The 217,204-nt window shown below is 37.6% G+C and overlaps 33 protein-coding genes and 4 pseudogenes across 60 annotated transcripts; 24 read left to right on the forward strand and 13 right to left on the reverse strand.

Moving 5' to 3' along the window:
- Positions 1-3,614: 3,614 nt before the first annotated feature.
- Positions 3,615-5,355, forward strand: LOC120006943 (probable cinnamyl alcohol dehydrogenase 9). Its single transcript, XM_038857072.1, has 5 exons — positions 3,615-3,776; positions 3,872-3,985; positions 4,072-4,582; positions 4,670-4,823; positions 4,927-5,355. Exons 1-5 carry the CDS (start codon positions 3,679-3,681, stop codon positions 5,130-5,132), a joined length of 1,083 nt encoding a protein of 360 aa, XP_038713000.1. The 5' UTR covers positions 3,615-3,678; the 3' UTR covers positions 5,133-5,355.
- Positions 5,356-10,383: 5,028 nt separating this feature from the next.
- LOC120006964 (probable cinnamyl alcohol dehydrogenase 9) lies at positions 10,384-12,311 on the forward strand. Its single transcript, XM_038857092.1, has 5 exons — positions 10,384-10,542; positions 10,866-10,979; positions 11,066-11,576; positions 11,677-11,830; positions 11,949-12,311. The coding sequence occupies exons 1-5, from the start codon at positions 10,454-10,456 to the stop codon at positions 12,152-12,154; spliced, it is 1,074 nt and encodes a 357-aa protein (XP_038713020.1). The 5' UTR covers positions 10,384-10,453; the 3' UTR covers positions 12,155-12,311.
- A 1,258-nt stretch (positions 12,312-13,569) lies between these two features.
- LOC120004622 (protein TONSOKU) lies at positions 13,570-24,677 on the reverse strand. The gene is made up of 20 exons (XM_038854000.1): positions 24,326-24,677; positions 23,038-23,835; positions 21,934-22,110; positions 21,543-21,634; positions 20,733-20,831; positions 20,139-20,617; positions 20,007-20,050; positions 19,764-19,928; positions 19,099-19,231; positions 18,713-18,829; positions 17,505-17,605; positions 17,270-17,390; positions 16,544-16,653; positions 15,935-16,046; positions 15,565-15,669; positions 15,409-15,475; positions 15,175-15,295; positions 14,890-15,063; positions 14,556-14,673; positions 13,570-14,481 (listed from the first exon to the last, which is right to left on the reverse strand). The coding sequence occupies exons 1-20, from the start codon at positions 24,593-24,595 to the stop codon at positions 13,934-13,936; spliced, it is 3,951 nt and encodes a 1,316-aa protein (XP_038709928.1). The 5' UTR covers positions 24,596-24,677; the 3' UTR covers positions 13,570-13,933.
- Positions 24,678-24,980: 303 nt separating this feature from the next.
- Positions 24,981-27,440, forward strand: LOC120008698 (UPF0235 protein C15orf40 homolog). 3 transcript variants are annotated; one of them, XM_038859087.1, is made up of 4 exons: positions 24,981-25,242; positions 25,354-25,442; positions 26,424-26,599; positions 27,162-27,440. In XM_038859087.1, exons 1-3 carry the CDS (start codon positions 25,086-25,088, stop codon positions 26,553-26,555), a joined length of 378 nt encoding a protein of 125 aa, XP_038715015.1. In that variant the 5' UTR covers positions 24,981-25,085; the 3' UTR covers positions 26,556-26,599; positions 27,162-27,440. The 3 variants fall into 3 exon arrangements, with proteins under 3 accessions (XP_038715015.1, XP_038715017.1, XP_038715012.1); XM_038859089.1 differs by lacking the exon at positions 27,162-27,440 and adding an exon at positions 26,649-26,848; XM_038859084.1 differs by lacking the exon at positions 27,162-27,440 and having other exon boundaries at positions 24,982-25,242; positions 26,424-26,848.
- Positions 27,441-28,212: 772 nt separating this feature from the next.
- Positions 28,213-32,652, reverse strand: LOC119980413 (autophagy-related protein 13b-like). 3 transcript variants are annotated; one of them, XM_038823109.1, is made up of 5 exons: positions 32,477-32,652; positions 32,345-32,392; positions 30,633-32,081; positions 30,387-30,556; positions 28,213-28,990 (listed from the first exon to the last, which is right to left on the reverse strand). In XM_038823109.1, the coding sequence occupies exons 3-5, from the start codon at positions 31,986-31,988 to the stop codon at positions 28,591-28,593; spliced, it is 1,926 nt and encodes a 641-aa protein (XP_038679037.1). In that variant the 5' UTR covers positions 31,989-32,081; positions 32,345-32,392; positions 32,477-32,652; the 3' UTR covers positions 28,213-28,590. The 3 variants fall into 3 exon arrangements, with proteins under 3 accessions (XP_038679037.1, XP_038679044.1, XP_038679028.1); XM_038823116.1 differs by having other exon boundaries at positions 32,320-32,392; XM_038823100.1 differs by lacking the exon at positions 32,345-32,392.
- Positions 32,653-34,921: 2,269 nt separating this feature from the next.
- Positions 34,922-35,839, forward strand: LOC119982595 (RING-H2 finger protein ATL78-like). Its single transcript, XM_038826064.1, has one exon. The coding sequence runs from the start codon at positions 34,962-34,964 to the stop codon at positions 35,583-35,585; it is 624 nt and encodes a 207-aa protein (XP_038681992.1). The 5' UTR covers positions 34,922-34,961; the 3' UTR covers positions 35,586-35,839.
- A 2,980-nt stretch (positions 35,840-38,819) lies between these two features.
- On the forward strand, positions 38,820-39,956 carry LOC119981657 (RING-H2 finger protein ATL78-like). The gene has a single exon (XM_038824741.1). It carries the CDS (start codon positions 39,038-39,040, stop codon positions 39,728-39,730), a length of 693 nt encoding a protein of 230 aa, XP_038680669.1. The 5' UTR covers positions 38,820-39,037; the 3' UTR covers positions 39,731-39,956.
- Positions 39,957-42,419: 2,463 nt separating this feature from the next.
- Positions 42,420-43,757, forward strand: LOC119981665 (RING-H2 finger protein ATL78-like). Its single transcript, XM_038824752.1, has one exon. It carries the CDS (start codon positions 42,819-42,821, stop codon positions 43,500-43,502), a length of 684 nt encoding a protein of 227 aa, XP_038680680.1. The 5' UTR covers positions 42,420-42,818; the 3' UTR covers positions 43,503-43,757.
- A 4,889-nt stretch (positions 43,758-48,646) lies between these two features.
- On the forward strand, positions 48,647-51,449 carry LOC120013465 (actin-7). Of its 2 annotated transcripts, XM_038865290.1 has the most exons (6): positions 48,647-48,802; positions 49,535-49,604; positions 49,714-50,107; positions 50,200-50,813; positions 50,896-50,982; positions 51,053-51,449. In XM_038865290.1, the coding sequence occupies exons 2-5, from the start codon at positions 49,545-49,547 to the stop codon at positions 50,959-50,961; spliced, it is 1,134 nt and encodes a 377-aa protein (XP_038721218.1). In that variant the 5' UTR covers positions 48,647-48,802; positions 49,535-49,544; the 3' UTR covers positions 50,962-50,982; positions 51,053-51,449. The 2 variants fall into 2 exon arrangements, with proteins under 2 accessions (XP_038721218.1, XP_038721208.1); XM_038865280.1 differs by having other exon boundaries at positions 50,896-51,449.
- A 5,083-nt stretch (positions 51,450-56,532) lies between these two features.
- On the reverse strand, positions 56,533-59,585 carry LOC120011092 (annotated as a pseudogene).
- A 349-nt stretch (positions 59,586-59,934) lies between these two features.
- Positions 59,935-65,819, forward strand: LOC120005176. 2 transcript variants are annotated; one of them, XM_038854681.1, is made up of 4 exons: positions 59,935-60,473; positions 61,660-63,193; positions 64,012-64,190; positions 64,266-65,819. In XM_038854681.1, the coding sequence occupies exons 1-4, from the start codon at positions 60,098-60,100 to the stop codon at positions 65,198-65,200; spliced, it is 3,024 nt and encodes a 1,007-aa protein (XP_038710609.1). In that variant the 5' UTR covers positions 59,935-60,097; the 3' UTR covers positions 65,201-65,819. The 2 variants fall into 2 exon arrangements, with proteins under 2 accessions (XP_038710609.1, XP_038710600.1); XM_038854672.1 differs by having other exon boundaries at positions 64,012-65,819.
- A 961-nt stretch (positions 65,820-66,780) lies between these two features.
- Positions 66,781-69,740, forward strand: LOC119980640 (probable mediator of RNA polymerase II transcription subunit 26c). The gene is made up of 9 exons (XM_038823433.1): positions 66,781-67,785; positions 67,914-67,982; positions 68,071-68,153; positions 68,274-68,347; positions 68,460-68,509; positions 68,622-68,655; positions 68,772-68,905; positions 68,986-69,079; positions 69,181-69,740. Exons 1-9 carry the CDS (start codon positions 67,408-67,410, stop codon positions 69,288-69,290), a joined length of 1,026 nt encoding a protein of 341 aa, XP_038679361.1. The 5' UTR covers positions 66,781-67,407; the 3' UTR covers positions 69,291-69,740.
- A 1,877-nt stretch (positions 69,741-71,617) lies between these two features.
- LOC120006093 lies at positions 71,618-73,705 on the forward strand (annotated as a pseudogene).
- A 347-nt stretch (positions 73,706-74,052) lies between these two features.
- On the forward strand, positions 74,053-76,512 carry LOC120006077 (monooxygenase 2-like). 3 transcript variants are annotated; one of them, XM_038855958.1, is made up of 6 exons: positions 74,053-74,402; positions 74,494-74,773; positions 74,891-74,953; positions 75,099-75,276; positions 75,360-75,588; positions 75,823-76,512. In XM_038855958.1, the coding sequence occupies exons 2-6, from the start codon at positions 74,553-74,555 to the stop codon at positions 76,386-76,388; spliced, it is 1,257 nt and encodes a 418-aa protein (XP_038711886.1). In that variant the 5' UTR covers positions 74,053-74,402; positions 74,494-74,552; the 3' UTR covers positions 76,389-76,512. The 3 variants fall into 3 exon arrangements, with proteins under 3 accessions (XP_038711886.1, XP_038711877.1, XP_038711894.1); XM_038855949.1 differs by having other exon boundaries at positions 74,511-74,773; XM_038855966.1 differs by having other exon boundaries at positions 74,511-74,773; positions 75,826-76,512.
- Positions 76,513-76,891: 379 nt separating this feature from the next.
- LOC119982999 (fasciclin-like arabinogalactan protein 19) lies at positions 76,892-78,163 on the forward strand. Its single transcript, XM_038826639.1, has one exon. The coding sequence runs from the start codon at positions 77,027-77,029 to the stop codon at positions 77,816-77,818; it is 792 nt and encodes a 263-aa protein (XP_038682567.1). The 5' UTR covers positions 76,892-77,026; the 3' UTR covers positions 77,819-78,163.
- A 5,449-nt stretch (positions 78,164-83,612) lies between these two features.
- LOC120017280 (probable cinnamyl alcohol dehydrogenase 9) lies at positions 83,613-86,499 on the forward strand. The gene is made up of 5 exons (XM_038870458.1): positions 83,613-83,816; positions 84,165-84,278; positions 84,592-85,105; positions 85,389-85,542; positions 85,954-86,499. Exons 1-5 carry the CDS (start codon positions 83,719-83,721, stop codon positions 86,151-86,153), a joined length of 1,080 nt encoding a protein of 359 aa, XP_038726386.1. The 5' UTR covers positions 83,613-83,718; the 3' UTR covers positions 86,154-86,499.
- Positions 86,500-94,602: 8,103 nt separating this feature from the next.
- LOC120006161 (cellulose synthase A catalytic subunit 2 [UDP-forming]-like) lies at positions 94,603-101,626 on the forward strand. Its single transcript, XM_038856096.1, has 14 exons — positions 94,603-94,683; positions 95,364-95,559; positions 95,648-95,877; positions 96,010-96,112; positions 96,209-96,386; positions 96,851-97,117; positions 97,271-97,616; positions 97,798-97,935; positions 98,549-98,674; positions 98,788-99,000; positions 99,098-99,371; positions 99,486-99,682; positions 99,782-100,132; positions 100,614-101,626. Exons 1-14 carry the CDS (start codon positions 94,603-94,605, stop codon positions 101,193-101,195), a joined length of 3,282 nt encoding a protein of 1,093 aa, XP_038712024.1. The 3' UTR covers positions 101,196-101,626.
- A 443-nt stretch (positions 101,627-102,069) lies between these two features.
- LOC120008067 (protein LIKE COV 2-like) lies at positions 102,070-105,834 on the reverse strand. Its single transcript, XM_038858581.1, has 7 exons — positions 105,548-105,834; positions 104,654-104,706; positions 104,449-104,558; positions 104,097-104,264; positions 103,304-103,401; positions 102,533-102,659; positions 102,070-102,430 (listed from the first exon to the last, which is right to left on the reverse strand). The coding sequence occupies exons 1-7, from the start codon at positions 105,662-105,664 to the stop codon at positions 102,330-102,332; spliced, it is 774 nt and encodes a 257-aa protein (XP_038714509.1). The 5' UTR covers positions 105,665-105,834; the 3' UTR covers positions 102,070-102,329.
- Positions 105,835-107,910: 2,076 nt separating this feature from the next.
- On the forward strand, positions 107,911-114,277 carry LOC120008415 (ribonucleoside-diphosphate reductase large subunit-like). 4 transcript variants are annotated; one of them, XR_005470503.1, is made up of 18 exons: positions 107,911-108,354; positions 108,723-108,784; positions 108,883-108,970; positions 109,331-109,594; positions 109,700-109,940; positions 110,025-110,101; positions 110,306-110,476; positions 110,626-110,718; positions 110,812-110,961; positions 111,051-111,137; positions 111,241-111,405; positions 111,490-111,609; positions 112,026-112,228; positions 112,305-112,454; positions 112,536-112,683; positions 112,898-112,981; positions 113,079-113,282; positions 113,855-114,277. XR_005470503.1 is itself a non-coding variant. In XM_038858725.1 (17 exons), exons 1-17 carry the CDS (start codon positions 108,127-108,129, stop codon positions 113,178-113,180), a joined length of 2,433 nt encoding a protein of 810 aa, XP_038714653.1. In that variant the 5' UTR covers positions 107,911-108,126; the 3' UTR covers positions 113,181-113,437. The 4 variants fall into 4 exon arrangements, 2 of the variants coding, with proteins under 2 accessions (XP_038714653.1, XP_038714668.1); XR_005470506.1 differs by lacking the exon at positions 113,855-114,277 and adding an exon at positions 113,444-113,837; XM_038858725.1 differs by lacking the exon at positions 113,855-114,277 and having other exon boundaries at positions 113,079-113,437.
- Positions 114,278-116,191: 1,914 nt separating this feature from the next.
- On the forward strand, positions 116,192-118,299 carry LOC120013365 (ethylene-responsive transcription factor ABR1-like). Its single transcript, XM_038865153.1, has 3 exons — positions 116,192-116,339; positions 116,547-116,882; positions 117,418-118,299. Exons 2-3 carry the CDS (start codon positions 116,558-116,560, stop codon positions 118,170-118,172), a joined length of 1,080 nt encoding a protein of 359 aa, XP_038721081.1. The 5' UTR covers positions 116,192-116,339; positions 116,547-116,557; the 3' UTR covers positions 118,173-118,299.
- LOC120013349 (26S proteasome non-ATPase regulatory subunit 12 homolog A-like) lies at positions 118,252-123,700 on the reverse strand. 2 transcript variants are annotated; one of them, XM_038865140.1, is made up of 12 exons: positions 123,540-123,700; positions 123,252-123,446; positions 122,358-122,465; positions 122,164-122,268; positions 121,980-122,036; positions 121,692-121,888; positions 121,396-121,495; positions 121,202-121,314; positions 120,951-121,104; positions 120,779-120,856; positions 119,148-119,370; positions 118,252-118,690 (listed from the first exon to the last, which is right to left on the reverse strand). In XM_038865140.1, the coding sequence occupies exons 1-11, from the start codon at positions 123,540-123,542 to the stop codon at positions 119,152-119,154; spliced, it is 1,329 nt and encodes a 442-aa protein (XP_038721068.1). In that variant the 5' UTR covers positions 123,543-123,700; the 3' UTR covers positions 118,252-118,690; positions 119,148-119,151. The 2 variants fall into 2 exon arrangements, with proteins under 2 accessions (XP_038721068.1, XP_038721060.1); XM_038865132.1 differs by lacking the exon at positions 118,252-118,690 and adding an exon at positions 118,692-119,037.
- Positions 123,701-124,241: 541 nt separating this feature from the next.
- LOC120013372 (protein S-acyltransferase 8-like) lies at positions 124,242-127,510 on the reverse strand. The gene is made up of 5 exons (XM_038865165.1): positions 127,259-127,510; positions 126,293-126,478; positions 125,893-126,198; positions 124,895-125,125; positions 124,242-124,758 (listed from the first exon to the last, which is right to left on the reverse strand). The coding sequence occupies exons 1-5, from the start codon at positions 127,295-127,297 to the stop codon at positions 124,489-124,491; spliced, it is 1,032 nt and encodes a 343-aa protein (XP_038721093.1). The 5' UTR covers positions 127,298-127,510; the 3' UTR covers positions 124,242-124,488.
- Positions 127,511-128,461: 951 nt separating this feature from the next.
- Positions 128,462-135,608, reverse strand: LOC120008951 (probable serine/threonine-protein kinase At1g54610). 3 transcript variants are annotated; one of them, XM_038859370.1, is made up of 9 exons: positions 135,545-135,608; positions 134,065-134,250; positions 132,246-133,961; positions 131,727-132,011; positions 131,091-131,408; positions 130,653-130,874; positions 129,612-129,706; positions 129,136-129,244; positions 128,462-128,978 (listed from the first exon to the last, which is right to left on the reverse strand). In XM_038859370.1, exons 3-9 carry the CDS (start codon positions 132,615-132,617, stop codon positions 128,613-128,615), a joined length of 1,767 nt encoding a protein of 588 aa, XP_038715298.1. In that variant the 5' UTR covers positions 132,618-133,961; positions 134,065-134,250; positions 135,545-135,608; the 3' UTR covers positions 128,462-128,612. The 3 variants fall into 3 exon arrangements, with proteins under 3 accessions (XP_038715298.1, XP_038715281.1, XP_038715290.1); XM_038859353.1 differs by having other exon boundaries at positions 128,462-128,981; XM_038859362.1 differs by having other exon boundaries at positions 128,462-128,981; positions 134,061-134,250.
- Positions 135,609-135,900: 292 nt separating this feature from the next.
- LOC119982514 lies at positions 135,901-138,854 on the forward strand. Its single transcript, XM_038825949.1, has 3 exons — positions 135,901-136,222; positions 137,405-137,485; positions 138,198-138,854. The coding sequence occupies exons 1-3, from the start codon at positions 136,064-136,066 to the stop codon at positions 138,609-138,611; spliced, it is 654 nt and encodes a 217-aa protein (XP_038681877.1). The 5' UTR covers positions 135,901-136,063; the 3' UTR covers positions 138,612-138,854.
- A 2,758-nt stretch (positions 138,855-141,612) lies between these two features.
- LOC120017197 (UDP-rhamnose/UDP-galactose transporter 6-like) lies at positions 141,613-147,564 on the forward strand. 3 transcript variants are annotated; one of them, XM_038870338.1, is made up of 6 exons: positions 141,613-142,024; positions 143,508-143,735; positions 144,296-144,480; positions 144,572-144,772; positions 145,873-146,034; positions 146,976-147,564. In XM_038870338.1, exons 2-6 carry the CDS (start codon positions 143,606-143,608, stop codon positions 147,303-147,305), a joined length of 1,008 nt encoding a protein of 335 aa, XP_038726266.1. In that variant the 5' UTR covers positions 141,613-142,024; positions 143,508-143,605; the 3' UTR covers positions 147,306-147,564. The 3 variants fall into 3 exon arrangements, with proteins under 3 accessions (XP_038726266.1, XP_038726282.1, XP_038726275.1); XM_038870354.1 differs by having other exon boundaries at positions 141,613-141,847; XM_038870347.1 differs by having other exon boundaries at positions 141,613-141,813.
- A 1,424-nt stretch (positions 147,565-148,988) lies between these two features.
- LOC119981487 (probable WRKY transcription factor 13) lies at positions 148,989-151,755 on the reverse strand. The gene is made up of 3 exons (XM_038824631.1): positions 151,282-151,755; positions 150,740-151,006; positions 148,989-149,427 (listed from the first exon to the last, which is right to left on the reverse strand). Exons 1-3 carry the CDS (start codon positions 151,638-151,640, stop codon positions 149,253-149,255), a joined length of 801 nt encoding a protein of 266 aa, XP_038680559.1. The 5' UTR covers positions 151,641-151,755; the 3' UTR covers positions 148,989-149,252.
- A 6,272-nt stretch (positions 151,756-158,027) lies between these two features.
- On the forward strand, positions 158,028-159,200 carry LOC120005994 (zinc finger A20 and AN1 domain-containing stress-associated protein 6-like). Its single transcript, XM_038855874.1, has one exon. It carries the CDS (start codon positions 158,465-158,467, stop codon positions 158,981-158,983), a length of 519 nt encoding a protein of 172 aa, XP_038711802.1. The 5' UTR covers positions 158,028-158,464; the 3' UTR covers positions 158,984-159,200.
- Positions 159,201-162,016: 2,816 nt separating this feature from the next.
- LOC120007665 (transcription elongation factor 1 homolog) lies at positions 162,017-165,409 on the reverse strand. Its single transcript, XM_038858050.1, has 5 exons — positions 165,257-165,409; positions 164,691-164,817; positions 163,255-163,325; positions 162,500-162,521; positions 162,017-162,414 (listed from the first exon to the last, which is right to left on the reverse strand). The coding sequence occupies exons 2-5, from the start codon at positions 164,801-164,803 to the stop codon at positions 162,354-162,356; spliced, it is 267 nt and encodes an 88-aa protein (XP_038713978.1). The 5' UTR covers positions 164,804-164,817; positions 165,257-165,409; the 3' UTR covers positions 162,017-162,353.
- Positions 165,410-167,110: 1,701 nt separating this feature from the next.
- On the forward strand, positions 167,111-173,466 carry LOC120006685 (probable ATP synthase 24 kDa subunit, mitochondrial). Its single transcript, XM_038856819.1, has 7 exons — positions 167,111-167,271; positions 168,038-168,131; positions 168,539-168,683; positions 169,937-170,047; positions 171,659-171,805; positions 172,315-172,437; positions 173,074-173,466. Exons 1-7 carry the CDS (start codon positions 167,233-167,235, stop codon positions 173,135-173,137), a joined length of 723 nt encoding a protein of 240 aa, XP_038712747.1. The 5' UTR covers positions 167,111-167,232; the 3' UTR covers positions 173,138-173,466.
- A 549-nt stretch (positions 173,467-174,015) lies between these two features.
- On the forward strand, positions 174,016-177,411 carry LOC120011546. 5 transcript variants are annotated; one of them, XM_038862690.1, is made up of 7 exons: positions 174,016-174,417; positions 175,189-175,302; positions 175,676-175,774; positions 175,861-175,908; positions 176,015-176,125; positions 176,451-176,589; positions 177,055-177,411. In XM_038862690.1, exons 3-6 carry the CDS (start codon positions 175,697-175,699, stop codon positions 176,550-176,552), a joined length of 339 nt encoding a protein of 112 aa, XP_038718618.1. In that variant the 5' UTR covers positions 174,016-174,417; positions 175,189-175,302; positions 175,676-175,696; the 3' UTR covers positions 176,553-176,589; positions 177,055-177,411. The 5 variants fall into 5 exon arrangements, 1 of the variants encoding a protein (XP_038718618.1); XR_005471047.1 differs by having other exon boundaries at positions 174,017-174,417; positions 176,254-176,589; positions 177,055-177,406; XR_005471044.1 differs by having other exon boundaries at positions 174,018-174,417; positions 175,861-176,125; positions 176,254-176,589; positions 177,055-177,400.
- Positions 177,412-179,002: 1,591 nt separating this feature from the next.
- On the reverse strand, positions 179,003-183,536 carry LOC120008725 (mitochondrial intermediate peptidase, mitochondrial-like). Of its 2 annotated transcripts, none has more exons than XM_038859105.1 (6): positions 182,431-183,536; positions 181,668-181,955; positions 181,520-181,587; positions 181,010-181,124; positions 180,741-180,861; positions 179,003-179,317 (listed from the first exon to the last, which is right to left on the reverse strand). In XM_038859105.1, the coding sequence occupies exons 2-6, from the start codon at positions 181,794-181,796 to the stop codon at positions 179,232-179,234; spliced, it is 519 nt and encodes a 172-aa protein (XP_038715033.1). In that variant the 5' UTR covers positions 181,797-181,955; positions 182,431-183,536; the 3' UTR covers positions 179,003-179,231. The 2 variants fall into 2 exon arrangements, with proteins under 2 accessions (XP_038715033.1, XP_038715037.1); XM_038859109.1 differs by having other exon boundaries at positions 179,003-179,456.
- An 854-nt stretch (positions 183,537-184,390) lies between these two features.
- Positions 184,391-189,076, forward strand: LOC120006110 (annotated as a pseudogene).
- Positions 189,077-191,416: 2,340 nt separating this feature from the next.
- LOC120007194 lies at positions 191,417-193,022 on the forward strand (annotated as a pseudogene).
- A 445-nt stretch (positions 193,023-193,467) lies between these two features.
- On the forward strand, positions 193,468-196,241 carry LOC120009133 (RWD domain-containing protein 1-like). 5 transcript variants are annotated; one of them, XM_038859612.1, is made up of 3 exons: positions 193,468-193,660; positions 194,393-195,167; positions 195,919-196,241. In XM_038859612.1, the coding sequence occupies exon 2, from the start codon at positions 194,401-194,403 to the stop codon at positions 195,124-195,126; it is 726 nt and encodes a 241-aa protein (XP_038715540.1). In that variant the 5' UTR covers positions 193,468-193,660; positions 194,393-194,400; the 3' UTR covers positions 195,127-195,167; positions 195,919-196,241. The 5 variants fall into 5 exon arrangements, with proteins under 5 accessions (XP_038715540.1, XP_038715547.1, XP_038715554.1 ...); XM_038859619.1 differs by having other exon boundaries at positions 193,468-193,648; positions 194,379-195,167; XM_038859626.1 differs by having other exon boundaries at positions 193,468-193,648.
- On the reverse strand, positions 195,314-196,104 carry LOC120009166 (MLP-like protein 34). The gene is made up of 2 exons (XM_038859639.1): positions 195,861-196,104; positions 195,314-195,764 (listed from the first exon to the last, which is right to left on the reverse strand). The coding sequence occupies exons 1-2, from the start codon at positions 196,063-196,065 to the stop codon at positions 195,604-195,606; spliced, it is 366 nt and encodes a 121-aa protein (XP_038715567.1). The 5' UTR covers positions 196,066-196,104; the 3' UTR covers positions 195,314-195,603.
- Positions 196,242-204,978: 8,737 nt separating the features above from the next.
- LOC120007781 (phytanoyl-CoA dioxygenase) lies at positions 204,979-208,331 on the reverse strand. Of its 3 annotated transcripts, XM_038858233.1 has the most exons (10): positions 208,171-208,331; positions 207,935-208,056; positions 207,770-207,830; positions 207,199-207,267; positions 206,928-207,046; positions 206,224-206,371; positions 205,976-206,120; positions 205,766-205,852; positions 205,285-205,347; positions 205,020-205,167 (listed from the first exon to the last, which is right to left on the reverse strand). In XM_038858233.1, exons 1-9 carry the CDS (start codon positions 208,277-208,279, stop codon positions 205,305-205,307), a joined length of 903 nt encoding a protein of 300 aa, XP_038714161.1. In that variant the 5' UTR covers positions 208,280-208,331; the 3' UTR covers positions 205,020-205,167; positions 205,285-205,304. The 3 variants fall into 3 exon arrangements, with proteins under 3 accessions (XP_038714169.1, XP_038714161.1, XP_038714153.1); XM_038858241.1 differs by having other exon boundaries at positions 204,979-205,347; positions 207,770-207,827; XM_038858225.1 differs by having other exon boundaries at positions 205,033-205,347.
- A 1,406-nt stretch (positions 208,332-209,737) lies between these two features.
- Positions 209,738-216,502, reverse strand: LOC119980716 (protein ESMERALDA 1). Its single transcript, XM_038823512.1, has 10 exons — positions 215,933-216,502; positions 215,407-215,476; positions 214,276-214,343; positions 214,026-214,114; positions 213,299-213,496; positions 212,244-212,448; positions 211,956-212,123; positions 211,336-211,503; positions 211,070-211,260; positions 209,738-210,364 (listed from the first exon to the last, which is right to left on the reverse strand). Exons 1-10 carry the CDS (start codon positions 216,305-216,307, stop codon positions 210,202-210,204), a joined length of 1,695 nt encoding a protein of 564 aa, XP_038679440.1. The 5' UTR covers positions 216,308-216,502; the 3' UTR covers positions 209,738-210,201.
- Between the last annotated feature and the right edge of the window lie 702 nt (positions 216,503-217,204).

Here is a 217,204-nt window from a genome sequence, read left to right on the forward strand (position 1 = left end):
AAAGGTGACATGACTTTTCCTCCCATTAGCTTGAATTCTACTTTCTCCATCTTCCTTTTGTTATACTTTTCAATTGGGTTTGAAAAACAGAGCACAGGATAAACTAGAAGTTTGTGGTGATCCAATTTAATTTAATATAATTATATTTGGTTTTGACATTCCTCAAACTTAAAAATTCTCCCGTGTCTTATCCTCCTTTTCAGTATTTGATCCCAGTATCCCACTCGAGTGACTTCTCTCTCTTCATCATCCAAACAATACCCAGCTTTTGGGTCAATCATCTAAGGCACAAACCTCTGTTTTGCTTCCTCAATTCTATGCTCTCCACCCATGTATCCTTCTCTCAACTCATTCAATCCCTCAAAATCAATCCAACCCATTACCCCAAAAATCATTCTTTCTCCATCTCTAGTAATCCCTCTTGGCATTACATAATGGGTTTTTGTAGAACACCTCAAAGTTTGTTGCTTTGGGTCACTGCCATGGCTCACTGAGGCACCAATGTGTTCGACGTAAAGCCTAAGTCAGAGTAGATAGACTGGTTTCTTAATTTTGTTAAGAAAAATAACACAATGGATGAGAATAAGAAGCAACACCACAAACTTTTTAGCGTGGAAAACCCTCAAAGAGATAAAAATCATGGGACCGTAAACCACTTAAGACTTTCACTATATAAATGGGATTACAAATTTCACCCTTAAGTGGATCACTCACACAATACAATAATTGTATAACTTCAATTCATGGATATACCTCACAAATTGGTTCACTCTCTTTTTCCCTCAAAGACTGACTACTTTGAGGCTAGCTCTCGTTTTTCTCACACACTATTCCTATCTCTCACAGCTTCTTAAATACTCTGCTAACTCTTCTCAATTTACAGAGTTCTTGCCAATTGCTTGCATTGAATGAATGCATGCATATCCTTCGACCGTCCAATGTCCATGTCTTGGCTTTCTCAAACAAAGATTTCTACAAGCCTTATATCTGCATGAGACAAGACTTGCGCATGCCAACATTTAATAGCCATGCATGCTTACCATAAGACAATCTTATCTCTTTACCATTTGATTTCCAATTTCCTTACCACACGTCATTTCTTCTTCTCATTTAATGTAGCAAACCAAGTTTGATTGAGCTTGCCGACATACTATTTTGGCATCAATCCAAATTGGGAATTAATGTCAACAAATTTCACCTTGAAAATTATGCAGAGAGTAGTTGGTGGGTGCTGTACATTTGCTGGTAATGTTAATTTTTGGGAGATCTAAGATTGACAAGTCTTTTTGTCCAAGATGAGCCTAATGACACTGTCTGTCTATGTTCCTCCTCTATACTCAAGGAGAAAGAAAGACTGCCTTTTTTTTTTTTTATTCTTTTTATGGTGTGCAAGAAGACATCTTGTATTTGTAATGGAAAAAAGTTTATACTAATTGACATCAAGTTTAAGCGTAGAAAATCTTTCTTCATTTTTCTTTGCCACTATTAGTTCATTATTTTGAAGGTAAATTAAAGTATAAACTAAGCATGCAGTATATGTACATATTACATATACCTACCACACACTGCACTGCATGATTTTTAGTTTTTATGTATTTGTATTTTGTGTAATATTGATTTGATAGTCATGTAGGTAGGGATGACAAAAAAAAAACGGATTCCGAGTCGGATAACAAAATATTTACATATTCGGATCATGGATTTCAGACATATTTAAATAACCAAACAACTTTATGTGTTTAAATTCGGACCCGATTTTAAAATGGATAAAAATTTGGTGTTTAAAATAAGATTTTGAACACATAACTCATGTTCAAACTTGATTTAATCTGAATCCGACAAATTCGATCATCTGAACAAAAACAGAATTTTGTCACGCCTACATGTAATGGTGGACCAATCTTTCACATTAACAACTAGGTCCTCCCATTTTCTCCACTTGTTGATAAAAAACTAAAAAAAGTTCGCATAATTTGTTGGATTATGTTGGCATTTTCACCGAAAGCCAACAATAATAATCATGCTAATCATTAATCAAAACCTAAACCGTTCACTTATTTAGGATTTATTGATTTTAGGAATTAGGACATCACCAATAAAACAGAGAGAGGACACTTTCCAGTTTCCTCCAGCTGGACCGGACTCTGGAGACGTACATCACCTCATCTCTATTCACATTCGTGGAATAAAGAAGGGTACGGGAAAAGAGAGTTCCATTTCAAAGTCCTTTTTATGTCGACGATCGGTGTACTGTGTACAGGTGAGTGGTGATATATATATGGACGAAAAATCGTTGGCCCGAAATACTTGAGGATATATCGAAAGACCCAACAAAAGCCCCAGTTAGATTGTCCCAAATATCCTGCCAGAGATGTATCTGGCCCAAGTCCAAGCAAAGCTCAAAGCCCACTGTTGCAAGGAGCACAAGAATAGGCATCAGGGCCTGTGATGCCAAGTTTCTGATTGGGTCAGCCCAACGAAGAAGCCCGTCCGTACGGTCAATACGTGTTGACCATGTGATTTGGAACACTATAAATGGAGGAGGACCCCTCCTCATTTATTCTCTCACCTACCTGGTATATCTCTCTCCCTCTCTCTAAAGCCATTAACTTCTCTCACTTAAATATCTCCCACCATTGACTAGCTTGACCGTCGGACACCACATCGGTGTCCAAGTTTCACCGTCGACCCTACTTTTGATCGTGTAGGATTGTCATAGACATTATCTGATGATTATAAATTGATTGCAGATTTTAAAAAATCTGCAATATAAACCTGTGAAATGGCGTTGGAGAAGGGGAGAGTTATGTGTAAACGGGAGCTAGAGCTTTCCATGTATGCTACTTGATCTTTTTTTTTTTTTTTTGATCAAATTATGCTACTTGATCTTGATTCATTAATTTTCCTTTAACTGACTTGAATCAGATTTAGAAAGTTGGATTACGAGTTTGTGTACTGAATGTATAATTAGAAAGACAACGAATTAGGACAGTAATCGATCGATTTTTTGACATGAATTTCATCCAACTAATAGTCGGTTATTTTGACCATCGATTGATTAGAGCAATAATTTTTATTGAAAATAAAGATCAATCGGTTCGATTTTCAATCAGACCGGTTGTCGCGATTTTTTTGACAGTCTTACAAGGCATGCATAATGGTTAGAGGGGTATTTATATTTTAAATTTTTTTAATACAATAAAAAAAAAGACTTAAAAGGAATATAAAAGAAAACATTTAATGCCTGTTTGGTGTGATTATAAGTGTTAGGTTATTATAAGTCTAATCATTTGAATAAAGACGTAGAGTTAGAGAATTGCTTTTCTCCAAACTTAGACACTTGATTCATGGAAGGAAGGGGACAATCAACTTGACATAATTGTTTATAATTTTTAATCCACTTTACTGACTCAGAAATGATTCATGAAAGGGGACGATAATCTCGAGGAAATTTGTTTTTATCCAGTAGCTGACTCGTCCATGATTCATCCATGATTCATCAAAGTTGAAACTAACCCATCAAAACAGATAGAACCTGAAATTATAACAGAGAAACGTGACGGTGTCTGATTCAATTACAGCTGGATTTGTGTGTATATAAGGCAGGCACCCTCCCTTCCCTGAAACACACACAAACAGAGTGAGTGAGAGAAGAAAAAACACAAGAGAGAAACAACAATGGAGAAATCACCAGAAACAGAGCACCCACAAAAGGCTTTTGGGTATGCTGCCACAGATGGCTCTGGAATCCTCAAACCCTTCCATTTTTCTCGGAGGTTTGGTTTTCTATCTCGATCTCTCATGATGTTTGGGGAAAATCCTTTTCATTGTTAAAATTGTTGTTTAATTACTTGGATTATTATGGCTGCAGGGAAAATAGAGACGAGGATGTAACCATCAAAGTCCTTTTCTGTGGAATTTGTCACTCGGACTTGCATCATTCCAGGAATGAATGGGGTTTTGCCAATTATCCTATGGTTCCAGGGTGGGTATTATCGATTATGCTTTTCTCCATCTCAGTATTAATCTGCATTGGGATCTGATTAATCTAATGTTGGAATTCATTTGCAGGCATGAAATGGTTGGAGTTGTGGCCAGTATTGGAAAGGGTGTGAAGAAATTCAAGGTGGGGGAGAGGGTTGGGGTCGGAGTCATGGTGGGTTCATGCAAGTCTTGCAATCTCTGCAAGCAGAACTCGGACAACTACTGTCCTGATATAGTATTTACTTATAACTCTATCGACTTTGATGGGACTAAAACATACGGTGGCTATTCTGATATAATTGTCGTGGATGAAAACTTTGTGCTTCGCATCCCTGAGGGCTTGCCGTCTGATGCTGCCGCCCCGCTGCTATGCGCGGGGGCGGCAACATACAGCCCAATGAAATTTTATGGAATGAACGAGCCAGGAAAGCACTTGGGGGTTGCAGGACTCGGTGGACTTGGTCATGTTGCTGTGAGAATTGCCAAGGCATTTGGTTTGAAAGTCACTGTTATTAGCAACAACAAACTTCAGAAGAGTGAAGCATTTAGGCTTGGGGCTGATTCCTTCATTGATAACACTGACCAAGAACAGTTGAAGGTACACATACGATCGGTCAAATTCAATTCAATTATATATGTTAGAATTAAAATCTTATAATTTTGTGTTGGTATTTTTGATTTGCAGGAAGCCGTGGGTACGATGGATTACATCCTTTCGACAATTTCTGCAGTTTATTCCCTGACTCCACTCCTTGATATGCTGAAGGTGAATGGAAAGCTAGTAACTCTGGGGTTGCCTGTGAAGCCTCTACAACTGTCTATCTTCGACATAGTTTTGGGTAAGAAACATATATAAAATCTTCTTAAATCCCGTCCCCTGCATTTGTTTTTTTCTCTGTACAGCATGCATTACACTTACATAATAACAATGTCATGTAACAGGGAGAAAGTTTATCGGAGGAAGTAACATAGGAAGTACCGAGGACACCCAGGAGATGCTAAATTTTTGCGCAAAGCACAATATCACTGCAGATATTGAACTAGTCAAGATGCAAGACGTGAACAAAGCCATGGATAGGCTTGCCAGAGCTGATGTCAAGTACCGGTTTGTGATCGATGTGGCTAACTCTTTGTCACAGGAGATCTGATCTGCTTACAAGTCTAGCTTTGATGGGATTTGCTGCTGTCTTTTAGTTTAATTAGAGCAATTGCAATAGTAGTATTTTAAGGGGCGTATATGGTATTTGTTGTCCCAGTTAATGGGCAGGAAAAAAAAAGGGCTCCGATGATGTCTTATGTTGTATTTATTTGGCTTTATATGTATACAAGTGGGCTCCATTTTAATCACTATTTTGCAATTGATGCCAAAAATATGTTAAGCAATACAAACTTGTACATCATTGTACGACATGTCATTTTCCTTCCATCCCACCGAAACCAAAAAATATCTTCCAAGACAATTTGACGGCCTCAAGGCGCTTAATACCCTTGCACTATTATGATTGCTCTTTGAATCAAAACTCATTTAAAAATTAAAATAGATGTCCAATTGTTCAATCCATGTTTTAAACATAATTCACACCTAAATTAAATTAAGCCCGTCTTCATTTTGTCCTACTTTAATTAAAAATCAAGTAATTTTTGCACTTCAAATGGGCTGGCCCAATCAGATACACAGGCATGTACAAATAATAAACCCAATACGCCTTGCACACAAAAAAAGAGAAGAAAAAGAAAACCATCCTACTTGTTTGCACGATCTCTTGTCGCTATTCCTTGTACGCAAAACCCATCTCTCTGTCTATTATGTGATGAAAAAAAGGCAGAGCATCTGCAGCCTTCAAAAGGTTAGAGCAAAACAGAGACAGAGACTCAAACAACTAGTACATGTGATGTGGGGGGGGAGGGTCAGTACAGTTTGTAGATACACGAAGTCAATTCTGTTGTGTATATGGGTTGGAGGGGGTGGGAGGGGGGAGTAAAAGTGTAAAACAACAGTTGTAAATTCCCTCACATTGTGATTGTAATTATAGTACTCTGTCCTTAATTCACAAGTCGGTCACCTACCTGGCTACCCACAAAAAAAGCAAGATTTTCCCCCAAACCATCACCAAACAAAGATGACATGGCTTTTCCTACCTTTTGCTTTAATTCTAGTTTCTCCATCTTCCTTTTTTTTTCCCCTTTCTTTTTTGGGTTTGATTAATTCTTAATTCAGTTGTGTTATGAAAAACAGAGCACAGAATAAACTAAAAATATCAAGTGATTCAATTTTTAATTCAGTTTTTTTTTTCTCATACATTGCTAATAGAACCATCTGATTTCTCTTTGACAGTCATTCCTCTCTCTCTTTCTCTCATGCAAACACAATAAACCTCTGTTTTGCCTCCTTCATTCTCTGTTCTCCCATGTTTCCTTCTCTCAACTCATTCAATCCCTCAAAAGCAAACCAACCCATTACGCCCAAATTCATTATTTCTCCATCTCTAGTAGTCCCTCTTGGTATTGCATAATGGGTTTTTGTAGAACACCTCAAAGCTTGTTGCTTTGGGTGTTTTTATTTCTTATTTTCATTGCTGGTCACTGCCATGACTCAAGAGGCACCAAGGTGTTCGACGTAAAGCCTAAGTCAGAGTACAGAGGCCACTTCTTGGGGTTCTTGCCAAGCCATTTCCCAATACCAACCTCAGGTCCTTCAAGGAAACACAATCAGATTGGGTTACCAAGTTTGAGATTACCATAAAAACTTGTCCCACTAAAGTTGACACCTTTTTTTTTTTTTTTTTTTGTTTTATTGGTGTTGGTTTCTTAATTTCACCTTCGAAAATTATGCAGAGAATAGTTGGTGGGTGCTGTGCATTTTGGTGGTAATGCTAATTTTTGGGAGATCTAAGATTGACAAAAGTTTTTGTCCAGATGAGCCTGTAATGACACAATGTTTATGTCCCTCTTCAATAATCATGGATAAAGACTGGCTTTTTTTAAAAAAAAATATATATTTTTATGCTGTGCAAGAAGACATCATGTATTTGTATAGGAAAATATGGAAGCCCGGGACCTGCTGTAATTTTACAGCAGGTCCCACGGTAATACCTGTTTTTAACATTAAAAATTTTTATTTTTATTTTTAAAAATTATAAATATGTAGTGTTCATCGCAACGAATACAACGATATATTTTTTGTTAGAAACAAAAATCAAATTCAACATGAAAAAGACACGATAATTCTAGACCATCGGATATAAACTCAAAACATTTGATGTTTTTGATGACGATGCATTTGATTTTTGTTTTAAACAAAAAATATACCGTTGGATTCGTTATGAAAAATACTATATATTTATGATTTTTAAAAATAAAAATAAAATTTTTTACTACCCATAAATGGTATTACAGCGGGACTTGTTGTAATAAAATTACAGCAGGTCCCGAGCACCCGGAAAATATTAATGCTAATTGACATCAAATTTATGCGTATAAAAGCTTTCTCTCTGCTAGTTGCTACTATTAGTTTGTTCTTTCTTCTTTAGGTATACTTTATTAAGTAAGCCCTACATATGTGTTTTTAATCAATGATTATTTTTAGTGTCGCATATATTTGTGGTTCTTTTGAAAGTCATATTTTGGGTATGTAACATTCCCCTGAAGAAATATATAGAATGTTTTTGACAAACCGGCGAAGAGTGTGGTATAGTTGGGCATCAGTTATTTTAATCGGAATGGGAGGGGCTCCTATTCCAACTTTAATTATCTCTCAAAAATTATGTTAAATCATGATTTTTTTTGAAAATGACATATTAGAGTTTAGGAATTAGAAATTAGTATTTAATATTTAGAGTTTAAGATTTAGGATTTAGAGATTAATTTTTAGGGTTTAGAATTTTTATTTCCAAAAATCTACTACATCATAACATTATGAACAACAAAATACTTAATCATACATTTTAATTTATGATTTAACATAAATTTTGGGGGAGAATTGGAGCCTCCCAATCCCATTTTATATCAAACAAAACCTGATTACAATAAATATAAGGTTGATTTAATATGAAAAATGCTTAATCACTATTTGTTTGGCTTAGTTAAATATATTATTGATGGCTAAACCAACTTTTATACCCTTGAAGTTGCACGCGTTTCTCTTTTCTGTCCTTAAAGTTTAAGATTTGCCTCAAATGTTCTTGAAGTTTAAAAAAGCAAGTCATTTGTGTCTCGATTTTCCTATTCCGACGAGTGAGGGTCGGATTTTGCATATGTGACAACCGGAATGACAGGGTGGCATATCCACTTATAACTCATGATTTTAAAATAAATGCCACATAATTATTTAAACCCCAACTCATCAAATACCCAATTTGGTAAAATCAAGGAAAATCCCTTCTTCTTCTGCGATATGGTCTTCTAGTTCTTGGGCCACGGCTTCCACTCGACAAAAGTTGGTTTAGCTGGACTGAAATTGCTAATCTTAAAATTAATTGAAAGATATTGTGCCAGAAATGGATGAATCCTGGACTGCAAGATCAAGATCTGTTTACAAGGGTAGGGTTTGATTCATGTGGCTCTGGGTCGTGGTTCTTGAAAGTGGCGGTGGCCGTCATCATCGCTTGGCCCGTGAGAAAGTCGTCGTCGAGAACCAAATTTGTGAGGAAGAGAGAAGATGGAACCTAAAATGACTTAAACCAAGCTCTACGTTTCTTGTCCATGGCTGTTCTCAAATGGGTCTTCTCTAATTTTCTGATTATTGTTGTTCTGCAAATAAAATGGTCTCTTAAAGCATATAGATTAAATGAATTTACTGTGGTAATCATGAGAAAATAACGAAAATGGGTAGAAGTTCTTTACAAAAGTGGCACTCCGATGATGCTGCCGCCATCAACCATGTTAGCTGGTGGGTTGAAAGAAGAATAGGTCTGGTTTTATCAATTTAGGGTTTTTAGGCTAATTAGTGTATTTTTATTAGTAATAAAATGACTTGGAAATTCTTTTAATCAAAAAATCCACGTGGATAAGTCAGCTGACACTCCAATTGCCAAATAAGCAATTTCCGCCGCTCACTCGTCGGAACAAGAAAATCGAGACACACATGACTAGTTTTTTGAAATTTTAAAGATATTTGAGGTAAATTTTAAATTTTAAGGATATAAACGGAAAACGCATATAATTTTTAAGGATATAAAACTTGGTTTAGCCTTATTATTGATTGTAGATTGATGAAACATTTTGCCGTAAATGTACTTATACCGTACATAGAGGCATCAATAAGATGGAGACAATATTGAAAGTGATAAATCTCTCCTTTATTTATCTTAGAAGCTTTATTCTTCTCTCTTTTTCCTATTCATCCAAGGGAATACCACTGCAATGCGGCTAAAGTTAGAAAAGTCCAAAGATGTCTAGATGATAGAACAAAAAATTTAAAAAATATGTAATATTTTTAATAAGGAAATATGTAATTTTTTTTTTATTGAAAACAACTGATCAATCGATTCTCAGGGTTCTTTTTTGAACATCCTACATTGCATAATGGTTGGAAGAGTATTTAACGTTTTTTTTAAAATTTTTTTTTTGGGGGATTGAGCCCCTCATGATGGTAGATCCGTCAGTGGGTTTAATTATATATTAATGTGCATGTTTGGTGAAACGATATCTAAAACAATGTTGTTAGTGGTCTCACTTTGTGACACCTCTCCACCAAACACATGTATTAAGTTGATAGTAACGTCTTAATAATGCTGGCTAAGAGCTTCAAAAAATATAATCTCTCACTCAAAAATTATTTTGAAGCGATTTAACAATTTTGATCCCTTTGGGTTAATATCCCTTACATTCTTTTCCATTTCGCAATCGTTCCTCCGTTGTAAGTTTTAACATATCAACCGTGGATTTTCATATCATTAATAAAAAAATTCAAATCAAATGCCCCAATCAATAACGGAAATATTATAATATTATAAATGTCAAGGTTATTAAAAAGATTTCCATTCCATTTCAATTCAATTTTTTTTTTAAAATTTTGTGGAGATATTTTAGGAGGGAGAGAATTGTTTTTGTGGAGATATTTCAGGGGAAGAGAAATTGTTTTTATCCAAACCTACTACCCACCAACTTGATTCCTGAAAGGAAACGTACGATAATCACGAGGAGAGAGATTTGGTTTTATGAATTTATTTATTTTTAATCCGCTTTTCTGACTCAGGAATGATTCATGAACGGAGACCTATTATCTCTACGAGATTTGTTTTTATCCACTGGCTGACTGGTTGATGATTCATCATAAGCTTAGACTGACCAATCAAAACACAAATATTTGGGGAGAGAAACGTGATTGTGGGGTGTGATTCAATTACAGCTAGATTTTATTTATGTGTATATACCTATAATTGTAGCTATATATAGACCATCCTCCCTTCAGCAAACACACGAACCAAAACACACAAACACAGACAGAGAGAGAGAGAGAGAGATAGCAATGGTGAAATCATCAGAAACACAAAAGGCTTTTGGGTATGCTGCCACAGATGGCTCTGGAATCCTCAAACCCTTCCATTTTACCCGAAGGTTTTGATCTCTTTCTTCTTATCTGAACATGTTTTCTTCTTTATTTGTATGGTTTAATACTTTAATGTCTCTGTAATTCCGTACTATGTGTGGTATCTTTGGTTGGGCAAAGTAGAAGGTACATTGGAACAATTTTTTTATACGCATAAAAACGGTAGAGAGAAAAACAAGAAACACAGATCTGCTGCAAATCTCTTAAACAAAAGAAGAAACACAGATCTGCTTTGCCCTGCTGCAGAGCATCCATCGTTGAAACACATGACCTCAGTTCTGACTGTCCGAGGTTTATGCAAAATCTTACTTACTGGGATTATGGCATGCAGGGAAAATGGAGATGAGGATGTCACCATCAAAATCCTTTTCTGTGGAATTTGTCACTCGGACTTGCATCATTCCAGGAATGAATGGGGATTTGCCAATTATCCTATGGTTCCAGGGTGGGTATTATCAATCATGCTTTTCTCCATCTCAATATTAATCTGCATTGGGATCTAATTAATCTAATGTTGGAATTAATTTGCAGGCATGAGATGATTGGGGTTGTGGCGAGTGTTGGGAAAGATGTGAAGAAATTCAAGGCGGGGGAGAGGGTTGGAGTCGGAGTCATGGTGGGCTCATGCAAGACTTGCCATCTTTGCCAGCAGAACTCGGACAATTACTGTCCTGATATAGTATTTACTTATAACTCTATCGACTTCGATGGGACTAAAACATACGGTGGTTATTCTGATATAATCGTTGTCAATGAACACTTTGTGCTTCGCATCCCTGAGAACCTGCCGTCTGATGCTGCTGCCCCGCTGCTATGCGCGGGGGCGGCGACATACAGCCCGATGAAATTTTATGGAATGAACGAGCCAGGAAAGCACTTGGGGGTTGCAGGACTTGGCGGACTTGGTCATGTCGCTGTGAAAATTGCCAAGGCATTTGGGTTGAAAGTTACTGTTATTAGCAACAACAAAGATCAGAAGAGTGAAGCATTTAGGCTTGGGGCTGATTCCTTCATTGATAATACTGACCAAGACCAGTTGAAGGTATACATACATACCATAAATTCAATTCAATTCAATTATATATATATTTCCAGCAAAAATATATGTAAGAATTCAATTAAAATCTTATTTTGATTTGCAGGAAGCCGTGGGTACGATGGATTACATCCTTTCGACAATTTCTGCAGTTTATTCCCTGACTCCACTTCTTGATATGCTGAAGGTGAATGGAAAGCTGGTAACTCTGGGGTTGCCAGTAAAGCCTCTGCAACTGTCCATCTTCGACATAGTTTTGGGTAAGAAACATATATAAAACCTTCTTAAATCCCCTCCCCCTGCATTTGTTTGTTTCTTTGAAATTACTCTTACATTATATATAATCACAATGTAATGTAATGTAATGATTGTCTATAGGGAGAAAGTTTATCGGAGGAAGTAACATAGGAAGTACCGAGGATACCCAGGAGATGCTAGATTTTTGCGCAAAACACAATATCACTGCAGATATTGAACTAGTCAAGATGCAAGACGTGAACAAAGCCATGGATAGGCTTGCCAAAGCTGATGTCAAGTACCGGTTTGTGATCGATGTGGCTAACTCTTTGTCACAGGAGATCTGATCTGCTTATTACAAGTCTTTTCTTTGATGGGATTTGCGGCTTTCTTTCATTTCATCTATTATAGAGATAGGGAATAATAAAAGTTGTAGTATTTCAATTCAAGTCTTTGATGAAGAAGTTATTTCTGTTTGTTTAATTAATCTGAGACTGCTTTTTTTATAATTTTGTTTTGTTAAGCTTATTTTCATTGTCAACCAAAATAATAATATTGCTGAACCCCACAATAACCTCAATGATGTTAGTCCCAACCGAACCCTCAAAATGTAAGAAAGAAATTAAGCTCCACAGCAAGCTTGTCTATCTTGAAACTGGGAATTATTAGTCAAAAGTAGTTGATCCATTCACAATCATATGATTCATCAACGAACAAGTTGCGGAGACATGCAAGGATATGAAAGTAAAAACCAGTTGAAACAGATCAATTAAGCAAACAAAGGTCAATATATATAAGACATAAGTACTACGGATCCCAAATCCCAGCCAACAACTACGATTTCAATCATTGAGGTGTATGCATAGGTCTCAATTGCTGGGATGCATGTGATGGGCTCCATATGTCTTATGTATACACCTCAACAGCTGAGATAATTGGGATCCTAGTTGTTAGGATATATATATTAATTGATTGTATGTCTCTCTATATATGTTTTCATTGATCGCTGCTTTAAGGTTGTCTCTTGGCTTCACATACAGCTCCTTAATAAAATCAACATATGACTGTCAAGGATGAAGTCAATCCGACGTCATGTATGTTCCCAAGTTGGTGGAGAAAAGGCTTTTATTTATTTTATCTAGCTTTATTAGTGTGGGACAACTGATGGAGTAAGCCCTGTCGGTTTGTGTCTCAAAGAATGCTTATAATACCTTAATTAAAGGCCAAGTTAATTTTATGTCAAGTCTGTTTTTCTATCAACTTCAACTTGAAGGGATGACGGAATATAAAAATCTTTCGCTTTTCCGTACTCAAATATTGGTGTTTCGTACATATTATTTAACTTTAAAATTTTAGAAATCAACAAAAATGAATTTAGAAATTTGATTTTCTCAAATGTTTAATTAATAAATTTTCATAAGTATTAGTAACTATTACATTCAAATTATAAAATACATATCTAATGTGATTACTAATAAGAGTAATGCTACAAATCCTAAAAGATTATCTTTTATTATAACCCCAATTCAAAGGACACATGAGATACCTATTGATTATGAATATTTAAGATGTAGATTTTCCTAAACACCCAACTCTAGTCCATATGAACGAGGGCTAAAATGAAAGTAAGAAACTAGGAAACAAAACATGATGATGATGAATTAAAGATGATTGGTTTACAGCCAGGATTTCCAAATGCCGCTTTTCCTTTCGAAAATAATTGAAATTAAGGATTAAAATCAACATAATTTGATATCATAACTGGAACCTCAAAAGGGTCATTTGGTGGGATCTCATGATTCCACCACCTAAAACTGAAAAGTTTTCGTTTATCACATATTAAACTAGTGCTAGCTGTTAATTTTGATGTGAACTATGTGTTTTTAAACATATATTTAGTTTTACTTTAAAAGAATCAAAGAGGTGTAGCTCAATTGGTTGAGTCACAAGTTCTACTTCCACCGAGGTGCTCCTCCCTCAACAATATATTTTCATAGGGTTATCACGAAAACGGTGGATACACCACGTATTGACAATGGATGATCCTCGGGCCAAATGATTTATCCAAAGCCCATGCTATGCTTGGCCAGGCCCACTAAGCTGTCGAAGACTGTTTAGGCAGCAAGTCAATCCTTTCTGCAGCAGGGTTTTACCAGGCAGCACTTATTCGCCTCGGTTGATAAATGGAATATTTCATCTTTGATATGCCTCCAAGCAAAACCAGCTCTCAGCCTTGATGACCATGCATTATATATTGCATCGGCAAATTGTTCTGAGAACCCATTGTTGCTCATATCCAAGAACTGCAACTTCTTTGACATGCCAATGGCAGTTGCAAGTCGTTGCATGAATTTACACTCTGGAGATGAATTCCTTTGGCAAGAGCTGGTGCAGCTGTCTTCATATCCGGATGCAGCGGCTTCTTCCCTGATATGATCATCTTCACTATCAGCAACCTCAAGCATATTGCAGTCACTGTTTAAGACGCATGGACCTGGCACATCAGATTGAACTTCCTTAGGTGCGCTCAACTTTTGAGACTCGGATACATTTAAGTTAGGCTGTAGGAAATCTAAGCTTTCTTTTGTTGACGGGTCATTCTGCACATGCACAGGATGATGCTTGCCCAAGTTGGTGTTATCAGCAAGATTCAGCTCCTCTAGAGAATCATTCTCTGCATGAAACGATTAAGTTCAAAAAAAAGGAAGTGGAGGGGGATTATGGAACCATATTGGGTTTGCTTTGAACCTGCTAGTGCCTGAAGTATTTGAAAAACCCCGGTAAGCCCCAGCTGACAATTGTTTACGACCAAAACTCTTAGACAACATTTTGGGTTCATAAGCAGAGACACGAGTGCATTTGTACCCTGTGCCAACAGCTTTTGTCAGATTCCTTGAAAATCAAATAGTGCAAAGAACGGCAAGAGGGAAACAAAGTACACTTAAGGGGACCGAGCTAACAGTTGTATTTATTATGATATTCAGTAACACAAATAATTGATCAGAAAATGAACAAAGAATAGCAAAATTTTTGACAAGGTCGGTCTGAGCAACTCAAATTGACCAAGACTGAGAGAACAAACCTCTTCCATGCCTGTATTTCCTCCAAGGTTCAGCTCAAGGATGCCAGAAATCAAATTAACATTGGCAGTAAGTTTATGAAAGTAAGTGGAAGTCAATCCACAAAAAGAAAGGTCGAGCTTAACAGAATCTTGAGTCCCACTGAACAATGATTCAGTTAATTGTAATGCACCATCCTACATGATATCATATTATCCACTCATAAGTGATAGATAGAACAACAACTACAAGTGAAATTGATTTTCAGTAAATCTTAGAAACCACAGAAAGTCATATAGTTTACTCACAGTTCCTATACCAGAGCAGGCCAGCCTTAATTGTGACAAACATGATGTTCTAGCAAGCAGGCAAAGGCTATCAACAACAGCCGCACCTAGCTTTAGACCGTTCAGATTCAGTTCTGCAAAACTACAAAAGAAAATTTTCAAAAGCATAAATTAGAGAGATGCATCTCATATTTAACCAACTTAAAATGTCAAAAACTTTAGATAAAAAGAACAGTATTTATTATTAAAGCAAACCTTTTTAAAGTAGCCAATTTAGCTAATAGATTAATAATAGCATTTCCAGATATAGGATTGTTATATCCTGTCAAAGTGAGTGAAACTGTTAAGCAACTAACAATAATACATTGAAAATTGTTAGTTCTAGACTAGACTTTTAGTCATCATGCTTACCTATACAAAGCTGTGCCAATTCGGATCCAGAATCCAGTGAACCAGCAATCTTTTGAATTGTTCGAGAAGTGATGAAACAGTGTTCTATATTCAAGCTATAAAGGGCTACAAAAGAAAGAGCATTTACTTAGACAAGAATCCATGGGCAAGAGCATTCAACAGAGATGCTGACTCGATATTTATTAACTCCTAAAAAACCACATCCAATAGCTAAGCGTATACACGATCAATCCAAACCAGAGAATATGATAAACAATCAAATACTTTTTTTAATATAAGCAACAATCAGATACTTAAGGCCAAAAAGTTCAAGACCATGATCTAAAAGGAGAATTAGAACCAACATTAACTAGCAGTCAATGCACTTCACCTTTGCAATTTTCCAAAATTGCTGCTAGATACGATCCACATCCATCAGTGAGACGATTCCCAGAGATGTTGAGCACTACCAGTCGAGTGAAGAGTGCAGGGCATTCACAAATCTGAAGATAGAAAGAGAGCTTATTAAAAAGCCAAATTAAAGGCCTCGACTTCATCATTGTGATCCTAGTGAATTAAAAACAAATCAGAGGATGTAATCTTAAAAACACTACTTCCTTAAGTATTGGAAGAAACTCACTCCTTACTTAAGTATTGCAAGCCACGAGTAATCACTTTGTTTTAGTCCATTCATATGTAAGTTCGTACTTCAACAGTTGGCTTGTAGAAGGTAGTCATTTGAGCACCATAAAGGCACTGTAGGAGGTTGTTTAAACTCCTAAACCTCAAGCGAGTAATAATTTCCACAAGCAGCGAATTGAGAGGAAGAAGGGAAGTGGGAATGGTTATCAAGATTCCATACTATACACGAGATAGATCTTTACATGGACAAAAGAAGAATGTGGAGGAAAAAGAGTGAGAAGAACAGAACATAAAGGGTAAACCAATATGAGGCACTTTACATGCAGAATTGAAGAAGGTTCCAAAATCATTTACGAACCTGAAACAAAGCAGTTGGGCCAAATCGATTGCAATGCAAATCCAAAGTTAAGTCGCCGTACTTTTGTCCTGACTTGAACAATTGTTGAAGTTTCTCCATTGTTCCATTTCCTAAGAGATAAAAGAGGTATTATTAGCCCAAGAAAAAAAGAAGCATATCCAGATATTTCAAACATATGTACGTTGTATGTTTTGTGTTTCATATTGGCTCAAACTCCTAATTGCTTTGTCAAGGACAAATAATCCACATCTAGAAAAATGCCTGGTTCTATTGCATCAGGAATTAGGACACTACTACAATTTCAGGTTCCTTGTACGATTTAACATGAGAGAAAAAAAGGAGAAAATGAGGAAGAGTAAAGATTAAAATTGCCAATTGCACTGACATTCTAGGATTTGAGTTCAGACGAGTTTTGTATCTAATGAAACATGGGGTGGAATTCATCTACTTCCCAATATGGATTCAGGTAAGGTTGCCAAATATCTAGTCCTCCATGTGATTTCTCACCATGGGATTGGGCTCTTCCTCTGTGGGTGTGATCATTCTTAAAGAAAGCACATGAGTCATGGCTGTATGAAAACAAGTGCGTGAATCATGGAGAGAATATAACAGAACTATACCATACCTTGACATTGTAATGGTCAACATGCGTTTTTCAAGTCCATAAACAAGTTAAGATATTAAAGTATGAAACTTATGGACAATAGTAGACCTGAATATGGTTACCTAACAAATTGTGAGAAACGTCTAGCATGGCAACCGTCTTGTGTGCATGCAAGGCCTTCAGTAGTGGAGCTATAGATATATCTTGCAATTCACATTCAGAAGCAACAACTTCATCCTCAACCTGGAAAATACAATGTAGAAAGAATGGTCTATAGCACAACTTGATTCCAAGAACAACATATGTAATAAAAAAAGAGTGACCCACTCAATCATGCAACACATCTACATTTCTGACCTCCGAGATGTATAATTTCTTAAGCAACTTAAGGTTAGGTGACTCAGATAACTCTTCACAGCAGTCAATATAAAGCTTCATTAACCTTTTTTGGACCCATCCTGTAAAGATACCAAACCAAGGTGCAATCATTACAATCACTAGCAAAAATGTATAATAAGAATACGTTGAAACTTAACTAATCAAAAAAGTAAAAATACATAAAATAAGCAAGTCAGAGCCAACTTCGGAGACTCGCTTGAAATGATTATACTTTCTTTGTTGTCGTATTCATGCTCAATAAGTTAGCAGAAAAAATCCAATGTTCTGGTCAGTTTCATGGACTCCTGAAGTTGGTTTCCTTTCAAATGGTGATTATCTATAAAAAAACAAGGGGAAAGATCATGAGGATATGATTTATTCCAATAAATTTAATTCGGCACCTACATGGAATTATCGACTGGGAAGAGTTTATATTGTTCAGAAACTTGTCTTATAGAATTCAACTACATATACGCTAACCATCTCCAGCAACTATGGATAGTGGATTGGAACGACCATTGCCTCCCAAATTGTAACACGAAATTGCTTCTCAAGATTTTACAAGCTAATATCCATTAATTGTCTTCAATTCAGTTAAATAAGGAGTTGCGAAAATATCTTTACTTAAAAAGATATTTTCCATTATCCTGGAAAATTGGACTATTTTTATCACTTACTAAAAGTCCAGTTGAAAAACATCTTTTTAAGAAAATCAAACTCTGCTGTGTCCCTCAGCTGCCCCACCCTTTTTTTAATCAATGATGCTACCATCAGTTTTCCAATATCAAATTGGTTAGCATAGTGAATATGCAGCAAGTACTCAGTAGCCAGTGCCTAGGATAGTGGTGTAACAAGGTATGCTAGACACAGCTCATACTTGATTGTTTTGTCAACTGTTGATGCAATGCCACAATTTAAGTAAATGTCGTGTGCTATTAAAGCAAAATCATTTCAATCTTCATTTCTAATGATTCATGTCTAATACCAGATCAATAATACTCGATATTTCAGATGTTGATGAATCAGACAGATGGAGGAGAAGTATGAAACTCTCAATGCTCTCTGTGAGAAACAGATGATAAAAACCCATATTTTGAAACCTAATCAAATCTGATAAAACATCAAGAAAAAAAAATTGGGGGCAAATGTAATAAGTTCATGCGATGAGAAACAATCGTCAAGCATACCATCAACAAAAACTTGGACCAACATATTCCCCAAATGGTCCTTTAGCATTTCAAACGCTTCTGGGGATTCTATAGCTATTCCGCCATATTCCATATGATGAATGATAGGCAAGAGACCTAACAAAAGATATGTCATATGTTAGTGAGACCTTAGATGGTCTGATGCGTGTGTATGTGCGTGAGAGAGAGAGAGAGAGAACATCAAAGGTTGTGTGTGCGGCATGCACGTGTGAAAACACAAAGAATTCTCACTGTCTCACAGTAATCATTCACAAAAGCCCATTTCCACGCAAACAGTTGCATTGTAAAAATTACACTGGAATCTTTAGAGTTAGGTAACAGTCTAAATTTCCTGCAGTAGAAAGCTTGTAAGCTAAACTCTTTACCCTTTGATCTCTTTTGGGCAGGAAGTTGTAAGTAATATAAGCAAGCCAGCTCAATCTTCATAGACCCAATGCTTAGCTTGTCACCCATTTGTACATTTATGAGCTCATTGTCAATATTGAACGTTATAAATATCTGCATTAGTCCAAAGATCACATGTCAGCATAAAAAATGATGAGCACAGCAAAACGTGGTCATCAACATCATGACATCAGTAGTAGGAAGGGTGAGATGATGAATAAGCATAAGTGCCAAAGCACGTGCCAGAACATATAATGACTAAAGGGCCAGCCCGCTCACACACGTATTGAATCCATCCTTTCACAGACAATATCTAGATCAAGCCTAAAAAGTCATCAGAGCCATTTATCTGCAATATTTCAACAAACGTAATGGAAGCAAATGATTCGTACATATTGAATTTTCAGGATAGAGACAAATCAAGGAATCTACAGCAGGGGAAATGACGGGATTAAAAATTTTATGTATATAATCAAGGGATCTACAGCAGGGGAAGTGACATGATTAAAATTGTTATGTATATCATGTTAATGAGTAAAACCCAGTCATCACATACACAAACTAATCCATAACTAAAGTTCTTGAGCTACACTAACTAATCCATAACTAAAGTTCTATTAACCTCAATAGTACAAAGTGCACTCACATCATTAGAATTATCCGCATTTTGCAACTCAAGATGGACGGCAAGACGTTTGTCACTTGGGGTGGCTACTTTAGGGCTCCTAGATTTGTACGAGAAAGCACTTTCTTCAATATTATTGAGATTGCTCGAACTAGTAGTGTGTTTAGATTCAACTGCTGAGATGCCCTGCAAAACCAAAACAATTAAGCACTTGACCAACAACATCAGAATATACTTCAAAAGCTAAATCAGGTGCTTGCTAACCAGAAATCTATATGTGGCACTCGCTGGATTGTTTAGAGACTTAACTGCAGCAAGGTAAGAAATATATTTCAGAGCTTCAAATTAAGTAGGCATAAAATCTGAAATCTATTAAGTAAAATAGTAAAATCTCACATTCATCAGAAGTAGCATCCTGTGTTGCCATTCGGCAAGATCTTCCACTCAAACACATCCCTTCATCATGCATTTCACTCTCATCATCGGAAAGGACAATACGAACACGTTTACGGCCAACAGCCGTCTGCTGATTATGAAGTTCTTTAGGCAAATTTTGCAGTGAAGTTGCACTCGACTTGGTAGAAGCATTCGCCTTTTCTGAATGAATAGCTTTCATTTTGGATGAATGTTTATTGGATCGAACCAGTGAAATCAATGGTACATCATCTTTAACCTCGTCTACACTGCATAAAGATTTTGATCTACTTGAACTGGATTTGCTAGAATCCGGTGAGCAGGCTGCACTGGACTCATTATCAGACAAACGATCATCACCTTCTGTCTCAGTCTCGGAACAGAAGTCCTTTGCCACATTTTTTGATTTGATTTTCCGATGTTCTAACTGCTTCAGATTGTCAATCTCAAGACGCAGCCTCCTACATGGAAATGAGTTATAGCAACTACCTATACAAAGCAATAAAAAACTAGAATTGAACCTTCAACTTCGGATCTTGCTAAGTCAACTCCAAAATTTAAATGGTACCACATTACCTGGCCTCTTCATTGTTGTCAAATCTTATCATGTGGCTATAGTGCATATTCTCCAGTGCAGAAAGTTGAACAGAAGGAAGATCAGCTTTGACGGCAATACTGCACCCATGATAATAGGATGAAAGCAAATATTATAATTGCACAAGAAAGAGATGCTCAAAACCCACACAAAGATAACGTCCCTTGGCTCCAAAGAAAAGCCTAAACCAAAAGCAGCATCTCCTAATTTCTTAAAAAAAAGGTATAAAAAAAATCCCACAGGGTATTCATCCAAGAGTCCTAGTAAACAGTGATGAAATTACACATTGAACTCTCCAATCCTGAGAAGTAAAATGTGAGAAACTTAAGTTATACATTCAATCTTCATACTTCAAACGTAAAACTATTCCTCTTGCACCAAAAGATGTCAACATTCCAACAGCTCGAAAGCCAAAATCATTAACTGACAAACCAATTCTAGTGCTTCTGAGAACTCCCACCAACTTGCTAGCAATGAAAGCAAGATTATAGCATCGTCTAACTAATTTCAAACAACAGGAAGGATGAAGACCATAGAGTTCCAAGCGATTATACATGAAACTAAGAGACAAACTTTGTGACCAATATGCATAACACAGACAATGCTAATGAAAGTGATGCCTAATGATGTCTAAATGATTATAATCAGCCACGCTGCACATGAGGAGCACCATTTTCAAACATTGGTGGCAAGTGCCCAATGCATACAATGTTAAAAGAAAATGTTTATGATTGCAGATATGGCTTAGGAATCTAGAGGAACAGTTGCACCTGACATAATATAAGAATTACCTGTAGCCTTCTTCAAAGGCATGTAAAGCTCCATCCCAATCACCATCATAGTCCAAAACATCACCAATATTAATTTTAGCTAATGCTTGACCCTGAAATTGATAGAAGAGATTATAAGATCTATTACCTGCAAAATGTACATGTATTCAACATCATAGCAACCCATACATTAACACTAAAGCATGAGCTTTATAAAAGGTGTAATACCATATTAGAACTCATGTAGCTCAAATTTACTCCCATTCTTTGCTATCAAGGTTCTCAATGAATAAAGAATAGAAGTACATCCCAATTTAGAGTTCTTGCTACTTTTCAATCTTTTCCAACTACTTTGAGAAAATTAATGTACAAATTTAATACAATCAGGCTAAAAAAATAATATCTAACATACCTCTAAGTTCCCAATTAACATGTATTTTTCCCAACTCTTCATGAACCATTTAAAGGCTTTCTTGAAATTTCTGAGTTTCTGATATGATTCCCCAACTATCAAAAACGAATCACCCAGTATTTCCTGGTCACATAGTTTGGTTGCTATCTTCTTCTTCGCCTTCGCAAATTCACAATGCTGAACAAAAATTTTCACAACATAAATTACACGTTTCTAAATTTCATAAGAGAAAAAATAAACCAGATGAGCTATATTTCCAAATTCCAAGGCATCTTGACAGTGTTAAAATTGATCTACTCGTGTCAATATTGGTGACAAGAGCCACATGCCATGGAAGGCCAATTTAGTTACAAATTAGTAACCTCGCTTGAAAACATAACCAATTTCTAGTCATCTATATCTCATAACACACCATGACTCATTAAAGCACTCTTGATGGCTTATTTTTTCGACTACAGACATTTGCAATTACCTGGAACTTTGAAGAGAATTAGAACTAACTACAATTAAAAGTTACCAGCAGATCAATTACTAACAATGTACTGTACATAATATACAAAGACAGAAATAGTCGCAATCCACTACCATAGCCTTCATAATTCAGCATTAAATTCCCCACCTAGCCTCACAAACAAAAGAGGATGCCACCTACAAATATTTGATGATCGTTTAATGGCACCAGTTTTCGCTTTCTGACGGTCTTATTACTCAGTAAAATGGTTTCAACATTCCTTGCATGAGAAAACAAAACTAACAAATAGACAATGCTTCTCAAATGGTGAGGCATGAGTTCATGCTGTTCAAACAGGCAACTTATAAATGGTGAACTGAAAAATGGTAAATCAAAATACATGACTTTAAAGACTAAAAGGAGCCGGAGTGTAGATTTAAAGGGAAAAAAAAAGCATGAGTGAAGGAGCATATCTGGCTGAGCATGTAGTTGTAGAATATAGTAACATGACTTAGATGATAAATCAGATGTGAATGCAGCCAACATTGACATATGAAATATTTTTGTCGACTTAACACTCGCAAAACCTCTTTCCATGCTAAAGACTAACAAAATGATTGAGCTGAGCAAAGAGATGGAGAAATGCATGGTACCTTAGACCATGCAAGGATTATACTTGATTTCTCAATGAGACGATCAAGAGACGCATATTGCTGCAGCAGACATTTCCTTTCATGTGGCGTGCCTCTTGCATTAGCCACATTTCTTGTCAGCTTTTTAAGTTTCTGCTCTTCTTTTTTCAATTCATCCATTACTTTAGTGGCTTCTTCTACAATTTCAATGTTTTTATTGATTTGTTCAACTAAGGCATCTTCATCTTCCATAGATTTCGCCAGATCAAGTGCCTTCTGGTAACAAAGATTGGCCTCCTCATATTTTTGAACTCTGTAATGCAATTCTCCAAGATTAATATACCCCTTTGCCTCACCTTGGCAATGCCCAATTCGTTTACATATTATGATGTCCTTCTCGATGTGCATCCGAGCTTCATCCCACATCCTCAGCTCCATGAAAACGCTTCCAAGATTGTGATGAAGCCTACTACGCCCAGCATCATCTTCACCCACCTCTTCTTCATCGCAGATTTCCAATCCTTTAGTGAGAACTTTCTTTGCCTCTTCCAAGTTATCGAGATCCATTTCAAGCATTCCAACATTATTATGCGCATCAATGTACTCTTTGATGAAAGAAGATTTACTTGTAGGAGGGCTCTCCTTCAGAATCTGAGCTAGCTTCATGGCAGACTTGAAATAATTTTTGGCACTGTGAACTGCATTGTGGTCATCCTCGCATTTTAGAAACTTTTCATGGTAGGTACGACCGAGTTGGGTGCTGGCCCTTTGCTGCTCAACGAGGTCGCTGGAATCCTTGGCAAGCTCTAGATGCTTCTTCTGCAATGAAAATTATTTCTTAGAAGTTCGAAACCAAAACAATATAATCATTCCTGAGGACGACGTGTTTTATTTGAAAAACTCCCTTTTCAAAAGAACTTATCTAGGCAGCAGGGAAGACATGTACAATGGAAATTGCCTCGCTTCTTTTTTTTTTCAATAGGGAAAGGGGAAAAAAATCATACTGTTTTTCGTATTTTATCATCGTTGACCCCCCTTAACTTCTCAAATAAAATTAGTTTCTGTATCTCTCGACATTATTAATTGTTTCACTGTGAAGCCTGGTAAAGCAAGAGCACTGACTCAGATGATGGATATTTCTCAATTTCCTGGCAAGCTGGCTCCAAAACCACATCTAACTCAGTCTATCACCCCCTATTCTTTCAGCAAAATCAAAATCTCAAAGTTTCCCTGGACTTTCCATTCACTGAAGACCCACAGAGAAAACAAAATTCCAACAAATGGTAAAAGGTAGTCGAAACATTCTTACCTGATAAATCAAGGCATCCTTGAAGGATCCAAGGCGGAGATATACCTCTCCAAGGGACTGGCAGGTGGCTAACAACTGCTTCTCGTGTAAGCACCTGGTTGAGACATCGTAATCGATCCTCAGCCACTTGAGTGCCTTCACGTATTCTCCTCTGTTCTTGAAGATGTTGCCGATAAAATTCGCCCACCTCGCCTCCTCCTGCCGGTTCCCCTCCGCCTTCGCGTTTTGGTACGCACGCGTTGCCTCCTTCACCTGCGCATCACTACTCATTTTGCCCCGCACTGCGCGATTGGATCGGATTGGACTATCTAGGGCTTTGAAAGGAAATCGTAAAGGGTAGGATGGGGTCTGTTTTGTGGTGTTTGGGAAAATGTTTGGTGCCAAGATGAACTGCTTTCCCGCCGAAAGCTTATTCAGGCCGGGCTTTAGGCCCAATAAAAATTCGAACGACACGTGAGTTTGCGAATGTTTTGCTGGCTTATCTTGGGCTTGAGGCCTGCTTTGCGATGTTCCTAATTTCTTGTTCGCAGAATTGGGCTGAACAGCCTGAATTTTATGAAGGCCTGGAAATGATGGGCTCGATCTCGGCCCAATACAAAGCCTTTAATTCTGTGACACGTGAACAAGCTCATACGGTTTGCTGACGTGGACTCTGATGATTGGGGGGTGTTGGATCGTCGATCGCGGACCTGTTTAGATTCACCGGACAAATTGGGGGGTTCATTGTACGACTGCATCGCCATAAATTCTGAAAAAAAAAATGGCTCCGGCGAAGAAGGGAAAAGCGAAGACCAACTCGGGCGAGTCAATTCAGATCACTTCGAAAACTTTCCCTTCCTGTATTCGCTTCATAGCTCCGTCATCCGTCGCCGTCACCATCCACGCCAAGCCCGGAGCCAGGTTATCTTCAATTACGGGTACATAAACATCTCTACACATATGAACACACGCATATACATGAATTTATGTACGACTGTTTCGATTCTTTGGAGGATTAAAGTTTTTTATGGTTTGATTTGTGATTGTAGATTTCAGTGACGAGGCTGTTGGGGTACAGATCGACGCTCCTCCCAAGGATGGGGAGGCTAATGCAGCACTGATTGAATACGTTAGCTCGGTGGGTTTCTTTTCTATTTACTAAATCTGTGGCCTTGGAGAACTTGGACTGGAAAATTTGGTTCCATGGAAAAAAAAAATTCTCTTAAAGAGGAGTATCTCTCTTCCACCAAAATAATTTGTTTTGATTTGTAGGAATTTGGATGCTTACAGTTACAGAGAACTGATAAGTTTGACGAGCATTCATTTGAATGTACAGAGCTTTACTGTAAAAAAATGAGTTTGCAATGAGCTTTTGCCTCCTTTATGTAGATCTTTTGATGTTGGTGAACCTACATTAGGGAGTTCATATCTTAGACTTATGATTCATAGTTCAACCAAGTCCTGTTCCACTCGTGTTGTGCGATAGATAGTTGATTTGTTGGGGGATGGAATGCTTTGAAGGTGAATAGCTTTTGATGGGCTCGTGGCATAGTGTGATAAAACTTGTCTCAGTGAATCTGAAACCTAGAGGTCACAGATTGCGTAAATCTTGCTCTTCTTACACGCAGCCTCCGATATGTGAGCCTTGTGCACAGCGTTGTTTACCTTTTTATTCAACCCATTAATGATACTATCTTGTGTATTGGGAAGCAGATGGCGGCCTAGCGAAAATCTTAGACAGTTTAAGGTCTAAGATTTATTATATGGAGAGCAAATTGTGACCTGTGGGGTGTGGGAATGGAGGGTTTACATTTTTTTTTTCCTTCTTTAAGGCAGTACTCAAAATTTCATTCCTGTTTTGAATTGAAGTATGCAGGAAGATGATGTACTTTATTATGCTTTGAGCAATGGTGTGGTCTAGTTTTGCTCAATGGTTCAGTATAAGAATGATTCAAAAAGTGCATAGTTTATTACTTGGGAAGTATTTTTTTTTTTTTTTTTGGCTAAGCAGCTAAAACTATAGTTTGTTTGGGTTTTATTTCGTCAACAGATTTTTTTTTTTTTTAACTATTGTGTCATCAATGTGGATACCCTTATGACTCCATATTCTGAAAGACAGGTTTTAGGGGTGAAGAGAAAGCAGTTATCTATACGTTCTGGTTCTAAATCAAGAGACAAAGTCATAATCGTGGAGGAGGTGACTATAGAGTCAGTTTTTGAAGCCCTGGATAAAGCATGCAAGTGCAACTGAAGAAGAAGAAATGAGAGAATCAGTTTCTGTATACGTTGATCAAGGTTCAGTGTTCCTCACCTGATTTAACTTGTTTAGGATGTTTTGTTTGTTGTTCTTGAAGTGTTTGATTATTGCACTGTAGATAACCAGTATAATTTGGCATATTGAACCCACCCATAGGTTATTACATTTTCTGTTTAAAGTTGTAACTAGACAGCTATATATAGGTTAATAGGATTTATTTTATTTTTTTTGTTCTCTTCTTCTCTTGTAGTGCTTTTACATTTTTAATGGCATTCCTATCCATGATCTTTCTTTTTTTTCTTTTTTCTTTTTTTGTTGACCGTTGACGAGAGATCCACTGAAAGCACAACCCACTAGACTCCACCCAATACCCCAATAGTAAACTCACGGGCCACATGTCCGTAAACTACATGGGTCGATTAAGTCTTGGATTGAAACCCAATGTAAAAATTGAAACCCAATGTAAAAATAACGTCAAATGGTGTCGGAGAATGGATTGTGACTTGTGAGTCCTGTTCCAGTTATGATTGTTGCTGATCCATCAGATATCCTTGTTTATTCATCTATATCTAAACTTGGTTTCTTCTAATCATGGGTTAGATTGCCGTTGGAGATGGTTGGAACCGTGAGGTAAGACTCTTGAATTAGGTTAGATTCGGATCTCAATTACTTCGCCGGAGATGGTTATATATGGAAGATTGACATGTTTGGCCGGTTGGGACCTGAGATGTTCATTTTACTTCATTTGGCCGCCATAGACTGAGTGAGATTCAGGAGACACCGAGAGATACAAGATTCAAGAGAACGGATTTTGTGTTCACAACCAAGCTTGTTGCTGACATGTCATATTGTTGGTTGGTCGTTCGATTAAATGAATGGCCAAGATGATAGCAATTTCTATAATTTCACCAGCTGTCAATTGCAGCATATAGCAATTTTCTCACCCAAAAGCAACAATTGTCAAGTGAGCGTGAGTGCAAGCAAGACCCAACAAAAAAAATAAGAAACCAGCCATTGGGCCTCAGAAAAATACAAGCCCATTGGTACCCAAAAGGATGCCGTTGTTAAAAAGGCCTAGATTTCCATTCTGCGCCAAATATACTTAAGGACAATGCTAGAGACCCCTAAAATTTGACCCCCAAAAGTCCTCCAAATCTATGTGGCATTAAAATAGTCATTGATTAAAAACACACATATAGGGTTCACTTCACATCCAACACTCCACATTAAATGGGGGTCTTTTGGGGGTCACTTTTTGGGGGTCTCAAGCATTATTCTATACGGAATACTGAATAGGTAGGTACCACTAAGAACTTGGCTTGTGAAATATTGCAACTCAAAGGGAACTTCCTCACACTATCCAAAATCCTTGTCCCCAAAAACTCATTTTCTATCAATCTTAACCCCCACCCCCCATTTTTATGAACAAAATGTGTATTGTGATAGTAGAATACTTTGCTGGTTTATGTATGTACCGTGAACAAAATGTGTTATGGGAGTGCTCTAATAAAGATAAGCATTTCAGTTAGAACATTTAATGTTCAAATCTTCTCAGTCCTGCTTAAATTCAAACACTAACAACCAAACTATACCAAAAAAAACCAGGTCGTCAGAAGATTATAAAAAAAAAGAAGCCAGATAATAGGAAATATACGATAAAGAACAGAGCATTAGTATATCACAGGGATGACCCAGCAGCCAAACAAGGGTACTACAAAATATAAATCAGTTATAAGCAATCTGATATGGTGTATTCTCTTTACATTTATTTATGTCCGAGCGAAAGTAAAACCTTTCGCATACTGCATAAAACCATATGGAAAAACTTCATCTTTTTTGCACATTTATGTATGGTCCATATAGGCATATATATATATATACACACATTGGAACAGAAAAGGTGAGGGAACTAAAGATGATAGAAAATGCTTCAGCTGTCTACTGTCTAGCATGAAGCAGTCTTTCAAAAGGATAATGCTGTATAGATATAGTGATATATCAAAGGTTAAGTATTAGCAGGAGTTCAAAATTAAGTTGTACCTCTGCTTGAAGGTTCTGATGTAGAAGAAGAGCCAGCAGAAGTGAGAGACCTACCACCTTGACTAAGCAATGAGTTTTTTATCTTTCCATAAGTCCGGAGTTCTTGTAATGCATCAGCTGTTGTCTTTGATGCGACAGGCCTAGAATATGTAACACTTGAAGAAGCAGTATGGTTACATGGATGTGTGTCAGAGATTTGATTAGCTTCTTGAAAGTTGTTAATCCAAGTTTCAGGCTCAGAGACTTGTGAGAAGTCTTGACGGAGAGGAGGTGCTTTCTTCAACATATGGACAAGCTCACCAACTGCAGCACCTTGGGATTTTATCGGAAACAATCCCCCAGGATCAACTGGATCATAGAGCTGACATTTTTTATCAAAAGATTCTGGTCTGCAAGATTTGTAGAACAGATGAGAAATTTTCTCGCCCTCAATTTTTCTAAATAAACGAAGATGATATAGGAAGCAGAGAAACATCAAAGGTACGATAACACAATTCAACCAAGGATCATCTGGATTCACACATAACCTTGACATTAATGGCCTGGTTAGCAGCACAGAAATATGCAACCACTTCATTCCAAGGACAAGAATAATACATGCACAAGGGTTAGGAGCATTTTTTCACCATGCACCATGACAATGTTTCACAATACATGTTGCTCGTTGCACTACAATTATTAACTTGTTATTGAACCTTTTGTAGAGTTCTTGGAGATTACACCAGAAAGCTTCTGATTTATGCTATAAGTTATCTTCAAAAACTCCTACAAGTGCTTGAAGGAATATTCGATAAAATCTTTCCAACGTATTTTCCCTCGCCCCTCCAAAATAGAATAGGCATCTCCAATAGTATGGCATATAACTCATAAAATCTTTCCGTAAACCTCATTATCATTACCTGTCAACATCCAAGTTCCATACAATCAACAGGCCAACTTTCATCAGCATCAACCTTTCCGTGATTATTGTCCTTACTGGCACCTTCGCATTTTAATTGTACTTCATAAATATTTAAGCTACTAAATGCTATCCTCTGTCTAGATACTAAGGGGGCAGCATCCTTGTTAAAAATTTTCCTCCAAACTTTTTAACTCCTACAATGAGGAAAAAGGGTGCAAAGTTAATTCTATTGTTATTAGAAAATTATTATCAACAACTTATTAGACAACATATTACTTAATCGATTAAATAAACTGAAGTTCATAAGCAGTAGGTTATGGATTTCAAGGACGATAGTGAGTGGCAATTTGGCAATAATTAAAACAAGTTAACCACCTGATAAATCCAATAACATCAGCACCCTAGCATATAACTGTAACCACTCATATTAAAAGAAAACTGTAACTAAGAAATTAATATGCGAAGAAACCATGTCATACACAGTTATCAAAACCACTTGATGAAAAAAATTAAGATAACAGCCCCATACTAAAATATCACTGAAATTGTTTCCATGGCCTACATGATCTAGATGCTATTGCACCTAGTAAGCATTGTAGAACACATTGCCACACTCTGCCTGAACCATGCTTTGCTATTTTCTAATTTTACATTTTTCATTCTGATTTCTAAACTTGAGAACAAGCAAAAAAGAGCACAATTTCTGAGTAAAAGATATTGAATCTATAATTTCAATTTTCATATCATATCGGCTTGCAATGCACAGGGCACATACTAAGCATAAAGCAACACAACTAAGTTAATATATCTACATCATTAGATAACTAATGGATAGATAACTGATACATCAACAACAAATGCAAGTAACAACATTTGCAAATCACCTGCTTACTGGATCTGTCATATCATCATCCTCCACATCAAATCGGCAACGAAACTCAGGATCATCAAAATCCTCCTGGAAATACCTACTGGGACTTTTGGAAAATGAAATCTGTGACGATATTTTAACGCTGGAGTACTTTATAGCTTCATCTTTTGCATGATGGGACAACTACAGCAGAGGGGGAAATACTGAAAAACAGATACATTTTAAATGGAAACCTACTAGTAATGGGCATGTCAAATACCTTTTCTACAGCACCATGAGTCTCAGCTGTACCAGCACTTTTTTCAGCCTCAGCAATGCCAGATCTCGTACCTTCAAAGGGAGAACTTGTGAAAATATTTGGCTTCTGGGACAATGCAGAAATATTGGAAAGCTTAGTTGCAGGTATACCGACAGGAGCACTCCCAGATTGTAGAAGAGCCTTTGAAATATATCTTCCAGGAATATAGATTGGCGGTGATGGGGACGGAGAGGGTGTAAAGATAGGGGATGGACTATAGTCATCATAACTAGTGCTCTTCTTATGAGCCAGAGATGTCTCAGGGGGATGAGGAGGCAAGCTCATAGTAGGAGGACGATGGGAAAAAGTGTTTGAATGTGAACCTCGTGGTTCTGAATATGTAGGTGATGGTGAAAAAGAAATTGATGGCGACAAGGCTTTGTCAATGTCATAACTCCAGCTATGCCGTCTTGAGAATGGTAGAGACGATGGATACACAGGTAGTGAGGAGAATATCTTCAGTCGGTCAGCCAACGGGCTCCCAACATAATCGGGTATAAATTGGGAAGACATAGGCGTTGATGGTTCAGAGCTTACGTCTGAGAGTGAGGATCGGTACAACACCGAAAGACAAAGCCTACCACAAGGAGTATCCACAGGGGTAAACGCAAATCGCTGCATTTCTGCCTCTTCTTTTCGAGCAAAAGGCTCGAGAAAAGAAGAGACTTTATGAGCTAGAGAAAACGAGCAAATATGACTAGATGAATTGAGGTCACGAAAAATCTTATAAGCAGGCAAAAGCCTGACAGTGACATACAATGACCTTAAGAGTAGTATCGATTTCTTATACAAGGTATGCAAAGTGTTACTTGATCTTCTACTCCCTGAACCACAGTCCCTAGGTTTTCGACTCTCATACTGCACAATCCATCTCTCTATGACCTTCTCACTCTTCGCTTCGCACCCAAAGTCTTCCTGATCAGAATTCCAACAAAATGGACTTCGCTCTTTCGTGAACAAATTCGTAACAAGATCCCTTTTTGGGGAAACTGACTCCCATTGAAGTTGCCTCTGCACTAAAATTACATCAACCACCATGGGCTCAAGATTGCTCTGGTGCCAGAGATCAAGATTTTCTAAGACATCTAGACGTTCCCTAAGTGCTAAATTGAACCATTTATCTCTTGGTCTAACACTTGACGAGGAGGAGGAGGATGAAGATGGAGAAGACATGACTTGCTCACCGCTAAAATTGCGCGAGGACATATAAGGAGACCTCGATTCAAGTATAATGTGGAGACTTTTAGTATAGAACTCAGTGATTATTTGTTCCAATCTCGCAGCTTCAGAGTGCGTAGTATTATGGGGTGATGCCATATTTTCAAAACTAACTATTAATGGAACAAGTCCTTCGCTGGAAAGATGAAATTAGTACGGTATAAGTATAACCCTGGCTTCAAAGTATTTTCACTGCAAGCAAATACGAGATGACATATTCAAAACTCATCCAGAAAACACAAACCCAGAAATTAAAATGCAAAAACAATTCAAATCCAGAAATTAAGAAACAAAATAAGTCGAATCATGCACTAATACTGATCATAACAATCAGAAGAGAAAAATCATCCGAAATTCAAAGCTAGGAGCCGCGCTCATGAACACGGATAAAATAATAATAATAATAATGGCAAACTATACGCAAACGTACAAAGGAAGACCAGACATAGACTAACCCGCCCACTCGCTCTCCTTCAACAATTCTCTTTGATTCTCAACACGTTCTGCAAGGATTGAAGAACCCTAAACCCAAGCTGACACACAAATACACGTCTAACAGATTACGGAGACAAGTTAGCTGGACTTACCATATACGACGCGAGAGAGATAGAGAGAGACGATTCCATGCGCGATGGAGCGTGTTCGTTTGAATAAGCTTCGTTTGGTTTACCGAGTAGTGATGTGTATGGAAGAAGATTAATCTTAAGCCTCGTGATTGGCTTATCCTAGTCTGCCTCAACAACTGATAAGAAAAAGAAAAGGGAGAGGGTTCTTCCTCGTCAAGAAACATAGGACCCTCTGAGCCTTTGAGGAGGCATGTGGGGTCCATGTTTCCCATCCTGATCTTGCCACGTTAGCACTTGGTCCCATTGTCATGGCTTTCCCCACCACACGATGTAGTGACTATTCAGGATGTGGTGATGTGGTTAGTTGGGCATGATGACCCAATATCAATGGATTGGCCCAGTTGGTTTTGTATACATTGGGCCCGTTTAGACATTCTACAAGACCGTTGTAATTTAGGCCCATTTTTTTTGGACCGCAAAATTCAAGGTCCACATGAGTTGGAATGTCTGAGCCCACGTTTAAATAGGCTTTCCTTAGGCCCAAAGCTAAAAGTATATAAGAATTCAACAAAAAATAATATGCTACAAAGTTTTCCATTTCTTATAGCTTTCCTACTTTTTGAGCCATTGATTTGAGAAATTTTGTTCATACTTCCTTCTAAATTCGGTTTAGTGATTCCACCTCCAATTATAATCATTTCAATAACTAATTAACTATCGAGGAGTAATTGAGTAGTTGGCTGAGAATGAATACTTTTAATTGAAAGACCCAAGTTTAATTAATTTTGCACATTCACAATTTTTTCCCCGTAAGTAAGCAGGTGGGAAATTTGAATTTGGGTACTACTACCAAGCTGAGTATACGTCTTAACAATCTCGATTATTGAGGGGATTATTGACTTTGCACATTAACACCTTGTAAGTTGTAGATACCTCCCTATTTTTCCCCTTGAATATTGCAAGATATAAATATAACTTGTCAAGTTTAGCCTTGCTAACTAAACTCTTTCAAGCTTGGATGGGAGAATATTTCATGAAGAATTGAAGTACCTTTTGAGACCCAAAAGATCCAATTCTAATCAAGAATATTTTTTTTTCTTTCTATCTAAACAAGTTGTTGCATATATATATATATATATATCACCATTAACATATATCTATATTACCCTCTCAAGATTTGGGATCAATGGATCATGTTGGTGCAAATAAAACAAGATATAGTATCTTAAATATGAGCATGCATTATCCATAAACAAAACATAATTGAAAAGGGGGGAATCAATAAGAACACCTACTTGTTTCATAGTACAACTTTATATACATATATCAACATCAATCAATCATCCTATAAATTAAACAAAAGTGCTTTGAAGCAATGAATTAATCAATCCTTTTTTAACATTACTACCTCCTTAATGTATAAAAAGCCATCAACTTGACCATCTTTTATATAAGATCTCTCTACATATCTACTAGTGCATGTGTTTGCTTTAATTTGGAGCCACAAAATGAAGCAAATTTATTAAACTTCACTAGCTAGCTAGCTAGATTGCAATCAAATTAACTACTCCCATGCATGGAAAGTTCATTGCAGCATGAACAAATAAAATAAGATATATATATTAAGGATGTTGGCTTCCAGATGTTGTCCCATTTTGAAGGAATTTGTTTATTTGCATACTTATCTGCTCATATACTAATTAATCTGATGTCTAAATTCAATATTTGGTCTATGTAAATGCCAGGAAAGTGCATGCCAACCTTGGCACAAGCCGCCGCAAAACTATTGTTGGTTGAAAGCGTCCATTTGGTTTGTTTTTTGTTTCATGTGTTTTCGCTCTTTGTTTCTGTTTCTTATTTTCGGAAAGAAAAAAAAAAGTTGTTCGTCTTTTTTTCAAAATGACAATCAAACGTGTTATATGGAATGAATGTTTTCTATTTTTCGAAAAATGAAAACAGAAAACGCATGAAAACAAACATACCAAACAGATTTATGCTGTTGAACACCATTATCATTATTGTATTGAATGGGTTAACAATTGGGTCTATATGTTAAATCAAGCATAGAAATGCTGATGGACCCTAGCCATAAGGCATTCATTCCAATATCTATATCATATATAGTTTGAATCTATCTGTTGAACATATATATGTTCCATGTCACTAAAGATAGGGAAGGTTCATGTACTCATCAAGATTTGGAGACATTGATCAAGCAACCACCACTCCTATCTTTAGTGCAACATGGGCTGGGCCCCTTTTTGATTGAAATCAAATCCCATTAATAATTTAACATAATAAAGGCATAGTGGAGAATCCATATATATTAGAAATTCAAAGATAAAATCCCTTAAAATATTTCATAGGTTAAAATCTAAGAATATTCTAATTCTTATTAGACTTTACATGTGTGTGTGTATATATATATGTATGTATGTATTTATGCAACCACCTCAGAAGAAGTACCACCACCATTTGGAGTCTCAAAACTTAAAACACACAAAATATGTCAAGAAAATTGCTACTTCACATCCCTATACCTTCCCAACCACCGTCTCTTCCACCCTCAGCGGCCGCCGCGGCCACTGGAAGTAGCTTCGACGCCAATGCCCTAGTGGTCCTATCGGTCCTCGTATGTGCCCTAATTTGCTCTCTAGCCTTAAACTACATCATAAGATTTATGCTAGGATCTTGTACATATTTCTTAAGAGGCAACTCCTCAGCTAAGCTACCCAGCATAGGCATCAATCCAAAGGCATTGAAAACATTTCCAATAGTGAAATACAATGCAGAACAACCTGCAGGGTTGGACAGTGAGTGTGTGATATGCTTGTCGGAGTTCGGATCGGGTGAGCGGGTTCGGATCTTGCCCAAATGCAACCATGGGTTTCATGTCATATGTATTGATAGGTGGCTTAAGTCCCATTCTTCATGCCCTACTTGTAGGCAGTGTCTCATCAAGACATGCCAAAAGATTGTTGATTGTAGCCAAACTACTCGCTCCTCAGATCAATTGCAACAGAGTATTGTGAACATTATGCCGCTTGAACCTGAAGGTATAATTACCAATCGGCGTGAAGTCACTGTCGCGATTCAATTCATGGAAACTGTCTCTCCAACGATATCATGACCTTTCTTATCGGTATTTGAATAGTTTGGCATATTTTTTATATCTTGTAATTAAGTGGTTTAGTGTTGGGTTTTGTTTTCATTTTTGCTATGTAATTTTCCCTTCTTTGGTCTTGTATCAAGGCAAGAAACTCTCCAAGAGAGCTTGATCACTAATGTTATGGGAGAATTTTTTTTAAAAAAAAAAAACCAACAATTTTTGCTTCCTCTATGAAAATGTCATGAATTTATATATGTACCAAGAAATCAGAAGCACTTCATTGAGGGTTATGTAAATTATGTTACAATTAAAAAGCTAACAGCATATATGATAATTAAAAACTTATCCTTATTCATTAATTATGGATTCTCGAGACGATAGGAGCCGTGGTGACCCCTTGGACCGCCCATATCCCTCGAGTGAATAAAAAGTTGGATCTATATTGAATCGCACCTGAATTGCCCCATTTATTCTCTTGAAGAGTAGTTTTGTTTCAAGCCCCACTGCTCAAGTTTAATTCAAACAAAAAAAATTAATTATTATTGTTTTAGTACTATAATTAAGTTATCAAAAAACGTACCAACAAGAGTTGGTTTGGTTAACAATAGATTGAGTTAGGCATATGTGTATTCAAAATTCGATTCTAATAGCAAAAGCTTAATTCTCTATGATATTTCGAAAAAAAGATAAAAAAATGTACTATAATTAGTATATAATACCATCCACGTGCATGGACTGCGCGTCTACTAATTCAAAATGAAAATATTTGTTTTGATAAATATTATACACACAACATGTATATAGACAATTAATTAATGAACCCTCCACTCTTAAGAAAAATAATTAATTAAGATAAGAGCATGTAGCCGTCATTCGGAGTAATTAGTGTGTGTGTGTGTGTGTATAATGGTGGTAGTGCGAAGTTATAATGGAAAGAAGCCATGTTCATCACTTTGGAAGCTCCACTTTTATTCTTTAGAGCACTTTGTGGTACGTTGTTGGTGTGAAGGGACACATTCACGAAAAGGACCAGAAGAGTCCATATATATATATATATGTATATATATATATATGCTTTCACGTCAATCAAGATACATTATATAATATCTCGTTATTGGTTGCTATAGTGAACATTCCTGGCAGGCATGCCGATTGGAGATATGTATTACGTTGTGAGTAGTAAGTACCTTAACTCTATTTAACTCCAGGGGAGTTTAACTCTTGCTAAATATAAGAAGTCTTGGATTCGACTCTCATGTCCAACAAAGTTTTTTTGGAACCACCCTCATTATCATAGGCTGAAAAACTCTGTAATTATCTGGTGCATATGGGATGTACAGACTCATGTTCCTCAGATTTATAATATAGAGAAATGTCGAATATAGTCATGTCTTGAATGAGTTAAAAAAATACCTTATATAACTCTATGTTAAGTGGATATTACCGAGCCGAATCCCACATCGCTAAGTGATAAGTATCAAGTATGGTTTATATGGGACTTACCGACTTAGCCAGACTAATAATTAAGCCCAACATATGTAAACTTTATATTATCCGATAACAATTTTAAGAAATTTCTTGTCTTAATGATGATTGTCATGATCGAGATTTTTATCCCAAACATAATTGATTAGGAGTTGGGTGTATTAATCATAATGAAGTTTGCTCTTGGCATGACGAAATCCAACTCACAACAAGATTGATATCCATTTTAGTGGCTTTTGCATGCTTAGACAAAAGCAAAAGCAATACTTCTACTAGATAAGGCCTGTCGATCTGTGCATGTCTCTGTCTCTCCTTGCCACATTTCCACACACACACACATATATATATATATATATGACAACACTATTTTATATATGTAAAGAAGAAAGTTAAACCAAATTGCTAATTGTATTACAAGATGGATTGATATGATCAAACCCAATTGATCTCTTTAAAAAAAAAAGTGATTAATCAATCACCCATTTGGTACTTTGTATTGGCAGATATGATCCCAAAGATCTAATTTATAACTCAAAATAATTGGTTACCTTTCCACTGTAATTGGACTACAAAGATACTTGATAGGGAGAAAGATGATGGCTAGCTTGGCTTTGTAGGTAAAAAGGATCTGCAAGATACTCTCATTGCAACCATATATATACTCTCTTTTTTTATGGGTATTCATTAGATGCGGATTACAAGTGGAAAGTAATGTGATTTTACCAATCTTCTCATAGTACTAAGTGCTAACAGCTTGCCATTAGAATATGTTGGAAGGTAAAGGTATAGCAAGGGATGACAACATTTCCCACTCCAACTGGGTCTTTGAAATTAACTCCTATTCTGCCTTATTAGTAGATTTAAGCAGATATTTTGGTCTGCGGATTGGTAACAGGATTGAATATCATCTTTCTGACTAAGTTTTTGAGTTCAAAACATGGATTGCATATTCCTCTCTTGAATCAATCTCTAACTCCTAAATAAGATCACAAAATTCACTTTGTGCCAAACCGTATGGACTCTGGAAATCCGGAATTCAATTCTCATTCTGTGAGCAATATCATTATAGCCACGCGCTGAGTTTTGACCCAACTTGTATGATATCGTTCTCAGTTACCAAAAAAAATCACATCACATAGAAACTATTAGCAACACTTCAACAAAGAATCCAAGAGGATACTATTATTCACACTTTTTTCAGCAAGTCAAGTGGTTATATTACAAATTTAATCTAATACGCACTTGCAATGTAGATTCAAAGTCTCTACATGGGAAGGTTCATTGACCATATTCTAGGAAATGTTTCAAGGACATTGTTCAAAGTGGGCGGCCACCATATGGCATTAAGAGTGTGTTTGGATTGAGGGATTTGGAGGGAAGGGAAAGGAAGGGAAATAGAGTTTCCTTCCAATTCCCTTGTTTGGATAGTTTATTAAAAATTAAGGGGAGGGATTTGAGGGGATTTGGAAGGAAGATTTCATTAAATTTTTGTTAAAATTCTTTCTCTCCAAAATGGAGTCATTTGGAGGGAAGGGATTACTAATTAAGTAATTTGTAAGTTAAATATCTATTTTACCCTTGTACATAATATTTTAACATAAAAATAAGGATAAATTAGTAAATTAAACAAATTTTCCTTTCTTCCTTTTTTTATCTATCCAAACATGGGAGAGGGAAAAATAATCCCCCTTCCCCTCCCTTCCCTTCTCTCCCCCTCCCCTCCCTTCTCTTCCCTTCCCCCCAAATCCCTCAATCCAAACACACTCTAAGTGTTACTGCCCACATAGTGCGATGGCTCCTAAAAGGCTCGGTGGAAAACTCATGTAGTTCACAAAAAGTTGAACCCTAAAAACTATCTGAAAATCTTGGTCATTATGTAAAAAAGAAGTAAAATCTGAAAAGTTCTCTTTGAGTCATTGACTCTCCCTATAAATAACCACACAGCTCAAAAGTAGGTACCTCCATCAAGTTCTTTCTAAACCTCCAACATGTCTTCTTCACTGGTTACTTCCACTTCCACTCTACTCTTCCAAGATTTTCTGGGAGACTTCTACTCAAGAAAATTGCTTCAACATGATTCCATCCCCCAACCTACACCCACAACATCACTTCCACGCTCGCCCGGCCCTGTGCCATCTGAAGTCTCCATGGGTGAGAACAGCTTCAGTGATAACTTCATCCTGGTCCTATCAGTCCTAGTATGTGGAGTAATTTGCTCACTTGGACTCAATTTCATCATAATGTGCGCTGTTAGGTGCTCTAGACGGGTTGAAGGTAATCCCTCAACCCAGTCAGCTAACAAAGGACTCAAGCAGAAAGCTCTCCAGACATTCCCTATCGTGAACTACTCAGTAGAGATGAAATTGCCAGGGTCAGACACAGAGTGTGTTATATGCCTGTCTGAGTTTGCAGCCGGTGAACCTGTTCGCCTCTTGCCACAGTGCAACCACAAATTCCATGTGCAGTGCATCGATAAATGGCTTAGTTCACATTCTTCATGTCCAATGTGCAGGCAAAACCTAGACAGAACATCCCAAAAGATTGACGGATGCAGCCAAGCTAGCTCATCAGAACCACTTCCGCCACTGCAACACGTTGTGCATATTGTGACACAATTGGAAGAACCAGAAGGATCAGTGGCTGGGGCGAGAGAGAAATCTGCACAGGAGAGCTCCACATGAATAACAAGAACACACAAACCATTTGAGCTGAGTTTGACCAGCTTCATTTTTTTTTAAAAATTTTTATCGTTTTAATAGAAGCAGGTCTAAGTAATGTCTGAAATCAACATATAGACAAAGCTGTAAATCACGCATTTTAGGAATACTAGGAAATTAAGAAATGATATTTTGTCCAAGTAACTCAGCTACAATGACAATGAAGTTACAGAATCCTGCTTTTGCCTTCTCTCTTAACACAGCTATTAGTACAAAAATATATATATACATATATAGACACGTAAAAACTATCTAGTGCTTCTGCAAGTCATTTTCAACACGTAGAAAGGACAAGGAAAATGTAGTACTTTCACAGACTTGCTACCCTAGTTATCTTAAATTCTTCCCTTCGAGTAAGTACACCACTTTCCCTTAATTAACTTAATTGATTGGAGAGACTTTATATACAGACTATGCAGTAAAGGGACATTGTGATAACAGAGAGAAGTTGGCGCATAACAATGTTTATCTTCAATCTTCCGCAATAAAGTGATGATTGAGAAAACTAGATTTCATTACAAGGTTGGGTAAGCCTCAACTCCACCCTTTGCCATGTGACCCTGTCCTTGTTTCAACTTGCACTCATCAAGAAATTTGTATAACTGATAGAAACAGTTCACAGATGGACAAATTCGGCTAGAAAAATACCCCAACCTCATCTCAGTAAGAATACAGATAAGTTATCAAAACTGCATATGCAGGCTAACTGAAAATGAGATTTCTTGAATAACATCATTGACTAATCAAACCATGCACAAGAGCAATTTAAATCTTTCACAAGAAAGATGAGCTGAATTATAAAGGCAATAACTTCGATCCCAATCTTCTTTCCACTTTTTCTTGATCTTTTTGCTTAATGCAAGGTGTCTTTAGTCCCACAAGGTGGGTAGCTTGAACTTGTGAGTGTATATACCAGATAATGGAAGGACTTTTCCTCCTCTAAATTTCCATACGCTACTTTTACTTTAGTGCTTCTTAAGGAGGAGCAATATCTTCCCCTTTGAAACTCGACTTTATCCAAAACCCCATTTTCTCTGCAGGAAATTATCACTAATTTTAGGCTCTTCTTAGGATTATAGCTTAGATAATGTTGGAAAGTACTTTCACAGCCCTATCTTGAAACTAAGGTGGACCGAGATGTCATTGATACATCCTAAATGAAATGAAGATAAAGTTATTTTTTTTATAACCAAGAATGCAATCTTTATTATATTGCATCTTCACTGCTTTAGGCTTTTAGCAACACTATATACTAATAGTGCAGTCCACTTGAGACGGTATCACTTCCTACTCATCACAGGGGCAGTAACAAAAATGCTATATGCACCATGCATCACATTTGTTTGATAATCTCCAAACAAGAAAAAAAAATGTCAATGTCGATCCACAAATTGACAATAGACTATATAAAAACATATTCCATCAAGATATGGATCCGAGTAGTGGTACTTCTAGTACAACGTACAAACAAAAACAAAAGCAACTCTCTCTAAGCTTAGCCAAGCTCTTGAAAGAAAGAAAAAGGTAGCAACATATTGCAACATGTGAGCCAACTTTTTGAACATTCAACCAATGAAGTCTACCCCATAATTATTTTTTTATGCAACACAGATGGCTTTGCAGCCATAACACAAGATACTCAAATCAACCTTGTTAGTTTTTCAACACACCCATCAACTACCAATTTGATCTTTTATATTAGCTGCAGGGATTCATCAAATATCTTAAAGAGAGTGTTACTATAATTAAGAGCCAAAAGTAGAAGGTAACATATACGACTTCATACACCAAAATCAGACTACTCGTAGAGTAAAAAGATCATGCTTCGCAAACAAACAAAGGATCTAAAGGTAACTAATTTAATCAGATTGATTGACAAGTTATTAAAAAATTCCAACATGAAATCCCTTCTAATACAGATAAGAAATCGAGCTTTGATTACACAGCAAAAAGAATTACATCTCGGTGAAAGGAAAAGGGGTATTATAGAACAAAAGTGGCTAACAGAAAGAAAAAAAAGTTTGCGAATCTTCTCAATTAGTAGTTATTTACTTATATTATTAATTCTCCTATGATTATCACTCAGAAAGGAACATTTATGCAATTAAATGCATAAGCATGTATGTATATATGCATGCGTATGTGAGTGTATCATTGCCAAAATGCAAAGACTTCTCCCTCAATGTGAAATTTCCATCAAACCTTGGCCTAAAAAGGACTGTGAAATGTGAATTAGCTCGGAATCCAACCAAACGTGAATTATCAACTACTAACCAGGTCCACAGCTAAAGGGAGAAATTAGACATAGTAAAAAGTACTACAGCTATACGTTAATGCAGTACTGTTCACTTATGGTATGGGTATATTATTCTAAATATGTATTATCTTCAAAAAGATGGAGGAACCACACACCCCAGAAAGATGATTCCTCTAGAAATTTGAATACTGTGTTTCATAAATAACCCATCTACTTTGAGCTTAGTAGATCATAGGCAGAATTTTTCAAGTTGAGTCTGACTCAAAAAATTTTGGCATGTATATCACTTTAGAGCATCAAAACAAAAAACAGTTAAAAGATTAAAACCCTTATCATCAAAATAAATGCATAAAAGCCCACTTGAAATGATATGACAAACATAATTTCCACATCACCTTTGATTGGGAAGGTTCATGACTCCTTCCTGAGTAACTGGGTCCCTGAGAGCATTTGGAGAGATGATTCATGAATTGGTAACTCCATGTGGCACTGGCACCTTTGGATCAGCAGAAAGTGGGATGGCCCCGCTCTGATTGGAAAGCCCATTAAACTACAAAAGGCTCAGTGGAATATCCAGAGGGCAAGAACTCAGAAACCAACATGAAATAGATGATTAACCACTAATGTACTGAAATCTCAGAATATTCTCAAATATAATTTATAAATTCATTATGATAATTTAAATTAAATATTAAACCCAAGCTACAAAATCAACACCTTACCTTTCCCCTATATATAATCCCCATTTGCAGCCAACTCCAAGAACTTCTATCTAAACTCACCAACTCTTCAGACATGTACAGTTCAACTTCCACATCCACTCAAATATTCCAAGGATTTCTAGGGGAATTTTACTCTAGAAGATTGCTATTACAGTCCCCTATTTACCAATCACCAATCGCAGCAGCTCCCCCATCCCCTGGAAACAACCATGATCCATCAGAAGAACCTTACACAAGTGGTAACACTTTCGATGCCAATGTTGTTATGGTCCTGTCAGTCCTTTTGTGTGCTCTAATTTGCTCTCTGGGAATAAATTCTATCATTAGGTGTGCACTAAGATGCTCGAATCTAGTATCCTCTGAACCTGGGATCATTCCTTCAGCTCGGTTGGCAAACACAGGAGTCAAGCGAAAAGCCTTGAAGACATTTCCCACAGTAATCTACTCAACTGAACTGAAGCTGCCTGGCTTGGACAGTGAGTGTGTCATATGTCTCTCAGAGTTCACTCCAGGTGATCGAGTGAGGCTTTTGCCCAAGTGCAACCATGGGTTTCATGTCTGCTGCATTGACAAATGGCTTAGCTCCCACTCATCCTGTCCCACATGCAGACATTGTTTGATCGAGACATGTCAAAAGATTGTCAGTTGTAGCCAGGCCAGCTCATCAGAACCTCCGTCACTAGTCCAAGAAAGCATCATCACCATAGCACCACTAGAACCTGAAGGTTTGATGCATAATTATAGGGTAATTAGCTAAATACATGTATTTTGTGTAAATAGCATAACATATTAGCTTGATCCTGATGGCTATTCCTTCAAGGTTAGCACTAGAAGGCATTAATCAGTTCATGCTACTGATCAAATGCCAGTATGCATTTCCTAGTGTTAGTTGTAAATTTCTTGACAATGCATAACAGTAACTTGTTTCATTCTTTTACCACCAATGTGTAAAACAAAATTGTAACAGTGTGAAACTTTTAATGTTTACTTAGCCGAATGACGCAAAAAGTAAGTGGGTTTCCTCAAAAACCTAGCAGAAGCAAGTCAAAGTTCAGGATGGCTGAGTAATAGAATACGAACAGAATCAAAGTATAAACCATCCATTTGTTGAAGTGGCGGGCCAATCACAATAGTCAACTAACAAAGCTTTTATAGTTTATTTGTAAAGAAATCACCAACTTTTAATAATAGTGCTTTCTGCACCAACTACATCACCAATAAAAGTGAAATCAGCATTTCAGAAATACAATGATAGAATTCTGCATAAAAAAAAAAAAAACTAGCCATGTATAAATATTATAGCAAACAAGACCATCACTCCATCAGCACCAAAACTATTAATTAATTTCACTTCAGCAGTCCAAAAAATTTATCCCGCACATTTAGTAGGGAAAATTTCATCATTTCTGATGTTAACAAACAATGATCATATTATTGTGAGACAAAGAAAAGTGCCCAAAACCACAAATCTTAAATCATATATGTACAAAAATTTGTGTCCGATCAATATTAATAAACGTTAAGGCTAATGGAAGCTGAAAGTGAACCCACTACATAATTTCACATCCAATGAAGTTGACTATGTGGGGCTTTAGTTTCATAGTACTGACACTGAGAATCTCATAGCGAGCACTGACTAATCACACCAAACCGGCAGTGAAATTTCATTCACTAAACCTCCGTGTTTGCTTGTCATAGTTGCAGGATGTAGGCCACTTGATGGGAAGGCAGAGTATTAGCTCTGAAGTGTGTTTTGCTAGTAATGCCGTGATGACTGAGTCTGAGAGCGGCATAATAGCGATATTCCCATAAACTTAAGATTCTTTTTGATAAATTTAAACTTAAGACTTGAATTGCAATACATAGTCAATAGAAAATCCCTACCAAGGGAAAAGGTACACAAAATTTAGCCACATAGACTCATAGGAAGGGAAGTATTCAGAAGCCTCACCGCCATCATATACAGATAAATGCATCAATATCAAATACTGGAAAATGTCTAATAAAGTCGGGTTATATAAATCACAAATCAGATATTACATTTTCTAGTTTCTTTTTCCTAATTATATCATCAGTGCTTCCATGTTTGGTATGCCAAACAAATTTTCTTGGAAGAAAAGGGCAGTTGAAAATACGGCAACTAAAAATCATTTAATCACTCGACAATCTACTGAGTCCCCAGGTTCATACATGGGCTATGCAAATAATTGGCAGGTTTCAGATGATCTCTTAAACTTGCAACGCTTTAATTTTCTAAAACTATCTCAAAGAGAAAGCAAAAACAGCTTAGAAGTTACTAAAACTACTTCATGAAAAATAAAATGAAAATTTCAGCGTAGCACACCTTATCCATTCTAGCTGCTCATCCATTTAAGGTTCATAAGAACCATATTCTTACTCTTAGCAGCAAATATTCAACAATATACTCCACTGAACGCAATATTTTTGTACTATTTCATTAAAGCAAATGAAGGATTCATACCGATTAAGTCCATCGGTTTCTAAATAGTATATACATATTTTATGGTCCACAGATACCACTTACATCCGATACTGCAGTTATGTCAAAAAAATGACTATGCGCATGAATCAGGTCCAATTTCTAATGTTATCACGACATTCAACATGTAAGGTGGGCTTAAGGCAATACAATACTATGCCCTGGACTTCAACAGAGCATGGCGGCGCCATTTTCATACAGTTATCATCGAATTGAAGATCAAATGACAAAACAGCAACATTACCAGTTTCTGGAGAAGAAACGCAGCAGAAACACTTCTCATCTGCTACATCCTCATCTTCTCTGATCATCTACGAACACGACCAGAGGAAAGACTTTGCCTACTCCTGTGACAGCACGATGTGAGAATATCCAGCTCAACTTTTTGTTCAGAACTATAATTACTGCTCTCAGCAAACGAAGAGTTCTGTCATTTCCAACCTCAATCCCCATTTATGACGTAACGGAGGTGTGCGTGGGCCTTGATGGGCTGGGGCATGACCTTTATTCAATGGGCCGAGAAGGTCCACTGGACTGCCCAATTTCTCTCTTAAAATGAAAGGTGTTTGGGCTTATGTGGGCTGTGACTCCTCTGTGTGGGCTGTGACCCCTTTTTCCTTTTTATTACATGATATTAGTCTATTAGCTGCTCCAAAGGGACCCATGATGTTGATGATCAAATTCTGGCTTGATTTGTGTTTACTGTTACATTGTTGATTTGGTATTTTTGTGGTTTGTGGTTATGACTAACAGAAGCATCCAAAGCCTCAACATCAAAAAAACAGAGTTTTATTTGTTGGGGCGGAATGTGGGTGATGATGATCGACGTATATGCCCAACGTAAGGTATTGTGTATTTACGAAATAATTCCGCAACATTATGCATCTCTAATCATTCAATGACAACAAAAACTCATAGCATGAAAATTTGAACCACAAAATAATTATCATTGTCTTGAAAATTCATGTCAATATATGTATGATTATGAAATATTTGGAAGTATTGAGACCCAGTGGTCCCTTTACATTTTAGAAGCAACAAGTAATACCAAAATCCTACTCAGTTCTCTTTTCTTTTTTTTTTCCTTCTTGTTTTGGGTTTATTTTGGTTGGATGCTATTGTCTGCAAGTCTTCCACCTCTAATGTTTGGATTTTTCGAGTCTTTAATCTCCTTTTCAAATTCATCCGCGTGTTTATTGCCTTCACATTTTTGTTTTTGAACAAATTAGATATAATCCATGTTATATTTATCACCAAAATCATATAAATTGTAATATACATTATCAAAATAAAATTATGCTTAATAAAATCATTAGGGTCTATTTGGTTTTTTCTTTTCAATATTTTCAAAAAACCTATTTTTTTCTTTTTTTTTCGAGATGTTTTCACTTTTCAAGTGAATTTATGTTTTCTGTATTTTTTTGAATGGGTTACCAAACGTGCTTGTATTCACAAGGGACGTGTGTATATACATATTATAGTAATCAAAGTATCAAATATTACCACAAAACAAGGGACATTATAGTCTTTTTCCAATTCATGAATACAATCTTCCTATCACAATTTATTCACCAACCAAACATCGGAATCGTTGGAATTCTCATTCCTGTTCTCGTTCCCGTTCCCATGACTAACCAAACATATTATGAGTGTTATTTTTAACTCAAGTGATTACTTATGAGACTTACATTCTATTAGTGATCATTATTGAATCTTCGCTTAGAATACACTTTTTATTTTTCTTCTTGAATGGCTTAGAATACACTTTCCTTTGCTGTTATTCTCTGCCAAACATTCTAAAATTCGTCAGCCATTATTAGTAGATGAGGTTGATTTCAGTTTGTTGATACGCATGAGGAGAATAAAGTAAATATGCTAAGAATCAATCCCACATCGGTTGGAAGACCCAATCATGTGTGATTTATAAATTCAAGTCCACCTCTTAACAAATTATTAGGCCTTATGAGTTAGACTTAGCCCACTTGTTGGACTTTAGAGAAACAAAGTCGTGTGGGTTCGATGTATCAAAGAGAACTAGTAAATTCAAAACAGATAATATAATTGGAACTGATAAACCCAAGTAGATAATATAATTGGTTTTATGAGAATGTGGAAAAATGGTTGCATGTGTAAGCATATGCAATGTTAGATGCTAGAGAATATAATATAATTAATCACCATTTGATTAGTTATTGTTATATATATATATACAGAAATTATCCTATGTGGACCAAAAGTGTGGACCAAGTTTGTGGACTTGTTTTTCAACCATAGATGTGGTGGGTCCCATAATAAATGTGTGGCCCCCACTTATGTTGTGGTTTATTACAACCATTGGATTTTGGTCCACAAACTTGGTCTACACTTTTTGGTCCACATAGGAGAATTCCTGTATATATATATATATTATATTATGTTTTAGCGCATACTAGTGTAATATATAAGTGTGACTGACTTTTTCAAAACATTAAATTTAAATTCATACTCCAAGGTTTTTATAGTGCCATCTTGATTTCTGCCTAATTATTTTATTTTTTGTTGCTGGATTTTTTGGTCAATAATTTGAACTAAGACCAATAACTACTCGAAAATGAGAAGAAAAAAAAGCAAACAATTGAAGTTGCACCTGAAAAAATGGTTTACTACGGTCAATTTTTCATTTTGGCAACCTGCCTTTAAAATAATAAAATGGTAAATTTTGGATTGTCAAAGACTTATATATAGAAAAACATAAGGTTTAATATAAGAAAATCAACCCAAAAAGTATTGTTTGTTTTGCACCTCAAGATCCATACAATTTTTTATTTAAAAGGATGTTAAACAATTGAAAGGTGTTGGATTTTAACTTATCAAATCACTTTAATTTTCTTCATTTATCTACTTTGAGACGCAAGACTCGCACAATTTTGTTCTTAAAATGACCCTCTACAATTGAGAGGTGTTTGATCTTGACTTATAAAACACTTTACGGATGTTAAAATGACCCTCAATAATTCGGATATTAATTTAATCGAAAATGGATTTTTTATGCGTTTAGCTCATATACAAAATATAAATTAGTTATTTGTGAGCTATTGCAAGAATATAAAATTTTATCAAGTGTAAATCGAAAAGGATTTTTAAATAAAAAAAAAAACCTTCAAGCTTGTCCGAACTCCAAAAGCCAAAACGGAGTCGCATAAGGCACAGAGGCCAACAGTGACGATCGAACGGTCAAGATTGAATCGCAAAATTTCTGAAAGAGGGAGGACTGAGGACAGGACAGGACATGGAATTTAGGGGAAAGGCTGTCATCCAGGTCACCCTATCTTTTCTCGTGGTGGAAATGATTCCTCCACACCAATTCTTAATTTGATTTCAATTTCATTTGCATTTCAAATCCCGTTATATATAACCTCCTCTCTCTTTCTTTTCTCACTCTCTTATATACCCTGCCTTATTGTTCCTGCGTGCACGCATAGAGAGGAACAACAGCCAGGCCGTCCTCGCAGATTGGCTTGGATCGCTTAACATCTCCCAATCTCTCAATCTCCCCGACTTTCGTCACTCTCTTCAAGGTATGTTTCTACTCTTCGATCTCTGATTTAGTTTGGATCGTGTTTGGTAATTTGATGTATCGATTTGTGGCTCTGGATCTGGTTTTATGTCAACGATTTGAATGATTAGATCATTCAATGGGTGGCTTTTCTCTCTGTAATTTCTGCATGACTCACTTGAGTTTGTACTGCTAGAGCTGAGATCTAGTGATCTAGATACGTTTGAAGCATGTCGTTTATTGCGTCTGTGTTGGCGATCGATGTAGCTGATGACAATTTGTAATGGAGAGTTTGTGTTATTTGGTTTGTCAATGACTAGAAATATAAATTCGGCAGTTTCTCGTATTTTGATCTTCGATCCGGCTATCAAGTTCCTGGATCTGTAGTTTTTAGTCCCCTGATGCTCTCATTAGTTATGTTCTTAGTAGATCTGTGGATATGTTGTCGTCTAAGGCTAGATTCATTCCCTTCAATTTGAAAAGGAAAGTCGGAACATATTCTTTTGAATTTTGGTTTCAATTCGCATTAGATATGATATTGTTTGACAACAAATGGTTGTCTTGTTGAAGAGTTTATCTAGTCTTGTTGGATATTTTGCTTTACTGATTTCATAGTCTGTGATATTCTGAATTGTGCTCAATGTTAAGTGTTCAATTAATGACAGTCATCACACATTAGTATCAGGCTGACCAGGGATCTTTGGTTCATCTGCTATATTTTAATCATGACTTACTTTTCTTATTTGGATTGCAGTTTATAAAAGATGGCCGATGCTGAAGATATTCAACCCCTTGTCTGTGACAATGGAACTGGAATGGTGAAGGTTAGTAAGAGCTTTTTTTTTCTCTATTCCTCTGTAGTCACATTTACATTTGCTGGAATTATTTATTTTAAATTTAGTTTAATGAATCTAATCTTATGGTTAAATGCAGGCTGGCTTTGCTGGTGATGATGCTCCAAGGGCGGTATTCCCTAGTATTGTGGGTCGACCAAGACACACTGGTGTTATGGTTGGGATGGGTCAAAAGGATGCGTATGTAGGTGATGAAGCCCAATCAAAAAGAGGTATTCTTACCTTGAAGTATCCCATCGAACACGGTATAGTCAGCAACTGGGATGACATGGAAAAGATCTGGCATCATACATTTTACAATGAACTTCGTGTTGCTCCTGAAGAGCACCCTGTGCTCCTCACTGAGGCACCTCTCAACCCCAAGGCCAATAGAGAGAAGATGACCCAAATCATGTTCGAGACCTTTAATGTGCCTGCCATGTATGTGGCCATCCAGGCTGTTCTCTCGCTCTATGCCAGTGGTCGTACAACAGGTTCGTATCAATTGCTCTCTGTATATAATTCCTTGTGCTAATGCGATATCAATTTATCATTGTGGCTGTTAACTATCTTTTCCTTTGAACAGGTATTGTGCTGGATTCTGGTGATGGTGTGAGTCACACCGTGCCAATCTATGAAGGATATGCCCTCCCACATGCAATCCTTCGTTTGGACCTTGCTGGTCGTGATCTCACAGATTCTTTGATGAAGATTCTCACTGAGAGAGGGTATATGTTCACCACCACAGCTGAGCGGGAAATTGTCCGTGACATGAAGGAGAAGCTTGCATATGTTGCCCTCGACTATGAGCAGGAGCTTGAAACTGCTAAGAGTAGCTCCTCAGTTGAAAAGAACTACGAGTTGCCTGATGGACAGGTTATCACCATTGGAGCTGAGAGATTCCGTTGCCCTGAGGTCCTCTTCCAGCCATCGCTCATTGGAATGGAAGCCGCTGGAATCCACGAAACTACCTACAACTCTATCATGAAGTGTGATGTGGATATCAGGAAGGATCTTTATGGTAACATCGTTCTCAGTGGTGGTTCCACTATGTTCCCTGGTATTGCAGACCGTATGAGCAAGGAGATCACTGCTCTTGCTCCAAGCAGCATGAAGATTAAGGTTGTGGCACCACCAGAGAGAAAATACAGTGTCTGGATTGGAGGGTCAATTCTTGCATCACTCAGTACCTTCCAGCAGGTAAAATATTTTATTTGATGTTACTTCTGTTTACCTCACTGTCATGTTGTTTCACTGACAATGTGTGCTTCGTGTCTATCAGATGTGGATTTCCAAGGGAGAGTATGACGAGTCTGGTCCATCCATTGTTCACAGGAAGTGCTTCTAAGTTGTTACAAGTGCTTTGATGGTGAGTTATTTTACTTAAATTGGCTTTTTGTGTCGTGTCTTTTGAACTCAAATTCTGGTTGATGCGGAAGGTGCTGAGGCAGGGTTCATTGAAGGAGGGTTTACCCAGATTTCGATGTATCATAAAGCTTCTCGTTCCGTTATGATTCTGCATTTATTCTTGCGGTGCCTTTCAGGCTTATCTGTAATGGCCCTCTGGAAGTGGTGGGCAGACCTTTATTAGTCAAGTCCTGGCTTGCCTCACTTTGTCTGTGGATCACAAGTCTGTCTTAGGAAAAAGCTTGTAGCTGGAGAGTGATTGTGATGCTTTTTTTTTTCTTCCTCTTTTCACTTTCAGATTGAAGGACTTTTTATGCTATGAGAAATTTAATGTTAATAGATATTGTATGAGAATTTATATTAGTGTCAGTTTGTGGTCATAAACTTGCCATGGAAATTATATTTATTACGTTGTTTGAAACTTCTTCGCAACTGGACTTATTTCAGATTATTGCTGGAAGTTGTTTTTTTTTAGTCCAGATATTTTTTGATCTTTTTGATGCATGTGCCGGAAGATGCCATCGGGTTATATTACTGTTATTACAATACTCATTAGTGAGTTTTGTGTAACGGTACTTGTGAATGTGGCTGAAGGTCGAAACATGGTATTTGCGTGGGTGGCTTTTTACTAGTGAATTCCATTTTGGCGCTTGAATCCTCCAACCCATGAGTAGGCGGTGGCAAATGGTATTATTAAACCAAGCAGCTATATGAGAATATGATGCTGTTGACACTTTCAGCAACTCTTCCTAAACCAGGCGACTTGCAGTGTGCAGTAAATTGTCCTTCATCCAATTATTTTAATCTCACTTTTGGATGAACGTGGGATTTCAATGTTGTAGAGTGGGGGAGTGTAATCCAGTTTGAGTTGTTACTGGGTCTCCAAACCTTAATGAAATGTTTCTGATACTTGTATGTGAAGTTTAACTTGAACAGCGGGGTAGGTATACTCATGATATCCTGATCACGGCCAGGGAGGGAGGGTTGCTATATTTATACTGGTCGCCTCTGTCCACTTTTCTAAATAGAAAATACAAACTTGAACGGCACATGAAGTCATATTAATGTGAAGGTCAAATTGGTCTGTTCCGAGTATTGAAACGGTCTTCAAGCTTCGATCCAAAGAGATCCGTCCATTCGCGAAGAAAGCCGGCTGGTCGGCACAGACCCTTGACAATATTAGGCTGCTTTGTTTAAGTTTGGTCACAATTCCCATCACCATCACTATCAAGTTCCATTGTGGGCGGCTTAGAGGTAGAAAATTAGATTGCCTTCATGTATAATAAAGGAATTTAAAAAACACAGAAAAAAGAAAGAGAGGCTACTGGATCTGGATGTTGAATTATTTGTGTAAACCAGCCGCCAGTTGAAACTTGAAAGTCGGAAAGTGCACGTCTGCAGGACTTGGGGGTGGTGATGGTGGCTTGAAGCATGAATAAGCTAAATATTGATAAGATCATATACTGTAGCAGTGTCAACTTTATGATTGCCATCATATGTTATGGGAAAAAAGCTAGCCTCGTAGTTTCTTAACACTAAAGCAGAAAAAGAAGATTGTTTCTATATTCAAATTGCCCTAGGGTTGTACCAAACAACTACCATGGATTTACTTCAGAATCTTCATATTCAATTATTCATGGTCACGTAAGCAACCTATTATATTAATCCCTATATCGTTCACACTCAGTTCTTTGTGAGAGGGTTCTTGTCAATATCAGGCAGTGGTGTAATTTACGCAAATTGAAAATCTTACTGTCTTGTTTTTTCTTTACTTGAACAGGTTAACTTTGGAGTAGCAGCTACTTCACTCCAACTTGTTACCGACCTCTAGTTGAATTGCTTGACTTCACATCACAGGAACCCACAAGCAGACACATGGAGGTAGTTTTTTTACGAAGAAAGAGACGTGGGGTGGGGAGGAATGTTGCCGGAATCTGATGAATACCTACCACACGGGATGGGGGCCCAAGTCTAGCATCACAAGTTTGGGCCTAACTCTCTATTGAAAACCCAGGTTGACAATAAGAGGTTTGTCCTCCCTTATAAGCTAGACTCTAAACCCACCATCTTCCGATGTGGGATTCTCATCAATCCTCCCCCCTTGGGAGCATGCACGTCCTCGTGCATGGCCTTGACTGTACCATTTCGGCATACGGCCCACTTACCCCCCCAAGCCTTGCGAGCCAGGGTCACATAGCCTTGCCAGGTCCAGTGGATCTAGGGTTTTCCCAGTTACTTTTAACGGCTTTTTTCTCTTCTCTTTTTTTTAACGACCTTTTTCTCTTTTCCAACCCGCCCACAGCCGTGGACGTCGACTGTCCAAGGGGGGTGGTATGATGAGTACCCGCCACACGGGATGGAGGCCCAAGTCTAGCATCACAAGTTTGGGCCTAACTCTCTATTGAAAACCCAGGTTGACAATAGGAGGTTTGTCCTCCCTTATAAGCTAGACTCCAAACCCACCATCTTCCGATGTGAGATTCTCATCAATCCTCCCCCCTTGGGAGCATGCACGTCCTCGTGCATGGCCTTGTACCATTTCGGCATACGGCCCACTTACCGCCCCAAGCCTTGCGAGCCAGGGTCACATAGCCTTGCGAGCCAGGGTCACATAGCCTTGCCAGGTCCAGTGGATCTAGGGTTTTCCCAGTTACTTTTAACGGCTTTTTTCTCTTCTCTTTTTTTTAACGACCTTTTTCTCTTTTCCAACCCGCCCACAATGGGACACGGCCCACTGTCTGCTAACCCAACTCCACAAAGGAATGGGCTCTGTGATAGGCCTGCCTATGGTAGTGCTAGCCCACGAGCCTGCACGCAGGTGCGTGCGCTCTCAATGAAAGCACCAATGATGAATACCCGCCACACGGGATGGAGGCCCAAGTCTAGCATCACAAGTTTGGGCCTAACTCTCTATTGAAAACCCAGGTTGACAGTAAGAGGTTTGTCCTCCCTTATAAGCTAGACTCCAAACCCATCATCTTCCGATGTGGGATTCTCATCAATAATGATGAATACCCGCCACACGGGATGGGGGTCCAAGTCTAGCATCACAAGTTTGGGCCTAACTCTCTATTGAAAACCCAGGTTGACAATAGGAGGTTTGTCATCCCTTATAAGCTAGACTCCAAACCCACCATCTTCCGATGTGGGATTCTCATCAAACCACCCCCCTTGGACAGTAGACGTCTACGGCGGCTACACTCGCTTGGCGACTCCGCTCGCCCTTCAGACGGCAGCCCTTTCCCGGACGGCAGCCATCTCCGCAAACGTGACTCTCTCAATGAAAGCATCAAATGTGATGACCCACTAACAACCAAGGCCCAACCGATACCCATCTAAAGCAAGGGGTCCTCTCCTACCCACGCATGGGCTGCCCACCTGCTCATGGGCCGGTTGTAACCAAGGTCCAGTGGACTCTGTCCTTCTGAAAACCTTGGCTACTAGTGAGGGAGGGTCATCCCACCTAAATACTACATTGGCAAGCCCACATCTTCCGATGTGGGACATGAAGATACCCTCCCCTTCAAGACCCCAACGTCCACGTTGGTTAGGCACCTTGGCCGGCCCCTCCGGCAGTCCACCCCCGTGGGTCGAGCACCATGGTTGGCCACTCCGCAGACGCGGCCCCAAGTTGAGGGCATTGGACTCTCAATGAAAGCACCAAAGATGAATACCCGCCACACGGGATGGGGGCCCAAGTCTAGCATCACAAGTTTGGGCCTAACTCTCTATTGAAAACCCAGGTTGACAATAGGAGGTTTGTCATTCCTTATAAGCTAGACTCCAAACCCACCATCTTCCGATGTGGGATTCTCATCAAACCACCCCCCTTGGACAGTAGACGTCTACGGCGGCTACACTCGCCTGGCGACTCCGCTCGCCCTTCAGACGGCAGCCCTCTCCGCAAACGTGACTCTCTCAATGAAAGCATCAAATGTGATGACCCACTAACAACCAAGGCCCAACCGATACCCATCTAAAGCAAGGGGCCCTCTCCTACCCACGCATGGGCTGCCCACCTGCTCATGGGCCGGTTGTAACCAAGGTCCAGTGGACTCTGTCCTTCTGAAAACCTTGGCTACTAGTGAGGGAGGGTCATCCCACCTAAATACTACATTGGCAAGCCCACATCTTCCGATGTGGGACATGAAGATACCCTCCCCTTCAAGACCCCAACGTCCACGTTGGTCAGGCACCTTGGCCGGCCCCTCCGGCAGTCCACCCCCGTGGGTCGAGCACCATGGCTGGCCACTCCGCAGACGCGGCCCCAAGTTGAGGGCATTGGACTCTCAATGAAAGCACCAAAGATGAATACCCGCCACACGGGATGGGGGCCCAAGTCTAGCATCACAAGTTTGGGCCTAACTCTCTATTGAAAACACAGGTTGACAATAAGAGGTTTGTCCTCCCTTATAAGCTAGACTCCAAACCCACCATCTTTCGATGTGGGATTCTCATCAGAATCACAAGACAATTTTACCGTTGGAGCGTGTTAATGGGTCCGTTTGATAGAACGGTTGGATTGATTTTCAATGTTAGCGGAAAAGTTGTGGGAAAAAGTTGAGTTTAAAGCCGTGAAATATGCTGTGAGGTGTTTGGTGAACTAAAAATTGACGCTAGCGAAAAAACTGTAGACTAAAAGTATTATCTTGAATTTAATGATAAATGTTCATAAATTTTTAATCATTTCGTTATTAAATTTAATTTAATGAATATAATTTATTATTAAAATTAAATAATTAAGTATATTATAAAAAAAATTATATGAAATCTGAAAATTATATTAAAATTTTATCATTACATTTTATTTTATATGAGCTTTTATTATATTTAATGGTATTTTATAATATTAATTAGAAAAATAAAATATAAGTTAAACTAATAGTATCTTATTATCGTAAAAAATACTCTTTATTATAAAATTGTTTTATAAACTAATTACGTTATTGTAACAATGGGACCCACATTAGTCCTCGTCAAAAAGTAAAAGATTAATGATTCCGTAAGCCTCACAATACAAAAATAAATAAATAAAAAATGTGGAACGTTTCCACCTTAAGAAGCTCCTACACGGAGCTTCTGAAATTGCAGTGGAACCGTTGTCATATAGACAACGATTCCGCTACAACCGCTGTGCCGTTTGACAAGGCGGTCAACGCCAACAATCCACTTAGCAGAGACGCCGTCTTGCCAAACAAGCAGAATGTAATGCACGTTCGACTTGCCAAACAAGCGGAATGTAATGCACGTTCGACGTAACATGACCCATTAGAGCCATCCCACATGAGCCGAAAATCCTGAAATTGCATTGTAGGTGGAATAGAATAACTTAGTTGAAGTGTGGCGATCATACGGAGGGGAGAGGTACTCCAATTAGATCAGTGATTGATTTCTAGGTTTTATTGCTCGCCGTTGGTACGAGGATTGCTTTTGCTTTCTTTTCCTCTTAGGCTGATTCCATGTCAAGTTGAGGTATTGGTATCGATTCCAGAGTTACAGGATACAATCATATGATAAACTTGGTCTATCCAAGTACAATACTTGAGTAGAACTACATTGGATATGTAATATTCACCCTTTTGCAGAAGCAGCAAACTTAATAACACTAAACTATTTCACCAAGGAAAAAGAACAAAAAACATCAGCCCATGAGACGGAGTGCATGTGTGCATATATCCATTTCAAGCACCAGCAGACAAATTCCATTTTTCATACGGGTTGGTGCAGATTCTGCTCAAGCATTTTGTTTGGCTTGCTGCATTAACTCTATGAAATCGCTAAAAGCTGCATAACCCAAAAAAAAAAAAGACAAAACGGAGTCAATGTTGTAAGTGGAGGACATCACCGCAGAAAGAGATGCAGTGCATGCATGCAACAGAGACAGAAAAGCAGCCACCATATGCAAATGCACACACATACTTGAAAATCTTACATAAAGGGATAGAATTCTATGCAAGCAAATTTCAGCATTTCCACAATTATCACAGAAATAGAATTTCTCATTACCGCAATCTGAATCATGAGGTCCAGGGGATGCTTCAGGATGGTACTGCAGTGACATGACGTTTAAGCGAGCATACTCAAGACCGGCACAACTTCCATCGTTAAGATTGACATGAGTAACTTCTACACCCTTAGGAAGTGATGCAGGGTCAACTGCATAGTTGTGATTCTGCCACAAAGTGAAGATCAAGGTGAAAACAAGATCTGGATAAAAGAATGTAGATATCCTATTGCAACAGGCGCGCTGTTAACATTTACATAGAGGTTCATCAAGGAACAAACCTGGGCACTAATCTCAACACGATTTTTTCTAAGGTTACGAACTGGATGATTTCCTCCGTGGTGACCAAACTTCATCTTAAAGGTTCTACCGCCTAATGCCTGACCAAGCAACCGATGGCCCATACAAATTCCAAAAACAGGAACCTTTCCCAATAATTCTTTGACTGTTTCAACTGCATAAGGAACTGCCAATGGGTCTCCAGGGCCGTTACTGAAAAGAACTCCATCTGGTTTCATTTTAAGAGTTTCTGATGCCTGCCATTTTGAAGGCACCACCTTGCTTTTACGCCCATAGGCTGTCAAGCGCCTCAGGATATTATGCTTGATCCCAAAATCATAAGCAACGACCTTCAATTAAACAGAAATGCAAAAGCATAAGGGTGGAGTTTTAGCAGAGATGATGGAGTTTTGAAACAAAACTATGTTATCATACTAACATGGTCAGTCTTTCCATTTCTCCCATCTGAGTTGAAATCCCAATCTGACTTTGTTTATCTACCCATTCATAAGGGGCATTGCATGAAACATTGCTTATTAAATCAACACCTGCAGAATTGGAAACAAATAAAGTTGCAGCAACGCACACTAAGAAAACATAAACCCTTAGTTAATCAATTTCTTTTTACCTACAATGTCCCATGAACATGACATCTCCAAAAGTTCCTTATCCGTTTTTGATTTTTCTGTGCTCAAAACACCAATGAGGCTTCCATCTTGCCTTAATCTGCGGGTAATTGCATGTGTATCAACATCATCTATTGCATGAATCAAAAACAACGATAGGTCGGTCAGTATGCTCAAAGTTCAAGAATCTGCATACAAAAAATACATGGAGATTTACTTACATATTCCCATAATATTTCTCTCTGCTAAATATTCACATAGTGTTTTGGTGCATCTCCAATTGGAAGTACTGAAAGCAGCTTTTAGAAAACTAACACAACTGAAAAGCAAGGATAACTCACATTTTCAAAAGAAAACATAAAAAATAAGCATAGTATACCTGATACTCAAACTTCTAATCACCAGACCCGCAAGGAAACACTGTCTCGATTCTTCATCATCTAGCAAGAAACACAACAAGAACTGGATCGAATTTTTCCTAAAAAAGCAGACTATGTAAAGAATTGAAACATATATGCCTACCAAAATTTACACCAGTGTTGCCAATATGTGGATTTGTCATCAGGACAAACTGGCCAGCATAACTATGGTCCGTTAGAATTTCTTGATACCTGAAGAAGTAATCAGATTCCACCAATAAACTATCTACAAATTAACAGGACAAGATAGCAGAAACTTTCAAGGTTCCATCCCCTCCCCAAAAGTAACAAATTTTAAAAATTAATTTTAGCTTATCTACCAACCACATAGAACTTAAGAGACATACCTATAATTGAGGGAAGACAATTCTAGAGCAAGAGTTTATGATTATTTCCTACCGGTTAGACTGGACCGCACGACAAGAACTAGTCCAGATATATGAAATACAAATGGAAGTAAGCATACAACATGTAGTCACCAGCAATGTAGATAAAAACTAACAAGCAAAAACTAATAATAATAACAAATCCCATAATATCCTCTTCTAATAATGGACAGAACTTGTCTATTAGAAACATTAACTTTTCTCACCCCGTTAGAGATGTGTTGAATACCACTTCACCAACTTGGGTTCCTGTTGCACTGGAGGACTTGGCCCTCCAGATTGAACCATCTTCAAGCACAAGTTAGCATCAGAAGTTTTCCGGGGATGTCAGCCAGACCTGAGACACAAGGCATAAAATTTCATCAGCTTAAAACTTCAAAGACAGTATTCTGAACACTTAAATGCAGCCAAATTCTATATTGTAAAATCATACAGCGTCACTCGAATTATAGCCCACTAAGTCAGTAAGTTCCTATTAAGGTAAGCATTATTAAGCAATCCACAAGCTCTTCTAGTCAATTTTCAAGGTTTTCGAACCAGGTTATAGATTTGTAATTCATACAATCACAGACTATATGATCAATCTTCCTTGATACGGGAACGAATCACGCAACCATCGACATCTTTCTTCATTTACATGTCCTTTAAAACCCAATTCAACTCAAAATGAATACATACAAATCGAAACAGCTCAGACCAAGAAGAGGTGCATACTAAATACCAATCGCGGCAACCTGGGAGGGAACAGAGGAGTAGCATCTCGCCGTAAAAACCCTAAATTTTGGTCGTTTTGCACTAACTAGACAAGCTGGTTGATTTGGCAATGCAATGTCCATACTCGTCACTGCCATCTGAAAATCTCTCTCGCACTCTGTTCGGTGTCTGCCGTCTCTGTTTCTTTCTCAGCTCGACATTTCGTTTTGAGCGCCAGTGGCTAGGTTTTATCGCTTTATTTATTTAGGCCGATATAATATCGGCCCACAAATTATCCCGAATGGGCCCATAATCTAAACCCAGATAAACTTCACGTTTTACAGATGGGCCTTACGTTTTACTGATGGGCCTAAGGCCCACGTACTGTGGGGTGGCTTTTTGAGGCCCGATATTGAGGACGAGTATTTGATTCTCCGAAGTCCAGTCCACCAACGTGAGCCACTCACGCGTACGGCACGTGCGCAAGGGCTTTAGCCAGGGTTTTACATTTGTTCTTCTTTCCTCTCACTTCCTCTCCTACACCGCCCTGCAAATTTTCATAAATCTCCGGAGACCAATTGAGAATCCATGGCTGAGCGCATGAACTGAACGAACAACCCCTCCTTCGTTATCTCTCAAAATTCCTCTAACTCTAACCCTAATCGTAGAAATGAGACCCTTCTCTCCAAAATCCCTCCTTTCTCTCTCCTCTTCTACTCCATTACAATCCCCTCGTCCCTATGCAATCCTGATCTCTCACTTCTCTACATCTTCGACTCATCATCACTCCCTCTCTTACCCCTCGCGCCGCCACGAGGAGGAGTCTCGGAACGTTAGGGTTTCCGTGTGGTGGGACTTCGAGAACTGCCATTTGCCTGTTGGTGCGAACGTGTTCAAAGTTGCGCAGGCAATCACTGCGGCGGTTAGAGGCAATGGTATCATGGGTCCTATCCATATCACTGCTTTCGGGGATACGTTGCAGCTCTCCAGAGCTAACCAGGAGGCGCTTTCTTCTACTGGGATTAATTTGACTCACATTCCTAATGGTTTGTTGCTGTTCTTTTTTCTTGTATCGATTTAAATGAATTCTTGACGTTTGCATTATTGAAGTGGAAAAGGAAGAAGCTTTAATTTTTACACTCAACACAAGTAGTGTTGTGGTGGTGCTTTGGATTGCTATTTAGATATAGGTGGAGCTGAGTTGTGAAAATGTTGAAATTGGGTAGCTCAACCTTGTTTTTTGTTTGTTGGGGAAATGGCGTGCCTCAATTTTGAGATTTGTTTTAACTTTGAACGTTGGGCTATTACAAAAGCTGAAAATAAAGAGGAAATTTTATTGGTTCCATGTACGTGTGCAATGATGTAGAATGTAGGGCTATCATGAGACATTTGCAGCTAATGAATGTTGCATAAATGAGAATATTTGCTTTGGGTGTGTGGCAACACAAATAATGGTAGGATAAGAAATGGGATTATTAGGTTTGTGGTAGGAGTATCACTAATGGATGATTAGATACGAGAAAATTGTCTAAGATGGTTTGTATCTGCAACGTAAAAATGTTGATGCATCTTTACATACCTTGGAGAAAAATCATAGAGAAGAAGCGAGAAAAGAGAGGAAGGCAACCAAAAATAGAAAATTTTTTTGGATGAATGATGGAAGTAATAGGAATGACATCAAATCTATAGGCTAGGTCAAGAGAGTTAAATCTTGGCACTATGGTAGTGCTCTTTACTTAATTATCCATTTGCGATCAGGAAAAAAGAATGATTACTTCTAATTGCATGAATAGGCTGGTATTGGATGTCCAAGTAGCCTAATTTTTGGTCTGTATATTAACATCGAAAAGTACTGAAGCTTCCGGAGGATCTCCTGAAAGTTTGTATTTTTTTTTTTTCGATTATTGAGTTAGTATAAAAGTTGTTTCTGTATTTGTTTTTGATTATTGAGTTGGTATAAAAGCTGTTCCTTTAACACTTGGTGAAAGGTCATCCAAATAGAATGACCGCAATTTCAAAAGAAGTTAATTTTCGAATAATTTATCTCTCTTTATCACCTTTTCCACGTCGTATTTTATTGTAACATTACGTGGCAAGAGATAACTATCTGTTTTGAGACTGTGCAAGACTTTTAGTCTGATAAGATTCAAAAGATTTTCCTGGCAATATGTTTGTGAGCTTTGGTGCAGAGGTCTTGGTATCTCATTTTTCTAAATTTTCCTGCCAGGACAGGTGGAAAGAACAGTGCTGATAGGTCTCTTCTTGTAGATCTCATGTATTGGGTTTCTAAAAATCCTCCGCCAGCACATCTTTTTCTAATTTCTGGTGATAGGGACTTCGCCAGCATTTTACACCGATTAAGAATGAACAATTACAATATATTGCTTGCAAGTACAGATGCAGTTCCTGGTGTTCTCTGCAGTGCTGCAAGTATCATGTGGAACTGGAATTCTTTGGTTAGAGGGGAAAATGTCACTGGAAAACATTTTAACCAACCCCCTGATGGTCCTTATGGTTCTTGGTATGGCCAATATCAGGTTCCTCTAGAAGACCCTTTCTCAATTGTTACACAACCAGCATGTTCACAGACTGATGATCTTTCCGAGCCTAGTTCAGATCCTAAACTTCGTCCAATACCAAAGACTGTCATAAAGCAGATACGTCATTTATTGAGCTTGTACCCTAAAGGAATCTCCATAACTGAACTCCGTGCGGAGTTGGGGAAAACTAACTTGAGTCTAGATAAAGACTTGTACGGATATAAAAGGTTCTCTCGTTTTCTTCAGTCAATGACAGACATTTTAAGACTTCAGTATGAACGTGATGGTCAGTTTCTTGTGCGCGCCGTCCCCTCAAGAGCTCCTGAACCATTTAACAATGTAGACCAGGGTCCTAAAACATCTTTAAAGTACAATGCTGAGGGAATATCTACTGGATCCATGAACGAAAAGTCATCAGTGCCTCCAGCCACTTTACCCGATGTGAAAATACCTTCAGGAAAAGTGCCACAGCCCCCTCCTACTGCTGAGAATACTGTTGAAGTGTTAGCAAAGCAGACTGCAAAAACAGTGTCAGAGCCCCCTCCACCTGCTGAGAATACTATCAAAGAAGCTGTGAAGCAGACTACGAAAGAAGTGCAAAAACCCTTACCTGTTGATATGAAGGTTCTGGAAGTGATTAATACACAGGAAACCAAGGGTAATTCTTCTCCTAAGGTGGAACAGAATTCTGCCTCTGAAGTTGGTTTGTTAAAAAGAATCTGGAAAAGATGGTTTGGCAGCAATGCTGGTGGTTCTGGGATGAAGAGTGGCAACATTCCGGACAAAATTAACATTTCTGAAGGTAGCTCTGAGAATATACACAAAACTGCGAGAAATTGTTGTACTAATGTCGACACTTCTGAGAAGATAGAAAATGGTGAAAGATGTGCAGAATTACAAAGACAAAAAGTTGCTGTTAGCCCAGCAATGCATTCTTTGTCGGCTATTGAATCCACGCTGGACAACAAGACTACTAAAAGTTCTGAAATACATGGTGAAAAGTCTAGCACAAGTTCAGGTTTCTTTAGCCGGATTGTCAATTGGTGCAAATTTAGGAGTGGCTCAGACCCTAATACCTCAAGTGATCAACACAGTGCAGCGCTGAATCAATCAAACAGTTCTGCTGGAAAGCATGAAATTTTTGCTCTGAATTCTTTTTGGGTTGACATGGAGTCTTTTATTGGCACAACGAGAGGTTCACTGCTCATCTTTGGATCGAGGAGCAGGTTCGTGCATTAGTTGCTTTAATTGGTGGTGTTCTTTCTTGGCATTTGGTGGTGTATATGCTCTCTCTCATGCGCTTAAACATGTACACCCAGTCACCCACACACAAACAGCAGGTTCATGTATCTAGTTTCTTCAGTTTTGTTCACTATTGGCATGTATTTCTATTCTCTCTCTACCTCTCTCTCTATGAAGCAACTGTGGAAGTGAGGGGAAAATGATCATGCATGATGCACCTATCTTGAGTATTTTTTTTGTTAGTTTCTAAAATAATGAGTCATAGTTTCTTCATATATAGTAGTTTGTAATTTGTCTTTTGAATTTTTTTTCCTGATCACATCCAAAGTTAAGGGTCAGAATGACTTGGAGGATATTTCTTGTGAACCTCCTCTTTATAGTTTTTCCTGATCTGATTGGAGTACATTTTGTTTAAACATGATAGATATTAATGTGAAAAGAAATTTTCTCGGCTCATCATACTGCAACAAACTTTTTGCTACATATATTTATCTTCGTATGAACTTTCTGTGATGTGTAAAGAAATCTTACTGAGTATTTTCTTGTTATGCTGATGATAAGTTCTTACGAATAAGGAAAGAGGATTTAATAAACTGACACATTCTTGAGTGCTGCTTGGCTTTAATTTTAAGTTGACTTCTGCTGATTTATAAATTATTGATTTATTTCTATCAACTTTCATAAAAATATATAAATTATCTTCATTCGTGATAAAGTGAAATTTTATTGTTATTATATTTGGAATTTGAGAATTTCTTTATCATTTCTTGCAAAGTAATCTGCTACTTCTGATTTGTGCCAGGGAACAGATGGCACAAAATTTTCAAAAGAAAGGACCGTCGGTTCTCAAAGCTCTCAGCAAAAGTGATCTCCTTCAGTTGGTGGATATGTTAATATCTGAGAGGAAATGGGTGGAAGAATGTACCTCTCAGGAATTTCCATTCATGCTCGCACAATGTTTTCAAAAGAATTATTCTTCAGGTGATTCTCATGCTTCAAATGAGTATTCGTCAGGTGATTCTCATGCTTCGAATGAATTGAGTTCTATTTTTCTAGGAACTTCGTCACAGCCTGTCCGGAAAAAAATACCCGTGGAAGACCAAGAGAAAACAGTTCATAATATACTTCATGTTGAAGCTGCTTCTCTGACTGGTAAAAAATCTTCAGACAGGTCTAGGAGTGAGATTAAAGCTGACTGTCAGAATCTTCTTAATGAGGTATTGAAGAATCACCCAGAAGGATATAATATTGGTTCCTTTAGAAAGCTGTTCCGTGACAGGTATGGTTATTATCTTGACCTTCAAAGGCTTGGTTACAAAAAATTGGTAGACCTGTTGCTGACAATGCCTGGTGTGAGAATAGAATCCACTTATATCATTCCCTCCGGTAAGACCTGGAAATCTTCCAGGTTAGATGCTGGTCTTCCAACTGTTCAAGAAAATAATGCCCGTGTTGGATCAGCATATTCTAGCAGTGAACTATCTGATTCACACTCTCCTTGGGATGAACTAGGTCCTGTTGATGACATGAACTCTGGCAGGAAGAGACCGCAAGGTGTGTCCATGAAAAATGTGAAAGAAAGGTATGCTGATTATGGATCTACCTCCTCTGATGATGTTTTCTCAGATTCAGATGAAGAGACTTCGGCCGTGATGCCAAAAGCTCAAGGGAAGCCTACAACAAATGAGGAAGATAGCCCGCTATTGCAAGTCCTGGGTTCATGGTACAGCAGTAAGGAAGGTGAAAAAGGAGAAGACAACTTTGGAAATGTTGATGGCATGGTTGATGGTTCTAAAAATGGTTTGAAGTTGTTTGGTTCATCTGGAACGAACACCAAGAGTGAAACTTCTTCGGTAGACCACGGAAAAAGCCCTAAACCTCAAAGAACGTATTCTTTTGTTCAGGATTCAGTTGAGAATGAAAAGGACAAGTTGATCGACAACATACTAGGTAGTTTGAAGAAATCTGGCGATTCAGGGATGCAAAACTGAAAGATTGCAAGGCTTGAAACTATGAAAGCACCAACATTGTGCTTCCTGGGTCTTTGACTAGAGGCTCGGACAAGTTGACGCATCTGTTAATAAATATTGGAGAACTTTCAGCTTATGATTTAGTAGTTTGAATAATGTTACATGTATCCAGATTGCAGTCGCTGAGATGCTATGCGACAAGGAGTGGCTCAAAATTGTTGGGTCATCAGTTCAATCAAAGGGACATTTTCATTTATCCAGGTTGGGAGCAGAGTTGGTTGACAAATGCATAGCAGGTGCATCAATTCAATCAAAGAAAATGCTTATATAATCTGGCCACTGACACAGGGATGATTGGCACCATGGAGTAAACTGATCTATATCTGGCATAAATTCTGTACAAGTTTGCCACTGATAGTTCCAGAACTTGCTGTTTCTTCTGCTTGTCTGGCCCGTAAAATTTATTTCCTAATCTCCTTTCTTCTTCTAGTTGTCATTCCAACCCATGCAAGCTGGATACACCACAGGATGATTATGATGGCATTTCTTCCCCCTATCCCCATGGATTTTTTGTTTTTTCATTTGTAGTTGATGGAGAGAGTTCAATGAGTACCATTCAATTTTAGACTGAAGTTTTACATGGATTGATTAGTTTTCTTTAGCATGAATGACAACCCACCTCTGCATAAATATCTTTTCTTTTGTCACTTGGAACATTTGAGATGAAGCAAATTGTTTTCTGAAGTTTAGTTTTCTATTCTTGTGATGAAGATACAAAAAAGAGGAGATGGTGTCCATCTGCAACTATAGAATCTCAATACCAAATGCCAAGAATTAGACTCATGCAAAAGCTTAGAATCAAAATTAAGCTGCTTTTAGTACTTGTTAATCAAGTTTTTTGACAGTAGGAGTATATCCTACCATTGTGAGATAAAGGGTCCATAAATAACTGAAATTCTCAAAACCATACTTCCAAACATAAATCAGTTTGAAATTTGAAGACCTTAATTTAAAACATTTTATTCGATCACTAATCATCCTTAATATGTGGTCCTAATAAAAAGTTTTTGAAAGGAGATTAAAGAGTCACAAATAATCACTTTGGTGATAGGTTAATTGGTGAATATCCCAAAGGCGAAACTATATGAACTCGAGAGGTCTTGAGCAATACCCTTGTAATCAAAAGATATGGTGTTGTTCAATTTAATATCGAATATCGAAAGGGATTAATGTCGTTCTCGATTTAAAAAAATAAAATTAAAGACTCACAAATGGAAGAATTCTATCAGAAGATGTGATAGAAATTTATCAGTTTTGGCATTTATGAATATCTTATCTGATCAGTGCATCTTTCTGTATTTGTGGGTCCTTAATGAAATCATTAATTTGGATGGGTCTCTAATTAGATAAAAACACAAAATTTCACTATTTATCAATTTTCTCCTTTCACCTACTCACCTTTCCTCTCCTTTTTCATGCAGATAATTACCAAAGCCAATTTTGGAATTCACAGTGGAAGAATGAGAATCATCGTTGGGTTTGCATTGGACAACGCAAAGTCATAGCTGTATGTATAGGAAGGAATACAAAAAGGTTTATATCAGAACGCGCACAAATATTCCACCAACTGTGCTGATGGCTGATGCGAGGAAGCTTTATGTTAAAAAGTGACAGAAACCACCACTATTGAGTATTTGACCATAACAATATTCACAGCATCTGCTCCCATACCTCTCTTTACACGTCCATCTCCCCCCAGCCACAATCAACAAACAGACAAACCAAAAGAGCCCATCAAAGCAGCAATGGCTGCTCCATAGGTCAGCATTACCAAAACCCAGAAAGAACGAGCGTAATTTGTCTGTAATTCTCAATACCCATTTGTCCCAAACCAAATAAAGTTGAAAAAAAGGAAACTTTCCTTATTTACCTTGGTTTTTTTTTCCCAGCTTTATTGATATCTAGAGCGTGATTGCAGATCTATTATTGATTGTATTTTGGAGTTTTAGGGGTGTTGTTGGTGCAGGGTAGTGATTAGTTTATTGATATTGTATCTGGTTTCATTAGATTCGATTAATTGGGATCCTTGTACGGGGGTTGGGGAGTCATGACGCCAGATCTGGTGATGTAATTGCAAGAATCAGAAGTTTTTCTTTCTCGGTAAACAACACGCGCCGTCGAGAAAACAAAGCGCAGGTGTTGTTGTTTGGGTATTGGGAATTTTGAAGATGGACTTGGATGATTTTCGATTGGTGTTGGAGAGGTCAGGCGTGGATGTTTGGACTTTCATCGATACCGCGATTTTGGTTGCTTCGTTGGATAACGAGGCCGAGTTGAAGCAGAGGAGGGATAAGATTGTGGAGAGACTGTACGCGGCGAGTCTGGTGAGTCGGTGTACAAATTGTGATCTCAGTGGTGGTTTGAGGGCTGCAATCAAGACCGCCACCGTCGAGAAAGAAAGCAGCCCGGAAGTCAAACCCCAAGGCTCGCCTTCTACGCCACATTCCATCAATGGAGATGATGATTTGGATCCATATGGAATGTTGTTTGAAGATGAACAGAATAGGATTCTTAAAATCAAGGAGCATCTTGAAGATCCTGACCAGGTTTTGGATTCAATTGTTTTGAGGATGATAGTTTTCTCTGCAACTAATTGATTTGTTAATCTTTTGGTTCATGTTTTTTCTGGGTTTGATTTGCAGTTTCAATTTTTATTTTGGTGGTTTGTTTTCAGTCTGAAGATTCTTTGGTCGATCTGCTTCAAAGTTTAGCAGACATGGATATAACATTCAAAGCTCTCAAGGTAATTATGCAACAATCATTGTATTCTTTTTACATAATATCTTTCTTTTTTTCTTGCTAATTGTTTCTGGATTAAATTCCTGTTTCAGGAGACTGACATTGGAAGGCATGTGAATCGCTTGCGAAAGCATTCATCCAATGATGTTAAGAGACTAGTGAAGCATCTTGTCAGGTTTTGAAGATTCAAAATAATGGAAAATACGTATTAAGTCCTACTTTATTTGTTCCTGACCGAGTATATTGCAGGATTTGTTATGGTTCTTATTTTCTCGTCTGTTTGTTTGTTTCCCAGGAAATGGAAGGATATTGTAGATGAGTGGGTGAAGTTGAATCAGCCCGGAGAAAATGCATCCTCTGCACTTATGGGTAACGTTATCCTCGTAAAATCATATTCAGTTTGCATTCTGGGAAACTTTTTAGAAAGTGATTAGTGTATGGAGAATAAGCTGAAAATGGCAATTAACAATAATGTTTGCAGCTTATGGAGATTCACCGCAGGAGAAAATCAGCCAAAATGGTCATCATCAGGTGAAAGAAAACTTTTCTTCCTGGATACTATGATTGGAAAAGTTTAGGGATTACAATTGTGCCTCAAGATTATTTTCTTAGTCCTTTCTAAGATTCTATGCATTTGCTGCAGGTTCCTGATTTTGCATACTCTCCAAATCCCCACAGTAAGTACAGAATCAGATTCAAAGTTGGATTTCAATCCTCGGTTCATCCTTTGATGTATTTTGATCAACCTGTTTATTCTTTCCTACTTTAAAGTTGATTGATTATTTGATTGTAGATGGGAGTTCTGGGTCTGACAAGAACATTTCTGAACCGGAACCGAAGCAGCCGAAAGTGATCCCCAGAAGGGAAACTCCAACTATACCCAACCGGTCTCCATTAGCATCTGGTTCTGCTCCTCAAATTGTCCAGGTTGGTAGCTTTGCGACTAAATTGAAGCCTTGTTTTCTTGTTACTTGCCATGCCTATTCACTCATAATCACAAGTTGCAGAGACAAAGAGAACAAAAAGAGAGCACATTTGATTCAGACAAGCTGGCCTCGGCAAGCAAACGGCTTCAGGCAAACTACAAGGAAGCAGAAAATGGTTTGATTTCAATCTGTCAACCATTTCCCTGTTTGTTTTTATTGCTCCCCCCCCCCCCCCTTCCTAACACTGATTGTTTGTGAATTGTGGTGTTTGTGAAGCCAAAAGGCAAAGAACGATCCGAGTGATGGACATTCACGAGATACCAAAACCCAAGAATGCCTTCTTTGGAAAGAACAGAGGTGGTGGTTCTCATGGGAGGCACTGGTGATTTTGGCAAAAAAAGCCAGAGATTTACTACATTTTAATACGAGGGATTTTGGAAAACAGTGGAAAATCCCTGAATTGGGTTTTCTTTTTTATCCTTTTCTTCGTTTTGCTTAAATTGCTTTTGACTGTTGGGAAAGAAAAAACATTTTCTCTGATTTTCTTTCTTTAATAACATAGAAATTGAAGAGGACTGGAAAAAAAGTCCCATTTGGGTTGGGAACCTGGATTGAATGCTTAGGCTTTATATGAGGGGTTGTGTTGTCAGTAGTTGGGCCTTTTGTGCATATTTTGTAGGGGTTGTGACTGGTTTATCTAAGGTGGTTCAATTATGGTCCTGTCCAAGATTTATACGGTTTGTAAGGATTCATTGACTGATTAACATCATTAGTAATGTAGGTCTCTAGCAGCTGATTAGTGGTTGTACCCATTAAAAGAGGCAATTTTGGGAGTTGGGTATGGTTTGGTTGACTTATTGGACTCTTTTTTTTTTCCCCTTATTTTTTCAATGTGAAAATTTTCTATTACAGAAAGCGCGGAAGGGTGACAATCAATTAGAAGCAATTTTAATTAAAAAAAAAGTTTTATTAGTGAACATTGCAATCAGTAATATTATGATTGACAGAGACCAAGCTGTAATTCCCGACTAGTAGATAAAGAGTTCCCACAATCACATAGTATGACCGGTCTTTTGGGCTTAAGCGAGGATGTTGGGTCTGAAGGAGCAAACTCGTGAGGGCTTATCCAAAGTGGATGATATCATATTGTTGTTGGGGTACTCTGGAGTCTATCCAGAGTCAGCTTGTGGGTTATCCAGAGTTCAACTTGTCAAAAGGTATAATGTTCTTCATATGCGAAAGATTATCTAATGATCTTGAGATGATTAACGAAAGCTAATTCTGTAAAATCTACAAAAACATGTATTGGTTCCGAACCCGTTGGCTAATGAAGTGGCTAAGTGGGCTGGATTGGTCCAATAGATTTGTGCGAGATGTAAAATATTGTAAATGAGTACATGAACCTTGAACGGTTGAACCACCTTGATGTCCTTTTCTTTCTTGTTGGGTTTTGTATGTCCCTGAACAACTGAACATATCAGATACTGGGCCTTGGCCCAACTCGTTGGCCCTTAACTTTAGAAAAATTTTAGTCACACCCTAAACTTCATTAACAATGTCCCGATTTACATTGACCTTGTATTTTTTAAATTTGAGATCTTCGCACCCCATCCTCTTCAACATCTCTCAAGTTCGCTGGAACTCAAACCTAACTCATTCCTAGATCTCACTTGCCTGGTTCATCTCTGCACAGGAAACTAGTTTTGTAAGGCTTGGGCAACGTGTTTTGGCTAACCCTTGAAGGTGCGAATGCACTATGGTCAACCGGATGTGCTTGATAGATTCTGGTTCTTACCTCGTGGTGAAATGAGCAAGGCTTCTCGAGTGATAAATATTAGCGAGGATATATTTGCAGGTTTTAATTGCACTCTGCGAGGTGGCAATGTAACACGCCATGAGTATATTCAGGTGGGTAAGGGAAGAGATGTTGGGTTGAATCAAGTCTCCGTACTTATTTTCTTCTTTTCTTGGTCAAATTTGGGGCTTTTTTTTTATCTGAGTATGTCAGTATGTGACAAATGGATCGAGAGAGGGATGGGTTCTAGATGGGATTGAAGACTCCTCACGCAATCTTCTCCTCATCAAGTTGTGCCGCACGTCAATGTCTTCTCGAACTTGGGGTATATTTCAAAATTCTTTCAGATTTTGAGCTTTTGGTTACTTTATGTGTGATTAAAAATATCTTAAATATTTTGGGGATCCGATTAACAAGGGTATCCTTATAAAAAAAAAATGAAATGTAACCAAAGCTCTCCTTAACTTTATTCTGAGTCTTGGGTCTATTGAAAACTGGGTCTTGGCCCAGCCTGTTGGCCCTTAACTTTATTTTGATTTTTGAGCCTTGGAAATTTTCTTTTCTTTTCTTTTCTTTTTTAAAAATATCTAAGACTTAAGCTCTGTTTGAAATGGAGGATAAGACTCGTATAATATAAAATTATTTTTTAATAAAATTATCGAATGGTTGGATTTTTTTTTAGTACAAATATAAATACAATATACGATACATCATCACATCAGATCAAGCCTATGAAAATATATGTGTCAACATACCCCATATAGAAACCATAAATCAAACCCACACAAGGATAGCAGGATTAGTCATAATAAAATTATCGGATGTTTGGGTGATTTTTAAAATAGTCATAATAATATAATATAATTTTATACAAAAGTTTAGGCTGCTTTTTGAAAGTCTCTTGAGGCTGCATTGGTGTTGGTGTTCGTGAAGAGCAAGAAAGATAGGCCAACTATGGACCCATTTTCTGGTCATAGTCAATCTTGATGTCCTTTCCTTCCAAGCCTAAATTGAGATGAACAGATAACAAATGTGTATATATATATATACATATATGCACATAGCGAGAGAGAGAGTAGCACCACTACAGAGCCATACTTGATAAACACAAACAAGCTAGAGTTAAAGATTACAAGCAGGAAATTGAAATGGCAGGTGTTGAGAATGTGGATGTGGTGATAGTAGGAGCAGGGATAGCAGGATTAGCCACAGCGGTGGCACTCAAAAGAGTCGGTGTTCGAAGTTTGGTGCTTGAGAGAGCCAAAGAGCTACGAACCACCGGTGCAGCCTTAACACTCTTTCCAAATGCTTGGGTTGCACTCGATGCCTTGGGGGTCTCGCACAAGCTCACTTCCATTTACAAGCCTAACCAGAAGTAAATTCTCTCGTTTTCTATAACAAATGTTTTCGCGATTTTGTACCCGTTTTCGTCAAAGACTTATCAATCTACTGCAATTCAGGGTATTCGCGACCGATATTCGAACTGGAGCTGTACAGGAAGTTGCACTTTCTGTAAAACCCAAGTGAGTTCTTCTGGTCTGGGACCTAATTATGGGTTTATTCGAGATAGATATGGTGGTTGTATTCAGTAATGGGTTTGATTTCTTTTGTTTTGATTTGAAGCAGAAATGATTTGGGGGCTCGAACGGTGCATCGTAGTGCCGTATTAGAGGCGTTAGCAGAGGAATTGCCGGTTGACGCAATCCGTTTCTCTTGCAAGATCACTGGGATTGAGACTCAATCAACACAAAACTCTTCAGTTTCTTCGATTCACATGGAAGATGGAACTACTATCAAAACTAAGGTAAACCCATGTTTTGGTTTCTGGAAAAAATTCAGTTTTCATGGACCAATTAGACACAATGTTGATGAAATTCTAGGGCATTGCAGATTTTGATGGGATGTGATGGAGTACATTCAATGGTGTCTCATTGGTTGGGGCTTGGAGAGATTGCCTATTCAGGCAGATCAGCTGTTCGTGGAATAGCTGTGTATCCTGAAGGGCATGATCTGAAGCAAGAAATCCATCAATTTCTAGATGAGGGAAAGAGAGTTGGATTTGTTCCTCTCAATGAGAAAGAGCTTTATTGGTTTGTCACTTTTCGAATCTCCGCATAATGGTTAGTACACATAGTTTTTCACTTGTGAACGGAGAGATTTCAGTTGATTTGAATTTGGAATTCATGATGCAAAATCAGTTCAAATTTTCAGGGATAATTGACGATGTTGATTTTGGTTTCAGGACAAAAACTGGCAGGAAAGCCAGAACTGATACAAGGTGAAGTGCTTGAGAACTATGCCAAGAACTTCCCTCCAATGTTCATCGACATAGTGCAGCACTCAGATCTTTCAAGATTATCGATAGCTCCACTCATGTTCAGGTATCCTTGGGACATTGTATTTGGCAATCTAAGCAAGGGAAATGTCACTGTAGCTGGTGACGCGATGCACCCAATGACACCTGATTTAGGACAAGGAGGGTGTGCAGCCCTTGAAGATGCAGTGTTGTTCGGTCGCTACATTGGCGAATCGTTTATCAAAAACCAGAAACTTGATTCCAAGGACATCACTCAAGCCATACAAGGCTATGTTAATGAAAGGAGGTGGCGTGTTTCGGCTTTGGTGGTAGGGTCATATGTATCTGGTTGGGCACAACAAGGAGGGGCTGGTTGGTTGAAGAAATTTATCAGGGATTCAGTTTTCTACAAGTTTCTTCTTTCCGGGATTGTGAAGCTTCAACACTATGATTGTGGGAGACTACCAACTGTTTCATCTGATACTGATGCAGTGGAGCACAATTCAAGTAAGATGGAATATAATGTATTCTGCATGTCATATGAGATTTTGGTTTTTTAAGGTTGTGTGGTAAAAGCTATTACATTGATTGTTTGTCTGTGATATTCAACGAAAACTGTAACATTACAAGAAAATAAATGTACCATTTTGTACACAATGTGTGTTTGTATACTGTAATATAATTGCTCCACTAAGCAACGATTTCTCAAATCGTTCTTCCCACATACAGCCTTTGAAATGATTGGCAGCCTCTTAGAAGATCTACTTGTATTCTTACTACACTGCCGTACCTCACTAGATACTATGGGAAACTGCCGATTAGATCCCATTGGGTTAACTTATTACTTATTAGGTTATTTGGAATTTATTATTTAAGCCCTCTAATTTAGCAGTTTACAAGTACACTATAGACAAACATACAAAGACAAAACTTATATGTTCTTGCACAATACAACGAAATGACAGAGTAGCTGCTATACATTGGTGTCCTTGCACAATGCAACAAAATGACAGAGTAGCTTCTATACATTGGTTTTACAGGAAGCCTCCCTTGCACCTGAAGATTTATGTATCGCCAAAGAGACATGGTTACTCCTTTCAAGAAATAGACTTTGCAGTATTTCTTTCATTCCCCATATTCGGTCCAAGAATCTGCAGCGTATGAAACATCTATATATACGTGGACAAAAGCATGAGACAAACTTCAGCCTTTTTAGGACTTATAAATGAAAGCCTGACTTGCAACAAAAAAATTACCAAACGTTAAGAGAGTCGGGGACCTCATAGTTGCAGGAATTGCAGGCCAGGTTGCCTTCAACTGTTGCCTTGAAGAGAGTAGGGATTCAAGCTTTGCTGTTCGTGAGATTGGCAAGACTTTCCAAGAACACTTGGATTGCCCTAACAAAGGGTAATCTTCTAATTCTTGGTATCTATTTTTGGTCTTTTATCAACTCATCTGTTGTTTAACGTTGAATTTTAATCCTGGCATCCTCATTTAGGCTTTTATATCTTACAGGATTAGTAGACTATTAGTCTTACAAGCTGAAATTAAGCTGAAATGGAAGCCGTCGAGGATGTGGTGATAGTAGGAGCAGGGATATCAGGGTTAGCCACGGCCGTGGCGCTGAAGAGAGTCGGGATCCGAGCATTGGTGCTTGAGAGATTCAAAGAGCTTCGCGTTACTGGCGCAGCCCTAACACTCTTCCCAAATGCTTTGCTTGCACTTGATGCCTTGGGTGTTTCACAGAAGCTCACTTCCCTTTATGAGCCTTGCCTAAAGTAATTCTCTTTATTTAATAATGAATCTTATTCTCAGATTCAAATTTATTCTAGTGTTTGATTTTGTTTGCTTGACTGTCACTATATTTATGGTTATACCATTGAAATTTCAACCAGTGGATCCATGACTAATGTGGTTACCGGAGATGTACAGGACATTACCTTCAGAAGAACAAACAGGTGAGTTCTTCTAGTTCTAGTCCTGGACCGGAGGAGTCAAGTTTTTTGAGTTCTGGAATCAACGATTCAACATTAACAAAGTTTTGGTAGTTTAACTATTTCATACTGATACTGCATAATGGTTTCTTTATTTCTTATGAGCCAGAAACTTAACTGAACCCCGAGCAGTCCATCGTAGAGCCTTATTAGAGGCTCTAGCAGAGGAATTGCCAGTTGACACAACCCGTTTCTCATGCAAGCTCACAGCCATCGAGACACAATCTAATCCAAACTCTCCCATTACTACAATACACATGGAAGATGGAACTACTATCAAAACCAAAGTAACCCATCTTTTGTTTTCAGGGGATTTAAAGTTTACTTGTTCCAAATAGGCATATTGTTCATGATTATCTTGGAATTTCAGATTTTGATAGGATGTGATGGTGTGAACTCAGTGGTGGCCAATTGGTTGGGACTTGCCAAAACAGCCAATTCAGGCCGATCATCTGTGCGTGGACTAGCATTGTACCCTCAAGGGCATGGTCTGAAACATGAAATGCACCAATTTCTAGATGAGGGAAAGAGAGGTGGATTTATCCCCCTTAATGACAAAGAGCTTTATTGGTTCCTGGTTTTCCAATCTCCTCCAAATGGTTAGTACACTCAGTTTTTTTCTCAAGATTAGTCATAGAGGTGACAATCATATCTAGCATACAAGACTCTCTCAATCACTATAGGCACAGGGACGACGGGCAGATGCATGCAGCCTTGCCCCTTATTGTGGACAGACTGATTATTCATGGTTTGACTTAGGATTCCTATTGCAAAATTAGTAAAAAAATTGGTAAGATTATTACGATTATTGACACTGATGATTTTGGTTTCAGAAGAAAACGTGGTAGGAAAACCAGAACTGATACAAAGCGAAGTGACTGAGAACTACGCGAAGAACTTCCCTCCAACATTCCTCGACATAGTCAAGCACTCAGATCTTTCTAACCTTACGATGACTCCATTGGGTTTCAGGTATCCTTGGGACATAGTATTTGGTATTCTAAGCAATGGAAATGTAACTGTAGCCGGTGATGCGATGCACCCAATGACACCTGATTTAGGACAAGGTGGGTGTTCAGCCCTTGAAGATGCAGTGTTGCTGGGTCGCTACATTGGTGAATCATTTATCAAAAACCAGACACTTGTTTCCAAGGACATCGCTCAAGCAATACAGGGCTATGTCGACGAAAGGAGGTGGCGGGTTGCATGCTTGGTTGGAGGGTCATATATATCTGGTTGGTCGCAACAAGGCGGGTCTGGTTGGTTAAAGAAACTCATCAGGGATTTTGCCTACAAATTCCTTCTTATCAGGATTGTGAAACTTGCATACTATGATTGTGGGAGACTACCTAGTGTTTCTTCTAATGGTGAATTGGAAAACACAAGCAAGATGGACTAGAGAGCTTTGTTCTGCTCATTATATGAGACATCAGGAAAAAGCTCGTCTGTGAGTGTTTCTTACATGACTTTTGTTGGATGCAATGAATATATTGTAATAAAAGGAGTAAATAAGTTCTCCCTAATGATCCTGGCAGGAAATATCCAATTATCTCAGATACTGAGTTATGTGCATAAGATTTTATGTGCATCATGTGAGACATGTAGAACTCACGAATTCACTTGAATCTTATACATCTAACTCAGCACAGTTATGATAATTGGGATATCAACCGTTGGGATTTTTATCATTTTCAATAAGCATTATCTTTTGTGCACGGTTGGTTTGTAATCAAAACTGTATATTCTACAATATTTTATGGACTAGCGATGCATAGCCCATAATAATGTTGGTCCAGAATAATGATGCTTCTCATTAGGCCCAACCCGAGAATTAAACTGAACCCAAGCATCTCGAGGCCCATATGACAATGGGGCCCAGCTCAAACTCCGTCTTACGATCGTAGCCGCACATCACGAATTTTGTCGTCACTGGATTCGACTTTCAAGAACAATAAACCCCGCCAAACCCAACAGAAGTAGAAAAATCCCCTTTCAGCTTCTTCTCTCATTTCAAGATCTTTCTCTTGCTCTGCAACAATGGCCGATCTTTCCAAGAAAATACCTTACCTGAATTTCCGCCTGATCACTCTCTTGATTCTTCTATCGATATCCTCTGCCGATCTTTTTGATCAAGAGCTGGACGTGGCCATCTCGGCCCTCCGTTCCCACGGCTACACACTCTTCCCCAATGCCATCGTCACATCTGATCTCCGCCCCCGCCTTCTCTCCACCGAGAACGCCTCCTTCACCCTGTTCTCTCCCCCGGACTACCTCCTCTTCCCGCTCGACCTATACTCCACTGCCCCTCACTACATTATCTCCCTCGCCCGCCACGTGTCCCCCATTCGCCTCTCCGCCTCAGACCTTCGCCGACTTCCTCTGTCGCGCCTCCCGACTCTGCTACCCCACCGATATCTCTCAATCGAGAGGAATTCTACTCTTTCAGATGGCGCAGTCTTGGACTCGATCACTCTGGATGGAGTTCGGATCTCGCGTCCGGATCTTTTTCTAGGGTCAAGAATTGCGGTGCATGGGCTGGATGGGATTCTTGATTCTTCCGCAGGGTTGGATGCGGAGGACTACGATTATTGGGGCGCTTTGTGGTTTTCGGCACCACCGACTTCATATGACTCTCTTTCTCCGGCGCGTTTGCCCCCGGAAGAAAGTCTATCGCCGGACATGGTGGACACTGATCCGAGAGTCAAAGAGGATGGAAATCACTTTCCATTTCACCGCAATCAGGGAGGAAATGCGAATGGTCCTGCTGGTGGTCCTGTGGGTGCTGCAAATGGTAGATTCTGGAACTACAATCTTGACGATGCTTTTTAAGATTTACTATTGAAAGATTTGTTCTACATACAGCCTAGATTTTCTTAGTTAATGACTCTTTAACAGATAGGGAATTGTGTGAAAATTGTTGTAGACTGCAATAGGAGGTTGTTTGGATCCAGAGAAAGCTTGTAGAGAAATATAGGAATAATCTCCACTTTCTCAGCAACCAAACAGCACGTCTGTCCTGTCCAGAATTTCTTTTTCTTTGGGATTATTAGGCGATTTTACTGTGAAACTTCTTCAATTGTGATGAATTCTATTACATGATGTGAATTTCAATTACAATCTTTAATTCCATATTTCGTGATTCATTGCGTCCTTAAAACATGATTTTATTTGGCGAAAGAGTGATTCAAATAAGTACTCAAAGAAAAGAGTGATTCAAATAACAAGCATTAAAGCAGTGGAAACTAGTTTATTTGGATTTTGGGTCACAGGCATTGGACTAAGGAGTTGAGTTCTGTCAAATGAGTTTATTCTGGACATGGTGGAGCAGAATGGTTAGGGTCATGATCACTTGCATCGCAGTAGCCAAGGAGTATATTCCCCTCTTGCGGGGTGAAGCCAAGGGAAGTGAGCATGGAAGGCCAGCACTGATGTTCAATGATGTGGATGGCTTGGCAGCAGCTTTTGCCCAAATGGGTCGTCTCTCGGTTGAGGAAGAACATAATCACCTCCCCGGTGCAGGATTGGAGCTCGAACAACGCATCCCAGCAGCTGAACTCACTGTCTAGTTGTAGCCTTGCCCTGAGAGTTGGACCGGAGTCCAACGGACGTGCCATGAGCTCGGAGGCCATGGAATAGGCCAGAAAAATGGTGAGTAGAAACTTGAGAGAGTAAGCCATGACAGAGAGATCCAACAGGGAATTGTTTTACCAGATGAGAGGTTGATAGATTATATATATAATGATTTCATTGGGGAGGTCAAGAGTTCTTGAACAGGGAGGAAATGGGAGATTAAATTGAGGAGATGAAGAGGGTCTTAACTGTTATATAATTGAGTATATGAAATTTAACGGTTTCCCAGTCTGACTGTCTGTGTATGTAACAATAATATACAGGTCTTGGCTCTTGTTGAACAGCAAGACTTGTGATAAAATTAAGAGACTTCAAAAGCTTAAATGGCACTCTCTTTGAGAGTGAGAGAGGATATTTGGGCCAGCAATGTTTAAATTTGGGCCGGCAGCTTATTTAGTAAAGTATACTGCCACTGGGTCTTCAAGCCCAATAGTGTTTCCATGTGGGTCAGTCTCAGTTTGTTCAGAAATTGGGCCGAGATTCAGCTTCCACTCACCAAAAGTGAAGTGATTTGGGTTTAAATGACCCATGATTGCTTAATGCTTATCTCATCATTTAGATTAGGAAAAAAAAAATGAAGAATGAGCTGGGTTTAATTTAGAGTTGGGCCTGATTTTAGATTCACAAGCTCGTCTAAGATTCCCCAAACGTACTGCATTAGCATATTATTCTCTCTTATCTTCTTTTCTTTTATAATGTGGAATCCCTATCCATTAGACAATTGACTGTAAACTTATAATCGCATGGAATATCAGGCAACTGATGAAACAGTTTGTCAGAAATATCATCCCACTCACATACATGATATTGTCAGATTCAGGTTTATCGTTCCTGAGAATACATTAGGCTCGTACGACTTTGTTTCTCTTTAGGTCGTCTCACTTAATGATATTTGGACCAAAGAGAAAATACTTTGTTCATGTGAGAGGAGAGATCACTTTTATAAACTCACATCTCTTGGCTTAGCGTAGCAACGTGGACATATATAATTCGTAACACAGTTGAAGGACCAACTTGTCTCATTATTGTGCAAATTGCATAAAGGTTAGAGAGATATGATTAGCATTTTTTTTAGAACAATGAAGAACTGGATTTTTATTCGAGGAAGTGAGGAACTGATTCAATTCAAGTCTCAAGATACGGCCACCTAGCCCGCTTACTAGAGTATTCCACTATGAAAAAAATATATATCCCTATTAATAATTGTTTGGTAAACCTGTCGCAATCTGATGTTTATGCAGTTTCACTAAAAATACGGCACCGTTTTACATCTGACCAAAATCTCGACCCATAAAAAATAATAATAATAACCATGGTTTGGTAAACAAAAATACTGCACCGTTTTACGTATTCTGACCAAAATCTTGACCCATAATAATAATAATAATGATGATGATGATGATGGTTTGGGAAACAAAAATACGGCACCGTTTTACGTATTCTGACCAAAATCTTGACCCATAATAATAATAATAATGGTCTGGTAAACCTGTCGCAATCTGATGCTCATGCAGTTCACTAAAAATACAGCACTGTTTTTACGTATTCTGATCAAAAAAAATCTCTATTATTATTATATGAATCGGTACTTGGCCACGTGCTGGCTACTGAGACACCAATTGGAATCGGACGGTATAGAATTGGGCGACGGTGGTGTAAATCAAATGAGTAGCGGACATGTGATTGGTCTGGATCATGTCGACCTTTTCTGTTTGTTCTGTAGATACGGCAATGCAACATGGGTGTCCATTATTGGAGAGTTAAGGTTTAAGAACCAATAAAGGGGATCATTTTTTTTAAAAAAAAAAAAAACAATGAGGGAGACAGGTGTCCATTATTATACACGACAATTTGGATTATGTGGTTCTTACCCAACTTACCACAAGAAATCGCCACCTGTGGATGTGGATCTTTAATTCGGCTTCGTGGACACGCTTTGGGATTGATGGAGAATGAATAAACTTATTAATATCATCGTTGTTTTCTACTTTTTCTTTTTGGACGGAATAAATTCAACAAAAAAAGATTAAAAAAATAAAGAGCATTTATTTATTTTTATGTTATTATTATGTATTAGGTAAACTGTGCTGAAATGGACTGTTGTTTCAGGTCCACTTAAACTTGTACCGTTCATGTGGAATCAATGAAAACCATATCTTATTACTATTTATATATTTTTTTAAAAAAAACGTTAAAGAGAAAAACATGATGTGACATGACCAGGTCACTTTTTTTTTAATCGAGCACAAATCAACTATTTAAAAATACGATGTGGGTTTAAACTATGATGATTAGGTTTAGATACATAGAAATTTATTACTTGAAGATAATGTAAGCTTGACCAAAGTTAGTGTAGGTCCATATCGTATGAATCGAATTCAAGATTTCTCGAGTTCATGTCATATGAGTTATGACCCCAAATAAATTCAATTAGGTTATCACCCTTGACATGACGTACTCACCAAAATGCTTGCATGTGAGTGTTTATGAATTGAGGGTTTGTTGGGGGGCAATTAATATTTGATTTTGTCCTTATAATAAAAAATATATATAATACTTGACTTCATCATCTCTTACACTCTATTATAATAATTATAAAAAAATTAAATAACATTTAGGTAACTTGATGTAAATGTATTTTTTTTACTATTTCTACATATTTATTTTTCAAAATAGAGAAAAAAAATATTTAAATAATCTGATATGGATGCTCTTATTTTTTTAGTTTTAGATAGAATGTGTTAATATTAGAATTTTGTAGTCAATAAAATCAAAATGGTGGGTTGTTAATTGTGACCATGTGCGGTGCATTTAATATTCTTTAATACTTATATCATTAATTCAGAGTCTCACCACCATCTGTCCTTCCTGTGGTGCATAATTTATTGATCAATTAAATTGTTGTTGAGGATCACAACTGTAATTGTGAAAATCACATGCACTGTGTTTCCTAATCAGAGAATAATTTTCACCAATTTTTTTTTTATTTGGGTGAGAAATCTAGGAAGTAGGCTGATTCTGATGAAATTGGGGTAGCCATGGGTGATCTTCTCGAACCAAATTCTGATTGGTATCACCGAGAAGAAGTTGCCGAGAGACGAAAAACCAATGAATGAGACGCCATCTGATTGACTACAATATGTGTTCGATCTTGAGAGAGAGACTCTAAAACGTTTTGTTCAGTTACAAAGAGCCGATTTTTTCTTCTTTTGGTTTTGGTGGAAATTGTTTTGATTTTCATTTATGTTTGCTGGGCATGTCATTTAATAAATCATTATTTAATGTCTTAAAAAAAATTATGTATGGAAATTTTTTTGCCACATCAAATTAATTTAAGTCTGAATGCTTAGAGGGCTAACCAAACCCATTTTCCAAACGGACAATTGTCACTAAGAGTACTTTGGACAACTTAATTATAAAAAAGTCATGAGCTTTTTTAAAGTTATAAAAAAATGTAATTTAAGGGTAATTTTGTCATCTCGCTTAAGACATTTTTTTATTTATACCTGCAATACCCTTCTTCGTCTCTCCTCTCTTCTTCTCCTCCTCCTCCTCTTCTCTCCTCTCGTCTTCTTCTTCTTCTTCTCTCCTCTCTTCTTCTTCTCTCCTCTCAAATTCCATTTGGCTTTTTATGAATCTTTGTCATTGATATTGTCATAGGAACTATCTTATCCATCATAGTTCCTGCTTTATACAGCAAGTATGAGGAGCATGTCAATAAATATTATGATATGATTCATAGGAAATTTTCCCAGCACTATAAAATACAGAGAGTGAGAACTGATGAGATGATCCTCATCAAATTGATCGGAATGACTCTTGTTTGGTCTTGTTTTATATTTTTTGTCTTTTATTCTTCTCGTATAATAAGCAGAAGAAAATTTAGGGAAATTGATACTATACAGTTACAAAGATGTATCACTATAGTATCACCAACATCAAAATCTACTAAAAAGATACAATTGAACTAGTATGCATACTTCCTCTTCCTAATTATTTTTCCTTTCTTGATTTTCTTTTATTGGTTTGTACCTCTCTTGCTTGTTCTGAAAAAACATTTACATCTGTAGAGATGTATCACTATAGTATCACTAACACCAAAAATCTACTAAAATGATACAATTGAATCAGAAAGACATGGAATGCAATCAAATTTACATTCCAACATTTGTATCATCATTTTATGAGGAAAAGATATAAATTGAATACTAAATTGAACCTTCTGATTAAAAGTATCACTATTGTATCGCAATTCGTGGAGAGAGAAAATCAAATTTGAGGTTATTAAAAATCTACTAAAATGATACAATTGATCCAGAAATACATGTAATGCAATCAAATTTACATTCCAATATTTCTATCATCATTTTATGAGGAAAAAATATAAATTGAACACTAAATTGACCTTTTGATTAAAAGTATCACTATTGTATCGCAGTTCGTGGAAAGAGAAAATCAAATTTGAGGTTATTAAAAATTCACTAAAATGATACAATTGAACCAGAAAAACATGTAATGCAATCAAATTTACATTCCAACATTTGTATCATCGTTTTATGAGGAAAAGATATAAACTAAACACTATATTGAACTTTTTGTTTAAAAGTATCACTATTGTATTCGTGAAAGTAGAAAATCAAATTTGAGGTTATTTTGATAAAAACTGATCCCAATATATTTTTTTAAAAATATATTTTAGTGGTTATATCTTTTTATAATTAATTACAATTTAATGTACCGATTTACAAAAATCTCTTTTCCAAAATACAAGAGGAACTTTAATGACCCGAAAAAATAAGAGGGCTCGATCACCGTTTTGCAAAGTATCAGAGCTTATCTGCTACTTTCCCTTGTTTTTACCAACCAACATAACTGATTATTTATTGAAAAGTACATTAAAAAGATTGAAAAAAAAAAAAAAAAAAAAGATACCCAGAAACAATCAATGTACTTTTTCAGAAATAGAGAGACGTGAGAGTGTGTGATTCATCGATAGATGATAGATGTTTGTGTCTATATAACCACACGCTTATCGCCCTCTCAGTCACTCACACACACTCACTCACACAGAGAGGAGAAGAAACACAAGAGAGAGAGGAATGGCGAAATCACCAGAAGTAGAGCACCCACAAAAGGCTTTTGGCTATGCTGCCAGAGATGGCTCTGGATTCCTCACACCTTTCCATTTCTCTCGAAGGTCCTCTCTCTTCTTATTTAAACTTATTGGGTTTTGTCTTTCTCCTTCATTACCATGTTTTTTTCTCCCAAACAAGAGAAAGAAACAAAACAAAAACACAGATCTGCTTCATGTTGAACCATTGACTACACTTTTTGGTACTGAAATCTTTTTATTTTCATGGCGATACAAAGCAGATGATTGGTTATGAACAGGGGGGTCAAAACCCTTTGTAATGGATGACACTTTTTCAATTTGGTTAATGGGTTTGTGGTCTAGTGGTCGATTTTTCAATCCATACAAGAGAATAAGTGGATTCATTTGCAATAGCTCTTATTGTTAAATTGTTCTTTACTTGGATTATGGCAGGGAAAATCGTGATGAGGATGTTACTGTCAAAATCCTCTACTGTGGAATTTGTCACTCGGACTTGCATTCTGCGAGGAATGAATGGGGTTCTGCCACTTATCCTATGGTTCCAGGGTATTATATCTCTCTCTCAATATTCTGCTTGTGTATGTTTAGCCGTTAACAATGAATGAGTTGTTGGCTGAGATTCTGAACTTGAACGCTAACTCTTAGCGCAAGCAAAAGATCGTAAGTTCAAGTTTCATGGGTGTTTCTATTATCGCAATTGCGAGATGGACCCTTACTCAGTATAACGTGTGCGAATATCACTTTGCGTTATCTTCCATGTAGTTCAGTATTTCTTCAAAATCTGTAATGGAGTTCCTTTGCATGGTGTTTGCTGCTCAGAGGAAGTCTCTATATGATACATACTGTCGTCTATCTGCAGGCATGAAATTATAGGAGTTGTGACCAGAATTGGGAAAGGTGTGAAGAAATTCAAAGTGGGGCAAAGGGTTGGGGTCGGAGTCATGGTGGGTGCATGCAAGTCTTGCGAGACCTGCCACCAGAACTCAGAGAATTACTGTCCTGAGATAGTATTTACCTATAACTCTATCAACTTTGATGGGACAAAAACTTATGGTGGTTATTCTGATATGATTGTTGTGGATGAACACTTTGTGCTAAGCATCCCTGAGAGCCTGCCGTCTGATGCTGCTGCACCGCTGCTATGCGCGGGGGTCACAATATACAGCCCGATGAAATATTATGGAATGACTGAGCCTGGGAAGCACTTGGGGATTGCAGGACTTGGTGGACTTGGTCATGTTGCTGTGAAACTTGGTAAGGCCTTTGGGTTGAAAGTCACTGTTATTAGCTCATCCCCAGATAAGAGGAGTGAAGCAATTGATAGGCTTGGGGCTGATGGCTTCATTGTTACCAAAGACCCTGCACAAGTGAAGGTAAACTATAAATTCAATTTTTTCTTTACACTGACGACAGTTAAGACCATGCCGAAGCCGAAACTACTGGGCGTGAGAGTCGAACTTGCGACCTCCCGCATTTTCAAAGAGTTACCATACTCAACTTTACCATCCCAACCAAGCTTCTTTGTTTTAATTTTATTTCTCCCCTGCTGAAGAGTTGTATTATTGTTGAACTGTGTAAATTGAGCTGCTCTTATAATTTTTGTTATCTAGTGCTGCTGCCTTAAGATCCTGTTATTTTGTGCTGCTATTTTTGCAGGAAGCCGTGGGTACGATGGATTACATCTTTGACACAATTTCTGCAGTTCATGCCCTGACTCCACTTCTTGATATGCTGAAGACTAATGGAAAGCTAGTCACTTTGGGCTTGCCTGAGAAGCCTCTAGATCTGACTATCTTTCCCTTAGTTTTGGGTAAGAAAACATAAACCTTAAATCCCCTGCATTTGTTTCTCTTATCAGTTATCAGCACTGCATGATAAGATACAGTAAACTTGTGTGCCCTTAAAAAACGTAAAATCCCACATCGGTTAGACAATTGTCTATGAGTGGTTTATATGGATAAGTCCACTTCCCTACGATTAACTAGGCCTTTTCCTGGACTCGGTGGGTTGGGCTATCGTACGGTCCGATGTATATACGAAAATCGATAAACCCGAAGCGGATAATACCCTTATTGTAAGGGGTGGGATTTCTGACACATTCAACCTCAAGATCATCAGTTTACGCTGCCAGAATAACTCCTGTCTTCTTCTTTTTTTCAAATTTCAAGACTCTTACTCTCTTCAAACTTAACATTTTACATAACAATGTAATTGGTTATAGGGCGAAAGCTTGTGGGAGGAAGTAACATAGGAGGGATCAAGGATACCCAGGATATGCTAGAGCTTTGCGCAAAGCACAACATCACTGCAGATATTGAATTAATCAAGATACAAGATGTGAACACAGCCATGGATAGGCTTGCCAAAGGTGATGTCAAGTACCGATTTGTGATTGATGTGGGCAACTCTTTGTCACAGTAGATCTGCTGCTTTGAAGGTGTTGATGGGATTTGGTTTCTCTCCCAATTTGACAAGTATAGATGAGAATAAGTTTTGAGAGTTATTACTACTACTGTGCTGTGTGTGTGGTAATATACTGATAAACATCAAGCTAATGCTTTTGCTTTGCGGTACTTGTGATTATGTTATTTCAGTTTGTTTTGTTAATCTGAGAAACTGCTTATGTAATATGTAATTGTGTGGTCTTTTCTTATGGGCTTTTAGGTCCCGTTTGGGAGAACGGATGGGAAATGGCAGCGGATATGCTGCTGTTTCCGCTCAAAAATTTAATGATGCTAATATCTATTGAGAGTATTTTTATTACAAAGCTACAGCGTTTTCCTCTACCACCCTTCTCATTCGCGTCATTACGCGAGAATCGAGCCAAGTAGAGTCTTGACCACTATTTTGGCCTGGTCAGGGAAGAGATCTGATCAGTGATGGCCAAAAAACAGAGCCGCACAATTATCGCACTTAGATGATTTCCCCAGCTGATGATTTGTCCCCACAAATCACTATCTCAGATGATTTGTTGCCCAACGTGCTTAGCCTGGGCGACGATGGGGATAAGGAATAAGAGATGAACTTGTGAAAAACCCCAAAGAAATCTGGCGAATGGTGAAGAGGAGATGTGGACAAGGGGACAAGGAATAAAGAGAGTGGAAAACGATGGTGAAGAGATGGGCGTGGACAACAAAAGAAAACAAATGGTAAAAAGGAGATATGGATAAGGAATAAGAGATGGGTAATTTAGTCGCATCCCGATTTTTTTTAAAGACACCCTGTCAATTGATTTTTATAAAGGATAGTCAATTTAGATAGGGGTGTCTTTAGAAAAAATCGGGGTGTGATTAAAGCTACCCATAAGAGATAGGTTTGTGGACGTCCAATCGTGAGGCCCATACCCAAGTTTTATATATTTTCAAGTTAATTTTTAGGTATGTGGCCGTTATATTTTTTTTTAGAAGATGTGGCTGTTATTTGAAGAAAATATAATTATTATCCTTTAATGTCCTTATCATTAATTTGACATCCTATACTCCATGTCTAATCAGCGTATTTTATAGTTTCACCAAACCAGGGCTCCGTTTGGTAGAGTGAAAAGTTTATTTTTCAATGCTAACGGAAATGTTGTAGAAAAAAAAATTGAGCTTAAAACTGTGAAATATGCTGTGAGGTGTTTGGTGAATTAAAACCTTACGTTAGCGGAAAAATTGTTGACTAAAAGTATTATCTTGAATTTAATAATAAATTTTTAATCATTTTCTTATTAAACGAATAATTTGATTAATTTTGCACTTAAATCTTTACAAATATTGAATTTAATTTAATATTTAAGGTGTATTTATTCCATAAATTAATTACTTTATTAAATATATAAGTTTAATACTGTGGGCCGGTCCAGATTATAGTAACAATGTTAATATTATTTTTATTTAAAATTTCATAAATTAATAAAAAATATTAATACAATTAGAAGTGGATGGATGTTAGAAGTAAAATATTAAGCTTATTAATGTGTATTTTATTTTTATAATATTAATTATAAATATTATTATTGGCAAAATATTTACTGTTTCTCGAAAATTTGTTTATAAAACTAAATAATGTATTAAATATATATTATTAAAGTTATGGGACCCACATTGATTTATGCAAAAAAGTAAGAGGCACAATGATAACGTGGGCCCCACATATAAAAAAATAAGAAAAAACAAAAAGGTAGCATTCTGTTGTGAAAGGAACTCCTTATGGAAGCTTCTTTCTGATGAACTGAACCGCTAGCATGAGCCAACGGATCTGTTGGCGAATTTCATCTGTTTGGCAGAGCCGAGCCGCTTTCTTGTGGAGCCGCCCTGCCAAACAGGCAGTTATCAAAGTATACTCTAACGTATACACTAGCATATGCGTATATTAATAGAGTATACTCTAACATATACTCTGTCAAGACATATATTCTCTACCAAACGTACCATCAATCAAATATTGTTGAACTATGCGACGCCCATAATACATTAATACTGATGGCCCATAATAATTTACCGAACCCAAGGCAGGCCTCCAAATGTAAGCTGGCCCAGCCCAAACTCCATCTTTCCATCGTGGCCACAAATCATGAAATTTGCTTGTGGGGTTTAACTAATTAATTAATTGCTCAAACCAAAATGTATTTTAAGAGGATATGGGTTTTCTAACTGTTGGAGCATGAACACAGAACACCACATTCAAACTTGCTTGTTAAATCTCACTTTCTGTGAGATGGATGAGCATTTGGGCCCACTATGTTACATATGGGCCCAGCAACTTATTTAGCAAAGTGTGCCGGACTTCTGAAGCCCAATAATGTTTACAATTGGGCCGAGCTTAATCCTTAACTCGAGTTGCAAGCCCAAGATTCAGCTCCTCTCGCTTCGACTACTACGCCGGCCCGAATAGACGCAGAAAACTCACGACGGTTTGTGAAACGAATACGGTGAGTGAGGTGAGCGTTATCGGATTTGCCAAAGGAGGAGGCGAACGTGCTGAAGGCGCAGTTTTAGCCGCTATATTCAACGGGGACGGCGATTATTGTCTGAGCTTCGACAAGGACCGTACCATCCGGCTATGTAATCCACACCGTAGGATTCATATCAGGACCTACCAAATTCCACACAATCATTTCAAATATTAATCTTCTGAATTCCTTAATACACATGATCGAGAGAACTGACAGATTACTGTGTGCGAAGTAATTACCTTATTTATTATTACTTTTGGAAATCTAGCATGTGCCACTGCAGTCCCACACCCATCACCCATGCAGCTGCACATGATATCACTGCATTTATAGAATTTTCCAAGGTCCAGTGCATTGGAGTCATGATTGTCTGAAAAAAGTTGACTTGTTGGTTGAGGAACCAAGCCTTGAATCTGTTCTTTTCTTATGTTGCAAGGAGTCTCTTGCAGCAAGTAATGCATATGTTGGAGTGCTAAAAGTGAAGTGTCTCTCTTGTGGATGGGAGTCTTGCAGTAACATACTTTGCAGGAAAGAAAAATAGATTGGGCCCCACAGTGATAAACATAATGGATGACCCTGATTGAAATTGCAGGGGCACTACAGTAACTTTCATTGTTACGCAAATACTGCCCACAAGATTCGCTACACACCGGGCAAATATACACGAATGGTAACCAGCTGAGTCCTTGACTCGTCTCTCTTGAACCCACAAAGGAATATCCAATTGGTAAACCTCGAAAATGATATATAATAGACAAATTAGAGCCCCCTATTCCAAATTGGGGGGAGAGTTGTCAGTCTCTCTGCTATAGAGAAATAGTGCATGGCTGATGGCTTTGGCTGGACTGGGAATCAAAGCTGCTTACATCAAAGAAGCAGAAGTATTGATGACCTTGTAGTTTGATGTCATTTACTTCTTTTCAGCTGTATTAGGTTGAATGGTTAATTTGTCAGTTTATCTCTATTGAATGCGTGAGCATATGTACCCACAGAAATGAATGTTCTCACAACATTAATCTTAAGATGTTCTCCAGTCTAATGATCCCCCAAAGTGAACATTAATCTAAGAATAATGATTGGGTTTTTTTTTAATACAATAAAGAATAAAGACTTATGACATGGAAGTTGGTAACATTAAATAACTCTGATTTTATTTCAATAAAAAAACGGTATCGTAAATTGAACTTGCATTCCAAGCCAAAAAACCGAGAGGACAAACCCTATGAACCATATTATCCGTTTTTGGTTTATTGATTCCCAATGATATATCAAGTTTGTACGAGTTGATTATTCTTGAGCCCAAAAATTCAGCCGAAATTCAACTAAATCAAGTCCAATAAAAGACCTGGTTGGTGATTGATGGAACACGAATATTAAAAAATTCACATGTAAGTAAGAAAAACAAACAATTATTATAGTTAGAATCATGGTACGTACATCGTCCATATTTCCAATTACCAAACACAAGTAAAATTTTATTACAATGTATTTGGTTATTTACACATGCAATGCTCATTGTCGGCATGCAATACTCTTATTGTCGGCTTTAATTACTATGATTATTATTCTTTTGGGTAATCCTTCCAAAGTAGTTTGGTAAGCTGTTGCAGTCTAATGTTCTGTAGTGATCCAGTGGACAGCGTTTTCAGAAGCGCTGACCAAAATCCCGATTAGAGAAATCCGTGCTAAGCGAGTATACAAATTTCAGAGCCCTCGTTAGTGTCGGTGTGTATATCTACTCGCTTAAGAACCAATGAGAGAAAAGTCTCGGGCAAATCTAAAACGACCGACATTGCTGCCCAAATTGTCTCTCCATGATTCTGTGGTTCACAGTTCACTTTCCACCAAATCAATGTGTATATATATGTATAATATATATATATATTCATCGCCAGCTGTGGCTGTTAAACCAACAAAGAAAAAAGACCTAATGAATTTGGCTTCTTATTATTATTACACCAACACCACTTGGGGGACCCACGTCTTATTTGGTCCCACAGTGGGCCGTGGTAAGCTCCTCAATTGTTTGAGTGACCCCCCCACATCACGTGCTTTTAGATGAAATGGCAATGATTACTTACTTACACCTTAAACCAATCGTAATGCACAGCTTGACTAATCAAAACTTCAACGACTACCATTTTGATTTGATTTACACCTTAGTGTAGGACTCCATTTCACATGCATTATTGGGGGCTCTTTAAACTCTTTATTTTCACGTTGGGCAAAAGCAAACATATGATCATCAATTTAAAAAATAAAAACAACGGAATTGTTGGCTGATTGTGAACCTAATCATGGGAGGTCGTGAATTCAAGTTCTATAAATGTTTTCATTATCACAATTTATAATATGAGCCTTTACTCAACCGAGCGTCCACATTGAGCCTCGGCCCAGGCCTTATATAGCTTATTGGAGTTGCGGATTATTCTATGTGGATCGAGATTTATCAATCAATTATCAACAATTGAATGGGTCCCACGTTAAAAAAAATAATCAATTAACAACCAATCTACTATTAACGTATCACCACATGCTTGGCTTGATCATTATTGTAGGGTTTACATCTTGTGAAATCTTATCAATCACTCAATACTTAATTATAATTTTTGTCTTAGTCTATTCAATTATGATTTTAAAGAACAATCCTACAAATCAACCACCGGCGGTTATAGTGCAGTGGGCAATTTCTCTGCCAGGAGTTGTGTATGTACGGGTGTTCGGCGTTTGAAATCCTTTGTTGGTATTTTTTCAGTGGTATCCGAATTATGGACTTGCACTCTTGTGGGACTTACGTGTATAAATTTTGACATAGTCTTAATTATCGTTAGAATGATGCACGTTGACTTGGTGACCTGAGTTTCTAATCATTAAGCTATTTAAAGGGCACGCTAGGCCAGGTCATTCTCGATTAAATAGTAAATAATCATACAAATCAAAACCAACTTTTGCACAAATAGCAAAAGAAGCCAATGTACGTTTATGACGTAAACAAATTTACTAGATTGAGTGCTCCAACTCACATTTTTATGGTAATTGTGATTGACTATAAATTTATAATCGATAAATTAACCCATTTTAAGAGTAATGATTCGCGAATGATGGATCGATCGAGTTGGGTAACATGAATTATTCTTATTTTAGAGTTATAAGTTAAACTCTTCACACATACATTTATTATTAATTTGTCGAGATGGCTAGAGAGAGTGTGGAGATCAATTCACTTAAAATTTACATTATTTTCAAAATACCCAAAATTTATACATATTTACCTTATTTTGTGATAAAATGTAGGAATGTTGTTTTCCTTAGATGGATTAATTGACAATCAAGACTAAAACTTTGTCAAAACCCATTAACATTTATCTATCAAACAAATCTATTGGGCTAAATTGAGATTAAGATAATGTTTTCTAATAATTGTAAATAAAAGTAAATAATAGGTGAAATTGCTTAATCAATAGAGTGATAACTAAAAAAGAAAAACCCCCAAAGCATTTTATTTTATGTGGAAGTCAAGTTTTCAGAAGGACGAAGGAAAATTGTATTTGAGTATTGTTTTAGGTCCACCGACACTTCAATGCACATGTGGCATCAATCAAACAAAAAAGGAAAAAAAAACAATTTATTAAAATAAAATAAAAAAAGTGAAGAAAAAAGACATGTTGTGGTGTCCTACCAAACAATGACTTAAATTTAATATAAAGTCCAAAATTAAAATGCATTTTCTTGCCAACTAATACAATGGTGGTTACCAGGACATCCGATCTTTCCTATGCTCCGCCACCTATCAGATTTGATATTATCCCTTAAGTTGTGTAATAGAGTGTCTGATGCCTTAGTTTCGGGGTTTGCCCGAATCAGTTTCAATCATATTAGAGTTAGTTCTCCCTCCATTCATACTTTATTTATTTCTTATTGTAATTCTGTTTGATTAATACAACTCTTCTATATAAAAATGTATTTTCTTGCCCACTAATATTTTTTTTATTAGCATTAGAGTGTCTAAACCCAACTAATACTAATAAAAATGGTGGGAATGATGAATAGATGATGTGACCAAACATGGCCCTATCCGCCAAAACAAATAAAAGTCAAATCTGCTCGAGATCATCGACAAAACTTTTTTTTTTTAAATTTATTTTTTCCCAGTGTCAGTTTGAAGATGAATATCATCAAATGCAAAACTTAATTATTGCATTTGATGAGCTGTCTTAATTATTTGGTTAATTAAAATTCCTGGAATTAATTTTAGATTTCAAATTTGTGATTGATTTTTTTGCAGTAAATATTATATTTTGGGATTGTCTCTCAATTATTTGATTGTGTTTTGGGCAAAGAATCTCTGAATCAATTTGGTCTGAAGGCTGAAGCCCCAGTCTTATTACAAGAAAAAGAAATGCCAGCCTTTTATTGTACTATTTATACTGTTTTCCCTTGTAAATATGCGATTCTATATTTTTTTCCAGACCAAAATTAAAAATCATGGTCAAGAAAATTAATACGAACATGAATTTCTAATGTCAAACCGTATAGACTAGTGTTGAATTTTAATTTAGTTTATCATGTTGTCAAACGAGAAATTTATGTCCACCTTAGCCTGACGATAGGGAGGAAGTCAAGACATAGTACGGGGGGTTGATGGAGGTGGACAACCGAAATTTTTTCCGATCTATTAATTACAAATTTGAAAGAATGAAAAATAAACTATAAATTATAAAATAGGATAAGTGATATTGTCATATATCTTCTTGTTTCAATCATTTGAACATAATTTTTTGTAAGAGGGGGTTTAAATTGAAAATTAACGGGTCTTTCTATAATTTATTATGTATTTAGTCCTAATTAAAATTGTTTGAGGGGATCAACTGACCTCGCACCGCAGTTACAAGAGGCGTCACCCAAGTTGATTGTCAGAATAATTTAAGTCTATATCAAATGTTCTAAGAATAAATTTGTAATAAACTTGTATGGTATGTAATTGCAAGAAGCTTTGTCCGAAGTGACGGTCAGGGTAATTTAAATCTATATCAGATGTTTAAAAAATAAATTTATCGCAAATTTATATGGTATCGATCGTTCTCGATTAAAAATAAAACATAGCCTCAAATGAGACGATGTAATTTTTTTCTTCCAGTGATTGAACACACGGAGAGAGGAGAGCGCGCTAAGATGTAGGATCTGTTCAGGCGCGTAAATTGTTTCTATTTACTCATAATTCACTCTCATCTTCTCTCTGTGCATATCTCTAAGCTTGTCTACTAGTATTATACTGAACACGCGTTTTCTTGATTTTCCTTTGTCTAGAAAATTTTCTCTCGATTTTCTCACCATTTTTTTTGGGCTGGCAACAACTACGGTGGGGCAACAGACCAGACTCACCATCGCAGTCTGGGTCCCACCGTTACACTAACTAGATACACACATTGCCTGGCAATTTTTACTACATATCTTTGGTTCCTTCCTGGATCTCTCTCTCTCTCTCTCTATCTATACATCCCAATCTCTCATTTTCTGTTACGCGTACACATTTCAACACTCTTACTTTCTCTCTCTACAAGGGGGCCATATTCAATGTCATTGGTATAGATTAGTAGGCTAGCCAGCCAGGTTCCAGAGGGGGGGGGGGGGGTCTTTGGCTTGTTTTGGAATCAACAGCGCAAAAGCAATTCCACTCCAGGCCTTCGTTTTCTTCCTCTTGTTTCTGCTGTGTTTTAGGAAACTCTTCGCCTTTCCTTTTTTCCATTTACGCATACGTGGGTTTGTCGTCCGGTGTGGAACGCGGAACTGGATCTTCTGAGAACGAGTGGACTCACTTCAGGGGGTGGGAAGATCGAGTTCTTGAGTTGGGTCTCCTGATCTGAAGAAAAGGGGGCTCGATTGGGTTTGTTCAAGTGAATCGATTTGTGTCTTCACTCTTGTGAGTGAGGAGTCATGGACACTGGGGGTCGACTCATTGCTGGGTCTCACAACAGGAATGAATTCGTGCTGATTAATGCAGATGAGAATTCCAGAGTAAGGGACTCTAAAAGCTTCTTCTTTTTTTTTTCGCTAATTTTTGTTTTCTTGATTTGGGTCTGCGTAGATTTCGCGTAAAATGTTACTGCCTGAGGTCGTTTGATGCAATCTGGCAACCTTGATTCAGATTTGACGGCCGGGAATTTTGCTGTTGCCGTTTCTCGGTTTTGGCTTTCAATGTTCATCGATTGCTGATTTGTACTTTTTTCAAGTCATGCTTAGCTTGCCGACGTAATTCATAGGAAATACATTTCCTCGAAAATATTGTTCTTGCAGTGGAATTCTATGCCAATATGGGTTGATTGTATCTTGTGAGGAAATTAATGTGTCTACTTGGTTGAACTGGTGCCAGCCTTTTGTACTTGATTGCTTATCTTCTGGTTCTGTCTAGGTTAAGCTCGAGAATTTACAATACGGCTCCTTTCTAGATTTTCGGTTTTGTATCATTTATGTAATGATCTTTAAATTCGGACTCTAAATAACCTTTTTTATGTAAGTATTTAGATAATTAGCATAATCTTACTCGTTTTGTTCAACAGCTTGTTATTGTATATTTATTTTTATTTTTTGTTTGTTACCATAAGCAACAAATTTAACTACTATCTCCTTGATCAAGCATTTCATTTTGTTGCTGTGATCTTTTCGTATCTGGTTCTGATAGGGTTGTGTTTGCACAGATTAAGTCTGTTGAAGAATTAAGCGGCCAAGTATGTCAAATTTGTGGGGATGAGATAGAGATAACAGTAGATGGAGAGCTCTTTATTGCATGCAACGAATGTGCCTTTCCCGTGTGCAGGCCTTGCTATGAGTATGAGAGAAGAGAGGGAAATCAGGCATGTCCTCAGTGCAAAACAAGATTCAAGCGCATCAAAGGTTGGATTAGCTTGGCATTTTAGGAATGCATCTTCTTTTTATTCCTACGTCATTTAATAAGTTGCCCTAACTAGTTACGCTGCTGCAGGTAGTCCCAGAGTTGAAGGTGACGAGGAAGAAGACGACACTGATGATTTGGACAATGAGTTTGATTACGGAAATCTTGATTCTCTGGGCCCACAGTATGTTGCAGAGGCAATGCTCACTTCGCGCCTTAATACAGGGCGTAACTCTAATGTTTATGGAATGCCGGTGCAATCAGAAAGGGAGTCCACTCCCCTTGATTCTAATATTCCCCTTCTGACCTATGGTGAAGAAGTAAGGACGATAGCCATCCTAGTGTTTACTTTCATGTGCAATATTTGTGTTTATAACCATGCTTTTTACTGGTTCATGCACGTGCATGAGCTTAATATGAATTCATTTTGATGACCTTTCTTCATGTTTTAGGACACCAATATATCTTCTGATCAACATGCTCTTATTTTACCCCCCTATATGGGTCACGGAAACAGAGTGCATCCAATGCCTTCTTCTGATTCATCTACACCTTGTAAGGCGTTTTGCATTGCATTTTTTCTGGTTTCCTGCTGAATTGTGGTTTCCCTCTCCATCTAGTTTACTGAATTTATTTCTGTTGTTATTGTAGTGCAACCCAGGCCTATGGTCCCTAAGAAAGACATAGCAGTGTATGGGTATGGGAGCGTGGCATGGAAGGATAGAATGGAGGATTGGAAGAAAAGGCAGAATGATAAGCTTCAGGTGGTTAGGCATGAAGGAGGAAATGTTGGTGAAGACTTTGACGGAGATGATCCTGATTTGCCCATGTAAGCAACTTGCTCGTGAAACTTCCCTTTAGCTCTCTGTTCTAATATGCTGTTTAGTCACAGTTTTTATGGTGGTTATATCTTATATTAGCAATCAAAATGTTTCTGAAATAAAGTAAGGATGTTGATGGATTCTTGTTGGTTGGCCTATAGTGGATGATGAAGAGATTCATGAAAACCACTAAATACATTGTTCAAGGACATTAGATGCTTGATAAACTTAGAATCCTTTTTTTCATTGGCCACTTTTCCCATACAGGCTTTAAGTTTGATGGTGTCTTGTATTTCAACATTTGTAAGGTGTTTTGTGAATTGGCACGAATGATAATTATGATTTAAATATTATCTTTAATTAATTGTCGAGAATGTGTCATAACTGTATAGATTTTCTTGTTGTGTACCTCTATATTTGATTTCTTTGTTAGGCCTCTTACTGGGTTTTCTTTTTTAAAAACTTCCATCAGGATGGATGAAGGAAGGCAGCCGCTCTCAAGGAAGTTACCTATCCCTTCGAGCAAAATAAACCCATACAGAATGATAATTATTTTGCGTCTGGGGATTCTTGGCTTGTTTTTTCACTACAGAATTCTCCATCCAGTCAAGGATGCATATGGTCTCTGGCTGACATCAGTCATATGTGAAATATGGTTTGCTGTGTCATGGATTCTGGATCAGTTCCCCAAATGGTGCCCTATTGCACGAGAAACATACCTTGATCGTCTATCACTAAGGTATATGATGCATGCTACTTTCATCAATTTTGTTATTTTATCATAATTATTGGGTTTGTTAAATCTTTGCTGTCACAGTTTATTATTGGGTTTGTCAAATTTACACTTCTTGTTTATGTTCTCTTAGTTGGTAATGTGTACCTATTTTTTTAGGTATGAAAAGGAAGGGAAACCATCTGAGCTGGCCAATGTGGACATCTTCGTAAGTACAGTTGATCCTCTGAAAGAACCTCCACTAATCACTGCAAATACTGTTCTCTCCATCCTGGCGGTTGATTATCCTGTGGATAAAGTTGCATGTTATGTGTCAGACGATGGTGCTGCCATGCTTACTTTTGAAGCACTTTCCGAGACCTCAGAATTTGCTAGGAAATGGGTTCCTTTTTGTAAAAAATTTAATATTGAACCTAGAGCCCCTGAATGGTATTTCTCTCAGAAGATTGACTACTTGAGGAACAAAGTTCATCCAGCTTTTGTCAGGGAAAGACGTGCAATAAAGGTCTGTAATATCTTGCTGTAAGATCTGTATAAAACCGATATGGTTTGAGTTCCAGTGGTTTCATGATTTTCATGGCATTATAACTGATCCTCTTTACTTTGGGATTTGTCGTCAAACACCCCAATATATTCGCATGATATACTGACTTTGCTTCTTCTTTCTATTTCTTGGATTGGCACAGAGAGAGTACGAAGAGTTCAAAATTAGGATAAATAGTTTGGTTGCCACAGCACAAAAGGTTCCAGAGGATGGTTGGACAATGCAGGATGGCACTCCATGGCCTGGGAACCTTGTCAGGGACCATCCTGGCATGATTCAGGTGAGATGAATTTTCTTTCTTCTGTATTATTACTGTTCTTTATCTATTTGTAATGCGGACGAGCTTTTTGTGATTTTGATACCCCTTTCTGTCCATGAAATGATTTGTAACGTGCAACATGAAAGTGTTGACTGTTGCTACGACTTGTGGTATTGCATATAAAATGTTGCTCTTGTGATCATGGAATACTGATTATGATTGTGGCCCTTGTCATCCAGACTTTAGAATGATGACAGAGTGCATATGTTTTCAATCCTTGTCAGCCAAAGTGGTCCGTCATTGACAGTGTCTGTGTTTTACATTCTAGTGCTTTCTTCAACCGGTAGATGACTTTTAAGATAGTAATAGCACCTTTGCTGTAGATCCACTGGCGAACATGTGACCCAATGGCAGAGTTGTAGGGGTGCAACCTAGAGGTCATAATTTCAATTCCTAAAACCAGCCTCTCCGCATTTGGTTTGCAAACATTCTGCCTATCACAAGACTTTTGTGCACGAGAGTTGTTTACCTTTTAGCTTGGTTCTTTTGGTTAATTTTGTTTGGTCAAGTATTGTCTTTTGTTGATATATTCCTTAAAGATTCATATTGTATTAAAGCATCCATGCTTTTACAGGTCTTCCTTGGTCATAGCGGTGTTCGTGATTTGGATGGGAATGAGTTGCCGCGTTTGGTTTATGTTTCTCGTGAGAAGAGACCAGGGTTTGAGCACCATAAAAAGGCTGGGGCCATGAATGCCTTGGTAAGGCACATTTTTTATTATTAATTTCTTCATCCATCTTCTGCTTTCTGATTGATACCTATTTTAAAACATGTCCCCCAAGTTGTTGATGCTCATTTCTCTAATTTGTGAAGGTACGGGTCTCGGGAGTTCTTTCAAATGCTCCTTACCTTCTGAACGTTGATTGTGATCATTATATTAACAATAGCAAAGCCCTTAGAGAAGCAATGTGTTTCATGATGGACCCAACATCAGGGAAGAAAATCTGCTATGTGCAATTCCCTCAAAGGTTTGATGGGATTGATCGTCACGATAGATACTCAAATCGAAATGTTGTGTTTTTCGATGTATGTATACTACCTGCCAGCGTCCCTTTTCTTCTGTTTTGCTTTTAGTACAATTATTAAGTTTTGGTCATAAACCTTATCCGTATATGTGATACAGATCAACATGAAAGGGCTAGATGGCATACAAGGGCCAATATACGTTGGCACTGGGTGTGTTTTCCGAAGGCAAGCGCTTTATGGCTATGATGCGCCTATTAAGAAGAAGCCTCCTGGCAAGACCTGCAACTGTTTGCCCAAATTGTGTTGCCTGTGCTGTGGGTCTCGAAAGAACAGGAAGGGAAAATCAAAGAATGAGAAGAAAAAGAAGCTAATGAACAGGGAGGCATCAAAGCAGATACATGCTCTTGAAAATATCGAAGAAGGGATTGAAGGTATGTATTTACCTCTTAAGAGTTGAACTTGCTTTGCTGCTGAGTATACGGAGTTTTTTTCATCCTTTAGTATTTGCGAAAGGTCAAACAATAAATATTGGGCTACTACTGCAGAGCCAAAGATTGACAAATCGTCCAATATGTCCGAAGTGAAATTGGAGAAGAAGTTTGGACAATCTCCTGTCTTTGTAGCCTCCACAGTTATGGAAAATGGTGGAGTTCCTCGAGATGCTAGTCCTGCAGCATTGTTGAGAGAGGCAATCCAAGTCATTAGTTGTGGTTATGAAGACAAATCAGAATGGGGAAGGGAAGTAAGTAAAAAAATAAGAATATTAAAAAATATGTTGTAAATTTTCCATTAAAAATATTTATTGCTTTGCTAAAATCTGACAATTTAAATGCCAAACCAGGTTGGCTGGATATATGGTTCCGTGACTGAGGATATTCTGACTGGATTTAAGATGCATTGCCATGGCTGGCGGTCTGTTTACTGCATACCTAAGCGTCCTGCATTCAAGGGGTCTGCTCCTATCAATCTGTCAGATCGTCTGCACCAGGTTCTTCGGTGGGCCCTTGGATCTGTTGAGATTTTGTTGAGCAGACACTGTCCAATTTGGTATGGATATGGGGGCGGGTTGAAATGGTTGGAACGATTTAACTACATTAATTCAGTTGTTTACCCTTTGACCTCGATTCCGTTGCTCGTTTACTGTACCCTACCTGCAATCTGCCTTCTCACTGGAAAATTCATCGTTCCCGAGGTAACACCTTATTTGTTTTGGGTCTCTCTGCGTGGTTATCACTATGAAACTTTGGTTGTCAAATGATTTAGAACTTCTTGTTGAGCAGACAAAATCTTCATTGCCGAAAGTACCCCAACAAGTTTAGATCCTTGTTACATATAATGTATCTAATGCTTCACTTGGCACTGTTATTATTTTTTTTTTTGTGGCTGACGTAAAACTTGTTCATACATACTGTGTGAAAGTAAGCTTTAGAAGCGAGCATGTCTAGCTAGCCTTTTCCTCCAGTTCCATTTCAGTAAAAGAATTCGTATAGGTTAATTTTAGTATTTTGTTCCATCTGCCCATCACTTTTATGCTTAGATGATCGGAAAGTATTGGAATGTCGCTCCTTGCCGTCTTTTTTGTTGCTTTCCAAAAGTTTGACCGTACCCAAATTCATGTCTATTTTTGATTGATGACTAGGCTTTATGCTAACTCGTGGTTATTATGTTTGCAGATCAGCAATTATGCCAGTCTTGTGTTCATGGGGCTTTTCATGTCTATTGCTGTGACTAGTATCCTTGAGATGCAGTGGGGTGGTGTTGGAATAGATGATTGGTGGAGAAATGAGCAATTTTGGGTGATTGGAGGTGTCTCAGCGCATCTTTTTGCTCTCTTCCAAGGTTTACTCAAGGTCTTGGCTGGTGTCAACACAAACTTTACCGTTACCTCAAAAGCAGCGGATGATGGGGAATTTTCAGAACTTTATCTATTCAAGTGGACATCATTGTTGATTCCACCCTTGACCTTGTTAATCCTAAACGTGGTTGGGGTTGTAGTTGGATTCTCGGATGCCATCAACAACGGCTATGATTCATGGGGTCCTCTATTTGGCAGGCTATTTTTCGCCTTATGGGTCATTCTTCATCTGTATCCATTCCTCAAGGGTCTCCTCGGGAAACAGGATCGGGTGCCCACGATCATTGTGGTATGGTCTATTCTACTGGCCTCCATCTTAACTCTCTTGTGGGTTCGAATAAACCCATTTGTCTCGAGGGATGGCCCTGTGTTAGAAGTTTGTGGATTGAATTGTGACTAAGATACTCAATAAAGACCAGATGGCTTTTAACTGGACTCTCAGGAAGCATTGGTCAATTATATTTGTGCAATTGTGCGCAAGGTGAATTTTTGTGGGGAAGAAATCTGTACTTTTGGTGGTGTGTGGACTGTAGATACAAAGGGCCAGGAGCTCGACTCGACGTTTTTCTATATTTTACAGGGTTTTTCATTAATTCTTTTATTAAAATTCTGTGGGGGGTTCAGGGGGGGCTCTGTTTTCTTGTGAGTTTGTATTTTCTAAGAGAGCATTGAAGTATAAACGATTCCCATGTCAAGTTGGGGATTCGTACAAGTATCTGGAAAACCACGTCCCGTCCATGTTCTATGTTAATTGTTCTCTCAGTTTCTGGACTTGGGCATGTCATGTATGTAATCCTCTGCTAGGAATAAATGTGAACCATTTCTCGACTCTGTTTTCCTGTAGAGTGTATTCTGTGACCATTGAAGCCATAACAATGTGTTGACGTTAGGGCATGTTGTCTGTGGCTTGTGAATATTACTTTCTGGAAGTCTCTGCATTTGCATCTGCTTGATTGATTGCCAAAGTTGGTCTTCTAGTGTTCACAGGACCGAACCATTTGCTCTCTCTGGGCCCCTGGCTATATTGCGGGCAGTGATCCCAATGGCCCGGGGGGGCCAGCCCATCTCAATATTTTTTATTTTGAAGTACCCATCAACGACTTTTTGATCAAGTGATAAATGAAGTGAATTTGGCATACTTCAAAGTTCAAACATCAGAAAGCCTTTGTTGAGAGACTCTTTTCAGAATTTGAACCCGTTACCTCTAAGCCGAAGGCCATGGTTTCTTACCCCAAAAAAATAATGATGCGAAGTTGCAGGTCTCCAGCACATTGTTTTTCACAAAGAAAGATCAACTAAATTCTAAAGTGTAATAAAACATCATGGGGTCTTGTAGACAACAATGACAGGCGGTACTTACAATATTGAAATGGAAACAACAGTTCCACATCCTAAAAAATCTGCCCTACAAAAGAACAGTCTAACTATTTAATCTTCAAGGTTCCTGATAACGAAAATCAGCTTTCTCACTACCATCATTGTATAATATGAATGTATTTACAGATCTCACTGCTGTCCCTCTTCATTGATGCCATCACTTCATTCTGTTCAAAGGGATTCTTTCATTCTGTCGAACAACTCTTTCAATAGGAGAAATCATTTGAGGCATTGTCATTCCTCCAGAAACAATAATCTCTGCATTAGTGCCGAAATGTTAGAAAGGAGAACAAAAACAAAGTTGAAAGTTTAAACTATTAAATAACAATGAAACCTGAAATTCATAACATCAATGTGTACCTATGCCTTCTCGGATAGAAAGATTTGGTCTTATGACATCCTTGGAATTGACCAGAAATATATCACCGATGTAGAGATGGTTTGTTGGGACAAAAACACTACACAACTCTTCATCTTCATTATCTCTCTGCCATTAACAAAACAAGAGAATCAAAGAGTAGAACTTCTGAAATGAAAGAAACAAAACAACATGGCGTGACAACAACCTCATGCGAAACGCACATAAAGCGTCTTAAATCTTAACTCGAAGGTTCAGAAAGGCCAAACAAGTCAATGATCAACTTACGGTTGTTTAAGCTTAGCAAATCATTGCACCATAACATTTTTTTCCTTCTTGAGTGGCAACAGTTTCATCATAGAAAAGTGCGAAGGGTTCACCTCAAGCAAACAAAAAGTACATGAGACAACCAAAAAGCCAAAAAGAGAAAAGGGAAAAAAAAAAAGCGAGCAAAGAATAAACGAACTACATGTAGGTAGAAAACAAACTGGACTGGAGGTGGATTCAAAGCAAAAGCCCATTTTTAAGCGCTGAAAGAAAGAACGTTGAGTATAACAAATAACAGAAGAGGTTACATCAATTAGTGGGCCAGAGACCTCTTCTACTCCATTGATGTTCTTACTCTAAAATAAGAATAAACATGAAGCCAATAAAGTACTTAAAAATTACTGCAAAATCATTGAAATGATATCAATTAATTTGGAGAAGACGCAGAATGAACACCTAATTGTTTTTCAGTACAGACTACAAACACAACATAAAACCACACTTACCTGAAGGATAACAGTGGATGTGATAAATCCGAATGCATATTCACCGACACGTGGGTGACGAATGATTCCTACCTCTTTGAAGGCTGTAGTATTTTGATCTGCGGGATAAGAAAAGAAAAGAAAAAATCAATGGTGAAACAGCCTTACCCTGCCGTCAAAACCACAAAGGTATAAGTTGAAATCAACATGCATGTACAAATACAACAATGGCCTCCCGTAAAACCAAATCAATTCCTAGTTGAAAAGATTCACCATGTTTTCAGGCAGATCAGTTGGTATAATATGAAAATGCTCACCAGCTTAGAAAAGCAAAAAGGCATATTCATGTAAGTGAATATGTATGAGCGAATGCCAAATTAGCTATCTCCCTCCTGTTTCTTTTTCAGACTATCAAAGTCCATTTGTAATTCATATCATAGCCATATTAATTATTCATATATTTGGCACCTGAAAAAGTCTTTACAAATACAACAACAATCACAAGGCTCCCACAGTGGCCGGTCGGGGACAGGAATGATGTACGCACATCTTACCATAACATAATATGTGGAGAGATTGTTTCCAATAATTGAACATGTGACCTCTAGGTTGCATCACTGCAGAACTCCAAGCATTGCTAGTTTTTATCACAAATTGAATAAAAACTACATACATCCCCAGCAGGGAGATATAAATAAAGTAATAAACCTAACACAAAAGTTAGTATGGTGATCCATCCATGACTTGAAGCACCAGTACTCTAAGCAACTTCAAAATCTAGTCAAGCAATTGCAGGAATAACTAATCACTTAACCTGGAGAAATTGCTGCACTGACTTGTTTAGATGCTGAGTATATGTGCCTAACAAAGGGCATCCGCTTTATGAACCATTCACCAATCCAAAATACGGTAGCTCCCATCCATGATGAAACAAAAATGCCAACAAAGAAGACAAACAGTAAAGATGTGACAAATCCAAGACCTGCATCATAACAAAGTACTTAAGAGACATAATTACAGATTTACAGGCACAAACAAAAAGATCAGACCAAAAACTTTCCAATAACAAGTGCTTGACGCCACCAAAAAAACTATTTTAGAGAGGATTTGGTAACGGTGAACCACAACAAAGGCCACTACTCACTAGTTATAAACTTGAAACTTACCGAATATGTCAACACCGAGCCGCTCATATAACGGACTGAAGAAGCCGTCAAAAAACTGTATGAACTCCCACGTTACAAAGAATGTAAAAGCTACAGGGAAAAGTACTACACTGCATATTCACATTGCAATTTTATATATAAGGCTTCAAAATTCAAAGGAATTGATTAAATATTTAAGATGTCACAGCAATTAGCTGTAACTTACAATCCAGTCATAAATTTCTTGGAGACCCAACTCTGCAGGACAAAGCAGCAAGCCTGGAGAAATTAGTGAAGTAGAAAATCAGAAATGACAGTAGAAATTGCTACATTTGTTTCTTGCACCAACAAATTCTAAATAAATGAAAGTACAAATGAACAACTTGCGGTGTTAACCTTCTTCTTCAACATAACGAGACAATAAGCATAAACAAGGATTGTTTATGGCAGTGACATATACATGTGTGGGGGGAATGTCTATATGCCTCCAAGAAAATTCGAACTCATCGGTATCCTTAAGCTGGTCTAAGTGTTCTTGGTGATTATTAAGGCCCTAATACAAAATTGGTCTAGTTTTGCTTGTTCTTTTTACATCCAGAGCATCGTGGATTTCAATCTTGCATGATGGGCCTTGGTATTGGTTGGCTCAATCTTAATTTAACTCTCAGGGATTAATGACTCATGATGATTGGCCTTTAGATAGGTATTGTAGGTCAAAATTTCCTCGTATTAGTTTCGTATAAGGTTTTATACTCCAATAATGTCTAGAGGCAATCTAAGTTATGTACTTCACTACAATCATACTCAATCCAATCTCTTTGAGTTACCGCATTGCCTAGCACAACTAAATCCAAGAGCAAAATTACACGAACCGAGTCACAAATCACTCCAAACACAAGCATTCTTGAAAAAATTACATAATAATTGACGGTTGAACTGAATCTATGATTACTATCACTGAAAATCGCGCACCATACAGTGCAAACTATCAAGAATCCAACATTTTTGAAACTCAGCCAAAAGATCCATGAAGTTTACAAAAAAAATCACTAAAAACAGGCAAAAACGTGTGCATCTGCGTACATGTGTAACGATTGGAAGTGAAGATAAAGAGGCGGACCTTGCGAGTGGAAGAATTGGGGGAAGACGGAGGGGACTTAGCGGGATCCTCTGGATCATCTGCAACATTGTCGGCCTGGCTTAGCGGAATTGACGTTGATTCTTTCTCTTCCGCCATTCTCTCTCACTGACAAATGGGGAGAGGATATAGAGAGAGTCAGAGAGAAAGGTCTGGGGGTCTGGTTCTGAATCGATAAAATCACGGGTTTTGATGGAACCTTGGATCTTACGCAAAACAGCGCCTAAAAGCGATCACATCTTGCGATAATCGACAGTTTAACGTGGTAGTTGGTCTAATCAATCTTGGTAGTTGGTCGATCATATTACTATCTTCTCACTTTCCTCTTTGGGTTTGGCCTTTTGGGTCAGTTGAGGGGACCATGGCATAGTAGTCCATGGCATTTTGTGTTCGGCCCATAATGTTAATGGAGCCCAAGTCTGAACGAGGACCTGAAAAAAGAGTTTTTGGGCCTCCCAGGAGTGGGCTTTCTGATTCCTAGTAAGGCTTTCAAAAGCCCAAAATCTTTTAACACACTCATCGAGTCATCGGAGAGGTTGTAATGCACTTCCTCTATTTCAGTTTTTCTTATTTTATCTTTAAGCTTTTTACTTCAATAATAATAATCTCGTTTCAAAGTCGGGCTAGATATTCCTGGCCTAAACACAAACATAGGCCCAGATCACAAGATCGGATTTAACGGGCCAAGGCTCAAGTTTATAGGCTGAAACCCAAGCCCAGTTCGAAAATAAATTTCGGGTCTCAACTACTGCCTTTGTCCGTGACAAATTCGGGTCATACAAGCCGAAGCCCTATAAGCTTCCGGGTGGCAGGGGTCTGCTGTAGATGTTTTGGGTGACAAACTTTTTTTATTTTATTTTGAAAAAATTATAAATGTATAGTTTATGATCTAAGGAACCCAACGATATATTTTTTGTTTGAAACAAAAATCAAATTCATCTTGATCCAGACACCGAATGTTTGAGTTTATATCCGACGGTCTAAAATTGTTAAACATTTTTCATGTAGCATATGATTTTTGTTTTGAACAAAAAATATATCGTTGGATTCGTTAGACCATAAACTACACATCTATAATTTTTTCAAAATAAAATAAAAATTTATTTTGTCTTAAATTGTTATTACAGCGGGGCCTGTATTACAGCCAAGGTTCTTAAAACCGGACCGGTCATCAAACCGGAAAAGTCTTCGGTTCATGGTTCAAAGGTTCAACCGGGGTTCAAACCGGGTTCGAACCGGTTTTAATGTAATGAATTATTTATATATATATTTATATTATATGCATATAATATGTAAGAAAACTTCATAAAAATACAATATATTCAAATAAAGTACCATTTTAAACAAAGAAAATCTCATAGCTTAGTGGTTAAAACCTTTTTTAATGAACAAAAGATCATGAGTTCAAACCCTACAAATAACAAAATTTTAAAAATATTTTATTAACATTAATAAATGACCGAACCGGTCAAAACCGGTCCGGTTCTGACCGGTTCAACCGAAGAACCGGCCGGTTCAACCGGAAATATCCCGGTTCACCAATCACCGGTTCTGGCACCTCAACCGGACCGGACAAGTGACCGGTCACCGGTTGGACCGGTCCGACCGGCCGGTCCGGTCCGGTTTTCAAAACACTGATTACAGCAGAGCCCCGCCACCCATAAGCTTCCTTGGGTCCCCTGGCAGTTTAGTATTCATAAAAGTGGGCCACACATCGACGTTACCCACCACCACTAGCCCTAGGATGCATCCAAAACCAATGTTTTAAAAACCGGATTTCGGATCGTGTCGGTTGGCCACCGAAAACCGGTTCAACCGGTTTGACCGGTTGACCGGTTTTATTTGATTAATTAAATTTTTAATAATTAATAAAAAATTATAAAAAACCTGTAAAAATACTAGAAAAATTAGAAAAATACTATAAATTAAAATGCACCCAAATAAATAATAACCACATAATAACACTCTCAATATCAAATTAAACATAATATTACCAAATGTAATTTTCAATTAACAAACATTCTTATAAAAAATACAACATAACTATATAAATTATAAAAGTTCAAGTCTAACATAATCATTTAAATCTCAATTAGGTTCAACTTTTACTCTTTTTAAAGAAAATTACTTATTTTTTTATACATTTTTATTTTTTTTTTATCAAAAAATTCTCAATTTTGAATTTTTCAAACCGGAGAACCGGTATTTATACCGAAAACCGGCCGGTTGAACCGGTATTTGACCAAACCGGTATTTTACTGATATTTTATTAAATCATACCGGTGACCCCTACCGTTTCCGGTTCAACCGGTTGAACCGGTATTTTAAAACACTGTCCAAAACCAGTGAAGCTTCTTATGGAAGTTGGCGGGAACATTTCGAAATTGGCCAACTCATGGTGGGAAACCAAAACGAAGCCCTAAAAATTCCAAAATTTGAAACAACTCTTCTTCCTTGTTTATAAGCCTGCTGCGCTCTGTCAGTAGTTTTGTGACTTTTGTCTGCCTGCGAACCGTACGTGTTTGATAAAATTCCGGAGAGAGAGAGGGAGGTCGCTGAAGATGTACGTGTTTAAGAGAGATGGAAGACGAGAGTCAGTGCATTTTGACAAGATCACGGCGAGGCTAAAGAAATTAAGTTATGGACTGAGCACCGAGCACTGCGATCCGGTGCTCGTATCGCAGAAGGTGTGTGCGGGGGTCTACAAGGGCGTCACCACCAGCCAGCTTGATGAATTGGCCGCTGAGACTGCTGCTGCCATGACCGCCAACCATCCTGATTATGCCTCCGTGAGAGTTTTTATTTGTTTTGATTTTTCTGATCGGTTTCGTTGAGCAGTGACGTTACCATTTGTCTGCGATTTTGCATAAGAATTTTATGATATTTAGGTTTTTGAGCCTGTTATATTGATTTGATTGACGTAACTAGGTTTTCTGTTCTCCGTCATATCATATGATGCGATAAGTTGTGTGATTACACGGTTGTGTGGTTTATAATTGCATGATACTTTTATGCGCCTGGCCTTATTCTCTTTAGAGGTTTTGGTGATGAGGACATGTTATTTTATATGCAACATAATTAATTGTTTGGACCACCATTGTTTGTTTCATAATCTGTTTGCGCCCCTGCTTGTTAATGCAAAATTTGCTTGAAACAGTTGGCTGCCAGGATTGTTGTTTCGAATTTGCACAAGAACACTATGAAATCATTTTCAGAAACGTGAGACCTTTTAACTTTTATTCAGCTACATGTCTCATCATTTAAATAGTTTATGTTTTCTCATGGGAAACTCACATGTTTATTTGTGGGTATTGCAGGATCAAAATAATGTACACTCATGTCAATGAGAGGTCTGGCCTGAAGGCTCCTCTGGTTGCTGATGATGTATATGATATCATAATGAAGGTACTTTCCCAAGTAAAATCATCGTGTTAATAGTTGAATGGTGATTTATCTCCTAATTTGACAAGAGCATCTATACTTAAAAGATATCTTATGTATATATTTGTGGTTATAATATTCATAGGACTGTTATATTGGAAAACAGGAAATGTACTTTGTAATGTTAAATACTAAGGCTACATTTTGACATATAGGTGTTACTTTTGCACTGTAGAACTAGAAGTGCAATTGAAATAAGCTATCTTATTGGTTTTGTTTCACTTTTATTGTATTGATTTCTCAAATTTCTTCTTATGTACTATATGATCATAGTGAATGTAATATTTTTCTGTTTTTCTTAATTGATCCCTTTTTTTGTTTCAGAATTCTGCTCGTTTGGACAGTGAGATTATCTATGATAGGGACTTTGAATATGACTATTTTGGCTTCAAAACTCTTGAAAGGTCGTACCTGTTAAAGGTTCAGGGCAAGGTTGTAGAAAGGCCACAACACATGCTGATGAGAGTTGCTGTTGGAATTCACAAGGAGGATATTGACTCTGTCATCAAAACATACCATTTGATGTCTCAGCGATGGTTTACTCATGCTTCTCCTACCCTTTTCAATGCAGGAACACCAAGACCGCAAGTATGTTCATTTCATATGCAACTGTTTTTTCCTTTTGTTTCTTTGCTGCTGTTGAAGATATCATGGTGATCTATGTATTTTTTGTTAATTTACTTGGTGTGGCAGCTGAGTAGCTGTTTCTTGGTGTGCATGAAAGAAGATAGTATTGAAGGAATATATGATACTTTGAAAGAATGTGCGGTAATCAGTAAGTCTGCTGGAGGAATTGGGGTATCTGTTCATAACATCCGTGCAACTGGTAGTTATATCCGTGGAACAAATGGAGCATCAAATGGCATCGTTCCAATGCTGAGGGTTTTCAATGATACTGCACGTTATGTTGACCAAGGAGGAGGCAAGAGGAAGGGTATGCCTATTTTGTTGCAATAAAATTTCTTCATGTAATGAGATGTTTTGTTGGGTTTGCATTGACACGTGGCATTGCTTCTAGGTGCTTTTGCTGTATATTTGGAGCCATGGCATGCTGACATATTTGAGTTTCTGGATCTTAGGAAAAACCATGGAAAGGTAAGATTTGAGAGGTTCCTAAGGTTGAAGATCATGGAATGTATGAAAAATCTTTCTCAATTTGTTATTAAGTTTTATAGCTTCTTCTTTTTTGTCCTCCTTTTGCGGCCACTCAAGTTATTTAGTCTAATTTGTATTACAAGCCATTATTTCTACTTCCTCTAGTATTATATGACTTGGAATTGATAATCTTTTCTGATGCAGGAAGAACATCGTGCTCGGGATTTATTCTTTGCTCTTTGGGTGCCTGATCTTTTTATGGAAAGGGTGCAAAGTAATGGAGAGTGGTCATTATTTTACCCAAATGAGGCTCCAGGTTTGGCAGATTGCTGGGGTGTGGAATTTGAAAGGCTCTACACCCATTATGAAAGAGAGGTAACTTTCCCTGTTGATTGTTTTGGGTTAGGCTTTTCTTTTTCTTTTTTTTTTCCTTCCATTTTTGTTGCCTTTAATTACTGGATATGGATATTCTGGCTTATGTTGCTTTTGATCATTGGTGTTGTGTATTATTGTTTGTAACTTAGGGAAAGGCTAAGAAGGTGGTGCAGGCACAGAACCTATGGTTTGAAGTGCTGAAATCCCAGATAGAAACTGGGACGCCTTACGTGCTTTTCAAGGTGATTGTGCAACAGCTTTGAAGTGCCAAACCATTTCTGTCTTCCCAAGTCTGTTAAATTAATATGCTGTCCCCTTCCTACTTCACCTCTCAGGATACTTGCAATAGAAAGAGTAACCAGCAAAATCTGGGTACAATTAAATCTTCAAATCTGTGCACAGAGATAATTGAGTATACAAGTCCGACAGAAACAGCTGTTTGCAATTTGGCATCCATTGCTTTACCAAGATTTGTTAGAGAGAAGGTTGGTGAATTATGTCATCCTTTTGTCTGTACTCCTCTCGTAAGAATTTTTCTTCCATGATATTCATAGCAGTATTTTTTTTTTGGTAGGGGGTGCCAATCGAATCTCATCCATCAAAGCTTGTTGGCAGTCGAGGTTCTATGAATCGATATTTTGACTTTGACAAACTTGCTGAGGTTTGAGTCTATCCATTAGAAGCTTGCTTTTAATAGTTCAATGTATGCATTCGTCTTCATGTTGTAACAAGAGTTTGCCTTTTGTGTTATGTGTTTGTGACAGATAACTGCGGTAGCTACTACAAATCTTAACAAGATCATCGATGTTAGTTACTACCCGATTGAGAATGCAAGGAGGTCAAATTTCCTGCACAGACCCATCGGTATTGGAGTTCAGGGTCTTGCAGATACCTTCATCTTACTTGGCATGGCATTTGATTCGCCAGAGGTGCATTTGGTTCCCAACTAAGCTGCTTGAATTTGTTCCATGATGGTTATGTCTTTTGATTTACCATTGGAATGTGAATTTCAGGCACAACAACTGAACAAGGACATATTTGAAACCATATACTATCATGCTCTCAAAGCTTCTGCTGAATTAGCGGCAAAAGAAGGTGCCTATGAAACATATAATGGAAGTCCTGTGAGCAAGGTATGAATCTCAGACTGTATTGCTAGAAGTGAATTTGATCATTAGGTTAGTAGAAAATAACCTAATGATGAACGGCCATATCCACCAATGTATGTGGACAGGTCAATCTTTAGTTCTTTACATTGATTTGTTCATATGAAGCATATGATTATTTACTTATTATTACATGGTTTCCATCTAGTTTGTTTTCATCAGTAAGGCATTAATTTGATTGATCCAATCACCATTAGCGCTTGATAGTTTGTTTTTGCTTACCAATTTGACTGTTGGATGACAAACAAGAAAGAACATTATTGGGTGCTCTTTATTGGACCAGAACGTTTGGTATTTTCAATGTTACAACAATTCAGTGCAGATACATTCCTTTGAAATAGTTTCTAATTAGGAATTGATAACTGACTCACTGCATTGTTCAGGGCATTCTGCAGCCTGATATGTGGGGTGTGACACCTTCAGATCGGTGGGACTGGGCTGCTCTAAGAGAGATTATTTCTAATAATGGGGTTAGAAATTCACTTCTTGTGGCTCCAATGCCAACTGCTTCGACTAGCCAGATTCTTGGAAATAATGAGTGTTTTGAGCCTTATACTTCTAATATCTACAGTCGCAGAGTGCTAAGGTAACTCTGGCATCCTTCCTTGTCTTTAAGACTCTTGGTTCTCTACTAGCATCTAATACTCTGTTTCTCTTGGTAGTGGTGAATTTGTTGTGGTGAACAAACATCTACTTCATGACTTGACTGAAATGGGTCTCTGGTCTCCTGCTATTAAAAACTCGATAATATATGAGAATGGTTCTGTTCAGAGAATTCCTGAAGTACCTGATGAATTGAAAGACATATACAAGTATGGATACTCAGATTTCGTTCTCTCCTTTTATCCTTCTCAGCCAAATTCACAGTATTTTTTCTTGCTCTGGCGAACCAGGACTGTTTGGGAGATCAAGCAAAAGACATTGGTGGATATGGCTGTTGATCGTGGCTGCTACATAGATCAGAGTCAGAGCCTTAACATACATATGGACCAACCAAATTTTGGAAAATTAACTTCCTTGCACTTCCATGCGTGGTCTAAGGTATTAACTTTGTGCTATGGATTTGATTTAGAAATTTAGGATCCTATGATACTTGAATACACGTCTGTATCTTCTGCCAATAATTCAGAAATAGGTTTGTTGTTGATGTGTTAAATACTAATTCCAGATTATACGCCGCAAATATGCAAGAATATCTACTTTTTGCTTATAATTTGTTTACTGATTCTTCTTTCTTTTTGTCTTTTGTATGAAGGGCTTAAAAACTGGGATGTATTATCTACGAACACGTGCTGCTGTTGATGCCATAAAGTTCACTGTTGATACTTCCATTCTTAAAGTAATTGCTGCTTCTTATTGCCAATTCCATATGGTTATAACCATTTATCACTTCTCTTCATTTTCCGTGCAATTTTCTTAATACAAAATGGGTGCAGCAGGAAAAGAAGGCTAAGGTGGTTGATGATGATGATACCATAATGGCTCAGATGGTTTGCTCCCTTACAAACCGTGACGAGTGCATGGCTTGTGGTAGTTGAAATAGAGTTAAAATACAAGTGGCTTCAGATATGTGCTTTTATAGAGAACCCTTCAAGTGTGAAGGCAGGCACCGAAGTGTGACCAACCAACCATGTGGACAGGTAAGAGGTTTCATGCATATATCAGGAAATTCAGTCCAATTAAAATTAAGATTTGAAGCTTGTGTCCACTTAAATGATATGTATAGTTATGAACTCTTATATAGTTAGTAAATATGTAAGTAATAATATTTATAATATAACCCTGGCATTTCGTATTTCAGTGCCAATTTCATCTGCAGTAACCCAGGGAATTTCTGGGGCTGGGTATACAGAGTTTATACGAAGAGTTCTGAAAGCTTGCATCTTTGGGCTGGGCCGACGTCAGAATTCCTGGGTCGATGGCCCAAAGATGGGATATGTTATGTTTGTGGACTTTTGTCGTTAGCTTGATCTTGTGAGGTTCTTATTGAACCAAATGCGTCGACTATGGCCATGACATGGTCATTTGTTACGTGAAACCTTTTGCTTTTAGCCTTTACAGGTTCTGGTCACTTTCCCGAAGCAAAATGTTAGTTAGTTGCCGACTATCTTGTTCGTCTCGGTGTCGGTTTTTAACTGTTCTGATTTAAAAACATTAGGCAGGAGATTTAATTGCAAGTCTGACAAGTTGCTTTTTTTTTTAATAATAACAGGCAGAACCTTGAACGTTCTTTTTCTTTAGAAAATCTGGTGGGCCTGGTGTGCACGAATTCTTTAAGGGAGACGAAAAATTGAGCAGGTATTTTTTCCAAGTCAAAACTGAGACGACATTGCTTGTCTTTGCCCTTTTGCATTATTTCCACTGCACCAAACTTTAGTTTGTGGTATTGGAACCGGCCTAAGACGTTATAGCTTTGTGGATGGTCACATCTATACCTAGCCGAGAAGGGACCAGTTGGACCACAATTAGTAACCCCCTAACCCATTGGTTGCACTCAATCCATTCAAACAGTCTGGTTCAATAATATTTGGTAATTAAGTCTGAATGGAGTTATCAATTGTATCCTAACAAGTTAATCAAGTGCTATATTGGTAATAGATTATATGAAAGTATTATTAAAATTGGGGAAATACTATGTTGAATTAAAAAAAACTCGTCTTAATTTGATAAATTATATGTTATTTGTGCATGATTGTTCACGTTTTTCTCAATCGAATTGCTCGCCTCTTGCGGTCGTTGTGGGTCTTTTCATTACTTTCTGATTTCATTTTAAAAACAATGGCAGGTCCCTTAATTTTGACAGAAAATGAAGCCAAAAAACGTGTCAATTAGTCTCATTTTTTATTTTAGGGGGAGGTTGCATCTGCTTCTTATACTTAACATAGAAAAAAAACACTGGTTCAACTTTATTTTAACTTGCTTTTTGATTAAGAATCATGAATATCTCATATGATATTCATGTGTATGGTATCTTATAGAGGTCTTGAGTTCGAGTCTCTGCATTCCCACTCTTGTATTAAAAAAACGTGCCTTCTAGTAGCTTGAGCTTGTGATGCGAAACTCCACCAAAGTAAACGGCGTTCAACAATTAAGAAGGGCGCTAAATATAAGTCTTAATTGAAAATTTTGACTTCTAGACGCTTTTACCTTTACAAACCTTTTTTTTTCTTTTTTAAGATAAGCGGACCATTACAAAGTTTGAAATATGTAATATTTTGGATTTTAGTTTGTTTTAACAAGCAAACAGTAAAAAAGTTTTCTTTTTGAAATAGGAGGGAATTCGAGTTCTGATCATTAAGGTGATATATACAATCTTTGTCATTCTAACTAATGGTTCGGGTGTAAAACAGAAAAAATGTTTGAGAAAGTCAAGAAAAAGGAATTGGATATCTATCTTGGTCTAGTTTCGGTCTTATTCTATTATTCATTTTTAATTTAATTATGCGGTTTCTGGTATTTCAAATTGACCTTAAACATCATTAAGTTCGTCTTCCATTTGAGTAATTAGATAAGTGGGGGTTAGTAATATTTGAGATTCGAAAAAAATTATAAAATGTTATACAATTATATTAACTGATATGTTGGTGACGTGGTCCATGGAGTGTGGACTCCCTTATCCAAACCACACAAACGTGTACACATAGTGTTTGACCACGGTCAACAGCGTTGACAAGCTATCCCCGTTCACTGCAAATATCCAAATGTATTGTACTGTATGTATGGGCATCGTCTTGTTGTTTTCTTCCTAACCAAACAAATTCTTTTTTTATTATTAGCTTCTCACACCAAAAAAAATATATAAATTATTTTGGCAAAGATGAGAATAGATTTGATAGTACACACTGAGCTGGGTGGTATGTAGGGTTAGACCAAAAGAAAATTATGGAACATTTGTTAAGTTGGTTTTATCTCTGAATTTTCTGGATTTTCCAAGTTTCGTGGGTCTACCCATTTATGAGGAGGGGTTAGAAGCTCTATTTCTTCTACATAGATTTCGGTTCACTCTTATATGTCATCAGCATAGTGTGAGATGTTTTGATGGTCCTAAATGTATACCCATTCAACTGTTCGGAAGGCATGTTATCCCTTTTTAGGAAAAAAAATTCACACTATGTACTGTGCTATAAAAAGACAACCCAATTAATATTATTTTTTTTGGACAACCCAATTAATATTATTAATGCTAATACAAACATGTATATATATGGACTTCATGTCATCTCTAAGAAAATTAAACTACACAAGTTGGACTTTATAAATTATCACTATAATCCAACTATCAAACCCAAAGATTACATGTATGTCATCACCTTGTGTCATCCAAAAAGTGTTAAAAAAAATCAAATTAACCAATTGAGGCAACTATATTATTGAATATTTTTTAAAAAAAGTGGGACCCTCATATTTGCGGTACAAATGAACAGGTCCATGTCGGCTTCTTTCGACACCGACTCCAAGGGAAAAGAGTTTCAGTTAAATTGCCAACCAAAACGTTCTTCTCATATCCGTTTACACCAACATTTGACTCCGACAAAAGCTCATCAACCTCCCTATCCATTACCTTTCTAGGCTTTCTATCGATAGATAGATATAGCCACACCTTACATAAATACGAATTATTCCAAAGTGCAACTTCTTTCATACATAGATTACTTCACATCGAAGAACCCAACAAAAATACAGTGGTTTCAATGGCGGTACTTATTTAATTAATTTCAATTATTTAATTTATTATTTTATATTTTCAGTTGATGCAAAAATACTCACGTCTTTCACCGCTATATAAATGTCAATTCTTCAAACACACTTTTGAATTCGAAGATTGTTGTCGGAAACATACTCTGTTTCTCCTCCTCTGCTCCTTCTCCTTCATAAGGTGCTCTGTATTTTACGTTTATGTGTAGCGTTAGAAACAATGGAAAATCCGAGAGAAAAAGACAAGAACATTGATGGGTGGGTGTTGATGGAGTCAAACAATCAACGGAGACAGCAAGGTTGGGTTTTTTCTGACCTGGGTAGAGAGAGAGAGATGTCTGTCATGGTGTCTGCTCTGACGCAGGTGGCGGCCGGAGATGTGCCTGGTGAGACGGATATTGGTTTGACGTCAAGTGAAGGTTCTGGTGTTGGAGAGAAGAGAGGGAGAGAAGATGAGGGTGGTGTTGGTGGAGCAGAAATGTCCAGAATGATTTCAAGACTTTCTACAGTTTTTGGTGGAGGTTCATCATCTTCAGCTGTTAGAGGTAAAGCTACAATAATTGGTTTTTTCTTGGATTTTTTTGCCCTTTTGGCAATAGAACAGTTGATGATCATAGACAGCATAAAAGTCCTCTCTTTTTTTTTTTTGTTAATCAAATAATTTCTTGTGTTTTTTTTCTTTAAAAATTTTCTTATTGATTTATTCTTTGCTAATATGGTTGGTTTTTCAAGTTGAATAACCAAAATGCTTAAGAATTGAGTGTGTTTTTTGTCTTAGTCATCCCAAATACTAGAACGGACGCACATGATCTATGTGAAATTGTGATCTCCACATGACCCACATGATTCATATGAAATCGTATGCGTACATCTCAGCATTTGGAATAACTGTGACCAAAAAACACTGAGATCCGTAAGAAACACTGACATCTGTAAGATTGGTGTTAGAAGTAACAAGAAAGGGATGTTAGCGGGATACGGAAGCAATATTTTCTGACCAAAAAGTGGTCAACGTTGTACTTCTTTTACAAAATCTAAATTGAATTTGTACTTATCAAACACATTTGTTGTACAAACCAGCCGGAACTGAAACTTCAAGCATGATCAGCACAAGAGCAACAACAGCAGCAGTCACTCCAGTATATGAACACAATGAGAACAACGAACAAAACCCTAGGAGAAGATACAGGGGAGTGAGGCAGAGGCCTTGGGGAAAATGGGCAGCAGAAATAAGAGACCCTTTCAAGGCATCCAGAGTGTGGTTAGGTACATTTGACACGGCGGTAGCAGCGGCCAGGGCCTACGACGAGGCCGCCTTACGCTTTAGAGGCAACAAGGCCAAACTCAACTTCCCGGAAAACGTCAAGCTCCGTCCCTCCACCGCCATTCCCATTTCAACCCAAATGCACATTTCTGATCCTCCAAATACCCTTTTGTCCATTCCTTCAACAACTGAGCCAATTGTCCATCATCACTACTCTCAAGCTTTTCCACAACATTTTGAGGTTTCAAGGGACTTGGGGAGCTATCCTCAGTTGATTTTGGGGTCTGGAGATATTCAAAGGCAGCAGCCAAATCCAATGAATGTGCATGGACATAATAATATTACTTTCCCATCATCTTCAGTGGCTACACAATTGCAGTCTACTTCTGTTCTATCTTCTTGTTCCCCGCTTTCTTCATCGTCTTCTTCCCCACCACCAACCAATTTTCCTACATATTTATGGGATCCGATGCCAGAAAACTTTTTACTAGCGACTGGACAGGGGGATGATGCAGATTTTCTGATACCGGGGTGGTCAGATTCCAGTCGTTATACGACTAAATCTGAATAAATTGATCAAGTGGACTAGTTCATCTCTAGTTGTTTTTGCATTTCCATTCATTGTATTCTTAGTTCCTTATTCAAAGTTATTGGTCTACGAAATGATTTTGTTTATTATATTAGTCCAATTATCCAAACATAAATTGCATACAAGTCAACAACCTATTTGTTCTTTGCTTTCTGGCTTTGACAGAAAAATCATTCCTTGTTTAGAAAGACAATCTAAACGTGGAAGCAACCGAATCCGAGAAAATCTAAACGAAGAAGCAACAAGTTTTTGCTCTTTTTCACTGTTTCAGAAAACTCAATTATATCGTCTATTTGAACCTCGGTGACTGCCAGTGGCTAAAAACAGTAAACGAGCATCTAGTTGAACCATTGATCTTGAAATTCCCAATCTTGTGGCTTGGTTGTTGCGATGTCGCAGAACAATTCAGACTGCTTTCTTTCCTCCTTTCCCAGAATACCGACAAATGATGAATTTCATTGAATAATGAGGATAAGAAGCTCTCAATCCAACCATGGAAACTATGAAGAAAGAAATATTCATCAATAGAAAAAGGTAATAGGAACAATGTCAAATGAGAGATTATAACATAACAAAGGCAGGCTAAAAACACTGAAATTTCTTCAGACTGATATAAAACATGCCCATATGGGTCCTGCTATCCCACAGTGGTCGAGCATTTGTTGGTAGTATACAACAAATTTTTACCATGGTTTCTAGGAATCGGAATTCTATATCCCTGACCAACAAAATAAAGAACTTTCGCGGGGGGATGCAAAACATGGACTTTGATTAACTAGGCTTGGTGGGCTTGAATTGAAATTGACTAGGTCACCTATGTCCAGGAGCATCCTGAATTTGGCATCACCTGAAAGCGTATATGTACGGAGCCATTGCCCCTTTAGATCAATTTATTCATGCTCTTCCTTTAAGTAACAAACATGCAAAGAGACATAACAATCTGCAGCAGTGAAATACCTTCTCAGACTTTCAGAGCAGCTTTGTGAACCATGGTTTCTTTGTGTATTTGATGGCAGCTCTTCTCAACAAGATCAAGCAGCTTCTCCAAGTTCATTGCCCATGAGTTGAGAACATCATTGCTATCCTTCGCAACTTGGAAAGAGACTACTCCCATTGGCCGGTCAATCTTTGCAACCAATGCTTTCGACACGACCATTTCTGATAGATGCTTCTCAGCTTCCTGAGTTTCAAAAGTGTCTTCACATTAGTTGAAAATAAAGATTTAATTGAAGCATGCCAAGGATTTATAGGTAAACAACACCAGTGCACAAGGTTCCCGCAGTGGGCGAAGTCGGGGACAAGCAAGATGTACACAGACCTTACCCCCATTGAGGTTGTTTTTGGAAATTGAACCTGTGACCTCTAGGTTGCACCCCTGCAACTCTATCATTGGGCCACATGTTGCTTGTATGCATTTATATTTTATACAACTAACAAATAGTAGCAACAAACAAATGCCAAAGCAAAAGAACATAAATGGCAGCATTAGAAATAAACCCCAACAGGAAATATACTTCATTGCTGCTCGTAATTTCAGTTGGGTTGCACCCAAGGTAGTTAAAATCGCGATTTTGATCGTAAAATCGTACGATTTTACGATCATACCTATAGAAACCTAGTTAAATAGCAGTGGAATCGTAAGGGTTGTAAAATCGCACAAAATCACATAAAATCGCGAGTAAAATCGTTAAAATCGGTAAAATCGCGAGTAAAATCGTTAAAATCTGTTGCAATTGTTTGTATTTCTTTTTTCCTTTTTTTAATTTTAATGTAGTTTTAGATACATATTTGGGTGTAAAAGGAGTGTAAAGGGACCCTGTCGGACCAAAATAAAACAAAAATATGGTTCAGAAATATATCCAATAAATTTTATGTTATTTTTGGAACATTATTGAGAATTATTCTTAATGTTACAACGTATGTAAAATCTTACGATTTTACGATTCGAGTTTACGATTCCGATTTTACACCCCTTCTCCGATTCCGATTCGATTTTACGATTTAACTACCTTGGTTGCACCCCCTTGGTGCTTGAATAAAATTCTTTTCCAATAAAAAAAGCACATATACTTCATTGCGGCATTTATACAACTAAGAAATAGTAGAAATAGTAGCAGGACAAATGGCAAAGCAAAAGAACATAAATGACACTGTTAGAAATAAACCTCAGCGGCAGATATACTTCATGGCATTAAGAACAAAACCACGTTTCTAGGTAATATTGAAGCACAACTCACAACATGGTTCACACCACTTGATATGTTTAACACGTTCAGAACTCAATACTGTCTATATTCTGATTCACTGCAAGTAAATTATCATCTGGCGTTGTAATGTTATGAAAGTAGGGAAACAGTAAATAACTTCATCTATTTGAGTTTTCATGATAAACAAGGAGTATACCGAAAAGTACCAGCAAATCAAAGAAACCTTTTAATTTGTCATGCACTACAGGATCTCTAAACATCCTTAGCGAAAGACGCAGATTGAGGGCCCAAGAAAACTCTCAACGATGATAATATGCAAGCCCAAACAAGAGGTCAGCCACAATGACATTCAGTAAGAAAAGAATACTAGCGCAAGCAAACCTGGATGCTGAGACACAGAAGCTCCGCAAGTCTCTTCAAGGTAATCCTTGTGTAGTATTTTGAAACAACGAGGATATTCTGTAAGCCACCAAATGCGGACAGAATTTTTTTAAAAAAATCCACATGCAGAAAGAAAACAGAGAGAGTGCCAAAAACAGGACGGGAAACTTACATGTTCAATTATTCTTTGCCTCAAATCTTCCGCTGCTTTGTCAACCAAAGAACCTCCAAGCAGGTTTTTCTCGTTCTCGAACTCCTCCTTGTATGAAGTCCACAGAGAGGTCCATTGGATAACCTCCATCGTTACTAACTGTTTCAGTAGCAACCTGTAGCACATTGTCGATCAATGCAGGCATTATGAAAGACATTGAACATTAAAATGAGAGAGAATCTGACACAATACTAAGTTCAACAAAGACAAACCTAAATTTTGGAATCTCAAAAAGATTCTTATCCTCCAATGTGGAGTTCAGAAGGCTTGACTGCATCGGGTCATGTGGCGATAAAACTAAGTACCAACATATTTTCCTCAGAACCTACACGTCATAAGAAGTTAGAACTCAAGAATCACAGAAGACTAAAGGGTGCTCGTTAAGGAAATAAATTGAGCTCATTACCAGAATCCACTGGGCTGGATTCTCCCTGACAGAGGGAATCTCATATATGGCCTTATAGCATCGACAAATTTCAAGATAATCGTTGTTATGGGAATAATACCTACAAAAATGTTGGGACAAAAAATGTAAGATATATCAGTTGACGATGTAACGAAAACATGTACATAGCATTACAATGTACAATATAATGAAATCGATGTTACAAAAGACTAAATTCCAATCAATCTACTTGCAAGAAAATAGGATCAATTAAAGCAAATAGAACAAAAAAGGGAAGGAGTAAAGTAACCACATGCCTTATCATCAATTCATAGTAGATCCGCTTCAACTCCAATAATGAGGGTATATCAGCAGGAGCCTCTTCAACAACATTCTCACCTTCCTTGGGTTTTTTCTTTTCTTTTGAAGTATCAGCATCAAAGACCCTTGGACTGATTTTCCTGGAGAGAATTTGAGCACGGACATAATCTTGACGGTCCAGGCACAAACGAACCTACAAAGTTTAATCATTGAAAAATTACAACAAACGCAAAGAAATAAGTCTTCAGATTATATAAAAAAAATCATGAGTAAGAAGCCCATACTTGTTCAAGAATGAATGCAATTTTCTCAGTTTTCGCCATGGCACCAAAAGTTTCCACCTGACACTCAAAAGATCAGATATGCATACCACAGAGAGAGGAGCGGAGGACTTGAGAACACAATGCGGTCCAAAACATTTTCTTACATCCAGACGGACAACAAGATGAATGATAGCATAAGACTTACTGCAACTTCTTGCATCAAATCTGCAGCTTCGGCTATAAGTCCCTGTTCTTCCTTCATTTTTGCAAGTTTCTTTATCAACCGTGCTCTCTCAATTTCAACATATATCTACAGCATAAAAGTTATTGAAATAATATGCACAAAAATTGGTATTATTTCAGTCAATCCAACAAGAAACTTCATAACAATATGTTAACCTTTCCTGCAGACACATTGTTAAGTGTTTTAATAAGCTCTATACGAGTTTCAAGATCTGGAGTGAGGTCAATGTACTGCATCGCTTGTTGGACCATCGCTGTCACAGCCTGTGCAAAGAATTCAAATTCCATTAAAACCTTACCAATAAATGCTAATTTATCTATAAAACTGAACCGACTTAGCCCAGATATTTCAACAAAATAATTGACGAAACAGATCATCAAGCAACTGGAATTATATGAGCTGTTGGGAAAACATATTGTTGACTGGCATTGGTAAACTAACACAAACAAAAATAAATAAATGATGAATAGCAGCACAAGGAAAGATACAATAATTGCAAAAAGTTTAAAATTATGATGTGATATCACCACAAACATGCACATTCTTTTAATTTGCACATGCATAAACACACCATTAAAGAACTATTTTACTTGTTTGAGACTCTGAGCGAAATTCACATACATACGCCACCGAGGTCTCTCAAAGTAGCCAAAAGGCTCAAAAATCCCTATGATATTTTAAAAGACCAGCAACTATAAGCTGCAGTGGTAGAACTCTCAATACCGACATTTACTAATTTTAAGGTATCAAACGGAACATTAACCAGCTCAGGGCAATGCACTGATGAAAATTACTCCAAACTACCTTCTAATACAATCGAAGCGCTAACAGAAAACAATAGTCAAGCAACTGAAAAAACAAGCTTTTTAAAATAAAAACAGAACTAAAACAAGTTAAGTGTTTAAATGGCCAACATCATCCTCGTTGTAACCAGAAAATACATATAAATCAAATAACCGATCAAACGCATTCTTTAACATATTTCTAGGCTCTGATCACAAATCGGTAATTCAATTATGCGTATGTGGGACAGAGCGAGTGTCCAATACCTGCTTGAGTTGACCACGTTTTTTGGACAAGACGAGAATCATGTCATTAAGGACCTTCCAATCCTTAGCTTCAAAGCAGAGTTGGAGAATTTCAGTGACGGCCTTCTTAGTGCCGGCGACTTCACCAGCCAACCTCATCTGCTTCTCCACATTCAACAATTGCTCTATTGACACTTCCAGATTACCCTTTCCCTCCTGAAATTACACCAAATACATCAATTTCAAACAGATGTAAGTAGACCAAAACCAAAAAAGCGATGCAGATCTGCCGAAATCGAAGTCACTCACCATCTTGAATTAATTCTAGTGTCCGACGGTAGGGACTGTAGAGAGAAAAAGAATCGCAAAGAAATTCAGGTGAGGTCGTAAGAGCGAACAGTGAAGAAACCCTAGAAGATGAAAAGAAAGGGCTAGATAAACATTGAGTCAAATCAAATAGATCTTGGTTTTTCCTCTTTTTCGATAAAAGAAAAATAAATTGAATAAACCCCCTTTCTCACGAAAGGGCTTCTATTTGTGTGAATTTTCACTTTAGTCCTTAACAAAGCGTAATTGGTGATATTGCCACCATAATTACTTGACATTGTCCTTTATAACCTTTTCTTGCGCAAAGTCTAGTTTAGCCTTTAGGCTGTGTCTGGGGTGAAGGCATTACATTCTTGATAGTTTCTTGACAAATTCACGGGATTTAACTCTTGCAAAAAACAAGAGGTTCTAGGTTCAACTCCCACGTTCAGGCTAAAGGTCCTGTAATTGCCTGATACGTGTGGGATAGGGAGATTCAAGTGCATGAGGTTTCTCATGTAAGAAGGGTCCAATGTGACTGTATCTTGGACGAGTTACATGCTATATAAAAAAAAGAAAGTAGATGTCTTCCTGAAAAGGCTAAGATTCATATCATTGACTATATTTGTTTTGTGATTTGATAGAATGTGGCTGTGGTTTACTCTCTTCTTCTTTTTTTCCCTGATAAAAGAACTTTGAATCCAATGAACAAAATGAGGTTCGAAGTAAATTAACAATACAGAACATGTTACAAAAGGTATATAACATCTATTCCTATAATGTGACCTTTAATGCCTAGAACACATACACTTTGTATTCCTGTCATCATGTTGCCAAGAAACCCAAGAATCTCAAGTTCCTACTCTTTACTGCTCATTTGGTGTGTCTATCATGGACATGGTGTGTTTGAAAGACACAAACCAAACCAAGTTCAGATATTAATGTCTTAAGCTTATTCTTCGATTTGTTGCCTTTGGGATATCTTCATGAGGTCATCACCAATCTGATCATCTTCTACTTTGACTCTTCGGTTGCCTTTGGAGCCAGCTACCTTTGCTTCTGGGTTTAGAGACAGGGCAGGCCTTTCTTCTACACGAGCGTGGAATTTGTTTCTTGAAGGCTCTATCTTGGAGCAAAATACTTCAAGAAAATTGTTCAAACAACCACGGTCAAAAGCACGGGGTCTATTGGCTACTCCGAATCGAAAGTTCTCGTAAGTAGTCTGAAGAAGTGAAGAATTAGAAAATTTATTGACAAAGGGAATGGCAAAGAGAGGATGTCAATACAATTATGAAACACAAATTTTTAGCCAATAATGCCTCAGCAGATTATTGTTGACATAAAATACAGAAACTGACCTGGTTTGTGCCAATAAGATATAGGTGGAAGCAGGTGAGGCCTCCAACAAACCAGAGAAAGATGAAGCTATATGCCATAAGTATCAATGATACTGGTGATTCTTTGATTGCCTTCCAAATGGTTCCATAATTATCCAATAGAAATTTCAAATGCATGGCTGACATTGCAAGGACGAAGATACAGAGAAGAGTTGAAGAAAGCACGAACAGGAAGAAGAAACGGTAGTTGCGCTGCACAAATGCACAAATCATTGATAAACAACCTGCAATCAGTGGACCAAAAAGGTGACAATCCCCACTAGCATCTAGCTTGGGTTTCAGAAGCATCATGGACATTGAAATTTTCTCTATCATTTCACAGCATTGAACTTCCAATAAGGCGCACGGAAAAAGGATCAAAGAAATGGTCCTGCTCCTTGGAAATAAGATTTTCATGTGTTTCCACTTATGCCAATAACTGTGTGAACTTTCGGTCTAAACCATTCCTCTGTTATTTTTCCTCAACCCCCATCCTCCTAATAGGCTGATCCGGCTGTCAAATTATCAATCAATAACAGCATTGCTAAGCCTAATTATGACTACTTTGAGTTATAAATCAGAATTGCCATATTTCACTGCAAAGCATCTTCTTCAAGTAAACTAAAATGAATGGTTTGTATGAAAGATTTTGGCTGTTTCAGCTGGGAACCAAGTGAACGTAACCAACTTATGCCAGACATTGAAGGCATGTGCAAAAATTACTCTGTATATCGAAATATTAATATATTATTAGTTGTATCAAATACTAATCAAAATAACAGCAATGTGTAAAGTCCCACTTATATTTCTCCACCAGAGATTGGAAGGCTTGTGCAAAGATTACTCTGGTATTTTTCTCGAGGAAAAACTATTTTTTTCATGCTCCTTCTTTGTAGAGTAGTGGGCAATGGAAAAAGGGATTTATAAAACGACATAATGTGTCTACAAGAATAAAATTTTGAGCATTATAGTCCACGTACCAAGCCAATGCACTGTCCTACCCATGGGCAATGGTGATCAAACCGCTCCACACAATTATCACATACAGAACAATGCGAGCAGCGGGGTGGACGATACAACATGCATGTCTCACAATACTTGACCTTCACAGTGAAACCATTGACCATGAGATCTTGTGTACGGGGTAATCGTGGGGTTGGTGTTTGTCTTGAACCAGCTTCAAGTGAAACTGAAGAGTCATAACAAGTATCTTCCTCTAGTGGATGCGGATTGCGGGGAACAATGCCTGGATCACGTGCTGAAGTAAGAAGAAGAAGCAATAATACCTATTATGATCAAGCAAAGACAATTGAAGGTTATGACCAGTGATCAAGCAAAGAAAAGACAGGAGCTTCCTCAGGTGAAACTAGCAATACTTACATTGACTGTGAGTACAATAGTAACCACCAGAATTGTGTAGCTTGCAAAAGATGACTGAAATTCATAGAAGAGATTCCTTGCCACATGAGTGCAAAATACGACAATGGGAACAATGATAAGCAACAAGGTTATGACCAGTGACTTCGCATCCGGACCAAAAATAAGCCTCCCTCTGAAGATAAATTTCTGTAGAATGCACATAATGAAATTATATTCAGGAAAGAGGAAGAGATATGACAGGAGAATACTGAATAGACAAAGTGGTGAGACAGAAAAAATTTAAAAAAAAGAGAGAGAAAAAGTTGAGTTTACAGAGAATGGAAACGTGAAATGAAATGGAAGAATTAACAATCATTTCAATTACGAGAAGATCCATAAGAAACGGTACCATAATGATAGTCACAAATATTCTGCATTTACTCATTTTCCACTGAGCATAGAAAAACTTACAGAATACCTTTTCCTTTTCCTCCCACTACATGCAACAAGAATTTGCTACATTTTACCCAAGTGTTCCCGTGAAAGGATACTTTTGCATCCAACAGTTCATATACTCCATTCATTGATATTGCCAAGGCTAAAGATAATTGCATACAGTGTAGACCAATTAACTGAACCCCAGATATGCAGCTCACTTTAGACGCAAACACAACTTAACATAAGAGCCACTCAGCAAAAGCAAATCCGAACAATTGACCAAAATAAGCACCAAAACACAACACATCCATTAAAGCCAAATCAATTTTTCGCAGAGAAACAGAAACCCACAAAACCTTGAGAAGAATTGAACAAAACCCGAAAACAAGAATCGATCCCTAATCGTATCAAAACTCAACAATACAGGCAGAGAACGCCCAAACCTAACTTACATCAAAATTAAACTACTTGAACAAAACTACATTGAAGATTCAACGAGTGACCATACTAAGAGAAGCATAAAAGACCGTACTGTAGAGAAAACCTTACATTGCGTCCCTTCCAGACTTGGTACACACGCTTTGCCATCTGGGTCTTCTACTACTGCTCACCAAAGCAGAAAGAAAGTTGAATATTAGAAGCTTGTGTTGGTTCATCTGTGGCGTGAGAGAAGATAAAGGTCAGAGACCGAGAAAGATAAGAGTCCTGAGCGGTGCAAGGATTCAAATGTGCTGGTATTTTCGTACGCCTTTGTCGCTTTCTTTGGTGGGACTTGGATTGTTAAGGCGTCCAAAGAATGTCCAGCTCTTGAGCTTCTTCTTTGACTGGTCTGAGCTTTGTGGAATGACTGAAATGGCCAAAGAAGTAGTTAAACTTCGCTATAATTAGGCGGGTTGTGGGGGCTTTAAGGGAAGAACAGTGAATTTTATGGTTCAAACTGAATCAGAAGGTAACCTCGAAATCTCAAAAAAGAAAAGTGTGTTTATTCTGTTTTTTCTCTTTTTCTTTTACTTTCTTTGTTTTTTGGTCAGCCGACAAGTCTTATAGTAAAGATTTCTTGAACAATCTCACAATTTTGTAGAACAAATTATGCTTTTAAGGCATATGACCTCCAAAGTACAAGCATTTCAACATATATTTCATATATTCTAACAACCCAGTTTGAAAAAATTCATTCCGAATGAACGGGAGAAGTACATATCTTGACTCGATTTGTCAAAATGATCGAGATATTAGTGAAAATGTAATTAATATGATTAAAAACAGATGGATGAGTGTATCTATGGTTTTATACAACATAATGATTATTTTAATGTCGAAATGAAAATTCTATAGATTAGTTATATGTGAGAGATTGACGCTATTCTCTCTCTTCTCCTCTCGTACTTTAGCTGATCAATTTTCTGAATCTGTCTTATTGTTCATTAGCTACCAAATTATCTCAGTATGAGGAATGTTTGCTTGCGAGAGACGCCACATGATCACAATTCTATGATGTATAGAAGGCTGAAAACATATTTTTAAGAAGAAGAAGTTGCCTGCAATGAAATCTCTTTTTAAGTGTTTATATGGATCATCCTAGTATATCTGCTAAGTATTAAGTGAATTAGGAGGAGGGTAGTATCAGATGGGGTTCGAGGACCGATCCAAGTCATAGAGGTCCGAATGACAGTTTAGGGAATCCGGAGCTGGAGAGGAGGAGGATGGCACCATGGAAGGTAAACTCAAATCATCACTAAGAAACACTGAAACAGCTTCAAATGGACCAAGAGCAAGTTCACAGATAACTATTTCAACCAAGTAAACACAGGAAAATTAAAAAATATATATATGTTCACTCATTTATACCATACACAACAATATAATAGAAAGTACAAACGCATAAGACGATCATTTGAGCTAGCTAGTGGTCATGCTCCATGGACAAACTTTTACCTAGTTCGAAAAGTTTTGCCATCTTCTCAGGATCAAGAGCTCGGAAATCCAATGTAGACAGAGACCGACGATATTGACTAGAGCCCCCCCCGCTATGATTGTGATTAATGATGTCTGTTATGGAGGCCTGTAAGAGAGTGAAATTCTGGATGTTCTTGGTAGCATTAGGATGTCCTATAGTAATCGGCAACGCCTTTTGTTGTTGAGAACGACGAACTGGGGAGAGAGAGCGATACAGGCCTCGTTCTTGTGTCATTGGTTTCGAATTGAAGGAGATGCTACTTGAACTGTGACCTGTCTCTTGGCCTTGTATGTTTGCCTCTGCATTCTTGTCCTGCTATAACAAAATGATTATCTCAGTTGATGATTTAGCTTCCTAAGGTAGCATTCACAAGAAACTTAAAGGTGGAAAATTTCAGTTCAGTTAGATAAGTGATGTCAGTTGGAAATATTGCAGCAGGAGATATAACCAAAGTAAAAATGATTTCTACCTCTTTAGAAGATCCAGTATCTCCTTCGGATTTTCCAGCGACTTGGTTCTTCCTCACATGACTTTCACGATGTGCTCGAGAGGATTTCTTTGATTTTGTGGCCTTATGCCTGTAATATTAAAGGCAATCACATAATTAACTTGCTGGGTATTTAGACATGCCATGAATCCATGATAGAAAAAAGGCGGTTTTGCCAACCAAGTTTTCAGTCCAGGATTTGAATATCAACTTTGATAAAAGCCATTATTCTAGGCAACAGCACCAACCAAACTACCATAAACTGAAAAGACGTCACATTCAAGCTAAAAATGATAAGGAGTAGGATAATTCTCTCTCAACGATGCAAATAATAAGCAACCTTGAGCGCGATGTGGTTGCATATGAGAACCTGTCTCGTAGAACTAGAGCCGGTTCAATGAAATAGAACAGATGGTGTGAATTTCTCTCAAGAGTGCCGTTCAAGCACTATAACGTACCTTTTTGCAGTACTGATATAAGCTGGCTCATCCTCCCCTCTATGTATTATTGGTAATCCTGACAGATCACATGCCAGCGGGCTTGAACAGAAGAACTGTAATCGCAAAAATAACTCCCAAGAATGAGGTACAAGTTGAGCATAAACACTTCACAGAATCATGGCAGGAGAAAGAAATAATGTGAAGAGTTCAGCAAATCAAATTGCAAGATGTTTCTGTGCTCAGTTTATTACCAGTTGGGATAAAGTTCATCTCAACCTTTACTACTTGTATTCTGTGCATCTGACGGTTGGGTTTTCATCATGAACTTTGTTTATATATATGATGAAGTAAAAGTTTGGCCTCATGGGTCATGGCAAGACACTTTGATACCACAACGCGCCAATTAAGATGCTTAAAAGATGATTGACAAGGAGGTTGTGGAAGGGCTTGAGGATCAAAAAAGAGAGGAGGAGCAGGTGCAGGTGAAGGAGAAAGAAGTTCGGAAGTTATGAACAGAGAAGCTTCAAAAGCTAATTATGACGTATATCGTATCCTGGAATAAAAGAAGGCTTGACATTGCAATACTAGACTTCTCCAAGAAATAGACCAAAGTTGGGAAGAAGATGCATGGATGGCAAGGCAGAAATGTTTATTACTTCTGATTAGTACGTAAATGGATCTTTATATTTAAATTTCTACTTGCTATGCAGGACATCCAAGCAGTATGACTTTGTTTATTAGATTTCTTATATTCTTGAAACAATTATGGGATTGAAAATGACTTATATCCCTAACATTTTCTTCTATGACCGGCCATAACAGTAGTACGTTATCTAATTACATTGAATTCCGTTATTACGTTGTCTAATTACATTGACTTTCGTTATTACATTGTCTAATTATATGTTATAGCTGATTATGTAGCGCTCATGTTATGGGATATATGTCTTATTATATCCTAATCATGAAAGCATGTTATTCAGTCTAGATAATCAATATCTGTTCATCAAAAAATAAATAATTAAGATGCTTAAAAATGATGTAGCTAATTGTACTTACTAGACTTTGAAGAGCAGAAGCAGCAGTTCCTCGATATCCCGGGTCCAAAGCGAGAAGAGCGGTCAAGAGACCAAATGAGGATTCAGGGAAATCCCTGAAGGCTTCTTGAAAACTAGGTTTATAAATCTGTGGTGGTCGGAAGCTTGTTTGTAGCTTCATTTTCTTCCAATAATCCTCTGAGGGTGAACCAGAAAGCTTGAATATCCTATGAAGCTGCTCAACCTGAAAGCATAGAGAACTACTCAATTAAATGAAAACTAGACTCAACTCCATTGTTCACTATTACAGGCAGCGATGATGACTCGGGGATTACTTATCTGCTGCAACGCGTTAGAACTATCAAATAATGGATGCCGAAGAGCAGTGGACTATATTCAGTTCAATGTTTAAAAACGGAGAGAATCTCTAAGAGAATAAAAAGCGGTGAAGAGGGTTTACCTCTGTCCTTCCAGGCATAATTGGCTTGCCAACAAACATCTCAGCAAGTAAACATCCTGCACTCCAGAGATCAATACCAACTCCATAATCTGTCGATCCTAATAACAATTCAGGAGCTCTGTACCAGAGTGTCACAACTCGGCTTGTAAGTGGACGCTTTTGTTTAGGAGTAAAAGTATTAGCAAGCCCAAAATCCGCGATCTTTAGCATTCCATGTTTGTCTATCAACAAGTTAGAACCTTTAATGTCTCGGTGTAAAATCCCCCTTTCATGGCAATGCTGGAGACCTGAAAGCAGCTGCTGCATATAGAATTTGACCTGCACCGAAGCCATAAAAATTTAAGGCAAAGTTTTCCATGTTCTAAAAAGTCATGAACAGAACAGGTTTCTCATGAAAATAATTAGAATTGAAAATATATATCCGTCTTCTACGCTTCTAATGTACTGTGGATAGCACTAGAAGACAGTACTTGAAGTTCTTCCTTCTTAATATTTCACATTAGTAATTCACAAATCTCCGTAGGTTAATTTAGAAAATCTCAGATCATCATGGTTCAGTAAGTATATAGAAAACCACCACAAAAGAAGTAAATAGACAACTTCATAGCTTGATGAGACGGGAGAAGTAACTCCAACCTGGGGTTCGGTAAGCCTTTCGCCAGGGCGGCAGATGATTTTGGATAGGTCAGACTGCATACAATCGAAAACGAGGTAAAGACTATATTGCATCCTTGATGTGGCAAGTCCTTCTAGCTTGATGACATTGGGATGATCTAGCTTCTGCAGTGTCGTAATTTCTCTTGCCATAAACTTAACACTCTCAGGCTCTGATGTGTCAAAACGAACCTTCTTTAACGCAACAATCTTGCCCGTCTCTCTGTCTCGAGCCTTATACACATTGCTGTAGGTTCCCTGTCCTACCTGCCAAATTAAAAAATTTCAAACCACCTTCGCATAAAATCTTTTCTTGCTTCAAGAAAAGTTGAGGAGAAAAAATAGCTTCAACAAGGACTTGCAGTAATTGTAACACCATTAATATGTAACTTTGTTTTAGGAAAGAAAACAGAAACAAATTATTCTATGTTTCAGTGAAAAAAACAAATTGAGAGCAAATCATATTGCAAAATACGAATTCGATGAATCAACGGCACAAACCTTAGCCAGCTTATCATAGGAGTCAGCACTCTTTGGAACCAAACCAGCCAGAACCTCTCTAGGTATATTATCAACAAGCCACTTAGGCCACCCATCAACAAGCTCATCAACTCCAATCTTCCTCGACGTGACCCTCTGCAGCGCATTGCCTCCTTTGCTGACCTTCTCCCCTTCTCCAGAAACCACCTTCTCTCCATCACCATTAACCACAGCCACATTCTTGTTATCCTGCTGATGCACAAACACCTTGCCTGGAGCCTCTCCAATGGGTCTCCCTCCATTCCTCTTCTGAACATAGCCATTTTCCAGTTTCAACTTCTCATATTCATGATCAGGTGAGGACCGATAATCCTTGCCAAAAACACACCCCATGTCCCTCAAAAATTGTTCACTTAGGAAACTATGTTTCAGTGATTGCTAGATGCTAGGTGACAAACTGATGTATAAAGTAAGGGACTCAGAAATGTGTTATTTTGACCCTCTAGTCTCCATTGTTAGGCCGGCATGGTATATAATTATGACAAAGGAAGAAAAGGTTCCGCTCTGTTTTCTCCGCTAAAAGGAGTGAAAGAAGATAAGAGAAACTGCCACATTATCAAGGAAATGGACTGTGTTACCAAGGAGAAGGGTGGGTTGTTCTCGAAGTTATATACATGTGAAGGGAATTTTTGATGGGGACTTTGGGAGTTCCAAGTTGAAACGGCTATTTTGGAGGGTAGAAGTTAGTCGAGGCTGATGTGTCCAGTTAACTATCAGTTGCCTGTCATTGGCCCTCATAGCAAGGGCCAAGGGCCATTCTCTAATTATATACTGTAGTTTCCGCATTTTTGCCACTCTCTAATTATATACTGTAGCTTCTGCATTTTTTTTTCATATATATGTACATATATAGGTAACCGAGAACAAGTCAACATGCATGCCCTTTGACACCTCACTAAACCCAAACTTGAGTCGGACTAAGTACGTGCAAACCTACCCAACAAACCACATGGAAATATATGCGCTAGCTTAGAATCGAACTCCTGACGTCGGGCGCGAATAAACATTGTCAGAGGTAACCCTCACTAATAATAACAGCAGCAAATAATATGGTGCCCAATAAGGTTGTTTGCTGTTACGTCCATGTACAAAAACAGAAAACAATGTGATTCAGTCAAAAAAGAGAGTTTTAAATCAGCTACAACAGGGAAAGGATTGGTCTACCAGTTCTAAGAGAATCATTTCTAAGGTGTTCATCTTTATACGGGACTTTTCCACAAAGGATCTTTACCCCTATACTTTGAGGTCTGATAAATTAGTTCCAAGACAGTGCATAGAACAAAAATTTAAGGTTGAAAGTAAAAAAAACCATGGTTCCCTTATGAACCATATGGACATCCATCGTATCACCATCAACGTTTATAAAGATTGTTTGAAGCGTTCTTCCTTGAAAATGCTTTCAAATGCAGCCCAGCCAAAATGCCTGAACAGACCTAGCAAATATTAAATTGATATGTTAGTTGTTCCTCCAGTTATCAAGCTGCAGCTCTACTTCTCAGTTTCCTCATCTCCTGTACATTTTTTGAACTTCAAGGAAAAGAGTCTTTCAGTCTCTGTGAGCATCAGCACCAAAAATCCATGGCTAGCTAATAATTCTGCCAATGTTTAAACTGTCTTCACTGATAATTTTCGGGAGGAAGATAAACAGAGATCAAAGGATCCCAAAAGACTCCGTCTCTGTCATAGCATTCAAAAGAGAGAGAAAACAAAAACTAGTCAGAATTGATAGGTTTCTGTAGACAGTAAAAAGAGGACATTTCAGAGCGGAGTTAGTACCCACAGTTGCATTAATAGAATGCACTTTGATCTTGGATCGCACTTATTAATCATGCTCTGCCGGGATGCTTCAGACAGCTTCCTTTGTGTTTCACATTTTACCTTTCCAATCCCTTGTAAGTGCAGTCATCAATCAGAAAAGGCTGTAACTTGATCTTCATTGAAGTTTCGGACACATTTGAACAATTGCCTAAAAGAATAAAAGATGCAAACTGAATATGTTAATGGATAAACAAGGTAAAATTTGGCCATCTTTTTCAACCAAAATATCTTCACTTCTTTCGTTCAGCTTTTTGATTGATGAAGGATTTCATTTAACTTTTTTTTTTAATAAAACTGTTCGCTTTTGATTTTTTTTTTTTCCTTCTCTTGATAGAACTGTTTCCACATTCTTACCAAAGGTGAATGGGGAAGGGGAAAAGGAGAGAGAAAGAGAGAAACAGCTCTAACTGGGTAAAAATGCGGAAAATTTTGAAACTAAAAGCATTTTAATGAAATTTTTCAATAATATGTCCAAATACACCCTTCGAAGTATAAGATTTGTAATTTAAGACAAACTAAGAGAACATTTTTATGGCATTCTTTTAACTTTAGTTATTGTATACAACCCTCCAGATCTGTTTATAGATCCATTTATTTCAGTGAAAACTGAATTCATGTTCTGCTTTATAGAGGCTTCAATTTCCTTTGCCTTTCGCTTTCTACCAGTTTTCATGGCACTTCAGCTTTCATGCAAATCAAGACCATAGTCACATTCCTACAGATTCAACCAGGTTCACATTCATACTAACATAAAGAAGTTTGAAACAAGGTTCCACGATACTCTAAATCAAGAATCAGGGGAAAAAATAACAATATTGGCATCAAAATCTTGCTTCTAATAATTTTACAAAATGAAATAATTTTTTAAAATAAAGGATGAATAAAGAAAGAAATTATCAAATAAGAAGACCAGAAATTAATGATCTGTCTATTCTCCATTCCCAAAGCCATAAAGCAAACAAGGAGGCTTTCTTTTTTCTTCTATTGTTGTTTTAGAAAAAGATAGATAAGAGGCAAACTCTGCCTGGTGGATCCTAGGCCTAGACAAACAAGGAGGGTTGAGGAAATTTGACGGCTAGTGTAAAATTTTCCCGAATTCAATCTGAAGTTCATATTCAAACCCTAGTTTTGCTAAATTGGAGACTGCTCAAATTAAAGTGATATATGAGCTAAACTGCAATCACTAAATAGGGTTTTTGTTATCATATACAAGAAGCTCAGCACAGTCTGGATGCAAAAATCAAACACCAAAACTGAAAATACAATAAAATCCAATAAAATCAGAACAGAAATCATGAACAACAACGAAGAAAAAACTTAGAATCAAGGAAGAAAGCAAATTTAGTTACAAAAATACCCACCCAAACTGAAATTAAAGATTTCGGAAATCAATCATAACAGTCGATTATTGTTTGAATTTGAATGAAACGTCAATAGCATACCTTGAATCGAGAGCGCCACGGAGAAAGACGAAGGGAGAGTTGAGAGAGACTGTTGGCGGGAATGATTTTTGTTGTGTCGTCGGTGACTTATAGGGTTTGCCGCCGCTTTGTTAAAGTCTTGGGCCTCTTGGCCCTCGGGTCCAACAGATTTTGGGCTCGGACCGACTACAAAGAACAGAGGGCTTTAAGGAAAGTAAGGCCCATAAACTTTTTTGGAAATTTTTAAAAAGAAGAAAAAGAAAAGATGACGGTAAATTGCACGCAGACCGACTTGTCACGTTGGATTGCCACCCGTGAATCTACGTGGCAGAATGTCTAGATATACTATCTTTCCATTCATACTCTCTTGCGGGACCAACCTTCCTTCCTTGCTTTTCTCCACAATGGAGTCAGGCCGTTCTCTTTAAACACTCGCAAACGCGAAACAAAATTCACGAACCCAAACAGAAACTAAGGGAGAAGAAAAAGGTCTTTCTCTCTCTATCACATAGGGTTTTGGGGTCATTAAGATTTCCTTCCATGGCGAAGAAGAGAAAATCCGATGCGACGCGCCTGGACGAGGTGGATCGGAGCATGTACACGACCTTCTGCAGCGCCGCCAACTCCCTCTCTCAGCTCTACACGCAGACCATGAATCAGCAGCGTCTCTCATTCCAGGCGGGGGAACGACACTCACTGGTACCATCCCTCTCTCCTTCCCTTCTCCATGTGTGTGTTCGTGTGGGTTTTCTTTTTAATTTGATTCTTTAGTGGATGAAATCTGATGGGACTTGTTTGGTTAACGATGGATTGGAAACTGAAGGACCGAAATCGATTTGAATTTTGGCTATTCAGCTTTTCAATTTAGTTGTATAGCTGTAGACCGGCACGATATAGTAATCTACTATCTATCTATCTATTCAAAGAAATAACGACAATTAAAAATTGTTTCTTGAAAAGTTTTAGATAATTGCTTAATTGACCAGACTCCAGAGTGATCTGATGTTTCTTTTGTGAACTTTTCGCTCACCCACGTCTTCTGTGCAACTAAATCAATTGACTTGGCATTTTGTTTCTCCGTCTTCCAGTAAAATTTGATCTGTATGTTGTCTGTTGTTAGGATTTTCTGGTTATCGTATATCCATTGATAGACTGCAAAATGATTGAATTTTAGCGGTCTTTTTTCTGGATGCCATGTTTCCATGTTTTCGATGGACCCACGTTTGCCAGCTGATTGCCCAAGTCGTAATGGCTTGTATATCACTCTGTCTTCTTTGGAATTGCATCTTGTTTGCAAATGAGGTATTGATACCAAGACAGGTAAGATGCACGCATGCTCATACGGACACACGGTGGCGTATAACTTAGTTTTATTAGTGTATTCCAAGGTATGGATTGCTTTAGACGACGATGGGATTCATGATATTGAAATTTTTGTTAAAGGGGGCTTGTTTATTCCTCTTCAGAAAAGTCATTTCACCTAGTGTTGGAATTTCAAAATTTATTTGTAATTCCTAAGCAATCACTATCTTCTTTGACAGTGTGTAATTGTCCTTCAGTAAGCTGCCTCTACTTAGTTTATTGGAGTTCTTGAACTTTGTTTGCTTGGCCTGCTTATTTCTGTGGTGTATTTTTTACGCTTTAAGAGAATGAAAGAATATATCCTGGCTAATATGGGCCTGTGGCATGCTGATTTTCTCTATGTTGCTTCTTCACTCTAGCAGTTGCTCTTCAATTTTCTGTGTTGCTGTAGACTTCCCTTTATTTCTTTCTCGAGGCTTTCCAGTTTAAGAAATTTGATGGTTCTCATTGTTGGATGTTGGTGGCATTTTGGTATAGCCTTTATGCTTTAGTAACATAAAGTTCTCTTTTTATTTGTAGGATAAACTTTGCCAATGGATATTGCGGCAGCAGGAAGAAGGATTGAGAGTTTCAACAGCTGATATAGTTGCTTATTTACAGGTTTCTTAGTTTACCATCTTTTAATTGTTCTTTTGGTTGTGGATTATTCATGCGGGCTTGATGTATTTGTGGCACTGCAAGTCTGCATCTTTCAATTTGTTCAATTTCCTAAGTATAGCTATTTCTTGGCTCTGATTGAGTTGGTTGTTTCCTGGCATTTTGTAGTTGTATGCATGCCCTGTTGGATTTTAGAGTGTAATATGGCCATATCTCTCGTACTGATTGAAGTTTTTGGTTTGATAGAGTTTTTGTATCAGAAAGAAAGGTTTACTTATGCTTGAGTGACTTGGAAATTCACTCATGACTGGCATAGAGCTTTTTCTGGAATAAATAGTTCTCTTCGTCTTTCCTGCAGCGCTTGGTATTATATGAAGTGGTAATTGCTTTGTGACAGTTGCTGCAAAATAGTTGCCGTAGTGATTTTTCTCCATGTGAACTGCATGTGTGTAGTGCAAACTATGGTTACCAACCCATGTTGACATGCTTTCTGTTCATTTCACTTTGTTTTTCATATTTCTGCTTTTGCATCTAAAGAAAAAGGCCATTGATTTCAGGTAAGCGGTGTTTTTCTTTCAAAAAAATTATTATGGTACTTTTATGGTCTGTGCTTTGATTTGCTCATCCTTTGGAACAATTAAGCTTGTTTACTGATTTTATGCCGTGGAAATTGGATTGATATGTATGCAAATATTTTCTCCTGACGTTTCTGTAGAATGAGCTTGAATATGCTGCAGAGGAATCCCCAATGTCCCCCCGGCTGCCGTTTCAGCATCAACCCTCCCAGCCTTCAATGCATTTTGCAAATGCAGGTCCTCCTGTTTCTTCCAATGGGTTTGTGCCACCAAGTGCTGGGCATGGGGTTCGTTCTAGTTCTGGGCAACCTGATCATCAAGCAAAGAACTCTGTTTTCTCAAACGCTCTATCCAGCCCCATTCGTCGAAGCCTTCAGCACTACCACTTGGCACAGGATGGCTACCATTCAAATAATCCCATGCCATCTGGAAACGGAACTCGAGGTAATGAAAACAACTACGCCATTAACCAAACCAGAGATGGTGTTTCGCCCAGCTCCAATGATTGCATGGACATGCATTCGGAGAGTCCTAGTCATGATTTTCCTTACTGAAGTTTCTGTATGTGTCCTAATATGTCTTCCATTGTTTCTGGTGCTTAAATTTGTGCAAATACAAACCTTGAAATTTCATTGCAAGTGTAGTGTATTTATTTCCAACCCCATGGTTTCTTGATAATTGGTGTCTAGCTTGGTGGCAGACTGCAAAAAGAAGGTTGTCTAGGAAAAAAAACATGGTGCACTATTAACCCTGATTGATAACCATAAATCTAAGAACACTTACATGTGTGCCTAGTTGATAGTGTTTTACAAGTTCCTTTGTCCACAAAATCTTTTTGTCTCGCAAACTTCTCTCTCTTGTAGTCCCTGGCTTGGCATTACCTTGACGTGATTTTGTCCACACAAACCTTATATGATTCTGCTCTTTTTGGTTTTATTCTGCAGTTTTTGGTCACTTTAGTTATTGGTTTAGGTGGTGTAGCTGTTGGTTCTTTAGTTTTTGGTTTTGTAAATCACATCTCACAGTCACACCAATCAGAGAGAATTATGGCGCACTTTGTCTTCTAAGACGCGGTTTGCATGATTAGACATACGAGGAATGAGAGAGAGGGAAAGAGTTCCTCTACTAGATACACTCAACATGGACACTAATCTTTTTCTTTATTGATTCAAGGAAAATGTGCACCTAATTCGGTACCAATAGTAAGTTATGTACGTTTTTGTCAGATATTTTCTAAGTTAAACTATTATGTGTGCATGTGAGTTAGCTTAAAGGCAGATCCATTAAGATTAAATGTAATGCTTTTATATTCCATTTTTATAAGCAACGTTAACTATGCGAGGCAATGCCATCTTTTGGGGAAATCTCGTGATTATGTACCTTAATTTGCTGATGAGGCAACAAAAAAATAGTGAGAGAAAAGTTCCATGTCTGCAGGTACAGCTTGTCATGCACATGATCATGATTTGGGTTTTTTTCTTACAGAACAGTCGCACGATACTTTCTTTCTGTTTTAGGTCATGAGAGCCCTTAGTCACTATCCTTTGGATATACACTAGGTAAACTCATGAGCAGTTGCAGAGTCACATGGAAAAACAAATTATACTTAACATGTATAAAAAATAAAATGGCCCCCAATGGTTATAGCTCGAGGCTCCCAATGTCCAAGCCTAAAACCTATATGAAACCACGAAAGTCTCCATTCTAAGTTTCTAACTCATTTAGTTTTTTAGCCCAATATCCTAGGTTCTCAGCTTTGATCCGTACTTTCCTAGCCTAAAAGATTATGTATGCAGTATATAACATTATCTATCATTGAAGAAACGTAAATGACTATGTATCAATTAGAGACATATATTGTAGGTATACAAACAATGACACGTTTAATCAATTGAATGGGTTTGGTGACCTTTATAGGATGCTAGTGCAAACAAAAAAAAAAGCCTATCTCTTTTGCTTGGTTTATCAGCTTTTGAAATTAACATTGATCATCATGTTGTGACAGGGCTTGTCAACATATAAAAACTCATATTTGGTGAAGCATGTCTTCTGCTTGGTATATCTTTATTGCTCTAAACTATTACTAGTGATTTATTTTGTGTCATATAAATAACTCTAAAAAATTGTCAGGAAGCGTTGTCCCTAGACCCTTGCTATTTAGTTGTGTCCCCATATCTTGGATCCATCATTGCTCATAAGCTCACACAATAACTCTCATATTAACGTATTAAACAAGCACATCATAAGTTTATTAACAAACTCGGTATAAATTAAATCCATGACTTCTTAAACAAGCACATCATAATTTCATTGACAGACTCGGTGTAAATCGAATCCACGACTTCTAAAGAGAGAAGGCTTTGTTAGAACTAGGAGTTTGATTCTTTCATCATACCATAATTAAAACAGTAAGAAAATGACACTTTTTATGGCTTTCATCAAGAATATTCATTTGGTACTAATCACCTATAGTTAAAGAAGAAGACATTTATGGACCACACTCAACAAGGCAACAACAAATCAATTCAAAGAGCAAACTAGGGGAAAATCCCATTTTTTTGGTGTAATGTATGGGTTTTTTCTCCTCTCTTCCTTCTCCCCCGTGATTAAGGGAATGTGGACACAATTAAGCATTTTCAACTAGAGAATGTTCATTTGGTTTATTCAGTTCGGCTGTAATGATTATATAACTGAATGAATGGAGAGTTTATTGTTGGAGTATATGGCTTCTCTCTCTTATTAATATCGTAATAGTTCAATAAATAAGTTTAATGAAAAATATTTCAAATATTATTGGATCTATGTGCTTGATATTTTAAAGCCTGAATGAATACATCAATATAAAAGGGAAATGTTCATGTGTGTCATTAGGACATTAGATAATAATGAAAAATGGGCATTGAGACAAAAAATATCCCTAGTTCTTGATTTAATTTCTGTTCCCACACAATATGACATCATCTAATGAAATCATTATTTTTTCTTTTTGCTTTTTTTAAACAAAATTTAAAAACATTTTATCTATCAAAATACATTTTAGATTTCGGAAAAAATTACGTATTCGGAATTAGCATGCAAAACTCTTTCTAACAAGATCCATTGTCAATATGTTTTATCAGATCGTTCTTAATTACATTATTGTTGAAAACAATGTAATTATAATCTAAAACATTGAAAACAATGTAATTACATATTATGCTATACATTCTTTTGTTTGTTTTAAAAACATTTGAAACTCCTATAAAAAAAATTAAAACGGATAGTTTAATGTATATATTATTGACAAACAATTAAAATTGACCAATTATATTATATAATCCATCGTGTCATGTGTTCCTTTGTAATTACTTTTTTGCTGGGACATATATCATTTTCGAAAAACTTATACTAATAATTAATGAAGTGACAAAAATCAAGTCAAGTTAATAATGATAAAAATAGGAATAAAGAAGAAAAAAGGTATTAAAAATTGCCAATTTTCGTTGTGATTTTATATTTTTATTATTAAATACTTTTCTTTTATTTTACTACAGTTGATTTCGAGATCAGCGAACGTCTCTCATAAATGGCGAGAGAGAAACTCTTGCAAGTCCATAACCGCAAAAGTATTCATTTCCTAAACATTCTCTATAAACGGCGCGAATCCCCTAGCCATTTTTCGTGAGCTTGATCCACTTTGTTTACGCCTCTGTTTGTTTCCAGGGAAGCGGCTCTGGTTTCCCCGAGAAAAAGGAAAAGATCGAAGCTAGATTCGAGGTTCACTCCGTGACTCTTTAATTACAATTACTTGGCCGTTATTCGATCTTCTGTTCGATCTCTATTGTTATTGCCGATCTCCTTTTGGGCCAGTATTGTGATATGTTGGACTGTGATTGCTTTGTGCTTCTTTTGTGCTAGAATTATGGATTTTGTTCGTTTTTGGTGTTCAATTATGATGCGGACTGGTGTAGAGTGATGGATCTGCTTGGTAATAGTGCATTTTTGTCCCAATTTTGACTGATTTTTGTTGTATTTAGCTTCTTAGATTTCCTGGAATCTCTTTTTTTTTTCTTCCATTATATTTCCTGTTTTTATTCTATCCGGCTTATGTTTTGAAATATGAGATTCGATGATGGTATTAATGTAAGGATCTGTAATCACCGTTGTGCTTGAAGTTCATTTGATAATTTTTTGGCGCTGACATTCAATTTTGTTTTCTCCGCCATGCTTGTGAATTTCGGTTGATATTTGGTATTCAGTTCAATTGTTTGATTGTTTGATGCTTGATGAGTATGTAAAAGACTGAGGGAAATTAAATTTTAGTTGTATACACGAATAAACATATCATCAGCTCCAGCAACAACCCATTGCTTGCGTGCAATAAACTTGGCTGACCTAACTGCAAGATTAGAAGACAGTATTGACATAATAAAGTATAAAAGGGCAAGAGGAAAAGAAAATGTATTTAATCACTATACATGGATGAATGAATGTACAATGCATGTGTGTTTTAGACTTTTAGTGAGTATGTAAACGACTGAGGGAAATTAAATTTTAATAAGCTAATTCGATTTTGAATAGCAGGAAATGCTGAAGTTCCGTTTTTGGTGTATTTTCTTATGACCTTAGGCTTTTAATAAATCATGAAAGAGCACGTGTAAAGTCAGGTGTATACCTAAAATCGCAGGGCAATATGTGAATTGAGGGTTGTGATTGGTGTGATGGGTGGATCAAACCAAGAGATTTTATTAAGGTGGCGAACCATATCAGTGTTGCTGCAAATATGCTAAATGATGTTATAAGATCATGATGACTGATAATTTATACCAAAGTGTTATTGGAAATAGTTAACAGATTGTCCCAGATGGTTTTCATTCGACATTCTGCAAGATTGCCGTAGCCATAGTGTTTCTCATCACCATGACAGTGGAAATGCTTACAGAAGCACTAGCACTAGGATTTACTCATAGTTTAATTTTAACCGTGTTTTGATCATTCTTTCTACTTAATTTTTTGGTTTCTCTGTCTTGTTATTTTAGGGCCTTAGATTTTTTCATATTGATGTACATTTTTTGGAAGATCAAAGTTACACAAAAAAGGTACCAAGAGAAAGCCGCCATTATACATTAGAGCATAAGACCGGGAACCCAACCTCACTGTTGAGTAATTTTATTATATCTTACACTTGCACAAGACCTATTTCCAACTTGCATTAACCTATTGTTGAATATTTCCAGGGAAGTTTTGCGATTGTACTGCATATGAGGAGGAGTTGCTTCTTTTTTGTCGTTCTAATATGTCTCATTCATCCTTTGAGTTAGCGTTTCGTGTATTTCCTATTTTTTTCTATGATGATCTATAATGATACTTTTCAAATTTATATTGGGTCAAAGTTCTATATTCATCTTGTTATCCTGCAAAGAGGAACTATGTTGCAATATGGTCTAATATTGTAATAATTGTAAATACAGGCTCATCTTTCGGATCTTGACATTTAAAGCACATTATCTGCTATCATGAGAAGTTACTGGTGAAGGTTCTGCTGATAAATTGAGAACTATCAGTAAAAATGTCTTCCTCAAGCAAGGCTGATAAGAAAGCAGCTATTGATGCAGCCTCATGGATGTTCAATGTCGTCACCTCTGTCGGAATAATTATTGTTAATAAAGCCTTGATGGCTACATATGGTTTCACTTTTGGTATGTCCCATGTTATATTATCAGATGTTTTAACGGTTTCTGTGTTTGCATTGACTTCCTGATTTATCCAAAATAAGCCCTTTTTTTTTTTTTGTTTCTTTTAAAGTTAGGCTCTCTGTACTTCCTGTTATCCTGTGTTATTATTTAGTTTTGGCTGGACTTTTCTTTCTTTCTTCTTCCTCCATTCAATAACAAAGCAGAGAAGGCTGCCTTGGTGGCATTTGATCTATTTCTGTTTCTTCTGTTTCCACGCTAAAAGGGTTCTATGGCTGGGTTATAATGTGAAGGACATAATTGATCTTCTAAATGTTATTGACAGCTGGAGAGGCTATTTTTGCACAGCTTTCTGAACTAAGAATCTTGGTGAAATTTGGATGATATTTAATAGTCAGTTTATCTGAATGTTGTTGAAGTAACAAAAGTGTATAAACTATAAAATTCGACTATTTTTTTCAGTAGCATGTTGATATTTGTTAAGACTAGATGGCAACTCATCCCTGAAAATTTACGGGTATTTAGTTTGTCCTGATGCTATGCTGTACTATAATGTCACCTTGCAGCTACAACATTAACAGGACTCCACTTTGCTACCACAACCTTGTTGACTGCCTTGCTTAGGTGGCTGGGATATATACAGGCTTCTCATCTACCATTTTCAGAGCTACTAAAATTCGTTCTCTTTGCGAACTTCTCAATTGTTGGAATGAATGTGAGCTTGATGTGGAACTCTGTTGGGTTCTATCAGGTCAGTTTTTTTTTTTTCTGTACTCTTTCTGTCTTTGTTTGCTTTAGAAATCTTGGAATTCATAGATTGAACTTTTCAAATCCATTATCAGATTGCAAAGCTGAGTATGATACCAGTATCTTGTCTTCTGGAAGTTGTATTGGACAAGGTGCGATACTCAAGGGACACAAAGCTCAGCATAGGATTAGTTCTCCTTGGTGTTGCAGTATGTACTGTCACGGATGTGAGTGTCAATTTTAAAGGTTTCATGGCTGCCGTAGTGGCGGTTTGGAGCACCTCCTTGCAACAATATGTGAGTAACTATTTTCCAAACCATGATCTACAAACAATACGTGCTAAATTTGATTGTTCAAACAAAGTCAATAAATGCTACAGAACTCAATGAGAAGGGTTTTGACCTCAGACAGCCTATGATTCCATTAGAAGAGTCTTTTGTATGAAACAAGTGAAAAAGTTAGAAGTACGTGTTGCTTGGACTTCATCACAAATAACATGGGACCTCAATTCAAGGCCCCCCTGTCTCAAATTGATGGATGCCATATTGTCATATGGAGTTCAGCTATTAAGTAGTTTGTATATAGCTGGACCATGACCCTGACCACAACCCACTCCCTTTGTTAAAATATATATGAATGATGTGAAAAGCCCTAGCCCAATAAGTTAACTTATTGACTTGAATGGCAAAGTAACTAATCTTAACATAGTATCGGAGAAGGAGGTCTTGGGTTCGAACCTTAGCCTTCACAATTTAAACTCCCATTTGAATGGCAAAGTAACTAATCTTAACACCATTACTCTAAAGGGAGAGGTTTTTGAGTGGCAATGTATAGTTAGGGAGTTTGGTTTCTTGAGAAAAAAGAAATTTGTTGATGGGACACCAAAGATGTGTCACCCTGACAGTACGAAAGAGAAAGGAAAACAGACAAACCTATGATGTGTCTAGGTATTCTATTATGTGCGCAGACCCAGCTTTCATTATGAACAGAGAACTAGTGTCATGCCATTAGTCCAAAGCTTTTTCTAGCCGAGTCTCAGAACCATCAAACATTCTCTTATTTCTTTCCAAACATATTCTCAGGAAGTAAATAAATGAACCACGGAGATCAGTTTGGATTTTATTAATTATGTTTTTCTTATTGCCCTTTTTTTTAAAAAAAAAATTTACTGCTAAATACTTAAATAGATATATTAGGCATACGTTTTAACATTTAGATTGATAGGGTAATCCACACCAAGTTGGCCCCATGTGGGCATAGATTATGATTGGTATCAGCTAGTTTCATATTGTGGGCATTTTATAGCTTTGATTCATTCTAAACCTCAGATGTTTGCAGTTTCTAATTTGTTCACGAGATTGTATGTCATGGTTTTGATTTATTTCATGCTTTGCAGTATGTGCATTTTCTTCAACGGAAGTATTCTTTAGGATCCTTCAATTTATTGGGGCACACTGCTCCAGCGCAAGCTGCATCTCTTCTGATAGTTGGTCCCTTTCTGGACTACTGGTTAACAAATCAAAGAGTCTATGCATATGGCTATAGTCTTACATCAGTGGTAAGTTAATAGCATACTTCTTGCAAAACTATGTTCTCGCTTAAAATTCTCATTTGGCATGACTAGTGTAGTTTTTGTTCTCCATGTATTTGATCTGCTCTTGACTTTGTAAAGATTACTCTAAGCATGCCTAGTTGCCCATGTAAATTGGCTTTCACTAATTTTTGTGATTGCTTGTTGTCTATTATATATGCCCAATGATCTTTGCATCTCTCTCTTTCAATTGGTTATTAGTTGCAAAGATGAAGTTAAGCTTTATTGTAGTCCTTCATTTTTTTCTTATTCATTCTGGTTCTCATAGACCAGCCCAACAATTCATTTTGGTCTAATGCATCAAGCAGTTGTTTTGGTCTCATATATTTTGTTATTTCATCCTGTTCATTATGACCTCTCTCTTATTCATTATGGTCTAATCCTGTAACCCTTATTATACTCAGTTAACCTCTACATCACTTGCTTTCAACAGGAAGGCCATATTGCAAGTAATTCCATTTTCATAGATTGATATTACCAGAATGAAGGTATCCTTCAATTGTAAATGTGTAACGCATCATCCTATATTTTGATATTTCTCTGGTTATGGTCCTCAAACTGCTTAAGTGTGGTACTGTTAACATGTTCATGGACTCTTTTATACATTGTTACCCGGTTTCTTGATAGTAGAGTTATTGTCTTGGTTCATATCCCAGCAACATCCTTCGTTTTGATTAATTCAGTATTTGTTTAACACTCAATATTTTGTATTATTAGCTTCTATATTTTGTATTTTGCATTGGGTCTATGTGGGGAAGTCCATCGTGCTAGCAGCCAGCCCATTTCCTTGGGCTTTACACTTGATTTACCTTTTATTTTGGACACACATGTTTGTGAATCCATTTGCTTTTCACCAAGTTTTTTACTAGTTTTGACCTGCGAGCATGAATAATTTGTCTTATCTGCAGTTATTCATAATCCTATCTTGTTCCATTGCGGTGGGAACAAATCTTAGCCAGTTCATATGCATTGGAAGGTTTACAGCTGTGTCATTCCAAGTGCTTGGCCACATGAAGACTATTCTTGTCCTGGTCTTGGGATTCATATTCTTTGGGAAAGAGGGTCTCAATCTGCATGTAGTTTTGGGTATGATGATTGCAGTAGCAGGAATGATTTGGTATGGTAATGCTTCATCCAAACCAGGAGGGAAGGAACGCCGCAGTCTTTCAATGTCTAACAGTAAGTCACAGAAACATGCCGGGTTATCAGAATCCAGTGATGCAGATGAGAAGGTCTAGAATCCAGTGAAAGATTGGAAGGCAAATGACATGGATATCAACTGATCACTCAGATATGCTTTTCCAGATATTACTCTAAACTTAGGTCAGAATTCTTGATTATCATAATTTTTTCCCTTTTGCAGAAGATTAGTTTTCCTTTGAGGGGACAGGATACTATTGGTTCTTGGGGTGCAAGATCCCCTTAAAGTTACATTATTTAACTGTGATAATTTCCTATAATAATTTATTTGCTTATTCAATTCCTAGATGTTTGCTATGATCCCTTGTTCTCTTCCTTATTGTACCTCTGCATGGATCAGCTGAACTGGTTCGGATGATTAGAAATCTGCATTCATCGATTAGAACCAGGTCATGGGTGCTTGTATCCATTTGGGATTTATATTTTGTGACCTTGGCATTAGATGGACAGGTCCTTTTTTTTAAGGTATCTTGCCCGAGACACATGCACATACTGACATACACTTACATGCACGGGTACCCTACATCCTCTTTGGTGCACTACTGGATTTCTCCAGTCAAAATGGAGTAATTATCTCATTGTGGGTCACTTTTATATTTTGTATTTTCCTTATGAATTAATAAGATATTTTGTGTACCAAGAAAATCCCCAGGAAATTGACCTCTGGAACTAACCTTTATCTGTAAAAAAGTAAATTTCCCTCCTTTCGTTATGTGATATTTTTTCAACTATGAGGACATTTTTTTGACTTAGCCCACCGGACACCATATCGAAATATATACTTGCAGGCTGTGTTTAATTATTGTTTATTTACTTGTTAATTTCCTTCTTGGCTTCTCTTTTTCACGTGAGTAAATGTCAAGTTTAGCTTGTAATATTTTCAACGTATTAAGACCAGATATTGTGTTGCCTTGATACTTCTACTTGCCCCTACCGTCATAAATTTATTAGAACAATTAGGGCAATGAAGATCTCAAACAAGGAAAGAAAGCTTCTAACTTTTGGTATGGAAGCAATTTGCAACAAACAAACAAGGTTCTATTCCTAAAACTGAACTCACGCTTTTTGCGCTTTGAGATGCTTGACTCTCGCTCATGGGCTTCAACTACAAATAGGCTTTGAGGACCATTTGAAATCACATCATGAGCTGTCGTAGGCCCAACAAAACCCTTCATATGGAACCAGTGGACCACCTTTCTTAGGTCGTCATCTCTCTCGTTTGTCGGTGTGTGACATTGATTTCTTCTTCTAGACCTCTCAGATGTATAATGATTAATACCTTGTGAATTGTGAGGCTTGGAATTCCTCCCAGGCCCATTGTCGAAAGCTAGGCGTGATTCTAAGAAAGGGCCCAGGTAACTTTAAATTAGCGAAATCAAAGGCCCAACAAATTGCTTACCTTAAGTTTACTTTGGGCTCAAATTAATGAATCATTTATGGGCTTACCTTTTGGGCTTAAGGCTCATTTACGAAAGCCGGGCGTGATTCTAATTTCTAAGAAAGGGCCCATGTTAGTTTACATAAGCTAATTCATTGGCCCAACAAAATGTTTACCTTAGGTTGACCTTGGTCTCATTAATGAATTAATGATGGGCTTACCTGTTTTTTGGGCTTTAAGCCCCAACGACTATTTGTTGCATTGTCGTGCTTGTATAATAGTATGCTTACATATGCTTACAGAGTTTATACTTTGTAGCATATAAAATAAAATAACAAAGGACACAAGTACAGTGTTCATGATGTAGAGCAAAGAAACACTTATAAGTGGCCGTGTCGATTATACACACACAAATTCTCTCGTAAGGATATAAAATAAGAACAATTTTTTGACTATTGATTTGAAATATGTGGGACCAAAAACAACAGACCCTATTTGTCATTTCACTTAAATCAATAGTTAAAAAGTTGTCCTAAATAAAGTTAAAATGCGACCACTTTTTTCAGAAATTAAAATACAAGAAAGCAATGGTAGTTCATATACATAGCTACCAGAAGAAATTAGCGAGTTCTGATGGAGCTTGCGAGTCCTGATCAAGATCGTGCGATGGAGAATGAGCGTGTCTACCTTCATATGTTGTAATAACCATTCTGGGATCCTCTGCTAATCTTTCTACACGCTTCTTTACTCGGCAGTTATCCTGTGTGCATCGATAGTAGCTCCTGCATATGCATATAGACCAAACTAATTATATATATACACCACATATATATACAAGTAATTGTATATATAGCATAAAATTAAGCATGTATTCCATTCAAACAAATGAGTACACGTCCACAGTGCCATGCATGCATGCAGGTCCATGTATCATCTGTCTAAGTTGTATACATGATATGTATGTGTATAAGCAGGACCATTAACAGTAACACATTGTATAAAGTCATTATAATGTGTATTCATTGCATTGACAATTCAATTAATATTACTGGAAATTAAGTGGAAGGCAAAAGAACTTTCTATCCAATAGTGGATGAACCCTAAAAGGCCAGAAATGAAAAAAGAAAAACATGATGAAAACAAATGGAGAGCATAATTGTACAGAGTCAAAGTTATCAGGACTGAAATCATTGTTGTAGAAATTACCTCCCTTCACTTTATAAGCTAAAGTGTCATGTATGTTTTTCTCTTCCTTTTGTTTTAATACATTATTTTCAAGGTGCGTGTGTGAGCAACAAAATCAAGAGAATTCTATAAATACTTGGTCATAAAACAAGAAAGACTTCAAATGGCATCAATTAGAACCCATGAAAACGTGTATGTATATATAAAAGGTAAATAACTCAAGTGTACAATACTCTTCATAGTGAGCGGGGTCGGGAAACAAGCAGCTTTGAATTGAACATATGATCCCTATATTGCACCACTACAACTCTATCATTGAGTCACATGTGCACTTGTACGAAAAACGCACACACACATATATATTTATATAAAACAACCAAACATTGTGACACTCCAAGCTATATAGTTATATACATTTGTCTCATGTATTCACCTTTCTTAATGTGGAGGTTCAAAAAATAGTACCGTGTTCAGTGTTTGCTGCCTAAAATGTGAGTCAATTACCCCCATTCAGTAATTAATTTACACTGGTTTCCTATGCAGAGAACCTTATAATTGATCAATTAATGTTGCATTGTGATTTGTCTTTAAAAGCTAATTAATAATGAATTCTCTTCTGCCATATAACCTTTAAAATATTTTTTTCACCATTAATGATGAATTCGTATCTCAGACATTTACCCTACCAAATCAACCATGCCTTAAAAAAGCCTAATATCATAACAATCATAACAACAATGATCATGATTAGAAAGAGGAGAGTAAGCAATATATATGCATGTGTGAATGGGGTACACAAAAAAAATGCATTTTTTTTGTGATAAAACTATAAAACTGATTAAAACAAAACAAAATTAAAAATTAAAGTTTATGAAAATTTTGATTATTAATGTGGGGATGATAGATCACCTGGGATGCTGTGTGTTCTTCACTACTTTTTGGCCATACTTCCTCCACTTGTAACCATCATCCAACACATCCACATCACTCAGTGTTTTGAAGCAAAACCTTGGCTCCCTAACCTTCCTTCTCCCTTTCATCTTCTTCATCTTCATTGCTGAAACCCCTAGTTGTTGACGGTGGTGGTGGTGGTGGTGGTGGTGGTGATGATCAATATCACCACCATCACTTCTTCTTTTGTTGTTATTCAAGCTCTCATTCACATCTTCCCATGCCCTACAAAAGCCAAAGCCATGAAGATAATGTGAGACCAAGTCTATGAAGAACAATAATGTTCAATTATCCATTCTTGTTTTCCATGATTATCTGATTTACTTACATGATTATCCAATGCAAGTTTGGTTTCATCCAAACGAAAAAGAAGAGAGAGAATAATAAAGAGATTTTTTTAACAAAGATATAATTATTCATAATAGATCCTGAAATTAAAGGAGGTTTATGCATGGTTAATTAGCTTTAATGGGATAAAAAAGTTGTGATAATGCTATTACCAGAGATTTGCACTAGATCTTTGCAAGGAAAGGAGATGAGGTCCTTCAATATCACAACTACTAGCAGTAGTAGTGGTGATTCCTCCTCTCGGCTTTAGAGTACTGGCAGATGATGATGATGGTGGTGAGAATAGGGTTTCATGAGTACTGATCATCAGATTAACATTTGAAATTGCATCAGCTCCACCAGTAACTCTACTGCTTGTTGGAGGAATATCATTGAATAAGGCCTTGAGAGAAGAAGAAGAAGAAGATTGGTTGCAACCCAACTGTGGAAGAAGAGCCATGTTTGGTGGAATAAGAGAACCCAAGAAACCCATCTCTTGCTGCTCAAACATTAATCCCTGTTGATTGAGCATAGCTTGTGATCTCTCTCTATTTATGATTACCTTGAGGGTTCAGTTTATGGAAGATAGAAAACTCTAGTAATTAAATAAGGAACAAGAACTCTCTATAACTATGACCAACCACTTTCCCTTTCAGCTCTCCTTCCGTCTCTTTTCCTCTATAGATAGATATATATGTGGAAGCTAGCCTGTAATAAACAGTTTTTTTAAAAAAAATATAAAGACAAAAATGTGCAAAACCATCCAAAAAGGAAAAAGAAAGCCAAAAAAAGTGAAAGAACTTTTAACATTTAAATGGTATAGTATTGTAACACTCATGTTACTGTTATGAATTGAAGGAACAAGGGTTAGTGGAATTTTTTGAGGGTCAACAATAGACGACAAAAATGTTTGTGATTGTACAAATAACTTTCGTTATATTTATGGATCTACAACTCTACAATTATTCACTCAGAGCTACAATTTTCACTTAATGATTGGAGAGATGTATCACGTCACACCATATTTTTATTTTTATTTTTAAACTTGTCAGATTTATTTTCACCATTAAATGAAAATTATAGACTAATAAATTCCAAAATTTCGGCAACCTATATTTATATTCGCAACCTACATTTATATGCTGCATGAGAAGTCCCTATATATATATATGCGCTATTTTGTCACTATATATAGATGGCTCCAACAATACAAAAGAGAGAGAAAAAGAGATGAGTGCACAATAATAGAACATAAATCTCAAAAATTAAAGTGCAAAGGATGAAATAATTATTCACCACAAATCTTTTTAAAAGAGAGGGCCGGGAGGCCCGAGACAGCAGGTGATTACATTATATGGATCTCTCACTTTCTAGGGTTTCTTTTTGTTATCGATATATATCTGTGTGTGTGTGTGTATCAGTATATGTGTAATTTCACTAACTAGCTAGGGTTTTGTTTTCTTTTGAGGAAATATCAGGATAATGATGATGAATCTTGGGTGCAAATCTCTCTCCCCAGCAAGCGGTGAATATATTTTATATATGTATACCTATTTGACTTTTTGCAGAAAAAAAAAGGTTATCACCTTTCTAATCTACTTTTGCCCACATTTTTTACTTTTTTTTAAAAAAAATTGTAACCCCACATATACCCACCATTTCTCAAATTCCATCAAACATAATAAAATAAACCTGATCATGATTAATAAATTTATTTTTTGGCTAAAATTATGGAATTAATATATACATTATTCATTCATAATGCATTGTTAGTACTTTGGCATGAGATCAAAACATAGAAGAATTAATGACTAACCACTAGGTAATTAATGAGGTGTACGTTTGAGGGAGATCTAGGGTACCATATATATATATATATATATGCTGGTTAAAAATCATTGACAACTGGTAACAATTGATTTAGGCCTAGTGATTAATCAAACCTATATATTTATATATAATTGAAGTAATTCATAATGTCTATAGCATGGAAGATCATCATCTCGCATAAAAACAGATTAGATGATTATGAATCCCAAAATAATTTTGAAAAATTGACTAATGAGTATGCCCTTTATGGATAAATCTTCGTACATTAATCTTTTAAAGATAAATACAATTCTCTTAGAAATTGACTAATGCCATTACATCCTCGATGTATATGAACCAACAATTTTTTTCAAATAGTACATCTCTCCAAACCTTATGAAATTAGAATATCTTGAGTTCTCTCACTGAAAAAAATATCCTTTAGTCACGCGTTACGTTTTGGCCATACCCTATTGTCAAGTGAAAAACTTCTGTGCGTGCAAACCCAATTTAGAATCATATTTGATGTTACAAAGGATAAATTTGAATAGTGTCGTTATCGGTTATCAAATTTTTTCATATTTTTGAATTTTAAAAAGTATCTCAATTTTTTTTAAAAGTGATCTTGTAACACTCCATTAAATATGAAAATAAAAATTTATTTCCATAATGAAAGAAGATACATTTATTTGTTCATTCCTAGGAAAAAAAGACAACTAAAAATGATTTTTTTTTTTGTCTTTCTAAAGTCTTGTGCAATACCTAGGGTTTTCGCTGTGTTTTTTTTATTTTTTATTTTTTGGGTTCGTGCTTGCGTAAAGCTAACGTGGCGATGATGTCAGAAAGTTTACGTATTAGGGCCATAATATCAAAAATCACGTAAAGCAATTGGGCCGAGGATTATTACAATAATAAAGCATATAAACATAATTAAGGAAAACTTTAGTCACACCCCACCTTTTACTAAAGACACCCCAATTTAAGTTGACCATCCCTTGTAAAACTGAGTTGACGGGGTGTCATTAGTAAAAAGTGGGGTGTGACTAAAGTTTTCTCATAATTAATTAATCTGTCTTTTGGGCCCTAATGTTGGAGTAGGGTACGGTTGGTAGCATCATTTCTTTTTGTCTCTGTTCAGAGGTGGCCCCCCATCTTTAAGCTCATTACTATAATCTTTTTTTCTCATTTTATTCCTCTTCCAGAGTTTATATTATTCATTCTCTTGAAAATTATCATGGTTTTTTTATATAAAAAATTAGTCTTTGTCCATTTTTAGGTACTCTGCCTAATATGCCACATAGAAATTATTCCATAGTCCCCGTACAGTAATACCATGTAATGTGTTGATGTGGTGTACTAAAATAAATGAGATGGTGTTAATTCACAAGTGGTTGGTGGAATGCATGAGGAGTTGAGAATATAAATAAATAGTTTGTAATTCAAATTTCAAAAATACGCTAATTGTTTGTGAATTGGTATTGCCTCATTGGTTGTGTGCACCACATCAGCATATGACATAATATTCCATTATCATGAAATTATTTCTCGAATGCCCTACTTCCTTGGCTTAATCACAATAATATATGTTTATATTAAAAAATTACTATGACAGATGATGAACAATAAGTAATTAATTTGTTAATTGTTGTTGCTGCTGTTGTTGTTTAACTAATTAGTGGGTAGTTCAGATCATGTTGCGCAGAAACTTATATATATCCACTTCAACAATTAGCAAACTCATTATAGTTACTTTACAATGATGTTCCTAATGATGCTATTTGCATATATGACTTGGATTTTCCAATACCACAGAAAACCAGTCTTAATATATATATATATATATATATAATCTAGGCTAGGCCGGGTCTGTAGGGTTATCAATCATGTCTAAATTCCAGGGATGAATGATTACACCACGCCCACCTCTCTTGATTTTCTATTATTCTTCTTCTTTGTTTATCTTAAATTTCTATCTATTCTGTATCTTCTGCTGTCTTAGCTAGAGTATCTGACTCTTACATATGTACAGACAGACATCCCAGGCCAGGGCATCATCTCTTTTACTATGCTGTCGTGACATGACCTATCTCTTCCTATAATCCCATCTCTCTCTCTCTGGTTCTATAGTAATAATGTTACATTCTTTTGTGTACTTGATTAGGATGAATAAGACGAGTACTATGTACTCCAGTTCACATCATCACATGCTTCTGAGCTAACCTATTTATTTACAATCAGAATATTCTCTGCGCTTACGCCCATCCAGACATTTCTCTTCATGGTTTTAACCATTATTGCCTCTCTCTCTCTCTCTCTCTCTCTCTCTCTCTCTCTCTCTCTCTCTATATATATATATATATATATATATATATATAATTATATATATACAATTTTGAATTTTTTGTAAAGAATAACTTTTCTCAATTCCAATTTGTAGGGAAGGAAATATCAAACCATGAACAAACTTCGGGGGCGATTATGTAACCTGGTCGACATTGGATCCTAAGTATGGAATATCATGCACCCTAATCAGTGTATTCAGTGTTGGTATGTAGCACGACCTCAAATATTTGTCACAGTGTCATTCATAAGACTACACACCACAAATTTGCCCTTTAAAAATTTCATGTGTGGCTAAATTCGAGTCGTCAGACTTTTGTGTACATAAATTTCTCACATGATGATAGAGTAAGTCGGGTCAAAATTCAACTCAATCTTCCAATTCCATAGACATTTAGTTACACTGTTGATACATAGGATGATATATGTGTCTAGTGTACACACTCGTACAAAAGTCCATATTGTTCACATTCTATCTATATTTCCACAGCAGAAGCATCAAGCCAGAGAACAAAATCATGGTCTCTCTGGGTTCAAAAATGACGGGTCAGGATGTATAAGCTGCAGAAAAAAATTTATGTGAATATTATTGAATGGGTGGCATGGCCGCAATGGGTGTGGATGTGTCAGTGAGACAGACAGCCACAGTTGGTGTTTGGAAACTGGCATAGAGCGTGCCCCACTCCCAACCTGAACAAACTTCGGTGCCGTACCCTTACTTATCTGTCATTGGTGGCGCGTGAGTCTCACTCTGTACCATGTCTCTCCTGTTGAGTATTGACCCCACATAGTTTGTTTTCTTCGTTCTTCGGAGTTAATTGCTTAATTAATCTTATACATGTAGGCTAGCGTCAGGGTTTTGGTCCATGTAAAAATGATGTACGTGCTCTAGGTTTTTGTTATGAACAAAAGTCTCATGTAAATTGAGACTTACCCAACCGAATGGTATATGTGCAAGCCCACCATGACCATTACAACAAATTTTTTTCCGAACCTAGTGAGTTGGCTTGACCCATAATAGTTGAGCTTATTCAGTGAGTAGAGTTTCGTCATGTAGTAGTTGGGCTTCAAATGAACAAAATCGTACATGCTCGATGTATTCATGAGAATAGGATAATTCAAATAGAACAATATTATTGGCATGTCTTAGTTGGGCTAAGAAGGAACCAAACCGTGCGGGTCTGATGTATTCACAGGAACGGATAACCCAATGAGGACAATATTGTTGGCATGTATGGATGTGTGGATTTCTATATCATGGGATGGCCTTTGGAGCCACCCTAATCGAGTAAACTCTCCGACTCGTGCATAACTCTCTCAGAAGTTCCATATACGTGTTCAGGGTAAACCGTTAGTAATTTACCAGGAGTGTGACCCCAAAGTGTATTTGCGATCAACTTAAACTTAGAATCCATAAGTTTACATGCAATACCAAATAACAACTCAGGCTAAACATATTGGAATTCCATAAAAGTGAACCTACATTGTCTACTTTGACACTTTATATCCTCAATTGGGGTCGGTTAGGGATTAAAGTGTCACGCTTTTATGCCTCACCTTTAATTTTCAAATCCGTTCATATGTCAATGTAATGACCTACTTATCATCACATGAATAGTGAGAAATCAAAAACTATCTCTTGGGGAGCCTTATTGGGGGCCCATATATATATATATATATATGTAACAAATGATTGGTAACGAGAACAAAATCAAACCCTCCCTCTCCTTTTTGGGTTATAATTTTCTTTCACATGATTAGTGGTATTTTTGATTTGGGTCCTACCCCCGGCAGTGGACGGTTATTTATGGCATAAAAGTCATTGACATTATTACCAAATGCTTGCCATTACGAGTTTCTATGTTTAAAATTTCTAACAAGGTAATAATGCTTAAATTAAATATAACAGGGTTTGACATTAGCACATGCATCCAAAGGCAGCTACCACATAAATTATAAATCAAATACTTGTGAGAGTATCACATAAATTCAATTTAAATCATTCAAAAATATATTATCCACTATGGACCTTAGGCTCACATGATTTTATTCTTAAAAAGTATTTTTAATTTCCTATGCTCCGTTTGTTTCAAATTCCTGGAAAACTCATAATTTCCTAGTGTTTGGTGCAAATAATTTTCCTTTACATATTTGTATAAAAACATATGTTGAAAAACTAACTTTTTTTTCTCTCTCAAGAAACATCTATTTTCCAAAAATTTGGTTTTCCTTTGAAACAAACAGAGCTAGTGAGAGGAATTTGATATTTACTTATAAAACACATCAACATTATCTTCGTAATTCATTTATCCTCGGATACTTCTTATTATTCCATAAAGGATTTCAATGTCGTTTGAGCATAGTCAAGCCGTTGACTTGGTAGACCTGGATTTGTCTTAACATTTTGATAATGGATGGGCCAGGCTTTATTGGACAAGGCGTCATCGACCTGAAACGAATATCGGAATAATGGAATATATTAAAGTATGGATCGGTGATAACAGCCTGGGCCGTTTCACAGACTCCGTGCTAGCCCATGACCCAAAGGCCGAGAGGTGAAAGTGAAAGGTTATAGAAGGAAGGCCCATAAAAGCCCACAGTAGTCAGTCGTCACTGTCTCGAACTTGCAAAGAGAAGGCACGGGTACCCAAATGACAATGTCAGTAACTGACAGCTACATCCTACATTACACGCACGTGCATTCCCCAAGCACAGAGTCTGTGAAATCCCTAAATTACCCTCTTAATCTTTTCTTTCGACTTCCCCATCCACAAGCTGCTTCTCTAATTCTCATTTTCACCCTCGCTAACTCTCCCTCATCAGTCTCTTTGTATCCTCCGCTGCTCGAATCGGTTCGTAGTATTTACTCTCGCCGTCGCACGAGCGCCATCGATTCATGTCCCCACCAACCACCTTCGCTTCGATCTTTCTAGAAGAATTCACTGATAGGAAAGAGCCGTTCTCATCTTCGTGAGTTCTTCCCTGTGTATGTTTCTCCTCACTGTTTATTGATTGCTTTTATGCTTCGTTTTCACGAGCTTTGTCGAATTTTAGATTTCTGAGATCAGATCGGTTTGTAAGGTTTTTGTTATTGCGATGGGCTCTGGCGAGGGTTTCTGAATTTTTTTTTTTAGTTTTTTGAAAGACGGTTTCAATTCATTTGTATCTATCTATATATAGTAAGAATACAAAAGAAATTAGTAAATAATGGAGCAAGAGTCTCAAAAGAGAAAGCTAGAAGGGACTGCCGGCGAGCCCATGAATGCTCCAATTCATTGTGTGAATAATTGTGGATTCTTTGGGAGCCCCAATACAAATAATCTCTGCTCCAAATGCTACAAAGAATCCCTTCTCAAACAACCAAAAGCGCAAACACCACCCAGAGAGGAACATGATGTGGTTGTGATTGTAGACAAGAAAGACGAAGTGGGTGTAGATAATCAAATTATTGAAACCTCAACACAACATTTAGAAACCAAAACTAGTCAAGTGGAGGAAGGAGCTACTTCAGGGAGCCCTTTGAAGCGGCCGGTGCTGAATCGGTGCAGCTTCTGCAGGAAGCGCGTTGGGCTGACAGGGTTCAAGTGCCGCTGTGGGCAGACCTTCTGCTCTCAGCACCGCTACTCTGACAAGCATAATTGTGCCTTTGATTACAAAAGTGCAGGCCAGGATGCCATTGCCAAGGAAAATCCTGTTGTGAAGCCAGATAAGATGGAGAAGATATGAGATGGGAAGGAGTTTGATATATATTTGGTAGTATGGTTTCTTCTCTAATCTCTATAGGCTCCTAAGGATGATACTTTTGATGTGTTGGCGAATAATGTTTTTACATTTATATATTTATTTGTCTGTATATAGTTTGGTTGATTGTTGCGTGCTTAATGGAGTTCAATGTGAAAGTTTGAGGTTATTTATTAAGTAGTGATTTAAATAGCCTTATACTTTAGTTTGTTTCTTTTTACATTTTATTTGTTCGCTCTTGTTCAATTTTCCGTGTATAGTGTGTCCTTTCCATCTTGTCATCCTTTCATATGTTGTGAAATTGTTTAAGACGGTAGTTGGGTCCAATCAACGATTATATGACACAATGAACTTGTTATTCCCTTAACCCTTAACTTCAACTGGTGTGTGGTGAAGATTACATTTATATATTGGTTCTTCACCCTGAAACTACCTTTAGACTCTTTCATAGCTCACCAAGCAAAGCCTATAGTGTCAAAATTATCTTTGGGTTCACACATGACATCTTCTATATAAAGACGAACTTGACATATTATTTATGTGGAGTAAAGTTTGCGTACATCTTGTGTGTTCCCAACCCCACCCACTGCGGGATCTTTGTGCACAAGTGTTGTTTACCTTTTTCTAGACTGTCTTTTGTTTATGGTAATCGATTGAATTATCTTTTGCATAGCCTTGATGAGCCTTCTTTGGTCTCCAGATACAGTTTTGTTTTTGTATTGTGAGCATCAAGCTTTGTACATGTCTTCAGGTTGATGGCTTCAATAGGAATTAAAATTGCTCATGCTTGTTTTCCCTATGCACTTTGTGTTGTGATGCTCTAACTCTTGTTTCATACTTGATTGTAGATAGTGGCTCAATAGTTCATTTACTCATTGTATGTATGCTACTTGGTTTCTTTAAATGAAAAATGGATAATCTGATTGCGGCAATATAATACTTACCATTTACCGCATAATTACATCATATGTTACCTGTAATGGATACATGTTGCCTTTCATGAGCCTGCTCTGCTGCTAGAGCTCTGTGCTTGGGTGTCATTTAATTAACTAGATTGTTTGTGAACAAAGTGCTGTTTTTCCTGGGAGATGATTTATACATTCATTGGTTGAGGTCTTTCATTCCGTAACTATTTAGACTTTATAGTCCTGCGTTGTATCAGTATTTATATATTAGAACTTCTAACTCACTTCTGTTATGCAATTGTAGTGCATTTCATGATGTTTAATAGTCGGTTAATAAAATCCATTGTCTGAAGAAGTTCAGTGTTATTTCAAGTTAATCTTCTTAAACTATATTGTATGGACCCTTTATTGTTGGATTTCTGCTTATACCGTTTGAAAGTAGTCTTTCGAATGTACAAGTAGGCAAAAAGATAATTGTTGATTTGAAGCTTTTTTGTCGATATGAATTAGGATTGGGACGAGTCGTTTCGTGAATTTGGTCTCTTTGTTAAGGTAAGGGCATTAAACTAATGCTTTGTTTTTTGAATGCTATAGCATGGTTTGTGGTTGAATCTTTTTTGGAATAATTTTTGTTTATCTTATGATGACATGGATGGAATCATGGCAATGGTAAGGACAGAATCCATATTATTAGTGGGAAAGATGTATTCGATGTAGCCGATGGTAACATTGTTTTGGTTAAAGGCTTTGATGTGGTGATGATTGTTTTACTGTAATGGTAATTGAGATATCTGTTAGAACAGTGGGTAGAGATTAAGTTTGAAGGGGGTCAAAAATTTTAATTTTGGTGCATTTGAGACCCTGTTTGGCATCTGTTCAAACTTCAATGGATGCACAGGAAAGTTGTGTGGACAAAGGTGGCAATTACAAGGCATGGTATGTTTTAAAAATTTTCTGAGGCGGTCGGGTATGTATGGCACGAGCTGTTCACTGATGTGCCTGTTCTATGATTGGGTTGAAGCCCAATAAGTTTCGTGCTGCGGCCTCCATCGACCCACGAACATAAAAGTATTGAAATGATTGGGCTTAAAGCCCAAACTAAAGAAGATGAAACGATTGGGCTTTGGCCCAATTAGTTTGGGCATTAACAATTCTGGGCCTAGCGAGTTTCTCACGGGCGATCCTGTGCATTCGTGGCCAACCAATGTTAAAAGTTAGTTAAGTCTCATACGGCGGTTACAGGCAAGACAGTACAACAACAAATCATCTCTCTTTGTCTGAACCAAGCTTTTGAAAACCGGACCGGTCTTTGAATTGAAAAACTCTCCGGTTCATGGTTTAAAAGGTAAACCGGTGTCAAAACCGGGTTCAATCGGCCGGTTCAGTCAAATTTACCGGAATAAGTACCTGGTCACCAGTTGAACCGGTTGAACCGATCGATCCGATCTAATTTTCAAAACCCTGGTCTGAACTCGTTTTACCATCCATTCTCTCTCGCTTCCCTTCGAAATCTCTACGTCTCCATTACCATTAGGGAGAACCAAAACTCGTTTTACCATCCATTCCTCTGTAGCTAACCAATTTTGTCATAGCCTCAGCCGGACCAGCTCACACCAATGGCTAGGGCCGCATTCCTGACATGGACCTGTGTTGTGGTCCTGGCGACATCTGCCACGGAGGTGCAAAGGTTTATATGTGTGAGCTGGGGCACTATGGGATCGTACCCATTGTTCACGGCACAAATGCACCAATAATTAATCAACGCTGGTTACAATCAACAAAGCTAGCTCGTTAGATCAAATGCTATACATCTATGATTTTTAAAAATTACAAAAAAGAAAAGAAAAGGTGTTGCGCTTGAAAAGAGCTACAGCGGGGCCAACTGTAGTAAAAAATACAGCAGAACCCAGACACCTCAACAAATGCTACAAATAAATCTTCAATGGAAGCAATGCTCCATTTGTTGTTAAGTAATAGGGGAACGAGGAATAAGGGAGCGAAAGAGTGCTTGTATTGGATACATATCTGCCCAAATAATTGGCGAAACCATATATGCGGCTCAGAGTGCTGTCCATTGCAGATTGCAATATTGATAAATCCACTAAAAAAAATATCAAGGGAATTTCAAGAAGCTGATATACTAAATTCACGATGACAGATCAATTCAAGGGTAAAGATGAAGATACTCAAAAGATACCAGAACTTTTCAACATAAAAGCTAGAGGAATTTTTATATCCTCAAATACAACTTCAGCGTGCGTTATTCTTTAAACATGGATGTAAACAGCTTGAGCATTGAAGTAGATGCAATACCATAGGCCGAAATACTTAGATTCAGATATCTTCTACAGAGAACCATATGGTCCTTTTATACTACATCTGGTCGGGCAAGTGCATAACACGATAACATATATTTGGGTCCTCTGTATTCACCCCAGCTGAACCACTCCTCAAGCACCATCGTCCTCAAGGCTGTTAACCCGCTCGCATTCATCAATCCATTCACTATATCTGCAGTCAAACAGCGTCATGTCAGGTTGGGCGAATCGCAACAAGAATAGCTAAAATTTGGATAAAAAAATAGATATCAACTTACATGTCGATGGGTTCAGTTAAAGCTGCAAGACACAGAGAAAACGGGGGTTAGTAAATTTCTAATTCAATGTGACCCCAGAAGAAGAAGGTGAAAGAAACAAGAAATGATCTAAACACCCATCTAATGATTGGAAACAATGAAAGGAGCTTTGAAAGGACCCGGTTTTGGAAAATGACATAATCATAACACTAAAAACTTGTCGTCAAAAACTTCCAAGCAACTAAATCACATATGCAGGATTTCTTTAATAGCAAAATGTTGACAGAATGTGACAAGGTCATACATTCTCAATTCATCACATAGTAAAGTATCAAACACAAGCAGAGGCTGTGACAAGAAGCCTATAGCACTTCATACCCAATCTCCAAAAAAAACAAATAAGTTGTCCTTTAGTATTATTATAAAGTTGAGTTTCAATCGATTGATCAAAACCGGGAAATAGACTGATGCCAATGCATTATTTCATTATCCTCTTATGGATGGATGCATAAAGTTAAAAATCTTTGAGTCGCGTACACATAAACTAGTATGCGAAAAGACTTTACTGCATCAAAACTCTCCAGCTCCCCCTCACAAGTATGTGCATGAAGGTTCTAATATTCTACCTTTTATGAGTCTACGGAAGACTTAAAAAGGTGGAGGCATACTTCCCTCACATTTTTTAAATTCATTAGGCCATTCCATAAAGCAAGGTGGAGGCATACTTCCCTCACATTTTTTAAATTCATTAGGCCATTCCATAAAGCAAGTCATACCTGTGACCGTGGTGCTAAAGCTCTCCTGGCAGATGCTGCATATAGCCTCACCAATCAAATTCTTCATATCACTGAAACCCAACAAGTACAGTAAATAAGTACGTGAAAGTGATGCACATTAGTAGAAAAGAGAACCTAGTTTGGACCCTTTTCAACTGCATCAATTTGCAGAATTCATGCATGATAGTACACAGTGCAAGGAAAATAATAAAACTAGACAGAAGTTCAGCATTGTTAATCGCAAAGAAACTCGCTCCCTCCAGAATATGCCTCAAGTTAAACTTGTCAAAGTTCCTTAACATTGGGGTGCATTTGCAAACCTGAAAGCTTGTGCCCTGTTTCTCATCCACATGGAAAAGGTTGAACCTTCAACATACTCTTCAGCTTACATCGCATCACAGTCAAATCAAAGCACAGGCATCATTGGTTCCTCACAATGCTCTTTAGAAGAATGAACTGACAATTTTTCCACCCGCACAACCCACATAAGATATGAGAGTACAAGTCATGCCTTACAACTAAGCCACAAAGTAAAAACAAGACCCATAAAGCCAGAAAACAGAAAGATAAACTACTACTAAGCACAAGCCTCTCGCAGTGGGTGGAGTTGGGGACAAGCAAGATGTACACAGACCGTCCCCCAAATAATATGTGGAGATGTTGTTTTCAGGAATTGAACATGTAACCACTAGGTTGCACCCCTGCAACTCTACCACAAGACATCATGCTCGCCTACATAATTCTCGTGCACAAGGCTTGCACGATGTATGCAAACCTCACCCCCACATAATATGTGGAGAGAATGTTTCTAGGAATTGAACCCGTGACTTCTAAGTTGCATCTCGACAACTCTACCATTAGGCCACATGTTCGTCTGTAAGGAAAACAATAGCAAAAGGTAAAGATATGCAGAAGGATAATTCAAAGTGCCCTCAAACCGTTTATTCCAGGATGAACACTCACTTGTCAAACCCTTGCATTTTTACATGTCATGCCCTAAACTAAGCCACAAAGTAAAACCAAGACCCATAAAGCCAGAAAACAGAAAATCTATTAAAATAAACAAATTTCACCCAGAAAGGAAAAGACAATAGCAAAAGGTAAAGATATGCAGAAGGATAATCCAAAGTGCTCTGATTTCTCTCATCCCGTTTATTTCAGGATGAACATTCACTTGCCAAACCCTTGCATTTTACTCGACAGTAAAACCCTTCCTAATGACATAACATGTATAAAAATAAGATGCAACATGACTCTAAACAAGTACTCTAATAGCCAAAGAGTGCAAAAGCACATCACTTGCTCCCCATCCTTCTAGCAGCACAATGCAAATCTTCTGCATGACTAAAAATTGCAACTTCCTCCAATCTTCTTGGTTAAAGACCAATAAAAATCAAGAAATATAAACGGGGAAAACAGATAAACCAAGAACTTACATTCGACATTCAACACCGGTACCATGGTTGCAGAAGGGGCAACTGAAAACAGTATCAAGCTTGTCCATACGCTTCCTAGGTGGTGGCTTCGCCTTTGATTTCCTTTTCCCCATTTGTCGACCTGAGTCTGCACCAACATCGTCAAGTAAAAATTAGACCAAATTGTAAGCAATCAAGTAGTGACCACCTGGGCACCATATTCAGCTGTAAACACCATCACATCACAACCAAAAAAGCTGATGTAAAATGCCAAAGCAAATATGAGTCCCTCTTGCTGAGTTTACTAGTCATTCAATGCAAAAAACCAAAGACAAAAATCACATATTGACATGCGCATCATAGTATCAATTCTGCAGGAAAAACACACCCCACAGATACTATTTCATAAATGATTAGAAGTAAAGCCATCCTTGCACTATAAAAATTTTCTATAGCCTTCTTCGAGAAAGAAATCTCGGTGTTTTGTAGCCAAAAATATTGTTCAATCTCATAAGCCTCAAAATCTGAACCATAAAAGAAAGAAATACCGAAATTGAATCGAAGAATGGAGACAGGGAGCAGCGTACCTGAATGGAATCAGAGTAAGTTGGTGCAGAGAGAGGACGAGAATGAAAGGCCGTGGAATCTGAAAATTTGATCGAGGACTTTAGATTTATTTGTCAGCGGAGAAAGTAAATAATGAAAAAGGGAAAAAATTAAAAAAGCGTCAGAAGTGCCAAACGACGGCGTATAGTGAGAAAGTCGGAAAGATAACCTTTTGACAGGTGAAGACTATTTACACCCCCATTTTCTCCCATAAGTTCCACATTTTTGTGTACGGGTTGGCCACTAGATGCTTTTCCCTTTTGATGTCCTACCAATATTGGTGGGGGATCTGTTTGTTGATCTACTTTTCTTTTATGAGACATTTGAAAGTCTCTCCTGTTACAAGCTTAGGTGTGCTCCTTATCTTGGACATTCGTTGCATTTTTTTTTTTTGACTATTTCATTGTATTTTCTATTTTCAATGGTGCTGAGCTCACACGAACTGGTTTTAGGATTCCATGAAACCCACGACAGAGGGTTCATTAAATCCGGAGTTTCTCCAACAATATGCCATTGTTGACAGAGAAGCTGATTTTGAGAATGCTTTACAAAATGGTGAAAAGATACCCTCCGGAGGTCTGGTCAACGTAAAAGCCAACAGAAAAAAAAGAAGAAGATAAACATGACAAGCAGAAAGAGGGTCATAAAAGTGGGAAAAAGAGGAGCAAAGATGACCATGGCTCGAAGACGAACAAAGAGAGTAAATATTGCATAGGTGCTTGTTATCTTCCTAGTTTGAATGATGTATACAACAGACTTACAATGATGAGATTGTTGCTTGCTGGAGTAGATTAGGGCAATTTTGCATCTGGAATAAGCTGCAGCCCTCATTTTGATAGAGCTCTTAGTTGTTTTTCATCTCTCCTTTTTGTACGTCTGAAGAATCAAGTGAGGGGGGGAGGGTTGATGGAAGGCAATGTCAATAATATCATCCGTTGTTGCTTGGGGAGAGAGATTTGCTTTTTAATTGTTAATTTATATGACGTCTGTGCTGTTTTCACTTTCTACAGAAATCAGCGTGTTATATACATGTAAGGGACAACATATATAAGCTGATATTTTCCTAGTGTTGATCTTATTGGTCATCCATGGCCATGATTATGAAATACTACCTTGTAGGACGCACCATTTCACTCGCATAGCATCGAATCAGGCTATTGGATCATCCGACAACAATGATAATGAGAGCATTGTGTCGTTTAATCTATGCTGTAAAATGAAGTATTGGTTGAATCAACCGGGAAGCTGATGCTCTTTTGGGTTTGCAGGTATGACAGTTTCTTGTATGTTGATTTGATGGGGGGATGGATGGATGCTTTCAATATTATGCTTATTTTGTTGGATTATCTATGTTTGTGGAAGGTAGTATAAAGATGGTATCTTCCTCTTTTGTTATTTTTCTCGTAACTACGTGATTGTCAAGATTAACATTCTCACATGTTCTGATATAATCCACTCAAATGATTTATAAATAAAATTTTACTCTTTTTCACACAATCAAAGTTTTTTATGGATTTAGGTGACGGTTCAAAGAAATAAAATTGTGCAAGTTCAGTCCCAAAGCGGACAATATAAAGACGTACGAATTCAGGTCTAAAACGGCTTTGTTTTGTTTGGGGTGAATTTTCTAATAACTTTGTGACATCAACTGTCACAACTTTTGTGAATAGAGGTAGTTGAAGATCATGTATACAAATACATTATTTCCTAAAACTGTCTTTGGAAATTGATTCTTTTGTAGATATATTGCAAATTAAAAATCGCAGCCGTTGATTTCAAATTTACTTCTAAGCATATCCAACGGTAGATAAAATTGTAACACTGGATCACGTTGGACTGTCAAAATCACGCAAACCCTCACACTTCTCGGTCTCCGATAGATTCACCAAAGTACCGAACCCTAACAATTGAGAACAAAACGCTGAAAGGAGAAGAAGAAAACTAGGAGTTACCGATCATGGCCTTCTCGTCTCGTCTCTTATCCAAATCCAGACAGGTAATTCATGCTCTCACAGATCCGGCTATCCGTACTCATCTCCCGCGAAGCACATCTTTATAAGTCCTATTTTCATTCGTATGGAAATCACAAGTGTTTTATGGGTTCTTTATTCGCCTTTTATCAGTATCTGACCAGTGCATTTAGATTCCCTGGTTTCTGATTTTTAGGTGATCGAAAATATATTTTTCTACGAATGTGCTCATTGATTGTGCTTAAACAAAAAGGAATGTGCACATTGGTATAGTTGTGGGATTGATGCATACAAACGCGGTTATATTCATAAGATGAGGGTTCTTCTCTTTCTTTGTTATTTGTTTAAGTGAGTGATCGGAGTGAATTTCATTTAGAACGAGTGAAAATACTTACACAGACAGAACTTGTGTGAAGTTGATAAGGTGCAATGGGGAAATGTAACCAAACAATCAGGATTTTGATGGATGCATTTTTTGCTACTGGGGAACATTTAGCAAAAGAATTGAGAATGACATTATAGTTAATGCAATTTCTTAATAGCTAAATACTGTTAACAAACCTAATAATATAGTAAAGAAAGTATGGAGTGTAAATTGTGACCTGTATACTGTTTGTAGTGCAAACCTGAAACAAGTTTTCGGTTTATGTTAGAGGCAACAGGACACACAGAATTAGTTTTCGATCCTATCAAGACCCTAAATAAACATTGATCTTGGTTGCCCTCTAGAAGCATTTGGATAGTATTTTTCTTGGACGATGCTTCTAATTCTTCTTCTTCCACTCTGTCCAGTTGTATGGCAGTCAAGTCTTCTCCCAGCAGCAATGTGCTATTCCAGTTCGTTCCTTTGCCAAGGAAGCTTCTCGTCCTGCTCTTAAGGGAGATGGTTAGTGGATATGTAGATGTTTTAGTATTTTCTTTTTATGAAAACTAGACTGCCTGTTGCATCTGCATGTTTTATTTGAAAGTTAAACTGTTACTTTGCCTTGTGGAATACCTGTGTAGCCATTCACATGGGATGTACAGGTGCTGCACTTGTGTCCATTCTCTGAGAGAGTTACATGTGGATGGCAAGTTTGACTGAATGCCAATCATAGAGAAACCTGATTTGATTTATTAATTATGTGAAAAGGATTGAATCTATCTGGTTGACATTTTCCTTTTCTGAATAATTCTGTTATGTGCTTTTTCTAGGAATATTTCATTTTGTTTCATATGCTTTTTGGCATTCAATGAATATTCAGTTGATTATTTGGTAATTTACTGATAAGTTACTCTCTTTTACTCTAAAAGAAATGTTGAAGAACATCTTTTTGGAGGTTAAGAAGAAGTTTGAGACAGCTATGGGTATACTTCGGAAGGAGAAGATCACCATAGATCCTGATGATCCAGCTGCAGTGGCTCAATATGCCAAGGTCATGAAGACTGTTCGAGAGAAGTAAGTTCTCAACTGATTCTTTGTCACATCTATCACCTTCCTGTTTAGCATCTTTTTGCAATCTTGGCTCAGTTGTTTCCCCTTCCCCTCGTCATAAATCACTTAAGATGTTGACACAATCAATTAAGAATACTTAGAAAGTACATATTTATGCTATTTATTAGTCATAGATTCATGATGATTTAGTATCAACTGATATTGAATCAATCATCATAACATTTAGCACATGCTGAGTTGCTTGGACACTTCACTTCTCTCCTAGTCAATACTTGAGACATTGATAGATTAGTCATCTTGGACCATCCAAAAGAATGAAGATCCATATAAGAGCAGATGAACTGGATGCTTGGTCACTTACCTTTCTCACACTGGTCTGGGAAACATATTGAATACTTTGTAGCTAATCATATGGTGTTTATAGGCTTTGTGATTGGAACACTGTTGTGTTGCATGGCTAATATATTTATGGCATTTGGGTTGGAAGGGAGGGGGTCCTCGATGTGATCGTAATAAGCCAAGTTTATGAGATGTTCTTTAAATTGCCTTGCATGAAATGTTGTATGTAGCCTCTTTGATGCACATGATTTATCTTGTAGAATTGGTCCTGTAGCCATATTTAAAAGTGAGATCAATAGTCTATTTGACCATTCAGTAAGTATTTGAGATTTTACTAAGACCTAACTTGATATTACATATCTTCACCTGATTTTAAAATACAGATCAATACCAAAGTAAAAATTGAATTTATGGACAGTTTTCAAGTTCTCATTCTGCATTCATAGTTTTTCTCTTTATTTGTTCTTGGCTGTTGTGTGATATTGTTGTTTATTTCTTTGAAGCTTGGATGGAGTTGTGACCTCAATCTAACTTGTTGGACCATTTGAGTTTCCTTGAACTAGCTGCCAACTGCAGAATGACGTTACGTCATGTGAGAAGTTCTGTTATTTTGTCATTGGAACTTATTAGTTGTGTCTCCTTAGAACTCAAGGACACAGAGGTACAAACCTATAGTTGTGACTGTTAAGCATTCTCGTAGGAGTTTGTGTATGCCTTTAACTTCTGCTGTTTTATCTTGTATGATGGTGTCTTATTTTTGGGAGCTGTAACTTCTACAAATGACATAGTTGTGTCTCTATGCTGCATTCAATACCCATAGAGACTGCTATGGGTGTAATTCTGCTGTTCTCTCAATGCTGCCTGTTTTTGACTGCATGAATTGTTGATTTTTCTATCATGCTTTGTGCCTATTGCAGGGCGGGCTTGTTCTCAGAATCTGAAAGAATTAAGTACACTATCGAAACTCGAACAGAAGGAATTCTTGATGCCCGAACATATTTGTTGACACTCAAGGAAATACGTATCAAGTATGTGATATACTGTTCTTTCATGTTGTACATTTGGTGTGTCGTCATATATTCAGTCTTGGCTGTCCCTTGTTCAATAGGCTATAATTGATGTGAATTTCCACGTATCAAGTAAGTGATATACTGTTCTCTCATGTTGTGCGTTTGGTGTGTGATAGAGTCCCACATCGGTTAGGAGAGGGGAGGAAGTGTTGTATATAGGTGGGAGGTAGTTCCTCTCCTTAGTACCTGGGGTTTTCAGCCTAAACTGGGCCTCAGGTACAACCCCTGCCAGCACATGGGCCGTATGATTTGGGCCAGGCTATGGGCTGGTAGATGGGTTGGGCCTTAGGTACTGAGTGATGTTTTCCTCCCTCTCTATCATTGGTATCGGAGCCCTCGTTCCTGCCCTGTCGGGAGCTCTGGTATCCATGGGCCTTGTGCCCCTTGCCCTTGGGGCCGCGTCCGCGGAGTGGCCAGCCTTGGTGTTCTGTTATATGGGGCCGAAAGGATAGGGATAGGGAAGGGTCCCGAGTCCTGAGTCTGAGTACTCTGCCATGGCAGGCCAAGGTGCTCGACCAACGTGGACGTTGGTCTTAAAGGGGTGGGTATTGATAGAGTCCCACATCGGTTAGGAGAGGGGAGGAAGTGCTGTATATAGGTGGGAGGTAATACCTCTCCTTAGTACCTGGGGTTTTCAGCCTAAACTGGGCCTCAGGTACAACCCCTGCCAGCACATGGGCCGTATGGTTTGGGCCAGGCTATGGGCTGGTAGATGGGTTGGGCCTTAGGTACTGAGTGATGTGTTCCTCCCTCTCTATCATTGGTTAGGCATTTGTCCCACATCGCTCAGATGTGGGAGTGAAGATCTGTTTATAAGGGGAAAGGAGGGCCTTTCCCTAGTAGCCAAGGTTTTCATGAGGGTAGGGGCGTAGGGCCATGGGCCCGGGCTTGATTGAGGCCTTGGTTACAGCCGGCCCACTAGGTGGGAGTCCGGTTGGGCCTTGGTTGTTAGGAGATCCTTATCAATTGGTATCGAAGCCACCCAGCTGGGCGTTTGTGGACTTGTGTCGAGCGCCCTCGTCCCTGGTGGGCCGGGGCGGGGCTGCGTTTACGGAAGGGGCGACCTGTGAGTCCAGGTAGGGCCACGGGCCCGGGCCTGGTGCCACAGAGTGGGCCAACGTGGACGTTGGCCCCGTAAGAGCGAGGGAATGTTAGGCATTTGTCCCACATCGCTCAGATGTGGGAGTGAAGATCTGTTTATAAGGGGAAAGGAGGGTCTTTCCCTAGTAGCCAAGGTTTTCATGAGGGTAGGGCCACGGGCCCGGGCCTGACTGAGGCCTTGGTTACAGCCGGCCCACTAGGTGGGAGTCCGGTTGGGCCTTGGTTGTTAGGAGATCCTTATCAGTGTGTTGATGAATATTCAGTCATGGCTGTCCCCTGTTCAATAGGCTATAATTGATGTGGATTTCCCTTTCAAGATGTCTTTTACTGTTGGTGAACTGTTGTGATGACATGCTTATATTCAGCCTGTATCGTGTCATATTGTACTCGTCATATATTTCACTACTATTTGTTTGCATGCTTAAATTTCCTCTTTCTTTTTCTTTTTTCCCTTTTTGGTTCTGGCAGGAGAGGGCTCACTGATGATCTCGGTGCTGAAGCTATGATGTTTGATGCATTGGAGAAGGTTGAAAATGAAATTAAAAAACCTCTCATGAGGAATGATAAGAAAGGAATGTCCCTTCTTATGGCAGAATTTGATAAGATTAATCAGAAGTAAGCATTTTCATAAGATCTCAATTATTTATTTGATTGCTATAGTTCTTACATAAACAGTGATCAGGGTTGCTCAAGCGTGGTGAGCTTAAATTCTTGAACATGTGATCATACCCCTTCATGATACCCAAGTGGGCAGGGAAAAGGCTCTCTGGATTTGGTCAAATTTGTACAGTCATATTTTTTTCCTGTCTGAAAAGGTTTTCTGTATGTTCATATAGTGTCTGCGATGGTGCAATTATTCAGTTTAATCGCTTTTACTTCGTCCTCATGGTTGTTGACGTGAAAGAAAAGCTTCTGTCATCTCCAAGTAGTGTATTATGATAATAGATATCCTCATCTTGGTATTGGATCAAATTCGAAATCTCATTTATTTTTTTACTGATGTTATCTCTCTGCTTGTGTGTGGAAAAGTTTTCTCCCATGGATCATTACCGTGAACTTTGACCTTGCCACTTAGAAGTCTTACATTGAAATGGATATTTAAATCTCTTTATTTATCTTACTAGGCTTGGTATTCCGAAGGAGGATTTGCCAAAATATGAAGAGCAGTTAGAAAATAAAATTGCCAAAGCACAATTGGAGGAGCTGAAGAAGGATGCTCTTGAGGCCATGGAAACCCAGAAAAAGCGGTATGTCATTTTGGCCTTGCTTTCCATTTTGATATATAAGTCCCTGCCTCTTTTCTCTTGTGAGTGTTTCTGGACATCTAAACTCCTTGACAGACTGGCCCCAGTACTTGGGCCAAGCCATGATATTAAAGGGAATGCGACTCGGCTTTTAGGTGTTATGTTTGTATTGATTGGGACAAGTAATATTGATCTGCATTGTTCAATCTCTAGATGATTATGATTTATGACATTGTCATTGGAACTTGTATTGTAGCCTGGTCTTGGCCCCTGCTCCTCTTCACTTGTATTTGGTGCAAGGTTCAATTCCCAGTCCTCAAAAAATTAATGATAAAATGACATTAAAAAAAAAAGTATCATTGGAACTTTTTGTAAACCTTGTCAAGTCAAATCACCTTGTATGCTTGAGATTGAGTAACCATGACAACTGAAAAGAGAGGTGCCTTCTTGGAAGATATGAGCTTCCATGGTTCTTTGAACTTGGATGCAGGTGTAAATTTACATTACTGGCATTCAAACAACTGTATCGGCTGAGATAGAAATTATGTGGCAACCTCATATACCTCTGCCTTTTCAAATTTGATTGCAACCCATATTTTTTCGTCTTTGGATTGATATATTACTTGCTCTAATTTGCAGGGAAGAATTCAATGATGAGCAAATGGTGGATGTTAAGTCTTTGGACGTCCGGAACTTTATGTAAGAATTGGCTTTGGATTGTTCCGCATTTTGAGGGAATGGCGGCCAACATCCAATGTTGAATGTGTGGGAAATACTTCCTTTGTTTTGCTTTGAAAATAAGTGGCCATTCATTTGGTAAATTCAAATATTGTGGCAACCGTGTAGATGTCATGATTTGTTTGTCCAATTTATTATTTTTTTTATGACGAGGAAGCATGGGCTTTTTTGCCCATGTTTTGTTAATTTAACTAAACTATATCGCTAGATTGTGACGAAACCGTTGTATTGCAAGTGCCATAAATTTTAATGGGACCAGCCATGTGCTGCCGTGAACAAGTTTTCTTGCATTAACTGTCTTGCAATGTTTTGTTGTTCGGTTTCCATTTGCCATTCGAGAAGGTGATTGTAGCAAGTGGTTATTGCTGCAACCCTAATTTTGTGAGGAATTGAAAATTTTTTTTCAATTATGAGAAACATGGAAGTGGGGAAGTGGGTTTCACAAGCTTCAGTTATTAGACAGCTCTCAAGGTTCACGTCAGGGGATAGGGGCTGGAATTAGTCCATCAAATTTTCATCATTTAATACATGATTGCATTGGATTTGATAACATCACACATCACCATTCAATGGTGTAGATTTGGTGAGATTGATGGAATAATTCCAGTCAATCTTTTTTCTCACGTCAACAATAGGTTTTGAGTCTGGTTTCTCAATAAGATTCTCATTTTACAAAAAGCAATATCATTTAATTAAATTATTTTTAAAAAAAAAGTATATCCCGTTACCGTTTATTAATCATCTTTAAACCGTTTATTTAGCATCTTTAAAGTTAACCCGAAATTTCACTTACTATTCAAGGAAGAGTAATAAAGACGTCATTTTTTTTTTGAAGAGAAAACAGTAACGGCATTGGATTTGCCGCCTCATACCCACGACTCGCATGATATAAGTAACAAACCTCAAGGAGTCGGCATCCAACTATAATCCCTGATTAAAACCTAAATTTGAATTCGATCACTGTCTCCATGGACACACTCTTTCTTCATGAACTCTGTCGCTTTCCCGCTCTCTCCCTTCTTCCCATCATCTCATCTTCGTCTTCCTCCTCGGAGACCACGATGCGGTTGAGTTGTTCTCTCTCAGCGTTGGAAACGAGAGGCAATGCGAAAAAGAATGGCTCTATAATTCTCTGGTTCTGGTTCAAGCAGGATCTTCGAGTCGACGATCATCCGGGCCTTGTAGCCGCCTCCGACTATCTGGCCGTGGTTCCTCGCTACGTCTTCGATCGTCGGATTCTTTCTCGTACGTATACTTCTAATTTGTCTCTTTATATTCCTCCTTCTATGTGTTTTTTTAGGGTTTTCTTTGTTGTTTGTTTTGCTATTATCTAACTACTAATGTCGAACCGAATATGAAGTCACTGGAATTATAACGCACGGTAGGTGTGAACCGTGCAAATTATTTATTTCAGAAAAATAGATCTGATTCCGAAATCTAAGCGGAAACCTAATTTCTGACATTCGGAATACAGGTTTATATCTGTTCCGCCAAATTTGAGTTGAGACTTAGTAATGTCTTCTTAGGTCGATGACTTGGTTTTATGGTTGAACATATGCAAATTTTGAGAGATTAGCGTGCTTTGCAAAAATTATAAGTAATTCACGGTCAAAGAGCAGTGTATTTGAATTATGTAGTGTGTGATGACTTTGTTACAACATGTGATTGGGAAAGATGCAGAAAACATTGGTAATGGGAGCAAAACTGTGTTATGCCATGATATAGTGCAAAGAGAGAAATGTCAGATTAGGCTTCCTCTTGTTTGATCTTTTTTTGTACGTGGCCAATTGTTTTAGTTTAATTTCTCTTTCTCTTTATCATCCACATCCCCTTCCCTGTCCCAGTCCCAGTCCCCAAAAAATAGTATAATGGAAACTGCTCTTGGTCTAAGATCTCTCTGCATGTTGTCTACTGGTTCCATTTATTATGTACGATTTACATTCTAAAATTAATCAATACCTTATTTACTCATCTACTCTTTATCAATTATCTAATCATCATATTCTCTATCTTCAGGTTACTCTGTTTTCTGTCGTTGCTTGTCTTTGGCCTGTTTTAGCCAAGCCACTTGTCCTCATTAATTGTGCTGGAAACATTGTACCATGATATAGATCTTTGCAGTTCTCTGAAGTAAGTGTAAATTAGTATCTTTTGGATATTTGGATATCTTAATTAAGATAAGTCCAGCATGCTTCTATAACACCTTAAAGAATGTCATAGTACATCTATCTGTTGCTGCAAAGTCATACATTGTTGCATCCTTTTCTCAAGAGGATTGTAGTCATTGGCATTTTTTTGTGGGCAAGTGTATCATAATTGTTCCCATTGTTCATTCATCTAATAGATAAAAATAATCCATCGCATATATGAAATATTTCTTAGTGTTCCAGAAAGTGATCAAAAATTCTATTATATATCATTTCAAGGGCATTGATGAAATTACACAATCTAATTATGATTTGCAGAAAATTCATTATTTCTTAATTATTTGAAAATGATTCAGGAGCAGAAAATCTCAGGGGCGATGTGGCTAGGTGCTGGAATTCTTTTGTTTTACTTGAGGTTGAACATCAAGAGCATAGTGAGGAATTGTTATCCAACTGTGTGTATCCATTGCCACTGCCAATGTTTAAGTGCTGCTTCCTGATATTGTCTGGCTTTTCATTTTTCTGGTCCTTACCATTGCAGAAGACGGAGCGTGCTGATGATTGGCTTATCAAAGCAATGCTAAGGGCAGTATCCTCTTTGTTACTTGCATCGTATTAATTCGAATGGATATTAATGTGCTGCATTCAAAATTATGTCTAGTTTCATGGAAATATCATCTTAACATCCATGAAAGTCCTATGATCCTGGTGTCTTGGTGGTCCTGGAAAGTATTTTCAGTTTCAATCTCTCACTTCCTTGTAATTTCCTCCTGAAGGAATTCAAGGAAAGGGTTCTAATTTTACAGGTAGAATCTCAATTGTGAGACAACACTGGACGTGGGAATTTTTTGTTTATCGTTTCTTGTCAATGAATTGACTATTCATATATATTACCTGAATGAATTCCTGTTGGTTGGTAATGGGTTACTTGTAGGAAACAAAAGATCCAATCTCAGACTCTAAAGTCCAACCTTGCTCTGCTTAAAGAGCATTGTCAGGGGATCATAATCAAAGAGTTAGATGCTGATAAATGTGGAAATCTGTTTAAAGCTTCAGATATAGTTGTTTGATCTTAGATTTTGATCCGAGTTCTACACTGATCATATACATTTCTTATTTCTGATATTTCAGGCCGCTGTTCCCATGATGAGCAGCCAGAACCCAGAAGAAGTGAATTTAATCATTTGTGAATGGGTAATGGCAGCTGAAAGCAAAATTCTGGCTGAGAGATGATTGTAGTTCTGTTGGTGTCTCACAGGTTCTTGTATTTGTAAGACTCACTCTCTTTGCCACTATCGCTTCTCTTTCTTGATTTTTCATAGCTCCATGGGTGAAATTGGATATTTTCACCCACCTACATCTACACACTGACACCTCAATGTTTCCTTGCATGCTAAGACCTGCACTCATATTTACACCCAAAACCTTACTACTCCTTTGAATATCAATCCTCCTCCCATACATGACCTTATTTCTCTCTTCCATAATTCACCTCACCTCAATAATTTCAGCCAGCCCTTTATTTTCTTCAACGGACTCAACAATGTCTTTTCCTCTCTTTTAAGCTATCCATTTCTCTTCCCACAAATTGCCCTTGTGATGTGCTTTGCATTGTTGTTCTCATGGTTCTGCCAATATTTTGCTGCTTGGTCCGTTTGTATGGTTGATTTCCTTAAATTTGCTTTGTTCCAAAATCCTGTTTTTGTGGCTCATGTGTTGTTTGTCTGCTTCACAGGTATCAGATCCTCTGTCTCCCAGGCTTTCAGGTTAATTCTGCATTCTTTTACCAAGTTTACTCTCACCCTTTTGGTCAAAGTTCATTCTGTGAAAAAAAAATTAATTTTCCCTTTCATCCCCGTATTTCTGATTTTTTTTCTCCTATTGTTTACCCTTTTTCTTCCTCTTCATCACCTTTTTTATTTTTCTATTTTTCTGCCACTTTCGATCTCTATTTCCGGATCAGTCGGTTTTCATACATTTTTTTAGCGGGTTCAAACAATGTTGATTTATCCACTTCATGTTGCTTTGTGATTTTTATCTTTCGACAGAACATAGCCTTCCTTGCTCTTTGCAACTAAAGTTCTTGGTTTGTTTATCAAAAAAAAAAAAGTATTGGCCAAGGAAAAATAAAAAAATAATTGAACCAACTTGAAGCCATATGCACTTATGCTTGAATCTTGATAGTTAATTTCGATCACGATAAAAGGTAATTCCGATCACAATAAGCAAATGAACAAGGTTGGCCCGGTCGACCTGACTGACTATGCTTGTTAGTCGACTTAGAAAGCCCTTACAAGCTCGTTACCTTGCAGTCTCATATGGGTTGGGTCCAGTATGGTTAAGGTGTTAAAAATAAGGTGTTAAAAATAAGCAGGCCTATTCGAGTTAGGCCTCTAGGGTGCAAGTTTTGGGCCTATAGAACGCAAGACATAGGCCTTGTAAAACATTATGATTTAGTAATTACAAAAGTTGGCTTGCATCATTCGGCCCAAGAAATCAATGCTTAGGACCAACTCACTTGGGCCGGATTGACTGGGCTTAATTTGACACTTGGGCCCAATTCATTGGGTTTAGTTCGGCCCTTGAACCCGATTGAGTGGGCTTAATTCGGCCTATGGGCCCCAACTGTTGGGCTTAATTCCCCTTTGCCCGATTGGTTGGGATTAGTTCGGCACTTCGGCCCAATTGGTTGGCTTAATTTGGCCCTTGAGCCCGATTGACTGAATTAACTTAATTTGACGCTTGGGCCCAATTGATTGGGCTTACTTCCCCCCTTAGGCCCGACTGAGTAGGCTTAATTAATTTTGGCCCTTATCACGATTGGTTAGACTTTGTTCGGCCCTTGGGCCCAATTAATTGGGCATAGTTTGGCTATTGGGCCAGATTAATTGGGCTTCATTCGGCACCTGGGCCCAATTGATTGGCTTGGCTACTGGGCTAGATTGACTTGGGCTTAACTCGGCTCTTGGGCCCGATTTACTTGGGCGTAATTCGGCCCATTTAGGCCTTATCAGTTTTTGACCCAGCTACTTGGGTTGAATTCGGTTACTTGGCCCGATTTACTTGGGCCTCATTCAGTTTTGGGCCCAATTGACAAGGGCTTAATTAGTCGCTTTGCCCAGATTAACTTAGGTCTCATTCAGGTTTCGGTCCAATTGACTTGGGCTTAATTCGTCCCTTTGGCCCAACTAACTTAGGCCTCATTTAGTATTTTACCAATCTTAACCCAATTATCTTGTTTCTTAATTAAAACGCATATGAATTGAATAACAGTCTAGGCCCATATATCCTAGACACTGGGCTTATTTTACCCAGGCTTTCAATGGAAAACACAAAATAGTGTGGTCCACAATAGTCAGGCAATGATTGCAGTGCCTGTAGACAGGCATTAAATCCATGCCCACTACGCAGGCAACCTAACCAAAAAAAAATCTTTGTTGATTCTCCGCCACCCAAGGAATACAAAATAAAGCATAAAATAACCTCAAACACAAAATTACCCAATTTGATGAACAATCAGCTCCGATTGCAAAATGATAACCTCAAGGGGGAAGCCAGGGATGTTAGAGAAGTAATTAGTAATTACCTACAGAAGGTGACTTTTCCAACACTTGATCCCCCTAAAATATGTATTTGCAATTCTTGGAACTTGGAACCATTGAAAGAATTGAAAATACAAAGGAGAATAAATCCGCTCATATGATCATATCAGCAGCCCTTGGGAGTTTGGACTGCTTATAATTTAAAAATTTATCAAAAACAATGATTAAATTAAATAAAATTTATTCCATGCTTATTTCAGGCATCAAACAAGCAATTAATGAGAAGTATTAATCTTACCTTCCAACTGCAGCTACTTCAAAGACATCAGCTCATTGATTTCCCCACGGCAGCTTTTCAAAAGGTTCTTGCCTATTCCAGTATCTTCAGTTCATCCAAATAATTAGTTATGTCAGGAATTATCCCTCCTTTGCAGTACCTCACAATCCCGTCCACCACTAGATCATTGAACAAATCAGTTGGTTCTTTGGCTCCTCCATGCATTAAAAAGTTTGTTCTAGCTTCTAAGCGCATTTTCCTACAGCTTTTGCCATATGTTCACAGCAAAGCATTTTGCATACAAGTAGCTTTAGTAACCTATAAATGTTGTGCAAAATCTCAACTTTCAAGATACTGCATTAATTCATAAATATTGAAAATATTAAATTCGATAATTCAAACACATAACGGCCTCACTATAATCCGTCAAAAAATTACAGACATGCAAAGTTAAATATTAGTGACTTCTATTCTCTCATTCTACAGAAACCACCCATACAAGTATCAAGGTTTGGAACAGATAAATGTTAACTGGCCATTTGCAACAAGTTACTTACAAACTGCATCTACAGAATGTAAGCACCATATTATATCTAGCTAGCATGGGTTTTGTGAAAACACCATGGGACTCCTTGCATTGGCAAAGCGTAATTTGCTAACACAATTCATGAACTCAAGATGAAGTATTTTGGCTCATTGGTAGCTCATGGTTTGCCTGGCACTATTTTTTTTTTTTTCAAACTACTTGACTGAATAGAAAAATATCCATGCTCTTTGGCATTCACGTGACCTAAAGCTAAAATTCTGTGCCCTCACCAAAACACAAGTGGTTACAAATTTCTTAAAAAGAGATGGGGGTGGTTATAAATTCTGAAAAACATAGGTAATTAGAAATGCTACTAGAGATCTATTCAAGTTGAAGTTCCTTGGTGCATGTTTTTGCCAATGGCATTGTCTTAATGAATCATGGATGATACCATATCAAGAGTTAGTTTGAAATTCAAAACGCGAACAAGCTTTAGAAATGGTAGGAGTGATGAGAATTTTACAACTGGGAATTTTAAAACAGGAAACAAATAACTAAAAATGGGAGTTTTAAATCTCTGGTAGATATTTTAGAAAGAAGGATTCAAGGACAATGTAACAAATAAGATTAACGCTAGTTTGATGAAATGAAGAAATGAGAGTACTTCATTAAAGAATAAGATTAAAAATACCCTTCAAGCTAAAAGGATCCTACTGATTTGCTACAAGGCAAGTTAGGCAAGCAATAATGTGCAGCACTGAATATTCAGCTATAGAGAGACAACAAGCCTTAGGATGAGAGTAGTAGAAATGAGAATGTTCAGTTGCTTACCAAAAAAAAATAGAGAATGTTCAGTTGGATATTTGGAAAACGGGGATAGGATAAGAAATGAGACTATTTCTATTTGATCTAAGATAGGAGAAGCACGATGAAGATAAGAACGCAGAAAATCAGCTACATAATAACAGTATGAGTGTTGAAGCACTCGCACTGTTACAATAATGAACACAATTATTTTTACATCAAAGAATGCACATACTATCATCAGTGTAACCACCATATCAGTTCAGGCATACCTGCACCACAGTTTATAAGATGACTAAATCGGATCTGCCAATGTGTACCCTGCGCGTGCTTCCAGCTGGTATGCTGGCTTTTCAACTCGGCAACAATAGAACTTGTCTCTGGTGAGGGTGGCTGTTCCCCAAGAAGGTTTGGTAAACCAAAGCATAAAAAATCCGACAAACAGCACATATACGGGTCAATATTTGTTTTCGTTGCGTCATTTACAAAAACGGCTTTAAGAACATTGATTGTTGATCCATTAGGTCAAAGGAAAATAAACCTGGCGTTGCAATTCAGTCGCTGTAAACATGTCCCTAGCACACAGTACTGCGGTAGTCCCAGTTGAGTAGTGCGTTGAAAATTTCTTCAAGACACGGTAGTCCCATGCATAGTACCCAAGATGACACGGAGATCTAGATACATAAGTGAGCAAAAAATTATTGTCAAACAATCACATAACATACACTAAGATGCCAGCGCATACTAGCACTTTTAATGAAAGGGGCACATTAGGAGAAAATCAGCTACTTTGAGTAAGATTTCCATCCATATCAACAAATTTAAATGGATTTGAAAAAAGGCAGGGAGGATTTGAAAATGGGTTCCAAAAAAGATGGCCTCTCTAAAGCAACATTGCCAATAAATGTGATTTGACACAAACCAGAATATCAACGATTACAGGAATATGTTCAATGCCAACTCCATTGAGCACCCACCGACCCGCAGCAGAAAAAAAAAGAAGGAAAAGGAGAATATAAGTTAGTTGTCACAGTTGCAGTATTTCACTCACTCAAAGAGGTTTGAAAGTGTCTCAGCAAAGTCGAAAGCCACCCTGGTACCAGAGAAATGTTGGTAATCCTACAAAGAACAATAAAGATTAATAAAAACGAAGTTCAAAAGAGAAGGCATTGAGCTTTGTTCAGTATCGGGACAATTACCATTCTTGAGAGTAAAGAATGAAGAGCATGTCCAAACTCGTGAAACAAAGTTTCTACTTCCCAATGATTAAGTCTCATTGTTGATGAACTATGAGACATGTTTGATGCAAAAGAGGTGAAAATGATCATCAATTACTGTAACCAGGTATATGCTGATAAACAATCACATACAGTAAGTTCATATTCTGTCTCAGAAATCCGGCAACCACCTCTAATTGCAAAGTTAGCACAACCAGGATATTTTCCCTGCCTCGAGTATAAGTCAAGGTACAAACATCCCAAATTTCCCTGAAAACATATAACACTGGCTTCAATAATACACAGAGATGAACGTATAAAACAATGTCAAGAAAGCATGTCCAAGCATACACATGTGAAACATTCATAAATATATTGAAAACATCCCACTGTCGATGCTTACTCGGGCTGTTTAGGTTGCTCTTTTCTTGTTAGTAACTTTGCAAACATCAAAACTTTACCAAATTAAGCAGGCAATATTAAAGTTAACGAAAATTTGTAGCAAAGATAAAGCCTAGAAGCTTTTAATGAATTTCTCCTTGCCAAATTTAATATTATGAATTACTCAAGAGCATTATAGAAATTAAGCTCCGCATCTTGATATAATTCCAGATTTACAATCAGTAATTACAGGCTTTACAGCATGTCAGCATCTTGATGCTCATAATTCATGAGTATTCATCTATTTAGTTCCATATCAAAGTCGCACTATCCAACTATCCAAGGTTACTGAAAGAATATCAACCTGTCTGGATGGGAATGCCTACAAAATTCCGCAGAATCAACAACAGAACAAACCTACAAAACCAAATACCTCAATCAGTCCTTCCACTAAATAGTGAAATTTAAATAAAAATATAATGAAAGAAAAAGCGAACCACAAACAGAACAACTCAAGTATAATTAGGAAGGCAGAAGCTACAGTATCTGAAATTTCGTCCATGGCTCAAATAATTTTAGTAGACGGAGCCAATCCATTTATGTAACTAACCAGTTCGCCAGACCTAATAAAATTTTACATTCAAGCAGAAAATAAATTAAAAAAGGAAAAATAAATCTATAAAGGACCTCAGTCCCGTCTAGCTAACAATAAATTCATCCTAAAATCAGCGAATATGAAGATTTACTAAATTACTAAAGATATCAAATCAACTCCATCAAGCTTCGTTAATTCGTGGAAAATCGGCGAATATTGATTATCTTCAATTTCAAGTTATTTAATTAATAGAGATTTAAGATTCAGACATGTTATATCTCTTTTGTTTTTCAATTGTTGGTACCCAGTGGCTTCGTCGACAAAATGTCGAAAGCCTTTAGGAGTCTTCAAGTGGTGAAAGCCGTAGAGCCCTGTAGTGGATCCGTTCTGCAAGGCTCCGGCCGTAAAGTGAAAACAGCGGCTTCTGGATACATCTGTATGGCAAAATTTGACGATATTTCTAAAACAGAGGTTGAGGCGGTCCTGCGCATGAAACTTTGCATTGCTCGACGGCCGTAGCAGCGGTGTTCTGCAGAAGTACGTCGAGAAAGTTCTTCGAAGAGGTTTCAGTTCTCCAGAACTGAAAGCATTGCAGTCTTCGAATCTGAGGTCACGGGGAAGAGGAGGCAAAAGGAGGATCGTTTGGATGGAGAGACGAGACAAGGAAGAGAGAATGAGAGGAGATGCCAGAGTGAGAGACAAGATAAAGAGTACATACAGTCTAAAAATTTGAGAGGACTACTGTAATTGGAAAACGCTTATGTGCTGAGATACGGAGAGAGTGTTGGACGGAGGCTTCTGATTTCAATTTGATTCGCGGCAAGTTCACGCTTTTTGTCCAAAATGCGAAATGAAAGTCGGTGGAACGGTGAGTCGACTCAGGGATCGGGACAGCAAGTGGGCCGCGTTTAACAAGCCTTATGTGCTGATTGTGCTCTATGGCGTGGTGAGAATAAAGGAAAGACAAGTTCTAATTAGTTTAGTTTCCTATATTATTAGTATTTATTTTCAATTAATATTTACATTTTTATTGATATTGACCTTTTAATTAGTCTAGTTTAAGAGTTGGGTTTCTATTAAGATATAAAGTAATTTTATATATAATTTTGGTTTTCTAATTTAAATAGATTTTAGATTATTTGTTTTGGTTATATAAATCGATAGAGTTATACTTATTTCAAGGAATTAATAAAATTAAGCAAAAATCGAGATTTGTTCTCAAAATCAAGATTTTTCTCTCAACCCAATATTGTTATTAATTATATTACAATCAAGGTTTTTATCAGGGCGACTGAGCATCCTTGAGCTTGGGCAACATGGGTCATCGCCTATGACCCTCAAATTCCGCCTTAAATATCATCTGAGTGAAATCAAGGAAAGTTTAAGGATGTAATTTTTGTCTAAACTTACATCGATTAAAAAAAGTGCAATATTAATGTGAAGGGAAGGGAAAAACAATAAAAACAAAATTGTTATATACTACAATTCTGGTTCCTTGTAATGTTATGTTGAGATGGCAGACAGAGTTGGTCTAAGGCGCCAGGTTAAGGTTCTGGTCCGAAAGGGCGTGGTTCAAATCCCACTCTCAATATGTGATTTTTTTCCTATCCTATGATTGGTCCGTCACATTACCAGCATCACAGCCAGTACTATCATCAGCTCTCCATTTAAATGAAATTTAAAACGTAGATACGATCTCACCCGCTTTTTGGCGCGTGTCAAGCACTTTCTCTAATAGATTATCGGATTTTGTTCCTCCAGTTACCGATCTCTCTCTATAGTGCTCGAATGTAAATCAGTTTTTTGCGTTAGAGATTCGCTAGTAATCTTTCTGAGTGTCGGATCTTGTTCACTCAACACTCAGTATTCTGCTGTCCAACTAATTTGAGAGGAAACGGTGTTCCCTTTTCTGTGATTTATCAGTTTGAGAATCGTCTTCAAGGAGATCCATTTCAGTATCTACATTGATTATATTTGAAGGTGTTGAGTCTTGGATTGGATGATTTTGACTTAGATCTTGGTTTGATTTCAATGTAAGATGGACTCGGTATTGAGTTGGGCTTCTATATGGATAATCCGCTGTTTCTCATGGAGATTGGGCGTCTTTGATGGCACTTGATTGTTGTATTATTGAGGGGCTCAGTAGTTTTTTTTTTTTCTTTTTCGTTCACTAGTTTTGATTTGGGGAGAGAGACATGTTTTGGAGGGACCGTGAGAGGCAAATCAAGGAGCAAAATGGCTGGCCGCCTTGCGGGCAGGTCCGTGTTCTAGTTGTTGGTGATTCAGGTATTCTGAGCTCTATTTTGATTTTTTTCCTTTTTGATGTTTATGGCTCAATTTTGGTAGTTTTTGGTTTACATCGGTTGCACGTTTGTTTGCATTTATGGTTATGTGGCGGGTGTTTAATGCATTCTTTTGGACATGTCCTTGTGTTGATTATGGCTACTGAAACTTAAAACTGCAAGGATTGAATGCACGGGATCTGCATATGGCGACACTTGTAGTTGTTACTTCTCTGTATAAGTTAAAATATACTTTAATCTAGGAATTGGACTGATAATATGGGTAGATTGAGAGGTTTCAAAGGACATGAGATTCAGGATCTTGATTCTAGATGTTCCTGTGTAAAACAATGGTATAACTTGGTTTATGGGTGGTGTAGCTAATAGCTTTAGATTTTTGAGTTGTTAAAACTGGATGAGTTAAGAAGACAAGGTTGGATTCATTCTGAACTTAGAGTTGATGCTGGGTTCTGCCCATCATATTTTCCTTTCAATTTTGCAAGGATCAGCTTCATGACTGTGCATTATCTAATTTAGTTGTATCGATCTTCGGACTTCTCCTTTTGTAACTACTTTTTAGGGCCCATTAGTTTAGCCTCCTTGCAGTTCTTCTCTGCACCTTCTTGGTGCTTAATAAGTTAAGTGGACCTTGTAGTTCATCTCTAGTTTGAGCATTCTCTGATTCATCAATTAATTAGGGGTGGAACTTTTTAACTTTATTCTTCCCTAAAAACTACGTTTGAGTGGACCTTATACTACTGAACCAGTTTCTGTTTGTATTGGTAGCTAACTTTGAATTATGAGATTCTTTGTTGCAGAGCGTTGCACATTGAGCTTAGATGTTCTGAAAGGCGTTGCCCTTCTTAGTCGTTGTTTAGTACATATTATGTGCTAGGCCAATGATGTGAACCATAAATTGGTCCATTTTGTGGTTCTTGTAATTAGATAGGGTTGATCCAAGTTTAAGAGGCCAGCATCGTCAGTTGTGTTGGATTTGTGAATTTAAATTCCACCGAGGAATTTATGTGTGTTAGTGCATTTTAATTTGAACAATGAATATCTACTCTTGAAGAAGAAACGGTCTATGAGCTTTCTTTTATCCTTTTCTGTCTTACTTTCTATCTTTAACTTCAGATTTTGATTAGAAGCATTGTCTTCAAATTTTATTGTTTTCTAGGGGTGGGGAAGACTTCCCTGGTTCATCTGATAGTAAAAGGTTCTTCTGTTGCTCGGTCCTCTCAGACAATTGGATGTACAGTGGAAGTGAAGGTGAAACTTAGTGTCTCATTACTCCAAAGAAGCTAGTCGCATTACTGGAATTCTTGTTTTTGACAAATGTTTGCTGCTTTCTTATTCAGCATACTTCTCATGGAAATTCTGGTAGTTCTTCTAGTAGCATTAAAGGTGATGCAGAGCGAGAATTTTTTGTGGAACTCTGGGATGTGTCTGGACATGAGCGCTACAAAGATTGTAGACATCTTTTCTATTCACAAATTAATGGTGAGTACTCTATCTCAACATGTTGAATTTGCATGAAAAAAGGAGGTGGAATGTAATGAAAAATATGTTATATTTGATCGATTTAGGCTTGCTTCTTTTATATAGAAACCTAGGCCTTATATTGGCAATGATAAAAGGTAAACAACTCTTGTGGGTAAGGCTTCCGCAGTGGGCGGTTGAGGACAATCAAGATGTATGCATACCTTACCCCACATAATATGTGTTGTGTATGTTTTTAGGAATTGAACATGTGACCTACGAGTTACACCCTGTAACTCTACCACTGTGCGTCTGTGCCACATCTTCGCATGTGATCATAAGCAGAAATTATTTTTAATCTTTTTTGAGTATTTTTTCCTGTGGGTGTGTGACACATATATGACTTATTTCCGTGTGTTTTTTTCCTATGTTAGAATTTTTGTTTCAAGGTTAGATGGCCCATTACGATGCAGTGTTTAATATTATAAACTACTTGGCTAGTTGGAATATAAGCTTGCCACAAGTATTGTGTGTACTCTGAAAATGTTGTCCTTTTCACTTATACCATCTGGGTGGTGCTTGTGGCATTACAAGTCCACCATTATTAAGACTCCTTTCCTGAGTCATTTTCACATTGTTACTATTTTAGGCCAGTGCCAGTTGCAAGCTTCGTCGTTGTTGTTTTCCACTTACCACTATTGCCAAATTTGTGTAGGTGTTATTTTTGTCCATGACCTTCTCAGCGACGGACAAAGACAAGTTTGCATAAGTGGGCCTCCGATATTGCTGCAAACGGGACATTTTCAGTTCCTCTAGCTTCTGGAGGCCCTGGTGGTCTTCCTGTCCCATATATTGTTGTTGGTAACAAAGCTGATGTTGCTGCAAAGGATGGTTTTAGAGGAAGCAGTGGCAACCTTGTTGATGTAGCTCGTCAATGGGTTGAGAAGCAGGGTTTGCTTCCATCAACTGAGGAACTTCCACTAATGGAGAGTTTTCCTGGCAGTGGAGGCCTCATAGCGGTATGCATCTTTATCAGTGCATTCTGTCTGTGGTGGTTTTTAGTATTTTACAACGTGATGGTATTTACATTTAGAATTCTAGTATCTGGTGATGGTACGTCTGATTTGACTGTTTAGTGGTATATGAGTATTATATCTATACCTATCATTAGTTAGCTAACTGATTCTTAATTGGGAATATGTACGGACATTTGGAAGACATGTGAAAGATCTGTTGGGTTGATTGCAAAAGTGGAGCCGAGAAGCAAAGTGCACTTGTGGTTTATTAGAGATATAGTTAAGCTAATAGATAATATTTTGGGAGACACTGTCTATAACATCAATCTGTTGTTATTTGTTATGTATTCTAATATGAACCTGTGGCTTATTGCTCATCATGGACAGGCTGCAAAAGAAGCGAGATATGACAAGGAAGCTATGATGAAATTTTTTCGTATGGTATGTGCTCTCTCTCACACGCACACGCGCACACACAAACATGCACACACGCACACAACACACACACATGGACATCTATGCAAGTATTCATGTTTGCAACTCCTCCACAGTTGATCAGGCGAAGATACTTTTCGGACGAGATACCAGCACCAAGTCCATGGTCTATTTCTCCCGTTCAAGGAACTTCCCAGCGGCTACATGAAAATTTAATTGATGATGACCCGTTCTACAAGAACACAAGGTATGCTTTTCTAAACAGCTGCTTGTATTTTTGCTTTACTTCTAATGTTACTGGCTTTGAGGTCATATTAGTTCTCTCTTTGGTGGAGCATTATAGTGGATGGGAATGAAATAAATTAATTTAGTTGGATGACAACTGATTGGTGATCCGGTATCACATAGGGTATGCTTCTTCTTCATGTGTGTGTTTTATTTTGATAAATGGTATATGGTAGATCAGAAAGTATTTTCACCAATATTATGAATTCAGGACCGCCATTTTTAACCTGTTATCCGCTTCCAGTATGCAATGACCATAACAACCATTGATGCTGTGTTTTTTGTTTGAATGGAAAATAAATTCTTTGAGTGCCAAGAAGGTGCACAAGAGGAATTACAAAGGGGGCTATAGAGATGGCCTCCAGGAAATTAGTCAAAACACCAAAGATTCAAAGTGCTAAAGTAGAATTTATTAATTATTTTTCGCATTTCTATGTGAAAACATAAAAGAAGCACATCCATTGGTAGGTTCTCCCCTATCTTTTTTCTAATTTGATTTCTGCCTGTTTGAACTTTGAAGTGCTTCTAACCATGTCTTTACTTGTGCAGTTTAGGTGGCGACCCTTACAAATACAACATGCTCCCACCCCTTCCAGCGCAACGCAATCTTACACCACCTCCCACACTTTATCCTCAGCAGCCAGCTTCAATGCCTGAGAATTATAGCTATCCGAGATTTTCCTTGAGTGGTGCCCAAGAATTGAGCAGCACCGAGAGGTCGAAACGCACCAATATCAACGTCTGATGATATCCAGGTCTCAGCCTTTTTTTTCCTCTAGCCAAAAGAAATGTATTTGTTAATTGATCACTTAATTCTTTTACACTACATATGGGTGTTACTGTGAGGGGTTTCGGGTTACACTTTGCTTGCTTGTACAATGATTGATTCTTTCAATGTCAAAACCAATTCTTTTCCTACGAATGTGATGCTATACACATTTAATTTCGGCAAATTCTTCTTCAGATTCATTGTAGTCAAGTATATGTGCAATTCCGAAAACACTGTTCAGTAAATTGCCTTGTATCACTTACAATAAAAGCAAAGGCAAGAAATAAACGAACAGAATTAAGGCTTTGAACTTGGTTAGAGCCTCATCATGATAGTGTTCTTCATCGGTCATGCCCTCCTTCACAATATCTGGAGTCTTATTGACCGTATCACTGTATGCCATACAACTTCCACGGCTGATTTCGCCGATTCTTCCACAGTTTCTTTGCATGATTCGAAGCTCTTCTCGGCTGCCTCCTTCATTCTTCCTCCGGCGCCATTTTCAATATCTGGTTTGGCTTCCTCTGAACCTCTGAAACTGGACCAAAACATTTGAATAAAATCTTACAAATTAATTTAAAGGGAAAAAAAGGCAATAGATAAAATCTTACTCTAGAGTTGGAGGAGAAAATTGTAATTGCTTTTCATGGACAATGGTCTTCATTTTTTCCCAGTAACTTTAATGGGATTTCTTCAATAAAGAAGTTGTTTCTGCTACAAGCTTTGATGGAGGTGGGTCATCTTGTGGTCCTCCTCCATATCCCAAAGTAGCAATGTAGCTTTAATTTGAGTACAAATTGCCAGGAAGAAAACAAACACTACTACAACTGTTCTTTTTAATCTCTCCATGTCTGCAATAATACTCTGAAAGATTTTAAGAAAGGAGTTTAATTATCAGGTTAAATATTTTCTTTTCCTATTTTTTGGTAGATATGGTGGGTTTGGGCTCTGGAAATTTAGGCAACCACGTTTTGAACATTTAAAACGTGGGTAAGTCTTCTTAATTACTTAATTTAGACAATAAAATACTTACCCAATTGGGATCCAACCAATTGACGTTGGCTTATCATAGAATTCATTGATACACGTCTCTTTTTGAACGGTCAATAATATTGATAGCTGACAGTGCATTTACTGTCAAATAATAATAATTCTAGCACAGTACCTGACGCGAATGCCAATTGCAAGCCAAGTCAATTCATGTTAGAGCAACAGCATACAGGAGTAGTGCATATTTTTTTTGAGGATTGTGGTGCTACAACGTCATTTTGTTGGTCTATTTTTGTTAAGTCGGACATGTGGCATAGATTTTGGTTTGCCTTATGTTCACTTCCCTTTATGTTAGTTCTTTAAATTTTATTGTATATGTATTAGATGCATATTTCTATCATTGTGTGAATACATATTTCTCTTCTATACCATGTAACCTAAACATTTTTCCCAAAAAATTTAATGTTCCAATAGCTCTTGATTCTTGAACCATTGTAATAACTCTTACGATATGGCTTCCCTTGTAAAGAATCTTTTGTACGACCATGGATAAGAGATTCCGCCACCACGTCAATTAAATTCTTTTGAACCCACCTCTATGGCCCAAAGGTTCAGTAATTTCTCTTTTGTTCGGTAATTACTTGGTGCATTTGAAACCACATCCATCATTTTCTCAAGTATGGTCTTCATGCTCGACAAATTACTGCAGCATTCATTGGCATAGATGAATGAACAAGTACCTTCTAGAATTGACAAATCGTCATCGGCCGGGACTTCTAACCATGTGAATATGGACAAAGCCCATCCCTATGTATAACAATGTTTTTTCCATAGATGAATATGGACAAAACCTCAGACTATACAAAAATCGAATAATTCAAAGTGGACAATGTTTTTGAGTGTGAATTTCTAATGGCATTCACCATTACTAGACCAATTGATTTTAAGTTGTTTGATAATTGTGAGACGAGAGACTCATTTACTAGGATTTTACCACATAAACAGTAACTTGGATGAAATGCAGCATAAATTGGAAAATGCCAAAAAATAAAGCATAGAATTAGTCACATTTAAACTCTGATTGATTTTTCCTTTAAATTTCTTACCACTTGATCTTGAAATTTTGTAAGTTATTATGAGCTGTTATTCACAGGAGTTTAAAGTAAATTGGAGATACCACAACCTTGATTGTTTTCTTTATGATAAGTTGGAAAGTGTGGTAACTGGATAATAGATTAGTTAACGTATCACATAAATTCTCCTATGCGTACTTAAAATGTGAACCATTATTTAAGGGTGTGGATGAGTTAAATGACACGTGGAACCCATTACTTTGTGTCCTACATATTCCAAATCAATAGTGAAAACATAGGTTCACATTTTAAGTTGACACTTTAAGTGTGCATAAGAGAATTCTTATGTGTGTGTGTATATATATATATGTGTATACATGAAAACACCACCTCTACAAACACAAACACAAACACCTCTGTTCACATATGGCTTCAATAGGTGTTGTTGGGATCTTCTTTGCATTCATTTGCTTTGTGATTTTTCATCACATGAGCAACAAAGGTTGGCATCTGATTAACTGGCCAATTATAGGGATGTTGCCAGAGATTATCTTTAATCTTAACCGTCCTCATGAACGGCTCACAGAGCTTTTGGAGATAACCGGGTGCACTTACCTATTCAAAGGCCCTTGGTTGTCTGACATGACGTTCCTAAAAACAGCTGATCCTGCTAATGTTAATTACATCATGAACATACATTTCACAAATTTCCCAAAAGGGTCTGAATTTCGCAAGATTTTCGACATTTTGGGAGATGGGATTTTTAATTCGGATTCGGATTTGTGGAAGAGCCAGAGAAGAAGTTCTCAAGCTTTGATTACTCATCAAAGGTCTTACAAGTTCTTAGTGAAGACTATCCATGATAAGGTAAATTTTTCTGATATTTAATAGTGAAAATCACCCTCTTGTTCACTCTTAAGTTGCTGAATCACATATACATTTTTGCGTTTTTCTAGGTAACTAGAGGGATAGTTCCAGTCCTTGATCATGTGTGCAGGCAAGGGATTGTGATGGATATGCAGGATTTCTTTCAAAGATTCACATTTGATGCTACTTGCATGCTGGTTACCGGCTATGATCCAGGGTGTCTATCCACTGAATTTCCTAAAATAGAATTCGCGGAGGCCATGGATGCTGCAGAGGAAGCTATATTTCACCGATATTTGTGGCCGGAGACTATTTGGAAGGGACTGAGAATGCTGGGGCTTGGACAGGAACGGAAACTGAAGAAAGCTTGGGAGACATTAGACCGCATAGTAGCTGAATACATATCGCGAAAAAGGGGAGAGCGCGATCAAAGACTAGAATCAAAGAAGGAAGAAGAAGGTGTTGATTTGTTAACATCATTCATGATTGAAGCTGATGCAATGGCATCGAAATCGTCCGCGGATAAATTTCTTCGAGACACCATATTGAATCTCATGCTGGCAGGACGTGACACTACTAGTTCGGGTCTTAGTTGGTTCTTTTGGTTACTTTCCCAGAACCCCAAGGTATTGGCCAAACTGAGAGAAGAGCTCAGGCAATTATACCACCAGACGAAGGTTCAAGTTACAGACTATTCAGCACTGAACAAGTGAACAAGGTGGCTTATCTACATGCAGCATTGTGTGAATCTCTAAGGCTATATCCACCAGTTCCATTCCAGCTGAAGGTCCCTCTACAACCCGATATCCTTCCGAGTGGGCACCGGGTTGATCCAAAGACGAGGATTTTGTTCTCACTGTATGCAATGGGGAGAATGAAATCAATCTGGGGAGATGATTGCTTGGAATTCAAGCCTGAAAGATGGATTTCGGAGCGAGGAAGTGTTAAGCACCAACCATCATATAGGTTCATGGCTTTCAATGCAGGACCTAGGACTTGTTTGGGGAAAGAAGTGGCTTTAACACAAATGAAAGTTGTTGCAGCTGATATAATCCATAACTACCATATTGAGGTGGTGAAAGGACACCCTGTGGTTCCTAGTGCTTCAATTATCCTCCATATGAAGTATGGCCTTAAGGTTAGAGTTTCCAACAGGTGGGCGTGACATGATTCGATGGGATATCACGAGACAAGGATCTATGGGTGTGATTGTTTTCAATATTCGGGAGCTGTCTAGGTTGTTGTTTTTCTCATGTTAAGAGATCAATCAATTGTGTGGCTCACTATTTAACTAGATTAGCTTAGACATCTTTTGAGCATCCTCATTTGGTTCCATCAAATGTAGAATTTGATCTTCATCATGAAATTCTAGTCTTTCTCAAATAAACAATAATAAAAACGTGTTGTATGGTTTTTTTAAGTAACCGACGATAATATTATTCAAGAAAGACAATGCTAAATTTAAATAGACTCAATTAAACCTTAAACCCTAAAGTTCAATTAACTTTATGTTACAATATTCAGAGTCCAATTGGGCCCATTATAAAATGATGAGACAACCCATTAAGCTCAGGGCCTCAATAGCAAGCCTGGTCCATTCATTGTATGAGTATCCAAAGAAACCCTTAGAAGGGAAAGAAGACAGTCAGTGACAGGCAGCAACGATTGGTCCTCGTTTCCAAGTTGTTCATGGCTGATTGAAACGATCAACCTCCGTCCAGCTCCGAATTACTAGATAGACATCGGATTTCAAGAGCTGATTCGACTACCAGAAACGCATTCGGCTTTCAGGTATCAGTTAAGGTAACAATATTCCCCCAATTAAGGTAATAATTAGAATCTATGAAACTAAAAATGGGAGCTAAATCTTGCAAAAAGAGGGAAGTGAATTTAGGAAAGCTTTTAGAGCTGAGATTGGTGAGGAAGAATGTAGAGAATAAAATAGGCGGGCCGGTCTGAAGGAATCAGATTGGATGGGTCCAGACTCCAATTGTCTAAGCATGCTTAAATGTCGTCTCTGCTGAATCCAATAGCATAAGTCCTGTGTTTGCGTTATGATCCTCAATATCATTAGTAATAGTTTGATTTTTGTGTGTTTGAATTGCTTCATTGATTGCCATGTATTAAGCCTCATTCAGTGTTTCCATTTAGGTCATGTGGGTTGGGTTAGGGTTTAGATTGAAGTGAAGTATGGGTGGTGATGGTTTCGTTTGCTTGGTTTGAAGCGAATGTTTGGTCGGTTGATCATAATCTTCTCTCCTTTAATGTTTGAGAATCATGAACTATGCATATGTTTTTGTTATAGCCCACTCTGTGTTAGCTTGATTTTTCGAAGGCTTTCCCATTTGATTCGAATGTCATTGCCATGTGGTTTTGGTTCTTGCCATTAAAATCCCATTTCAAGTTCATGTTGTGTTTAGTCATGAATGAGCCTGAAATTGTTGGTCCTAGTGTCATATTTGTTGACTTTGCTTTGCGTGAACCCATGCTAATGGATTACATCATCTTAAATTCTTCCCAGGAAATCCTTTCTAGGCGTAGAGATGACAGAATATTCACAGGAGCAGGCAATGGAAATCCAAGCTTTAGAAGCAATACTTATGGATGATTTTAAAGAAATTCATTCCGGTGAGAGTGGGTTAAATACTTCAAATCGGTGCTTCCAAATAACACTCTCTCCACAGGATGATGAATTAGATGAATCATCAACAACTCCAGTTCAGCTGGGTTTAATTTTTTCACACACTGAAAAGTATCCGGATGAACCTCCTCTTTTAAATGTGAAGAGTATACGAGGAATACAAGTCAATGATCTTCGAACTTTGAAAGAGAAGCTTGAGCAAGAGGCATCTGAAAATCTTGGTATGCCTATGATCTATACACTGGTCACGTCAGCCCAAGAATTGCTGTCTGGAATTTTTTGTGAAGATGTGAATGCGGAGAATGTTGAAGAAGAGGTGGCAAAAGTTGATGTTATTATTCCTCATGGAGAACCTGTAACTGTTGAAACATTTCTGACATGGAGAGAAAGACTCGAGGCCGAGTTGGCACTGGAGCAAGCCAAATTGATGCCTGAATCTGCACTTTCAGCCCACAAGGAAAAGAAGGTTTCTGGTAGACAATGGTTTGATCAAAGTGGAAGAGCCAAAGGTGCACTGCCAGCCAATGAAGGAACTGATGACGAGGAAGATGATGATTTGGAAGATGATGAAGAAGATATGCTTGAGCACTATTTGGCTGAGAAATCTGACTCATCTCATGCAACATAAAATCCTGAAACTTCGTATGGGACAGTACTGCTGAACTCTATGTGAGTATCAACCAGCAACTACTTTTTTATATATATTTATGCCTAGCCGTCAGCATAATATGGTTGTTTACTGTATACGCATAGCAGGGTCAAACAAAGATTCTTATCTATATATATATATATATATAAGTTAGAAGGATAGGATGTGCACCAGGTAGCTTCCACTTTATTTATCATTGGCTACAACTTTATGATATACGATTATGAAGCTTAATCACAAACAAGAATACAACACCATGAACACGCAACACACAAACCATTTGAACACACAACACACAAACCATGAGCTTAGTGGGTTCTTGTACGTGATCGATATGCAGACAGATATAGCCTTGATTTCTTTTAGGCTTTGACAAGGCTTTCTGAAATTTTCTTGGCAAGTTCAACCATATATTCCAGGTAATGATCTGGAGCTGGAACATCTTCTGTGAGTTTCTCATAAGCAATAGCCACAGATGCCAACGTTTGGAGTCTCCTGAAACACAGCCTTATAGTTTGTGTAATACTTGAAAACATCTCCTTCCAAACCTACGAGAGTTACCATCCTCTTCTCATCATCCAATTCCACCTTCTCCTTGAACGTCTCAGTTTTCCCACCTACACAAGAAATTAAGTCAATCTAAGTTATGTATCTATCTCTATCTATATGATCTATGTTTATATGTTTATAATTAGATTGTGTTATATAATTACCTACTACATATTTCCAGAGCTTGACAGAACCGCGTGACTCCCAGTCTCCTTCATGTAGATCCACAGCTTCCATATGACTGGAAGCGTGCTTAGGAACATGAAAGGCTTGGCTCTTGAAGACGCTGTAGAATTCATCGGCAGATGCCTCGATCTCGAACGAGGTCTCCATCTTTCTTTGTGGGTATGTCGCGATTATTGCTGCCATGGTTTACCTGCAATATTTTGCGGTTGTGATTATGCAATAGAGATAAGTTGGATGTGCCTCATATAAAGTTGTTGCCAGTTTTGCATTATATTTATTAGTGTTTAAATTCTGGCACTGCATTATTGCACATTTGACCCATAACTAATTATTAATCACTCTAAAATATTCGACCTTGATATTGTTTTTTTTATAATTATTTTCAGAACTTGATATTGATTGCTATTGTATTTATTAAATCCATATTTCAAATCCAGAGATGATAGATCATGATCTAGAGGGCGTTGGAAGGCAGCGCGGTATGGATGTATATATATTTTATTGTTGAAATGACATATAATGTAATTAATTAATGGAAAGGCAAGGCCATTATTAATATACACCTCATGAGATCAGTTAGAAAGGACATATAATATAATTAGTTGCAAGGCACGGCCATTATTAATATACACAGGGGTGACAAAAAAATCAGGTCCAAGTTGGTTTCGAGTCGAACAATATCATGTGTTCATGAAATATTTACATGTTCGAATCCTAACCTGCATTGGATTTTGGATGTACATAATTGATCAAACTCTAATTGATTTAAATCCAGACAAGTAAATCGAATGATAACTTAATCCAGGTTAGGGTTCGGATAAGTAAATCGGACGAGATTTTTGTGTTTAGACCTAGACTCAGTTTTAAATGAGACAAAAATTTTGTGTTTGGGCCTGAATTCTGGACATATAATTTATGTTCAAATTTGATTTAATCTGGATCAGACAAATTCAATCATCCAAATCGGATAGAGCTTCGCCGTCCTTAAATATACACTTCATGATCGTCAGTGGAACCCCCAGCTTGGTCAATGGTCACCTCACCGCCATCACCGGTAGTATTGAAGCGGATTTGAGAAGCCTGAAAATGGGCTTGCCCACGAAGTGGCAAAATGGGCTGCAACAGTTTATTGAGCTTGCCCACTAAGTAGCAAAATGGGCTGCAACGGTCTATTGGAAGTACTCCACTACTCCTTGAGGGATCTGGATCTGGCTCTCCAATTCCCGATTCTATAGTTTTCATCTAATGAATAATAAATAATAAATAATAATTAAATTAATATTTTACGTTTTTCTTAATTTGAACCCGATCATATCTAAATAAAGTCTAGTTAGGGTGGGCCTCGCGTCAGGCTTCATGCTTATGTCCAGCCGAGGTCCAGAGTTAAGTGATTCGTAAAGAGAACCAGGCTGACCCGCATGATGTTCAAATCCAATACCAATATAATGGAGCTCACTTTAGGCCCAAAGCTTATGTGAATTTACAGAATCCGGACTTAAAATGATTCATATAGAAAACCATGTGAGTTATAGAATTTACCAATTCCAGTTAGTCCACCTGTTGATGCGGTAAACGGTATATCCTATTATGTGATAACCGGTGCTTATATGTCAAAGGAACAACATATCAAAAATACCTAAAATCTCTAATATCCCAAAATATCCTCAAATCTCTAACATCTCTTCCTCTATTTCAAAAGTCCTAACAATGGCATCCACAATCTTTGGTTCAAGTTCAAAATCATCTGGATCCAATTTGTAGTCTAGTCTTGGACTAGCAGTGTCATCGCTGGTTAGAGGGAGAGGGAGAGGAGGAGGGACTGGTCTTATGTGGGTTGATTGGGTTCGGTAATTGGGATAATTGAGGGACGATAATTGAAGCATGTGACTGTTCTTTCTAATTCTAGACTACATGACTAAAATGGACTAAATGACTCGTATGGAAAACCAGGCACACTAACCTACCTGCATGATGGAAAAGATGATAAACTGACAAACATTGACATTAATTAACTTGTATAATGTAGCGTTCAAAATCAGTATGAGATTAAGCCCAGACGGCTCATGGCCTAGGCTAAAATAAATCAGTACAGACGGCCCCAGGCTAAAAGTCATCAACTCAGGCGGTCCATGGCCCAAGTGAACGCAAACTTAATACGCCTACGACCTAAGCATCTACTGCTCCAACGACCTAAACAACGTATATGTTTGGCAGTGCGTTTGCATTGCGTTCAGTTGCACCTCACCTCACAGCACCACAGTTTTTTGTGACACGACAAACGCTTTTACAGCAGAACTCACCTCATAACACCACAACTTTTTACCTCACCTCACCTCACCTCACCTCACCGCACTCCCAAACGCTTACAATATATATGTCGAATTGTCCCACATAATCAAATTAGGTCAATTATTTTATTTTAGATTAATGTATAATGTAAACATTAAGTGATTTTATGTTAATATTATTAGTCATCTAATATCATCGTAATTTAGATACGTCAAACGTACCTCATAGCACCGCACCACACCACAGTAGTGATGCGCCAAACAGCTTTTGCGTTCCATCTCACCTCACAGCACCAAAGTTTTATAACTCACAACACCGCACAGCACTCCCAAACAGGTTGAAACATCTTATCTTTAACAGGCGCACGACCTAGGCAAACAAGCTCATGGCCTCATCAGAGAGCAACCATAGGCCTAAGGCCCAAATTCGACTTGACAGTCCTTGCTTGCCCAAAGGCTTGGCTAGTGTTAAAACCCATTGCCGCAAGTCTTCACTTCATGCAACAGTTGAGGAGATGGGAGCCGACCTCAGGCCGCACACGCGTCTCATTCCGAACGTCAAGCTGCGATTTCGGACTTTTCACAAACGTGGCCTACACCATCCCACGTGCCTCTGATATAAATTTCATCATCATGTAGATCCCTCCGAGTTTCTATAGGGGATCATCTCATTGGTGAGGTATTATTACTAAGAGAGCGTTCTCTCTCTCAAATTCCCACTCTTGCACTAGATTCTCAACCATATTGCTGATTTAAACATCGAAGGTTAATCGGTCGACACGAAATCAATGTCAATAAATCTCACGATCATCATTTTTTCTCTAGCCTTTGCAGGTTGTTAGTGATCCTTATTGACACTTTATCACTTGTAGATCCAACCATTTACATATAATACATCCGGAGGAAAAGTAAACTAATTTCAAACATTTAAGTTTGAAACCACTCATAAAACTTGACTACAATTGAACAGCAAAAGAGAAGACCATTTTTTTAAAAAAGAAGAGCATGAAAGCTATCTACATTAACTAACATTAAATTTATGTACTATATTTTTTTTTTCTGGCAATTTATGTACTATATATATATATGCACGTATGTATACATATGGTGGTATAAATACATGTAGCCTTCGAACCAATAACCATTGTTACCCTTACCCATTTGTAGGACATTGAAGAGTCTCCCTCCCCATTGATTCCAGTTCTGTAAAATCCGATAATGATGATATATAATTCTCCAAGACAGACATAATAATGCAAGACCAAATTGGGTCGGTAGAAGCAATAAACTAATGCTTTAATGGAAATTGACGGGGGGAGAGAGATGATTAGGTGGTTGGAGTCTCATAACTCCCTCTTTAACTCCAACATTTAAATGCAACATTAATGGCCTCCAAGCAAACATTCATTTCATGGCCATTTATCGATTAGCCCTTCTCTTCTTCTCACACACAATACACCTTTAATAATTTGTACAGAATCTTTTGAACTTCGCGAAACTTAATTACATATATGTATGTATATGTACATGTTTTCTCTCTTCTCCAGGCGTTTCTGTGCCTTTTTATTGTTCGATCGACAAAACTGATTCCAAGGAAGTTTCCATACTTATTGATTTGTTTATAGATTTTCTCCTAGATTACATCAACTCTTCGCTTTGTTTATAGGTGACATTGAGACGACAGAACACTATTTACTAAATCAAGTATACGTATATGTTTTTTTTAATAAGCAACTATATATACGTATATATTTGACGTGGGTGCTTCTAATTAAAGCTATTATCGTTCTCTAGCAAGTCGTAGGAAATTATAAGATGAATTCTTTCTTATTAATGAATTTCATTTTAATTGTCATTGTAGATATTAAAGTGGGCATATTTTACATGAGAATCCGCAACCACTATCCGTCCGAGTATGCACTGTATCAACTCATTTGTCCTTACAATAATATGCAAACCACTTACGATAGAATTAAAGCACATTTAATGTACACTAGAGGTAGGAATCAAACTCAATACCTCAAAAAAAAAAATTCACTCTCCTTTTAATCGTAATCTAAGGTTAGTAAGTAGTTTATTCAAATAAAACCAAACTGTTTTTTAAAAGCATGTTACTAAATTAAAGAAATCATACACTTTTTTTTTTGCCACTACAGCGGATGAAAAACTACTCAAATCTTAAATCCTTTGGTGAGAATAGAACACTGAACCTCAAGTCCTAACAGGCAACAGATCACATGGTGCGCTCAAATAATTAACATAATCGAGGAATAAGATGAACCATTTTGACAAGAAAATCTAGGATCAGGGGGCATTGTAGTAACTTCAGATCACATGGTGCTCCCCATGCAGTAAGGAGAGGGACTGACCAGATGACAGTTGATGTTTCATGCAAAACATAAATGATATTAAATCGGACACAAATATTTATACACTTATTAGTATAATTTAATTAATTAATTATTATGTTCATTAGAAAGCGTGTTCGTTGGGCCAGGAAGACAGGTATGTGTGTGTGTATATATATGTGCTCTCTCTTTGAGAAAATTCAAATGGAAGCATTTAAGTCAAGACCAGATAGGACTTCTAGGAATAATCAATCAAACATATAGACACAGTCACACAACCCTACTAATAATCAATGTACACATGTTGTACTAATTATTCTCGACGTGGCAGTCAATCAGTCCCCTGATCTGTTGATGAAAATCTCATCCGGCGGCTGATAATCCTTTGACCATTAATGGTCCAGATGCAGTTCAAGTAGCAAAAGTAGAATATAATAACATGGCAGCATAACAGTATTGTATTCATTATTGGAACTGTAGAGGTGCAGATAATTAAAGTCCTATAGTCAGTTATCTAAATTAATGTTCAACAATATGGCCGGAATATATTTCACCATGTTTCACTTGTTTGTTAATTTTTTTTTACCCTTTTGAGATTCTCTTTTTTAACTGAGAAAAGCCAGCGAATTGTCCATTCTTGCATGGAACATGACAGTTTTAAACTGAAGTTTTCACTGCCATGTTGACCACAAATTTGTATAGGTTTTAATATATATCAGTTCTTGTCAGAAAAAGAAAGGGAATTACATCAGACAAGTTTATTTTTTATTTTTTAAATAGTTAATATGAGCCTAAACTCAGGTCCACAGACCCATAGATAGTGATCATTGAATATAAAGATATTACTCCATGTAAGAATTGAACACCTCTGAAATTCATACAGTTTGATTCTATATAAATTTACCACTACCATTTCTTTAACGATAATTAGTGTCACTAGGACATTAGTTAATCGGTAAATGCAAGGTGTCTTGTTCTAATTATGTGACTGTGACAGTTACTTTTCCGTCCAAATCATGCTGAAATCTTTGACTCCAAATTAAGTGGTACTTAGTTTTTATTTTATATTATTATATATACACATATTCAAATATTTGAGATTAGGGTTTGGATATATCGTAATTACTGGCACCAACTTCAAATTAAACCAAGGACATGGCTTGCTAACTACACAGCAATAAATATTACATATATAATGAATTTTGAACAGATACAGAGAGACGAAAACTACAGGGGAAAGAAAGGAAGAAACAAGAGCATTAACAGTAGCCCCAGCAGACATTGGTTTTGCTTTAATTTCTCATTCTCTCTCTCTCACCATTAAAGCAACATGAATGTAAAAGGCTACAACTAATGCTCTTGCCCTCTAAAATTCAAAGAGAAAAAGATCTTACAGTACTAATTATCTCGTCACTTGGATGAATTCAAGATAAAACTAATTAATTAACATAGCATCTAGTTGAAGTACCAGAATTAATTAGCAGCCTAGTTGTGAAGAGGATTAGGACCTGTATGAATTATACGCTTATCGTCTCCGTATATCATGTCTGCTGGATCGATGTCTACCGGCAGCTGAGGAGGTGGGCTTGCGGCCGGTGCATAACTACTCAACTGTGCTGGTTTGAAAAGCCTGGCTTTTCTTGGCACCTGAGACTTGACCACTGCTCCTTGACCATGAGTTTTGTGTTCATGAAGATGACGATCAGCAACAACACAGAGACTCAACTCATGAGAAAAAATAAGAACGATGGCCCAAAACAACAAAACTACTGCTGTGCTGCTAGCTCCATTACAGGATCTCCTCCTCCCTCCTGATCTTACACCTTCTCTAGAAACTGTCGACATTGGAATAATTCTAGAAACAAGAAAGGATGACCATAGAATCTCACTCACTGTGGACTTTCGAAGCTAAGGCTATAGCAAGGTAACCTAGATAGAGAGATTGTTCGAGTATTAATATCTTGAGAATGAAAAGAAACTGTGTGTGTTTTTATTATTATTTAAAGGTTGTCTATCCTCCTTGTCTTAAGGGTCTAAGTCACATGATCTGAACCCTTGATTCCTGGAACCTTCTAATATTTCTTGGAAAAACTATTACATAATATCCTTCAACTGTTACATTTTTTCTATTATATCCCTAAAGTATCATAAGTATCACATATATCCCTAACTTTATTTTTGATTTGTTTATGTTCCGCGGTCCACCGTCCTATGAATGAGGCGTCGGGAAAACCCTAGGTGGCTTATTAGTTTTTACACATCTTCGGAGTTGATGTGACTTTAACCAGAGCTATTACAGCAACCATGTCAGCACAAAATGGTTGTGATAACTCCGATGAAGACCACTTCAGCTCCGCACGGCAGTATATATAAAAATTCACCTAGGATTTTTTCGACGCCTCATATATTGGACAGTGAACCGTCGAACATAAAGAGATCAAATAATAAAGTCAGGGCGTATATGCGATACTTTTGCTGCTTCAGGGATATAATTGAAAAACAAAATAGTTGAAGGACACATGTAATATTTTTTCCAATATTTTTTATATTGAGATTTCACTCGCTACTCTGAGTATCCTTGGGATTTGAACCTTTTACTCTCTCTCTCTCGCTTTTTTTAAATGAATATGTGTATTGTATTTTTGTTTTTTACTATGTATTTTTTTAAAATATATGTCTCTCTCGTGTTTATCAAAAAATGTATGTCTCTCTCAAGTGGCTTGGAGAGACTGTCATGTATTAAATGCCGTTGTCTCCGGAATATTAATTATTATTATTAAGATTTATACGTGTAAATCAATTTATTGGGGGTTGTGTTTACTAAAATTAATATGAATCTCATTGCTATTTCAAAAGTCTATTTCAATTATAGTCAGCTAAGTTTGACTTACTGTGTGTATATATAATTATACATACATATATATATACATATTGTCGGTAGTAAGGATCAAGAATTCAAGATACACCCTAAATAAAAAAGGATCAAGATACATTAAAAAAGAAGAAGAAAGAATCCTTCATGTAATTCCTTGATATGGTTATGGGCTGTGGCATCGTTAGAGAGAATCTGATGTACACAACATTTTATTTAGATACAATAAATCAAACCAAATAATAGTACTCTTTTTTTATATGAGCAACCAAATAAATGAATAATAGTACTTATACATAACATTCCAATTATCATAACTATAGGGGCTGAAATCTAGCTACAACAAAAAAGAAGATCTTGATGAGTCACCAACAGTCCTGTAAAACTCAAAGGAGGTGAGTTGAAAAACCTTGACTTGTCCGTTGGGAGTTCTGATTGAAAAGGCTTCGACGATCAAGTTCTGAGAAATATACCTTTGATAATTAAAAAAATAATGATTGATGACTGCCGTGATACCCTGCCGATGATAAGGTGTCTAATTTTTGGTCTCGGAGCATAGATGGCATAACACGATTCGAGCGAAGAATATGCGAACCGTCAACAGAGGCAGATTCGTGACTCCGTGCGCATATGCTGATGGTCGCTCTCTCTTCTTATTCTCCAACTGAACTTAACCACAACATCTCCTCAAACAATCCATCAACTCCCTCCCTCCCTTGTCCGGTTAATGACTCGCTTCGCCACACCATTTTCAGGTTCATATTGCGACTCTTCTTTATTGTTTCGTTGATTTAATTTCTCTGTTTTAGTTATTCAGTGAGGACCATTGAAGATTTTACTCTTTTGATGCATTGATTGGGGTAGTAGTTTCTTTAATTAGTTGTTCAACTATTTTTCTTGAGCGAAAGATTAGTTGTTGAATACAACGAAGGTGTTGTTTAGCTTGTTGCAGTTCAATGGCTCAAACTAGTTTAGTCATTTTCTATGTGGCACTCATGTATCCTAACCCCTTTTGGAATAAAAGTTCGGATGATGATGATTTGGACAACTATAATACTTGACTAACCCTCTACAGGTTTAAAAAAACAACGTGAAGGTGCCATCTACCTTGTCTTGTAGTTCAATTTGGCCCTTCATGGGGGCTGAGCAAAGTAAACCATAACTGTTTGCAATTGTTTTTCACATTCAATGCCAGATAACTCACTCAAGATAGAAAGATGGGGGCCTCCAGACCCTATTCGACACTGAATCTATTGCAAGGAATTCATCAATGAATGTCTTGATAGTAACTGCGAACAGCAAAATGGAGAAAGAAACAGTGCCATCAGGTGATCTAGTGAAAAACTTTCACTAGCAGTCCGCACGCTGCAAACTGCAAGCGGATGTTTTGGCAAAAAATGGGACTGGAAGGCTTTGTCCTTCATCATCCTACCCTGTCACACTCAGTTAGCAACTACAGTGACCCAGTCAGTGTTTCGTCTCCTTCGTAGAACTGCCTCTTTTGGGTCATTGGTCCATCACTTCGCGAAAAACTGCCAGTTCTCAGGAAGAGCAGTGAATCAATTTGCTGCAACTCCCAAAATGGAGATAGTGCGATGTGTTTTGCTTGTATTCATGGATCGTAGGAGGTTAACTCCAAAAGAACAAATTACAACTACATTCAGGGAGAGAGAGAGAGAGAACAATGCTCAATACAGACAAATTTTAAACGTTTGATTGTGACCACAAAGGTAGAATGACCAAACATTAGAAACTCGGTTTGACCTTTCGTGTCTCTCTGCAACAAATGAAAAGAGCTTATTCTACAACACATAACTTGAATATCAAACTTTCACTGAGCAATTACATTTTCTACGGGGATGCACAAGGCAACCCATAATATAAAACATAGTACCATTCATCTATCTGGTTTGATTAAGAGACGTAGAGGGGCTCAGGCTCAACTTTTCTTTTGATCCTGAAAGAAGATTCAAGGTGAACAATATTAGGTTATCTAGGTTAAAGCAAATTGCAGTTAGAAAGTTACCAATCACTAGAGTCCAGATCAATAAAAAACAAGTGAACAAGCCCCAAGCTATCTAAATGCCAATCACTCTAGATCATTACAAAGTCTTAATTTTACGAAGGAATGTGGTTAACCTAGCCTCAATGAGAAGCCTCAATTTGAGCAAAATACTATTATTATACTAGACTGTACTTCTCATACATTCAGTCGTTTTTCCTATCAACAAAACCAACTGGAATCAGATTTGAAAAGCATTCAAATTATAAATCATGCAGGAATAAGATAAGGCTGCTAAGAAAATGAAATGTAATTCCAGTAGTCTAAATTAACTCTATAAAAAGGAAACGATCCACCATAGTCATGCACTCACCAATTCTCTTGTGCCCATTTGCACCCTTCAGTGTCCACAACATGCAAGCTGTAAGCATGTCTTGATTTTGAAGACTGGTTCTCAAAACTGTAGTCCAAACAGAGAAAAACAAAGAAGAATATAGTTGCCCGATCAATGGGGATTAAGAAGATCCTTCTCTTCATCTTTTTTGTCATTTGTGAATGAGAAACATAGTTTAATTCAACTGACCTTTGATGAATAAGATCACCATGAATGGCAACCAAAGCTCCTGCTTTCACTTCGATAGGCACAAAATCTTTCTGATCATAAGTTGGGGATGGCCGATCAAAGGTAACCCCCTTCTCGCCTCGAATGAACCTCCTAACAAGGCCATCTAAAAGAACACAGAGTATAAGAAGATAAGCTCAGGCAACACAATAGACAATATTACTATGCTCACACACAAAGTAAGCTGTAAGCCAAATAAGAGAGATTACTTTTATGGGATCCAGGAATAGCCCACAGGCAACCATTTATTATTGTCGCATCTTCTAATGCCAGCCACAGCCCTGTACAAGTTGGTGGCTCAGTATAAAGAAATGAGTTGTCCTGGTGTGGAACTACTTCACCTCCAATACCTGGTTGCTGACAGTCGAAAACATTCCATATTTCAGTTCAAGCACTTTACATAAGGAAAAATGTTTTAAGTAAATGCATGAGGTCTAAAGAAATATCAGTACATCAAGGAGTTGCTTTTTCTTTTCTTTTTTTCTTTTGTAAGGACATCAAGGATTTGTTTGGTAGCAGATCCTAATTTTTCCATAAATAATATGCGTAACATTTCATTGCCAATATGGACAAATTGGCTACTTCTACATGAACTGCACAGTCTGAACTGTGAAGCATCTCTCTCTCTCTGATTGTTCAATGGGGATGGGGATTCAAACCCACCCTTAGGGAAGGGTGATGAGAAGCTTGACCATTTCTCTAAAATTTGACCCTGACAATTTACAGAAATGAATTTAGTTATGCTAGTAAGAATACTGTGGATGGGAGCGGGAAAACTCAAAAACCACATCCATGGACATTGCACTGGCACTCCACTATCCATGTGTTGACGGTACAAAATAATTAGCACAAGTAATATCACAACTATAGTATGTAAGGGAACTCAGCAGCTAAAACAGAAACTATTTAATACCTTAAATATGTACATTGATTGAATGATGACTGGTCTCTTGTATCCCATGGAAGATAAGAAACTTAACACTTTCTCAGAGCAAGAGAATTTCTTAAAAACTGAGTCAAGTTCATGTAATGCTGCACAAGGTAAACCCATTGTATCATAAAATCAACTATAACAATCAACTTATATTAGTATTATTAACTAAAATCTACATCCAATGACATTCACAAAAAGGACTTAGTATTGTAAGGAAGCGAAATGAAGTTAAAATCTCTGCACCCCCTACCATGGCCAACTTTATTAATTGAGAGCTGCTTTGATTGCTTTAGGCATCCATCATCCCCAAACGCTTTCTCTGCAAAAAATAAAATAAAATAAAGTGACTACCAATTGTGAGCAGAAAAATACAGCACGCCAGGTTCTAAAGGAACTAGGTACAACACGTGATTTACGCTTAGTATGTCAGTAACCAGAGGCATGCAATTAGACATCAATTAAGAATAGATTCGAGCTCCAAGAAGAAGTACTTTACACTTAGATTTCATTTCTTGAAGGCATAGAGGAAGCCTCTACAAATAAGCTAAACCACAGCATATGCTTTCATGCTCAGATTTCACTGTTTCTTGAATCATGTTTTTGGATGAATATTCCTCTTACATTTTCTTCTTCCCAACACATATACTTCTGATTTTCCATTGTAAAAGTATTTACATACCAAAGCAGGAAGACAAGATTCGAGCACAACAATGATAAGAAACGAAAAAAAGTTCCTCTGTTTTAGGCTCCGAAATTCATGCCCTATAAACTAACCGAAATCAGTAGATATCGAAACAGGAATTGACAATCCACGAGTATACCTTCAAAAAAGAAGGAAACTTTCTCTGCGCTTTCATAGAAGTGATCGTCAGTGGTCTTCTGCTGCCAAAACAAACAACCCCAATGAATTTAGACAAAAAGGGCCAACACTAAAATTCAACCAGATTTAAACTTAACAACAAAAGGATCAAAAATTAGATAAAAACCTGGTCCTTGGTAGAGAAAATCGAAGCGGTGGAGCCGTCAAAGTCGTCGAGCAACTGACCCATTCTCTTCCTCAGCGCCTCAATTTCTTCAGCAGTCGCAAACGATTCAATCACAAGATATCCTGCTACATAATTGAACCCGTCAGACCAACCACAAAAGCAAGATTCACCGACTTTAGTATCACGAAAAGACAATAGTTTTCTAGAGTTACAAAAGAGAAAACAGACGATAAGACCTTGGGAGTCTAAGGACTGAAGCTGCTCGGAGCTCAGATTTCCGGTGATTCCCATGGCGTCTGCTCGAAGTCTTCGTTTTGTGGTGCTATCTCTATTAATATATAGCATATACTCGTGATGTCAAAGTTTTCTAATAAGGTTTCCCTTTTGTGATGAGTTATGTTTAGTTGAACCTTGGAATCTAAAAATTTAGAGAAATTGTATTTCTCATTTTCTCTAAAAGAGGAAAATTTTCTTTTCTCCCAAAAAAAGAGGATTATTTTGAAAAACATATATATTATCAACAATATCCCACAAATAGACAAATTGAATAGTGTGGTGTGTTTGGTTCACGAATCTAGTTTTCTAGCTAGGAATAATAGTTTCCCTTTGGATGATTTCTATGTTTAGTTGATTCTTGGAATTTAAAATTTTAAGGAAAATTGTATTTCTCAAAAAATTTCTCCCAAAAAAAAGAGGATTATTTTGGAAAACATATATATTATCAACAATATTGAGTATCCCACAATTATCTATTTTAAATATGTCATTTTTTATATTATACTATTTTTTATTGATTAAATGTGATCACATAAAAAATAATATTTTTATTTTTAATTTAGATATTTAAATTTAAAGTATTAATTTTTTTATTTAAATATATCATGCAATGTACAACACCTTAACCAAACGTGGCCAAAAAAACTAATGATGTCAAAAAAGGGGTTTGTGGTATATCCGGTGCACAAGTTTTTTTCTTCAATTTCTTTAAAAAATATAGATGATGAATACAAGTGATTTCAACCATTAGATCTTAAATCTATCTTAAAAATCACAGAAAATCAAACAAAATTCATTAAAAAGAATTATATTTGTTGCTAACTCTTTTTGATGAATTAAAGTATTTTTTGAAGAAAAAAATACATAATTATATTTGCAATGTTGAATAAGTCTATTTATTATTTTTTTAAAATTTAAAAAACATTTTGGTGCACCATATCCCCAATTGTCAGAAAAGAGTGTGATCTAAATTCTAAACAATGCAAACATTGTCGTCCTAGCAGCCCGCTTGTCCCGGTAAAAATATGGATATGGGCCAAACTCGTAATACAGCCCGTCCGGCCCGATAGCAATATGGGCCTGGGAAAATTTGGAATAACGGAAGCAAACTGCAGCATACACGCAGGTCCAGTAATTTGCTTTCAACAGAAAAATTCAAACGACTCTTGCGCGGTGCCCGAAGAGATGAGGCGCCGTTAAACAACCAGAGCTTAATCAAACATTCATCTGATTCCCTGCTAATACTTTCAACGGAATCAAATAGGCAAAGACCCAGAAAACACTTGGTTGATGGGTTCTCACTGCAGTAGCATCGCACTAAGGCAAATGGAAAAACAGACGTGAACTAGACATTTGCCGATTGAGCAAAGGGAGGGAGCACAACAAGAAAAATGAAGCCAACCATGAATGCATTGAATCGTCAAACGGAAAAAAGAACAGTATAATAAAGAAAACAATTCTGCAGGATTGTAAACAATAGCATCCTAGGAAGGGAGAAAAAAAAAGAAAAGCAGGTGCAAGAAGAAAGACTGGAAAATTATCCAGAAAGAATAATTTACTCTGATTTCTATTGTGTAAAAATCATGCTGTTTATAGTTTAACACTTGGATTGAAGTCCATAGGAATTTACAAATAGGGCAAAACCCTGCACAAGAATATGGTGTATTGGTGTGTCATCTGATGGCCTGTTCGATACAGCAGCCCGCTCAGTCAGTCAGTGTCCAGTAATTCTTGCGACCGAAAGAATGTTGTTTCCGTGTTCTCTGGCATCATATACAAAAAGAAGTGTATCCCCAGCAATCCAATCATACGGGAAGTAATCAGCTCGATGTCCCCTCCAACAAAATCAGGATCCCAAAATTGAATTATACACCCCCTCAACATATGGAAAGGGGAAAAAATGAAAGAATTACAACGCATGAAAATGGGGTCAGCAGCATGATGAGCTCACAAAATCACATGCAAAATCGCCTCAAAATCTTCTTATCAAATCACTTAGCTGAAGATGATTTTGAAGCTTCTGTTCCATTAATACGACACATGCAGTCTGGACAAGGAAAAGAGTATATTGAGTCATTTGGTCTTTTCACCTCAAATCCCTTGCTATCACTATGAGACCGTATGCTCAGCATATGCCGCTTGAAGTTCTTCCATCTGGTAATGAGAAAACAAAAAATCCAACAGTGTTCCTTGAACGTATCATGACAAATGATCACATTATGTTCAACTGTTCAAGAGTATTGCAGGCTATTATCATGGTTTCTCACTCTTATTTTATGATAGGACACCTCCACATTTATAAAGATTTGCTTGAGCAATCAATTCAAGATCACATGGGTCAATACTCGATAACAGATAAATACAATTTCTAAATGTAAAACAACATTTTGTGGTTCTAAACACTGAAGAAGAATCTGATTTTTCTAAGAACAAGGGAAGAAGATACGAAGGTATGCTGCAAGAAGTTTCATGCACGTTAAAAGACAAAAAGGTATATGATGTGGCTTGCAAATTTCTTTCTAACAGTGAGAATAGTTGTCCTATGACGCAGATTCAGTTAGTATATTGTAGTCTTTCGGTTCAGAATTTGTTGCTTAACAAACCACACCACATTTACCGCTTCCCAATTCAATGCAAGGAGTAAGCCAATATCCGAAGTATTCCTTTCAGCCACAGTTTACAATTTAGCAAGGTTCACCTAGTTTGATTCATTTCAGTCTATAAATTGTAGCCAATAAGCTACATCTTTTCAGAGTATATTTGAGTTAAATTTGCCTTACATTTAATAATTATAGCTCACAAGTCACAACTCATGAAATACCATTTAATGCAATCCAAAACAATGAGGTAAGTACATACCCGATGTTTGGATTGTCAAAGAGCAAGGCTAACTTTCGCTTGTCTGGCCTGATGGTCTTTGAGTGTCCACCAAACAAGTGTCTCCTATGGCCCAATAGAAAATGGGGGAAGTTTCCACCTTGAGTAGTCACAAACACCTCACTGTGAAGACAAACGGTATAGTCTATAGCAGCCATCCTTGAGGAGAAGTTCTGAAAGCATGAAGTGAGTCCAATGTAATAACAATGAGCAAACACGGTAATGAAAAAACTTCACAAATTTATCACCTTGAATGGAGCAAGTTCATCGTCAGATGCCAAAGTTTCCTTTGTTTCCAAATGAGGAAACATCTCCAATAGTGGGGCCATATTTTTTTCAGCATTGTATATCTTTCCCGAGGCCAAATAGATATATGTCTTCTTACCAAAGCCCATCCCCCTAAGCATTAAACCAACCTGATAAGAGAGAGAAAACCATAGGAAAAAGTGTTATTCTTGGGACAAATCCTTCCTAGAGTAGCTATACAGGAGATGCATCTAACAACCCAGGAACATTGACACTAAACATAAAATGGGAATCAATTAGCATTCCCAATACAGTGCCCGAACACCTAGTGCACCAAGTGTCCACGTCCAACAATTGTTATAAAAGAGAGTTAAGAACGCTGCTACAGGGGCTGGCGGTGGACTGCCACTATAAGTCTATAACAGACCCTAATGCAAGAAAAAGATCATGTACTGATAATATAATGACCAGAAAACAAGAAACAAAGTGGCCTTGGAATGAGAAACTTAAAAGTGTAAGCTTGTTATAAACAAAAGAAACAACGGTCTGGATCAAAATGCAATAACTGTCCAAATATCATAACAGAATCTACCAATGCAACTGTACAGTAGCAATAGATTACCTCTAAAGGAGTAAGGGGGCATTTCCCATTAGTCCTGATAGATCCAGGGCGTATCACCCGGCCCGGTTTTGTAAATTTTCCTTTCCAACCTCTTTCCCTCGCTGCTTTCATGTCTTCTTTCTCTTGTTCTCCACCATCAAATACACAGCAAGAGAAAGCAACCATATCCTGCACACGATAGAAGATAATATGCCCTTTGCACCCAACACAGAAACATAATTTTATTGTTGACTGGTATAATAACAAACACCAAAAGGATCACTACTAATTCACTTAATTCCAACAAACCTCCTCAAAGCGAAGATGAACAGAAATGTATTTGCCACCATTTTTTGCACTTCGTTCTTTCATTCTGGAAACTAAAGATTCTCCTAGAGATGATATTGGAGTTGAAAACCTCAGCGCTTCATAGTTGGCCAAGCATCTAAGTCGCTGTACTGCTGGAGGAGCATCAAAAGACAACCGGTTTGCAAAAGGAGAAATTCTTATGACCCTGCAACAGTCACCAAGCAAAAAAATACTTGAAATGCAACCAACCATAATTTTGCACCATATTCATAAATCACCACATATAAACATGGCCCAATGTGTGCCAGTGTCATGTCACTATAATGACACCACCGATTATCAACACTATAAGAATTGTGCTTATGAAATACAAAATGGAAAACACTGTATTAGGTTAATACAGCGGATTACTATTGGTAAAAATTTGGTACATACATACAAGAGCTCATAGATGATCAATACAGTAAAGATGAAAATGATAACTCATAAATCAAGCTTAAAAATCATAATAACAAAAGAGAAGGTAAAATGGAGAAAGATGGCCCCTGGATTAAAAACTAAGAAACTATTGTGCACAAAGGTCCAACATTGGAGGCAAGAACACATCAACACCAAAGCTTGGTTTGGTCAAACCCTGTAAGTGAGGAATTAAGGCTTCTATGTCTTAAGGCAAGCCAAATAATATGCTGAACAATATTACTGATCACTTGAAGATACTAATAGCATATAAGTTGTAACTGTAAGCAAGAAAGAACAAGATAGTGATATCTTGAGTTAAGCTTGACAAGTGCACTTAATCATATCCACCAGTAAACTAGGTTAAGCGGTTAGCAATGTAACTTCTGTAACCGTGCATAATCAGAGTGAAAGTCTTGTGGCGGTATAAAATAGAAAAAAATGAAACATCAACGAAGAGACACTGTTAGCACAAATAAACATATAAGAAATCAATAGCATAATATTGCTAATCTCGGTGCCAAGCGGGAGCAGGATATAACAATATGAAAATAGGGACGACATAACTATGAGACTACAAAAACTAACTTATATCTTACTTCTCTTCTAGCAGCTTCGGGAGGACAGCATCCCTGTAAAACTGAATGGTTGACCAAGCTTTGACTCTGAAGTTGAAAACATTGGTCAAGTTGTGATCAAAACGTTCCATTAGGTATCCAGGAACCTTGTTAACCACCCGTACATCATTTTCCAAAGTGGTGATAAAATAATCTTCATCATAGATGTCACTGAACTTGCTGAAAAAGCAAAAACCAGTCAGCAACTTTTTCAATAAACACTGAAGGAAAAAGGGCCCTGCAAGATCCACTGACCATAATTTTCAGACATTGATCACAATCAATCAGCCAATTAAGGTCCACATAAGCTAGAGATTGAGGCAGCTTAGGGAAACAAATGCATCTAAAAATCACCTGACTAATATTACAATAATCGCCTTAATTTTTTTTACAAGGACTGCACTCATCAATATATTTACAGCTTAGAGAAACAAGCTCTCAAGCATTCCTTTCTTATGGGCCTAATACAGAAACATCTGGGTAAGGAATGCTAATTCCAGACCAGCAAAATCAAGTTATTTGGTTGCCTAAGAGCCCAACCTCAGTCAAAAAGTCGCTTGTCAGTCCACGCAGGCTAACAAAAAATGTCACCAGGCACTCAATTATTACATTGATTAAGTTACATCTCTAATATTTAAACTTCTCTTTCTGTCATCACAGCATAAGCAGCAGGCATATAAAACTAAAGAACATTAGTTGCAGAACAAACCTAGGATCTCTCCATATGCTATGAAAGTGAAAATTAGGGATTACAAGAGTTGCATTAAGATAGCCTGCCACAGCAACTGCATTGCATATCTACAAAGAATCCACCAAAACAGTATGTTTTGTAAACGTCAATCCAGTTGTCAGTCAAGTAGGTTTTATAAAGACAAGATATAAAAGAAAAATGTATATAATTATAAAATGAATACTAGAGCAATAAAAAAAATGAATACTAAATGAGAAACAAAACCCACCGACGTCCTCTGCTGATTCAGCCCACCATTCGCCTCAATAAATAGGTAACCATTTGATTCGGGTATGACTATCATAATAAACACCACAGGACACATTACAAATTTACAATTATATAAACATCCAAGAAATATACACACACATTCAACATTCAATTAAAGGTGATTATGCAAAAATGCAAGTCAAAAACACATAGAACATAGAAAAGAAAGAAGAGATACCAGGTGAGCTATCCATTCAATACAAAGCTGAGCTTCTTCAAGAAGAAATGACGATAAACCAAAATTCCATCAACATAGAATTTGCAGTAAAGGTCTTAATTATGGTGAAGCTAAAAAGTTGATTGTGGTAGTGATTTTTTTTGGAGGCATGATGAAGATGGAAACAACCATTAAGACGAAACAGTTCGGTTCTCATCATGAGTCTGTGGTATAGATATGTTAAGTTCTCTCTTATCCAAATGAAATTTCAATATTCATAAGCAACATAATTTCCAGTTCAATTATGCTATGGTGTCAGAAAAACCGAGAAAATTACATTAAAAATGCTAAAATAGTAAATTAACTTAACTAAGGACTCCTAAACCATCATACAGTAATAATTTGAAAACTGAAAAACCTTTCATGTGTTTCTTTGAAGAAGCATTTGAAACCAACTAAAACGACAACAAAGTGCAATCCTAAGCCTAACTCTTTCATATGCTCCAACTTCCTTAGCCAAGAAAATGACAAGCAAGATCCATTGATTTATGAAACCACAACGTCACAATAATCATGATTAGTCTAATAACTTTCTGAGTGAGCAAAGTAAAGGTCCACTTCATTGTAACCTTACTCTAATAATAACTGAATCTAATTAGCAAAACTCCCATGTTACTGTTCCGAACAAGTCTTCACTGTATCTATGTATAGGGAGAAAAATTATCCATCTAAACTGTGTTGCAACCATGAAAACTCATATCCATGCACCCTTTTACACCAAGAGGGATATAATTGCCAGAATGTAGAAAAAGAAGGAAGCTATCTGATATTAACAAATTATTTAGGTAATTTTACCTGAAAACAAGTTTAATCAAGGAAGACAACAAACATGAACAAAAACTGAAAGAATGTGACGCATATCATAGTTCATACCTCCTGATGACCTGTTCACACATGGTCTCCACTCACCAGCTCTATAAGCATTTTTCCATACTGTCAATATCTACACAGAGTATTGGAACCTTCATCAGATCCAGGCAGAAAAACAGATGAAGAGCAAACTTAGTAATTAAAATGCATATTTATCCGAAAACTACTAAATTTCAAAGAATGACAAGAGCCACGAGCCAGGGGGAGACTCGACAGAATTCCCCGATCAAAATCACTCCTGCAAATATTTTGAGAAGTCGATATTATTGATGCAACATGCACAAGTCGACTATCAGATGGAATAGTTGACTTAACTAACAAGATTATAGCTACTGATCTACATAAGTGCAATGCCAGGTAACTACGCGTCACTCCCCAATTTTCTCACACCAACCTTGAAATTTCAAACTAGAGATCATAATTGCTACAAGTGCCACAAGATCCACAATTCCACATTGAATCAAATCCGTAGTAATCCACCCCTCCCAAGAATTAAACAGAAACAGAACAAAAATTAGCGGAAACTCACCGCATCAGCAGTGGAATTGTCTGCATCCATCTCAGGGCGGAGCTTCTCATAAACTTGGGGGCTTCGATACACCGAGCCAGGAGCCGGACGATGACTAATAGTCGGAACAATATCGAACGATACTGTGCCCATGTAGAGAAGCATACCGGAGATATATAAAAGAGGGGCGAAGAGGAAGATGCCTTGGCGCCGGAGAAGAACGGAGAGAAGAAGCCAAGCAAGACGGTGGGCAAGGGTTGCGGCGCTGCCTCCGGGCGGATGGCCCGGGGCGAACTTTCCAGTCTTCGCCCGTCGGAGTCGCGGCGACCGGAGCGGACTGGAAGGAGGGGAAGGTGTGCTGTGGCCGCTGCTTGAGATGCGGTTATATGCGTGCATTTGAGAAAGGTGCTCTTAGCTTGGTTCTTTCTACTGTCTCTGCGTCTCCAACCACGGCTTCTTCATGGATGAGCTTGTTCGCTGAGCGATGCTTTGTTAATGAGAGAGAAAAATTTTAAAAGGCGAGATTAGAGAGAAAACAGGAGGTGTGTTTGTATTTGTTTTGGATTTCGCATTGTAAATTTGTAATAATGCACGCACCAGAAGAAGAAAGAGAGACAGGGCAATGCACGTGCTGCGAAACGACACGTATTTGAAGCAAAGTATATTTCTCCCTTAAGAGTCGTTGTGTATATTCGGAAATTTATACTTATACTGTACTACTGGTATAGAGAAAAATATGATGACAATGAAGACTCTTTTAGGACAAAAGCAAAGGACATGACAAGTACAAGCTACAAAGTAATTGTGTCCTTAAAAATTAACTAGAGGGGAAAGTGGAAAGATGAGTTAGGTTGTCGTGGCTTTCAGAAGCCTGATTTGGGTGTTGTTTACACATGAATGTGTATTCCAATCATCATTAGTTAATCTCTCTCCGGCCATCTCTCGGGTCAAATCGCATGAACTCAGGAGATCTTGAATTCAATTTTTACTGAGAGCAATACTCAAGCGAAAAGAGTGATAGTGAACTCTGATCAAATTTATCATGTTGTCAGTGAAAAACTCCTCTCACACAAGTTTGACAATCCGTGTTTAGATTCATGTCAGTTTTCCAAACATTGTAACTGTGATTTGGTTTAGAGACAAACAGATGAAGATGGGTTTGTGTTAGCTTTAAATGAGCGAACCATGTGAGCAGGATATTTTATACGATTAGAGATACCTTTTTACAGTCATTCGCATGCCCGACATTTAAATTGCGCAAACACTCGATTAGCGCATGAACAACAGCTTTAT

Source organism: Tripterygium wilfordii, chromosome 2, assembly GCF_013401445.1.
Source record: "Tripterygium wilfordii isolate XIE 37 chromosome 2, ASM1340144v1, whole genome shotgun sequence".
In the NCBI taxonomy this organism is placed as follows: Eukaryota; Viridiplantae; Streptophyta; class Magnoliopsida; order Celastrales; family Celastraceae; genus Tripterygium; species Tripterygium wilfordii.

Excerpts from the sequence above, each read along its gene's own strand:
- LOC120009133 (XM_038859612.1), top strand. The coding sequence starts at position 194,401 with ATGACAGAATATTCACAGGAGCAGGCAATGGAAATCCAAGCTTTAGAA.
- LOC120011546 (XM_038862690.1), top strand. The coding sequence starts at position 175,697 with ATGTGGCTAGGTGCTGGAATTCTTTTGTTTTACTTGAGGTTGAACATC. Across the intron at positions 175,775-175,860 it reads TGAGGAATTGTTATCCAACT|AAGACGGAGCGTGCTGATGA; the intron begins GTGTGTATCCAT and ends TTACCATTGCAG. Across the intron at positions 176,126-176,450 it reads AAAGGGTTCTAATTTTACAG|GCCGCTGTTCCCATGATGAG; the intron begins GTAGAATCTCAA and ends CTGATATTTCAG.
- LOC119981657 (XM_038824741.1), top strand. The coding sequence starts at position 39,038 with ATGTCTTCTTCACTGGTTACTTCCACTTCCACTCTACTCTTCCAAGAT.
- LOC120007665 (XM_038858050.1), bottom strand. The coding sequence starts at position 164,803 with ATGGGGAAAAGGAAATCAAAGGCGAAGCCACCACCTAGGAAGCGTATG. Across the intron at positions 163,326-164,690 it reads ACCGGTGTTGAATGTCGAAT|TGATATGAAGAATTTGATTG; the intron begins GTAAGTTCTTGG and ends GTTGGGTTTCAG. Across the intron at positions 162,415-162,499 it reads TTAACTGAACCCATCGACAT|ATATAGTGAATGGATTGATG; the intron begins GTAAGTTGATAT and ends GTTTGACTGCAG.
- LOC120006685 (XM_038856819.1), top strand. The coding sequence starts at position 167,233 with ATGGCCTTCTCGTCTCGTCTCTTATCCAAATCCAGACAG. Across the intron at positions 168,684-169,936 it reads ATGAAGACTGTTCGAGAGAA|GGCGGGCTTGTTCTCAGAAT; the intron begins GTAAGTTCTCAA and ends TGCCTATTGCAG. Across the intron at positions 170,048-171,658 it reads CTCAAGGAAATACGTATCAA|GAGAGGGCTCACTGATGATC; the intron begins GTATGTGATATA and ends TGGTTCTGGCAG.
- LOC119981665 (XM_038824752.1), top strand. The coding sequence starts at position 42,819 with ATGTACAGTTCAACTTCCACATCCACTCAAATATTCCAAGGATTTCTA.
- LOC120013465 (XM_038865280.1), top strand. The coding sequence starts at position 49,545 with ATGGCCGATGCTGAAGATATTCAACCCCTTGTCTGTGACAATGGAACT. Across the intron at positions 49,605-49,713 it reads ATGGAACTGGAATGGTGAAG|GCTGGCTTTGCTGGTGATGA; the intron begins GTTAGTAAGAGC and ends GGTTAAATGCAG. Across the intron at positions 50,108-50,199 it reads TGCCAGTGGTCGTACAACAG|GTATTGTGCTGGATTCTGGT; the intron begins GTTCGTATCAAT and ends TCCTTTGAACAG.
- LOC119982999 (XM_038826639.1), top strand. The coding sequence starts at position 77,027 with ATGGCCGATCTTTCCAAGAAAATACCTTACCTGAATTTCCGCCTGATC.
- LOC120013365 (XM_038865153.1), top strand. The coding sequence starts at position 116,558 with ATGGAAAATCCGAGAGAAAAAGACAAGAACATTGATGGGTGGGTGTTG. Across the intron at positions 116,883-117,417 it reads ATCATCTTCAGCTGTTAGAG|CCGGAACTGAAACTTCAAGC; the intron begins GTAAAGCTACAA and ends TGTACAAACCAG.
- LOC119982514 (XM_038825949.1), top strand. The coding sequence starts at position 136,064 with ATGGCGAAGAAGAGAAAATCCGATGCGACGCGCCTGGACGAGGTGGAT. Across the intron at positions 136,223-137,404 it reads CGGGGGAACGACACTCACTG|GATAAACTTTGCCAATGGAT; the intron begins GTACCATCCCTC and ends TTTTATTTGTAG. Across the intron at positions 137,486-138,197 it reads ATATAGTTGCTTATTTACAG|AATGAGCTTGAATATGCTGC; the intron begins GTTTCTTAGTTT and ends ACGTTTCTGTAG.
- LOC120013349 (XM_038865140.1), bottom strand. Across the intron at positions 121,496-121,691 it reads TACTATGAATTGATGATAAG|GTATTATTCCCATAACAACG; the intron begins GCATGTGGTTAC and ends ACATTTTTGTAG. Across the intron at positions 119,371-120,778 it reads TTCTGTGTCTCAGCATCCAG|GAAGCTGAGAAGCATCTATC; the intron begins GTTTGCTTGCGC and ends TTTGAAACTCAG.
- LOC119980716 (XM_038823512.1), bottom strand. The coding sequence starts at position 216,307 with ATGCACGCATATAACCGCATCTCAAGCAGCGGCCACAGCACACCTTCC. Across the intron at positions 212,124-212,243 it reads TTCATCTTCGCTTTGAGGAG|GATATGGTTGCTTTCTCTTG; the intron begins GTTTGTTGGAAT and ends TATCGTGTGCAG. Across the intron at positions 211,261-211,335 it reads ATGAACTTGCTCCATTCAAG|AACTTCTCCTCAAGGATGGC; the intron begins GTGATAAATTTG and ends TCATGCTTTCAG.
- LOC120007781 (XM_038858233.1), bottom strand. The coding sequence starts at position 208,279 with ATGCTATATATTAATAGAGATAGCACCACAAAACGAAGACTTCGAGCA. Across the intron at positions 207,268-207,769 it reads AGTTTCCTTCTTTTTTGAAG|AGAAAGCGTTTGGGGATGAT; the intron begins GTATACTCGTGG and ends TATTTTTTGCAG. Across the intron at positions 205,348-205,765 it reads AAATGGGCACAAGAGAATTG|GATCAAAAGAAAAGTTGAGC; the intron begins GTGAGTGCATGA and ends ATCTTCTTTCAG.
- LOC120013372 (XM_038865165.1), bottom strand. The coding sequence starts at position 127,297 with ATGGCAAAGCGTGTGTACCAAGTCTGGAAGGGACGCAAT. Across the intron at positions 126,199-126,292 it reads CTATTGTACTCACAGTCAAT|GTATTATTGCTTCTTCTTCT; the intron begins GTAAGTATTGCT and ends TGATCATAATAG. Across the intron at positions 124,759-124,894 it reads ATCTTATTGGCACAAACCAG|ACTACTTACGAGAACTTTCG; the intron begins GTCAGTTTCTGT and ends TCACTTCTTCAG.
- LOC120006964 (XM_038857092.1), top strand. The coding sequence starts at position 10,454 with ATGGTGAAATCATCAGAAACACAAAAGGCTTTTGGGTATGCTGCCACA. Across the intron at positions 10,543-10,865 it reads CCCTTCCATTTTACCCGAAG|GGAAAATGGAGATGAGGATG; the intron begins GTTTTGATCTCT and ends TATGGCATGCAG. Across the intron at positions 11,831-11,948 it reads CATCTTCGACATAGTTTTGG|GGAGAAAGTTTATCGGAGGA; the intron begins GTAAGAAACATA and ends GATTGTCTATAG.
- LOC119981487 (XM_038824631.1), bottom strand. The coding sequence starts at position 151,640 with ATGCTCAATCAACAGGGATTAATGTTTGAGCAGCAAGAGATGGGTTTC. Across the intron at positions 151,007-151,281 it reads AGATCTAGTGCAAATCTCTG|GGCATGGGAAGATGTGAATG; the intron begins GTAATAGCATTA and ends TGGCTTTTGTAG. Across the intron at positions 149,428-150,739 it reads AAGAACACACAGCATCCCAG|GAGCTACTATCGATGCACAC; the intron begins GTGATCTATCAT and ends ATGCATATGCAG.
- LOC120006077 (XM_038855958.1), top strand. The coding sequence starts at position 74,553 with ATGGAAGCCGTCGAGGATGTGGTGATAGTAGGAGCAGGGATATCAGGG. Across the intron at positions 75,277-75,359 it reads GAACTACTATCAAAACCAAA|ATTTTGATAGGATGTGATGG; the intron begins GTAACCCATCTT and ends TTGGAATTTCAG. Across the intron at positions 75,589-75,822 it reads TTTCCAATCTCCTCCAAATG|AAGAAAACGTGGTAGGAAAA; the intron begins GTTAGTACACTC and ends TTTTGGTTTCAG.
- LOC120008951 (XM_038859353.1), bottom strand. The coding sequence starts at position 132,617 with ATGGGGTGTGTTTTTGGCAAGGATTATCGGTCCTCACCTGATCATGAA. Across the intron at positions 129,707-130,652 it reads CTTCTGCTCTTCAAAGTCTA|TTCTTCTGTTCAAGCCCGCT; the intron begins GTAAGTACAATT and ends TTGCGATTACAG. Across the intron at positions 128,982-129,135 it reads ATACTGGATCTTCTAAAGAG|CAGGACAAGAATGCAGAGGC; the intron begins GTAGAAATCATT and ends ATTTTGTTATAG.
- LOC120008067 (XM_038858581.1), bottom strand. The coding sequence starts at position 105,664 with ATGGCGGAAGAGAAAGAATCAACGTCAATTCCGCTAAGCCAGGCCGAC. Across the intron at positions 104,707-105,547 it reads CCAATTCTTCCACTCGCAAG|GCTTGCTGCTTTGTCCTGCA; the intron begins GTCCGCCTCTTT and ends TAATTTCTCCAG. Across the intron at positions 102,431-102,532 it reads TTCTATCCGAGAAGGCATAG|AGATTATTGTTTCTGGAGGA; the intron begins GTACACATTGAT and ends GCACTAATGCAG.
- LOC119980640 (XM_038823433.1), top strand. The coding sequence starts at position 67,408 with ATGGACTTGGATGATTTTCGATTGGTGTTGGAGAGGTCAGGCGTGGAT. Across the intron at positions 67,786-67,913 it reads ATCTTGAAGATCCTGACCAG|TCTGAAGATTCTTTGGTCGA; the intron begins GTTTTGGATTCA and ends GTTTGTTTTCAG. Across the intron at positions 68,906-68,985 it reads CTGCTCCTCAAATTGTCCAG|AGACAAAGAGAACAAAAAGA; the intron begins GTTGGTAGCTTT and ends CACAAGTTGCAG.
- LOC120009166 (XM_038859639.1), bottom strand. The coding sequence starts at position 196,065 with ATGGCAGCAATAATCGCGACATACCCACAAAGAAAGATGGAGACCTCG. Across the intron at positions 195,765-195,860 it reads GCTCTGGAAATATGTAGTAG|GTGGGAAAACTGAGACGTTC; the intron begins GTAATTATATAA and ends TTTCTTGTGTAG.
- LOC120008698 (XM_038859087.1), top strand. The coding sequence starts at position 25,086 with ATGGCTCCGGCGAAGAAGGGAAAAGCGAAGACCAACTCGGGCGAGTCA. Across the intron at positions 25,243-25,353 it reads CAGGTTATCTTCAATTACGG|ATTTCAGTGACGAGGCTGTT; the intron begins GTACATAAACAT and ends TTGTGATTGTAG. Across the intron at positions 25,443-26,423 it reads TGATTGAATACGTTAGCTCG|GTTTTAGGGGTGAAGAGAAA; the intron begins GTGGGTTTCTTT and ends TCTGAAAGACAG.
- LOC120008725 (XM_038859105.1), bottom strand. The coding sequence starts at position 181,796 with ATGATCATTTTCACCTCTTTTGCATCAAACATGTCTCATAGTTCATCA. Across the intron at positions 181,588-181,667 it reads ATTCTTTACTCTCAAGAATG|GATTACCAACATTTCTCTGG; the intron begins GTAATTGTCCCG and ends TGTTCTTTGTAG. Across the intron at positions 179,318-180,740 it reads TCTTATAAACTGTGGTGCAG|TGGTGGACGGGATTGTGAGG; the intron begins GTATGCCTGAAC and ends TCAATGATCTAG.
- LOC120006161 (XM_038856096.1), top strand. The coding sequence starts at position 94,603 with ATGGACACTGGGGGTCGACTCATTGCTGGGTCTCACAACAGGAATGAA. Across the intron at positions 95,878-96,009 it reads TTCTGACCTATGGTGAAGAA|GACACCAATATATCTTCTGA; the intron begins GTAAGGACGATA and ends TTCATGTTTTAG. Across the intron at positions 96,113-96,208 it reads TTCTGATTCATCTACACCTT|TGCAACCCAGGCCTATGGTC; the intron begins GTAAGGCGTTTT and ends TTGTTATTGTAG.
- LOC119982595 (XM_038826064.1), top strand. The coding sequence starts at position 34,962 with ATGTCAAGAAAATTGCTACTTCACATCCCTATACCTTCCCAACCACCG.
- LOC120004622 (XM_038854000.1), bottom strand. The coding sequence starts at position 24,595 with ATGAGTAGTGATGCGCAGGTGAAGGAGGCAACGCGTGCGTACCAAAAC. Across the intron at positions 22,111-23,037 it reads TAATCCTTGCATGGTCTAAG|CATTGTGAATTTGCGAAGGC; the intron begins GTACCATGCATT and ends ATTTTTGTTCAG. Across the intron at positions 15,670-15,934 it reads AATTTTGGAAAATTGCAAAG|CCCTTTATAGCTTGAATATA; the intron begins GTGAAGTGCATT and ends TTTCTTTTGTAG.
- LOC120006943 (XM_038857072.1), top strand. The coding sequence starts at position 3,679 with ATGGAGAAATCACCAGAAACAGAGCACCCACAAAAGGCTTTTGGGTAT. Across the intron at positions 4,583-4,669 it reads CTGACCAAGAACAGTTGAAG|GAAGCCGTGGGTACGATGGA; the intron begins GTACACATACGA and ends TTTGATTTGCAG. Across the intron at positions 4,824-4,926 it reads TATCTTCGACATAGTTTTGG|GGAGAAAGTTTATCGGAGGA; the intron begins GTAAGAAACATA and ends GTCATGTAACAG.
- LOC120005176 (XM_038854672.1), top strand. The coding sequence starts at position 60,098 with ATGAGACCCTTCTCTCCAAAATCCCTCCTTTCTCTCTCCTCTTCTACT. Across the intron at positions 60,474-61,659 it reads TTTGACTCACATTCCTAATG|GTGGAAAGAACAGTGCTGAT; the intron begins GTTTGTTGCTGT and ends CTGCCAGGACAG. Across the intron at positions 63,194-64,011 it reads ATCTTTGGATCGAGGAGCAG|GGAACAGATGGCACAAAATT; the intron begins GTTCGTGCATTA and ends GATTTGTGCCAG.
- LOC120008415 (XM_038858725.1), top strand. The coding sequence starts at position 108,127 with ATGTACGTGTTTAAGAGAGATGGAAGACGAGAGTCAGTGCATTTTGAC. Across the intron at positions 111,138-111,240 it reads ACTTTGACAAACTTGCTGAG|ATAACTGCGGTAGCTACTAC; the intron begins GTTTGAGTCTAT and ends TGTTTGTGACAG. Across the intron at positions 112,684-112,897 it reads ACTTCCATGCGTGGTCTAAG|GGCTTAAAAACTGGGATGTA; the intron begins GTATTAACTTTG and ends TTTTGTATGAAG.
- LOC120017197 (XM_038870338.1), top strand. The coding sequence starts at position 143,606 with ATGTCTTCCTCAAGCAAGGCTGATAAGAAAGCAGCTATTGATGCAGCC. Across the intron at positions 143,736-144,295 it reads TACATATGGTTTCACTTTTG|CTACAACATTAACAGGACTC; the intron begins GTATGTCCCATG and ends GTCACCTTGCAG. Across the intron at positions 146,035-146,975 it reads GCTATAGTCTTACATCAGTG|TTATTCATAATCCTATCTTG; the intron begins GTAAGTTAATAG and ends TCTTATCTGCAG.
- LOC120005994 (XM_038855874.1), top strand. The coding sequence starts at position 158,465 with ATGGAGCAAGAGTCTCAAAAGAGAAAGCTAGAAGGGACTGCCGGCGAG.
- LOC119980413 (XM_038823100.1), bottom strand. The coding sequence starts at position 31,988 with ATGGCATCACCCCATAATACTACGCACTCTGAAGCTGCGAGATTGGAA. Across the intron at positions 30,557-30,632 it reads CTCATGGTGCTGTAGAAAAG|TTGTCCCATCATGCAAAAGA; the intron begins GTATTTGACATG and ends CCTCTGCTGTAG. Across the intron at positions 28,991-30,386 it reads ATGACAGATCCAGTAAGCAG|ACCAGAATCTTTTGATAAAA; the intron begins GTGATTTGCAAA and ends CAAATCTTGCAG.
- LOC120017280 (XM_038870458.1), top strand. The coding sequence starts at position 83,719 with ATGGCGAAATCACCAGAAGTAGAGCACCCACAAAAGGCTTTTGGCTAT. Across the intron at positions 84,279-84,591 it reads ACTTATCCTATGGTTCCAGG|GCATGAAATTATAGGAGTTG; the intron begins GTATTATATCTC and ends GTCTATCTGCAG. Across the intron at positions 85,106-85,388 it reads AAGACCCTGCACAAGTGAAG|GAAGCCGTGGGTACGATGGA; the intron begins GTAAACTATAAA and ends CTATTTTTGCAG.